Source organism: Pan troglodytes, chromosome 1, assembly GCF_028858775.2.
Source record: "Pan troglodytes isolate AG18354 chromosome 1, NHGRI_mPanTro3-v2.0_pri, whole genome shotgun sequence".
Lineage (NCBI taxonomy): Eukaryota > Metazoa > Chordata > Mammalia > Primates > Hominidae > Pan > Pan troglodytes.
Genome location: NC_072398.2, coordinates 211,325,268 through 211,611,761, shown reverse-complemented (window position 1 = coordinate 211,611,761; position 286,494 = coordinate 211,325,268). Strand labels below are relative to the sequence as shown.

Sequence of the window (286,494 nt, the reverse complement as noted above, 5' to 3'; positions counted from 1 at the left end):
TGCAGGTGCTGTGGTATAGAACATTCTAATCTGCGACGTTAAGGAAGCTGAATTTACAACCTAGTAAACCAAAAAAAGAGTTTATGTTTAGTTGATTAACCAGTTGAGGCTAAAGTCTAGCCTATTCAAGTGACAGTCTTTGGTTTTTTATTTTTCTTCAATACAGTGTAAAAAGATGTTGGCTCTCTTCCTCTTACAGGAGTCTGTCTTTATTCATTTGAAATGTAAACTTCTATCTTTGTGAAACCTGTTCCAGACAATTCAGAGCAGTGCTATAATAATAATGAATTACAGAATTCCAATTAGGAGCCAAGCACTATTTTAGGCAGTTTGTAGTTACTAAATCAGTTTGGGCTGGGCGCAGTGGCTCACACCTATAACCTCAGCAGTTTGGAAGGCCAAGGTGAGAAGACTGCTTGAGCTCAGGAGTTCGAGACCAGCCTGGGCAATATGGTGAAACCCCATCTCTACAAAACATACAAAAATCAGCCAGATGTGATGGTGTGCACCTGTAGTCCCAGCTACTTGGGAGGCTGAGGTAGGAGGATCACTTGAGCCTGGGAGGTAGAGCTTGCAGTGAGCGAGATTACGCCGCTGCATTCCAGCCTGGGTGACAGAGACAGACTCTGTCTCAAATAATAATAATAATAATAATAATAATAATAATAAAATAAAATAGCAGGCCAGGTGGTATGTGCCTGTTGTCCTAACTACTTGGGAGGCTGAGGTGGGAGGATTGCTTGAGCCCAGGAGTTCGAGGCTGCAGTGATCTATGACAGTGTCACTGCACTCCAGTCTGAGCAACAGAATGATATTTTGTCTCTAAATAACATAAGTAAATAAAATACTTCGACATGTCACTATCATCCTCTGAGTACTTTCTTATCTTTATTATATTAAACACTATGAGGTCATACTGACACCTTCAATTCCAATCCAACAGCATAGAGTTCTTTGCAGCTTTCCTCCTTTCCATGTTTGTAACCCCAGCAATGAGAAACCTATTTTTAATCATTTTGAATGTAACTAAGTTTATAATGAGTGTATTGCTGGTTTTTTTAAAAAATATTTTTCCCCACTTGTATTAATCTTTGTTCTTCAAGAAGTACAAAAACTCCAGAGTTTTCATTCATCTTATTCATTCAACCAACAAATATTTATCAAGCAGACACTATGTGTGAGATAATCTTATAGGGCTAGGGATATAGCAGTGAACAAAACATTGTATTGGGGAAGGAATGGTGGGAAAACAGAACAATAGAAAGAAGGCTAGGAAATGGGAAAGCTGGGATCTGCACCCAGAGAGCCTGGCTCCAGATTCATGCTATCACATCTGCCTCTGATTGCTTTTGTAATTTGCTCTCTACCTTTTGCAAGAGTTTACAACTCTCTTGAATCCAATAAAAATGCCTTTGTCAATTTTAAATCTACACAACGTGGAGCTTTGTGCATCTTCTGTGTTGCTTAACTTCTCGGAGACTCAGTTTCCAAATCTGAAAACGAAGATGCTAATCTTGACCTGCTGTGAGAATAAATGAAATTATGTGAAGTGCCTGCAGCTATTTATGACACACCATAGGTATTATTTATTTAGAGACAGGGTCTCGCTCTGTCACCCAGGCTGGAGTGCAGTGGCACCATCACGGCTCACTACAGCCTTGACCTCCTGGGCTCAAGTGATCCTCCTGCCTTGGCCTCCCAAAGTGGATTACAGGAATGAGACACGGCACCCAGCCATGTGATAGGTATTTTAGTGAAGTTTATTTTCCTTTCTTTTTCAACAGAAATGTTACACTACACAGTTTCCCCACAACAGGGACTTTTTCTCTTTCTGATTAATTAAATCATTTGTTCATATATTTATTCTTTTTTTTTTTTTTTTGAGACAGATTCTTGCTCTGTCGCCCAGGCCAGAGTGCAGTGGCGCCATCTTAGCTCACTGCCAGCTCTGCCTCCCGGGTTCACGCCATTCTCCTTCCTCAGCCTCCCGAGTAGCTGGGACTACAGGCGCCCGCCACCATGCCCAGCTAATTTTTTGTATTTTTAGTAGAGACAGGATTTCACCGTGTTAGCCAGGATGGTCTCGATCTCCTGACCTTGTGAGCCACCCGCCTCGGCCTCCCAAAGTGCTGGGATTACAGGTGTGAGCCACCGTGCCTGGCCTTATTTATTAATTTTTATGTCCATTCGACAAGCATTTATTGAGAATCCAATATATACCAAGCTCTCTGCTAAGCATTAGGGATACAGAAATGGCACGGCCTCCATTCTCAATTTGCTCACAGTCAAAATCCAAAAGACACACAAATAATTGTTAAAATTACAAACAATTATTAAAAACACAAATCATCTGATAAGTAGCTGTGATGAGAATTAGAAGGGGCTGGGCATGGTGGTTCATGCCTATAATCCTAGTACCCTGGGAGGACAAAGTGGGAGGATGGCTTGAGCCCAGGAGTTCGAGACCAGCCTGGGCAGCATAGCAAAACCTCACCTCTATAAAAAAGGAAAAGCAAAGAAAAATTTAAAGAATAGGAATAATAGGGCTGGGCATGATGGCTCACGCCTGTAATCCCAGCACTTTGGGAGGCTGAGGTGGGTGGTTCACCTGAGGTCAGGAGTTCAAGACCAGCTTGGCCAACATGGTGAAACCCCATCTCTACTAAAAATACAAAAATTAGCTGGGGGTGGTGGCACGTGCCTGTAATCCCAACTACTCAGGTGGCTGAGACAGGAGAATCTCTTGAAACTGGGAGGCAGAGGTTGCAGTGAGCCAAGATCATGCCACTGCACTCCAGCCTGGGTGACAGAGCAAGACTCTGTCTCAAAAAAAAAAAAAGAATAATTAAAAAAAATAGAGAACTAGGAGAAGGGAAGGGTGGTCATAGAAGTTATCTTGAAGGAAGAGGCTGTCGTAGCAAGATCTGATACAACAGAGTTTTGCTGTCATAGTTGCAAATAAATAGTTGAACGATGCCTGTAATCCCAGCACTTTGGGAGGCCAAGGTGGGTGGATCACTTGAGCTCAGGAGTTTGAAACCAGCCTGGCCAATATGGCGAAACCCCATCTCTACTAAAAAAATACAAAAAGTTAGCCAGGCGTGGTGGTGGGCGCCTGTAATCCCAGCTATTTTGGAGGCTGAGGCAGAAGAATTGCTCGAACCCAGTAGGCAGAGGTTGCAGTGAGCCGAGATCGCGCCACTGCACTCCAGCCTGGGTGACAGAGCGCGACTCTCTCTCAATAAATAAATAAACAAATAAATAGGTGAATAAATTCAATTCAGTTCAACAAATATTTCATAGAAGACCCTACTATCCAAGGCATTGTGCTCTGACTGGAAGTAGGAAGACGAAGGGGCAACTTCTAGTTCTACTAGCAGATAATATCTACAACCAGATGTTTCAGTACTAGATAGAGAAATCAATGTGGGTAGGCAGAGTAGTGGGACAATGAGAAGGGGAAGGCAGCTCTAAGCTCTATCTGACTAGGCTTCCTAGAATCAGTGCAGTGTTGAAGCTTGGATAGATCCAGTGTATGAATGGGAGTCATTGACAGCTTTTTTTTTTTTTTCTTTTGTGATAGGGTATCACTCTGATGCCCAGGCTGGAGTGCAGTGGCATGAACATGGCTCAGTGTAGCCTCCACTTCCCAGGCTCAAGTGATCCTCCCACCTCAGCCTCCTAAGTAGCTGGGACTAAAGGCACACATCACATTAGCCTGGCTAATTTTTTAAATTTTTTGTAGAGACAGGAATCTCACTATGCTGCCTAGGCTGGTCCTGAACTACTGGCCTCAAACAATCCTCCCGCCTCAGCCTCCCAGAGTGTTGGGATTACAGGTGTGAGCCACTGCTCTCGGCCTTCATTGACAGCTTCTAATCAGAGGCATAACGTGGTCAGATTTCTATTTGTTGGTAGGATGGAAGACTAAAATCAATGACACTAGCCAGTAGGCTGGATATACAATCTCTCTTGATAGCTGTGGGCATTTGGTTTCAGGATCTCGCAGTTACCAAAATGCAGGATGCTCAAGTCCCATATATAAAATGGCGTGGTATTTGCATACAACCTACACACATGCTCACATATCCTTTTTTAAAATTTTTTTTTTTTAAGAGATGAAGTCGAACTCCTAGTCTCAAGCAATCCTCCCATCTCAGCCTCCCAAGTAGCTGGGACTACGGTCGCATGCCACTGTGCTGGCTCCCATATACTTTAAATCATCTCTAGGTTACTTATAATACCTAATACAATGTAAATCCTAGGTAAATAGTTGTACTGTATTTTAAATTTTGCATTATTTTTTATTTGATTCAAAAATGTTTCTGGTCCATGGTTGGTTAAATCCATGGATGCAAAACCCACAGATACAGAGGGCACCCTGTGTATGTATGTGTATGTGTGTGTGTGTGTGTGTGGGTGGGTGTGTAAATATATACATGGATAGGAGGCCTGAGGTAGACGTTTTACCTGGAGATATAATTTGGCAGTGTTTGCAATTACTCAGGGAGAGTCTGTACAGTGAAAAGAGAATTGATGGAAGCTTGCGAACCAACAGTCCTTAAACAGCTGGCAGAGAAAAGGCCGCCCTGGAGGAAACCAACAGACAACAGCAGATGGGGAGAAGAGGAAAGAGTGGCGTTACCGGGAGTGAAACGAATAGAGGAGCCAGGGAGGATCAGAGGGAGGGAAAATTGTGTGGAATGCGGTACAGAGGTCAGAAAAGCGTCCATTTGATTTGGCGGTAGGTAATCTTTCCCAGAGCAGTTTCGGTGTTAGTGGTTCAGGCGGGAATTCCAATGCAAGAAACCAGTGAACGAATGAGAGAGTGAGTAGGGAAAGTGAAGGTGAGTACGTTAATGAATGAATAAATCAAGTCTGTACCCTCTCTTGCCCGGGGGATTTCCAGGGCCAATGTCGCACTTTGGTGCGGAGGAAAGGCCTGGTCACGGCTTGGGGTGACGCCTAGGAAACTGTCAGCCTCGCAACCCATAGGCGCAGCCCCAAGGTCAGGGTCACCTCGAGCCTCCAGGCAACTCGTCACCTTGACGACCAACTGAAAAAACCGGAAGGGATGGAAGCAGCGGATCATCTCGCGATATCTGGAGCGTCTGCGCCGGCCTTCCTGACCTGGGACTTCTTTCCAGCTCTCGCGAGACTTTCAGGGGTCGGAGCGCGGGGGCCGGCCGAGAGGAAAGCTGGAGGCGCGGGTGGGGAACATGTCTGAGTCGGAGCTCGGCAGGAAGTGGGACCGGTGCCTGGCGGATGCGGTCGTGAAGATAGGTAAGGGGCTTTTCGCCCCAGCAGGCCCGGCCGGTGCAGAGCTGCTGGCTCCAGGCTGCGCTGCCCAGGAGGAAGGAAGGGAAGCCCCATGGGAGGTCAGGCCTCTCGGCCTTTTCCGGCCCCTCCGGCCAGGGCGAGCCGCCCGGGCCCCGGCGGGAGGTCACTCGGGCGGCGGGCACAGACCCGAGGAGCCGGAGCAGCAGCCCGTGTGCGGGGTGGAGTTGCAGCCCGGAGGAGGTGGTCGGGGTTGGCAGGTGGCAGGAGAGTCGCAGAGCTCTTGAGTGGAAGACAGTGTCGGGGCACACCCTCGTGCCGGAGCCGCGGGGTTCTCCTCCCGGGTGGTGCATCCCCCGGCACGCGGCGGGGAACCGGCTCAGGAGGCCACGCTGCTCCCCGGCGGAAACCAAAGTGCCTTCTGGAGAAGGTCACCTGGAGCATTTCATAGACACCGCCAGGCCCTGATGCGAGTTGCTGTCATTCCCGACTTGCCACCTGATTTATTTGAATCAGAGTAGTCTGGGGCCTGAACTTAGAGGGGTGATGATCTGGAATGAGAATTGCGCTGGAAAGTAAGAAGTTGTTCACGTTAAGTTTTTCTGCGTAGTCCTTTAACACGTGCTCAGTGACGGCACAAATTATGAAGTCACTGTATGGTGGGGAGGAGAAAGGAAACTCGTTTATTGAGCGTATATTGTCTTCATTGTGCGAAATAATCTTTTTACAGGCCGTGAAATGGAGAGTCAGGTGAAGGAATTTGCCCACGGTCACAGCTAACAAATGGCAAAATTAGGGATTTTACCCAGGTTTTCTGGGGTCAAGTCCCATGTTCCTTCTTCGATGCTAATTTTTGTTACCCAAATGTGATATTTTTGTGTGGTAATGTTAGGGTATTTAAGAGGATTTAGGATCGTGTCTTTGAATGAAAACATTGAGGAATAAGATTGTAAGCTCCATGAGAGCAGGGATGTTTTCTGGTTTAGTCACTGCCCCATCCGCAGCCCCTAAAAGAGTGCTTAATAAAAATTGTTGAGAGTGAGTAAATAAATGAAACAGTTTATCAGTTACCATTTCACCTCTGAATTCAGCACTTACAGTCAAGTGATTTGGGGCAAGTTATTTAACTTTTCTGTGCCTGATTCCTATTTGGAAATCGGCAGTAATAATTATTACTATCTCATAGAGTCGTTGGGAGGATTAAATGAGTTAGTTTGTGTAAAGGCTTGAATATGGATCACTTAGGAATGGGTTATTTTGGAAGCGACTAAACAGTCACTTTTGTTTTGTTACTGTTAACAGCTTGCAGTTCAGAGAGAAGACTTAACACCTAGCTATGAAATGACCAAAGTAGTTACTAGGCAATGTCATATAGTTAAGAAAGAGCTTTGAGCTGGGCGAAGTGGCTCAGGCCTGTAATCCCAGCACTTTGGGAGGCCGAGGCGGGAGGATCGCCTGAGATCAGGAGTTGGAGACCAGCCTGGGAAACAAAGTGAGACCCTTCCCTTAAAAAAAAAAAAAGAAGAAGGGGCTTTGGAGGTAGACAGAGCTGAGTTCGAATCATCCACTCTCAGTCTTCTCGCCCATCCTTACTAATTTTGTAGCTTTGGGTAAAGTCTCTTTCTCAACTACGAAATGGTGATCAAAAGAGATTTACCTGAAAGTATTAAAAAAAGTAAAGGACAGAAAAATACATAAACTACTTAGCACAGTGCCTGGTGCTTTATGTATACAGTAATGGTAGTCATAATAACTGGCTTTTAAAATTTTTTAATGTATTTTATTTATATTTATTTTTAATTAACTTATTTTTTTTATACAGGCAGGGTCTCCCTATGTTGCCCAGGTTGGTCTCTTAACTCCTGGGCTCAAGCGATCCTCCTGCCTCAGCCTCCCAAAATGCCAGGATTACAGGCATGTGCCACACTCATAGTAGTTGTTTTTTATTTTTTGAAATAGGGTCTCGCTCTGTCACCCAGGCTGGAGTGTAGTGGTGGGATCTCGGCTTACTGCAACTTCTGTCTCCTTGGGCTCAAGTGATCCTCCCACCTCAGCCTCCTGAGTAGCTGGGACTATAGGTGTGTGCCACCATGCTCAACTATTTTTGTATTTTTTGGTAGAGACGGTGTTTTGCCATATTCCTCAGGCCGGTCTCAAACTTCTGGGCTTAAGTGATCCATCCTCCTCAGCCTCCCAAAGTGCTGGCATTACAAGCTTGAGCCACTGCGCCCAGCCAATAGTTGTTGATATTAATATTATTGTGCTACTGAAGACCACGTGAGGCAGTGAATAGTGTCACTCTGTCTCTCATGCGTAGAACGTTGATAGGGGTGCAGCATATACATGTGGAGTAATTAAATGAGGCAAGGTGATGTACGATCTCAGGTATAAGTTAAAATGAGTGATTCAGACTCTTTTGCTGTAGGGTTGTATATTAAGTGACTGAAGGGATGGGCTGAGGTCATTCAATAAGAGTGTGGAAGGGCCTTCAACTGACCTTTGTAGAATGGCTTGGGATTGAATAGTCAGGTAGGATGGAAGAAGAACTTAAGCAAAGGTCAAGTTGGATTTTTATGAGGAGTAAATCGAAGCGCAGAGAGGTTAAATAGCCAGAAGTGGAGGAGCTGGGATTAGAACCCAGGCATCCTAATTTCAGTGCAAAGAGGCTGGTTTAGGTGGAGTCAGAACTGTGAAATGTCTTAGAGAGATTCCATTTTATCTTGGAGGTGTTTTGAGTTGCCTGTTGACTTTTTCACATGCTTTCTGCATATTCAACACCTCTGCCTTAAAAATCTATTGCTTCCAGGGCTCACTAGGCATAGGCTGGTGGGTAATCATGGGATGGTTTCAAGCAACAAATATTTATTGAGCTGTGGGTCAGTCAGCGGGCAAATAGAGAAGCATAAGACATTTCACTGCCCTCAACAGGGAATTGACGTAATATATTAGGTTGCCATTAAAAAAAAAAATTGGCAAAGACCACAGTTACTTTTGCACCAACCTAGTAAATGAAATTTTAGTATGATTGTTCTGGCAGAATGAATTTGGAGCAGAGGAAACTAGCAGTACTGTAATTGTGAGGTGATAAAAGTCTGACCTGTTAGACTGGAATAAATGGGCATATTTGAGAAATTTCAAACTTTTTCCCATCTGTGAAATAAGGGAGTTGTCCTGTTGGTGATGGGCTGAGAGAGAGGGCGGAAGAGAGAAGAAGTAAGGGAGGCTTTAGTCTGAGTTGTCTTTGAAACCATGAAGGTGTACGCTCTTCTATAGTGAGCGTGTTGCTTCCTGTTTTCTCTGGGTAGTGAGGTTCTGGAACTCTTTAAACCTCATTGGCTGCTTGCTTTTCTGGTATTTCAAAATGGAGATGGAGACTCGGGGAATGGCAGCCTGTCATAAGATAGGTAAGAGGTTTGGTGGAAGACATAGACAGGAAGAAAAGGCCAATGCAGGCTTTCAGCTCCATCTTGATAATTTCACTGTGGGTTTTTGTTGTTTTTAAGACAAGGTCTCACTCTGTCACCCAGTCTGGAGTGCAGTGGTGCAATCACAGCTCACCACAGCCTTGACCTCCAGAGCTCAGGCGATCCTCCCACCTCAGCCTCCTGAGTAGCTGGGACTGTGGGTACGCACCACCATACCCATCTAACTTTTGTATTTTTTGTAGAGATGGGGTTTCACCATGTTGCCCAGGCTGGTCTTGAACTCAGGGTCCAAACGATCCACCTACCTTGGCCTCCCAACGTGCCAGGATTACAGGCATGAGCCACCACACCTGGTCCATCTTGATAATTTCATACTCTGGCTTGGCAAAGACTGAAGGGAAGCCATGGTGAATGCACAGCAACTTCTGTGAGTCCTTCTCTGTTTGGTTGTCTTATACCTAAAGTGTTTTGCTTCCAGGGTTCACCAGGGTTATTTTCCCACCTGTTTGCTGTAAGATGACTATTATAATCACTCGTGTTTAGCATAGGTGTTGTATAGCTGAGTTAAATAGCTTTCTTAAGCCTGTACTTTAGGCAGTGGTCCTTTAAAAAAGTAATCTTCAAGGATCTTTTCACCCTGAGGCTTGAATAATATCTTAATAGAAAATTATCATATGATTTTGTCCTGTAGGAAGAGACATTTATTTATAAATACCCTTGCCCCCATTACTATCTTAAGAAAAGGAGTTCTAGGCCAGGCACAGTGGCTCATGCCTGTAATCCCAGCACTTTGGGAGTCTAAGGTGGGAGGATCACTTGAGCCCAAGAGGTCGAGACCAGCCTGGGCAACATAGTTAGACCCATTGCAGCAAAAAATATATATATTAGCTGGGTGTGGTGGCATACGCCTGTGGTACCAGCTACTTGGGAGGCTGAGGTAGGAGGATCTCTTGAGCCTAGAGGTTGAGGCTGCAGTGTGCTGTGATCGCACCACTGCACTCCAGCCCGGATGACAGAGCAAGACCCTTTCTCAAAAAAAAAAAAAAAAAAAGAAAGAAAAGAAAAAGGAAAAAAAAGAAAAGCAGTTATATTTTACCTGCTTATTCGGGTTTTAAAACCTCTATTTATTTTGTATCAAATAGTGTGGAAGAATAGGTGATTTCTAGTATGGTTTGAACTGATAAATTAAGCCCATGGATCTAAAAACAATAGCAAAAATTAAAACCCATCTTTCTCTTGGAAGGGAGCTCTGAGTGATGGGCACAGTGCGCCCTTACTTGTTACACATCCACTTCTCTTTTTTCCACTCTTTTAGCCCTTGTTGCTTTCTTTTTCTTTATTCCTGTCACATTTTTACACTTCTTTTTGACCTCTATTATTCCTGCCGCTGCCACTACATACATTGCCTAGTTCATCTATAAAGTTTGACATTGATAGGTCTTTTTTCCTTAGTAACCCTGTTAGCATTTAAGAAGTTCCTAGGTATTCTATTTATTCTTTATCACATCATTTTTCTTAATAGCATGTTTCACCATTTGAAATTTGTAATTGGTTTCTTTACTTGATTGTTCCTTCTCCCTGGAATGTAAACTTCATAAGAACCAGAGGCTGTTGTGTTCACTGTTGATCCCCTAACCCCTGGTTTAGAGGAGGCGTACAATAATTATTGTTAAATGAATGACATGTATTGCTGAGAATTTTGTAGACCGTTCTCTGCCCATATTTGCTTCTCAGAGTGTGTTTATTAACTGAATGAATTAGTATTTAACTGAAAAACTCCAAGTAAAGTAGATTTCTGCCCGTTCACATGTTTGATCGTGTATCCTTGTGTTCTTGGGACTTATACCAACTTTTAATTTCATCTGGGAATGTAAATTACTGTCAGTAGATCTTAATAATAAAGTAGTATTAAAAATGTTTGGGAATAGTCAACTGAGAAACATAAACCAGAGAGCACTTTTGTATTTAAACAAGTAGAGGGATGATGTTGGTTTAAGTGGTAGTGCCAAAGCCTTATTGCAGGAAATTAAAAAGGAGTGAAGAATATTACATTTTATGAATGGCATGTTCCGTTAGTTTTATGTGAATGCGTCATTAATGGGTTTTGCTTATTTTATGGATTTATTTTTAAGTTTTATCAGATTTATTAAATGCTCTGGCTTTCTTTATCCACTCAGTTCAAGGGCTGTGGTGTTTATTTTCCTTGTATGTATGGGTAATCTGTCTTAGTACCTATGAGCATGAATAAGTCACACATTTCTTATTAGTGAGACTAGAAGGCATAGTGTCTTATCAACCTAGGAGACTTTAAATCGTTCTGGTCTCCACAGAGCCGATGTCCTCAGCTTGGGCTTGTCACCCTGGACTGGATGAGAGTTTATGTCTGTTTTCAATTTCCCAAGGAAAATAAGATTTTAGGAGATGAGAAAAGTCATAGACTTCCAGGGGCTGCTTCCCTGTGGTTTGAGAATTTATGAGCCCTACAGGTGTGGGTCACAGAAGCACTAGGCCGGGCGCGCTGGCTCACACCTGTAATCCCAGCACTTTGGGAGGCCGAGTTAGGCAGATCCCCTGAGGTCAGGAGTTCGAGACCAGCCTGGACAACATGGCGAAACCCCATCTCTACTAAAAATACAAAAAATTAGCCGGGCATGGTGGTGCATGCCTGTAATCTCAGCTACTGGGAGGCTGAGGCAGGAGAATAGCTTGAACCCGGGAGGTGGAGGTTGCAGTGAGCCAATATCCTGCCATTGCACCCCAGCTTGGGCAACAAGATCGAAACTCCATCTCAAAACAAACAAACAAACAAACAAACAAACAGAAGCAGAAACACTGTCATTGCCTCAGAATTGTGTTACAACTTACTCTTCTTGAATGCCGAAGGCTTGCACCAGCAGGCTGTGGACCTTTTGACCAAGTTGATGTTGCTTGTGTGACAGTGGCCTGTCCTCAGACTATGGATTTGCCAGAGGACGCTTTGAGGAAAATCTGATTCCGGCACTTCCTGGATTCATACGGAGGTCCTGGGAATCCCTAGTGTGACTTGGATAGCTTTAAAATTGGCTGTGTCCCTTTTCTCTTTGTGTTGCTCCAATGTGAGACCAGAGTAAGGAATATCTAGTCTTACTAATCCATGTATTGGTTTAGAATTCTAGTTTATTCTAAAAGAAGTCAGGTTGTGTGGCAACTCTGTATTTTAGCATTTGAAGAAATTCATTGAATGGTAAGCTGAAGAGTGACATGGTTGAATTTTTGATTTCAGAAAAATCATTGATGAGAATGAATCAGAGGGCTGGCTGGGATGAAGGCAGGGAGGAGATGTCATGGTGGAGGGAGAGGTCCCAAAGCTGGGGAGTTTCCTGGAAAAGACTGTCCTGGCAAGCCAGGTGTGTCAAGCACAACAATAATTTCCGTTAGTAGCAAGAAAAAAGGCAAGCCATGGACATTTACAAGGAGCCCCTAGAATGTATTCAGTTCAGTGAACTGTAGTGGCATACACAGTCATTTTGTTTTTCCTTTCCTCATTTTTTTCATTCAAAATAAATGTACCAGTAAATACCTCCCAGCCTCAGTTTTCTTATCTATAAAATGATAGTACTTGCCCCAGAGGGTTGTTGCAAGTGAGGATAAAATGAGATAATCTCTAGAGCAGTTAGGACGTTGCCTGTACTTACTAAATATTATTAACTGGAGGCTGAGTGCGGTGGCTCATGCCTATAGTCCCAACACTTTGGGAGGCTGAGGTGGGTGGATCGCTTGAGGCCAGGAGTTTGAGACCAGCCTGGCCAACAATGGTGAAACCCAGTCTCTACTAGACATACAAAAAATTAGCCAGGTGTGGTGGTACGCACCTGTAGTCCCAGCTACTCGAGAAGCTGAGACATGAGAATCGCTGGAACCCGGGAGTTGCAAGTTGCAGTGAGCTAAGATGCAGCCACTGCACTCCAGCCTGGGCAACAGAGTGAGACTTGGTCTCAAATAAATAAATAAAAACTGGAGGCTGTCACTGAAGAGTAGAGGTAAAAGAGTTAAAATGATTAACACATTTACCCTGATCTTGGCTATTGTGGGTCGTAGGTGGGTCTTATTGTGGGTCGTGGCTATTGTAGGTCTGATAATCAATATTCCTGTTTATATATGTAATAGTAATCATTAATGTGTACTTCTTGAAACAATTTAGTACCAGGTATTGTGGTAAGCCTTGGCAGGGGGTGGCACACAGGTGAATAGGCACTGGCCCTACCCTCGAGGGGCTTACTGCCTTGAGGAATGTGAAAAGGATGAGGGACATTTGACCCCCATTTTGGAAAATATGCAGACATTTAATAGGTGGACCAGGTGGGGGAGTGTGTTTCACTCCTTGAAGGTGTCCCAAAGGAGAGGGATACTTTGGTTCCTTCTGGGAATGACGAGAATGACCATCACTTATTGAGCACTTAACCGCATGCCAGGCACGGTGCTGAGCATGTTATATTTTACATCATTATCTCATATCCTTGTAAGATATTTCTCCATTTTTACAGTGGAAGCTCATGGTGGCAGAATCCCTCCTTTAGGATCACAGGCTACAGCTGCAAGGGTAGGAAGGTGAACCCCATTCTTGTAGCTATCACATGTTAATGCAGGAGATTTTATCCTTTGGGGTTAAAGGATTTATGTGGGGAGGGACAAAAGATGAGGCAGGAAAGGTGGAAGGGTGTAGGAAGTTGTGGAGATTTTTTAAACTACTTTGTTGAGATATATTTCATGGCATACATTTTCCTATTTAAAGTGTACAATTTTAGTTTGTTCACCAAATTGTGCAATTATCACAATCTAATTTTAGAATATTTTTAGCTTCCCCCAAAAGAAACACTGAATGCAGCTGCTCCTATTCCCAAACTCTCACCCCTACCTTAGCCCCAGGCAACCACCAATTTACTTTTTGTCTCTGTGGAGTCTCCTATGCTGGACATTTTACATAAAGAGTTATATAATATGTAGTCTTTTGTATCGGCTTCTTTGACTTAGGTAGTGTTTTCAGTATTCATCCATGCTGTTGCATTTATCTGTTCATCATTCTTTTTTGTCACCAAATAATGTTGTGTGGTGTATTTGTACTACATCTTGTTTATCTATTTGTCAGTTGGTGGACATTTAGTTTGTTTACACTTTTAAATTTTATGAATAATGCTGCTGTGATCAAGTGTACACATTTTTGTTTTGTTTTGAGATGGGGTCTGTTTCGCCCAGGCTGGTCTCAAATTCCTGGGCTCAAGTGATCCTCCTGCCTCAGCCTCCTGAGTAGCTTGGATTACAGGTGCATGCCACGGTGCTCAGCCCCCCAGTTTTTATGGGACATGTTTTCATCTCTCTTGGATATATACCTAGGAGTGGAATTGCTTGGTTGTGTGGCAATTCTGTGTTTAGCATTCGAAGAAATTCATTGAATGGTAAGCTGAAAAGTGACATGGTTGAATTTCTGATTTCAGAAAGATCACTGATGTGATGAGAATGAATCACTCTGGAGTGCTAGGATGTGGGGGCAGGGAGCTAGCTTAGTATATTATTGCAAAATCTTGCCAAAGATGAGCTGATCAAATGAGAGGAAGCATGAACTAAGATGGGAGCAGCAGGAGTGGAAAAGAGAGATATAATGATGCTAGTACAGAGTTTATATTTACAGAACTTGAAATGCAGGCTCAGGAGTGGGAGGAGTCAGGTGGTGCCAAGCCTACATAAATGAGCATGGTGTTGCTTTTGACAAATAGGAGAGGCAGAGAGGGGAATAACATTTTGTAGTTTCTTAATTTCTAGTATGTCTTGAGATAGGTCTCTAATTATATGCAGCTCAGTTAACAGATGAAAGTTATTGGTTTGTCATGCATTCATCTTTATGAAAAGAAAGGATTCGGCCTTGCTTCTTCCTTGTTACGAAAGTATGGCCAGGGCTGGGCACGGTGGCTCACACCTGTAATCCCAGCGCTTTGGGAGGCTGAGGAGGGTGGGTCACCTGAGGTCAGGAGTTTGAGACCAGCCTGGCCAATATGGTGAAACCCCATCTCTACTAAAAATATAAAAATTGGCTGAGTGTGGTGGCGCATGCCTGTAATCCCAGCTACTCAGGAGGCTGAGGCAGGAGAATCACTTGAACCTGGGAAGGTGAGGTTGCAGTGAGCCAAGATCAGGCCATTGCACTCCAACCTGGGCGGCAGAACAAGAAGGCTCTGTCTCCAAAAAAAAAAAAGAAAGAAAAAAAGTAGGACAGTAAAAGACTTAGAAGCTGACTTGCCTTAGGATTAAAGTTAACCAGCAGATTTTGTGTATTCATTCAATAATCAAGTCTAGTTAAATTGTTTGAAGCCATTTTAATGTTTAAAAAAATACTGAAAGAGGCCATTGAATAGTCATGGAAAAAGAAAGCAAATTATTGTTTTTCTTTAAGTATCAGTTCATCTGATAGATGTGGGTTACCACAAAGCATTGGTGGCTCACCAAAAATTGCCTGTTGGTAGCCTGTGTTTGCAAACTGATACCTCTCTATTTCATGGAGTGATATCAATTAGGTTATACTTAAATACTTCAAATGCTTTTGGTTGTTTATTGGTTTGGGTTTTAAATTAGTACACGTTAATTGTTGAATTGGGTAGCCACATTTTGTTTGTTTTATGTATATTTAAACAATGTGACCAAAAATACTTTTTCCATTTGCAGCAGCAATGTGAATAATGGAACATTGTGACCTTCTAGATTCTGTTAGTATTACAGAATAATGTAATTAGGCGCTATGTGGAACTTGAAAACATACTTAAATTTTTGTTCTGGCTGTGGTTTTATGCTTTCCTAAAATGTGGCCTGTAACAGTTTATTAGTAAATATGCTGAATTGCTTTCTTTGGCAAGTGCATTTCAGTATTGAATCCAAGTAAAAACACAAATATTTACTTATAAAAGTCATTTGGTGTAGTAATATTTTTACTATGGCCACTGACCCACTAGTGAAATGTTAGGGCATTGCTAGATTGGATCCTGTTTATTTAAGGGCCGAGAGAGAGAGAAAGAGAAAGCTAACATTAATTGAATGCCTATTAATGTGCCATCATATTTGGTACACTATTATCTCTTTTTTGCTTTCCCAGCAACTCGGGAAGTTTATATTATCTCTGTTTTTCCAGCAAGAAAAGTAGCTCTCAAAGAAATTTATAGAAATTGAGAAGTTGATTTTTAAACTCTGAAAATGTAAACAATCCAAAATAGTCAAACCAATTTTTAAAAAGAACAAAGTTGAGATTCTTGTATTAGCTGATTTTAAGGCTTGCAGTAAAGCTACAAGACAGTGTGGTGTTGGAGAAGAGCTGGACATGTAAATCAGTAGAGTAGGATAAAGTCCAGAAATAGACCCATACATACATGGTCAATTCGTTTTTGACAAGGCAATTTAATGGAGAAAGGAAAATCTTTTCAACAAACCATGCTAAAACGACTAGGTTTCCATATAGAGAAAAAAATGAGCCTCACTTAAAAGGGTCGTAGACCTAAATATAAAAGCTAAAACTATAAAACCTATAAGAGCTTTCCCGTGTGGAGTCTGGAGACGACGTGCAGAAATGGCACCTGGAAAGGGGAAGGAAAAGAAGGAAGAACAGGTCATCAACCTCGGACCTCAGGTGGCTGAAGGGGAGAATGTATTTGGTGTCTGCCATATCTTTGCATCCTTCAATGACACTTTTGTCCATGTCACGGATCTTTCTGGCAAACAAACCATCTGCCGTGTGACTGGTGGGATGAAGGTGAAGGCAGACCGAGATGAATCCTCGCCATATGCTGCTATGTTGACCACCCAGGATGTGGCCCAGAGGTGCAAGGAGCTGGGTATCATTGCCCTACACATCCAACTCCGGGCCACAGGAGGAAATAGGACCAAGACCCTTGGACCTGGGGCCCAGTCGGCCCTCAGAGCCCTTGCCTGCTTGGGTATGAAGATCGGGAGGATTGAGGACGTCACCCCCATCACCTCTGACAGCACTCTCAGGAAGGGGGTTGCCGTGGTCGCCGTCTGTGAACAAGATTCCTCAAAATATTTTCTGTTAATAAATTGCCTTCATGTAAAAAATAAATAAAAAAAGTGAAACCTGTAAGAGAAAATCCTTTGTGACCTTGGAGTCAGAAAAGATTTTGGGGAATACAAAAAGCAAGTTTCAAAGAAAACTGATATACTGGATTTGATAAAAATTAAAAACTTTTGCTCTTTGAATGGCACCATTAAGAAAACAAAAAGGCAAGCCGCAGAATGGGAGAAAATATTTGTAATACACATATCTGATAAAGGGCTTAGAATACATAAAGATCTCTTAATTTTAAGGTTCCCCCCCACCCATAGACTCAGGGTCTCACATGTTGCTCAGGCTACTACTTCTGGCCTCGAGCAATCCTCCTGCCCCAGTGTCCCAAAATTCTGCAATTTAAGATGTGAGCCACTTTTCCCAGCTTTTTTTTTTTTTTTTTTTTTTTTTGAGATGGGATCTCACTCTGTTGCTCTGGCTGGAGTGCAGTGGCACAGTCACGGGAGCCTCAGCCTCCTGGACTCATGATCCTCCCACATCAGCCTCCTAAGTAGCTAGGACTACAGGTGCATGCTACCGCATCAGGCTAATTAAAAAAATTTTTTTTTTAATCATAGGAAGACAACACACGGGTAAAATTATACCAGTGGCAGATAGGCACATGAAAAGATACTTAACATCAGTGGCTGTTAGGGAAAAGCGAATTAAAATCATGAGATATATTTACACACCCATTAAAATAGCTAAAATTTTTAAAAACTGCCAATACTAAGTGTTGATTAAGCTGTGGAACAACTGGGACTCTTATACACCGTTCATGGGAATGGGAAATGGTAGAACCACTTTGGAACACTGTTTGGCCATTTCTTATAAAGTTAAACATATGATATAGCCATTCTACTCCTAGATATTTACCAAAGAGAAATGAAAACGTGTCCACACAAAGACTTACACATGCGTGTTCATAGCAGCTTTATTTGTAAGAGTTAAAAAACTGGAAACAACTGAGATATCCATCAGCTGGTTAATGGAAAAACAAAATGTGGACTGTCCTTAAAGTGGAGTATCTGTAATAAAAGGAAACCAACTATTGTTATATAAAACAACATGAATACATTTCAGAATCATTTTGTTGAGTGATAGAAGCTGGACACAAAAGAATACATACTTTATGATTCTATTTACATATTTACATACGCATTTCTAGGAAATACAAACCAATCTAATGAAGGAAAGGGGGGAAAAACAGAATAATTAAAATGACTAAAGAAAGCATAGCCTGGCTGGGCACGGTGGCTCATGCCTGTAATCCCAGCACTTTGGGTAGCCGAGGTGGGCAGATCACGAGGTCAAGAGATGAGACCATCCTGGCCAACATGGGGAAACCCCGTCTCTACTAAAAATAAAAATATTAGCTGGGTGTGGTGGTGCGCACCTGTAATCCCAGCTACTCGGGAGGGTGAGGCAGGAGAATCTCTTGAACTCGGGAGGCAGAGGTTGCAGTTAGCTGAGATCGCTCCACTGCACTCCAGCCTGGGGACAGAGTGAGACTCCATTTCAAAAAGAAAAAAAGCATAGCCCATGATTCTTAGGTCTTGTAAACTTGTCATTTTTAAAAATAGAAGGCAGAGATTGTTTTAAAATGCTCTTTAGATAGACAATATGAAAGGGAAAGAAAGGATAAATGAGTACAAATCAGAAAAAATGTTGGAGGCTCTAGATAAATGAGGAGGTGGTCTAAGAAGACAGCAAATCAAAGTCACCCCTTCCCCCCACCCCCCACCCCCCGGCTTTTTTTTTTTTTTTTTGGAGACAAGGCCTTACTCTTGCCCAGGCTGGAGTACAGTGACACAATCGTGGCTCACTGCAACTTCTGCCTCCTGGGCTCAAGCGATCTTGCTGCCTCAGCCTCCTGAGCAGCTGGGATTACAGGCTCGTACCACCATGCCCACTAACAGATTGATCTTAACGGATACTGAGAGACAAGGTATATTTGGGAGGAGTCGAAATCTAGTGCTTTTACTTCAATTTTCTTTATCCAATCTAAGCCATTAGGATGCTTAGGATAATTTATAGTTATTGTAACACTCTGACATAATTGTCGACAGATTTGTAGACTTACCTTACTTTGATAAATGTTTACAAGTTAGAACAAACGTTTCTGATTGTCAGAACCTGCACATATAAACCACTCAGAATTCCTGTTTGATAGATTTTAAATGATTAACTAAAGCAACTGATTTAAGCAACATAATTCACTTTTTACTAGGAAGGTAGTCTTAAGAAAGCTGCTAGTTTCTTGGCATCATTTCAGATGACTAAATTGAAATTCATTTGCTGTAGGAATTTTTTATTTATTTCTCTTTTTTTTTTTTTGAGACAGGGTCTCACTGTCGCCCAGGCTGGAAGGCTGGAGTGCAGTGGCACGATCTTGGCTCACTGCCACCTCCACCTCCCGGGTTCAAGCAATTCTCCTTCCTCAGCCTCCCAAGTAGCTGGGATTACAGGCGCCCACCACCACACCTGGCCACTTTTTGTATTTTTAGTAGAGACAGGGTTTCACCATATTGGCCAGGCTGGTCTCGAACTCCTGACCTCAAGTGATCCCCCAACTTCAGCCTCCCAAAGCGCTGGGATTACAGGTGCAAGCCACTGCGCCTGGTCAAAATTTTTAATTTCTTTACCATTTCAGCATAGTCCTGTATGTGAGAAACCATGAGCTTGTTAGCTTATAAATATCCTATTCTGATTAGATGCAAAAACATATTACTGTTTCAATCACATATTTTGTCTTGACACTAAAATAAATGCTACTAATTCTATGTATTCCCAGAAAAGATTATGAAGAACTTATCTTTCTCTTTATTCCAGTTGCAACTTGATTTTTTTTTTTTTTTTTTTTTTTTTTGAGACAGGGTCTTCCTTTGTCACCCAGGCTGGGGTACAGTGGCACAATCACATCTCACTGCAGCCTTGACCTTCTGGACTCCAGTGACTTCCTGCCTGGGCCTCTCAAAGTGCTGGAATTACAGGTGTGAGCCACCATACCTGGTCTCAACTTGAAATTTATTTTAGCTCATAACTTCTACTTTAGAAGATATTTTAAGGCCAGGCGCGATGGCTCACACCTATAATCCCAGCACTTTGGGAGGCCGAGGCAGGCAGATCACTTGAGGTCAGGAGTTCAAGACCAGCCTGGCCAACATGGTGAAACCCTGTCTCTACTAAAAATACAAAAATTAGCTGGGCGTGGTGGCATGCGCCTGTAGTCCCAGCTATTTGGGAGGCTGAGGCAGGAGAATCGCTTGAACCTGGAAGGTAGAGGTTGCAGTGAGCCAAGATCGCGCCAGTGTATTGTAGTCTGGTGACAGAGTGAGGCTCCATCTCAAAAAAAAAAAAAAAAGATTTTTTTTTTCTTCACTCATTTTATGAAAGCTAAATTCTTAGGTTTTTTAATTTTATAATTCATTTATTTATTTGAGACGGAGTCTCACTCTGTCACCCAGGATGGAGTGCAGTGGCGCGATATCCACTCACTGCAAGCTCTGCCTTCTGGGTTCACGCCATTCTCCTGCCTCAGCCTCCCAAGTAGTTGGGACTACAGGCGCCCACCACCACGCCTGGCTAATTTTTTTTTTTAATTTTTTTTTTATTTTTAGTAGAGACGGGGTTTCACCATGTTAGCCAGGATGGTCTCCATCTCCTGACCTCGTGATCCGCCTGCCTCAGCCTCCCAAAGTGCTGTAGGTGTGAGCCACGTGCCAGGCCAATTCTTAGTTTTATAATGTATGCAAGTCCAGGGATTTGGAGAGGTTTTTTATGGGGCTTGATAGAGTAGTGCAGCCTTTAAGAAAGACTCTAGCCAGGCGTGGTGGATCATGTCTGTAATCCCAGCACTTTGGGAGGCTGAGGCAGGTGGATCACCTGAGGTCAGGAATTCGAGACCAGCCTGGCCAACGTGGTGGAACCCCACCTCCATTAAAAATACAAAAATTAACTGAGTGTGGGGGTATGTGCCTGTAATCCCAGCTACTTGGGAGGCTGAGGCACGAGAATGACTTGAACCCAGGAAACAGATGTTGCAGTGAGCCAAGGTAGCTCCACTGCACTCCAGCCTGGGCAACACAGTGCCGCTGTACTATCATGTCAGCTGGGTGCTGCTTCCTGGCCTTACTGTCCTTGCCAGATTTTAGCAGGCTCTCAGAAGGCCTGAAACTCAGGCACATTCTTTCAACACCTTTTCAGATGCTGACTTCGGATATCATCATTTTATCAACACATCCTAAATGCAGAAACATGGGTGTACTTAAAAATATTTGACTGCCTTTTCTGTTTATCTTTGTCCGTGAGGCTTTTTAATATACTCTTTCCTACGGATCCCTGACCTATGAATTGTCGTTAAGTGTGGTCACTTCCCCCTTCTCAGAAGTTCCTAGTCCTGGTCAAACCCTTGCCTTTGCCTGTACTGGTTGTCTTCCATACCATCTCTTTCATTTCTGCCTATCATGGAATACAGGAAAGGTGGAGGGAGGGCTGTTGAGAGACCACAGGATGCAAGGTGGTAACATTACCAGTCAGATGAGCCGAGAAGGGTCTGAAGTCTGGACCTTAGCTCCCACTTGCAGTTGCTTTGGGGCTGCAGAAGCCAACTGGTATTTTCACCTCTGATGGCGGCTTCTTCAGATCTGTCCTCATTGCTGCCAGAGTGAACTACATAAAGTACACATCTGATATATAGCTTCTCTACTTAATTCCCTCTGTTGCTTCCTTATTGCTTACAGGGTAGAGGCCACGATCCTTAGCATGGATGGCATAAAAGGTTGTCGTTCTTTATCTCCTACCTTACACTTGATAATTTGGCAGCAAGGAGCTTGCTGTAGCTCCTATCTCTTGCCACCTTACCTCCCACTTCCTTCTCTAACCCTCCTGGACAGTTTGGGTATCCTCAGTGCTCCTAGTACATCCTGTTTCTGTCATTGTACCCTGTACTTTGTGGGTCTGATTATCAGTTGGCTCCAACACTGGAACAGTGAACATAGTGCGGGAACTTATCATTCCCCAGGGCGCGGCATAGTACCTGGCACACAGTGGGTACACGGTTTGTATAACTAAGGAAATGCCCACACATAATGTTGGCCAGAAAGAAGTTTGGAAGATGTTTAGTTTTCCTGTGATGGGTTTAAAATGTATTATAATAGCTTCCTACGTCTGTGAGGAGGCTGCACTGGGAGCAGTATAGTGTGGGGATGAAGCACCACGCCTCTGGAGTCAGGCTGCCTGGCTCACATCTCACATGTCTGACCTGAGGCAAGTGACTTCACCTTTCTGTGCCTCAGTATCTCTATAAAATGGAGCTCATAAAATAAGTTTATTGTGAAGATTAGATGAGAAAATTTAATCCTTGAGCATAAGTGCTTAGTGAATGCTATTCCCTTTATTTACTATTCCAGAAAACAATGTAGATGTTTTTATAAATCAAGTTAAATTATATTTTATTTATTTATTTATTTTTGAGACAGAGTCCTGCTCTGTCACTCAGGCTGGAGTGTGGTGGCGTGATCTCAGCTCACTGCAACTTCCGCCTCCCGGGTTCAAGAATCAAGTTATATTTTAGATTGATTAAGGGAATTTAATGTTAAAAGATTATCTGATGCCTGTTATAAGTAGCATCATTGTTTTTATAATTATCCAGGTAGAAGTTCTCAGCTTTTTCTTTGGCAGCCTTCCCCCATTCACCTCCCTTATAAAAAAAAGCCCAGATACACACACACCCGCACACATACACACCCACTCTCTCTTTCACACACACACACACTCTCTCACACACACACTTTCACACACACACATTCACTCTCCTGTCTCTGTTAGACACACACACCACTCACTCACTTTAATTTTTTTTTTTTTTTGTATTTTTAGTAGAGACGGGGTTTAACTGTGTTAGCCAGGATGGTCTCGATCTCCTGACCTCGTGATCTGCCCGCCTCGGCCTCCCAAAGTGCTGGGATTACAGGTGTGAGCTACCGCGCCCAGCCACCACTCACTCTCTTAATCAATTGTTAAGTCCTGTGAATTCTGCCAGCAAGATGCTCTTCCTTTCCAAGCAATCCTACACACCTTAGAAGAGTCTTCCTAGAGCAGAGCTTCAGTCGTGTTATTCCTTCTAACACATTCTTCAGGGAAGCCAACTGCTGACTGAGTGAAGTGCTGCAGACCCAGCTTCTGGTGCCTTCTGCAGAATGGCCCAAGATTCCTTTGTAGCCTCCTCTCCTGCTGTCCTCTTGGACGTGCCTTATGCTTCAGCTGGATTGGGCCACTCCTCAGTTCCCTGCAGAGCCCTGCTTTTCTGCCACTGAGTGGAGTGCGTTCCCGTCTCCACAAACTCTGGCTGTTAAATGTCTGCCTTTCTGAGACAACTCAGGTGCCACCTTCTTGAAAACTTAAAAAAAATCTTCCTAGCCAAATGTATTCCCATCCTCCTTCTCTGGACCCACAGAACACTGTCCTTTCATGGCACTGAGGTTCTGCTTTTGGACGGTTTTCTGGGTAAAATGGACTTCTTTCTGACTTCTTACCCTTCTTGATCACAAGCTCCCCAGGGAAGAGACTGTCTTATTTCTCTCTGACCCTTGCTGAAGCCAGTACTCTTGCCCTTTAGTGCTCAGTAAATATTTGGACTTTTGATTTGTTCTTGAAATGTTTTTTTGTGGAGGAAGAAGGTGAACCACAGTTACTATGTGCAATGTGCTAGTCTTCCAAGTGTTTTACACATCTTATGCGGTTTCATCCGCACTATTCCCCAGTTACAGAAAGGCACTGTTAGTATTCTTCTTTGCCATATGCAGAAACTGAAACATAGAGAAGTTATATAGTTTGCCCAAGAACTGAGACACACAGCTAGTAAATAATCTAATAGTATTCACAATCGTTTTAACCTGTCTTACCCCAAATCCACATAACCTCAAAACTGAAGAATAATCATTGTACAACACTTTCCTTTTTTTCCCCCAAGACAGAGTCTCGCTTTGTTGCCCAGGCTGGAGTGCAGTGGCACAATCAGGGGTCACTGCAGCCTTGACCTCCCAGGCTCAAGCGATCCTCCCACCTCAGCCCCCCACCGCCGCCAAGCAGAGCTGGGACTACAGGCGTGCGCCACCACACCCTGCTGAACTTTCCATTTTTCAAAGAATAAACACTCTATATTGGACTGAGATTCTCCAAGGATAAAGGAAATCTTCCCCGGTGCCTTTTACTTAATAAATGTTAATAAATGTTGATCAAGTCAGTGTGTGTAAGGGAAATACATTAATGATACTGTTTCTCCATTGAATTTTTTTTTTTTAATTTTTATTTTTTAGACGGAGTCTTGCTCTGTCGCCTAGGCTGGAGTGCAGTTGGCGTGATCTTCGTTTACTGCAATCTTCGCCTCCCAGGTTCAAGTGATTCTCCTGCCTCAGCCTCCCGAGTAGCTGGGACTACAGGCGCATGCCACTGCCCAGCTAATTTTTGTATTTTTAGTGGAGATGGGGTTCACCATGTTGGCCAGGCTGGTCTCGAACTCCTGACCTCAGGTGATCCGCCTGCCTCGGCCTCCCAAAGTGCTGGGATTATAGGTGTGAGCCGCTGCACCCGGCCACTTTCCATTGAATTTTTTATTTGAATCATAGGAATAGGCAGCAACACAATAGCTATAATGATGTATAAATAGGATATAATGAATCCCCGATTCTTATATTTAATTTCACAAGGATGAGAATCCAGTTACTGTTGCTACAGATGAGGAAGAGCTGGAGATATTGGAGATGTTAGGGAAAAAGGGAGTCCATAGAAATACCCTTTTCAGCAGTTTATAGGCCTCAGCGCATTTGGATTTATTGTATCTCCAGCCAGTGCACAGAGGGAAGGAAAGTATTCTCTGGCTTGATTTGTTGCAATTTCTCATTGATTCTAAGTAATTCAGGTTTTTGTTACCACTCCTGTAAGTCAAACATCTATGGTTTCTGTTTCCTTGAGGGTCTGCAGAGTAACATAGTCATAAATTAACCATGGATAGTGTTAAAATCGAGAAAAACACATTGTTGTCGTATGTAACAAGAGACAGTCACCTTGCTGCTCTGCTGACCTCTCCATGAGGTCTATCCCTTTGTGTAGGAAAGAGCCATGACTTGGAGTCAGACAGCCTGGGTTTGAATTCTACTTTTTATAGGTTTTCATAAGGTTTCATTATAATATGAGGTTTTCATAATAAACTTCATAATGTGGTACACTGCCTGACGCTTTGTAGATGTTAGTACCTCCAAAGCACACCCCCCATAAATGTGATCTGTCTTTAATGTGTTTATCTAAACTTGGCAATTTTGTATCTGTTTTTCTCAGCTTCCCTTTAATAATTAATCTTCAGAGCTGCTTCTCATTTTCCTATATACTGTATCCACATGTGCATTAACTAATTATATTTTGGTAAAATGTCTCCAGCTATGTTTCTTGTTTTATGCATTCTTGGGAGCTGTATGGCTGTCAGCATTCTGAAAGTTGAACTAAGTGCTGTACACACTCATTTAAAAGGACCCCTTTTTGAGTTTGGCTTTTCTTGAAGCAGAGCACACCAGTAATGACTCCACATTTACCTTTCATACCTTTGTTTCTTTCCGTTGCCTAGTTTGTTTGCTTGTTCTAATCAGAATCCTGGTAATTGATGTCCACCCGAGAAATCCCTGCAGATGTTCCAGCCTCTGTCTAGTCCAGATAGCCACAGGAAGGGTAAGGTCTTGTAAAATAGCCACCTTCTTAGTATGTTTCCTAAATGCTCTTTGTCAGTGTTGACTTTTGAGAAGCTGATTAATACAGACTAAATTCACCATCTCTGGGTCTTTGGTCTGGCACTTTCCTGGTTAATTCACATGAATGGCATTTACATGTGGACACCTGGGACAATCTGTCTTTTCCTCAAAGGATTAAGTAACACAGTTTGAAGCTGACTTAAAACTATTTTTTCCCTCATTAATGGGGCCCTGAGCATCTTTCATAAATCAGGAATGTGTCTTGGAAATGTAATTCTCACTAAACTCATTTCCAAGGGTATTTTCTATAAAGGCACATTCTTGTTTGTTCTGTCATAACACATGCATTTGATGATTGTAATAGCGTTGACAGAAACACGATTGAACAGGAAGCACGGCCATTATAAATAGGTCAGTTTGATATAAATTCATGTTCAAAGCACAAATACAGCTTTATTAGACACAAGACAACTCTAGGAAAATATTGATTACATTTTAAAGCAAAATGGTCTAGTTAAGCACTAAGTCTGAAAGGATCCTCTATTAAAAAAATGTATATATATATGTATATATATACACATACACACACCAAAGCCTGATGTGTCATATAAACAATTACTGATGTCAATGAAATACAGTCAACTGTGCAAAGGGTAGGAAAAAACTGGTTCTGATTTTCAGCTGTGGCTTATCCACAGTGTGATCCTATGCAGCCAGTGAGTTGTATTTTAATAAAGGATTAGCTATTATACTACACTTTTTTTTTTTTGGCAAGGTCTCACTCTGTTGTCCAGGCTGCAATACAGTGGTATGATCATGGCTCACTGCAGCCTCAACTCCCAGGCTAAAATGATCCTCCCACCCAAGCCTCCTGAGTAGCTGGGAGCACAGGCATGCACCATCATGCCTGGCTGATTTTTATTTATTTATTAATTATTATTATTATTATTATTTTGTTTTGTTTTTGTTTTTGTAGAGATGCAGTCTGACTGTGTTGCCCAGGCTGGTTTCAAACTCCTAGGCTCAAGCGATCCTCCCATCTTGGCCTCCTAACGTGCTGGGATTACAGGCATGAGCTGCTGCACGCAGCCTGTATTACACCTCTGAAATCTTTTATCAGGGAGGTGGCAGAACTTAACTACCACTTAGTGTATTCCATGTCAGACACTATTAGAGACTTTCCATTTTTCTAATGTAGCAACCCTGTAATGTTGTTTTCACTCTACAGATGAGCAGGTTGAGGCTGGGTAGGGTTGACTAATTGGCCTGGGGTCAGAGAGGTGACTTATAGGGACCGGAGCAGCGGTTTGGGCCCGGCCTGTCTTGCTGCAGCATCAGTGCTCTAGCCACTCACTCAGCAGGAGAGTACATCCAGCATTTATTTAGAAATTGGATCCTTTCTTTCAGACATGTAAGAATGAAGAAGTTGTCTGGCACAAGGCTTCTAGGATCTTAAAGACTGGTAATTCCTGTAGCTTCTCATATTTGTGAACTGCCAGTTGAATATGGTACTTAAGTTTTTGCTCATGCATCTTGATGTAAGTTATACAAAATAAAATGGAGTTACTTTGCTATTTTAACTAATCTTTTAGATGTAGAGTAAAATGTAGCACTGACAACTATACCTTAGGCTTATGAATATAGGAGCCTTGTTGAAAATGTTACATGTAAGCTGGAGTGAGGTCTTAATAATTGCCATAAGTTATTGATAGATGAAATGGGTCTATAGTCTTTTTTCCCCTGTGATCTATTATAGAAATATTTCAAAGTGAATTTCTGTTTCTGTTCCTCTTCAGTGAGTTGTTCTTCCTTCATTGAAAGTCCATAGGCAATTGGAACTTTTGTGAAGTTGGTCGTACAGGAGCATATATGACTACAGCTCATTCTGTTAGGGGCTAACATCCAAAATACATTGCTGCCCAAAGACTGCAATCAGATTATATAGCCTACTTGTTAATTCCTGCTGATTATGTTTGCTTCTAATTATTTGCAGTGAGGTAAAGCTTTATGATCTGTGGCATGGTGAGAACAAAGATTTTTCTAAATGTAAAATACAGTTGCATTGAGCAACTAGAAATTGTCCATAACTGTAATGGACAACAACATACATTTTCCCCCTTTTCTTACCAAAAGGTGGCTTAAGGTGTACATTGCTGCACCTCCATTGGTTGTTCTCCTTTTAAATTTGTTGTAAAATCCTCTTAAGCATAAGATAAGGCCTATTATTTTATGTATCTGATCAGTATTGTATTTATAGTTCATGGGCGCAGAGTTTTCTGTTCTTTTTACTGTTAAAATATCATCCGATGAAATGTTAAGGAATTGCTCCTTCTTAAAAATGTGTATCTACTAGCCGGTTTTATGATGTTCTGTTGGGCACTAGGCATGCATTAAATTGCATGGTTAGATTGATTCAGAGTAATTTCATTTTAGAGGAGTATGTGCCAATTCTTTTTCCTCTCCAAAAGGCATGGTTTCAGAGCATGGCCCTGTGCCTAATGTTAATTCCATAAGGCTCCTTTGTTATGTTCCCCACCCCCTACCACACACCCACAACTGGCCTTTGCCATGAGGAAGATGTGTACCTATAATCAGGCATTTCTTTACTTTAGGGTTATTTGTCATTTCAGACAGCATGGACTTTTGAGAACAGGCTTAAGCTAGGGAAGGCAAAGTTATATAAACTGTATTCATTGTTAAATATTTGCTTCCAGGGAAGGTGAAAAATGCTTTGTACTTTTTCCTTTGGCTTTTTTCCCTCAAAAGAGCTTGTCATGCAACAGCAACAAAAAGTGGCCAAAGGCAGAGAAAACTCTTCTCTTTTCCATGTTGGTTTGTTTTTATTGTAAGACAAACCTTTCATGTTTTATTGTTATGAAGTTTAAACCTGGCCTAGAGGTGCCAATCTTTAGTGGAAACAGCTGCAGAGTTGGTGTCCCCCGATCAGGTGGGACTTCTTTGAAGCAACATGTTGCCTTTTAAAAGAGAATTGTGCATGTGAGAACTTGAATCTGTAAAACTCATCAGCGGTTCCACCATTGTTTATCTTTTAAGTAACTGAGATAGCTAACTTTAAGTAAAACATTGCAATTAAAAATCATTTTCTGAATTATTTTTTTTCCGAAGAGAATAGTCTTATTGCTTTTTGTCTTAAAAATACAGAAATGAGGGAAAAATCACCTTTAAGAATTGAAGATACAGCAGCCCAGTTGAACTAAGACCATAGAGCACATTCTTTGATAACTCCTTTTTGCTGGTCTGAACTGTTGATTCTTACTTCATATTTATACTTGCAGATAAATGCCTATAATAGGAGCAAAACTGGGTGGTTGGGCATATATCTGAATTCTAGAGATTAAAGATTTTCTACTTGATGTTGATTGATGTGGAAGCATTGCTCATCTTTTTGATTGAGTAGTACTGTTAGCAATGGAGTCGGTATAATTCTTGGTCTACTGCTAGGAAAAGTTGAGCATCAGAGAGCTTTTTCTCCTTGGGGGAAAATAGAAGAGACAGGCATGGAGTCAGAGGGACAAGAAAAATGCTGAAATATTTTCCTTTGGGGCTTTTGATTTCTTTGCCAAAAAATTGCCTCCAGATGGAGAAGAGCAAAAGCTCTGATTGTAAGCCATTATGTTTTTACTGGCCTATCTCCCCATTCCGTTGCCTGGTTTGGAATCTGTAAGCTAGTCCAAATCCTTTACCTCATTTTCTAGTACCGATTTACTGTCTTACTCATCTTCCAGCTGCAAGGAGTGAGGCAAGTCGCCTTAAAATTGAACCCTGTACCATTTTATAAACCAAGCAACAGCAGAGTCTTGCCAAGGAATATCAGTATCAATGGCTTCCATGTCCCTGAGGTTCTTGAATCACACCTACCAGGTCAACTTCTTGTGTCTGTGACTTGTGAGGTAGGATTGGTCTGGGAATGAATCTAACAGGCCCTTTTGGCTTTGTGAAGACTTGTTACTACCCAGGTTGTCTAGCATTCTGAGCTGTATGGGGAGCACAATCATGTTTTGGCTGTATTTCACTGGCAGTAGAAATCTTGACATTCCAATTTCCCTTGAGGGGTAGTAATTGTTTAGGGGTTGAAACTGGAGAGGAATCCAACATCTGGACATGGCGGGTACAGTAGCATTGGAGTCTGGCAGACTTGAGCCCAGATGACTGTTCCGCAACTAACTAAACAATATCCTTGGGCAAGTCATTTTCTTCATCTGGGGCTCTGGAGGGCCGTCTTTTTCCTCTGCCTAGATATTCTGGCTTGTGTGATAGCTCAGCCTTTAGGAATTGTTCTGGATTACTGCTTTTTATCTTCCTCAAAAAGTAGCCATCACTCCAAGTGCCGAGGTGACAAGGGGAGCGTCCTGTTGGCACTATCTCATGTTTTGGCTGTGGTATCCCTCTTTGAGGTGGGTAGGAGAGCCCAGGATGCTGGAGGCTCCTTGCCAGCAGTGTAGAGAGGGTCCACTCTAGAACAGTCTCCTGGCTTGTTCCCCTGCCCCACACCCTGCAACTTGTCTAGAGAGAACAGGGAGTCAAGTTTTTATTTCATGTTGGGCAGGAGAACCAAAGGCATCTGTAAAACCTCTGACAAATAAAGACGGTTAGAAATTAGAAAATTAATTCTCTACCAAATTATGAAAAAAAATCTGTTTGACGATGTTCACATTTAAGAAATGTTAATGTTATCTTTGTGAAGTTACTGCTATGAGATTTAGCATGTTTTTTCTCCCTCTTTGTAGGTACTGGTTTTGGATTAGGAATTGTTTTCTCACTTACCTTCTTTAAAAGTAAGTGTCACTCTGTCTTTTCAACATAATGTCGTAGTGTATACATATACGTAGCAGGGACACTTCCAGAGGACACATTGGGAACCCATCAATTTGTGGGTTGCCAACCCATCCATTTATGGGGTTAGGTAGCCCATTATAAAATGAATTAGATAAAGAATGTGGACTTGAAAGAGGTCAAAATGGGTTGGGCATCTCCAGCATTCCCCTGGGCACTGAGGCAGGGTGCCTGTTATCCTAAATATGATATCATTGCAAAAGCCTGTACTTGATGCCAGTGAGTCATTTGGCCAAGTCTACACGCTCAGATATTTCTAATTAATTATAATTTTTTCTAGAGGAATTGAAAATGAGAATCCTGCTGGTAATAGAAACAAGTAGACCAGAAATACACACACTTCTTGGTCAAAAATTATCCTAAGCAAAGGGCAGGCAATATTCTTTTCATTCTGTGGAAGAACTTCTGAAGTTTGGATACCGAATAGATGCCAGAGGGATCCTTTTGACCTCTTTCTGTGAAGAACCAGTGGGAAATACTTGACTAGAGAATCATAATTAACACATAGTGCTGATATGAAAGAATCACTTACAGAGTGGCTTAAATAAACCCCATGACTTACTACTACAATCAAAGCATGTAAATATCGGTAAAATGCTTACATCTTTTTAGAATTCATGCATCTTACTGGCTAAGATATTAGTTAAACTGAGCAGATGATTAGAACTGATATAGAGAAGTTAAAAGGTTTATCTAGTGTTTTCATATTTTACTACTTTTTTTTTTTTTTCTTCTTTTGAAACGGAGTCTTGCTCTGTCGCCAGGCTGGAGTACAGTGGTGCGATCTCAGCTCACTGCAACCTCTGCCTCCCTGGTTCAAGCAATTCCCCTGCTTCAGCCTCCCAAGTAGCTGGGATTACAGGCACACACCACCATGCCTGGCTAATTTTTTGTATTTTAGTAGAGACAGGGTTTCACCATGTTGGCTAAGACGGTCTCGATCTCCTGACCTCGTGATCCGCCCGCCTAGGCCTCCCAGAGTGCTGGGATTACAGTCGTGAGCCACCGCGCCTGGCCTTTACTACTTATTTTCCTCAAACTTATCAGCATAGGCACTTAACAAGTATTTGCTAAATTAATAACTTCACTAATTTACACCTCTTTTTTGGGGCCATTGAAACATTGATAAAAATGTATGGTTATTATAGTCATTAGTATGATGCACGTTGAATATTTATTGAACCCTAAGTAAATGTAATGTATTTAAGAGGATGGGGAGCTTTATCTTCTCTTAATAATTCCCTATTGGGATTTTCCCTTTTTTGCTCACTAGGAAGAATGTGGCCATTAGCCTTCGGTTCTGGCATGGGATTAGGAATGGCTTATTCCAACTGTCAGCATGATTTCCAGGCTCCATATCTTCTACACGGAAAATATGTCAAAGTATGTACAGAATATTTATTTCTCTTTCCTTCAGAAGAAAAAGATTTCTCCTGAGCCCCTGAAGAATTCTTTAGACTGTTTGTAATGAGTAAACCATGTGTGTCATTGTGGCACCACTCTCAGATACTAATTGCTGTTTGGCCTTCAGTGATGTCATCACTGCTTTGGTGCTAAAGTCTCCCCTGTGCCTTCAGATGCATATGTACGTTCAGATATATACTCATGTGCTAGCCGATTGCAATTAAGGAGCCTGCTTGAATGTTTATCATCAATGGTAAGGTAGATTGTGTTAACTATCTGTAAGTAGCACTTTTCGTTTAAGAGCTCAGAGTGCCCTGTAAACATCTCACATATACTTAAGCTAAACCCAAAGACTTCCGGGACTCAGCCATGATTCTGCTTTTTATTAATTTGTTTTATTTTTTTGAGACGGAGTCTTGCTTTGTCGCCCAGGCAGGAGTGCAGTGGTGCCATCTTGGCTCACTGCAACCGGGTTCAAGTGATTCTCCTGCCTCAGCTTCCTGAGTAGCTGGGATTACAGGCACCTGCTTCCATGCCTGGCTGATTTTTGTATTTTAGTAGAGACGGAGCTTCACCATGTTGGCCAGGCCGTGGTTCTGCTTTTTAATTGAAGAAGGCAGTCTGGACTGTAAGTCTCACATTCTGCTGAAGTCCTGTCTTCAGGTGGATTTTTATTTTTATTTTATTTTATTTTATTTTATTTATTTTGTGGGGATGGAGTATCACTCTGCCACCAAGGTTGGAGTGCAGTGGCACAATCTTGGCTCACTGCAACCTCCGCCTCCCGGGTTCAAGCGATTCTTCTGCCTCAGCCTCCCGAGTAGCTGGGATTACAGGCACGAGCCACTCACGCCTGGCTAATTTTCGTATTTTTAGTAGAGGTGGGGTTTCACCATGTTGGCCAGGCTGGTCTCGAACTCCTGACCTCAGGTGATCCACCCGTCTCGGCCTCCCAAAGTGCTGGGATTATAGGTGTGAGCCACTGTGCCTGGCCTTCAGGTGGATTTTTAATGCTGCACACAAGCTGGAAACTTCTTACCCACACCTCCAAAGGGAAGAGGGCAGCAGGCTTCCTCAGGGCTTCGTGTGTAGCAGTATTTTCCTTACTTGATGATTAGTTACTGTGGGGTTTAAGTGACAGGAACATTGGAGGCTGGGTGCCCAAGGACAGAGGTGGCACTTATTTTGTATTCCCAGGGCCTGAAACAAAATAGGCACTCAAATAAATGTAAAATGAATGAATGAGGTAAATTATTCTATTAGAGGTAAGTGCTGATGGCCTCAGGCTTACTAAGGCATAACCTTTGTAGCAGCACAATTTTCAGTGAAAAACTTCACATTCCCTGCATGCACAGAAGCCTCAGCTTTCCAGGTTACTCTTGGGCTAGAATCACTGTGAACGGGGCTGCAGTGGGGCTAGTGGAAAGGGCACAGAAGCCAGGAGACCTGGGTGCAAGCCTGTCACTTGCTTCCTGTGTGATCTTAAGTTGTTTCACTTCTGAGCTTCCATTTTCCTCCATAAAATGAGGGTAATAATTTCTACCTATAGTGTTGTTGTGAGATTTAGACACAAAATGTTTTTAAGCTGTGAAGTACGAAATATATAAAAACATTGGTTATTATAGATGAGGCCAGCCCAAAAAGGGTGATTGACTTGTCCATTGTTCCACTGTAACAACAAGTAGAGTGGAAAATGTGGTACAAATGCATGTCCTAATTCTAGTCAGGAGCTGTGGCCACAAGGGCCACCAAATCCGAAGTAGCAGTATCCTACCACGGCCCTGCACCTGCCATTTTAGAACCTGCTCAAACCGTCAGCTGCCTGCAGCCAGCCCATGTCTGCTGGAGAGATGGGAGTAGGGGAGCCATCTCTGCACCAAAGCAAGAGTGAGGTCATCACAGGGACCATGCAAGAAGAGGCGCAGCTGTGTGGCACTGAAGCCGGCAGCCGGCCTTTTCCACCACTCCCTGGCTCCTCGCTTTCCTGGCACCAGAGCTGATTGTGGGGAGAACCGAAAGGAGCAGACAGAGAAGCTTTAGGTCTTTTGCTTAAAACATTTCCATTGTTCCAAACTGAGTTGTCAGGGATAATGGCTCAGGGGTGATTATATGCATATTATGTATTTAATGGCTGGGAGTTCCTGTGGAAAATATTGTTCCATTTTTTACATTTGTGTGTCCTGCTCCAAAATGGCCTTGTAACTTTATCTGGACTTGAGTCTGTGCCTCGATGTTGTCATCCTCCATTCCCTGAAAAATGGAGCAAAATCCCAACCTGGGCTTATTCAGTGTAGTCCTATTGTAATAACTGCCTCCTGAGTGCCCAATCTGCCCCCAGGACCATCCTGGGTGCTTTATCTTTAATAATCTTTCCCTCTAGACCTGCCAGTGGATTTGTGAGAGATGTTACTATCCTCATTCAGCTGATGAGAAAGCAGACTCTTACCGGGGTTGAGAAACTTGGCAAGGCCATGTAGTTCGTAGGCTGATGAGAACCATGCTCTCCCCACTCCCCTGGGACGCCTTCGACAGATTTTAGGAATTGTTATCCAGGTCATGATGGTTTGGCCCTGTTCCACTTGTTTCCCACTCTTCTCCCTGGAAGATTGGGGCTGGAGGGCACTCTTAGGAACCTAGGTAGGGTGTACATAGTCCTGTTGTGAGACAGTTTTAATGTAAACAGTGTGATAAGGTTTTGGCCTCTGGCCCTTTGGGTCTGACCTGATACAGCAATTAGAGAGGGTTGTCAGAATGCCGTCTGCACAGTTTTAAGCTGAATGTCCTTGCTTTACAGGAGCAGGAGCAGTGACTTCACCTGAGAACATCCCAGCGGGAGGACAAGAGAAATCATGTTTATTCCTCAGGAATACTGAAGTGCCCTGGAGTAAGCTGCCATTCTTCTGTAACAATGTTATCAGTAATGCTTTAAACTCCAGCACCTGGTTATGCATTTGAAACCAAGTCTGTTTCTTGTTTTGTATTTTCTCTCTGGAAGTTGTAAGGAGGTGGTCTTAAATAAATTAAACAAAAATAGGAAGTCCATTGCATGGCCTTTGTTTCTTCACCTTTGGTCTCTGAGCATGAGGAGGACTGTGTGTGAACTGCCAGCAGCTGTAGCCACCTGCTCACAGCCTCTCTGAGAACCCCCTGAAACCAGTTGTTGGGTATCCTTCCCACTTGCCCCCTCACGCGTAGTTTTCAGAACTGCTTCCACCTCGTAATCAGAAGTTGAAGATTGCTGCTGCGTGGCCTGATGGAGATGACTGATGTCTTAAGGCGCCTTTCCTTCTGTGGCACCTCTTTGTGTGTTCTCACCTGGGGACCTGGCAGGGCACATCTCCGCTGTGCCTACTGCAAGGCGGTCCCGCTGCTGCTGTATTAGCAGGGGAAGAATCCTGGCTGTGTGGATGGCCCACTCCATTGAAGTCAAGTCCTGCAGCTTCATAGAGCTTGAGACAGTCCAAGCTTCAGCTCTGGAGGGCGGAGGAAAGCTCATGGCATACCCACCTGGCCGGAGGAGCCCGATTGGGGTTAATTTTATCTTCACATAGCAGCTGAAGTTTGAGGACAAAAGGGCCACTTCTGATGCCCCTCTGAGTTTGTTCCTGTGGTTTCACTTGAACCAGGGATGCTAGATGCAAAAGTCATATTTTAGCAATTTCTTCAGACGATATACAGAACCCCAGAGCTCAGCCGTTCTTATTTCTTTTTCCTTATCGTAGAATTAAGATAGGGAGAGCCCGATCTCACTTGCCCCTGTATCCTGTAAATGTTGATTTATCATCTACTGTAAGCGAGGCACTGTTGTAAGCAGCAGAGATAAATGGATAAAAAGACACAGGCTTATGCCTTCAAGGAGCTTAGAGTCTGATGGAAAGACAGACACGCAAACACAACTCTGAAAGAAGTGTTTTAATGGAGAAGAGAGGTGTAGGCAAAGTACACTGAGAACAAAGGAGAAGGAGCAACTACGTCTCCCTAGGATGGCCCCACAGGCGACGGAATGCCTGCGCTGAGACCCGAAGTTGACTGGGAATCCCAGACAGAAGGAGGGTAGCCTCTGTGTTTGCTCAGGATCATGTAATGCATATTATAGCTGGGAAATCGCAAGTAGTTCAGCATAGCCAGGGTGTGTAGGGGCAGGGGAAAGGCATGGAGCGGGAGGCTGGGCAATAGGGTACAACTCATGTCTGACTCCAGTTCTGGAACATTGATTAGACCTTAGTTCTTACAAGTGCTATAGTGAGTACATTCAGGGTAGCAAATACCCTCCCTCAGCCTCCCCACTCCCTTTTCCAGAAAGGTCTGCTAGGCTCTGCCCTACAAACTGTCCAGGCTCCTCTGCCCTCTGGGCTTGTTTTCCTCTTTATTGCTGCTTGGCTGTTTTTCACTTGGTCCTCTTCATTCTATGATTAAGGCAACCCATATAATTGAAAGAAAAATAATGTGCAGCCTGTTTCATCCCTTCCACTTGTTTTCTTACTATTTATTTATTTATTTATTTCTGAGATGGAGTTTTGCTCTTGTTGCCCAGGCTGGAGTGCAGTGGTGGCGATCTCGGCTTGCTGCAACCTCCGCTTCCTGGGTTCAAGCGATTCTCCTGCCTCAGCCTCCTGAGTAGCTGGGATTACAGGCATGCGCCATCACACCTGGCTAATTTTGTATTTTTAGTAGAGACGGTGTTTCTCCTCGGTCATGCTGGTCTCCAACTCCCGACCTCAGGTGATCCTCCCGCCTCGGCCTCCCAAAGTGCTGGGATTACAGGCGTGAGCCACCGCACCCAGCCTCCTATTTGCTTTAAAAGTAATTTCCTGGCCGGATGCGGTGGCTTATGCCTGTAATCCCAGCACTTTGGGAGGCCAAGGCGGGTGGATCATGAGGTCAAGAGATCAAGACCATCCTGGCCAACATTGTAAAACCCTGTCTGTACTAAAAATATAAAAATCAGCTGGGCGTGGTGGCGCACACCTGTAGTCCCAGCTACTCAGGAGGTTGAGGCAGGAGAATCATTGGAACCCGGGAGGCAGAGGTTGCGGTGAGCTGAGATTGCGCCACTGCACTCCAGCCTGGCGACAGAGCGAGAATCTGTCTCAAAAAAAAAAAAAAAGCATTTTCCTTCCCTAATTTTTCGTCATTTTCCCATCCTCATTCAGGCAGAGAGAAGAATAACATGCCCCCTTCCAAAAAAGACAAAACACAAGGTAGTCACAAATTCCCTAGACACATTAGAAAAATAGGGAGTGGAGAGGGGCATTGGAATGAAAGTTCTCTATCTCATTAGCTGTTAGGCTTTAGGCATTTATTTGGATGCATCCCTTTTGCACCTTGGAAGCACCACTGAAGTGCTCTGAGAAAGGGGTCAGCTGTCTGAGGGAATAGTTCTGGATAGAGGCCACAGGAAGCACTGGCCAGTTGCTTTAGTTCTAGAGAGCTTTGGATTCCCGCCTTGTCGCCCTTAGCGGAGGCTGGCCCAAAGCACACTTGATCTTGTCCCCACTCCCTGCCCCCATCTCAGATCAACCTTCAGGAAGTCCCGGCTTGTTGGCAAAGGCACACATTCTGTGTTACTCTTAAGTTTCATTAGAAATTCAAGTCCTCTGGGGCCCTGTTCCCTTGTGGGCTTGTGCAACTGACTTTGTTTCTTGTCTGCCTTTCTGGAACCAAATCCAAGGAAATTCATGGGTTTGGGGAGACAGCGATGGGGACCCAGCAGGGCACAGGATGCTAGGATAAAGCTGTGGCGCCCCAAAAGTGGCCTGCTCTGCCAACGTACATAAATACATACAGTCTGAGCTTGACACTGTATAATTTGGCCCAGAACAATATGTATTTTGAGCTCATTTAGGTGAATGACTTTGGCATTCCATGTACCCACTAGGGGAGGCTTTATCAGGCTGCATTTGCCTTATGCAGAAGTATGCCTTTGTTCTGAGAAATGGCCTCAGAACACACTGTTGAGCTGTCTCCTTTAGTGAGTGTCATCCTCTCATCCATTTCAAAAGATCGCAGATGCCGTCTTGAAGTCCTGCTTGTAAGAAATGCAGGGGTTGGGAATGGAGGAGATGACGATGTAGTTTTGCTTTTAGTTTTCCCAAACCTGTTTACATTTTTAAAAAATGTAACCAACCCATAATTGCATTTTACTTGTCGTGGTTCGATCTGATTGTATTGTCGAAGGACTATTTTTGAACCTGTGCAAATAAACTCTGCAAAGTATTTCCACAAGGATGTGACTCCATGGCGCTTGGACAGCCTTTATCCTGAATGGTACTGAGACACAAATGGTTTCCTGTTGCGTGCTTTCTAATTACCTAAATGCAAACGGGGTGGAAGGGAGAAAGTGGAAATTCTAAGTACCGAAAGGAATGTTAAATTTAGAATAATAAGCTCATCTGGAAGCTATCACCACTTTTTTCTTTAAGTGCGCTGCAAGCATCACTTCCCCTTGGACACCAAATCATGGTATTGGGGTAAAGACAGACTTGGGCAGGAGCAGGGGAGAAGCCCCATGTCTAATGAGCGGCCTCTGTGTGGATCAAGAGTGACAACTGTTCTGCTGTCAAGTGCCCTGACAAAGAAGAACCAAGGGAGAGGCAGGGCTGTAAATGATTTGGAGTCAGGGGACTGGATCTAAGTTACCACTCTACCACTTATTTGCCAGGTGACCACGGGGAGTTGCCTTAACCTAAGGGGTTGTTGCAGGCTGGGCACAGTGGATCACACCTGTAACCCCAGCACTTTGGGAGCCTGAGGCAGGTGGATTGCTTGAGCCCAGGAGTTCCAGACCAGCCTGGGCAACATAGCAGGACCCCATCTCTACAAAAAACACAAAAATTAGCCAGGGATGGTGGCATGCACCTGTTGTCCCAGCTACTTGGGAGGCTGAGGAGGGAAGATCACTTGAGCTCAGGAGGTTGAGGCTGCAGTGAGCCATGATCATGACACTACACTTCAGCCTGGGTGACAGAGTGAGACCCTGTCTTAAAAAAAATTAAAAACCACACACACACACACACACAAACACACACACACACTTATTTATGGAGCACATGGTCTTTGAGCTAGGCTAGGAGGGGAGAAAGGGAAAAGACACTGAAGAAAGAGAACTCTAGGAGCTTCCGCCCAGGTAGGAACATAGAACTATTACTGGGCATTTGCATTCAGGATAATTGGCTTCAATTGTTTGACCCTCACTTAAGGAGTTCAGAGCCAGAAGGTGGAGGTGGAGGAAGATGTCAAGAATTCTTGAAGGAGGCGTGGGCAGGTGATGAATCTTTAATGGGGAAGAAAATGGGGTTAGAAAAAAAGAGCTCATTATCAACTGTCAATCAAGTCATCTTTATTCCCGGTCCATCCAGTTTGAGCTAGGCAGAACATATATCACGAGGCTTACTTTTTACAAGCTTATGATAAAAGTACTATTATCCTCATTTTATGGATGAAGAAACAGATTTTGGAAGGGCAAATTAACTTGCCCAAGGACAAGTAGGTGAAACAATGCAGGTGGAATCTGAACCTGATTCCGGAGGCCAGACTCTTACCTACTTTCTATGCTGGTCAAAAGCTGTTTAAAGTGGGGAGGGTGATTTCAAAGGAAAGCAGTTTGATCCAGTTTAAACCTGATTTGAGATACTTAAACTAGTTGAAATGGATCAGAGCCAGTTTCACTGAGTTTAAATTAGTAAGAATAAGTTGATCCAATTTGAAGTCAGCTGTATTTGTTTAAAAAAGTAATTCCTATGTCTATTTTCTATTAATCAGAAACATAATTATCAATCAGAGCTTTGGGTCAGCGTTGCTGATGAGTTTGGCTAAGTCCTTGCAAATGTAATAGAGCATCATGACATTTTATTGGAGTAGGCATCTTAAAATCTATACACTTTTCAATTAGATAATTAGATTTCTTTTTCTTTTTGTCTTTTTTTTTTTTTTTTTTGAGACAGGGTCTTACTCTGTTGCCCATGTTAGAGTGCAGTGGTGTACAATTTTGGCTCACTGCAGCCTTGATATCCAGGACTCAGGTGTTTCTCCCACCTCAGCCTCCTGAGTAGCTGGGACTACAGGTGCATGCCACCATGCCCGGCTAATTTTTGTATTTTTTGTAGAGATGGGGTTTCACTATGTTGCCCAGGCTGGTCTTGAACTCCTGGGCTCAAGCGATCCACCTGCCTCAGCCTCCCAAAGTGCTGGGATTACAGGCATGAACAACTGCATCTGGTCCTAAATTTATTATTTCTTATTATGTGGCATAATAATTTCTTATTACGTGGAACTTTCTCTTCTCCCTCACTTATTTAGTCATTTATCTATATCAGTATGGACTCATGGATTCTCATTTTATTCAACTGATTACAATCCATTATTATTAATATTTAACTCAAATTGTCTAGATTTGTCCAGTAGGGTCTCTTTCAAATGGTATCTGTATCCCTTTGACGTATCCATTCCATTCTTTGAACACGAGCTATTGCAGACTCTTCTTGTATTTGCCCCACCCAGCCCTGGAATCAGCGATTTCTCCAAGGAGCGCTGGTTCCATTGAGTGGGGAGTGGTAGTTAGAAACCAAGCTCTCTAGGTGTGCTTGCTGCTGTTGGTGTGCCATTGCTTAGACACACCAAAAGCTTTGTCCACCTCTTAGCCGACATACTAGAAAATACGTGTGTGTGTGTGTGTGTGTGTGTGTGTGACCTTGAGTTCATGCTATCTTAAGTCTAAAACCTAGGATTTAGTCTAGCCTTCCTTCCATCCATATTTGTAACTCCCTTATCTAATAGTGAGAAATGTGGCTCTAGGGATTTGATTTTGAAGGAGCAGTATCTGTAAATTAGGTCTACGTGGCTTCTGTGTGTGTGTATATGAGTATAAATGTGCTGTGATTCCCTCTCCAGTCTCTCCGTCTTTGTCTATCTGCACATGTATGTCTTCCAGTTTCCATCACTCTTTGCCCTCTAGTTTTTCTGCTGTCTGTATCTCTGATTGTGATCAAGACCTAGAGTACTTTTTTTTGTTTGTTTGTTTGCCTGGTGTTTTGTTTTATTTTTTATTATTATTATACTTTAAATTTTAGGGTACATGTGCACAATGTGCAGGTTAGTTACATATGTATACATGTGCCATGCTGGTGCGCTGCACCCACTAACTTTTTGTTTTTTTTTTTTTTTGAGACAGAGTCCCGCCATGTCACTTAGGCTGGAGGGCAGTGGCGTGATCTCAGCTCACTGCAAACTCCGCCTCTCGGGTTCAAGCGATTCTCCTGCCTCAGCCTCCCAAGTAGCTGGAATTACAGGCGCCTGCCACCACACCTGGCTAATTTTTGTATTTTTAGTAGAAACGGGGTTTTGCCATGTTGGCCAGGCTGATCTTGAACTCCCAACCTCAGGTAATCCACCCGCCTCGGCCTCCTGAAGTGCTGGGATTACAGGCGTGAGCCACCTCACCCAGCCTAGAGTACATTTTTATTATAATAGTTATGGAATAGTTTTATTCTTATTTTTCAGTTAGGTAGTTGAGTTTAATGTTTTCTATATTTTTATTTTTTATTAGTTATTATAAGTAATGTTTGCTATATTTTTAAAGCCCTTAAATTAACTTGCTTTTTAAGTGGGTGCCTCTGACTGACTGATCCTTCCATGGGTCAGTGACTTTCAATCAGAAGAAAGGCTTCCCCAAATTCTTACTATAGAGCATCCACTGTTCTCATCGGAGCATCCCTGGGTCACTGTGTAATCATGAGAAAGTCACTTGATCTCTCTGGGCCTCACTGTAAGATGGTTTTAATGATCCTTTTCCCTTCCTGCCACATGGTCCAGATGTGAGGTCAGGCACACTGTTATTGAGGAGAGAAGGAAAACCAGCTAAAGAGTTCATTTTTTAACATAATCAATTATATAATAAATTATGATGGAAAGAATCATCTCCCGTCTACATGGGAGTATATCCATTATAATACCACATGATAGACTCTTCATACCACAGAAATTAAAGACTCGCCACTGTTCCAGACATGACTTCCTCTTCTCCCCATGGAAGCAGACTTCATGGATAAAACCCAAATCCTACTCGGTTTATAGGAGAAGTCTTCCTGTCAAGGAATAGAAAGATGATTATAGATCTTCTCTTCATCAATTTGGATACCTCTCTTGAAGATTAGGAGATAAAGTCACAGAAGGTAACACTAGAATTTGTCAGTCAGGAGCCACATCTATTAGGGTTTCCTGAATCCTCTCCCTGGGTCCCCAAAACCAACCATAAAACTTCTTTCTGGTCTGGACCTGTTATCTGTAAAGCCTCAGTTTGATTGAGGATGGGGAACCTTGGGGACTTTCTTTGACCTTGCCAGAATCTCTGCAAGTCTTCCAAATGGACTCCCGGCTTTCCATCTCTCCCTCTCCAACCAGTCTTAACAGTATTTTATGCATGTTGTTTTCTGCTCAGAAATCTTCAGTAGCTCCCCAATAAGCACAGAATATAGGTCCCAATTTCTTAGCCTAGCCTTCAAAGCCGCTTAACTCCTATCTCCACCCATCCCATGTGGAGCAGGATAGGGGCTAAGAGCAGGGGGCTCTGGAATAGATCTGCAGGGTTTGAATTCCAATTCTTCCACTTATTATCTGTGGGGCCTTGGAAGTTGTTTACTCTGTCCATGCCTCAGTTTCCTCATCCACAAATGGGAACAATGTTAATAATACCTACCTCAAAAGGTTATTACCTACATGATAATTAATTAATATATAAAAAGGCCCCTTCATCAGTACTTGACATATAGTAATGTTAGACCATTGCTCCCCGACACACCCTTTTTAATCTAGTCTCCACACGGCAGCCAGTGTTAAACATAAATTGGATTATATAATTTCTCTGCTCAGAATTCCCCAATGGCTTCTCATCCCATTTGGAGAAAAAGTCAAAGTCGATACAGTGGACTGTAGGACTCTACAAGACCTGGCCTTCTTGGTACGTCTCTGACCTCGTCTCCCACCCACCCCTCCCTTGCTCCTCCGCTCCCGTCCTCCTGTCATTGCTGTTCCTGCACACACGGGCCCATTCCCACCCCCGGGCCTCCTTTGTACTTGCTTTTCTTTCTTTTCTTTTTTTTTTTTTAATTTTATTTTGAGACGGAGTCTCGCTCTGTCACCAGGCTGGAGTGCAGTGGTGAAATCTCGACTCACTGCAACCTCCAACTCCCTGGTTCAAACAATTCTCTTGCCTCAGCCTCCTGAGTAGCTGGGACTACAGGCGCCTGCCACCATGCCCGGCTAATTTTTTGTATTTTTAGTAGAGATGGGGTTTCACTGTGTTAGCCAGGATGGTCTCTATCTCCTGACCTCGTGATCTGCCTGCCTTGGCCTCCCAAAGTGCTAGGATTACAGGCGTGAGCCACTGTGCCCGGCCAACTCTATTTCAATCAAACTACTTATTGATTTATGAAACATCCCTTTCCTAGGGGTGACAAATGCATTCAAACAAGGAAGTTCCTTTTTTTTTTTTTTTCTTTTGAGACAGAGTCTCACTCTGTTGGCCAGGCTAGAGTGCAGTGGTACCATCTCGGCTCACTGCAACTTCCATCTCCCGGGCTCAAGCAATTCTCCTGCCTCAGCCTCCCAAGTAGCTGGTATTATAGGCGTGTGCCACCACGCCCGGCTAATTTTCGTATTTTTAGTAGAGACAGGGTTTCACCATGTTGGCCAGGCTGGTCTCAAACTCCTGACCTCAGGTGATCTGCCCGCTTCGGCCTCCCAGAGTGCTGGGATTACAGGCATGAGCCACCATACCCTGTGTTCCATTTCTTAGCGTGGGCTGCTTTCTTGACGTGCCAAGTCTTGTTCATATCTCAAGCCCCTGCTCACATAACACCTCCTCCAGCAAGCTTTTTCTTTTCTTTTCTTTTCTTTTTTTGAGACAGAGTCTTGCTCTGTCACCCAGGCTGGAGTGCAGTGGTACAATTTTGGCTCACTGCAACCTCCCAGGGTCCCTGGTTCAAGTGATTCTCCTGCCTCAGCCTCTCAAGTAGCTGAGACTACAGGCATGCACCACCACGCCTGGTTAATTTTTATTTATTTATTATTATTATTATTATTATTTTTTGTATTTTTGTATTTTTAGTAGAATTGGCCAGGCTGGTCTTGAACTCCTGACTTCAAGTGATCTGCCCGCCTTGGACTCCCAAAGTGCTGGGATTATAGATGTGAGCCACTGTGTCCGGCCCAGCAAGCCTTCTCTAGCCATGCCAGCCCCCTGGGAGTTCTTCCTTCTCTGAGCCCCCATGGCCCTCATGCCTGGGCACCCTCCTTGGCAATAAGCCTTCCCTTTGCTGATTCATATGCTGGTCCTTCTCCCTTAAAGGGCAGCTCATATGCCTTATCCTATCTGTAATAGCTTGCACTGTGCTGGACACTTAGCAAGTAGTCTAAAAATCACTGTTGCTTTAGTCAAAATGTTTTAGGAGGCAAGTAACACACTCCTTCAAGTCAGCTTGAGATCATGAGATCCTGGAGAAGCTCATAGAATCCAAGGTAAAGCAGAACATTGAGGATACACTGGCAAGAACCAAGCCCTTGTCAGCTCCTTCAGCAGCCAGAGTTCTCGAAAATTCTGCCTTTATGGGTTGCAGTCCTCCCAGATGGGCGCTATGCCCCTCAGTTCAGAAAGATAGTTTGATAGGCTCAGCCTGGGTCAGGCGTCCTCTCTGTTCCAATCCCCTTTGTCCAGGAGGGCAGGTTCGTGGAGAACAAGCATGGCTGCTGGATGCCCTGTGTGTATCTGTGTGTATCTGTGCATGTGGTTGGAGACCGGCTCTCTAGTAGAACGGCTGGGCAGATACAGAGATTCTTTTGTGCCTTCTTTTTCTCCAACTCCCATGTTCCTAAAAACGTGATTTTTTTCAACGAATGTATCTGGAGCACAAAAATCTCAAGAAAAAATATTGCTATAGAAGAGGATAAACCTATCAATTCTGCTACTGAATAGAAAAACCTATTAAAATTTTCATATCTGTGGCATATTAAATATTCACAGAAGGGCCCACTCTTGGCCAGGCGCAATGGCTCATGCCTGTAATTCCAGCACTTTGGGAGGCCTAGGCGGGAGGATCACCTAAGGTCAGGAGTTCCAGACCAGCCTGGCCAACATGGTGAAACCCCATCTTTACTAAAAATACAAAAATTAGCCGGGCATGGTGGCGAGTGCCTGTAATCTCAGTTACTCAGGAGGCTGAGGCATGAGAATGGCTTGAACCCGGGAGGCGGAGGTTGCAGTGAGCTGAGATCGCACCACTGCATTCCAGCCTAGGTGAAAGAGTGCAACTCTGTCAAAAAAAAAAAAGCTGAGGAGGGCTGCTCTTGAGGAGGGAGAAAAATTCTTCTCCCACTCACTGTGGATATGTGTGGGCCACGGGGAGCCGAGAAATGGAAGGAACAATATAGGGGAAAAAAAACCTGGAACCATGACATTGTAATATAATTGATTTGCCGAGGCCGGGCACGGTGGCTCACGCCTGTGATCCCAGCACTTTGGGAGGCCGAGGTGGGTGGATCATGAGGTCAGGAATTCGAGACCAGCCTAGCCAACATGGTGAAACCCTGTCTCTACTAAAAATACAAAAATTAGCTGGGTGTGGTGGCACGCGCCTGTAATTCCAGCTACTCAGGAGGCTGAGGCAGGAGAATCACTTGAACCTGGAAGGCGGAGGTTGCAGCAAGCTGAGATCACTTCATTGCACTCCAGCCTGGGCAACAAGAGCAAAACTCCATCTTAAAAAAAAAAAAAAAAAAACGGGGGCCAGGCGTGGTGGCTCACGCCTGTAATCCCAGCACTTTGGGAGGCTGAGGCGGGTGGATCACGAGGTCAGGAGATCGAGACCATCCTGGCTAACACGGTGAAACCCTGTCTCTACTAAAAATACAAAAAAAATTAGCCGGGCTTGGTGGCGGGCACCTGTAGTCCCAGCTACTCGGGAGGCTGAGGCAGGAGAATGGTGTGAACCCGGGAGGTAGAGCTTGCAGTGAGCCGAGATCGCGCCACTGCACTCCACCCTGGGCAACAGAGCGAGACTCGGTCTCAAGAAAAAAAAAAAGAAAAAGAAAAAGAATTGATTTGCCTAACCTCTAGCCCTATGTATCGATTAAGAAGAGAACCCAGGGCTGCCCATCACCATGGCAGCCTTGTTCACCATATTTACCATGGGGGCCAGGGTGCTGGCAACGGCTTTGTGGAGGACCTGCAGGCGCCAGGCCCTTTCCTGAGAGCCCCGTCCCGGTGCTGTCACACGGAGGCTGTGTCTGTTACTGTGGGGTCAGACAACCACAGCTGAAGGAAACAGTGAATTCAGCTGGGCAGCATGTGGGGAGTCACAGGAAAGAAGAAAACAAGTGAGGAGTGAAGTGCCTTGATTTCCCTTCTTGATTCTTGGTGTCTCATCCTACCTACAAATAGTATTTTATTATTTTATTTTGTTTGTTTATTTATTTATTTATTGAGATAGGTTCTTTCTCTGTCACCCAGGCTGGAGTGCAGTGGTAAAATCATAGCTCACTGCAGTCTCTAACTCCTGGGCTCAAGAGATCCTCCAACCTCAGCCTCCCACATAGCTGGGACTACAGGCACATGCCGCCACACCAGGCTAATTTTTAGTTTTTTTCTTTTTATTCTTAGAGTGTCTTGCTATGTTGTCCAGGCTGGTCTCGAACTCTTGGATTCAAGTGATCCTCCTGCCTTGACCTCCCAAAGTGCTGGGATTATAGGCATGAGCCACTGTATCTGGCCCTACAAAGAACATTTTACATTTTTCCATGGGGCCAAGGACCCATGGAGTCCCTGGGGCCTCATTCCTGCTCTCCCGTCCAGGCCAAGACCCTCTGCAATCCTTGAGAGGACAGGCTCCATACTGTGGAACTCACAGTGCATGGCCACCTTCTCCTTCTGAGTCTTCTGTGTCCAAGATGGGGCCCAAGGTTTCCTGAGCCCACCAGCAGGGAGGAAGAGGCTAGAGGACACAGCCCAGGTGGATGGGCTCAAAGTCAGAACACCTGTTTCTGGTCCTGGATGTTCTGCTGACTTGCTGAGTGGATCTGGGCAAATCCTTTTTTCCTCTATGAAAAAGGATAATATAGCCGAGCTCAGTGGCTCATGCCTGTAACCCCAGCACTTTGGGTGGCTGAGGTGGGCAGATTGCCTGAGGTCAGGAGTTTGAGACCAGCCTGGCCAACATGGTAAAACCCCATCTCTACTAAAAATACAAAAATTAGCCGAGCGTAGTGGCACATGCCTGTAGTCCCAGCTATTCAGGAGGCTGAGGTGGGAGGATCTCATGAGCCTGGGAGGTGGAGGTTGCAGTGGGCGGAGATCGCGCCACTGCACTCCAACCTGGGCGACAGAGCGAGAGTCCACCTCAGACAAACAAACAACCCACCATAGTAACTACCACTTCCTGAGAGCCAAGCGTGTGCCGGCTCTGTGCCTCACATTCACGTCTCTCAGTGAATTCTGGGTGATCCTGGGGATGGGTCCTATTACAATTCCTGTTTTCCAGATGAGGAAACTGAGGCTCAAGAGATGCATTACTGGAGTAAGGTGAGAAAGCTTTGTGCTGAATCCTGGATTTGATCCAGGGCATCTGACTCCAGCACCTTTCCTGAGCTATATATATGAAACCTCCCTGAAATAGCTTTCATTTTATGGAGCACGTGCTATTTTCCAGGAACTGTGCTGAGTGCTTTGCATCCATTTATCTTCTTGAATCCTGGCTCCATCTCATTATAATCTCACCTTAAGTGTCACCTCTTTGCGACATTTTCTGAGGCTTCTCAGTGAGTTCATACCTCCCCCACCACATCGCCCACTCTAGCTTAGTTCGTTCATAATACTTTTTCTCCTTTTTTTCTTTTTTTTTTCTGGAGACAAAGTCTCGCTCTGTCACCCAGGCTGGAGTGCAATGGTGCGATCTCGGCTCGCTACAACCTCTGCCTCCCGGGTAGCTGGGATTACAGGCACGTGCCACCACACCCAGCTAATTTTTGTATTTTTAGTAGAGATGGGGTTTCACCGTGTTGGCCAGGCTGGTCTTGAACTCCTGACCTCAGGTGATCCACCTGCCTCAGCCTCCCAAAGTGCTGAGATTACAGGCATGAGCCACTGCGCCTGGCCTCTCCTTTTTTTCTTTTAAATATTATTATGATGATAATTTTTCGAGACAGAATCTCACTCCATCACCCAGGCTGGAGTGCTCTGGCGTGATCTCGGTTCACTGCAACCTCTGCCTCCCAGGTTCAAGCAATTATCCTGCCTTAGCCTCCCAAATAGCTGGGATTACAGGCACGTACCACCACACCGGGCTAATTTTTGTCTTTTTATTAGAGACGGGGTTTCACCGTGTTGGCCAGGCTGGTCTTGAACTCCTGACCTCAAATGATCCACCCACCTCGGCCTCCTAAAGTGCTGGGATTGCAGGCGTGAGCCATCGCGCCAGGCTCTTTTAAATAAATATTAAACAACTGAACCTGGAACCTTCAGAACACATTGGTTATGTGAGATCCACTCATCTGTTTATCTGTTGCACAATCTGCCTGGGTGTGGCAGAACATAAGCTCCTTGGAGGCTGGGACCTTATTGGTCTAGTCTTGTTGTGTCCTCAACACCTCTGTGCATGTCTGGCACATAACAGGCACAATAAATATTTGTTGAATAAATGAATGACTCCAGACAACAAATCTATGGAGTACATAGCACTACTAACTGCATTTTACAGATAAGGAAACCAAGGCCCAGGTGTGAAACAACTAGCACAGAGTCAGAGGGCGATGCAGGAACAATGTAAACCCTGAGCCTCCCCTGATGAGTCCGAATGGCTCCTCCCAGCTCCATACCTGGAGGTGTGAATACTCTCATCTTTATCGTAAAAAGAGAGGGACTGTGTACCAACCCGCTGTTCAGTGGGCTGGACTGGGAAGACAGGCCTTTTGCTTGTTTTCATTCTATTTCTCCAGCGAGAGTGCAGAGGTTTGGACCCCCGTTGAGGCCAGACTGACAGGATTAGAGGAAACAGCTGGGCTGAGTCGGTGCCCTGCAGGAGGGAGCTCACATTCCCGGACTCTGGGAGAGAGCAGCTCCCCACAGCTCAGTCACATTCCAGGTCGGTCATTTTCCTGAGCCCAGATGTTTGCTAATGAGCTGGGGAGAGGGGCTTTTAGCCCTGAGCCCCAGCTCTGGGCCCCACATTACCTCGGCCCCAAGAGGCTGGCCCAGGGCCAGGAGGCTCTGGCCTCAGGCCCATGCCCTGTGCCAGCCAGGCCTGTAGGGGCAGCTGGAACACCACTGCCAACCAGGTGCATCTGCTCGAGCTGGGACACTCTGACGTGACAGGTTCTGCCTTTCCCGCTGGGGCCCCTGGGGTCCATCATCAGTGCAGCATCCCTGCTGCAGCCTGATGGGGAGGAGCACTGAGGCAGCCGAGAGGGTGGAGAGGGTGTGGTGGGCACGGAAGCATGGACTTTGGTGTTGACAGGTCTGGGCTCGAGTCCAGGTTTTGTTAATCACTAGCAATGTGGTCTTGAGCAGGTAATGACACATTTTGGTGCCTCGATTTTTCTTACCTGTAAAATGGGAACAATGATGGGACTGTGGTAAGGATTAGAGGAGATGAAGCAGACAGAGTGACCAGCATAATGCCTGGCACAAAATGGGTAGATATTACTACCAAGTTACTTCCCAGGCCCCCTGCCCACACTGTAGCTTTCCCGTCACCAGACAGATGGTGACTCAACTCCAAACCCTTTGTCCCTGATTAGGGGGTTGGTGTTGTTCTTGAACCTCCCCGTGTTTGAGAGATGGTGGGCTGCCCTGTCAAGGGCACTGGCTGGAAGCTGTGGCTTCTACTCCTGGCTCTATGTGTGATCTGACCAGCTCATCAGGCTCCACAATTAGCTTTCTGCAATGGGGGAGTGGATTCTTACAACATGTAGAACTCTACTTTCTACCCTGCTCAGGGTCTGCATGAAAGATGGTGGGGGTAAGCTTTGGCTGCAAAATGGTAAATATTTCCTGAGTGTCTACTGTGTACAGTGCAGTGAGGCTGGTTTCTGCCGTACATGGTATACAGTTATCCAACAGACATTAGCTGGCATGGGCTTTTACTGTGTGACTTTAGGCGAGTTACTTAACCTTTCTCTTGACGTTCCTTTTTTCACTTTTTATTTATTTTTTTGAGACAAGGCCTTGCTGGAGTGACAAGCTCATTAGGTTCCACAATTAGCCTTCTGCAATGTTGTCCAGGCTGGAGTACAGTGGCACAATCATAGCTCACTGCAGCCTCAAACCCCTGGGATCAAGTGATCCTCCAGCCTCGGGATTTTTTTCACTTTTATTATTTTATTTGTTTGTTTGTTTATTTATTTATTTATTTATTTGAGATGGAGTCTCACTCTGTCTCCCAGGCTGGAGTGCAGTGGTGCGATCTCGGCTCACTGCAACCTCCGCCTCTCAGGTTCAAGTGATTCTCCTGCCTCAGCCTCCCGAGTAGCTGGGACTACAGGCACACGCCACCACACCTGGCTGATTTTTGTATTTTTAGTAGAGAGAGGGTTTCACCATATTGGCCAGGCTGGTCTCGAACTCCTGACCTCAAGTGATCCTCCTGCCTTGGCCTCCCAAAGTGCTGGGATTACAAGCATGAGCCACTGCGCCTGGCACTTTTAAAACAGAGACAATACTTACCTCATAGGTTTATTGGGAGAGTGGCAACAGCTTGCAATGGGATGAGGCACATGGTAAGGTGCTCAATATGTGTGAACTATTATAACGGTCATAGTTACCATTAAGGGAAGACCTATCTGTGCTACATTAATGGGGGATAATAATTACTTTATTTGCTGGGCGTGGTGGTTCATGCCTATAATCCCAACACTTTGGGAGGCCGAGGCGGGAGGATAACTTGAGGCCAGGAGTTGGAGACCAGCCTGGGCAACATGGCAAAACCCCATCTCTACTAAAAATACAAAAACTAGCTGGGCGTGGTGGTGGGCATCTGTAATCCCAGCTACTCGGGAGGCTGAGAATTGCTGGAACCCGGGACGCAGAGGTTGCAGTGAGCCGAGATCACGCCATTGCATTTCAGCCAGGGCAACAAGAGCAAAATTCTGTCTCTAATAATAATAATAATAACAACAACAACAACAACAACAACAACAACAACTTCATTCAACCAAATACATTGTACATCTCACCTGGCCTGCCCATAAGCAATGGAGACACTGAAATAAACACGATTCCTGCCCTCAAGGTCTAATGGAGGAAAGAGATGTACACAGCTATTCTAGAGGGAAATTGACATGAACAGAAGTTCTCATCCTGTGCTCCAGGATCACACTGGAGGAGGGAGATGCTCCCAGAGGGTCTTGGGAAGGCTTTCCAATCTGGAGCTGGAAGAATGTTTGCCAGAGATGAAAGGAGGGGAAGGGAATTCCGGGCAGAGGGAAGGGCGCAGGCAACAGCTAGGAGGCGCAGATGCAGGCTGGGTGTGGAGGGTGCGAGTAGGCTGGAGTACACCAGGGAGTTCCCAGCAGGCCACTAGGAGCCACCCAGGATGCTCGGCAACCTCATGAGTCAGATGAGCAGGGCTGTGTCTATCTGGAAGTTTCCAGCCAAGCTAGGTAAAACACATGGACACAGGTAACTATGCTGTAAAGCAAAATCCCCAAGTCCTACAATCGTGTCCCAGTGGTGTCCCTGGGCCACCACTTTCCAGAAGCAAAGTTATTTTCTCACCCCGTTGTTAAGCACACAGAATAGAGAAGGTACGGCCGCAATCCACCCAAGTGTCCACTGATTAGATAGGAACCCCCGAGGTGAGGCTGGAAGCTGGGGCCAGGAGCTCCACTCTTCCCAGGAGTCAGAGAAGTGAGTTCATTTGCTGGCTTTTTAGTTCCTAATAGTCCCTGGGGCTTTTCGGGATGCTTAAGCCAAGGGCGTGGGGCCGAGAGCGACACTAGGATAACACTAGGCAAGGCTGAGCAACCCAGGCTACCAACAGCACGGACTTGAACCGGGTCGCATGCCGGAGCGGACGGGATGGGGTGCACCGCAGAACTGCGGACTCCTGGTGCCGGGACGCGGCGGGCTGGGGCGCCCCACTCTCGGGGCAAGTCTGCAATGCCCGGTGCCCACAAAAAGGACACATCCATCTTTGTCACCCTGAGGCCTGGCACGGCCTGACGGCCCAGGCTCGGTAAAAGTCGGGCGGAGAGAGTGGAAGCGCAGAGAAACCCGGGGAGGGCGCTTAAGAACGGGCCAGGGCGCCCGGCTGGGCTGCCCTGCCTCTCGGGCGCCGGCCAGGCGTCCCGGCCGCCCCACCATGCCGTCGGAGCGCGCCGAAGCTCAGCCCGGGGCGGGCGGGCCGGGAGAGGGCCCGGGGCCCCTGCCGCTGCGGCGCCCCCTCCTGCGCACCCGGAGGGAGAGGCCGCGCGCGCCCGCCCGCTCTTTCTGCGCGCGGCCCTCCCCGCTGCCCCCGCCCTCGCGCCCTGTTTGGAGGGAGCCACCCTGACGTCGGAGCCGCTCCCCCGCGCCGCGCGCCCGCCCGGGGCCGCAGACAGCGCGCAGCGCAGCCCAGCCGAGCGTCGCGGGGCCGCCCCCAGCCCTGCCGGCCGCCTCGCCGAGCCTCCTGGGGCGCCCGGGCCCGCGACCCCCGCACCCAGCTCCGCAGGACCCGGCGGGCGCGCGCGGTAAGTCCCGCCCGGGCCGGCATGCGGGCGCCCGGCTTCCAGAGGCTTCGGTCGCGGGGGCAGTGCCGCGCCCCCAGCCCGGAGCTGCGTCCCCCGGCGCGTCCGGCGGCCGCGGGCACCGGGTGGAGGCGCCGCCGCCGAGCTCAGGAGCCCTGGGGGACCTGGCGGGCGCCTCCGGACGCCGGCGCTGGGGACGTGGGCGCGGCACGGGGTGGCCGGGGGGCACCGCCGCGTCCGGAGCCCGTCCCCAGACTCGCCCCGGGGTTCCGTTTCTGGATCGGAGTTTCCGCGGCCGGGAGAGAGAGGGAGCGAGGGAGGGAGATGCGTGGCCGGGCGGGCCGGGCTCGCATGTCCCCCGGCCGTGCCCGGGCCTCGCCGCGCCGCGCCTCTCGGCTCTGGACGTTTCCGCCTCCCGCGGCCCCCTCTGCTTCGGTCCCCACGTCCGTGTGTCTGTCTCTCCGTCGCCGTTTCCGCCGCTCACTTTCCCCTGGTCTGCCCGTCTCTTTCCGTTCCCCGCCTGCCTCCGTGTTCGGCTGCCCGCGTTTGTGTCTCTGCCTCTGGCTTTTCTCTCCCTCTCTCTGTCTCTGCGCTGCCCTCTGTGGGGGGCTCGCCCTGTGTCTGCGCCTCTCCCTGATCCCCCGCCCTCCGATCCAGACGATCCCCCCAGTGTCGGAGGCTCGCCTTCCCCCAGCGGGGTTCACGAATAGTTTCCTAGACCGGGTGCGGCAAACCCTCCCTCTGCCTCCCGCCGGCCCCGAGGCCTGGCCCGGGTCATCTCCCTGGAATTGAGTCTGGGGCAGGGAGAGCCAGCCTTTCCGGGGGCTCGGTTTTCTTAAGAATTCCACCCCCGCGAGGCCAGCTGGACGACAGGCCCTGCTGCGGGCCACCTGCCCGGCCCGCTCCCAGGGCGGGGCGATTCTGATCGTTTACAAGCGGCGGCAAAGGGGGCAGCCGCCTGCCTTGGCGTGGCCGGAGGTTGGCGGGCATCAAGGGAGAAGGCCACACTTCCAGGCTTTCGGAGGCCCTCGCTCCCCAAGCTGGACGCCACCAGCCTGTAACTAGGGGCACCCCAGGAAAACAGAGGTCAGGGCTGGAGGCCAAAGACCGGGCGCTGGCGGGGAAGCAATTTGTCAACAAGGAGCCCCTCACCCTTTGTTACTGCGGAATGGGGCCTCCCTAGACTCCCCCAGATGCTGGGACTGCTTGGGCGTGGTTTGCCTTGAGTTGGGGCCAAAGAAAAAGCGAGGCTGCAGCGTTTCCTCGGTGACCCCCACCCCTCTCCACCCACCCCTGCAAGCTGGACCTCTCTCCCGGGCCTGTGTTTTGGAGGGGTGGACAGGGGAGTAGGTGTTCTGCATCGGCCGGGGATATCGCCTCATTATTTTAAAGTGAAATTTCAGGCTGAGTTTAGCTGCTTCCCCCCACCCACAACCCCAAGGGTCGGAGGCTGCCGGAGCGGGCAGGGTTGTTGGTGAGGTCTGCAGTGGAACTTCTGCTGAGCAGATGTGCAGCCTGGCCCTGCAGCAGCTCATTAGCATGGATTTGTTTTGGAGGCTGTTTTTGGTTTGCGGGCAGGAGGGTCTGCGGTAAGGAGGGCCGTGGCCTGGGTTGGGGGGCTGGCACAGAGGTGGCCAGGGCTGGAAGGTGCAGGCAGGCCTGGGTGGCACGGGGTCGGCCCTGTGTGTTCGCCCCCTGGACAGTTGACTCATGCTCTCCCCAGTGCTGAAGGAAGGAAGGAAAAGCCACCCTGCCGTGAGACTGGGGTCGTGGAATCACAGTGGCCTTAAGCAGTATGCTGGAGCCAGGCTCCTCCCTGGGGGATCTGCTGAAATGGAAGTTCCCAGGCCAGGCTGCCCATTTTACAGGTTGCAAACGTGAAGCTTAGTGAGGGGAAGCAAATGGTCAGTGGCTCGAGCTGTAACCATTAGACTCTCCTGACTCCAGGCACACAGAAAGCCAATGTATGAGCTTTGGCCAGAACTCATCCTCAAACCCCAGAGTGAGCCCAGGAAACCCGGTTGGGCTGACCAGAGCCGGGGCCTGACCTGGGTGAGCAGGGAGCCCCAAGCCTGACACTGCCTTGCCCCTTCACAGAGCAACAATTTCAGTTGCACCATTCAAGGAAGTCCCTGTGCTCATTTCAAGACCTGGAGCGATCGCCCCGCCCTTGCCAAGCCCCAAGCCTAGGGCTGCAGCCCAGCCACCCTCCACACCCTCTGCGCCCAGCAGCATGCTCAGCCTGGCAGTGGGGCACAGCCTGTTTTCTTGAAGTTGGATTCTGGAGGAGGCTGGTGTCTCCACGACCCTGTCTTAGAGTCTGAGTGGGATCTTCCTCCCAGTTCCCACCTTAGATAGGGAATCATGTTGGGTGGCCCTTGACAGTTTCTAAAATCCATTCCCAGCTGTCATCCCACTTGCTTGAGTTTCACCTCAAGGTTTTCCCTAAATCCAGTTTCACTGGGGCAGATACAGCTCAGACTGAAATAGCCTCAGGACCTGCCGAGGATCCTGTGGGAGCGAGGGGCAGAAGGGAGCAGGCAGAGGCCAGGGAGGATAAGAGGCCCAAGCTAGCACTTAAAGTGACATGGACTGAGGAATTAACTATGATGGGCGATCTCTCCAGAGGTTTCCATGTATTCTTCAGTTTAATTCTCACAGCTGTCCTGTGAGCTGGATATTAGCACTGTCCCCACTTTGCAGATGAGGAAACTGAGGTACAGAAAGGTTAAAATGGGGCCAAGTGATCCTAGTGCTTTGGGAGGCTGAAGTGGGAGTTCAAGACCAGCCTGGTCAACAAAGGGAGACCTTGTCTCTCCAAAAAATACAAAAAATTAGCTGGGCATGGTGGTGTATGCCTGTAGTAACTATTCTGGAGGCTGAGGTGGGAGGATCACTTGAGCCCCAGAGTTTGAGGCTGCCGTGAGCTATGATTGTGCCACCGCGCTCCAGCCTGGGTAACAGAGTGAGATCCTGTTACAAATAAAAACATAAAGATAAAAAGAGAAAGATTAGAATGGCTGAGCTAAGATTTGAACCCCAGTCTGTCATAATTGTGGAGAATGGAGGAGGAGAGCCAGACCCTGCCCTTAGTGAGTGTGGGGGGAGAGGAAAGATGGGAGAGGCAGGGGAGGGGGAGCATCTGGTTTAAAAGCCACCAGCCACAAACGCTGCGTGCTCGTTGTGCATGCGGACTGTGGTGTCACCTGAATGCTGAGCCCACAGGTAGAATTGTCCATCCCCATCAGCTGGGGCCAAGTGTGGGGAGGTTCCCAGAGGAGGTTCTGGAAGCAGGAGGTGAAGATGGGGAGGGAGAGCGCTGCCTTTCCACCGAGGATTCGTCAGCCCTGCCCTCCACGGCTCTGCACCAAGTGGTTGCTGGAACCGGTAACAGGAAAGGCCTGGTGTGTGTGTGTGCGCGCGTGTGTGTGCGTGCTTGTGCGGATGTACATTTTCTTGTGCATATATAGGCATGCTTATATATGCGTCTGTGTGTTCTGCGTTCATAGGGGGCACAGGTGGTTTGGGGTATGCCTGCTTTTGTGTGTGTGTGGGTCTGGGGTGAGTGGATACACTCTACCTTGAAAATCCTGGTATATCTGGCCTTGAGTGACCTTGAATATTCAGACTTAACCCAGAAGAGGAATTGGGGAGGATGGTTCACTTGTTATACCAAAGCTAATCCACTCTACAAAGGGTTTCGCGGTGGGCGGGAGTCAGGAAGAAGTAAGTGTTCCTTGAAATCTAGGCCACTCCCGTGTATTTAGGGTGCATTTAGGATGCCTTTCCAGGTACCGGAATCCAGGTAGTGGGGCTGGGGGGCCTCAGCGGCAGTGCTGTTAATCGAAGCCCCTTTCCTGGGGGCTGGGAGGCCGTTGCTCCTGGCCTGGCTGGGCCTCGGAGTCCCGTGGGGAGCACATTCAGGTGCCCAGGCCGTGCCTCATACCTGGCAGGGTCACACGAGGAGGGCCGGGCCCCGGCGTCTCAGTTTTGGCAGGCATCTCAGGAAAGAGGTTTCACAGGCCTGACCCCGAAGCTGGCCTTCCTGGGGGACCCTCTGGACCAAGACTTTCAGGAAAGCAACCAGGGCAGCGCTGCTGTGTTTGTTCCCTGCCCTCTTCCCCGGAGTGGGAGCTACGGGTGGGTCACTTCCTTGACCTGTGCCTCAGTTTCCACAGTGCCAAAATGGGTCTGCTGTTGTCACCTCCTGGGGAATTTCCTTTCTGTGTGGGCGGCAGCTCAGAATGTACCAGGCATTGGCAGAGGGCCGCTGAGGAAGTGGAGGGCTTGGATTTGGGAGTGGCGGGTGGGTGGGGTTGGGAAGACACTCACCTGTGCCAAGGACACCTCCTTTAAAGCCTCACAGCGCCCCCATGAGGGAGGATCGTGTCACACATACCTTTACCAGGGCTCCAAGAGCCAGGGTCAGCCATGGCCACAAGACGGTTGGCTAGGGAGTCAGGAATGGGATTTGAACTCTGGTCTGTGGAGCCCCCAAGCTTCCAGTCCAGGCAGTGGCTGAACGCTAGGGTGTTAACAGGAATGAGAGGCACAGTCGGCTGGGGCAGTGGTGGGAGCTCCAGGCCTCATCCTGACTCCAGATTCCATCGTTTCTTGCTTCTTTCTCTTCGGTGAACCTTTTGACCTGCAAGGGTAGCTGGGGGTTAACCTGCTACCCTCCAGGTTCAAATCCCGGTTCTCCTGTTTACTAACAGTGTAAGCCCAAGCAGATTTCTTGGCCTCTCTGTGCCTCAGTTTCTTCATCTAAAAATGGGGGAAAGAATAGGATCAGGCAGTTATCATAGGACAGAATAAATTAATATCCAGTCACACACCACACAATGATGAACCACGTACACAATGGTGCTGCCATAAAATTATTATTATTATTATTATTATTATTATTATTATTATTTTGAGATGGAGTCTCGCTCTGTCCCCCAGGCTGGAGTGCAGTGGTGCAATCTTGGCTCACTGCAACCTCTGCCTCCCGGGTTCAAGTGATTCTCCTGCCTCAGCCTCCTGAGTAGCTGGGACTACAGGCATGTGCCACCACACCCGGCTAGTTTTTGTATTTTTAGTAGAGACGGGGTTTCGCCATGTTGGCCAGGCTGGTCTCGAACTCCTGACCTCAAGTGATCTGCCACCTCGATCTCCCAAAATGCTGGGATTACAGGCGTGAGCCACTGCGCCTGGCCTCCCATAGAATTATAATACTGTATTTTTACTACATCTTTTCTTTCTTTCATGATTGTGTAGTGGCATGATCCTGGCTCACTGCAGCCTCAACCTCCCAGGACCGAGTGATCCTCTCACCTCAGCCTCCCAAGTAGCTGGGACCACAGGCATGCACCACCACGCCTGGCTAGTTTTTAAATTTTTGTAGAGATGGGATCGTCTTATGTTGCCCAGGCTGGTCTTGAATTCCTGAGCTCAAGCAATTCTCTCACCTTGGCCTCCCAAAGTGCTGGGATTACAGGTGTGAGCCACCATGCTTAGCCTACTTTACGTTTTCTTTTCTTTTCTTTTTTTTGAGACAGAGTCTCGCTTTGTCGCCCAGGCTGGAGTGCAGCGGCGTGATCTCGGCTCACTGCAAGCTCCGCCTCCCGGGTTCACGCCATTCTCCTGCCTCAGCCTCCGTGTGTGTTACAGTGACCTACAGTATTTAGTACAGTCACATGTGGTCCAGATTTGTAGCCTAGGAGCAATGGGCTATGCCATATAGCCTAGGTTTGTAATAGACTAGACTATTCAGGTTTGAGTTCACTCTATCACCTAATGGCACATTTCTCAGAGTGCATCCCCATGGCTAAGTGACGCATGACTATAATTGCGCTCTTATATTTAGTTCAGAATTCAGAACCTCTGCTTCCCTCCTGAGAACCATCTCTGACTGTGCCAACTCAAAACTACTGCCCCCTATTTACCCACATCCCTGGACCTCCCCTCAGGGGAGTGTCTGAGTGGGCATAGGGTCTGTGTCCCCAGCTCCCTGCCCTCACCCTTGCCTTTCTCCCCACCCTCCTAGAAGTGAGTGGGTGTGGAACTGCAGGGCCCTGAACGGCCCAGGGCAGGGCATTGCTTTGCCTGACTTGCTGGGGGCCTTGGGACAGCCCCTTGCAGAGCAGGGAGACTTGGCTGGGAGATCTCCAACTTTCCTTCCCGCCCTCGCTTTTGGGGAGTCCCATGACTTGCTGTGTGACCTTCAGGGCGGGAGGAAGGGTTGAGAATCTGGGTGAGGCTCTCAAGGCTCAGGAAGGAAAGTACGATCGCTGCTTAAAAAAAAATAGATTAGTTGCTGCTTGAAAAAACAAAAAAGCATAAACCAACAAAAAAGCATAAACCAACAAAAAAAGAAAATTTGCTAGCCAAGAGCCCACCCCACCGGTGGGGGCAGCCTGGGCTTTTCGGGGCTGGGCAGGAGGGTGGGCGGAGGCAGGTGTGTCTGGATGACAGCCGTGTGTGGGAGAGACTTCATCTGGCATCCTCGCTGCCTCCTGTTCCAGCCCAGCCTTGGCTCTGATGCTGGCCCAGCCTTTCCCATGATCCCCTCGGGGGAAGACAGCTGACCTTAGTGGGTGCCTCCTAGGTGCTGAGTACCTTCATTTACTCCTCCCAATTCTTCTCCAGGGAAGGTGCAATGCTTCCCATGTTAGGGTTGAGAAAGGCAGTTTCTGAGGAGTGAACTTATTTCTGGAGTCACACAGCTCCTAAGGGGAGGGGCTGCAGTTCAAACACTGGGGACTCCAGGGTCCATGCTTCCAGGGGGAGCCCGGGGAAAATGCTGGAGCTCCACGCTGCTGGCCCGGGGAGGCCGAGGCCCCAGCGCCCTGCGGAGAGCCTGCTAGGGCCTGGTGGGTTGGGTTATAGCACCCCTCTGTGGACACAGCTGGCCCTGTGATAACCTCAGCTGTGCACTGGAAAGGGTGGAAGGTAAGGAGGGGGCCTTCTGCCTCAGTTCGTCTCATTTCTCCTAACCTCTGTCCCAGCCTGACGCTGATAACCAGTTCCTGATCTCTGGGCCTGCAACCTCTTCCAAAAAGTCACCATTACCCCATTTCCCAGTAAGCCTCCATTAGCCTCAACCCCAGTCTCAACACTCGGCTTCAGCCTAGTTGTGACCCACAGCCTCAGTTGTGACCTCTCCTAATTCCAACTCCAAGTGCTCACCCCAGCCTCCCTCCCTCCCTCTGTCCCTCCCTCCCTGCCTCCCTCCCTCTTTTCTTTCCTGTCCTTTTTTTCCCTTTCCTTTTTGACAGGTTCTTGCTCTGTCACCCAGTCTGGAGTGCAGGGACGCAATCATGGCTCACTGCAGCCCCAAGCCTGGTCTCAAGCCATCCTCCCGCCTCAGCTTCCCACATAGCTGGACTACAGGTGCACATCACAATGCATAATGTGATAATAAAAAATGTGTTATCACAGTGTGATAATAAAAAAATATTTTATTTTATTTTATTTTATTTTGAGACCAAGTCTCACTTTGCTTCCCAGGCTAGTCTTGGACTCCTGAGCTCAAGTGGTCCTCCCGCTTTGGCCTCCCAAAGTGCTGGAATTACAGGTGTGAGCCACCATGCCTGGCCCAGGCTACTTGCATTACAACCCCAGTCTCAATTCCAAATCCACATCACTTTCTGCCCCAGTCACCTCCCTGGCCCCCTGTGACCTGTTGTTCCTGAGGAAGCAAGATGGGGTCAGATATAGGAGGACAAGAGTCCCTGGACCTCTCCTAAGGGTCTAGGGGGCCAGTCCAGCCCAGGGAGCCCTGGCCTTAAATGGACCTCCAGGACCCTTCAGGTGTGCTGTGGGCAGACCCTGACTCAGGAGTGAGGAAGCCTCCTGCATGCCGGGCTTGTTGAAAAATTCACTGGGTTGCCAGTTAGGGAGGAATCCATTCTATTTTGTTAGGATGTGGTTGTACTGGAAACATGGGCTTTGTCAGCGAGACCGGAAATGCGTGGGTGAGGGCCTGGATCGTGACAGGAACTCATTTGGGAGGCGGCGGGGGGGCAGCCTGTCCGACCTCACTTCCAGCTGCCCTTCCTCCCCAGTGGGCTGGGAGTGGGGCTTATCCCGGCATTGGGGTCCCCTGAGATGGAGACCTGCAGGAGAGGGGCAGGAGCTGGGGGGACTTGCTGGATGGGGAGCGGAGTGCTTGGAGGGGGTCACAGCCCTGCAGGAGCCCCACTCAGCCAGCCCACCTCTAGACCCCTGCTCCCCAGACACTTTATAAAGTACTTGGCTCTGGGCTGGGTGCAGTGGCTCACACCTGTAATCCCAGCACTTTGGGAGGCCGAGGTGGGCAGATCACTTGAGGTCAGGAGTTTGAGACCAGCCTGGCCAACCTGGTGAAACCCCATCTCTACTAAAAATACAAAAATCAGCCAGGTGTGGTGGCGAATGCATGTAATTCCAGCTATTCTGGAGGCTGAGGCAGGAGAATCACTTGAACCCGGGAGGCGGAGGTTGCAGTGAGCCAAGATCATGCCATGACACTCCAGCCTGGGCGACAGAGTGAGACTCTGTCTCAAAAAAATAGATAAGTAAGGCCGGGCGCAGTGGCTCACACCTGTAATCCCAGCACTTTGGGAGGCTGAGGCAGGCGGATCACGAGGTCAGGAGATCGAGACCATCCTGGCTAACACAGTGAAACCCCGTCTCTACTGAAAATACAAAAAATTAGCGGGGCATGGTGGTGGGCGCCTGCAGTCCCAGCTACACGGGAGGCTGAGGCAGGAGAAGGCGTGAACCCGGGAGGCGGAGCTTGCAGTGAGCAGAGATCGTGCCACTGCACTCCAGCCTGGGCAACAGAGCGAGACGCCATCTCAAAAAAAAAAAAAAAAAAAAAAGTACCTGGCTTTGCCATCTCCATGGCCCATGGTAGGATTGTCCTAAATGGGATGCCCAGTCCCAAGCCACCTGACTCCTGGTGCTGGGCTTCTGTGGGGCCACTGGGACCAGGACTTGTCCCCTCTTCCTCCTGATTTAGCCTCACCCAGGCCCCTCTAGGGACTGTCCCAAGGTAAAGAATCCCTGACCGAGCGCATAGCTGCCTAGGAAGCCTGATCAAAACGCAGACTCCTACCCACCCTAGAACTTTTACTCCACAAGTTCCTAGGGAATTCTGATCAAATTTCAGGTTTGGGAACCACTGGCATGGCTCACTGCACTCATTTTACAGGTGGTGGGGAAACAGGTCTGAGTGTCCCGGTCACCCAGCACACGTGGACCCATGCCCTTTCTCGGCTGTGCTGTCCTCCGAGGGTTTGGGGGCCTCCTTGAAGAAGGCACTGCCCTCATCTCTGAAGCCTCCCTCTCCCGTGCTTTTTGCACTGGGGGGCATGGGTGAAACTTACCTGGGGCGAGTCTCCTGCAAGCGGAATCCTTTGACACAGACTGCCCTGCAGCGCCACCTTTTGGCAGATCCTGGTATTGTTTTAGTATCTCGCTCCATCCTATAGCAGGGGAATTTGCAAATAGCCAAGTGCTTAGCTTTGATTGGCTCCCGCTTGACTCACGTGTTAGAATGGGGCTGGGGACAGTGATCTGTGTAGAGCCCTTGTGGATTCGAGTTTCTGGTGAGGCATCTTAGAGAACAATACTGTCCGGTTCAGGGTCAGTTTTTTTGCCTGAGGTCTGGCCAGCCAAGGTGGCCCAGGAATTCACTGCAGGCCAGGTGCGGTGGCTCACGCCTGTAATCCCAGCACTTTGGAATGCTGAAGCAGGAAGATCGCTTGAGCCCCAGGAGTTTGAGACCAGCCTGGGCAACACGGCGAAACCTGGTCTTTACAGAAATTAGCCAGGTGTGGTGGCGGACGCCTGTAGTCCCAGCAACTCGGGAGGCTGAGGTGGGAGGATCACCTGAGCCCAGGGAAGTCGAGGCTTCAGTGAGCCGTGATCCTGCCACTGCACTCCAGCGTGGGTGACCGAGTGAGATCTTTTCTCAAAAAACAAAACCAAAAAGAAATCACAGCAACGTGAAGGTTAAGGCTAACTTTTCAAACATCAGAATCCTGACAACAGTTGCAGTAGCTTTCAAGGAGACATGGTGTGTGGCCAGCCCCTCCAGGGCTGTGTGGACAGCTTTTTGTGTATTTTCCTGGGTGACTCACAGCATCAAAGGGAGAAAGGAGGTAGTAATTGTTCAGCACTTGACATGTGCTTGAACACTTTGTAATTGCAATCCTGTGCCAGGCAGTGGCACCATCTCCCCTTTTTAGATGAAGAAACCGAGGCACTGAGATAAAAAGTAACTTGCTTAAGGCAATTTAGGAAGTTGTAAAACCAACCAACACATATGGAATGTGTATTATCTGCTAGGCTCATTTAATATCTCATCTGACCTTCCAGATACCCATCTGATGTAGGTACCACTCCCAGCTCCAACTGTGAGATTCAGAGGGGAGAAATAACTTGTCCAAAGTTGCACTTGGTTAGTAAGTGGGAGAGCTGGGGTTGCGCCAAGGAGTCGGATGCCAGAGCCCATGCTGTAACACCACTGCCCGGCCCCCTGCACCTTGCTGTGCCTCACCTGGCACCTGTGCTCCGTTCTAGGGCTCTGGAGGCCACGGGCATGATGCTTCGGGTCCTGGTGGGGGCTGTCCTCCCTGCCATGCTACTGGCTGCCCCACCACCCATCAACAAGCTGGCACTGTTCCCAGATAAGAGTGCCTGGTGCGAAGCCAAGAACATCACCCAGATCGTGGGCCACAGCGGCTGTGAGGCCAAGTCCATCCAGAACAGGTGGGACCCAAGGGGTGGGTGGGGGGATGCGGACAGGGGTCCAAGGAGGGAGGAAGAGGACCAGGGCTGCCCATCCCTGCCTCCCCAACAGTGACACGGGCATGGTGACCTCTCCTCCCACAGGGCGTGCCTAGGACAGTGCTTCAGCTACAGCGTCCCCAACACCTTCCCGCAGTCCACAGAGTCCCTGGTTCACTGTGACTCCTGCATGCCAGCCCAGTCCATGTGGGAGATTGTGAGTACTGCCTGCCTGCCCCACCCAGTCTCGGCCCGGAGCCTGCCCCAGCCTTGGCCTTTCTCCCCAGGCTCCTGTATTCCAGCAGATGGCCACAGGGCCTTAGAAAGGCCCCACTGTGTGCAGGGTGAAGGGCTTGTGCTGGGGATACAAATGTGGGCCTCCCCACAGGATGGCTCAGAAGTCTGACACCAACTTGTACAGGACAGGGATGTTCCCGAAGTTCCATTCTGATGTCTCTCATGGGCTGAAGTCCTTTCAGGGGCTTCCTGTTGTTATAGGATGAGACCAAAATCTTTGCCCTATCCCAAGAACCTGGCATGGCCTGGCTCAGTGGTCTTTCCAGCCTCCTCCTGCTTCCTGCCCTCCTTAGTAGCTTGACGCTTAACACAGCCGCCTTCTTTCAGTGCCTCGCACCTGCTCCGTTCGCTTCTACCCCAGGGCCCTTGCACCTGTTCTTTTCCCTGCTTGGAACACCACCTCCGTCCCCTTTCTCTAGTTCACTTCTATTCATTCTTCTGCCCTTGGCCCAAGCAGCGTTTCCTCAGGGCCCCTTTCCAGGCCCCCTGACTGGGGCACACCCCGGTACCATTGGCTCTCAGAGCACAGTATGCCACCGCTTCAAGCACCTTTCACACCTGCAGTCTTCCGCCTGCATCCAGGTGATTTTGACAGATCTGTTTCCCCCACTAGACTCTGATTTCCTTGAGGGAAATGTGTCTTTGTGTCCCCAGAGCTGGCACAGGGTAGGCGCTCTGTGGAAGGGAGGACGGAAGAGAGGAAGGGAGGGAGAAGGAAAAAAGGTACTTAGATGGGTGATGATAGGGGCAGAGTAAGAGGTAGATGGGGTTCCTGCAGGGTGAGCCTCAGCTGGGCTGGGCTTTGGGATGGGGCTTTTTTGAGGAAGTGAAGTCTGAGCTCAGACCCAAAGGCGCAGTTTAGGGCATGTGGTAGTCGGCGGGGGTGGGCGGGTGGGCGGGGGGAACCTTCCAGGCAGAGGGAACAGCCTGTGCAGAGTCCCTGAGGCAGAGCCCAAGCACAGGATTGGTAAGAGTGGTGCAGGGTCAGGGGTAGGGGGGCCAGCCAGCTGGTGGCACCTGAAGGTCCTGGGTGGCCTTAGTGAGGGGTCAGGGTTTGTCTCCAAGTGCAGGGGGATCGCGGCGGTGGGGGCGATTTTAGCAGGGGCAGGCCACACTGGTGGCTGCTGGTGGGGAATGGGTGGGAAGGTGGCAGGACTGGATGTGAGGAGACAGCTCTGGTGGCTTGTGCAGGGGTTCAATTTCCCCCTCCCCATGGGACCCCAGAGCTAACTGGGCATCACAGGTGGGCTCTGGGATTCTTGATCCCATGAGGAAGTATTACCCTAGGGGCTGCCTTGCCTGCCCCAGGCCTTTGGGAACATGCCTCTGCTTCTCTCTTGCCCTCTGCAGGTGACGCTGGAGTGCCCGGGCCACGAGGAGGTGCCCAGGGTGGACAAGCTGGTGGAGAAGATCCTGCACTGTAGCTGCCAGGCCTGCGGCAAGGAGCCTAGTCACGAGGGGCTGAGCGTCTATGTGCAGGGCGAGGACGGGCCAGGATCCCAGCCCGGCACCCACCCTCACCCCCATCCCCACCCCCATCCTGGTGGGCAGACCCCTGAGCCCGAGGACCCCCCGGGGGCCCCCCACACGGAGGAAGAGGGGGCTGAGGACTGAGGCCCCCCCAACTCTTCCTCCCCTCTCATCCCCCTGTGGAATGTTGGGTCTCACTCTCTGGGGAAGAGTCAGGGGAGAAGCTGAAGCCCCCCTTTGGCACTGGATGGACTTGGCTTCAGACTCGGACTTGGAATGCTGCCCGGTTGCCATGGAGATCTGAAGGGGCGGGGTTAGAGCCAAGCTGCACAATTTAATATATTCAAGAGTGGGGGGAGGAAGCAGAGGTCTTCAGGGCTCTTTTTTTGGGAGGGGGGTGGTCTCTTCCTGTCTGGCTTCTAGAGATGTGCCTGTGGGAGGGGGAGGAAGTTGGCTGAGCCATTGAGTGCTGGGGGAGGCCATCCAAGATGGCATGAATCGGGCTAAGGTCCCTGGGGGTGCAGATGGTACTGCTGAGGTCCCGGGCTTAGTGTGAGCATCTTGCCAGCCTCAGGCTTGAGGGAGGGCTGGGCTAGAAAGACCACTGGCAGAAACAGGAGGCTCCGGCCCCACAGGTTTCCCCAAGGCCTCTCACCCCACTTCCCATCTCCAGGGAAACGTCGCCCCAGTGGCACTGAAGCGGCCCTCCCTCAGCGGAGGGGTTTGGGAGTCAGGCCTGGGCAGGACCCTGCTGACTCGTGGCGGGGGAGCTGGGAGCCAGGCTCTCCGGGCCTTTCTCTGGCTTCCTTGGCTTGCCTGGTGGGGGAAGGGGAGGAGGGGAAGAAGGAAAGGGAAGAGTCTTCCAAGGCCAGAGGGAGGGGGACAACCCCCCAAGACCATCCCTGAAGACGAGCATCCCCCTCCTCTCCCTGTTAGAAATGTTAGTGCCCCGCACTGTGCCCCAAGTTCTAGGCCCCCCAGAAAGCTGCCAGAGCCGGCCGCCCTCTCCCCTCTCCCAGGGATGCTCTTTGTAAATATCGGATGGGTGTGGGAGTGAGGGGTTGCCTCCCTCGCCCCAAGGTTCCAGAGGCCCTAGGCGGGATGGGCTCGCTGAACCTCGAGGAACTCCAGGACGAGGAGGACATGGGACTTGCGTGGACAGCCAGGGTTCACTTGGGCTCTCTCTAGCTCCCCAATTCTGCCTGCCTCCTCCCTCCCAGCTGCACTTTAACCCTAGAAGGTGGGGACCTGGGGGGAGGGACAGGGCAGGCGGGCCCATGAAGAAAGCCCCTCGTTGCCCAGCACTGTCTGCGTCTGCTCTTCTGTGCCCAGGGTGGCTGCCAGCCCACTGCCTCCTGCCTGGGGTGGCCTGGCCCTCCTGGCTGTTGCGACGCGGGCTTCTGGAGCTTGTCACCATTGGACAATGTCCCTGATGGACCCTCAGTCTTCTCATGAATAAATTCCTTCAACGCCTGTGTTCTCCTCCTCACTGACTGGCTCTGCCAACCCAGGTTCTCCGGAAGTGCCGGCAGCGAGGCCCAGGGGCAGCAGGGCCTGGGCTCAGGCAGTGGGGTGCTGAGCAGGCCTGCCTGGCCCCCACGTGGCACCACTGTCTCTGCATCCTTGTGGCCCTTTCCCTGTCTTGCCCTGTGCACCCCTGGCTCCTGATCCTCTGTCTCCCCAGCTTTCATGTCTTTCCTTGGGTGCCAGTTTCTGGCCAAGCATACACCTTGGGTGGGCCTCCAGAACTGGGCTTCATGGATTTTGGCCCCTGGTCTCGTGGGCTTGCCTCATGCCATCTCTTCACCCACACAATGGCCCAGGATCAGCCCTTGCCTGGGCCTGGCCTGCCTGGCCCTCTGGGAGAAGGGGAAACAGACAAAAGTATTGGTTACAGATTAATATATAAGGCTGGGCCCTGTGCGGGGTCCTCGCCCAGTCCGCACCACCTCCCAGTGATGCGGATATTGTCCTCAATTTGTAGATGAGGCATCTGAAGAGCAGGTGCTAGTAAGTTTCCCGGGATTATGCAGTGAAGAAATGTCAGCAGGACTGGAACCCAGGCATCGGCTCAGGGCCCACACCAAGTTTGGGCATGCCAGCACTCATTTGATCATTGAACAAGTCCATAGTAGGACATTTCACCTTTGTTCTACGGAGTGGGAAACTGGGGGTCTGGAAGCACAGGTGACTCATATAAACTCGCAGTTCCCTTGACTCCTGACCTCACACCTGGACACTTAATGGCGGCACAGTCTTGGGCAGGACCTGCCTTCATCCTGTGTCTGGAACAAAGCTGGGTGTACATTCATAGATAAATAAGGGCTGGGCACAGTGGCTCACGCCTGTTATCCTAGCACTTCGGGAGGCTGAGGCAGGAGGATTGCCTGAGCAACAAAAAGTGAGACCCTGTCTCTATAAAAAATCAAAAAATTAGCCAGGTGTGGTGGTACGCGTCTGTATTCCCAGCTACATGGGAGGTTGAGGCGGGAGGATTGCTTGATCCCTGGAGGTCGAGGCTGCAGTGAGTCATGTTCGTGTCACTGTACTCCAGCCTGGGCGATAGAGTGAGAACCTGTCTCAAAAAAAAAAAAAAAAAAAAAAAAAAAAAAAAAAAAAGGGAAGGGGAAGAAGAGAAAGGAAGGAAGAAAAAAGAAGCTTGTAAGGGTCTGCTGGAAGTAAAGCAATAAAGCAGGAAGGTGAGTTGGCCTGGCTGGCGCAGCCTGGAATGCTAGCCAGAGTTCAGACTTCATTCTCATTGCATTGAGGCGCCCTAGAGGTGTCTGCAAAGCTGGGTTTCAGGAGACTAAGCTAGGATGGAGGAGGGAGATGCTGGGGCTATCAGCGGGGACTGCAAGGCTGCCGGCGGGAGAGGATGGGGCCAGTTATGTCAGGCAGTGGGGTTGGAGAGGCAGGGCCGTGAGAAGCGCTGCTGATTGGATGTGGGAGCCCAGCGAGAGGGAGTAGCCTGGCTTGAGAGACGTCAATTGAGAAGCATCCCTTGGTGTGCCACCTTCCGGGGATGGAGGGAATTGCATCCTGCATCCTCCCCCCAGTGAGGAGGGACTTAAAAGTTTTTGTTTTTGTTTTTGTTTTTGTTTTGAGACGGAGTCTGGCTGTGTCGCCAGGCTGGAGTGCAGTGGCGCGATCTCGGATCACTGCAACCTCCGCCTTGCGGGTTCAAGTGATTCTCCGGCCTCAGCCTCCCGAGTAGCTGGGACTACAGGCGCACGCCACCACGCCCAGCTAATTTTTGTATTTTTAGTAAAGACGGGGTTTCACCATGTTGGCCAGGATGGTCTCCATCTCTTGACCTCGTGATCTGCCCGCCTCGGCCTCCCAAAATGCTGGGGTTACAGGAGTGAGCCACCGCGCCTGGCCTGGGACTTAAAGTCTTTACAAGGGATTAACACTGATAGCAGCGCAGATAGCAACACAGGTCCCTCTCTTTCCACTTTGTTTGCCTGTATGGAGCCAGCTCTCAACTGGTTTTCTTCCTCTGCTCCAAGCCTCTGAGGAGATTGAGTCTGCTTGGGTTCAAATCTTAGCTGGACCACTGCCTAACTATAGTCTTGAGCAAGTCACATAAGATCTCCAAGACTCACTTTTCCTATGTGGAAAATGGGGAATAATGGTCACACCTACCTCACTCCTAGAGTGGCAGTGAGCGTTCTGTGAGTCAGTGCATGTGTAGAGCTCGGGACATGCCTGGCTTTAGTAAGACCTCAGTGGATGTCAGCTGTTATTATGATTGAGAATGAATGATTGGCCCACGCTGCAGGGTGTTGCACTAATAGTTTTGTTCATTTATTCATTCATTGAACAGATATTTATTGAGAGCCTAATATGTGCCAGAGATCCAGCGTGAACCAGACAGACAAATCCCTGCCTGCCTTCAGGGAGTTTACCCAGTTGTTCAGTTGCCTTCTGGCACAGAGCAGCTTTGGGCAGGCTGGCAACCTCCCTGGGGCCTTGATTTCTCCACCTCTGTCATGAGGAGCTTGCCCCGGTCCCCTGTGAACTGACAGGCATGGAGGTCTGGGGCAGACGACTCCCTAAAACTCAGCTGTTCCATAGTGGCACCTGCTATCTCCTCTGGGGAGGAAGCTCTCATAGCTAGAAGTAAACAAGCAAAAGCTGAGTATTCTTGAAAGTCCCTCTTTACCCTGAAATGTTTTTTTTTGTTTGTTTGTTTTTTGTTTTGTTTTGTTTTTGAGACGAAGTCTTGCGCTGTCGGCCAGGCTGGAGTGCAGTGGTGCAATCTCGGCTCACTGCAAGCTCCGCCTCCCGGGTTCACGCCATTCTCCTGCCTCAGCCTCCCGAGTAGCTGGGACTACAGGCGCCCGCCACCATACCCGGCTGATTTTTTTGTATTTTTAGTAGAGATGGGGTTTCACTGTGTTAGCCAGGATGGTCTTGATCTCCTGACCTCATGATCCGCCCACCTCAGCCTCCCAAAGTCCTGGGATTAGACGCGTGAGCCACCGCGCCTGGCCAACCCTGAAATGTTAAGCGGTCTAGGACTTCGTTATTTCATGACCCAAATGACAGTTATAGGAGAGCACACACGAAGTGTCTATAAAGGTCTCAGCCAGGTGCGGGCCTCATGCCTGTAACTCTAGTGCTTTGAGAGGCTGAGGCAGGAGGATCACTTGAGGCCAGGAGTTTGAGACCAGCCTGGGCAATACAGCAAGACCTTGTCTCTACAAAAAACTTTAAAAATCTAGCTGGGTGTGGTAGCGCACACCTCTAGTCCTACCTACTTGGGAGGCTGAGGTGGGAAGGTAGCTTGAACACAGGAATGCGAGGTTACACTGAGCTATGATAGCATCACTGCCTGCAGCCTGGGCCACAGAACGAGACTCTTGTCTCTAAAAAAGAAAAAAAAAAGTCTCAAGTTCAAGATAATAACAGTATGGCCGCAAGGTGGCACCATAACCCTGGCCCAATCTTAAAATAAAAATTTAAATTTTAGTACAGAGCGCATTATAACAAACATCAGTGGATCCATCACCCAGAATGAACAAATGTTAAAGTTATTGCCAGGTTTTCTTTAGTTTGTTTGTTTGTTTGAGACACTGTCACCCAGGCTGAAGTTCAGTGGCTATTCACACGTGTGATCATAGATCACTGCAGCCTTGAACACTTGGTCTCAAGCAATCCTCTCACCTCAGTCTCACAAGTAGCTGAAACTAGAGTCGTGCACCACCACGCTCGGCTAATCTTTAGGTCTCTTTTTAAAAAATAAAAGATATCAAGTATTGTGGGAAAAGTGAAAGCAGAAAGACTAATATTCTATGCACTACCTACAGATTTTTACAAAGCAACATTTATCAGGCAAAATTTTTTACTCATCTCATTCACAGCTCCACTGCCTTGGTTTCATAGCAGCAGACAATTTAAGAGGCTTTGCACAACTTCACAGAGCAAGTGGCAGACTCTGGATGATGAACCCGGGTTGCTGGGCTCCAAAATCCTTCCACACAGCACCTCTCAGGGTTGCAGCTGTTCACGTCAGAAATCCCTGGGCTCAAGGAGTTAGCACAGAGCTGAATGCATTATGATTGTGCTGATGGGAACACTAAAGCCAAGAGCTAGCTTTTTTTTTTTTTTTTTTTTTAAGATGGAGTTTCGCTGTTTTTGCCCAGGCTAGAGTGCAGTGGTGTGATCTCAGCTCACTGCAACCTCTGCCTTGTGGGTTCAAGTGATTCTCCTGCCTCAGCCTCCTGAGTAGCTGGGATTATGGGCGTGCATCACTACACCTGGCTAATTTTGTATTTTTAGTAGAGACAGGGTTTCATCATATTGACCAGGCTGGTCTCGAACTCCTGACCTCAGGTGATCTGCCCGCCTTGGCCTCCCAAAGTGTTGGGATTACAGGCGTGAGCCACTGCGCCTGGCCAGCTAGTGTTAACATAGTATCAAAGACACAGATTACATCAGTGTCATTTAATCCCCTCAGCTACTCTGTGAGGTAGGTGCCATATTGTTCTGCTAACTATTACAGAAGAGAAAGCTGTGACCCAAGGAGATGGAGCCACTGGCCCTGTAATCCCAGAGCTGGGATGGAGTGGGAATCCCAAGCCAGGTGTTTCTGACTCTCTGCCCAGGCTTGCTGTACTACGTTCTGTTCCTTGGGGGGCATGGCAGAAATCGTCACAGTGGTGCAGTGTGGTGGCAAGGAGGAAGGACAGGCCTCCTCTATCTGCTTAAAAGATGCTTCTGTGGGCAAGGCTGGGGCTCTGAGCACCAAATAGCAGCTTAGAGTTGGCGGGTGGGTGCTGCAGGCTCTGAGGTGCCTGAGGGGAGGTTTTTGACCATCTGTAATGGGCTCTCTTTGCCATGGGCATCAAGCAGATCTGGATTTCAGTTCCACTTCACCACTTGCTGCTGGTGATCTGGGGCAAGGCCCTTGGCCTCTCTGAACCCCAGTTTAATGTCTACCTCTCAGCATTATTGTAGGGGTCAGAATAAATAACTGGAGGAGTAGGAACCGTACAACAAAGCCCCTGGGGACATCGCAGGAGGCTTCGATTTGGAAAGTATTATTTTTCTGTTTCTGTGGAGAAAAAATGATCCCACCCCGATCTCTTTATACTACATTTTCTTTTTCTCTTTCTCTTCTTTCTTTCTCTTTCTTTCTTTTCTTTCTCTCTTTCTTTCCTTTTTTTTTTTTTTTTTTTTTTTTTGACAGAGTCTTGCTCTGTCACCCAGGCTGGAGTGTGCAGTGGCACAATCTTGGCTCACTGGAACCTCTGCCTCCCAGGTTCAAGCGATTCTCCTGCCTCAGCCTCCCGAATAGCTGGGATTACAGGTGCCTGCCACCACGCCCAGCAAATTTTTGTATTTTTGATAGAGACGGGGTTTCACCATGTTGGTCAGGCTGGTCTCGAACTCCTGACCTCAGGTGATCTGCCCGCCTCTGCCTCCCAAAGTGCTGGGATTACAGGCGTGAGCCACCGCGCCGGGCCCACTTTCTCTGTTGATTATGCTTATTGTTTATTGTCTGTTTCTTCCACTAGAATGTAAGCTCCATGGAGGTGTGGATCTTTGTTTTGGCCACTGTAGTGTCCTGATGGGTCAGAACAGTGCCTGACATCTAGTGGATGCGCCTTAAAAGATGCATTGAAATATCTGTTCAATGAATGAATGAATAACAGTATTAACCTGCACAGCAGTGTTAGGCAGAGACTCTTCTCAGCCAGAGGGGAGAGGTACAGAGGGAGGTCACACCCAAGGGAAACCACACCCCACGCCTCTGCCTGCAGCGACTCTGACACACCTGGCCTGGGGATTCTCAAATCTGTTCACGCTCTGTTAGACTAGGAGCGCCAACAGCTCAGGGACTTCATCCTTAGTACCTGGCCCCTTTGGGGATCGGGATGGTTTCTGCGGGAAAGGCCCTGGGGAAGGTTAGCTTCTTGCTCAAACTAACGGTGAAGAATGCCCAGAATTACTAACCCATTTTACAGATATGGGAACTGAGGCCCAGAAGGGTGTCAGGCGATTTGTCCAATATTTCCCAACTCCTGGCTCCCCTGAAAGCCCGGTGACCCCGTTGTGAGTGGGCAGGCACCCATTAGGGAGCAGCCCCTGGATAAGGGCAGGTCACAGCCCCCTGCTCCGAGTTCCGCCTGCGCCGCCGCCACGTGTGGGTTGGGAGGGGCATCTGAGGGTGTGGGGGCTGCCACAGCCCGGGAGGTGACCCCGCGCAGCTGGGGCGCCCTGATCTTCGGCCCACAGGCCCGGGGTGCCGGGACCCCGCCCGCCTGCAGGGCCAGGGCTCGGCTCTCCCCGCCCACCGCGAGGCGGGGCGCACGCTCCGCGGCGCGGGGACCGCGCGCTCCAGGCTGCACCCGGCCTCTCCTCCGCGCGTGCGGGCCCCTCGCGGTGCCTCCCGGGCTCGGGAGACCCGGGCCCGCCGCCCGCCCGGCCTGCGGCCGCCTCTTCCTCTCGCAGCCCCGCGGCGCTTGCCGCAGTCGCAGGCGGCGGAGCAGCCAGAGCGCCCCAGGTACCAGTGCGGGCGGGAGACGGAGGCGACCCTGCGGCCGGGTGGGGAGGGGGCGCCGCGCGGCCGCTGCCCTCCTCTTCCCGCGGGGCCTGGCGGCCCCGGCGAACCCCCGCGCCGCACAGGCCGTGTGCGCCGGATCCCGGTGCCTCCGCGCCAGCTGAGACCTGCCTTTCCCAGGGGGGGCTTTGCTCCGGCCCCTAGGCCCCCGCCCTGCGGACCCCGCCCTGGCACCCCACACGCCCACCGGCCGCGGGGAGCCTGCTCCGGCCCGAGAGCGCCCATTCACCCCCCTCACCCACCTCCCTGCGTTCCCACTTCCCCGCACTCTGACCCGGCCGGACGCCCCTCCCCTATCTTGCCGCCCGCCCCCTCCAGGTGGCTCTGCTCCTACCCCAGGGAGCCCATCCGACCTCTGCTTGACTTCCCGCCGCTTCCTTCAGGGGCCTCCGCTCATCGGGTGCCCCTCCCCAAACTTCCAACCCGTTTGCTCCAGGAGTTCCTGCCCCATCCCCGAGGGCGCCCAAATAGCCACACTGTGTCCTCCTGTAGTCGCTGCCCCCTGATCTAGCGCGACCCAGCGCCCCCGCCCATGTCCCCCCACTCACCTCCCCCGGGGGGCGTGGTGAGTAGCGGTCTGTTCTCACCGACGGTCCCCGTCCAGCCTGCGCTTCGCCGGGGCCCTCATCTGCTTTCCCGCCACCCTATCACTCCCTTGCCCTCCACCCTCGGTCCTCATGGTCCCAGAGCCGGGCCCAAGCGCCAATAGCACCCCGGCCTGGGGGGCAGGGCCGCCGTCGGCCCCGGGGGGCAGCGGCTGGGTGGCGGCCGCGCTGTGCGTGGTCATCGCGCTGACGGCGGCGGCCAACTCGCTGCTGATCGCCCTCATCTGCACTCAGCCCGCGCTGCGCAACACGTCCAACTTCTTCCTGGTGTCGCTGTTCACGTCTGACCTGATGGTGGGGCTGGTGGTGATGCCGCCGGCCATGCTGAACGCGCTGTACGGGCGCTGGGTGCTGGCGCGCGGCCTCTGCCTGCTCTGGACCGCCTTCGACGTGATGTGCTGCAGCGCCTCCATCCTCAACCTCTGCCTCATCAGCCTGGACCGCTACCTGCTCATTCTCTCGCCGCTGCGCTACAAGCTGCGCATGACGCCCCCGCGTGCCCTGGCGCTAGTCCTGGGCGCCTGGAGCCTCGCCGCTCTCGCCTCCTTCCTGCCCCTGCTGCTGGGCTGGCACGAGCTGGGCCACGCACGGCCACCCGTCCCTGGCCAGTGCCGCCTGCTGGCCAGCCTGCCTTTTGTCCTCGTGGCGTCGGGCCTCACCTTCTTCCTGCCCTCGGGTGCCATATGCTTCACCTACTGCAGGATCCTGCTGGCTGCCCGCAAGCAGGCCGTGCAGGTGGCCTCCCTCACCACTGGCATGGCCAGTCAGGCCTCAGAGACGCTGCAGGTACCTGGGGTGCGCAGGGAGACCCGGGCTGTGGGATAGAGAGGAATGAGCAGCCCCTGGGGACCCCCTGGGCATCCCCACTTAGCACACATTTGCTCATGGCCCTGCGTGGCTGTTGTGAGCGCCCACCTTTCTTCTGAACTCCAGAGCCAATGCCTGACCCACCCACCACAGGATAGCTCCGTCAGGATTTGGGGGCAGGCTTCTCCCAGGTACCATGTACAAAAGGGAATTTATGGTGGCCCAACTCTCCCCATCTTTGCCTCCCTGGTCTTCCCCATCATGGCAAATGGCACCATTGCGGCATCACATGCCAGGAACTTAGGAATACTTTTCTCCCTCACCCTCATGCCATTCATTAGCGAGACCTGTTGGCGCTGCTCTAAACAGGTGCCATCTCCCCTGCCACTTCCTACCAGGGAGGCTGTGTAGACTTCTCCTGGCTCCCCTGCTTCTGCCGCAGACCCAGTACTCTCCATCTTCTGCATAGAAGCTGGAGCACTTAAAAAAGAAGTGATCATGTCACTCCCCTGCTTCAGACTCTTCAGGCTTCCCACTGTGCTCCAGATAAAGAAAACCTGTCTCAGGATCTGGCCTCAGGATCCCACACTGCCATCCTCTGCAGTGTCACCTCCCCTCTCCCTCTCTCTTACTCTGCAACAGCCTTGTGGCCTTTCTCACGGTTCTAGAAGGCACTGGGCTTACTTCTGTGCCCAGGTCTTTGCACTTGCTGTTCCCTGTGCCTGGAATGTTCTTCCCCCGGCTGCCTTCTTCCCAGGGGCCATCTTTGACCACCCTGTCTGCAGGCCCATCTGCACTCTCCATCCCTGTTATTCTTCATGAGAACAAGTCATAAAAATGACTTGTTCATTCTGCCTCCCTGACTTGAATATAAGCTCCAGGAGGGTCACACATATTGAGATCAGTTTTTTTGTTTTTTTTTTGAGACGGAGTCTCGCTCTGTTGCCCAGGCTGGAGGGCAGTGGCGCGATCTTGGCTCACTGCAACCTCCGCCTCATGGGTTTAAGCGATTCTTCTGCCTCAGCCTCCTGAGTAGCTGGGATTACAGGCACCCACCACTATACCAGGCTAACTTTTGTATTTTTGGTAGAGACAGGGTTTCACCATATTGGCCAGGTTGGTCTTGAACTCCTGATCGAGGTCAGTTTTGATCCCCACTGTACATAGTAGGTCCCATCTTGTTTCAGTGCCTGGGAATGGGGTAGGTGCTCTTAGCTCAAGGCCTTGCATTGTCTATAAGTGAATGCCTGCTCTTGCCATCCAGGCCACAGTGCACCTGACTCCTATTGTCCCCCCTGGAGGGGTGGGTGTGTAGACCGACCAGGCCTGAGACCCAGTGACTTCAGTCGCAGGTCTTGAGGAAAGTCCCAGCTGGGCTCTTTTGGTGTAGCCCTGAGTGGTGAAAGCTCTAGGAGGGTGGGGGTTGCATTGGAGGTCACTGGGCACATGGGGACTTGGCAGAGGGGTGAAAGGCTAACACCCTCCTTGGCAGTCCCCCAGACAAGCTTGCCTGTCCCACCCAGGTGGGTGAGGCCCAAAGTTGCCCCTGCCTATCACCTGGGGTGGGGGCAGGGCCCCACATGGACTGGGAGTCCTGGCTGCCGCCCTGCTCCTTCTCCCTATCCATGCTCCCTGTAGAATATTCTTCAGTCTTGGCAGGTGGCTGGGACTCTGACTTGCTTCTTCAGGGGTGGGATGGCTGCCTTAGGCCATATACCCTGGGTTCTTGCTTTTTGTTGTTGTTATTGTTGTTTTTTAAGAGACAGGGTCTTGCTCTGTCACCCAGGCTGGAGGGCTGGAATGTAGTGGCGTGATTATAGCTCACTGCAGCTTAGAATTGATCATAGCTCATTCCAGCCTGAAGAGCTGGAATGCACTGGCCCGATCATAACTCACTGAACTCTTGGGCTCAAGCGATCCTCCTGTCTTGGCCTCCAAAAGTGCTAGGGTTACAGGCGTCCCTGGGTTCTTGAAAAGGAGTGTTTCACAAGCTTCAGGCATTCAAGAACTGCCTGCGGATATCTTCCTTAATGCCTCTTCCGCCACCACCTCCACACCTTAAGCCACTTAATTCACATGCACTTGGCATTTTATTTATTTATTTATTAGACACAGGGTCTCACTATATTGCCCAGGCTGGCCTCGAGCTCCCACTTCAGCCTCCCGAGTAGCTGGAATTGCAGGTGCATGCCCCCGTGCCTGGCATTCTTGACATTTTCTTTAAATCATCTCTTTTATATTTTTACTTCCACGAATTTGTGTAGAAAGAAAACTTCGTATCTCCTCTAGAAATGGAAAATCTGTATCCCTTGCCATAAATAGAAGGTGATCACAAACACCACTTCAGTGAAACTGAAGAAGCTCCAGCCCTATCACTGAAATGCAGCTTGGTGTGGTTGAGGTGATGAGCCTAGGGCCTGCTTTCTCTTTATAGCGTGCTAGAAGGTATTACAAACATGGTAGCATCAACGTGGGACTTTCTCTTGACGCACCTAGAAGAGCTGGAAGACAGCTGTAATGGGCTGACGTGCTCACTCTGTGATTCACTCATTTTATGGGGTGTCCCTTTACCATCTAAAATCATCTCCATTCCCACAGTTCAGGAAGCTCTGCTCTCGTGACTAAGGATGTGAGAAGTTGGCTGGTCTGGGTGAGGTTGGGGCGGGAGAGATCAGGATTCCTAGTTGCAGCGGTGCCAGTACCACACAGATTTTCTTTCCATGAATCTCGCTGGCTGGTACTAGGATTGAACCTGAGTCTGTGGTCTTGGAACCTGGGCAGGAGTCTCCCAGGTGCTAACAGCTGCAGCCCCACAATCTGTGAGCACTCACTCTGTACCAGGCACTGAGCTAAACTTATTAATTCCCCAAACACCCAATAAGTCAAGTACTACCAGCACCCCTGTTAGACAGGTGGAGAAACTGAGGCTCAGAGCGAGAGGTGACTTGCCCAAGATTGCACAGTTGGTAAGTGAGGTTTAAGCTCGGATCTGGCTGGTGCCATCGCCCTGTGCTGGTGTGCTGCCTGTGGGCAGTGATGCTCTTGAAATGCTTTGCTCGGGGACCCCACACCTTGCCCCTTTTCTTCTCTGTGCCTTCTGGTCTTCTCTGTTGGGTCCTCCTGATCCGCCTGAGCCATGGCATCCCTAGTCCTCAGTCCTCGGAGCATCTCGTCCTTTTTCCACATTTGCTCCGTTAGTGACCTCATCTTGTCTCGTAACTGAAAATACCACCCACACGCTGATGACTTCCTACCTGGGCTGCTTACAGGCACGTGCTGCCACGCCCAGCTAATTTTTGTATTTTTAGTAGAGACAGGGTTTCACCATGTTGGCCAGGCTGGTCTCGAACTCCTGACCTTACGTGATCTGCTAGCCTCGGCCTCCCAAAGTGCTGGGATTACAGGCGTGAGCCACTGCGCCTGGCCCTGACTTCCTGATTCCGTTCTTGCTCCCTTTCAACCTTCCGCAGTGGCCCCAATGATCCCCTTTACAATGCAGTTCCTGCTGCATCATTCCTCTGCTCTGGCAGCCTTGTGTCTCACATCACCTGGCCCTCTGACCCTATCTGGCCTCCTCTCCTTCTATAATCCTGCTTGTTTCTTCTCTTTCAGCCATACTGGCCTCCTTGCTGTTCCTTGAACACACCAAGCCCATTCTGCCTCACTTGCGGTTCCTTCTGCTTGGAGTGCCCTTTCTTCAGGTCTCCACCCTGTTCTCCCACTAATTTCCATCATTTCCTTCCAGCCTCTGTTGAATTGCCTCCCCTAATCCCTCTCTCAAGAGTAGCACCTCTCACCCTCCCCAGGTCCTCTCCAGTCCTCATTTCCTAAGTTATTTCTCTCAGCAGCACCTCCTACCCCCTGACATGTTCTATACCTACCCATTTTTATTTATTTACTGTTTATTTCCTTCTTCTAGAATTTAGGCCTATGAGGGTGGGGAACTTGTTTTTCTGCCTTTTTTTTTTTTTTTTTTTTTGAGACAGAGTCTCACTCTCTCACCCAGGCTGGAGTGCAGTGGCGTGATCTTGGCCCACTGCAACCTCCGCTTCCCAGGTTCAAGCAATTCTCCTGCCTCAGCCTCCGGAGTAGCTGGGCTATAGGTGCACATCGCCACACCGGGCTAATTTTTTGTATTTTAGTAGAGATGGGGTTTCACTGTGTTGCCCAGGCTGGTCTTGAACCCCTGAGCTCAGGCAATCCACCCGCCTTGGCTTTCCAAAGTGCTAGGATTACAGGCGTGAGCTACCATGCCTGGCCTGTCTTTCTGTTTTCCCCCATGGTCCCAGGAATTAGGGGCACCTGGCACATCATGGGTGCTCAGAATGTATTGATGGAAGGAATGCAGTGTACACAGTGCTTCAGGGAGCCTGGTATTCCAGCCCTGTTTGGGCGGTTGCCTGTTTTCTCTTGCCTTTCAGAGTCACTTCTTGAGTGTCATGATCCTGAACTTTTTATCGTGTGAATTCATTTGCTTGGTGACATGTATTGACACCTGCTTTGCACAGCAGCTGTTCTAGGCTGTGTATGTAGTGGTGAACGAGACCAACAGTGCCTGCCCTCTTGAAATCTGTTCTAGTTAGGAGTACAGACATTAATCATCAAACTGTACCACGATGAGGATTATGGAGCTTATAGGAGGGATGCTTCACCCAGCAAACATTCAAAATCTATTATTCACTGTGTATGTTTGAAGATGAAAGCAAAGCACTCACACCAAGCCCTAAAGTGAAAGGCTGGAGGGGTCTTCATGGGTTGGTTAGGCCAGCGCCTTACTTCTAAGGCAGAGTGACTCAGGGGCCTCTCAAGCCAGAAATGTGTCTGTTCTAATCCCCCCGCTTTCTGGAAAGCCCATTCTCTTGGTTTGAACGTGACGTGTGCAAACTCTGCCTCTGTTCCTGCTTTCAAATCCACTCGGCTCCTTAAGTAAGCCTCCTGCAGGCCGTTTTCCTGATTGCCTGGTGAACGGCCTGCACTTTGGGAAAATGCATCTGAGAAATTGCATTGGCCCTCCTGGGTCACCTCCTCTTTCTTCCCACCAGAGCTGGCCTGGAGGTGGAGGCCCCCTCAATGTTTGGACCTAAAGGAAGTGATGAGAATGAATCAGATGTGGGTGTCTTGGACCCCTTCCCTTTTCCTGTGCCCAGCCCCACTTAGCCTTGGCTTCCTGCCCCATTCCAGTCTCTAGCTTCCCTGCAGAGGGAAAGGAGCTGGGCATAGGTCTCGAGGCCCCAGTTCCTCTGGGGTCAGAACATGGGAGCTGGTCAGCCTTGAGCATTTCATCCCCTCTCCATATGTCTATTTATGGAAACGGGCTTTTAAAAGGCCACTGGTTGGCTTAGTGATTTCCACTAGGTCTTCCCACCACCTCAGGGCTGGGAGGAAGGGGTCCTGCTTAGCACTGTGGCTGGGAGTGTGGGCTGGGGATGGAGGAAGAGCCGTGGGGCAGAGTGAGGAGCTACCAGGGCAGGGGAGTGTGTGTGTTGGGAGCAGGGTGGAAGGTGGGGGCCTGGATGTGGGTGGCACTGAGCCATCCTTGGGAGATTGTGGAGGGTCCAGGGTGTTAGGGGCAGTTTCAGAGATGCAGCATGGGCCACTGGCTTGAGGGAGAGCCCAGCAGGAGAGGCCCAGCCTCCTCCTCTTCCTGGCAGGATTTCTGGGTCTCTGTGGCCCATAACCTCATCCCATCTCTACACTTCACCTTCCTCCCCACTCCCATCCATCCTTCTCTCCTTCAGTTCCCATGTCTTCCTTCTGTGTGCCCCGTCTTCCCTTCCCCCTTCTCCTGTCCCATCAATTTCTCCCGCTTTTCCTCCTCCCCCTCCTTTTTTCACCCTCTCTCACCCAACTAAGCGTCATTCTGTCTTAGTGATCCATCTTCCCTTCCATCTCTGTCTTTCCTCCTCCTCAGAGGAGGAGGCTGTGATCACAGAAATATCTGTGAGGGGGAGGAGGGGGCCGAGCCAGGGAGAGGCTGGCAGAGTGACACTGCCGAGCATGGCAGGCTTGGCTGCTGCTCAGAGCCAGGCAGCCTGGTGCAGCCAGGACTGGAGCAGGAGCTTGGGGGTCTGGCTGGTCAGGGTTCAAGCCCTGCCTCTTTTGCCTCATAGCTGGACGACCTTGGGCAAGGCATTTTACCTCCTTATGCTCCAGGGGTCATGACATCTATCACACAAGTCTGTTTGAAGAGTCAATTAGATAATATACATAAAATACCAGGCACATAGTAAGTGCTCAACAAATTTCAGCTAGGCAGTGACTCACAACTGTAATCCCAACACTTTGGGAGGCCAAGGCAGGAGGATTCTTTGAAGCTAGGAGTTTGAGACCAGCCTGGGCAACATAGCGAGCTCCTGTCTCTAAAAATATATATAAAAAATTAGCCAGGCCTGGTGGCACATACCTGTAGTTACAGCTATTTGAAGAGGCTGAGGTGAGAGGATTGCTTGAGCCCAGGAGTTTGAGGCTACAGTGAGGTGTGGTCGTGCCATTGCATTCCAGCCCAGGCAACAGAGCAAGACCCCATCTTTAAAACAACAACAATAGTTGTTCGTGCCTCTCTTTTCCTGTTGTTGGTAAAATATATGTTTCTGGGGAGCTCACCACCTTGACCCTTTCTAGGGAAAAACATCACTGCTGTCACCAGCACCATCACCATCATTATCAAACAGCTGAGCCAGAGACTAATAATAACGACAACCATAGCTAACACTTCTATGGGACTTCCTATGTGCTGGCACAGTTCTAACTTTCAGTGTATTATTTTATTTTATCCTTATTATAATCCTATGAGGTAGATGCTATTTTAATGCCATTTTACAGAACAGAAAGTGGAAGCATAGATGAAGTAACTTGCTTAAGGTCACTCCACTAGTTTGTAACAGAGCCAGGATTTGACACCAGGCAGTCTGGCTCCAGAGTCTGTCTTGTAACTCTCACACTATGATCAGATGATGGTAACAAAATTTAATTGTGGGCTGGGCGTGGTGGCTCACGCCTGTAATCCCAGCACTTTGGGAGGCCGAGGTGGGTGGATCACCCGAGATCGGGAGTTTGAGACTAACATGGAGAAACCCCATCTCTACTAAGGTACAAAATTAGATGGGCATGGTGGTGCACACCTGTAGTCCCAGCTACTTGGGAGGCTGAGGCAGGAGAATCGCTTGAACCCTGGAGGCAGAGGTTGTGGTGAGCCGAGATCGCGCCATTGCACTCCAGCCTGGGCAACAAGAGCGAGACTTCGTCTCAAAAAATAAATAAATAAATAAATAAAATTAATTGCATAAAGGAATACATAAATACACTTTAAAAATTCAATAATAGGGATGAAGGAAAAGACCTCCAAATTCCAGCTAATCACCTTTCACTCCCAGGGACATGCATCAATTTAGGATATGTCCTTCTAGGTCTTTTTTTTTTCTGTTAGGACAGGGTGTCACTCTGTCACCCAGGCTGGAGTGCAGTGGTGCAACCATGGCTCACTGCAGCCTTGACCTCTTCTGACTCAGGTGATCCTCCCACCTCAACCTCCGGAGTAGCTGGGGCTACAGACGCACATCACCATGCCTGGCTAATTTTTGTATTTTTTGTAGAGATGGGGTTTCACCATGTTGCCCAGGCTGGTCTTGAACTCCTGGACTCAAGCAATCCACCTGCCTCGGCCTCCCAAAGTGCTGGCATTACAGGTGTGAGCCACTGCACCCGGCCCTTCCGGGTCATTTTCTATGTGCTTATGTATTTATACAGGTACTTAAAGAAACTTGGTGCTTTGTGTTGGATATTGTTTTTTAAACAAATAGGATCATGCTGTATCTATTACTTTGCAACCTGCTATTATAATTTAATAATCATGGAGATCTTTTCATTTGATTTATTCATTCTTTTAAAACATCTGTGTAGTATTCTGTAGTGGGAATTCACCGTGGTTTATTTAAGCCACTCTTCTCTTTTTTTTTTTTTTTTGAGACAAACTCTCACTCTGTCACCCAGGCTGGAGTGTGGTGGTGTGATCTCGGCTCACTGCAGCCTCCACCTCCTGGGTTCAAGTGATTCTCCTGCCTCAGCCTCCTGAGTAGTGGGACTACAGGCATGCACCACCACACCTGGCTAATTTTTGTATTTTTAGTAGAGACAGGGTTTTGCCATGTTGGCCAGGCTCGTCTCGAACTACTGACCTCAAGTGATCTGCCCACCTTGGCCTCCCAAAGGGCTGAGATTATAAGCGTGCCCAGGCTAAACCACTCTTCTTTTGATGGACATTAAGGCTGTTTCCAATTTTTTCCTATCACAAGTAGTGCTACGGGACACATTTTTGGATATGTCAGGCGTGCAGACATGAATGTAGGTGTTGGCTGGAAGCTGTATGTGCAATTGTTGGCTGGAAAGGCCCTGGATTGTCCTTCAGGAAGCTGCCCTCTGACACTGATACAGAAGGGAGATGCAAACGACAGGACATGGCCCCGAGGGGCTGCGAGGTGCTTACGGGGGAGAGAGAATCCAGAAGGGTGATGCCAGCATCAGCCAGATGCCGGGGTGTGGACTAGTGACAGCCATTGGCTTCTGCTCCATGAGGGCCTCTTGCTGACAGTGGTGGGGTTTCTGTAACCCCACCTGACTGGGCCCATGGGTGCCATCTCCAAAGGTGGAAGCAGCTTGGTGAAGTGGGCAGAGTGATGTTCCTGAGGCCAGAAATGATGGAATCCCTAACTCAACTCTTAACTGCTGTGTGACTTCTGGCAAGTCATTTTGCCTCTCCGAGCCTCAGTTGTCTCATCTGCAAAATGGGGATGACAATGCCTACCTCTCATAAAGACTGAATGACCTAATGACTATCAAATGCTGATGTGTAGTAAGTGCTCGAGAAATGGGGATGATAATGCTGATTTGTTCAGGGCCACTCAGGTTTTGGTTGGAGGCCTTGTACTGGAACAGTGTGACCTTGGGAAGGGTAGAGTGTCCTCTACCCTTTCTGAGCCTCAGTTTCCTTCTCTCTTTCCTCTTGCCTGTGTTCTTGAGTCAACTCTCTGGAAAGCAGAGGAGAAAGAAAAACCTGGAGTTGTTCCCAGGGAGACTAGAAAGGGAATCTCAGTTCATCTTCACCCCATTCTCTGGAGCTCCTTCCCCCAATGATTGACCTGAGATATTCCCCCTAGTGCCTCAGTTTCCCCCATGCCCTAGAGCTGTGATAAGATCAGGGCTACCTCCTGTCCCCTGCCCTCAGGTCACTAAGGGTCAGAGCGATGCCTGGATGAGACAGTGTCTCATCCCTCTCCATGCCGTCTATTCCCATTGATGGCAGCAATTTGAAGGTGTGGCAGGTCTTAGGAGATTCTTTTGGGGAAGCAGGAGCCTCTTCCTCCAGGCTGACCATGGTGTGGTCACAAAAGCCATATAGAGTCCACTCTGGAGGAGAGAAAACTAGAAGAGGAGAGAGGAGAGTAAAACCCTCTTTTACTCCCTTGCTAACTTGGAATGACTTTGGAGCAGACTCGTGTATGATGGGGTGGAGTCGGAGGAGAGCATCCTCTAGTCATAGCATCTGAGCCGCAGCGTGGTGACTCAGAGCATTTGTCTTGGTGTCTGTGCTGCTTTGGGGAGGCCAGAGCTGCTGGCAGAAGGACAGGCTCCCCAGCAGTGCTCAAAATCACCCCAACCTCACAGCACATATCACTGAAACAGCAACATGGCTACCAGGTATTTAGCACCTACTCAACGTCAGACTCTGTGCATGCATTTATTATCCATAGCTTCACAGCGACGCCGTAAGCTGAGTATCATTTCTCCCATTTTGCAGATGTGGAAACAGAGGCTCTCTCAAGATCACAGATCGAGTAAGTGGTAGAGGCATGATTTGAAGCCAGATCACCTGTCTTAAAAGCCCAGGTTTTGCCTCTGTACAATGCTGTCTCACCAAGACAGAAGGGAGAAACCAAGGCCTCTGTTGTGAATTTGTATAACCTTGATATTTGTACAACCAGATTTCATGTGAAGAAACATGTTGAGGGGTGGGGATTACGATGTGCTTCGTCTCCCTGCCCCAGCAACCTCCTTGCCATTTCAGAATTAGAATTCCAGCTTCTATGAAAAGACCGCGTGTAGTTGGGGTTTCAGCACCATGGACAAGACACCAACTCTGGAGGCCTAGAAAGAGCCAGGGCTGGAGGAGAGGACATGCGCAGCAGAGTGGGGTGGGGTGTTGGCTTTGGAGCTCCCTGGAGTTGACACATCTTGGCTTTGCCTCCTCCGCCTTTCCATCTGCGGAAGGTTGCCTGGGAATCTGGCTCTGCTCCTGCCTCCTTCTGACCTCATCTCCCCACATCCAACCCACCTCTGGCCTCGAGAACTAAGCAGGGCTCTCACGCAATTTAGGAACTGGACAAATCCCAGTGCCGGGAAAATCCCTGGCTGTCAAAGCCCAGATGTATTCACAGACAGCAAACACACCCTTTGCGTAGCTCATGATGAATTGTGCACACCACTGCCCACGGGCATTAAATAGTAAATAGAGGTGGGCCTAATTTTGTGTAAATCTAATATATGAAAATCCACGTTGATTACAGAAACACATGGTTTAGAGGAAGGCTTCACATCCCAGCTTTCACGGACTCCTAGGGGTTTCTGGTGGAAACCTAGAGACTTCAAGGTCATCTCTGAACCTTCTGGAAGTGTGAAACGTTGTTTTCTTGTCTGTGTGTGTGTGTGTAAAAATTTACAAGCCTTTTATTTTCTGGGGAGAGGTGTGTGTGTGTGTGTGTGTGTGTGTGTGTGTGTGTGATTTCATTAGATTTTCAAAGGGCTCATGAAGTTTAACAAGTGAAGAGCACTGCTGAGCTAAAGAATCATCCAGCTCAGAGAGCCCTTTGGGACTGTGGGGGCCAGTTTGCAAAGTCAAATTCTAACCTCCCCGGGCCCATGCCTTCCTTTCAGTGGCTGCTGGGAAGTAGCTTCTTTCTCCTCCTCCCTCCTACCCCTTCCTCCTCTTCCTGTCCACTTTTAAGAATGGAGATGCCTGCCAGTTCGCAGTACAATTGAGCTATAAAATGCCAAGGTCACCAGCATCCTTAGGAGCCTATTAAGAGATTTAGCTGCAAACATTGGCTCTGTGCACACATTCTCAAAAAAGCCTTTCTATTTTGTGGGGCTCAAGAGTAATTGCCCAGGCAAGACTATTGCTCCCAAATGTGAAGACAATCCACATACAAAGCAATTGCCAAGCTCTGGACAGTAACAGGTCCTCTTTTTCAAGTACTGTTCAATTGCAATTGATTTTGTGTGTGTCTGTGTGTGTGACAGAGTCTCGCTCTGTCACCCAGGCTTGGAGTGCAGTGATGTGAGCTTGGCACACTGCAACCTCCACCTCCTGGGTTCAAGCAATTCTCCTGCCTCAGTCTCCTGAGTAGCTGGGATTACAGGTGCCTGCCACCACGCCTGGCTAATTTTTGTATTTTTAGTAGAGGCAAGGTTTCACCCTGTTGGCCAGGCTGGTCTCAAACTCCTGACCTCAAGTGATCTGCCTGCCTCGGCCTCCCAAAGTGCTGGGATTACAGACGTGAGCCACTGTGCCCAGTCAATTGCAATTGATTTCTGTAGCGCTGAAGGCTTTGGAAGGTGCTGGGCTCATCGTAATGTGTGTGTTGGCCTGTGTCACGTATTGTCTTTGCAGGGATGGTTGTTCTTCTGAACCATCTGATTTGTGTTTCAGGTATTGCTCTGTCTCACTGCACTTCCTAGAGCTCCTTATGAAATTCTGGGTCAGGGTCAGGGCTCAGTGTGGGACCAGGATCAGGGCTCAGTCTAGGTCCACAGTTGAGGCTTGGTTTGAGAACTTGGTTATGTAGGGCTTTATGGTAGGTGTCAGGGTTCAGTGGGGGGCCAAGGTCAGGGCTTGGTTTATTGCTGATGTCAGGGCTTGGCCTGGAGTCAGGGTCAGGGCTCAGTCTAGGACTCTGGTTGGGACTCAGTCAAGGAATAGGGCCCAGTTTAATCCTGGCCCTAGGGCTCAGTCTAGAATTAGGATTGAAGCTCAGTCTGTGGCTAGGATCAGGGTCAGACGGGGACCCTTTCTCAACGGACTCATGTGGCCTTCCTTTCCGCAGGTGCCCAGGACCCCACGCCCAGGGGTGGAGTCTGCTGACAGCAGGCGTCTAGCCACGAAGCACAGCAGGAAGGCCCTGAAGGCCAGCCTGACGCTGGGCATCCTGCTGGGCATGTTCTTTGTGACCTGGTTGCCCTTCTTTGTGGCCAACATAGTCCAGGTAATGCCACGGCAGGGGGCAGGTGAGTCCGGCCCTTGCAGGAGAGGCCCTGGATCCCAGCCCAGGCATGGGGACAGGGGAGGGCAGGCTGCCTCTCGTGGTGCGTGTGTGTGTGTGTCTGCTCCATCCATGCTGGGAAGGGTGGCCTGGGTCCCTGCCCTGGGACCAGGCATGATGCGTCCCCTCCCCCCAGGCCGTGTGCGACTGCATCTCCCCAGGCCTCTTCGATGTCCTCACATGGCTGGGTTACTGTAACAGCACCATGAACCCCATCATCTACCCACTCTTCATGCGGGACTTCAAGCGGGCGCTGGGCAGGTTCCTGCCATGTCCACGCTGTCCCCGGGAGCGCCAGGCCAGCCTGGCCTCGCCATCACTGCGCACCTCTCACAGCGGCCCCCGGCCCGGCCTTAGCCTACAGCAGGTGCTGCCGCTGCCCCTGCCGCCGGACTCAGATTCGGACTCAGACGCAGGCTCAGGTGGCTCCTCGGGCCTGCGGCTCACGGCCCAGCTGCTGCTTCCTGGTGAGGCCACCCGGGACCCCCCGCTGCCCACCAGGGCCGCTGCCGCCGTCAATTTCTTCAACATCGACCCCGCGGAGCCCGAGCTGCGGCCGCATCCACTTGGCATCCCCACGAACTGACCCGGGCTTGGGGCTGGCCAATGGGGAGCTGGATTGAGCAGAACCCAGACCCTGAGTCCTCGGGCCAGCTCTTGGCTAAGACCAGGAGGCTGCAGGTCTCCTAGAAGCCCTCTGAGCTCCAGAGGGGTGCGCAGAGCTGACCCCCTGCTGCCATCTCCAGGCCCCTTACCTGCAGGGATCATAGCTGACTCAGATATCGTGTTCTGAAGGATGCTCCACTGTTGAGTGTAACTTGTGTGTGCAGAGGATGGGCTGGAGGACTCTGGATGTTGGGGAGAAGGACCTCTTGGTTCAGGTTAGGATGAAAACAATCATGACCTTTGCCCATTCTGTCAGGCTGGACGGGAGGGAATGCCCCCACCTGCAGGCATGGATTAATGCTGGGCTGAACCCCTTGCTACTCACAGTGTAGTCCATGGACAATCGGCATTGCCATCACCTTTGGGAGTTTGTGAAAAATGCACATCTCTGCCCCTGCCCAGACCTGCTGAGTCAGAACTGCATGTTACCAAGATCCCAGGTGAATCACGTGCCCATTACAGTTTGAGATGTGCTGCCTTAGATCATCTTTAACCCTCAGAATGATTTGCTGGAGGGTTTTTGGACCTGCCAGTCTCCCCTCCCTGGTATATATGTGGCAGCGGCTGCACCTGGGAGGCAGGCAGGCATGCATGTGGGCCTCTGCTCTACCACCTATGAGCTCTGGGGCCTGACACGAGTTACTTAACCTCTCCGAGCCTCGGTTATCCCATGTGTAAGGTAGAGAAAGGATGCCTATCTTGCAGGTTGTCTTGAGAATTAAGACAATGTGTGCCCAGCACCCAGGACATGGTCAGTTAATTGGTACGTTCTGTTGTTACGACCCCCGGCTATCCAGCCCCCTGGCCTCTCCGGCTGTGTGTCAGGAAGGGCTCTTTGCTCCTGTCATTCTCTTTCCATTTGCCTCCCCCTCTTCAGCCCTGGCCTAGCCTCGCCTCCCAAAGCCTGACTGACTCTGGTTCCCCAACTCCCTGTTCTGGCTCCTGGGTGGGGACCCCATCTCTCAGGGACCCTCCCAGCTCCCAAGCTGCTGCATTGCCTCTCCTGGGGGCAAAAGGGGCAGGTGGCAGTTTCTTTTTCAGCCTCAGGACTGGTTTTCCTCAATCCTGGGGGGGTCCTTGGACCTAGAAGGGAACAACTGATGGGGATAAACTCAGCCCCTTGCCCACCTGCCTCTGGCCTTCCCTGGGGTCAGTGAGAGAAATGGGAATGGGGCCTCGTGGGGCCCACGAGGCAGGCAGGTGGACTCTGGCACAGGGGCCTTGGTTTCTGGGAGCAGGGGGTTGGGGAACTCTTGGTTGCCAGTTTACCTGCCATAGGTCCCTTTTCAGCCCTGCCTCCCCCAAGTTCCATCAACACAAACTCCCAGGGGGTCCTCCATGCCTGGCCTGGCCCTCTCCTTGGTGCTGATGAGACACAACTCTGGCCCCGGCGGCTGGCCTCTGAGGGGCCATGGTGCTTGCGGGGCTTCCCCTATCCCCCCCAGGCCTGCCCAAGGGGACTCTCAATAAACTCTAGCTGAAGGCAGTGGCTGTGGTGTGGACTGGATTCAACTGAGGGGCCACTCGGGGCTTGAGAAGCAGCTGGTGTCGTGGGGAGGCCTGGGTGTAGGTGTCCTGGGTTCTGGTCCAGATTCTGCCCCTTCAATCTGGGACCCCAGAAAAATCCTTTCCCCTTTCAGAGCCTCCATTTCCCATGTATGACATGAGCAGCTTAGTTTAAAAGCAACAAGAGTTGCATAAATACTTGTTTTTAAATTTTGTGTTTTAAGAGTTGGAGTTGGCTGGGCATGGTGGCTCATGCCTGTAATCCCAGCACTTTGGAAGGCTGAGGCGGGTGGATCATCTGAGGTCAGGAGTTGGAGACCAGTATGGCCAATATGGTGAAACCCCATCTCTACTAAAAATACAAAAAATTAGCTAGGCGTGGTGGCAGGTGCCTTAATCCCAGCTACTCAGGAGGCTGAGGCAGGAGAATCCCTTGAACCTGGCAGGTGGAGGTTGCAGTGAGCTGAGATCATGCCATTGCACTCTAGCCTGGTGACAAGACAAGACTCCGTCTCAAAAAAAAAAAAAAAAAAAGAGTCAGAGTCTCACTCTGTCACCCAGGCTGGAGTGCTGCGGCACAATCATAGCTCACTGCAGCCTCGAGCTCCTGGGCTCAGGTAATCCTCCTGCCTCAGCCTCCTGGCCTCCTGAGTAGTTGGCAGTGGCTAATTTTTTTATTTTAACTTTTTGTCAAGACTGGGTCTCGCTATGTTGCCCAGGCTGATCTCCAACTCCTGGCCTCAAGCAGTCCTCCCACTTTGGCCTCCCAAAGTGCTGAGATTACAGGCGTGAGCCATAAATGTGTGTTGAATGAACAAATGAATACACACGCACCTGAGCAGGGATCTGGCTCCTATGTTCTACGACTCTAATTTCTGCTGCCCTCCTCCCACCTCCCCCAGAGCTTGTCAATCCTTCCTCTGCCTGGGCCTTGATTTCTCCATCTGCACAACAAGGGTGCATTATCTCTGGCCCTGCCATTCAGGGACTGTAGGAGGAACAAAGAGGAAAGTTCTCACGGATGCAGACCCAGTGGCTTGGGACTTGGGCATTGGAGTCTGACATACAGGGGCCTGGAACTTGGCTCCATCATTAACCAGCTGTTTGGCCTTCAGCAGGTTACCTGATCTCTCTGAGCCTCAGTTTCCCCAAATGTAAAATGAAGATAATAATAGTCCCTACCTCATAGGATTGCTGTGAATGCCAACTGACACAACCCAGGCAACCACTTGGTATGTGGTACATGCTCAAGAAGTGGTAGCTTCTTCTTCTTCTTCTTATTTATTGCTGTTGTTATCCCCTCTGTTCCTGCTACAGGAAATTCTTTCCATGTAAAATTCATTCTTGTCCCCAGGCCTAGTTCACAGCCATACTGAATGCAATTCAGCATGTATTCACCATGCTCTGTTAGTTGTGTCTAGATGTTGCATGATGGGGGAGCACACTCACATTGTGTCTATGTGACTCATGTCCCTGGAGTTGTGCAGTGCACAGCCTACATGGCTGTAGAGGGCAGATCTGATTGGATCTCCTAAGAGCAGGAGTGAGCTGCCTTCTTTGTACCTGCGCCTGCTCTGTTGCTGCCAGTTGATGGTGCCTGTCAGCTGGTGGGCAGCCCTGGAGTGTGGATGGAAGAACAGGCATGCACCTGGTTTTATTGAGGCCAGGGGAGAGCTGGTGTGGGAGCCTCAGGCCCCAGAGAGCCCTCGGGACCTCCTGATGGAAGCCAGACTCCAAAGCTATGAGAAGTACAGAAAGCCCACAGTTGGTTTCCAGTCCTGGGACTCTAACCTGTGCTTGGTTGACTCTGCAGGTCTCTGATGAGGGGGCAGCTGCTCCCTGGTGGGGCTCCTCTGGGGACAGGCAGCTTCCCAAGGGTGGGCGTGTTCTCTCCTCCAAATTCCCCTTCCTTCCATTTCCTTTCCCTTTCAGTTCCAATTCCTTCCATTTAGGAAAGAGGCCTGTGGAAATCCTGCACCTCCAGAGCTCCTGGGAGGAACCCGAGGGTATAAGAGAGAGCTGCATATGGAGACTGGGGAAGACGGCTCAGGTCCCCTGCTGTGGTCAGTCCAGCCCCGTGCTGGGGCCCTGGGTCTTGCAGGCACAATCGGGGCAGCCCAGTGGGTTGGGGTCCATGCCATGGCTGCAGATGGGGGGCCTTTCAGGGCTGGCAGCAGCAGGAAGGGAGGCCCCTTCAGACTGGTCCAGCCCTACCGGCACCTGGGCTTGGCTGGGGTCTGTGGACATGGCCAATTTGGAGGTGTCTCCGGATGTGGGACCCTGGGTTTGCCCAACCTGGTGGGGGGTCTCGCCTGATGAGGCAGCGGCTGCTGCCTGGCGAGGCTCCTCGGAGGGCAGGCAGCCTGGGGCCAGCAAGAGCCCCTTCTCGTCCCAGCCTGGCTTGGTGCGGATGCCCACGGCCTTCAGGATGGCATCCATCTGCTTGGCATAGTCCAGGTGGCCGCTGACCTGCAGAAGACAGTGAGTGGGCACCACGGTGGGTGTGCAGAGCCCAGCCCTCCCCAGGGACCTCTGGCCAAACTTCTGGGCCTCAGCCTTGCCCTGAGCATCCACAGCCAACCAATCACCAAACCCATGACTCCATCCCTCAGTGGCTCTCAAGTCCAGAGTGGGTGGGAAGGCTCTATGTTCAAAGCTGTTCTAGAATTTATTAAATAAAGATGAAAGATGTTTCTCTAAAAAATCTGGATCCTTTTGGGGCAGGAAGGAATCTCCTGATAAACAGAAAGGTGGAGTAGAAGCTCTCGTTCTTTGTCTGAAGCTTTTTTTTTTTTTGAGACAGGGTCTTGCCCAGGCTGGAGTGCCGTGGCGCAATCTTGGCTCACTGCAACCTCCACCTCCCAGGTTCAAGTGATCTTCTTGCCTCAGCCTCCTGAGTAGCTGGGATTATAGGCGTGTGCCACCATGCCAGTAATTTTTTGTATCTTTAGTAGAGAAGGGGTTTCACCATATTGGCCAGGCTGGTCTCGAACTCCTGGCCTCAAGTGATCCACTGGCCTTAGCCTCCCAAAGTGTTGGGATTACAGGCGTGAGCCACTGTGCCCAGCAGCTTTTTTTTTTTTTTTTTTTTTTAAGGGATGGGCTTTTTGTTAAAATAGCATGAGAAAAAAGAAAAATGAAAACAGAGAGAGAGAGAGAGAGAGAGAAAGAGAGATGGGTTCTCTCTCTCTCGTCCAGGCTGGGGTGCAGTGGTACAACCATAGCTCACTGCAGCCTTGACCTCTTGGGCTCTAGTGATTCTCCCACCTCAGCCTCCTGAGTAGCTGGGATTACACGTGCATGCTACCATGCCTGGCTAATTTTTAAATGTTTTGTAGAGATGGGGTCTCCTATGTTGCCCAGGTCTTGAACTCTTGGCCTCAAGAAATCCTGCTGTCTCAGCCTCCCAAAGTGCTGGGATTACAGGCCTGAGGCACTGTGCCCAGCTGATGCCTGCAGCTCTAGGCTACTCCAGAAGGGCTCTGCTGTTCACTAGTTGTGACACCTTGGTGAGGCCCCTCTACCCCTCTACCCCTCTGGCTCTCAATTTCCTCTGCTGTAAAAAGGGGAACACAAGGGTAGTTTCACCAGAGGTTGGCTGTGAGGATTTTCCCTGGAAAAGTCCTCAAATTGGAAAGAAAGCTACAGCATAGACTGCAAGGTGCTGGCTACAACTCACTCTCCCATTTATTCTTTAGTCACAAGGACTCACATTTATAGCTGGGCACACTCCCCAGGCTTCCTTGCAGCTAGGAATAGCACTGTGACTAGTTTTGGCCCATGAGTTGAAGCAGTAGTGTGATGTGGTGTTCCTTGGAATTCTCTTTAAGAGGAGGAGTGCTCTTCTTCCCTCATGTCCTCTTTCCTGCTGGCTGGAATTCAGACGAGATGGCCAGAGCTTGAGCAGCCATCTTGGGCCATGAGTCAGCCCACTAAGGAAGGCAGAACAAGCAGCAAGAGAGAAATTTGGTCCTTGAAGACTGTGGAGTGACACATTAGCCCTAAATGGCCTATTCTGATTTCTTTTATGTGACAGAATCAACCCTAGTGTATTTAAGACAATTAGGCCAGGCACAGTGGCTCACCTCTATAATCCCAGCACTTTGGGAGGCCAAGGTGGGAAAATCACTTGAGCCCAGGAGTTTGAGACCAGCCTGGGCAATATGGGGAAACCCTGTCTCTACAAAAAAAATACAAAAATTAGCTGGGCATGGTGGTGCGTGCCTGTAATTCCAGTGACTAGGTAGGCTGGGGTAGGAGGATGGCTTGAGCCTGGGAGGCTGAGGCTGCAGTGAGCCCTGATTGTGCTGCTGCACTCCAGTTTGGGCGACAGAGCAAGACCCCGTCTCCAGAAAAAACAAACAAAAAACACAAAACATTAGCAGGGCCTCTGTTATATGGGTCTGCATCTTAACTAAGACAAAGGCCAAGAACTCAGAAGTGGCCACCCCCTTCGTCAGAGTCATACGTTCATCCCATTTTTGTGTTGGGATATGTTGGTGAGTGACAAGTAGGGGTGTGATTGAAATGCCTGATGCCTAGATGTAATAATGGACAATGCCTGACACGTAGTAGGTCCTTAATACATTGCAGCAAATAAGCTTCTTGGATATACTCCTTTGCTAGGTGTCAGCTGCTCACTGTAGATGAAATTGAGCCACACGGAGGTAAAGTGACTTACCCAAGGTCACACAGCTAGAACATGGCAGGGCTGGGATTTGAATCCAGGCCTGTTTCTTTTTTTTTTTTTTTTTTTTTTTGAGACAGAGTCTCGCTCTGTTGCCCAGGCTGGAGTGCAATGGTGCAGTCTTGGCTCACTGCAAGCTCTGCCTCGTAGGTTCATGCCATTCTCCTGTCTCAGCCTCCCGAGTAGCAGGGGACTACAGGCATCCGCCACGGTGCCCGCTACCACGCCCGGCTAATTTTTTTTGTATTTTTAGTAGAGACAGGGTTTCACCATGTTAGCCAGGATGGTCTTGATCTCCTGACCTCATGATCCGCCCGCCTCGGCCTCCCAAAGTGCTGGGATTCCAGGCGTGAGCCACCACGCCCGGCCATCCAGGCCTGTTTCTAAAGCCTGTTCTCTTCAGAGAAAATCAGCTGGGGAAGGAAGGAAGGTTAAAAATCATCCTCACTTTACAGAGAAGGGCAGCAAAGCCCAGAGAGGGGTGGCGGTTTGCTTAATGACACACAGCGCATGAACAGCACAGTCTGGTGCTGAGCCTGAGATGCCGCCTGCAGAAGCTGCTCAGCCTGGATCTGCCCCTGAGATGGAGTCTCACGTTATCCCCAGCCAGTCGAGGGGGCCTGCTTTAGTGCCAAAGATGCGCACGAGACCGGACTTTCTTTTAAGGCTGAAGGGGAAGGCTTTCTTTTTAAAAAAAGGACAGGAAAAACACCAGGGAGGCTGTTGTTGGGAATCTCAGAAAACAGCACAAAGACACTGCTGGTAACATCTGCATTTCCATTTGAATTACAAATCACACTGCATTATTCAAATGATTTTTCAAAAACACGAAAAGACAATTCCCTGTACAGTTTTGTTATTTTCTCACCACTAGAATCTGCCCACCTCTCGTTCCTTTCCTCATGAATACTTTTAAACAGATTCCAGGGAAAATACACACACGTGTATTCACACATCTAAGTGGTTTTCAGGGCCCTGGGCTCACGGTGGTTGTCAAGGCACAGCCAGTGCCCCTCTGCAGCAGGACACATATTTAGTGGCTGCGGGGCCTGAGAAGGAACCTAAGTTTGGACTCTCTGAAAAGCTGGGGTACCAGCCTTGGCTCTGTCTCTTACCAGTAACTGGGCCAGTCCTCACAATTTCCTGAACCACAGCTTCCCCATCTGTAAAATGAGAGTCATGACCTTGAATGATTGCTGTAAGGAGTTCAAGGGCCTGGCACTTCATAGGAACTCAGAGAATGCTAGCTTTTGATATTATGTTCCTATATGATCCAAAACACTTTTTGTTTTTCTTAATTTTTTTTTTTTTTTTTTTTTTTTTTTTTTTGAGACGGAGTCTTGCTCTGTTGCCCAGGCTGGAGTGCAATGGCATGATCTTGGATTACTGCAACCTCTGCCTTCCAGGTGCAAGCTATTTTCGTGCCTCAGCCTCCCAAGTAGCTGGGATTACAGACGTGCACCACCACGCCTGGCTAATTTTTGTATTTTTAGTAGAGACAGTATTTCACCATGTTGGCCAGGCTGGTCTCGGACTCCCAACCTCAGGTGATCCGCCTTCCTTGGCCTCCCAAAGTGCTTGGGATTACAGGCGTGAGCCACTGCACCTGGCCTTTTAAATTTTAAATGTAGAGATGGGGACTTCTTATGTTGTCCAGGCTGGTCTCAAACTCCTGGGCTCAAGAGATCCTCCTGCTTCAGCGTCCTAAATTGCTGAGACTATAGGCATGAGCCACGATGCCCTGCCCCAAACACTTTTAAAGAGACATCATGCAATTTGAGTTAGTGATACCTACCTAAAGGAGTTGCTGGGAAGAAATAATACAAACCATGAAGCACAGTGCCTGGCACCCCAGGAGGTACTCTGTAAATATGGGTTCCCTTACCTTAGTTTCCTACAAGTGGGGGATGGAGAGTAGGGAGTTAGCTGGGCTGATCCATTTGGGAGCCCAAGATGGCTGCTCAAGCTCCAGCCATCACATCTGAACTCCAGCCAGCAGAAACTTCAGACCCACAGGGACAAGTGATAACTGCCTCTCTAAGGACAAACAAGAACTGCCTCCCTATACCTTTTTAATGTTGTAGATGGCTGGTGCCAGTGCTGGGTAGAAACAGGCCAGGAAGGAAGGGAGGTGTTGGTACCCACTGGCTGCAGCTGATACCAGATGGAAATTCCACTGAGTGCTGTCCTAGAACACACAGCTCTGGCCCTCCTCGACTACAAGTTGGTCTGGGTCTCAGGCAACCCTAGTCCCTGAGCCACCCCTCTGCAAAGACCCAGGGGAGCAGTTGCTGGGCAGAGCTCTGGTTTTACAGTTAGCTGGAGAGATGAGAGAAGAGGGGTGAGGCAGGTCGGGAAAGAGCCTCTTCTCAGCACCAGAAAGTTCTGGTGTAGCCGATACTGCGTGAAGATTCAGCCCCTGACCATCTCCCAGGCTGTCTTGATTGAATCTGCCAGCCGCCTGGATACACGCCGGATGTGACTGGCGTGCAGAAGCCTTCCGTGGCTTCCCGTGTTGGCAGGGGCCTCTGTGGACACCCTGTGATGGCACTCATAACCTGTCATCGTCACATGCTCATGAGGTTGCGTTCCCTGATAAACTGAGCGCAGGGGAGCAGAGACCACTTCTCACTCACCTCTGTGCCCCACAGCCAGCCCCGCACATCGTGGGGGCTCCGTGGGAACCTGATCCCCGCAGGTAAAAATGGGGCCCAGCCCTTCCTGTTTCCTGCCTCAAAATACACCCCAACTTACCCAAACAGAGGCTGCCATCACCCACCTCCATCTGCCCCAGTGACTCCTTCCAAGCCCATCAGGCCCCTTTGGGTTCTTTCACTTCTTGGACCTCAATTTCCTCATGTATAAAATGAGGCTAATAAAGAGACCTATACCACGTGGGCTGGCTGTGTGGCTTTGATGAGATAATACATGTAACAGGCTTATTGGCACAGGGTTAGAGGCCACTACCAGAAGCTACAGAGATGTGTGAATGCAGGCAGTACTGAAGCAGTGGTTAAGAGCCCAGGTTCATCCTGCTCTACCACTCACATGCCGTGGCACTGCCTGCAGCCTCAGTTTTCACACCTGTACAACGGGTTACTACCACTATGCAGGACCTCTATGAGGATCAAATGACTTATCCCGTAAAACATGTGAGTTGTTGGCTACTGTGGTTATTATCGAGTATCTACTTTGTGCCAAGCCTTTTGCTAAGTTCTAGGCCACCTGGCATTTCTGCTGGGACATGGAGAATCTTGCCGTGGGTTGGATCTCTGTGCCCCAGAAGCCTCATGAGTTGGTCCCTGGGGTGGCAAATCCCCCACCCACTGTAACCCTGTCCCTGTGAGGAGAGACTGAGGGGCAGGAGGGCAGCTTCATTCACCCTAGAGATGCGCCCTGCCTGCGACAGGGCCAGCCCAGTGGGATGATCACAAAGGGCCCTGCTGCGTGGTTGGCCCAGCAGGGAGAAGACAGGTCCTGTGGGTCTCTGTTGGGAGCAGAGGGTGGCCAGCATTTCCCCAACAGCAGTAATGAAACCTCCCTTGCCAGCAACTTCTCCAGCAAAGCATTTTCAAGGAAAACAGGAGGCCAGCACAAAGGCAGTGCTAATTACCTCTAATTACCCAGAAGAGGAAAGCACTGTTTTTTGTGATGTACTCCTAATGTGATAAAGAGCTATTATTAGGCAGGAGCTGGGAAGCTGCCACGAAGACAGTCTGAGGAGGGAGCGGAGTCTCCAAAACTGCTGGTCCCAGAGGCAAACAAACTGGGGATGGTGGCAGGGGCAGGCCAGGAGGGACTAGGATTAAAGGAGGGCCTACTATACGCCAAGCATCTTACATGCGCTGCCCTGGAAGTTAGGCGTTTCCACCATTTCCTAGATGAGGACACTGAGACACAGAGAGGTTAAGTAACTGGCCCAAGGTCACACAGCCAGTAAACCAGTGGCAGAGCCAGGATTCTAAGCCATGCCTCTCTGGTGCCAAAGGCTGTGCTCCTCCTACCATATCCCATTCCCAGTAGAAATCAGATCTTGTGAGGGCTTTGCAGCATTAAAAGCTACTTTCTTCAGCAGATGCTTTTTATCTCTGATTCTTCTGGCAAAGGGAGACTCCTGGGGTGCTGAGGCACAAAGTCCCTGCTCCCTTTCACTCCATTCAGGGTGCAGGCACCTTGAATAGGACAGAGAGCCCTGGACATGGGTCAGGAGGCATCAGCTCTGAGCCCTGTTGATGGTGACAGGAGGCATCCAAATGCCTAGGCAGACAGGGGTGGGTCCCTGGTGAAACCCCACCTTCAAGCCAAAAAAACAGCCTGAAGGCTGAAAGACTGGACTGCTGGTCCCACATGAAACCTGTGACCCAGAGTGAGAACTTCTGTTCCTGTTTGCCCACACTTCCCCTATTCTGAGCCCATAAAAGCCCCAGACTCAGCCACATTGTGGGGACTTTCCTGCCTTTGGGTAGGGGAACAATCCACTCATCCCCTCTCTGCAAAAAGCTGTTTCATCACTCAATAAAACTCCCCGCCTTGCTCACTCTTCAATTATCAGCGTGTCCTCATTCTTCTTGGATGCTGGACAAGAGCTTGGGACCCACTGAGTGCAGGTACCCAGAAAGGCTGTCATACTGGCCTTTTGCCCTCATCAGTGGAGGGCAGCTGCCCCACGTGATGGGGTCAGGGGCCGACTGAGCTGTTAACACACCACCGTCTATTGGGCCATCAATGGTGGAACTAAAACAGCTAATTAGCACACTAACGCCCCCTCTGGGGCTTCAGGGTTGCGGGTACCCCTGCCCAGGTGCTGCCACTTTCCCCTCGAGGCAACACGCCTGGTCTGGCCACAGGCCCAGCATGGAGCTTGCTCTTGTGTCAGTGTTTGGAGTGGTCAGCCAGACCCTGCACTTGCTCATTCATGTGCTTCCTCCTGCAAGGGGCTGAGTGTGGTGGACCAAGTAGATGGGGTGCCCCTGCTGCAAGTGTGGCCAAGGGGCTGAGAGAAAATTCCTGTCACTGTGGTTTGCTGGTCTTGTGACTCAGCTTACCTCATTCCCACAGAGAAGTGGGCAGCACAGCTTCCAAGCTGGGCTCAGAGTCCAGACCTACAACTCTGGCTATGACTCCATGCTCCCAAGTCTCAGTTTCCCAATCTATGATCTGGGGATGCTTAATACCTCCTCTAGGGAGTTGCGAGGTTTACAGCATGTGAGCCAAGTCTATCTGTGAAGACTCTTTTTTTTTTTTTGAAACAGAGTCTTGCTCTGTCACCTAGGCTGGAGTGCAGTAGTACCATCTCGGCTCACTGCAAGCTCCACCTCCTGGGGTCATGCCATTCTCCTGCCTCAGCCTCCCGAGTAGCTGGGACTACAGGTGCCCACGACCACGCCTGGCTAATTTTTTGTATTTTCAGTAGAGACGGAGTTTCACTGTGTTAGCCAGGATGGTCTCGATCTCCTGACCTTGTGATCTGCCCGCCTTGGCCTCCCAAAGTGCTGGATTACAGGTGTGAGTCACCGCACCCGGCCCCTGTGAAGACTCTTTAACCAGGAGCAACCAGTTTCATAAACGGATAAGTCTAGAAATGACTCTTATTCTACCCCAGCCCCCAAAGCTCCCAGTTAGGAAGGCACAGGGTGGCTTCATTTGTGATCCTCTGGTGGGTTAGGAATTTTGTCTTAAGGCCCTGGAAGTTTAGGGGTGAAGATACAAGTGAACTGGCCCCAGCGACCTGGTGTCAGGCCAGGTGAGAGGCCCAGGTGACCTCTGGGCAGGGACATGGCTGACAGACTTTATGGACAGCAGCACCTGGTGAAGTTTTGATTTTGTTTTTTTGTGCAATAATTCCCCCTGTTATCAAATGCTCAGTCAAGTCTCAAAAAACATGCAGCCCAGTGTGAGCCACACTGTGGTGGCAGGGGTGGGTCTGAGGCCTAGCTTCATCGGCCATTGAGATGCAGTGGTGGAGTGATCAGAACAGGCAGCTGCTGATCCTGAATGGGGAAGCCAGAATGCCCCTCAAACCAGGGGATTTTTAGATGCCCAGAAAGGAGTCTAGTCTGTCTGCAGGAAGCAGCTGCTCAAACAACCATGAATGGAAACTGGGTGATATGGTTTAACTGTGTCCCCACCCAAATCTCATCTTGAATTGTACTCTCATAAATCCCATGTGTTGTGGGAGGGACCCAGTGGGAGATAATTGAATCATAGGGGTGGTTTCCCCCAACCTGTTCTCATGGTAGTGAATATGTCTCCTGAGATCCAATGGTTTTATAAGGGGAAACCCCTTTCACTTGGTTCTCATTCTCTGTCTTGCCTGCTGCCGTGCAAGACGTGCGTTTCACCTTCCGCCATGATCGTGAGGCCTCCCCAGCCACGTGAAATTGAGTCCATTAAACCTCTTTTTCTTTATAAATTACCCAGCCTTGGTATGTCTTTATCAGCAGCGTGAAAATGGACTAATACACTGGGTTACATGTGGGAAGCACTTGGCACTTGATAAATGGCAGCCAACAACATAATAACTAGAAACCAAAGATTTTGTTCTCAGGGTCCCCTGATTGCTGAAGTCAGCTTTTGCTTGTAGTTACAGCTTATTCCTTATTCCTCCCCTCCCCGCCTCCCCCTATGGAGCACCTCTCCCACTGTTTCTCATATCTACCTGGGCTGGGGCTACATCTATTGGCTTCAGACCTGGGTTTGAGTCCTGCTTTGCCATGTTTCAGCGGTGTGACCCTGGAACGTCTCTAAGCCTCAGTGACCTTGTCTGTACAATGGGGACAGTAATGTCTGTAAAAGGCTTAGGGCAGGCCGGGTGTGGTGGCTCATGCCTATAATCCCAGCACTTTGAGAGGCCAAGGCAGGTGGATCACCTGAGGTCAGGAGTTTGAGAACAGCCTGACCAATATGGCGAAACCATATCTCTATTAAAAAAAAAAAAAAAAAAAAGAATTAGATGGGCGTGGTGGCAGGCGCCTATAATCCCAGCTATTTGGGAGGCTGAGGCAGCAGAATCGCTTGAACCTGGGAGGCGGAGGTTGCAGTGGGCCGAGATCGCGCCATTGCACTCCAGACTGGGCAACAAGAGTGAAACTCCACCTCAAAAATATAAATAAACAAATAAATAAATAGGCTTAGGGCAGAGCGGGACATAGAGTCAGTGTCCACATGGGAAGCTATTAATTCCCTAGGATAGCATGTGGCAGGTGAACGAGGTTCTTTCAAGTCTAAAAAAACTGAAGTTGGTCAGGCACGGTGGCTCATGCCCGTAATCCCAGCACTCTGGGAGGCCAAGGTGGGTGGATTGCTTGAGCTCAGGGGTTCAAAACCAGCCTGGGCAACATGGTGAAATCTTGTTTCTACCAAAACTACAAAAAATTAGCTAGATGTGGTGGTGCACACCTGTGGTCCCAGCTACTCAGGAGGCTGGGGCAGGAAGATCACTAGAGCCTGGGAGGCAGAGGTTGCAGTGAGCCGAGACTGTGCCACTGCACTCCAGCCTGAGCGAGACCCCATCTCAAAAAAAAAAAAAAAAAGGCCAGGCACGGTGGCTCATGCCTATAATCCCAGCACTTTGGGAGGCTGAGGCAGGCAGATCACCTGAGGTCAGGAGTTCAAGACCAGCCTGAGTAATATGGTGAAACCCCATCTCTACTAAAAATACAAAAATTAGAGCTCCCTCTCCCCTCCCCCCTCCCCCCTCTCCCCTCCCCCCTCTCCCCTCTCCCCTCTCCCCTCTTTCCACGGTCTCCCTCTGATGCCGAGCCGAAGCTGGACGGTACTGCTGCCATCTCAGCTCACTGCAACCTCCCTGCCCGATTCTCCTGCCTCAGCCTGCCGAGTGCCTGTGATTGCAGGCACGCACCGCCACGCCTGACTGGTTTTCGTATTTTTTTGGTGGAGACGGGGTTTCGATGTGTCGGCTGGGCTGGTCTCCAGCTCCTAACCGCGAGTGATCCGCCAGCCTCGGCCTCCCGAGGTGCCGGGATTGCAGACGGAGTCTCGTTAACTCAGTGCTCAATGGCGCCCAGGCTGGAGTGCAGTGGCGTGATCTCGGCTCGCTACAACCACCTCCCAGCCGCCTGCCTTGGCCTCCCTAAGTGCCGAGATTGCAGCCTCTGCCTGGCAGCCACCCCGTCTGGGAAGTGAGGAGCGTCTCCGCCTGACCGCCCATCGTCTGGGATGTGAGGAGCCCCTCTGCCTGGCTGCCCAGTCTGGAAAGTGAGGAGCGTCTCTGCCCGGCCGCCATCCCATCTAGGAAGTGAGGAGCGCCTCTTCCCGGCCGCCATCACATCTGGGAAGTGAGGAGGGTCTCTGCCTGGCCACCCATCATCTGAGATGTGGGGAGCACCTCTGCCCTGCCGCCCCGTCCGGGATGTGAGGAGCGTCTCTGCCCGGCCGCCCTGTCTGAGAAGTGAGGAGACCCTCTGCCTGGCAACCGCCCCGTCTGAGAAGTGAGGAGCCCCTCCGCCCGGCAGCCACCCCGTCTGAGAAGTGAGGAGCGTCCTCTCTCCTCGTCCGGGAGGGAGGTGGGGGGGTCAGCCCCCCGCCTGGCCAGCCGCCCCGTCCGGGAGGTGAGGGGCGTCTCTGCCCGGCTGCCCCTACCGGGAAGTGAGGAGCCCCTCTGCCCGGCCAGCCGCCTCGTCCGGGAGGGAGGTGGGGGGGTCAGCCCCCCGCCTGGCCAGCCACCCCATCCGGGAGGCGAGGGGTGCCTCTGCCCGGCCGCCCCTACTGGGAAGTGAGGAGCCCCTCTGCCTGGCCAGCCGCCCTGTCCGGGAGGGAGGTGGTGGGGTCAGCCCCCCGCCCGGCCAGCCGCCCCGTCCGGGAGGGAGGTGGGGGGGTCAGCCCCCCGCCCGGCCAGCCGCCCCGTCCGGGAGGGAGGTGGGGGGGTCAGCCCCCCGCCCGGCCAGCCGCCCCGTCCGGGAGGGAGGTGGGGGGGTCAGCCCCCCGCCCGGCCAGCCGCCCCGTCCGGGAGGGAGGTGGGAGGGTCAGCCCCCCGCCCGGCCAGCCGCCCCGTCCGGGAGGGAGGTGGGGGGGTCAGCCCCCCGCCGGGCCAGCCGCCCCGTCGGGGAAGTGAGGGGCGCCTCTGCCCGGCTGCCCCTACTGGGAAGTGAGGAGCCCCTCTGCCCGGCCAGCCGCCCTGTCCGGGAGGGAGGTGGGGGGTCAGCCCCCCGCCCGGCCAGCCGCCCCGTCCGGGAGGGAGGTGGGGGGGGTCAGCCCCCCGCCCGGCCAGCCGCCCCGTCCGGGAGGTGAGGGGCGCTTCTGCCCGGCCGCCCCTACTGGGAAGTGAGGAGCTCCTCTGCCCGGCCACCACCCCATCTGGGAGGTGTACTCAACAGCTCATTGAGAACGGGCCATGAAGACAATGGCGGTTTTGTGGAATAGAAAGGGGGGAAAGGTGGGGAAAAGATTGAGAAATCGGATGGTTGCCGTGTCTGTGTAGAAAGAGGTAGACATGGGAGACTTTTCATTTTGTTCTGTACTAAGAAAAATTCTTCTGCCTTGGGATCCTGTTGATCTGTGACCTTACCCCCAACCCTGTGCTCTCTGAAACATGTGCTGTATCCACTCAGGGTTGAATGGATTAAGGGCGGTACAAGATGTGCTTTGTTAAACAGATGCTTGAAGGCAGCATGTTCGTTAAGAGTCATCACCACTCCCTAATCTCAAGTACCCAGGGACACAAACACTGCGGAAGGCCGCAGGGTCCTCTGCCTAGGAAAACCAGAGAACTTTGTTCACTTGTTTATCTGCTGACCTTCCCTCCACTATTGTCCTGTGACCCTGCCAAATCCCCCTCTGCGAGAAACACCCAAGAATGATCAATAAAAAAGAAAATAATAATAATAATAATAATAAAATAAAAATAAACAGAATCATACAATTAAAAAAAAAATACAAAAATTAGCCGGGCATAGTGGCAGGCTCCTGTAATCCCCGCTACTCGGGACACTGAGGCAGGAGAATGGCTTGAACTGGGGAGGTGGAGGTTGCAGTGAGCTGAGATCACACCACTGCACTCCAGACTGGGCAACAGAGTGAGACCCCATCTCAAACAAAAACAAAAAGAAAAGAAATTCAAGTTGGGTTTGTGTGGCTGCCCAGCAGGTGCCCTCCCACCCCATTCACTGCAAGAATTCTTTCTGACCATCTGCCCCTGCACCCCAGCCTAGTTTTAGCTGCATGGGAACCCTTAGGAGTATGTTTAAAATGTGGACTCATGGCTGTGCCCCTGGAGACTGATGTAGAAATTTTGGGCAGTGGGGCCCTGGGCTTTTTAAAGATTCCCCAGATGTCCCGCTCTGCATCCCATCTTTCCACAGCCTAGCAGGCAGGTGCTTCTGCTTTTGGTCTAGCCTAAAGCCCTCCACCTGTGTCCCGTGCTTGCTCCAGCTGCTTCTCGCAGAAACATACAGTCCTGACTAGTGAGCTGAGATGGGGCTGTTGGGGAGCCCTGGGTGGGGGGGACTCGGGAGTGGGGAACGGCAGTAATACAGGAGCAAGAGTGAGGGCTCTGGAGGTTCAAATCCAATTCTGGTCCTGTTAATTGCTAGTTGTATATCTATGTGTGTTTTTGCTTTTTAGAGACAGGGTTGTGCTCTGATGCCCAGGCTGCAATGCAATGGCACGATCACAGCTCACTGCAGCCTCCATCTCCTGGGCTCAAGTGATCCTCCCACCTCAGCCTCCCAAGAAGCTGGGACTACAGGCACGCACAACCATGCCCAGATAATTTAAAAATTTTTTATAGAGATAGGGTTTTACCATGTCGCCCAGGCTGGTCTCAAATTCCTGGGCTCAAGGGATCTGCCCTCCTGGGCCTCCCGAAGTGCCGGGATTACAGGCATGAGCCACTGCACCTGGCTCCAAATAAATTCTTATGATCTTTCTCCTGTGGCGTGGACCAGGCTGGGGCCACTGTCTCCAGGGGACAGGGGTGGCTGGGCTGGAGCAACTAAGCAAACGCAAAGCCCCAGGAGGAACAGGCCGACACTCACCACAGAGGTCAGGTCCACGTTCTCCACCCTCCTGTCCTGCAGCAGCACGGGCTGTAGGCCGGCGACGCGGAGCTGCACCGAGGATGTGCGGTACACGAAACTCAGCAGCCAGTCTCCCCTGTGGGAGGGTAGAGAAGCATGTGAACATTAGCACCAGCCTCGGACAGCCCAAGCACAGGATGGGCCAGGCTGCCTCCTGGGGAAGCCAGGTGGGAATGGAGCTTCTGGGGGAAAACAGGGCCCCTGATTGCACGGTGGGGATGGAAGATGAAGCAGCCACAGCTGATGCTTTTGGAGCCTGGCCTGGGTGCCAGGCACGGTGTGCAGGGCTATGCACAAGCACCAGGTAGCTCCATGAAGGCGGTCTGCTTTGTTCCCAGCTGGGTCTCCAGAGCTAAGAACAGTGTCCAGCATGCAATAGAGGAATATCTGCTGAATGAATGCATGAATGAGGAATCTGGATAAAGTTCTCAAAAAGTCACCATGTGGCTCAGGAGAGCTACTCCCAGCTGGGGAAAGGTGGCTTGTCCAGGGCTCCCTGGAAAAAGAAAAGCAGAGAAGGTCCACCTGTGAGGAGGGGAGGAGCTCTGGGGTCTAGGCAACCTATCTGTGAGCTGGAGGGACCAGCTTGGCCTTCCCAGGACAGGCTCAGCCCAGGCTGCAGGTCTCCCTGCCCTCAGGCAGCAGAGGAGGCGAGGGTGGTTGTCCAGGCAGTCACAGCGCTGGGAACATTCCTCTACTTTCAGGGGTGCTGTGACCCCACTCCGTGAACCTGGCCCCAGCCACCTACACTATCCAGAAGAAATGACCTCGGACCCTCTGCTGCCCATTGCTTCAGGTGCAATGAGCACTGTCTACAGAGGACATGGTCTGAGGGGCCCCTTGAAGCAGCCTTCCCTCGCAAACCCTTGAACTGTCTTGGGATGCAGCTGGGCCATCCCAGAGCCATGCCCTTGGGCCTTGCCGCCCAGCAAGTCTGCGCACAGGCAAGCTTCTGTTCTCCCCTCTGCACCCCAGGCTCAGATCCAACTCAGCCCATTCTGCTGTCTTTTATGTGGACTAAATACATGGTGTTATTTTTGCACACTTGTTGATCTGAAAGAAGGGTCCTCCCTCACTGTAGAGGGGTAAGAATGGCTGAGAGATAGGAGGCTGGGGTTGGAATCCTGGTGGCCCTGTCTATGTGCCCTGCTGTGTGACCACAGGCAAGTCCCCCACCTGTCTGGGACACAGGGCATGGTGGTGCTCTCTAGGCTCCTCCAAGCTCTGACCCTCTGTGGTCTCTGAGCACCTGGGTTTGTGAGTGGGTACCACTCTGAAAACCCCCAGGAGGACTGGGTCCCTGAGCTAAGGGGTCCTCTACAGACTCTCCTGCTGTGTCCCGAAGTGAGATCATCCGTCCCTAACTCCTTCCCCACTGTCATCTGCCCAGTCCTTCAAGTAGAAACCAATGTCTTGGGTGCCTCCTCCCTATGGCCAACGTATCAGAGTCCTCCCAATTCCTCCCCCCCTCTCCCCTCCAATACCTGCCCCTTGTGGTCAAGCCCTGAGAGCAGGCAATCCTCCCTCCCCGCCCCATGGATGAATGCAACGGCCTCCTCACCGCACTCCCTGCTCCTGGCCTCACCTATCTTGAGCCACTGGAGTCTTCCTAAAACACCCATCTGACCACTGTGCTCCCTTAGAAGCAGACAGACCATGGCTCTCCATTACCTATGGGCTTGCTCATCTAGACAATTCCTTCAGTCTCTCCAGAGAGCAATGCTTTCAGGTACTGATGATTATCCTAATATTGAGGGTCCAAGAAGCACCGTCTAAGAATGGATGGTTGCAGGGCGCGGTGGCTCACGCCTGTAATCCCAGCATTTTGGGAGGCTGAGGTGGGAGGATTGCTTGGGCCCAGGCATTTGAGACCAGCCTAGGCAACACAGGGAGACCCCATCTCTACAAAACACACAAAAATTAGCTGGGCGTGGTGGTGTGTGCCTGTGGTCCCAGCTACTTGGGAGGCTGAGGCAGGAGGATCATCTAAGCCCAAGGCAGTTGAGGCTGCAGTGAGCCACGGTTGTACCACTGCACTTCAGCCTGGGCAACAGAGTGAGACCTTGTCTCAAAAAACAAAAAACAAAAAACTAAAATAAAAAAAAATTTAAAAAAAAGGATGGCTAGAGGGAGAAAAGGGAGATCAATTCAAGTTATTTTATTGAACTATTTATAAGAATCCAGTGCATCAAATACTGGATATGAGGATGGTCAGGAAATGTTTCCAATACAGCTGGGTATAAATGAGCAAAGATAGCATCATTCCTCCAAAATTATTTCTGTTGTAATTATGACAACATTTTAGTTAAACTGTGAATTACATGTATTTATACACATGTAGGGGCAGAACAGGAACACAGATTAGAAGGTTCTGTACCCTCTCACTGTGCTGAGCAAACCATGGGCCTTCACTGGCATTCAAGACCTTCTCCACCCGGCTCTGGACCATACAGAGACAGGTTCATTTCCTGCCTTGTCAATTATGAGCTGTGTGACCTTGGACAGGTTGCTTGACCTTTCTGAGCCTCAGTCTCCTCAGGTTATCTTAGCTTTCAGCATTGGCGGGAGCATTAACTGAGGGGGGACATGTATACACAGGTGTTCAGGGAGCCTCAGGCATGACTATTAGCGCCTGTGCTAGATGTGTGTGTGCTGTGCCGCCTCTCTCTGGTTCAGTCTGTGCTTCCGGTCTCTGATGGGTACCTATAGCCATCCTTTCAAAATTCACCTTGGACATCCCCTCCTCCAGGGAGTGCCCCTGGGCCTCTCCACCCAGTACTATATATATACGTTTTGAGACAGGGTCTTGCTCTGTTGCTCAGGCTGGAGTGCAGTGGCACGATCTTGGCTCACTGCAGCCTCTGCCTCCTGGGCTCAAGCCATCCTCCGACCTCAGCCTCCCAAGTAGCTGGGACTACAGGTGTGCATCACCATGCCTGGCTAATTTTTGTATTTTTTTGTTTTTGTTTTTGAGACATAGTCTCGCTCTGTTGCCCAGGCTGGAATGCAGTGGCACGATCTTGGCTCACTGCAGCCTCTGCCTCCTAGGGTCAAGCCATCCTCCCATCTCAGCCTCCCAAGTAGCTGGGACTACAGGCATGAGCCACCATGCCTGGTTAACTTTTGTATTTTTTTTGAGACATAGTCTCGCTCTGTTGCTCAGGCTGGAGTGCAGTTGCATGATCTTGGCTCATTGTACCCTCTGTCTCCTGGGCTCAAGCCATCCTCCCACCTCAGCTTCCCAAGTAGCTGGGAATACAGGTGTGCACCACCATGCCTGGCTAATTTTTGTATTTTTTTTTTTTTTGTGGAGACAGGTTTTGCCATGTTGTTCAGGCTGGTCTTGAACTCCTTCCTGGGCTCAAGTGATCCTCCTGCCTTGGCCTCCCAAAGTGCTGGGATTACAGGTGTGAGCCACTGTGCCTGTCCTCCATCCAAAATGATTAATCATTCACCCCTTGTGTGCCTGATACTTCTTCCTTTTATGATGTTTGCCACACATCTCCTGTGTTTCCCCTTTTCTAGAAAAGCAGAGAGCTCCCTGAGGGCAGGCCTGTGCCTTAGTCATCCCTGTATCCTGAGCTGAACCGGGAACTCGCTGCCACTCTCTCCCAGGCCCTCCAGCCAATGCTGATGTGCAAGCCCCAGGATGAACAACTGCCACCTGCTGAAGGCAGACATGGCTCACTCACAAGGCCTCAAGCCACCTGTGGGCAGGGGTCCTCCCTGCTCCTTCTTCTGTCATCCCTTACTCACACGGCACCTGAGGCAGAGCCCACAGGGTGGCCTCTTGTCCCGGGTTACAAGGAGCCCGCCTGAGGACTCAGAATGTAGCCCTCTCACGGTGGGGTGAGACAGGCCTGAGCTCATATCCTGGGTCTGCCTGTGGGTCCCTGGGCAAGTCACTTGCCCCTTTTTGAGTTTCACTTCCTCAGGGATGTGACAGGCAGCAGTGCTATCACCCCAGCTAGCTTCCAGAAGGTTCGTGAATAGCCCAGGTAAGGGAGTGGATTTACAAAGAGCTTTATTCATGTAAATTACACATGAGTAAACTTGTGTAGTTGGGTAGGGTTGGCCTGAATCCCCATCCCTCTTACCCTCCATGTTTATGTTCTCAGCAACTAAAAGGCCTTTGGAGGCCAAGAATCTGAACTCCTGGCTGATGCTTAATTTAACCAAAGAACTACAGTTGTTTTGATCTACACTCTCTCTCCCCTTCCCTCCTTCCCTTTCTTCTTCCTTCTCTTTCTCCTTTCTCTCCATAAAGAGATGGCCCAGGGTCTCACAAAATAATTGAAAACCAAGTTATGCACCTCAGGTTCTCAACAGAACAGATGGGTTTAATAAGATTTTGCTGTGTTCCCACTGCACACATGCAATTTTAATTCTTTCCCTTTGCTGTTTATAAAAAGTACTAAAAAATCATGTGCGGCGGGGTGCAGTGGCTCACGCCTGTAATCCCAGCACTTTGGGAGGCTGAGACGGGTGGATCACGAGGTCAGGAGATTGAGACCATCCTGGCTAACACGGTGAAACCCCATCTCTACTAAAAATACAATAAATTAGCCGGGCGTGGTGGCGTGTGCCTGTAGTCCCAGCTACTCGGGAGGCTGAGGAAGGAGAATGGCATGAACCTGGGGGGTGGAGCTTGCAGTGAGCTGAGATTGCAACACTGCACTCCAGCCTGGGTGACAATGTGAGACTCCGTTTCAAAAAAAAAAAAAAAAAAAAAAGGCATGTGCTATGTGAGTATGCCAAGTAATAAACGTTATAACTGTTATCATTTATTGGGCACCTACTAAGTGCCAGTTCTTCTGCTTCATAATGTCATTTAATCTTCCCAGAACCTCTGTACAGGAGGGACTATTATTCCTATTTTATAGGTGGGGACACTGAATTCAGGGAAGTTGTTTGTCTAAACCCATTCAAAAGGTAAATGGCAGAGGCAAGATTTTAACCTAGGACTGTCTTGCATCAAAGTCTTTGTCCATTCCTTATCTTTTTCATATATATATATATATATATATATATATTTTGAGATGGAGTCTTGCTCTTGTTGCCCAGGCTGGAGTACAGTGGTGCGATCTTAGCTCACTGCAACCTCCGCCTCCCAGGTTCAAGCGATTGTCCTGCCTCAGCCTCCCACCATGCTGCCTGGCCTACGTTTGGTGCTCACTGAATTTGCTGAATGAATATCCCAAGTGATTGACAATGATGAATGAAAAAAATGGTGACATCACCTGTCATTCACAAAGCATGTATGTACCATGCACACACATACACACATGTACACATGGACAATCATGTGCACGAGCATGTACATACATGCAAACACACACACGTTCAGCTCTGTAAATCCTTCAAGCATCATCACAACTCTGAGGGCAGTTGCTACCAGTATCCCTCTTTTACTGATGGAGAAACGAAGGTGGGCCTCAGAACCCAGGCCTGTGTGCTTCCAAATCAAGAGCCTTAAACCCTGTTGCTCTGAAAACGCGTTTGCTTCATCCAGAGGCTGGATGGACGGGGATTCTTCTCAGGCCAATCTTAGAGGGCTCAGTTTTGGGTTTCATCTTCCCTCCTGCCCCAAAGTCTGAGTCACAGCTTTGGCTGAAACCCCGCAGGTCCTCCTTCTCAAACCCCAAAGGGTTGCTTCCTTTCTAGCCCTGCAGCCGCCAGCCTTCACGGGCCCCCTCCTCTGGCTGGAGGAGCTGTCACCCTGTTTGGGTACAGGCTCCTGCACGCTGTCGGCCTCCTGTTCTAGCACCCTGCCCTACCTCCAAGGCAGCACTCAGAAAGCTCAGCCTAGGCCCCTCCAGCCCCTCCCTCCACCACCAAAGACTAACACAGAAGCCTCTCAGACCTTGTTCAAAGACCTCCCTGTGGCCCAATCTTTGTTTTTCAGTCTGTGTTCCACTCGCCCATGTCCCTTCCCCCAGCTCCAACCAGGCCAAGCCGCCCCAGACTCTCCTGTCATCCTGCTGCTCTCAGGCCTGACACAGAAACATCTTCTCAGAATTCCCCCTTCTGTCCATCATGCTACTGGAGGGCCGCTTCCCAGATCAGATCACCAGGCCTGGGCCTGCTCCTAACAGGGCCGGTGCCCGGCCGGTTCCTGGGATCTTCCAGCACAGGGATTAGGTCTCAAATATGTGTCCCCAACACAGAGCCTGGGCATACTAAGTGCTCCGTAAGCATTGTCACTTCCCCGCTGGCACGAGGTTTGGACAGACCTGCAGTAGCCGTTGATGATCCTCCCGGACACCACCTTCCGGAAAGGCTCCCAATGCTTGGCTTCTCCCTCCACAGGCGCACCCAGCAGGATGACGTCCTCGATGATTCCTTGGCAATCTGGCAAAAGACCCCAGAAAAGGCCGTCAGTGTCCCTGGCCACAGTGGGTGCTGGGAGGGACTCCAACAGCAGTGGAGGAGATGAATGTCACACACATACACATGCACACACGTGAACGTGGACAATCATGTGCAAATGTGCATGTACACACATGCAAACACACAAACACATGCATGGATAGGCATGGAGGCTTCTACCTACTGAGTTCCAGAACCTGAATCAAGCCTCTTATATGTCTAATCTATTCCTTCAAAGGATCATTACACCATTTTATCTATTTTATTTTATTAATTATTTATTTTTTGAGGTGGAGTCTCACTCTGTTGCCCAGGCTGGAGTGCAGTGGCATGATCTCAGCTCACTGCAACCTCCGCCTCCTGGGTTCAAGCGATTCTCCTGTCTCAGTCTCCCAAGTAGCTGGGATTACAGGCACGTGCCACCATGCCCGGCTAATTTTTTGTATTTTTAGTAGAGATGGGGTTTTACCATGTTGGCCAGTCTGGTCTCCAACTCCTGACCTCAGGTGATCCACCCGCCTTGGCCTCCCAAAGTACTGGGATTACAAGCGTGAGCCACCGCAGCCAGCCTCATTTTCCCCATTTTAGAGTTAAGGAAAACCAAAGATATCTGCAAGATCACATGGCTAATAAGTTCCAACACAGCCTGGGTTGGAACCCAGGTCTCTCTCCACCACCCACGAAGCTCACACCAGCCGTGGACTATGGATGGATGTCTTCCTTTAGAAGAGACTAACGGGCCCCGCATCATCTTGCATGCCAGGTGGGAGACACCAATATCTTCCTCTGCAAAAGGTTCCCTGGGACCTGTGCAGACTGGTGGGAAGAGGCGGGTGAAGAGGAGATGGGGCGAGTAGGTCCTGGGGTCAGGGAGTGCACTCGTCCGCTGCATCGATCTAATGATTTAGGAAATATTTCAGGTCAGGGCTATTCAAAGTGCAGTCTGGGCTGGGGGCGGTGGTTCACCTAGTGTTGGTAATCTCAGCATTTTGGGAAGCCGAGGCATAAGGATCGCTTCAGCCCAGGAGTTTAAGACCAGCTTGGGCAACATAGTGAGACCCTTGTCTTTTATTTATTTATTTTTTTGAGACAGAGTCTCGCTCTGTAGCCCAGGCTGGAGTGCAGTGGCGCGATCTCGGCTCACTGCAAGCTCCGCCTCCCGGGTTCACAGCATTCTCCTGCCTCAGTCTCCCGAGTAGCTGGGACTATAGGTGCCCGCCACCACACCCGGCTAATCTTTTGTATTTTTAGTAGAGACAGGGTTTCACTGTGTTAGCCAGGATGGTCCCGATCTCCTGACCTCGTGATCTGCCCGCCTCGGCCTCCCAAAGTGCTGGGATTACAGGCGTGAGCCACTGTGCCTGGCCGAGACTCTTGTCTTTACAAAAAAAAAAAAAAAAAAAAGTCAGGGCCCGGCACAGTCGCTTATGCCTGTAATCCCAGCATTTTGGGAAGCCAAGGTGGGTGGATCACTTAAGGCCAGGATTTAGAGACTAGCCTTGCCAACATGGCAAAATCCTGTCTCTACTAAAAATACAAAAATTAGCTGGGTGTGGTGGCAAAAGCCTGTAATTCCAGCTATTTGGGAGGCTGAGGCGTGAAAATTGCTTGAGCCCGGAGGCAGAGGTTGCAGTGAGCTGAGAATGGGCCACTGCACTCCAGCCTGGGCCACAGATTGAGATTCTGTCTCAAAAAGAAAGAAAATTTAGCTGGGTGTGGTGGTGCACACCTATAGTCCCAGCTACAGCTACTTGGGAGGCTGAGGCAGGGAGATTGCTTGAGCCCAGGAGTTTGAGGCCACAGTGAGCTATGATCACACCACTGCACACCAGCCTGGGTGACAGAGGCAGATCTTGTCTCAAAACAAACAAGCAAACAAACACCAAAGTGCAATCCAATTGTTCTGTAAGTACAGAAATAGAGAAGCAACATGTCTTTTAAAATCTTGCTGCAGATTGGAAACCAGTAGTTCCCAGATGGGCATGTGGACCAGGCTTGGAGAAACACTGCTCTGGACAAACAAGAGGTGCAAATGCACCCCTCCCTCAGCCTCTATCCCATCCTCTGCTTTATTTTTCTCCTTGTCACAGATTATTGTCTATCATCTGTCTCCTCCTCTAACATGGAGGTTCAATGAGGGCAGGCACTCCAGTGCCTTATTCACAGCAGTGTGGCAGGGCCCAGAACAGCACCGGTTACAGATTTGGTGCTCAATAAAGATCTGAATGAATGAATGAATTAGTAAATAAATGTCTGTCTGTATCAGGAAAACCAGTTTACAGGCTTTGACATCAGGTTCAAATCCCAGCTTAGCCACTTCCGAGCTATGTGACTTGAACCAAATCATGTAACTTCTCCAAGCCTAAAAGAGGATGATGATGCTGGCCTTATAGGGCCTTTATGAGGATTAAGTCACCTGGGAAAAACCCCAGCATAGTGAATGCACAGTGGGAGTTCGTGCGCCCCACTGGCCTGTCTGGCCCCCTGTCTCCCCCTTGTGGCACTCTCTTCCCTTCCCTTCCCTTTTTCTTTCCCTTCCCTTCCCTTCCCTTCCCTGCCTTCCTTCCTTCCTGCCTTCCTTCCCTCCTTCTCTCCTTTCTTTCCTTTCTCCCTCCCTCCTTTCTTTCCTTTCTCCCTCCCTCCTTCTTTTCTTTTCTTTCTTTCTCTTTTCTTCTTCTTCTTTTTTTTTTTTTTGACAGAGTCTCACTCTCACCCAGGCTAGAGTGCAGTGGTGCAATCTTGGCTCACTGCAACTTCCACCCCCAGGTTCAAGCGATCCTCCTGCCTCAGCCTCCCAAGTAGCTGGGACTACAGGCATGCACCACCATGCCTGGCTAATTTTTGTATTTTTAGTACAGATGGGGTTTCACCATGTTGGCCAGGCTGGACTCAAACTCCCGACCTCAGGTGATCCATCTGCCTCGGCCTCCCAAAGTGCTGGGATTACAGGCATGAACCACCACGCCCGTCCAGCTCTTTCTTATGGTCTGAGTTCCCTCACACACCAGGAAGCCGCACACTCAGTTCCTTGCTGGGAAATGTTCCCGGCTGGGACAGCTTCAACCAGTTCTGCTACTCTTTTGCTGAGTGACACAGGACAGACAGACACAGACAGAGACAGCTTCCTCTCTCTGGGCTCCAGTTTCTAACCAGAGTGCTTTCAGTGGTTTTCCTTTTGGGCTTCCATGTCAGAGTTTGTCTGAATACAGGGTTCCAGGCTGATAAGAGTTTGAAAACCCTTGTAGTACCAAGCTCTCTGAGTTCCCCTCTGGCTCTGAGGTTAAAAGACTCCATAGCACAGAACTCTGATTTTGCTCCTTTTGTTTCCAGGACAATGATAATCTGGCAGAAGAATTTAAAACTTCAGTAAGCTGACAGTTTGTGGTGAATAGCAAGGATGGCTCAGATATCCCTCCAACATAAAGGCTACTTCAGGTGCTTTTGTTGTTGGCAAGGCTGTTGCTGAAAAGGCCCTTAGAGATCAACGCGATTTCCCTTGGAAGACGAGGAAACAGGGTCAGAGAGGGGATGGGGCTTGCCCAAGGTCACACAGCCAATGAGAATAAGCCTGGGAGCAGAACGCAGACTGCACGCAGAGCTGCTGGTCCCTGGGGCCTTTCTCTCTGCTGTCTGCAATAACAACGTGCACAGTGATCATATGCGGGTTAACGTTGCTCCTACAGTGCCAAATGGTTGTGGACCCAGGGATAACCATGAGCTCAGCAGCTTTCTCTGGGGGCCGGCCATTCAGGGCGCCTTCTCTGCCCGGCAGAGTCTGCCCTGCTAAGAGCTGGGGCTGCTTTTCGAGCCTTGGTGCGGCTGCCTGCAGGGCTGGGACACCTTGTGGCCAGCGGTGGTAATAGCAGCATTCCTGAGCCACAGTCAGGATCCACGGACAGCTGAGCTTCAGGAAAACCTAAAAAGGGAGCTGCCTGTGACCTTGAACTGAGACTCGTAGTTGAACCCCATAAAATAGTCCTGAGCACAGCCAAACCAAGCTGGCAACACATTTACCCATCTCTGAAGCTGGGCTGGCAGCTGCCTAGCTGGGCCCCTCCCCCTTTCCTCCTTAGACCACTGCCACGCCCAGATGTACCCTTAGATTTTAAAGATTTGCTCTCCGCGTGGCTGCTGACCTGGAGATAAGCTACGTGGCAGGCTCTCAGCAATGCATGGTGTTAGCTAAGGGCGGTTGGCAAGAACCACCTTAGACCAGGGGTGTCCAATCTTTTGGCTTCCGTGGGCCACATTGGAAGAACTGACTTGAGCCACACATAAAATACACTAACACTAGGCGGGCACCGTGGCTCACACCTGTAATCCCAGCACTTTGGGAGGCTGAGGCGGATGGATCACCTGAGGTCAGGAGTTTGAGACCAGCCTGGCCAACATGGCAAAAACCCGTCTCTACTAAAAATACAAAAATTAGCCAGGCGTGGTGGTGGGTGCCTGTAGTCCCAGCTACTCGGAAGGCTGAGGGTAGGGGAATCGCTTGAACCCAGGAGGCGGAGATTGCAGTGAGCTAAGATGGTACCACTGCACTCCAGCCTGGGCGACAGACTCCATCTCAAAAATAAATAAATAAATAAATAAACAAATAAATAAAAATAAATTAACACAATAGTCGATGAGATAAAAAAATAAAAAAAATTGCAAAAAAAAAAAAACAACTCATAATGTTTTAGAAACGTTACTAATTTGTGTTGAGCTGCATTCAAAGCCATCCTGGGTGGCATGTGGCCAGCAGGCCACTGGTTGGACAAGCTTGCCTTAGACCCACCCAAGGTAGATATGGATAGGCAGTCAGAGCCCATTACCACCTGACTGTTCCTAGAACGGGATGGTGTAGGAGGGGAAACCTATTTAGGTTAGGAAAAAGACGATACTGGCTGCTGTCATAGCTGCTGGAAAGGAAAAAAAAAAAAAAACAGTCAAAATCCACTGTTTGGTTCAAAACCTTATAATACTAGAATAATTCAGCCTTCCAGGTAAACTATGGAAAATCCTCACTCGGGTACCACTTTTTAATTTAATTTAAATTTTGAGACAGGGTCTCCCTCTGTTGCCCAGGCTGGAGTGCTGTGGCGCAATTGTGGCTCACTGCAGCCTCGACCCCACAGGCTCAAGTGATTCTCCTACCTCTGCCTCCCAAGTAGCTGGGACTACAGGTGTCTGTCATCATCACACCTGGCTGATTTGTTAAATTTTAGTAGAGATGAGGCCTTGCTATGTTGCCCAGGCTGGTCTCAAACTCCTGGACTCAGGTAATCCTCCCACCTTAGCCTCCTAAAGTGCTGGGATTTACAAGAGTGAGCCACCGCATCTGGCCCAGGTACCACTTGCAGTGTCAAGCAAGTCCCTTCCACAGGGACAGAAAATCCTTCAGATCATCATGTGGATTCAGTGTAGAATGCCCCCAGTTTTCAAGACCAACAAAAGAAACTGAGATTTAAACATTTCAATAATAATGGATATGAGAAGACCTCACTGCCCTTTCACTGCATGGACAATGAGTGTTTGCTGAAACATGTTTGGGATTTATTCCTACCGCTACCATCAGCTTTTCTTCTTGTAAATTTTCAAGACATTAGGAGAGCCCTATATAGCTTTAGAAATATTCAGACTTTTTATGTAAAAGAGGGCAGGGATTAACTTCAAGTTCAGGAGTCGAGTCATAGACATGTAGAGCGTTTATGCTTGCATTTCTCATTTTTAAACAGTTCTCGCTAAGTTATTAACATCCTATTTTTACTGTGAGAGCTGAAGGCCTTTCATCCGATTATAACTTTGGCATTAAGGCAGTTCCAAACCTGCAGTGGTTGGAAAAGCTTCATCAGTCATGTCTTTACCCCTCAGCTCTTAGAACTTATTGTCATTCACATGTGCCGTGAAAAAAAATGTTTCTTTCCAACACTTTCTTTGCCTCTACCTCTTATTGCTATTTTAAACACAGGAGCCCAGCTGATCACTTTACATTCTAAGTCACAGGCATGAGATGTCTTTTTAGATTGATGGAAATGTTCTAAAATTGGATTTGGTGATGATTGCACAGCTCTATATATGTCCTAAAAATCATTAAATTGTGCATTTAAAATGGGTGGGTCTTGTGGTACATAAATTATACTGCAGTGAAGTCAGATCATGTCACCTTTGTGCTTAAAAACCTCCAGGGGACCCATCTCTCATGGAGTCAAAGTTAAAGTCATTGCAATGGCCTCGAAGCCCTGCCTGACCTTCCCTTCATTCTCTGTGCTCCAGCCACACTGGCCTTGCTGTTCCCTCTTTGAAATGGTTTGGACGTTTGTCCCCTCCAGATTTCATGCTGAAATGTGATGTGGGGCCTGGTGGGAGCTGTTTGGGTCATGGGGGTGGATCCTTCATAAATGGCTTGGTGCCCTTCTCTTGGTGATGGGTGAGATCTCAGTTTATTAGTTCACGAAAGATCTGATTACTTAGAGACTGGCAGCTGGGCACGGTGGCTCACACCTGTATTCCCAGTGCTTTGGGAGGCCAAGGTCGGTGGATTGCTTGAGGCCAGCAGTTTGAGACCAGTCTGGCCAACATGGCAAAACCCAGTCTCTACTAAAAACACAAAAATTATCCCGGGGTGGTGGCACATGCCTGTAATCCCAACTTCTTGGGAGGCTGAGGCAGGAGAATCACTTGAACCTGGGAGGCGGAGGTTGCAGTGAGCCGAGATCGTACCACTGTACTCCAGCCTGGGCAACAAGAGTGAGACTCTATCTCAAAATATATATAACCCCTCGAAGTCTGCCTGGGCACATGCCACATGCAGGTTTAGGTGCATGCCTAGCCTTCTCGGTTGTATTAGTCCATTTTCACACTGCTAGAAACACCTACCTGAGACTGGGTAATTTATGAAGAAGAGAGGTTTAATTGACTCACAGTTCCACAGGCTTAACAGGAAGCATGACTGGGAGGCCTCAGGAAACTTACAATCATGGCGGAAGGTGAAGGGGAAGCAAGCTTGTCTTCCCATGGTGGAGCAGGAGAGAGAGTGAAGGGGAAGTGTGACACACCTTTAAGCAACCAGATCTCGTGAGAACTCACTATCATGAGAACAGCATGGGGAAATCTGTCACTATAATCCAATCACCAATCGCCTCCCACCAGGCCTCTCCTTCAACACAGAGGGATTACAACGCCACATGAGATTTGGGTGGGGACACAGAGCCAAACCATATCAGTTGTATAAGGGTAAACAATTCTACTCTGGGGGTTTGGGACAGCCTAGTTTTGTTAGAGGCTATTGTAGGGAAGCCTACGATGGTACTGTCACATGCTGAACCATTCTGAATGCTTCCAGACAGCATCCTCAGGAGAGGAAACAGAAAGTTCAAAGGTCAAAGACCCCCAGAATTTAGATAATTCAGTTTCTATCTTGTGAATTGCTCTTGTCATGTTTTCAGCAGCTCACACTGGACTCCTGAGATGGTGCTTTACCACTTGGTACCCCTAAAAGTCTGGGAATTATCTTAGCTTTTTTTTAAAAAAAAATACATAAATAAATAAAAAAAAAACCCAAGAGCTGAGAATGGACAGCTTCATCACAGCAGCAAACTTCAGCTCACACTAGAGCCTTGATCTCAAAAATTGTGTTTAAATTAAGTTTTTTGTGAAACTAAACATTCTTAAAATGCACAAAGCGGGGCCAGCCCTTCCAAAGGGCCCCACAGAGAACACTTTCGGACAGTGTGGGGCCTTTGCCAGCGGGAATCAGGTGAAGGTCCCAGCTTCACCTTTGTCATTTCCCCCTTTCCACACAGTGAGCTTCCTTAAAGTGAGGCAAACCCTCGCAGAGCTTTCTGTTATCCCAGGGCCTGCTCCTTTAGCTGCCACTCAGAAATCTCATCAAACAGCTGGGAAGGCAGCACCTCTCACTCCCACATGCCTGTCACGCTGTCAGTAATGAGATTCTACTGGGCTGCAAAGACCAAAGAATCACAAGTTCAAGAAGCAAAAAAGAAGGATTTTCTCCCTCCTGGTGGGGGTTCGTGTGTGCAGCGAGTGATAAGGTAGAAACCAAGGAGGAATTTATTTCCTGACTGCGGGTCCAGTAAAAAGACCTTGAAGGAAACACTATGAACCGCACTAACACAAATGAAATCCATTCCAAAGATACACACGTGCGCATGATAAACACATAGAGAGAGGCCACAGAAGGGAGGGGGGACCAAGAAAGGAGAAAGGGCGGCTTTGACTGTACCCCCAAGCCCCGCAGTGGAATGAGGTTCACACTGGAAAGAATTGCTTAAAGGAGCCTGTTTGGACATATACCAGGATTTGGGATGAATTCTTTAAGGGAATGACTAAACCTTCATCTCTCCTCTTTGATTCCCATCTCTTTTATTTGGTCATGCAAAGTGATAAGGCTATTACTAACATCCCGGGCGGGGGGGGGACCCTAAAAATTAATCTGCACTGCCTGACCTCCCCTCCTTCTCCCCTCCCCCAACCCCAGGGGGACTAAAGCTGGGTTTGTCTGAGAATAAAGCAACTGGTGGATACAATCCATGGAAGGGAAATAAATCACATCAAATGTAATGTCTGCTGTCTGCTATCATGGAGATGAAAGAGCCAGCTGACCGAGTGACAGTCTCTTCTGCATTTCAGCTGATATCTAGTGACAGCCCAGACATAATTTTCAGCCAAGTAAGAATTTGGGGACTCAAGGGTCAGGATGTTTAAATGTATCTTTGTGAGCACATTGACAAACTCTTTGGCTTTGGTTTTATCTTGCAAACATCATGGGCAATAATGTTGGCCTAACTTCATAGGGGCAGGGAATGAAACCGGAGATTTTGCTGCAAGGGTTTTTTGTTTCTGTTTGTTTTTGTTTTTTTTTATAAAAACAAACAAACAAAAAAAGCTCTGGAATTCTATTTTTTTTTCTTTTCTTTCTTTTTTTTTTTTAGACAGAATTTCGCTCTTGTTGCCCAGGCTGGAGTGCAATGGCGTGGTCTCGGTTCACTGCAACCTCCACCTCCTGGGTCCAAGTGATTATCCTGCCTCAGCCTCCCGAGTAGCTGGGATTACAGGCATGTGCCACCATGCCTGGTTAATTTTGTATTTTTAGTACAGATGGGGTTTCTCCATGTTGGTCAGGCTGGTCTCGAACTCTCGACCTCAGGTGTTCTGCCCGCTTCAGCCTCCCAAAGTGCTAGGATTACAGGTGTGAGCCACCATGCCCAGGCTGGAATTCTATTTTTTAAAAATTTATTTTATTTTTTTATATTTTGAGACCAGGTCTTGCTCTGTTGCCCAGGATGGAGTGCAAGTGGTGTGATCATAGCTCATTGGAGCCTCAACCTCCCAGGCTCAAGCCACCCTCCTGCCTCAGCGTCCCAAGTAACTGGGACTACAGGTGTGTGTTACCATGCCCCCCATTTTTTTTTTTGGATTTTTAGTAGAGATGGGATCTCACTATGTTGCCCAGGTGGGTATCGAACTCCTGAGCTCAAGCAATCTTCCTGCCTCAGCCTCCCAAAGTGCTGGGATTCCATCGCACCCGGCTGGAATTCCATTTCTTAATCCTCGTCCTCCTCTTCCTCTTCTTTATCATCATCATCTCAGTTTATTTCAGGGTAGGCTCAGGACTAAGTGCTTCATACATCAATTAATTTCCTTTACTCTTCACAACAATCCTAGGAGGTAAGCATGACCACTTCCATTTAATGATGGGAAGCCTAGCCTCAGACACGCCAAGTAATTTGTCCAAGATCACACAGTAAGTAAGTGGCATGGTGGAATTTGGTTATTCCTAATATTTTCCCTCCTACTCTCCTGTCCCACTTCCCTTTGCAATCAAATAAAACCTTGAACCAAAATACATGTCTTCTGACACCTGACATCTTTCAAAATTGTGTATGAAAGCCAGAACACACACACCTGTGAAGGTGAACATTTCCGATTTTGTTGATTCAAGGGACACACTAGCAGGCTAGAATTTCCTAAAAGATTAATATCCCGATGTATAGACCCGGCCAAGAGCATGTGGCCTTTTGCTTTGGTAATCTGTAGCACATGTGCCAAAGTGGAGGTGGGTGAACAGATACTGCTATGAAAAAGAACAGGGGCCATGTGAAACATGACACACTTTCTAGTCTTTGATGGAGAGTTAGGCAATTGGCCCACATCCTGCTATGGGAACTCAATTTTCCCATCAGAAAGATGAGTTTGAGTTAACAATAGAACTTTGAGAAATATAGCTGCTGGTAAGCTGCAGGCGGTGAGCCAGTAGAGAACAAGAAGTTTCATTCTACGTGTACCACACATGCCTCATTTTATTGCATTTTGCTTTACTGCACTTCACAGATATTATGTGTTTTACAAATTGAAGGTTTGTGGCAGCCCTGCTTCAACTAAGTCTGTTGGTACTATTTTCCCACACTCTGTGATCATTGGAGCAGCACTTTTAATTTCCTACAAGAAGCTTTCCTTTGCATTCACAATTTGGCTGTTTGATGCAAGACGCCTGGCTTTTGGTTTGTCTCACTTTCAACATGCCTTTCTTACTCAGCTTAATCATTTCTAGCTTTTGATTTAAAGTGAGAAATGTGTGATGTTTCCTTTCACTTGAACACTTAGAGGTCATTGTAGGGAGATTTATTTGCTTGTTTTTCAGACAGGGTCTCGCTCTGTCACCCAGGCTGGAGTGCAATGGCGCAATCACGGCTCAGTGCAGCCTCGACTTCCCAGGCTCAAGTGATTCTCCCACCTCAGCCTCCTGAGAAGCTGGGATTACAGACACACACCACCATGCTGGGCTAATTTTTTGCTTTTTTTTTTTTTGAGACAGAGTTTTGCTCTTGTTGCCCAGGCTGGATTGCAATGGTGTGATCTCAGCTCAATGCAACCTCCACCTCCTGGTTTCAAGTGATTCTCCTGCCTCAGCCTCCTGAGTAGCTGGGATTACAGGCATGCGCCACCATGCCTGGCTAATTTTGTATTTTTAGTAGAGATGGGGTTTCTCCATGTTGGTCAGGCTGGTCTCGAACTTCCGACCTCAGGTGATCCACCCACCTTGGCCTCCAAAAGTCCTGGGATTACAGGCATGAGCCATGGTGCCCGGTAAATTTTTTGCTAGTTTTTTGGTAGAGACAGGGTTTCACCATGTGGCCCAGGCTGGTCTCACACTCCTTGGCTCAAGCAATCCTCCCACCTCTGCATCCCAAAGCGCTGGGATTACAGGCATGAGCCACTGGGCCCAGCTATCCATCATGTAGGGCTATTAATTGGCCTAATTTCAATACTGTTGTGTCTCAGGGAATAGGAAGGCTGGAGGAGAGGGAGAGAGGTGGGGAACAGCCAGCTGGTGGAGCGTCGGAACACACACAACATTTACTAAGTTCACCGTCTTATATGGACAATGTTTGTGGTGCCCCAAAACAATTACAATAGTAACATCAAACATCACTGATCACCATAACAGATACAATAATAATGAAAAGGCTTGGCTGGGTGCGGTGGCTCTCACCTGTAATCCCAGCACTTTGGGAGGCTGAGGCAGGTGGATCATGAGGTCAGGAGTTCGAGACCAGCCTGGCCAACATGGTGAAACCCTGTCTCTACTAAAAATACAAAAAATTAGCCAGGCGTGGTGGAAGGTGCCTGTAATCCCAGCTACTCAGGAGGCTGAGGCAGGAGAATCGCTTGAACCTGAGATGCAGAGGTTGCAGTGAGCTGAGACCATGCTACTGTACTCCAGCCTGGGCAACAGAGCGAGACTCCGTCTCAAAAAAAAAAAAAAAAAGAAAAGAAAAGGCTTGAAATATTGTGAGAATTACCAAATGTGTCACAGAGGCTTAAGGTGAGCACATGTACTAGTGAAAAGGTTTGAAATATTGCAAGAATTATCAAAATGTGACACAGGGACATAGAAGGCCATATGTCTTCTATCAGTTAGCTATTGGCGTGTGACAAGCCATCCCAGAACTCAGTGGCTTAAAATAATCAGTGATTATTTCCCATGAGCCTACAAATTGGCCGGGCAATTCTGCTAAAATCATCCAGGCATGGCTGATCCCACTGGGTGCACTCATGTGTCCGCAGCCAGCTGGCAGCTAGGCTGAGGCTGGGTGGGATGAGCCAGCTTTGCTCGGTGGGGTCTCTCATCCCCCCAGGAACTAACTTGGACCCATTCTTATGGTGAGGTTCTAGGAGAGAGTGGAATTCACGTGCAAGGCCTCCTGAGGCCTAGGTTTGAAAATGGCATGATGCGATTTCCTGTGCCTTCTATGGGCCAATGCAAGTCACAAGGCCAGCCCAGATTCAAGGGGTGGGGAAACAGACTACACTTCTTGATGGGAGGGGTTTCAAGGTCACATTGTAAAGTATGTGGATACAGGCAGGGGTGGGAATTATGGCCGTTTTTTGCCATCAGTCTACCACAGATGTACACAATATGTCTGAAACACTGCAACATACTGATGGCTCATGTGTAATGGGCAACAGGTTAAATCCATTAAGACACTAGTTCAGGATGAATCTTTCTCCAAATTCTCACCCAGGAAGAAGGGGAAGGGGTGGGGGAAACACTGGGAATGATGGCAGGCTGTTGGCAAGTGGCTGGCTTTTGGGGATGTGGTTTTGGGAGTCCTGGGCTAAGGCAGGATCCACATAAAGAACTGGAGGAGTGAGCCCAGGTAGAATCCTTTAGGCAAGATCAAGGTGGGCACGGTGGTGTGCACCTGTGGTCCCAGCTACTCAGGAGGTTGAGGCAGGAGGACAGCTTGAGCCCAGGAGTTCAAGGCTGTAGTGAGCTATGGTTGTACCACTGCACTCCAGCCTGGATGACAGAGTGAGACCCTGTCTCTAAAAATATATCAACAACAACAACAACAACAACAACAACAACAAACAAACAAACATGCTCCTTGAAGCGCAGAGATTCATTCTGGAAAATTCTCAGCCAATAAATTATCTCTCTCCCCTATTCTCTTTTTCTTGGGGATTTCTATAAGCAAATGTCAAACTTTAATTTATTTCCTATTTTCCATCTCTTTATCTCTCCATGATGCATTGTGGTTAATTTCTTCAAATCAATCTTCCAGTTCATTATTATTATTATTATTATTTTTGAGACAGAGTCTCTCTCTGTCACCCAGACTGGAGTGCAGTGGTGTGATCTCAGCTCACTGCAACTTCTACCTCCCAGGTTCAAGTGACTCTTGTGCCTCAGCCTCCCAAGTAGTTGGGATTACAGGCATACACCACCACATCTAACTAATTTTTATATTTTTAGTAGAAACGGGTTTTCACCATGTTGGCCAGCGTGGTCTCAAACTCCTGGCCTCAACTGATCCACCCACCTTGGCCTCCCAAAGTGCTGGGATTACAGGTGTGAGCCACCACACCCAGCCAGTTCATTATTTTTCTCTTTAGTTTTGTCTAAACCACTTTAATTTATCCAGTATTCATTGTAATGACTCTATTTTTTTATTTCTACAAGTTACATTTGATTTATTTTCAGATCTCCGTATTCTTTTTTTCAATGTCTTGTTCCTTCCACTTATTTTCAAAGTTTAAATTTATGTCTTTAAAAACTGTAACATATTTAGCGGGTGGGGAGGGCTTCTTCAGACCATTCTGCTGGGCACTAACGGTCTAATTCTGATTGTGTTGTTTCTGCAACCTTTCTTCATGGTGGTTTTATAAGACTGGATTGAAAACTCATCTTTACAGCTGCTCATACATGGGAATCTGTGTAGCCTAGATTGAGAACCTATTTTCTCCAGAGCAGTTTTCTCTTTTAAAAAATCATTTAGGCTGGGTGCAGTGGCTCACGCCTGTAATCCCACCACTTTGGGCGGCTGAGGCGAGCAGGTCACCTGAGGCCAGGAGTTCGGGACCAGCCTGACCAACATGGTGAAACCCCGTCTCTATTAAAAATACAAAAATTAGCTGGGCGTGGTGGTGGGCACCTGTAATTCCAGTTACTCAGGAAGCTGAGGGAGGAGAATCGCTTGAACCCAGGAGGTGGAGGTTGCAGTAAGCCCAGATCGCGCCACTGCACTCCAGCCTGGGTGACAAGAGTGAAACTTCATCTCAAAATAAATAAATAAATAAATAAAAAATAAAAAGTATGGCCAGGTGCAGTGGCTCATGCATGTAACCCCAGCACTTTTGGAGGCCGAGGTGGCAGGATCACTTGAGCCAGGAGCATGAGACCAGCCTGGGCAACGTAGGAAGTCCCCACCTCTACAAAAAGAATTTGAAAATTAGCCAGGTACACCTACAGTCCCAGCTACTTGGGGATGCTGAGGTGGGATCACTTCAGCCCGGAGGGGGTCGAGGCTGCGGAGGGTGGTGTTCGTGTCACTGTACTCCATCCTGGGTGACAGAATGAGACTGTCTCAAAACAAATTATTTATTTATTCATGTTAGAGACAGGGTCTCACTGTATATAACCCAGGCTGGAGTACAGTGGCACAATCATAGCTCACTGCAGCCTTGAACTCCTGGGCTCAAGTGATCCTTCCACCTCAGCCTCCCAAGTTGCTGGGATTACAGGCACAGGTTACCAGTCATGGCTAATTAAAAACAATTGTTTTTAGAGACTGGTTTTCATTGGGAAGGTTCTGTGAGTTGATGTCTAGAATCAGCTGTCACAGCGAGTATCTGATAAATATTAGTTCCTTCCCCTCTTTGCATATTTGGTGCCTAATAAATGCTTATCAAGTCAAATGAAAACAAGACGGATATAACTGACGACATGAAAATTTCTCAGGATATAGGAGCAGCTGCCAAGTTCTGCACAAGCCCTCAAGGAAAGGCAGTCGGTAACTCTCCCCAGCAAGCACCCTCTGGACACGCCCCCTGGGCTGGGATTGGAGGAGGGATGGCTGCAGAAATGGCCGTGAAGTGGCCTTTTCCTCAATGAAGTGTGCACACCAGAGAGCTGCCACCAGGTGGTGCTGTGGTGACCATGTAAGCCCCGGGCATCTCCCTGGCAGAACCCTACCCCAAGAGCTTCCTACAATGCCATTCCCATTAGAGAGGGAGGGAGCGCCCTGGGAGTGGGGTCTGATCACATCCTAGAGCGCCCGCCCCTCCCTGGAGTCCCTGAGATGGAGCCATGAGTATGGGACTCTGGGCTTAGCCCTGCCTGGAGGGCAAGGCCATTTGGGTAAACCCTCAACTATAGAATTAAAGGGACAGGCCGGGTGCACTGGATCATACCTGGAATCACAGCATTATGGGAGGCCGAGGCGGGAGGATTGCTTGAGCCCAGGAGTTTGAGACCAGCCTGGGCAAAATAGTGAGACCTCTTCTCTATTTTATTTTTATTTTATTATTATTATTATTATTAATTAATTAATTTATTTTTTTGAGATGGAGTCTCACACTGTTGTCCAGGCTGGAGTGCAGTGGCACAATCTCTGCTCACTGCAACCTCTGCCTCCTGGGTTCAAGCGATTCTCCTGCCTCAGCCTCCTCAGTAGCTGGGATTACAGGGATTACAGGTGCCTGCCACTACGCCCGGCTACTTTTTTTTTCTTTTTTCTTTCTTTTTCTTTTTTTTTTTTTTTTTTGCATTTTTAGTAGAGATGGGGTTTCACTATGTCGGCCAGGCTGGCCTTGAACTCCTGACCTCGTGATTTGCCTTCCTCGGCCTCCCAAAGTGCTGGGATTACAGGCGTGAGCCACCACGCTTGGCCAATTTTTTTGTTTTGTTTTGTTTTTTTTAATTAAAGGGACAGATAAAGGGTCAGTAGAAAGAACCCTGGTGTGGGTGTCAGACAGGTAAGCGGCCCTCCCTTGGCTCCATCACTTACAAGCTGTGTGACCATGAATAAATCTCCTGGGCTCCCTGCACCTGCTCTCTCGAAAAACAGGGACTGTTCTGGTGTCCCCCCTCCAGGCTGGCCGTGCAGATGGAGGAGACACCACTTGCAAAGGGCCCGACCTGAAAATGGTACTTCATCCTTCTCTTGGGGCAGTTCAACAGGTATCCATGGAGGCCCTGTCCCTGGGCATCCATGCTGGAGCCGCCAGCCTCAAGGAAGCTGAGCGGGCGAGAAAAGAGGAATCCAGGACCGAGCGCGGTGGCTCAAGCCTATAATCCCAGCACACTGGAGGCCGAGGTGGGTGGATCACCTGAGGCCAGGAGTTCGAGACCAGCCTGGCCAACATGGTGAAACCCCATCTCTACTAAAAATACAAAAATCAGCCGGGATGGTAGTAGGCGCCTGTAATCCCAGCTACTTGGGAAGCTGAGGCAGGAGAATGGCTTGAACTTGGGAGGCAGAGGTTGCAGTGACCCGAGATTGCGCCATTGCACTCCAGCCTGGGCAACATGAGCGAAACTCCATCTCAAATAAATAAAATTAATTAATGAAATTAAAGTTTTAAAAAGAGGAATCCAGGACTAGAAGGTGTGCGGCTTCCCCAGCTGCAGGGAGGACTGGCTGAAGGATGGGGTGTTCAGGAGGAGGGCCCTTCCCCTCTGAGATCACACCTGGTGGAAATGGGGTCTGCCTGATTGCTGTTCCCTCTGCGCCCTGCACAGGTCCTGGGATGTCATGGCGTAGGTCACAGGAGACATTTGCTGGCTGATAGATCAATTAACTACATCAAGTGAAAATGCTACTACTGAAGGTTCAAGTCAGGGCCTGAGTCCAGGTCTCTGCTTTCTGCTGGACGGGCCAAGCCCTGCATTTTGGACCCTGTTCATCTCTCCAGCCTTGTTTCTCACAACTTCCTGGCAGAAACCTTGGCTGCAGTCACTGGCCCTTCCCAGCGCATGCACCTTCCTGCCTCTGGACTTTGGGTATTGCCAGTCCTGCGCCCTCCGGCCTTCTGCCTGCCTCGAAGCCTCTCGAGGCTTACCTGTCCTTCAAAGCCTGCCCTCTCCTCCCTGGCGCCCTCCCTGCCTTCTGGAAGGAAAGGCTCCTCCTTTGAACTGCTGCAGCCCTTCAAGTCTAGGCCCTTGAGATGCAGCATTTGGTTCTGTTATTCACCTGCTTTAAGCCTGGCATCTTATTTTCTTAACTAGGTTGTAGGCTCTTTGAGGGCAGCAAGCTTGTCGGAAAAGGCAGCATAAAAGAAGGGTTAACAGGAAATGGTTTAGACATACATGAATTAGAATCCCAGGCTTGCTAATTACTGGCTGGGTGCCCTTGGAGAAGTCACCTAACCTCCCTGGGCTTCAGGTTTCCCATTTTCAAAAATGGAAAATGGGCCAGGCGCGGTGACTCATGCCTATAATCGTAGCACTTTGGGAGGCTAAAGCAGGTGGATCACCTGAGGTCAGGAGTTCAAGACCAGCCTGGCCAACATGGTGAAACCCCGTCTCTACTAAAAATACAAAAAAATTAACTGGGCATGGTGGTGGGCACCTGTAATCCCAGCTACTCGAGAGGCTGAGGCAGGAGAATCGCTTGAACTCAGGAGGCGGAGGTTGCAGTGAGCCAAGATCACACCACTGCACTCCAGCCTGGGCAACAGAGTGAGACTCCATCTCAAAATAAATAAATAAATAATTAATAAAAATAAAAATGGAAAATGAAGCCATGTGCAGTGTCTTATCCCAGCACTTTGGGAGGTCGAGGTGGGAGGATCGCTTGAGGCCAGGAGTTTGAGACTAGCCTGGACAACATAGCAAGGCCCTGTTTCTACAAAAAATTCTAAAAAATTAGCCAGGTGTGGTGGCATGCGCCTGTATTCCCAGCTATTTGGGAGGCTGCAGTGGGAGGCATTTGAGCCCAGGAGTCTGAGACTGCAGTGAGCTATGATGGTGCCACTGCACTCCAGCCTGGGTAACAGAATGAGACCATCTCTCAAAAAAAAAAAAAAAAAAAAAAGAGAGAGAAAATGCAACACCTGGTTGCCAGTGTCATAATGCCCACACCTTCCAAGGTGACTGGGAAGAAGAAGGAGACGGACTCTGTTCCAGTCTGGCACACAGTAGGTGCTCAATACACACCAGCTCCCTGGTGTATTTCTTAGTTTGGAGAGGAGCAGGTATTCTCCACCAAATTTCTGCCGAGGAATGCGGCGGCACCAACTAAAAATCATGCTTCCCATTGCTCCCTGAGCCTGAGATCCAGGTACAACAACAATCCCATGAAGCAACTGCTAACTACACACAACGTAAAACCACTCAAACGAAAATCCAACTTGAGACTCGCCACCTAGTTGTAGCTTCCAAGTACCCCGGTACTCATCAAAGCTGAAGAGAACTCCAATCTGGGTTCTGAAGAAGTCGCTGCTGCAGCCTTCCTGACACATCTCTGTTCAATCAGGCAGGCACCTCATAAAGATTATTCCCAGCCATGGCATTCTCCTCATGGTCCGGGTTTGTAAGCTCTAGCCCTGACCCTTCCAGCTAGCCCAAGGCAGAGACATCCGAGGCTCTGTTGGCTAATTATGTTTGAACCTGAGTTCACTTCTCAAAATGAGAGGGTGCGACTCTCAGACAGAAGAAGTCAGGTTGAGATGGAAGGTCTCACTACAGGTGCAGCTGGCGTCACTATATACCCTCACAGACAGGAGAAATATGCAGTCAACTTTTTCTGTTTTTGCTTTGATTGCTGGGAAGCTAATAGTTCAGTTACAGCACTGGGTAATAACAGATAAACATAATAACCATAACAGTAACAAAACAGTGGCTACTGAATGTCTATTACTTGTGAGCCATTCTGCTAAGTGCTTTATTTATTGATTGATTGATTTAGAGACAGGGTCTCCCTCTGTCACCCAGGCTAGAGTACAGTGGTGCGATCATAGCTTGCTGCAACCTTGAGCTCCTGGGCTCAAATGATCTTCTGGACTCAGTCTCCCAAGCAGCTGGGGCTACAGCTGTGTACCACCATGTCCGGCTAATTAAAAAAAAATTTTTGGCTGGGTGCAGTGGCTCACACCTGTAATCCCAGCATTTTGGGAGGCCGAGGCGGATGGATCACTTAAGTCAGGAGTTCAAGACCAGCCTGGCTAACATGGCAAAACCCCGTCCCTACTAAAACTACAAAAATTAGCCAGGTTTGGTGGCAGGCACCTGTAGTCCCAGCTACTTGGGAGGCTGAGGCAGTAGAATCGTTTGAACCCAGGAGGTGGAGATGCAGTGAGCCAAGATCACACCACTACACTCCAGCCTGGACGACAGAGAGAGATTCCTTCTCAAAAAGGAAAATAATTTTTTTTTTTTTTTTTTGTAGAGATGGCGTCTTGTTTTGTTGTCCAGGCTGGTCTTAAACTCCTAGGCTCAAGCAATCAATCCTCCTGCCTTGGCCTCCCAAGGCACTGGGATTACAGGTATGGACTACCAGGTCTGGCCCTGATTAAATTTTTACATTTTATTTATTTATTTAATAGAGATAGGGATCTTGCTATGCTGGCCATGGTGGTCTCAAACTTCTGACCTCAAGGAGTCCTCCCGCCTCGGCCTTCCAAAGTGCCGGGATTACATGTGTGAGCCACCACACCTGGCTCCACTTAATTCTTTCAATTGTCCTATGAAGAAAGTATTACTAGACACATTTCTCAGGCGAGAGGACTGAGGTGTAAGACTAAGTACATGGGGTCTGTTTGCTCAGCTGGTAAGTGGCAGAGCTGGAATTCAGATCCAGGCCTGGCTGCAGGTGCCTTCTGCTCCAGGCCTGCCTCCCTTGCATTGGATCTTCCCAATGGACTTAGAGCTCCTGTTCCTATTTGTTTTTCTCTGGGTCCTAATGTTTTATATTTGCCCATAAGTTTAGTGGCTTTATTTCCTGAAATGCCTGAAAATCTTTTGGGGGAGGAATGATGGGGCTTTGCATAAATAAATAAATAAATACGTGTCTAAGAAAACGAGTTAACAAAAGATAGAAAAAATAAAGAACAATGAAGGCCTAGTAGAGACCCGAAAGGTCAGAGTTCACACATGAACACCCTGTGCTGGGGTGGCAAAGACAGGGTCCCCAAAACTCAGGGTCTGTCATTAAATCACAGGTACTGGGTATGCACTGACCCACAGGCAGAAACATTTTTATCTTCTGCTCTGCAAAACAGGCCTGGCAATTTTCTAAAAGACAAGTTTTGACAACACTGACAATGCAGGCTTGATGATCAGGGAATCTTAGATACGAGGAAAGAAAAAAAAAACAGTTTCCATTACAGAGTGCTGGGAACTGAGATGATTAATTAACATGTAAGTTAATGAGACTTTGGGGTGTTTTCTTCTCCGGTTGGAATTCTCTCCAACCTCAGAGGAATGCTCCTTTGCTGCAGAGGGTCTGGATTCTTCTGTTGTTGTTATGGACTGAGACTCACACATGGGACCTGGTTATGCAAAATTCTGAGTGAGGGGGAGGCCTGGGAGGGAAGGAAACTGAGAATGGTCCCCAGAGAGGGGATCTCCTTCTGAGACTCAGACAGCCATCAGGGCTCACTGTGGGGGCCAGGAAAAGATACGTTCCTGCAGACTATTCTCTCTATACACCTGTGCTCGCCACAGAAACTTCAGCAGAGAATTTGTTTCCCTGGAGCTTAGGCAGACAGTGTGGGCACGTGCTCCATTGCTTGAGAGTGGCAGTTACTGCTGGACCTCGAGAAAGCAGGATTCAGTTTGCAACACTGTCTCCTGTGAGTTTTCCTAGTGGGACTGCTCAGCTCTGGGTGCAAAATAGATAAAAATTATATTTAGTGGCCAGGCGCGGGGGCTCATGCCTGTAATCCTAGTACTTTGGGAGGCCGAGGTGAGTGGATCGCTGAAGCTCAGGAGTTCGAGACCAGTCTAGGCAACATGGCGAAACCCTGTCTCTTCAAAAAATGCAAAAATGAGTCAGGCATGGTGGCACATGCCTGTAGTCCCAGCTACTTGGGAGGCTGAGGTGGGAGGATGGCTTGGGCCCAGGGGAAAGAGGCTGCAGTGAGTTGAAATCGTGCCACCGCACTCCAGCCTGGGTGACAGAGGGAGACCCTGTCTCAAACAAAACAAAACAAAACAAAACACACACACACACACGTTTTGGAAAAGTCCAGGGCCAAACCTGGAAATATACTGACCCTCCAGGTACTACTAACCTTGGGACTCTATCTGAGGGGCCAGCGGCCTCCCTGGACATGGCTCATCTCATTGCACATTCAAACACCAATAGCCTTAACAGATTCTCTGGGCAGGGCTTGATGTTTCACAATTTACAAGCAACTGACTCCATGATTAAATTGATCAGTCCTCTAAATTCCTGACTTACTACCCTTCGCAGAGTAGTCAGTTTCCTATCACTAGAAGCAACTAAGCAGAGGCTAGTAGACAGATGGATGATGTCAAGGGGATCCTGTACAGTGTGGAGGTTTGTTTGAACCAGACGATTTCAAACGTCTTTTGGAACCCTGAGTCTAGGAGTCCACAATCGCATGCTCATGGGACGAAAGAATGAAATGAGGCCCAGCATATCAGCCCCGATAAGATGTTCTAGCAGTGCCTTCTGGATCATTATCCTTCAACTGAGTGTTAAGTGCCCTTTACAGGAGTCAATGCTCTCAAGGCTGCAAGCCACCTACTGTACAACAGTCTTAGCCAATCACTCAGTATGTACTATGTGCCAGGCTCTGTGCTAAGAGCTTAGATGCGCTATTTTATTTTCCTTAAGAGGTGGGTATCGTTTGATCTACATTAATAATAAGGAAAACTTGAAGAATGTAGGGGACTTGCACAGGGTCATACCGTTCCCATGATCTTAACCCCATGGCATGAAGAATTGTGGCCTTCTGGGTAATTATGAGCAACCAACTCTTTACTCTGCATATACTTTATAGTTTAGGAGTAGAAAGTGTGTCTGCAAATGGCTACAGCAGGTGGTAGGAAAGACAGGCTAGGGAGACACAGTCCTGGAAGAAAGAACCCCTGGGGCACCTTTGTACAAGGGTTTCCCTGGTTCCCAGGGAGCGCTGCTGGTCTGGAGGTGGTGGGATGTCTGGCACAAGCTCTGACCCTGGGGCAAGGGGGCTGGGGGTGCATCCGGTGTCAGCGGCAGGAACACTGGGATCCTCAGCCTCTCCTCCTTCCGTGCCTGTGTTTCTCTCTGCCCAACTTCTTCCCAGGCCTCCTCCTATTGCTCCTATGGGAAGAGGGGGTGCTGGCCTCATTAGTCAAGCGTGAGGACACTGATGGGACACATGTACTAGTGGGCAGGTTGCTGTACATCAGGAAGCCAGACTGCAGGCTCTCCTCCCTCCTCTGAGCAAGGCAAGTCGCTGGAGGAGGTTAGGGCCACCTTCTCTCTCTCTGGCCCTTATCTGGAATGCGTGGGACCAGAAGTATTTTGGATTTCAGATTTTGGAATATTTGCATTATTCTTATTGGTTGAGCATCCCAAATCCGAAAATCTGAAATGCTGCATTGAGCATTTCCTCGGAGTATCATGTTGCTGCTCAAAAAGTTTTGGAATCTGGAGCATTTTGGATTTTGAATTTTTGGATTTGGGATGCCCAACTTGTATTCATCTCATATGGGGGATAGTCTCTTCTTTGTCTTCCTGCCTCCTTTCTCCTTTGATGCCACTGGCCAGGACCCCATAGGCCCCCAGATCCAGGGCTGGAGCTTTTGGGTGGCTGAGCCTGCTGTGTGACCAGCACAGCTTCTTCCCTGGGGGTTACTGGGTCCTAGCTTAGGTGGCGTTGAAGTGGTGGGTGCCCCAGTCATCATGCAGCTAAAGTCTGCGTGCTCATCTCTCTCAGGGACCCTGTGGGAAGAACGAAGTAATTTCCAAGGCTAGTATTTGGGCATTTCTGGATTCCTCCAGTCACAGCAACCAACTTCCAACACCAACACCAATCATCACTGCGTTTCAGGGTGCAGACTCTCTTGGTCTCCTTTCCTCACCTGTAAATTGAAGGTTTGGACAATGTGATTTCTGGAGGCTCTTCCAGCTCTGAGCTGGGGCCCTGGAAGCTAAGTGGATTTATCTAGTAGACAATGGGGGCTGGTGGCCAATCTGTGAGAGGAAGGTGAAGCGGGTCACCTGGTGACAATGCCCTGTGGGTTAACAGTGAAGCAGAGAGGTCTGACCCCTGAGGCGAGGCTGGAGCAAGCCCCCAAATTCCTGCCTTCTTTAAATAACAGAGACAACCCACATTCAAGGTGAGATCAAATGCATTTTAGCCGGTGGCAACTGCTAAGGTCAAGGGTGCCTGCATTCCCAGAGGGAAGCAAATGTCTTTGAAAGGGAGTCGGCAGGCTACGAGTCTTGGAAAGAGCCTGGGGGCTGATCGGCCTTTAGTTTAGATTAAAGCAGAGATTAAATGAATCCCACTTCTGTAACTCACTTCCCTGAGAGCTGCCAGTTGGGCTAAAGACATTACTGCTACATTAGTGAGCTCAGAGACAGTGAGTACCACAGCCTTGGAAAAATCCATTTGGATAAACTAATGGAGAATAAGAAAGGAACACTTACTTGTTGGGAGTCTACTATGTGCCAAGCATTATGCTGTTACATCCACCATATAAAAAGGCCAGCTTTGTGGTTGGACAGGCTGGAGTTGAACCCAGGTCCACTATTTGTAAATTGCTGCAGCTCTTTGCTGTGCCAAGTCCCATGCTAGGTGCCGATGACAGAGGGCAGAATGAAATGGACACAGTCCCTGCCATCAATCTCCTTATAGGCAAAATGGGAAAATCAATAACTATATCTTAGAGTTGTTTGTATATTAGATGAGGGAAAACAGGCAAAGCCCTTAGCATATCACTTGGCATATAGTAGGTGTTCAATAAATGGTAGTTATTAAATCCTAGAATAACCCCCAGAGGGATCAATATCCCAATTTTACTAATTAGTCTGAAGCCCAGAGAGGTGAAGTGACTTGCTCAAGGGTACCCAGACAGTAACTAGTGGAGTCTGGGTTTGAACTGATGTTTCTAGACTCTAAGTTCAGTGCTCCTTCTTTTGTTTTTCTTTTTTCTTTTTTGAGATGGAGTCTTGCTCTGTCACCCAGGCTGGAGTGCAGTGGCACAATCTCTGCTCATTGCAACCTCCACCTCCCAGGTTCAAGCAATTCTCCTGCCTCAGCCTCCTGAGTAGCTGGGACTACAGGCGCACACCACAACACCCAGCTAATTTTTGTATTTTTAGTAGAGACGGGGTTTCACCATGTTGGCCAGGATGGTCTCAATCTCCTGACCTCGTGATGCACCCACCTCGGCCTCCCAAAGTGCTGGGATTACAGGTGTGAGTGCTCCTTCTTTCATGTCATTCTCAGCTGGTTGCAATGATCCTTGCATCTTGAAGACACTAGGAAAAGTGATCAAATTGAGCCCGCTTACAGATGGCAAATGGATGGGGGAGCCAGGATTGACTAATGGACCCTAGGGCCCAGAGTGAAGCAGGTTCTGCAGGCTCTATGGTGCTGAATGAAGACATCTGCAGGCAGGCTGGCTCAGCTCAGGGTGTCTTGTCAACTGCATGGACAGGCCCACAGGGCACAGGCAATATGCAATATGTTGAATTAATTCCCTTCAAAGCCTTTTGGATGCAGAGGAGAATAAATGCATAAATAACCTGAAGCAGCAATTGATTTCCTATGGCCATTTCTCAGCTCAGCCAGCTACTACAAGTCAGTTGGAATTGAGTTTGCTTTCCAACTACTTAATTTTTCAAAGACTTTTAAAAGCAAAAATATAGAAAAGATGAATGCCACCTTGTGATCAGGGCCCAGGGTCCCATAGTGAGTGCTCAGATGCTGGCCGTTCCTGGCAGCAGGCACCACCTCCCTGCCCTTGGCACCCACTGGGGTCAGAAATACCCTTGGGGACGGGGTCAGTCACTCCCAAAGCAAATTCATGCCCTATGCTGGGACTTGGACTGTTGCTAGAGGGGGATTGTTCATTGCTAGGAATTCTGACTATGCTGGTTTCCTGACCAAAGGCACAATCATTTGGCAGGTGCATGTTTTGTCTTGGTTTTGAGTGGGCAGAGTCGTTACCCAGGCTGTGTGTGTGTGCCAGCCGATCAAGCCCGATGGACAGTCTGGAAGGGAGCGGGCCGAGCACAGCGTGGTCACTGGGAAGTTTGGGCAATAGATCAACCGGCTGGCCCAGGCCTTGGGGGCTGAGGAGTCCACTTTGCCAAGGCAGTTCGAGCCTTGCCACACCCAAAGGCCTCGAGCATGGTCCCCTGCAAGAAGCCCTCACAGCAAACTTCATGGCTGCCTTTGTGTCCCTCATGAGTGAATCAGCTCCTAACGTGTACTGGGCACCTCTACATGCCAAGGCCTGAGCCAGGGGCTGGTGACACAGAGGGGACAAAACAGACAGTGCCTGGTGATCGTGAGTGTGTGTTTTCCCTTTAAGCATCAGCCACATTCTAGCAGGGGAGAGAGACCTGTGGGCAGATGCATTGTAACCCAACGTGGTGAGCTTGGAAACAAAGATGGGCAAAGCACCGAGAGGGAGCAGGGAGGCAGCTGAACACAGTGCCATGATCCAGGTGTGGGTGATGGCCCTGGGTGTGACGCCTGGCTCGGCCACCTTCCAGCTCTGACTCTGGGCAAATCCCTTCGGCTCTCTGAGCTTAAACCTGGGAGGTGGAGGTTGCAGTGAGCCGAGGTCGCGCCACCGCACTCCAGCTTAGGGGACAGAGCGAGACTCTGTCTTAAAAAAAAAAAAAAAAAAAAGAACACGGGTCAGCCATTGCAGCTCCACATTCCAGCTTCATCATGCTAGTCCTGTAACCATGCACTAGTTACTTCACCTCTGTAAGCCTTAGTTTCCTCATCTGTAAAATGGGGATAATTAAAACCTCAGAGGATTATTGCAAGGATTAAATAAGGCATGTGAAGTGTTTAACTGTGCCTGGCACACACTAAGTGCTCGGCAAGGCTCCCGGCCTCCTCTGCTCCTCCCACACCTCCACGCAGGCGGTCTGGGTTTGCAGAAACCAATAATTGTGAGCTGGCCAGAGGAGGAGGAGGATGAAGATAAGGAATCAGTTGATCTTACAAGCAGGTAGTAGGGATCTCAGTAAACGCCAGTTGAATTTGGGCCTGTTTGTGTCTGAAGAGAAGATTCCTCGGCTACATGATGGATTTGAAATACTCATCCAGAAGGCCAGGGGTTCCCACGGGAGATCAGCCCTTCCCCGTCCTGTGGGGCGCATCTGAACATGTGGCGGGACTGCTCTGAGAATCTCAATAACAGTTGGGAAAATCTCCTCAGACGCCTTACAGATCTCTAGGATGACGCATGGTAGAGCTGGGTTCAGCCTTGGATGGGTTTCTGCAAACCCAAACTGCCTCCTGGAGGCGTGGGAGGAGCAGAGGAGGCTGGGAGGCTTGCTGAGCATCTGCCTCTATGTCCTGGTGGGCCAGCTTCTGCGACTCCTTCTGTTTCCTAAGCCAAGTGCTCTCGGGTTTGGAGTGGTAGAGATGGTCTCCATGTGAGGACAGGACGTGCAGACAAAGGGATGTCAGTGCCACCCAGGGGGCTGCCCTTGAACCTGGCATGAAAGAGCAGTAAGAACTTCCTTTACCAAGCACCTACTATGTGCCAGGTGCTCCGTGGGATGACTGATGTACACCACTGCTGATCCCCACACCACTCTGCAAAACCCAACTCATGTCTTTGGAAGGGTAGTTTCTTCAACATAAGCTCTGTGAGGTTGGTGCTATATCTATTAGCTGTCAACTCCCTAAAGCCTAGTCTAGTGCTTAGCACACAGTAAGTTCTTAACAAATACGAGCTAGTGGAGTGAATTTGATTTTGAATAATTCTCTCTTTAGAAGGTCTCATATGGTATATTGCTTTGACTGAAAACATCTAACCAGGAGGGGCTGAAATATTGTAAGATAAAAATAGGAGCTCTGCTAAAAATAGAACTACCATTCAACCCATTAATCCCATTAAAAGGTATATACCCAAAGGAAGATACATACATCTGTATGTTCACTGCAGCACTATTCACAATAGCAAAGACATGGAGTCAACCTAAATGCCCATCAATGGTAGACTGGATAAAGAAAATGTGGTACATATATACCATGGAATATGATGCAGCCATAAAAATGAATGAGATCATGCCCTCTGCAGAAACATGGAAGGAACCGGAAGCCATTATCCTTAGCAAACTAATGCAGGTACAGAAAACCAAATACCACACGTTCTCATTTATAAGTGGGAGCTAAATGATGGGAACGCATAAACACAAAGAGGGGAACAACAGACACTGGTGCTTACTCGAAGGTGGAGGATGAGAGGAGGGAAAGGATCAGAAACAGTAACTATTGTACTAGGCTTAGTAGCTGGGTGATAAAATAATCTGCACAACAAACCCCAGTGACATGAGTTTACCTACATAACAAGCCTGCACATGTACCCCGGAATCTAAAATAAAAGGTTTTAGGTAGGAGCTCTGGAGTTGGAAAAAGATATGTCAAAATCCTCATTCTAGGGAGAGCTCCTCCACCTTTCTCTAAATCCACTCTTCTCATCTGAAACTGGAGGCAGAACTACTGGCCCCATGGGGTGGTTGTGAGGGTGGGAGAGAATGTACATAAAACTGTGCAAAAACTGGGCGGAGAGCTAGGCCTTCATAGATGGTGGCTATTGCTACGCTGCTATTGCTGTGACAATGATGATTATGTCATTCCCATTTACGGGCAGCTCTGACTTTCAAGGCATTTTCACCAGGTCATCACCTCTGACTCTCTGGGCACTGGGCAAGGTCTGAGGCCAATTGCTGTCAAGGAGCCCAGAGCTTTGGCCCAGATCTGCTTGGGCCCTGCTCCCTGCCTGGCTGGATCCAGGGCTCTGTACTGGCCTTGGCTCTGTTGATTTGCTGGGAAACGTGCTGGGTGCCATTCCTACCTCTGTCTGCATGAAGGCCCCTTGGCGAAGCTCCTGGGTTTCCGGGCACCATCCAACACTGGGGTTCTCACCCAAGCACCCTCAGAGCCTGCCCCACTCTGCCTTTCCATCAAGATGTACTTCTAGCCTCCAAGCAGTAATGTGAGGGAAAGTAGGGGAAGAGAGGAATGTCCCTGTTTTGCAGATAAGGAGACAGCATCAGTGAGAATGGTGCCTTGGCTGAGATCTTAGCTTAGGATTAATTACAGAGGCCAGAATCCAACTATGGCCTTCTGGCTGCTAATTGACCGTGAAGCTCTAATATGTGTTCAGGAAGTAGAAGCTGCCATTTAGTGGTATCCTTAGGGAACCATGAGGCCCCCACGGTGGATATAGAATAAGCTGTGGGGATAGTTACTAGGTACAACAAGTAGTCAGAAAGAGTGAATAAGACCTAGTATTTGATAGCACAACAGGGTGACTACAGTCAATAATAATTTTGTTTTTTTTTGAGACAGAATCTTGCTGTGTCACCTAGGCTAGAGTACAGTGGCCCAGTCTCAGCTCACTGCAACCTCTGCCTCCTGGGTTCAAGCGATTCTCATGCCTCCGCCTCCCAAGTAGCAGGGAATACAGGCATGCCACCACGCCTGGCTAATTTTTGTATTTTTAGTAGAGACAGGGTTTTGCCATGTTGTCCAGGCTGGTCTCAAACTCCTGGCCTCAAGTGATCTGCCCCCCTTGGCCTCCCAAAGTGCTGGGATTATATGTGTGAGCCACAGTGCCCAGCCAATAATTTAATTGTACATTTAGAAATAACTAAAAAAGCCCTGGCGTGGTGGCTCACACCTGTAATCCCAGCACTCTGGGAGGCTGAGGTGGGCAGATCACCTGAGGTCAGGAGTTTGAGACCAGCCTGGCCAACATGGTGAAACCCCGTCTCTACCAAAAATACAAAAATTAGCCGGGTGTGGTGGTGTGCACCTGTAATCCCAGCTATTTGGGAGGCTGAGGTATGAGAATTGCTTGAACCGGGAAGTGGAGGTTGCAGTAAGCTGAGATTGCACCACTGCACTCCAGCTAGGGTGACAGGGTGAGACTCTGTCTCAAAAAAAAAAAATAAACAAATAAATAAATAAAAAATAAGAGTATGATTTTATTGTTCATAACACAAAGGATAAAAGCTTGAGGTGATGGATACCCCATTTTCGATGATGTGATTATTATGCATTGCATGCCTGTATCAAAATATCCCACATATCCCATAAATATATTTGCCTACTATGTACCCATACACATACACACAAAAACCACAAGCAAAAAATAGTGCCTACTTCACGGGCTCTTGTGAGAATTAAACAAAATAATGTCAGTAAAAATGTTTAGCATGGAGAGAAAAAGGTAATAAGCTGTTTACCAAATGGTTCTAGCTCTCTGTCTCTGACCACATGGTAGGAAGACATTTACTGGCCCCTCCTTCATGTGAGGAACGTCTCCAAGCCTTGCTTTGGCCAATGAAATGTTTGTAAAAGTCACATGTGTTACTTATGGGTGAAGGTGCTTTAAGGGCCAGTGCATAAGTCACCACATTCTGTCTCCTACTGAGGAACCATACGTTGATATGGAGCTCCCTCGACCTGGGCATCTACAACAACCAGAGTTCCCCTGGGTACCCAGACAGCATGAGTGAGAAATGAACCTTTGTTGTATCACACCTCTGCAATATTGGGGATGTTTGTCACTGCGGCATAACCTAGGCTGTCCTGACTGATACACTGTGAATGCTGATAACATTCAACTTCAAGTTCCATTTACTTATACAGCATGTACTCTCTGTTGGCATTATTCCAGGTACAGGAAGCACAGAGGTGAGTCACACACAATCCCTGCCCTCAAGGGGCTTGCAGTCTCAACACTTATTTGAAAGGAAGTTGACCACACTGAGCTTGAGGGAAGGGCAGGCTGGGCTGTAAGGGGCACCTTGGGAAGGGTGGTGATCCCTAGAGGAGCCACCCCTGGTGTTTGCAGAATCACCCCAAAAGGGAGAGGAAGCTGTGAAGACATTTAATTCTACAGGCAGCTTTTCCTGGGGAAGGGGAAGGAAGGACAAGTTTTGTTAGGGGCAGTGGAGAGGGGAGGCTGGTGGAAGGATTATGTGCTCTGGGTGACTCTAGGATTTACTGCTCTATTTTGTTACTAGCTCTCAGGGGACTCCAGAAAACAATTAGTGGATTCAAATGCATTAGGGTAATTCCTCTTTTACATCCCTTAACTCAGATAATGACAGCTATCCTGCAATTAGGAGAGGGTCTTCTCAGTGTGCAGATTAATTGGGTGTTAAACAGCAGGGCTGCCTGAAACCAGGCGGTGCAGCTGGGAGGAATGAGATGTGAAACAGCAGCCCTGGGCAAAGGGTGAAGAATTCATTGACGATCTCGACCATCTGGAGATGTGAAGATGCCCCATTGGTAATACAAGGGCAAGGACTTGGGAGGGGAATGGTTGAGGAAGAGGGTAGGAGGCGCTGTGGCCATGGGAAGGAGTGGAAACTGGAGGCTCTGACCCTGTGGGAGGCCAATTATTCCTCAAGTAGGTCCAGGGTCCATGCCATCCATCAGGGAGGGATTGCTATAATATGACATGCCTACTCCCATTTATTAACAGTTTCTAGGAAATTATCAATGCTCAGCGAGTACTTCTGGGTTCTTATTACAGGCCAGCATTTATATGCATTATTGCCTATAACGTAATCCTCCTAAAAACCTGTTGTAGATACTATTATTGGCTATGTCTCACATAAGTGGAGTTCAGAGAGGTTACATGACTGGGTGCGTGGTGGGTTTGGAATTCAAACCAGAGGCCCTGACTCCAGAGCTCACACACTTGTAGCAACTAAGCTGGCAGCTTCTCAGCGGAGAAGAGCCCTGTGGCCCATCATCTGTGATGGCGGAGGCCTGTACCTTGCCACGTCCTGCAAGCGCCTGGTGCTGGGCCAGGCCCCGAGTGTGTGTGTATTTTTGTGATCACAAGTATGTCCCTATGTCCCTGTTTTGATTTGTTCTGCTTTGTGCTTTGTGGGGTGAGTTAAAGCAGTCTGGCGAGAAGGGCTCTGCTCTGGTCCCCACCAGCTTCCTTGGCCTCAGGTCCCCAAAGCAGGGAGGTCACACTTGAGTGCTTGGCTCTCGGGATCAGGACCTTTCTGTTCCCCTCTGCAGTGGGTGATCTTTTGTTTCCAGCTCCCCATTTCTATGAACCATCAGGAATTCCCTTACACTCTGGAAAGAAAAAGGAAAACTGGGGATATAAATGGCTTTGAGATCTTGCATCAGAGAGATCTCCCTTCCAGCTGGAGCTGCTGTGAAGGCCGGCACGGGCAGCGGGGGTTTTAAACTGAGCGGGGCCTGTGCACCCAGCTGCATGGGAGGAGCTGCCTTCTGTCCCACAGAGAGAGCTGGCTACATGTCTGTGAATGTGCGCACACCTGCTGCTCACATTTGGAATAAGCTATGGCTAACTAAGGGACAGACCCCTCTCAGTGTGGCTTTTGCTCTGTCACCCAGGCTGGAGTGCAGTGGCACGATCATGGCTCACTGCATCTTCAACCTCCTGGGCTCAAGTGATCCTCCTGCCTCAGCCTCCCAAGTAGCTGGGGCTACATGCACGTGCCACCATGCCTGGCTAATTTTAAAATTTTTTGTAGAGGCAAATTATGTTGCCCAGGCTGGTCTTGGACTCCTGGGCTCAAGCAATCCTCCCACCTCAGCCTCCCAAAGTGTTGGGATTACAGGCATGAGCCACTGGACCTGGCCTCAGTGTGTTCTTGACCAAAGTCAAGGCAGAGGATGACCAGCGTCCTTTCTCACCTCCTGTCTAGATGATCAATGAGGCAGGGATGGGATGTTATGAAATAAGGAGGGAAACTATCAGGCTGATTAATAACAAAGACAGTGGGGGCCAAGCATGGTGGCTCATGCCTGTAACCCCAGTGCTGTGGGAAGCTGAGGCAGGAGGATTGCTTGAGACCAGGAGTTCGAGACCAGCCTGGGCAACACAGGGAGACCCTGTCTTTAAAAAAATAAAGAATGTGTTTAGAGTTTTCTGGGCCCAAGTTCTTTTTTCTGAAGGTGACTATAGGGGGAAAATGCCAGCTGCACTTTTGTCCACCGGGTTCATCTTGGAGTCAGATTCCTATCAGATTCTTGTTATCTGGAAGGCTTCGGATCCTAGTTTCTTCTTCTTTTAAAATGTAGGGTTTTCTTTTTTTCTTTCTTCTCGTTTTTCTTTTTTGCTGACTACCTACTCATCTGTCAATATAGAAGTTTTCTAGGCCGGGCACGGTGGCTCACGCCTGTAATGCCAGCACTTTGGGAGGCCGAGGTGGGTGGGTCACTTGAGGTCAGGAGTTTGGGACCAGCCTGGCCAACATGGTGAAACCCCGACTCTACTAAAAATACAAAAAATTTGCTGGGCAATGTGGCGGGCACGTGTAATCCCAGCTACTTGGGAGGCTGAGGCAGGAGAATTGCTTGAACCTGGGAGGCAGAAGTTGCAGTGAGCTGAGATGGCGCCACTGCACTCCAGTCTGGGTGACAGAGCGAAACTCCGTCTCAAAAAAAAAATTTTTTTTTCTTAATAAAATATTGAAGACCTGTGGTGCCCATGTTAAAAGGACTCCCTTCTACCCTCAAATGTTTGTCTACATCTGTGCCAAGCACTGGGGACACACACGGCTGAGCAGGGCATGCACTGCCCCTGACACACAGAATCGATTCCTTTACTTGGCTCACGGGTCATGTGTCCATCAAGCACCTAGTATGTGCCAGGCACTGTGACAGGCTAGGGATACAGTGACAAGAAGGAGAAACAGGGCCCCTGCCCACCTTCACCCTGTGCGTGGGCTGGGCTGCACACCAGAATTGCCCAGGGGAGCTATTTCCAAAATAGGGGTGCCTGATCCCTTCCATATAGGGGCCTCATATATTTTGGGAAAACAATTGCCCACGTGCTGCTGATGTGTACCTCTAGGTGACAATTACTGGTAGACTGGAAAGACAGATGAGCAAGCAGGGAGGTATAACAGGGAGACAGGCCAGCGCTGGCAAAGATGTTCAGGGAAGAATGGAGTGTGGCTTGGAGAGACAGTCTAGTGTAGGGTGAAGATCGCACAATCTCCAGCCAGACTGCCTGCTCTGCCACCTCCTAGCCGTGTGATTCAGGCAAATCCCTACACTCTGCATTTCTCTTTCCTCCTCTGTAAAATGGATGTGATAATTGTACCTATTTCACAGAGCTGTTGGAAGGACTCCATGAAATAATACATATGATGAGCTTAGAATTGTGTCTGGTGCATGAAAACGCAGTGTATTCCATAAGTGTGTGCTGTGTGGTTACTACTACTACTATTATTATCATTATTATTGGAGGGAAAGCTTCCAGACACAGTGAGACCTGAGAAATGAGTAGGAATTATCTAGAAAAGGAGACAGAGAGGACGGACCAAGAGGGAACAATGGAAATAGAGCTTGGTCTGCTGGAGCCCGGCATGTGAGGTGGAGAGAGGCGGGGGAAGGTGCTGAAGGCAGATCATGAGTGGGGCCCTGTGAGTCATGCTGGGACATCCGCACTGATCTAGAGAACAGCGGGGGCATTAGAGGCCCTTGGGGTCTGCCGAGTTGCTGCCGTGTGAGTGTGTGCAGATGCGTGTATGAATGTGTGCAGGTGTGTGTGTGAGTGTGCATATGTGTGCATGTGTGTGAACTGTAGGGTGCCCAGCACCAGTGCCCCCAGGTCCTCCTTGGCAGGATTCACTCAGTTACTCATTCACTCCACAGTTTAAAGACCTCAATCTTTCCCCAGCGTTGAACCAGTTGTTTCCAACTCCTTAGCCTGGCACAGTGCCAGGCTCCCACCCTGACCTATTAGCATTTCCCACCAACCCACCTGGGGGGCCTCTTACGTGGGCTGCAGAGACACCAGATGCCACCGTTTCTAGACACCCCTGAGAGCCCCACCTTTGCCCATGCTGGCCGACCCTCTGGGATGCCCTGCCCTAGTCCAGCTGCCGTCTGCCAAATACAGCATAGTGGTTAGGAGTGAGGGCTCCAGGGCCAGACTCCCTGGGACTGAATCCTGGCTCTGGCACTTAGGATTCTTGTGGCTTCACCTCTCAGCCTCAGTTTTCTCATCTGAAGCAGGGAGACTGGTGGAACCTCCCTCCTGTGGCTGCAGTGAGGAAGGAATGTGATCACACTTGCAAGTGCTTGGAACACAGCCTGGCACCCGGTGGATCTGCACTAGCTCGTGGGCACAGCAGCACGTGCCTGATTCCCTCGCCCAAAGTCCAGCTCCTTCATCTTCCTGACCACTCACAGTGCACTGGGCACTGTGCTGGGCACTAGGGGGGCGGCAGGGCTCAAGGCAGACCCTGCCTACCTGGACTTCACATCTAATGTGAGGCTGGAGAGCGGACACAAAATGACAAGTTCTGACATCTACACAACACTCACCACAGTTCCCTGTGCACAGTAGGTCCTCAGGTTGGAATTCAGAGGACATTTACTGAGTGTACCCAAACTGGGGCCAGGAATTCTCACATTCGTTATGTCATCCCCCCATTATCCTTTGAGATAAGTGTACAAAGCTCATATCGTTTGAGGAAGCTGAGGCCCAGAGAGGTTAAGTGACTAGCCCAAGGTCCGACAGCCAGTCAGTGGCAAAGCTAGGAGCCAAATCCAGGTCTGCCTAATATCAAAACCCAAAATCTCACCTATGGGCCATGAGGATCCAGGGGTGGGAGCAGCGAGCAGGAAAGATGCTGGAAGGAAGCTGCTTTGGGAACCATCCCCCAAAAGGCTGTAGTGCAGGAACTTCCCAGTGTCACACTAACCAGCCCTGTCACCAAGAGGCCACCTGCCTCCCTCTTCCCTCTTTCCAGTTTCCAGCCTCACATTCTGGGGACAGCTGATAGTCGACCTCACTTCCGGTTACCACAGCCAAATGGTTCATGGTAATTAATTCAATTTGTTTGGCAGGGGAATTAAAGGCTTGCCTGTACTAACGATCTTAAGTTAACATAGCATTTATGCTAACTGGAGGCAGAGACATGCCCTCTGAATGAAGAATTGGTTCTATTAATAAGACTACATCTCTCTAGGTAACGAGCCTGGCAGATAGACGGTTTGCTGCCAGAGAGGGAAAGATGACAAGGAAAGAAGCAAAATGATGACAGCAGAGAGGATGGCAACTTTTCAAAGGCTTCCCTGGGAGAAGTAGATTTGGAGAGCAGGGAGGAGTCTGCATTGGCCGACAACCAGCACCGATGGCCAGATACACCAATGAGGTCAACTTGGACCTCCTGGGTGTTCCAGCTCTGACTACAACTGCATGACTAAGCCCAGGCAGAAGAGGCAAATGGTCTTGCCAATTCATAGAATCGTGAGAAATGATCAGTTTTTGCTGCTTTTGGCCACCGTGTTTGGAGAGGCCGTTTTGCAGCAACAAATAACAATCATGGTGGAAGGCAAAGGAGAAGTAAAGGCACGTCGTACATGGTGGCAGGCAAGAGAACGTGTGCAGGGGAACTGCCCTTTATAAAACCATCAGATCTCATGAGACTTATTCACTATCATGGAAACAGCATGGGGAAAACCCACCCCCCTGATTCAATTACCTCCCACCGGGTCCCTCCCATGACCCGTGTGGATTGTGGGAGCCACAATTCAAGATGAGATTTGGGTGAGGACACAACCAAATCATATTAAGCTCCAACCCTTCTCTCCCATCCACCCTCCACTCCCAGGTTCAACAATTTCTCTCTGAGTTCCTTCTCTTGCCTTCAGAGTCCTGCCGCTGCTACCTTCCACTGAGAGGACGTGAGCCCATGTTCCAGGAGCAGTGAACCACTCCAAGTGCCCCAGGCTCGGCAACTCACTCTCCCAACCAGCTCCTCCACAGGCAGCCCCTGCTGACAGAGCTGTCCAAAACCAGCATTCTGCCCTGGAGACCTCACCTACCCAAGGCCAGGAGCGGCAGCCCTCAAGCTTTTCACTGCCTTGTACAGAAAGGATGACACTGGAGGCATGACACACTCCCAAAGGTGTCTGTGTGTGGTTGAATGGTGAACCCCCAGAAGCTATGTCCACCCAGAACCTGTGAATGTGACCTTATCTGGTAAAAGGGTCTTTGCAGATATAATTAAGTAAATGATCTTGAGATGGGATCACCCTGGATGAGAGTGGGCCCTAAATCCAATGACTCTGTCTGTCCTTATGAGAGAAGAGAAGACAACAGGCAGAGACTGGAATGACATGTCTACAAGCCAAGGAATGCTAAGGACTGCTGGCAGCCACAAGAAGTTGGAAGAGACAAGAAAAATCCTCCACTAGAGCCTTCAGAGGGAAAGTGCACCTGCCAACACCTTGATTTTGAATTTCTTGTCCCCTTCATTCCCACTTGAGAAAGTGCATTAGAACACAAAAGCCAGTGTCATTATTACAGGATGGTCCATCTTGCATCTACTCTAATGTATGTATAAAAAATCATTTCCCCAAGGTTGATGACGATTTTTCTTGATTTTTAAACTATTTTTAACTTTTAACTATTATTTCTAAGATCTGGGAACACATTTTGCAAGGCTCATGGCCCCTGGCCCGGAACCTCTGTCCCTGGGAACAAGCTTGTGAAGGGTTTCCGTTTGTGACAATAATCCATGCTCACCTTTCTCCTGAGCCATCTCCTGCAGACAGAAGTAGATGACTCTGGCTCCCAGGCTGAAGCCAATCAAGGTGACAGGTCGTCGGCCCTGAAGGGAAAAAGGACACAGGTGTCTGGAGGGAATACAGCCAGTTCTAGCAAAACATCAGGCCTGAGGAGGGCAGCCTTTGCACATTCCTTACCACCTGATTCTCATCTAATGAATCATGCATGTGCTGTTCTAGTCCCTGAGCTCTGATGTCTTAATCAGCAGAGTCAGGACCCTCATTTATGCAGGAGTGCACTTGCTGCCGGAATTGGCTTCCTCCAAGGCCAACAGGCAGCCCCCGGCTGGGTTAATTCCCTTTCATCTCAAACCATTATCCAGCCACTGTCTCATCTTCCCCAGGAGACAGGGCTAGTCAATTACAAGAGCAACTTCCCTTGCACTGATCTGCCTTGCAGCAAATGGCTGCAGTGCTGCGGGACCCCTTCCGGAGCTGGGGAGATTAGACAGAAGGCACCCCCAGGTGTGAGGGGTAAAAAAGGCAAGAATGACAAGGGAGGGACAACAGTTCAGTTTCTAGATAGGAAGGTGGGGCACAAAATATTGGCTGTAAGTGATAAGGTAGTAAGTCAGATGGAAAGAGGAATTTTCTGACTCAAGGACTTGTAAGAAAAGGTAACTGATTATGTCAAGACTCTAAAGAAAATGAAAGTTATCTGGGGGTGTTTGGGTACAAGCTTACACGAAAGGAGAGGAGGGGAGTGGATGAGCTCTGGAGGCCCAGCCTGGTTTTACCAGTCTATTCCTTTTCCTTGGTTTTGTGCCAATACACGTATTCCACACCCCCACACCACTCCACTTACCACAGTAGAAAATCCTCTGTTAAACAGTATTCGAATCCTGCAGGAGCTTTGTGCCAACCCTGCTGGCCACTGCCCAATATCATTCTCCCCTTTGTCCTTTACTCCTGAGTTTGACTGGGCACGCGGCCACCCAGCCAAAGACGAAGTTTCCCTGACTCCTCCGTAGCTTGAGGTGGCCACAGGGCTGAGACTTAGCACAGGGCAAGGAAAGGGGATCCTCCCTAAGGCATGCATTTTTGCCTTTTGACCTCCAGAGCTGTAAAATAGTACATTTGTTTTCAGCTGGTAAATTTGTGGTAATTGGTAACAGTGGCAGCAGGAAACTAACACATCTTCTTGCTCCAGATATTGACACCCAGACTGTTACTTGGGAGAGAACAAAATTCTATCTTGTCTAAGCCAATGCCACTTTGGCCTTTGCCTTAGAGTCAAGCCTGCCGAAGGACTTTTCTGTTTCTTTGGACAAAGACGCAGGGATTGAAGGGGGTGGCCAGTTTCTCAAGCAGTTTAGCTGCATGGCAGAAACTGCTAGTTGTCATCCCTCAATATCCATCCTCCCTTTTTTCCATAGTAATTGAATTTCAGCTGGGTTCATCATCACTCAGAACAAGTACTATATTTCCCAGCTTCTGTGGCAGCTAGGAATGGTCATGTGACTAGGCTCTGGCCAGTGAGACACCAACTGAAATGTTGTAAGGCTTTGCTGTTTCTTCTTCAGTTCTTCCTTTCTCCTGCTCCCTGGAGCTCGGATGATGCCATCTTTGACACAAGGTCAAGACCCCAGAGCAACAAGGTAGCAGGAACCTGGGCCTCTGCACCATGGAAGGCTATTAGACAACCTTGCTAGGCTTCTCCAGGAAAATAAATTTCTACCTTGTTTAAGCCACTGTTATTTTGGGTTTTCTCCCACTTCCAGCCAAAACAAATCCTGATAATGCAGTCATTTCTGGTACTGCTTCTCAAGCTTTTGTCTCCATTCACTCAAGTTTTATTTTGAAGGGGATGGTTTTATTCTCTTGGTAAGTACATCTTTACTAGATTCAAATTTTAAAAGTATTATGATGATGTCTCTTCCTAACCATTTTACATGGTATTTAGACCACCAAAGATGACCTCACAAAGTAGCTTTACACTTCTGGGAAGGAACACCAGGCCACCAGCATGTGGGAATTCCATTGGTGGCCAGCTGAAGCACCTGGTCTCATTCACTTTACTGGCTTCACTGCAAACTGAGTCAGAGGTTTCCACTGAAATATCACCCAAATGAGCCCAGTGATTATCCTAAACACTTGAATGAAGAGCTGATACATAGGAGTTGATACAGAGTCCCCCAGACTTGTTCCTACGTGCAGATGCCCCTGTTATTCAATCCTTACCTAAATACCTGCTAGAGCTGCAGAGTCTATAATTCTTACTGTTCATCCTAGGACACATTCATTACTTGAATTGGAGAGGCAGCAAGGACTGCCCACACCCCCAAAACCATTGAGTTATCTCCAAGTAGCCTTGCCTCTAAGGCTGATATCTGTGAACAAGTCAGCACCTGACTTCCCCTCTTGCTCAATGCCACGCCCACACAGCCATTCCCAGGTACCTGCTGCCGGGAGAGCAGGATGTGGGCCAGGTGCTTGCCAACCTCTGCTGATCGATGGAGACACACCCCCCAGGGGTTGTCGATGACATTGGCGACACTGAGGAGTGAGGCTGGCCAGGTCAGGGCAGCCACAATGCCTGGGGAGGTGAGATAGTGATGAAGGGAATGGCCCCCGTCCTAGGGTCCTACCAGGGAAGTGACTGGCTAACAGATGCTCAAATAAATGCATGCAGTCTCCAACTTGGACCTGCAAGTTTGCCAATCAAACTGCTAAAGAGCAAAGAAATCCGAAACTCATGAATTTCTGATATATGGACTCAATCCCTTCTGCTCAAGCCCTTGTCACGTGTGAGATGGCCCCAATTCGTCTCCACACCCTGTACCCTCCCACTTTGCTTCATAACTCTGCAGTGGGGACCCCTGCCCTGCCCATCCCCTCTAGACTCAGCCACGTGACTTGCTTTTGCCAAAGACATTAATAGATGTGAGGCTTGAAATGGATTTGTGCATCAGGGCTAGCCTCTTGCGCTTCTATCATTGACATGGGCTTGCCTGCTCATCCCAGGAGGATGAGAGACAAATGGAGCAGAGCTGAGTTGCCCCAGACAAGGCTAGCATTGATCGGTGGACGGTTGGCTGACCCACAGGCCTAGCTAAGATCCGCCAACTCCAGCCTCCTGAGCTATTACAGTAAACAGCCCATGGAGTTTTGGGGTGGCTTGTCGCGCAGCAATAGCTAACAGACAGATCATGTGATTGGCTGTTTACCTGTCTTCTCTCCATAGGGATCATAAACTTCCTCCAGACAGGAATGCGGCCTTAACCTCTCTGTGTTCCTAGGGTCCAGCACGGTGCCTGCCCTGGGGGCTTTGGGCATGCAAAACTATGGTACCACTGTGGTGGGATGAAGGCAGTGGGCAAGCTCTTGTTGGGGGGCAGGTGGGGGCACTTACCAGACAACACTGTGTACTTTAGGGCCTCCTGGGCCACCATGTTGGCGAGACCACTGAGGATGGTCTCCAGGGCATTGCCGAGCTCCATCAGGTACTTGGCTTCCCAGGCCAGGCAGTACTGCTCACGGCTGTGGGCCAGGGCAGCCCACGGGGCACTGAAGGTGCCTGGGGAGATCACAGGTAGGTGAAGTCTCTCTTGTCTATGGCAGAGGATGCCCCACCCCAGTACCCTAGACAAGGAGCACCAGGACCACTCACCCTTGTGTGGAAGACAAGAAGCCCACCCCCTGCCAATGAGTGGCAGCTGTCAGCAGAGCTAGCGGAGCTCTGTGCAGCCCAGTGAGTCAGCAGGCTGGGCTGGAATCCCAGCTCCTGCATTCACTAGAAGCCAGGTGACCCTGGGCACATCACTATCCCACCTTGTGCCTCACTTTGCTTCTATGTGAAGTGGGGAGATGGTTTATCTCCCTTCATAGGGTAGGTATAAGAATGAAGTGTGTTTGAACTATGATATATGTAAAGGGTTATTTTCTCTAATGCTGAAATAATCCTGGCATTAAGCTGCTAATGACATACAACGAGAGCACACAATGGGACAAGCAGCACAGCGCTGTGAGTCTGCTGCATCTTGATTTAACAAACATGGCCTGGGAGATAGCTAGAAATTTGGGGAAGAGATGTTTGAGCCCGGCTTTTTTATGATCTTGCTGGGTCATCCAATTTTTCTGAGCCTCAATTTTCTCACTGAGGAAATATATCAAATGACCCACGGAAGGAGGATGAGACGGCACCACTGTAGCGGCCGATGCCAAGTCGGAAAGTATAACCGTGACACCTGCCTCCCTCATCCCCTCCTTCCTTGCCCACCTGGCTGCCTTCAGGATAGGAGCACAGAGGGGCACCTAATCTGGCCCCCATGCATTTCTGCTTGTGGCCCAAGTGGCTTTTCTTTTCTTTCTTTCTTTCTTTTTTTTTTTTGAGACAGAGTTTTGCTTTGTTTCCCAGGCTGGAGTGCAGTGGCACGATCTCGGTTCACTGCAACCTCCGCCTCCCAGGTTCAAGTGATTCTCCTGCCTCAGCCCCCTGAGTAGCTGGAATTACAGGCACACACCACCAAACCTGGCTAATTTTTGTGTATTTTCAGTAGAGACGGGGTTTCATCATATTGGCCAGGCTGGTCTCGAACTCCTGACCTCAAGTGATCCACCCGCCTTGGCCTCCCAAAGTGCTGGAATTATAGGCGTGAACCACTGCGCCCGGCGCAAGTGACTTTTTCAAAACACAAATCTTCTCCCACTCCTGCCTAAAACCCTTCATGAGCTCCCGGATCGTACATCAGTTCCCCTAGATCACTACCACTTGCCCTTGAGATTCCAGTCCAATCGCCTCTTCCATGGGGAAGCCTTCCCGGCTCCTCTGACAAAACAAATGCACCCTCCACTTTTCCCCATAAGTTCTTATCACAGTCTGCAATTATTCGCTATTTATGCATCCTGTTTTACGTGTGCCTCTCCTACAGTCTGCTTTGCCAAACACTGTATTCCCAAAGCCTGGTGATGTGATGTACAGTAAGTGCTCATTAAACACCATGTGGGAATGGAGGGGTGGAGACAGCTTCCCGGGGCAGCCTGCAGGTTCTGAGCATCAACCTCAGGCCTCTACCTGCCTGCTCCAAAGCTCATCCTTACCTGCAGGGTACCACGTCCGCACAAGGACAATACTACAGCTGCTCCCCTCCCTCTGTGGGGACCCTGTCTCAGCTCTGCAACAACTTGGGGATCAACTGCCTCTAATTATGGATAAGGTGATAGTCAGCCCCAAGACAGGAGATGGGCACAGGACAGCGAGAAGCACAGGCTTGATGTCAGCCTGGGTTCCAAACCCAGCTCGATGGCTTCCACGGGTGTGACTCACAGCAAGGCACCGTGCCCTTCTGACCCTTGGTTTCCACATTTGTAAGGATGGAATAATAACATCTGACTCAGGTGTGGTGGGGATCACATGAGATGCTGCATAAAAGGTGTTGTATACTTTGGGAGGCCGAGGCGGGTGGATCATGAGGTGAAGAGATCAAGACCATCCTGGCCAACATGGTGAAACCCTGTCTCTACTAAAAATACAAAAACTAGCTGGGCGTGGTGGCACATGCCTATAATCCCAGCTACTCTCGAGGCTGGGGCAGGAGAATCGCTAGAACCCGGGAGGCGGAGGTTGCAGTGAGCCAAGATCGCGCCACTGCACTCCAGCCTGGTGATACAGCAAGACTCTGTCTCCAAAAAAAAATAAAAATAAAAAAATAAAAAGGCGTTGTATAAACTGTAAAGTGCTCTACTGCATTGTGCTGTCCTATGGCCAAGAATATGGGCTGTGGAGCCAGATAGAATGGGGGTGAATCCTGCCCCTGCCCCTGACTAGCTGGGTGACCCTGGGCACCCCTTATAAGCCTCAGTTTCCTCATCTGGAAAAGGGGAGTGCGAATGACAGCCACTTCCCTGGACTGAAGTGAGGAGCTAAATGAGCCAGTGCATAGGAAGGGCTTGGTGGTTGGCTACCAAGTTTTTATCTTTATTGTACATAATCAAGATTAATAAAGGGGTGGGCCAAAGAAAGTCCGGTCATTCCTATCACATGGAAAAAGCAATCAGGTGATGATAAGGCTTCTTTTCCTGGCTCTCGAGGAGGTGGGAATATGTGATATTTTTTCCTTCTGAAACTTTCTCTAGCTTGGTTGTATTTCTTTTACCCAGCCCTTTCCCTGAGTGTCCCACACTAGACAGCTGGAGATCAATGAAGACTTTCCTCATCCCCAAATGAACTTGACCTTTAACCCAGGGCAAACTGAACAAATGGGGGCAAAATGAAGAAAGGAGTTTGCTTTCCATGCCGGCCAGACTTGCAAATTCCTTTACCTGGGCTCTTGTTCTTGCTCCTTCCTGTAGCACGATAAAATGAAAACAAATGAAAAACCCTGGGCATTGGATCAGGAGACCTGGGTTTGAATTCTGCATCTGCTACTCCCCTGCCAGGGTTCCTCTTCCGACAGATCAGGGTCAGAACAGCCCCACCTTGGAGGGTGGAAGTGAGGTTTCTAGGAGGTAACCATACCAAGTTCCTACTGTGCTGGTAAAATGCCAGGCTCAAGGTAGGTGTGAACGAGGCGCTCACTGAACGCTAGTGACCTCTGTGCATGGGTGACGCCCGGCGGTCACACACCAATAAGACCCTGGCGCCTGGTGACACCTCTAAATGTTTCTCACTGGCTTTCTTCTGTGTGGTTTGGCAGATCTGTGACTTCTGCCCTCAGGTCAGAGACTTGGGAACCCAGGAGGCTCTGGGCAGGCGTGCCTGAGTGGTCAGGTTGGGACGTTTAGGATTCCCGCACCCACCCTGCTCTTTTTCTAAGGGATGCACTGTTTGTTGTTTGTTGAGCCTCTCGCTGGGCATTTGCAGGGGTCAAGTAACAAGTGGACCATGGTGTGAATCCTCAATGCCACCCTGGCTAGAATCCCCCAAAATATGCATGTTCAAATGAGAACAGCAAAGGGAACTAATGTTTGCTTCATGCCAATGAGAAACCACGTGATGTTCCTCACTTAATCTTTGCAGTATCCTGAAAAGGTGGCAGTAATTTGTTCCACTTTACAAATGAAGTAGCTGAGATACAGAGAAGTTATGTAACTTGCTGAGGTCATGTAGCCAACACATACTGATCTCTCACTCACATGCTGAAAGTCCTTTGCTCTCTTCCACTTGCTCTGAGGACAAATTCAAACTTCTTGCCACAGCTCACATGCTCCTGTGTGGTCTAGCTCCACCCATATTCCTGCCTTCTGCCTCCCTGCTGCAGCCATCCTGTGCTCTTTTGGTTCTTTCAAACCGCTGGGCCTTTGCACCTGATGTCCCTTTGCTTGGAATACACTTTCTGCTCCTGGTTTATCGGGCTAACTCCCAGCTAGCCCTTAGCCTAATGTCACTTCCTTCAGAACCTTCCCCAGAAACACCCTGTGCTTCCCCTATTGTGCCATCCATAAAGCTCCCATTTAGTTACTCGGTCTGTCTTCTATCTTGGGCTGTATGTTCTGTGGGAGTAGAGGCCATGGCTGTGCTGCTCACCACTGAATTCCTAAGACCTGGTTCAGTATATGACACATGGTAAGTACAGCACTTTATAAATACCGCTACATGGACAGATAGGTGGATGGGTGGATGGATGAACAGATGGGTGGGCAGACAGGTGGGTGAATGGACAGACAGGTGGGTGGGTGGATGGGTGGATAGGTAGAAGGGTGGATGGATGAATGGATGGGTGGGTGGGTGCGTGGATAGATAGGTAGAAGTGTGGATGGATGCATGGGTTCATGGGTGGGTAGACAGGTGAGTGGGTGGACAGGTAGACAGGTAGAAGAGTAGATGGATGGATGGATAGATAGAAGGGTGGTTAAATGGGTGGGTAGATGGATGAACAGGTGGGTGGATGGATGGGTATACAGGTAAAAGGGTGGGTGGGTAGGTGGATGGGTGGATGGACAGGTGGGTAGGTGGTTGGGTAGGTGGATAGATGGATGGGGAGATGATGGGCAGGTGGACAGATGTGAGATGAAGTTGCCTCACCTCTCTGAGCCTCAGTTTCTTCCTCTGCGAAATGGGGCTCCCTATACCTGCTCCCTAGCCCAGGTAAAAACCTAGCCCAGGGTCTGGCCCAGGCCACCACTGCCCACCCCCCTCCACTTCTGGTCCTCCTGGTCCTCACGGTATTTGCCAGAAGCGAGCCACCCCGTGACGGCGATGGTGATGTGCAGCTGCCTGCCCTCCGTCAGAGGCAGAAACGTGAATTCTTCAATGGCTCCCACTCGCTTCTTCATCTTGTATCCTAAAGACCCAGATCCAAGAAAGAGAATGGAGGTGACTGGGGCCCCGGGGAACATCAGGGTGGCTGTATGTTCTCACACACGCACACAATGAGCACCATCTGTGTGCCCTGCCCCTGGAAAAACACATTTTGTGTTTGAACTCATTAAGGTAGGTGCCACTATTGTCCCTGATTACAGATGAAAGCAAGAAGCTGCTTCTGAGGCTGGCCAGCCCCGGAGTGGTAGAGCTGGTTTGGACCTCAGAGCCCAGGCTCTCACCCATTGCTCTGCCCTGGTTCTGTTTCTTTTCTCCTGCCCATACGCCACAGGGGTAGAACACGCTCTACTTAGTAACAGCGAATCAAACAGACCAAGAGTCTCATCAGGGGAGCAAACTTCTCTTGGGGAGTTGAACAGGAATGTCTGTGCATGACGAGGTTGGAGGAGTGGGAGGGGGGCTGCTGCTGACAGATATCATTTGGAAAAACTCCCCCAGGTGATGCTGCTCAGGGAAGGGCAGCCATGTTCCCTCCAAACATGAGGAAGCCCAAGCATGGAAACTTCTGGATGGTGGAAGCAGGTTCCATTGGGGCCTTTCTCAGGAACTACACACAAGGTGGATGGGGAAAAAGCCAGCTTCTCAAACTCAGCCCTTACCCTGACCCACGCGAGCTCTGGGAAGGCTGGGACCCAGAGTGAGAAAAGCCACGTCTCCTCTGTCTCCCAGGGAGTCACTGCTGGTGAGGATCCAGGCATGTCCTTTTAGGAACTGGGCCACCCTGGCTGAAAATTCCTCTGAACCCATCATTCCTTTTGAACCTTACCTGTCAGGCCAGCTCCAGCTGCACCAAACAGCGAGGTCATGATGGCTATGCCGGCTGCTGAGCCCAGAGCCGCTGCCCCGGCGCTGCCAATAATCGTAGCTGCTCCAGCGGCAACAAGGGGTGCAGCTAGACCTCCAGTCACACCTGTGGGAAAAGCAGCAGTTTCAGGTGGGAGTAAAAATGTGGTGGCTGGACGCGGTGGCTCATGCCTGTAATCCCAGCACTTTGGGAGGCCGAGGTGGGCGGATCACGAGGTCAGGAGATCGAGACTATCCTGGCTAACACGGTGAAACCTCATCTCTACTAAAAACACAAAAAATTAGCCGGGCATGGTGGCGGGCGCCTGTAATCCCAGCTACTCGGGAGGCTGAGGCAGAAGAATGGCATGAACCTCGGAGGCGGAGCTTGCAGTGAGCCGAGATCGTGCCACTGCACTCCAGCCTGGGCGACAGAGCAAGATACTGTCTCAAAAAAAAAAAACAAAAAAAAAACGTGGCTTGATGAGTTTTTACCCCTCAGCTACCTACTGCCTCCCATGGAAGTTTCTGACAGTGCTGATGAGCATACCGACTACTCACTGACTACCTACCACATGCCAGGGGCCACCTCCCAGCTGAGCCCCTGCACTCTCCACTCTCACCCGCAGCCTGGCATCATTTCTCTGTCTACAAAACCCAGACGTGTGCCACCATCTCTAGCTGGACTCACCGATCACCGTTCCGCCTCCGACAGTTGCCAGGCCTATCAGGAGATAACGCTTCCATTTCCTCCGGTTTTCTTTCTTCTTTCGGGATGCCTCGGCCATTCTGAGGGAAAAGAGGCTGGTCTTTAGGGCCAGCTGTGCCCAGGATCCCTTGAGACATCCCCACCACACCAACCCTCAAACAGGGGCCAATGCTGGGTAGCTACTCTGCCACTCAGAGTAAGGCACCAAAGTCACCCTGAGCCCACTGATGGTTTAAAAAGCTGAAAACATTCTAAAACCCAGCCGGGGAATCTCAGTGTATGGGATGTACTACTTACCCAATGGATCCATCCTAACAGGGTTGCAATTTGAATAATAAAAAGACAAAAAAATAATAATAGCAAGAGAAGCACAAAAAAGATCTTTAAACAGATGGACCCAGAAGAAGCACAAAATAGATAATCACAGACTCCATCACCTCCCTCCTCCCCTCCCTTCTTCCCCAACCTGCCATCTGATCCCACCTCCCTCTGGGATATTTGGAAACCAATTTCCTCCAAAATGATCATTTTGAAGATGGGAGACCTTGGCCTTGGAGCAGTAGCTAGACTTGTTCAGACTTGAAATGGAAATGCTAGAAAATCTAGCAAAAGGAAAACATTTAGAGTGAATTGGGGTCAGGTGTGCCCTGAGAACTGCTGTTGTGAGCACTCAAGAGTCAGGAAGCCCAATTTTCCTATTGGACATTCAGCCCTGAGCCCCTTTGCTGCGGCTGGGATGGAGAGGTTATTAAGTAGGAACTCTGAACTGAGGTTGGAGTCTGAACAATAACTCAGTGTGGAGTGATAGCAAAGCATGGTGATAATCAAAGAAGAAAAATGGTTAATCTTTACCAAGGGCTTCTTATATCTCAGCCACTGGGCTTTGCACTTCACAGGGTTAATCTTATCCTAAGAAGCAGTATGGTTATTGTACCCATATTATAGATGAATTAAGGGATAACAGTCACTACCTCCCCATGAACTGTGAGGATCCAGAAATAGATTATCTGTAAAGCATTTAGCATGGCAGCGGGCACACTGCAAGTGCTCAGCGCAACTGGGGCTGATGTCATCATGATGCTGCATCTCCCCAAGCCTCAGTTTCCTCTTTTGTCAAAAGGCGGACACTAATTTCTACCTCATAAAGTTGTTGGCTTGTAAGGATTAAATTCATTCCTTCTTCGTCCATTCAGTCAATAAAGTTATATTGAGAATGGATGGCATGCTGTGCTTTTCCATCTCCTTGAGCAGAAAAATGTATGTGCTCAACCAGTACCTGTTTCCTTCCCATCTCCCTCCTTGTGAACCATACATTTTATTGAGAAATAGCTCCTTCTCCAGTCATCTAAAAGAAATGGGATTTGGCCAGGTGTGGTGGCTCACACCTGTAACCCCAGCACTTTGGGAGGCCGAGGCAGGTGGATCACCTGAGGTCAGGAGTTTGAAACCAGCCTGGCCAATATGGTGAAACCCCATCTCTCCTAAAAACACAAAAATTAGCCAGGCGTGGGGGCAGGCGCCTGTAATTCCAGCTACTCAGGAGGCTGAGGCAGGAGAATTACTTGAACCCGGGAGGAGGAGGTTGCAGAGAGCTGAGATCCCACCACTGCACCCCAGCTTGGGAACAGAGTGAGACCCTGTCTCAAAATGAATGAATGAATGAATGAATGAATGAATGAAATAAAATACATAAATAAACAAAATGGGATTTCAGCTGGGCATCTGGGGACCTGCTGTGCTTTTTGGTTCCCTGCCAGTTCACCTCAACAGGTTTTTTTCCTAAGCATCTCCTGGGTGTAAAGCCCAGTGTTTCTCAGTCACTTCATTACACAGAAGCAGAAAGCAACAGTAAAAATATCTGTGCATATCATGATACTGGTTTTCCACAACTGAAATTCATGTCATCAGTGGTGTGGGATGAGGCTGAACCATGTGCATCTAGCACAGTGGGAGGCAGGAGGGCCATCAAGATTGAGGGTTCTAATGTCAGGATTCAAACTCTGTGGATGTAGGCATGAATCCTAGCTCTGCTGTTGTGGTAGCTGTATCACGATTCACCACATATTCAGTTATCCTTCTCTACAGAAAGATTATGCATCCCTGCCCTGTCGAACTGAGTGGTCATATGACCAGCTTTAGCCAAATGTAGGTGGAAGTGATATGTGTCACTTCTGGCAGAATCTTTTTTTTTTTCCTTTCTTTTTTTGAGACAAGGTCTGGCTCTGTCACCCAGGCTGGAGTGCACTGGTGGGATCTTGGCTCACTGCAACCTCCATCTCTCAGGTTCAAGTGGTCCTCCCACCTCGGCCTCCCAAGTAGCTGGGATTATAGATATGCACCACCACGCTTGGGTAATTTTTGTACTTTTTGTAGACATGGGGTTTTGCCACGTTGCCCAGGCTGGTCTCAAACTCTTGGGCTCAAGTGATCCACCTGCCTCAGCCTCCCAAAGTGCTGGGACTATAGGTGTGAGCCACCGTGCCGGGACAACTGGTAGAATCTTTAAAGCCAGTGCAGGAAAGTGATTCATCTACTTTCTCTCTGCCCCAAAACCAGCGATAATCTAGATAGAGTCACTCTGTCAGCCTGGGACCCAGAACCAGTACAATGTGAATTCAAACTACAGCCAATCTGCAATGGACACAAAGTATGAACAAGAAATATACCTTTAATCCTGTAAGCTGCTGAGACTTATTTGGGGGTCACTTGTTATGGCAGCAAAACCTAGCCTATCCCCACAGTGGACAGAACCAATTAATACCTTTGTGACTATGCACAAATTATTTGTCACATCTGAGTTTCCTCAACCAACAAATGGGGATAAAAACAGTACTGAATTTCCAGGGGTATTGTGAGGACTAAATGAGACAGAGACACTGAGACATAGTGACTACCATCCTGTAATTATTCAATATGTTTATTGCTATTATCACTCTTTTCATTATTATTGTAATAATTTCCTCCTTAACACAGGCTGGAGATATACTTTGACCCTGAACTGCCTTGACCCTTAATTGATAACTCTTAAGTCAGTTCCAAGTGGAAGGCTGAAGATTACTGACTTTGGGCAGAGTTCAAGACCGAAGAAAACACTCAAGTCACTGACGATATACGATGGGAACGTGCAACTAGACAAGCGATGTGGCGCTGAGTCAGCGGCATCTTGATTCAACAAACGCGGCCTGGAAATAGTCTGGAAATTTGGGGAAGAGGTGTTTGAGCTCAGCTCTGCCATGAACTTGCTGGATCATCTAATTTTTCTGAGTGTTGATTTTCTCGCTTAGGAAATGTAACTATCAAATGACCCATGGACAGATAATGAGACGGCACCACTGCAGCAGCCAATGCCAAGTATTAATAGAAAAATATAACCATGACTACCTGCCTCTCTCTCCTCTTCCCTCCTTGCCTGCCTGGCTGCCTTCAGGACACTGTCATCTCTCCCCGATGTGACACTTACGCCCTCTGTGTCCTGATCCCTCTCTCCCCGCTAACACTCATCAATTCCTCACTGACACATCATCCTTGGGAAATACTGAGCTGCCTCCAGTCACCTTCTGGCCCCTGGCCATCAAGGACCTTCCCACCTTCCTGTGACTAGTTCAACATTACTCAACCTCAGGAGTCAGCCGAGATGGGACATATCCTCCAGGAAGACTGGCCAAAACCCCAAGGTTGCTGAGATGCCCTGACTCTGGGCCCCTTAACCCTCTGTGCCACATTATCCTGGAATTCTACACCAGTGATTTTCAGAGGGTGGGCACCAGAATCACCAGGGGGTACCTGTTAAAAACACAGCTTCCTGGGGCAGAATCTCTGAGTCTAAGGACAAAGATTCTGTATCGTTAACAAGTTCCTCCTCCAGGGATTCTGCTGTAACTCAAGTTTGAAAATTGCTGAGCTAAGCTCTCATAGCACGGACCAAGCCATTTCCAACTCCCCATCCTCAGCAGCTTGCCCTGGGCTTGGAAACTGGAGGGTACTCAGGAAATCTTTCTTGTAAAGAGCCTAATTATTCCAACAAGAATTGGAGATGACCACCTTGCTGCAGTGATATACTCCCCTACTCACTGTCCACATCTCTGAAAACCAGAGAGGTACAGGATGGACATGTTGGCTAAATAAAAATATATAGGCTGGGCATGGTGGCTCATGCCTGTAATCCTAGCACTTCGGGAGGCTGTGGTGGGAGGATCCCTTCAGCCCAGGAGTTCCAGAACAGCCTGGGCAACAGGGTGAAATGCTGTCCCTAGAAAAATAAAAAAATTAGCCGGGCATGGTGGTGCACACCTGTGGTCCACGCTACTTGGAAGGTTGAGGTGGGAGGATCGCTTGAACCTGCGAGGTCAAGGCTGCAATGAGCCTCTGCTGCAGTGATCATGCCACCGCACTCCAGTCTGGGTGACAGAGTAAGACTCTGTCTCCCCCATATCCCTCACAAAAAGTTTGTAAGCATTTGTTGATTTGAAAAGAAGATAATTTTTTCCTAAAGTTACTTGGCTAAGGCACTCTCTCCTAACGTTCAGCTGAATGGCCAATCTATTTCCCTGTTTAAGTATTTGCATGTTCTTAATAATTGTTTTGGGGGCCGGGCGTGGTGGCTCGCGCCTGTGGTCCCAGCACTTTGGGAGGCCAAGGCGGGCGGATCACGAGGTCAGGAGATCGAGACCATCCTGGCTAACATGATGAAACCCAGTCTCTACTAAAAATACAAAAAATTAGCTGGGCGTGGTGGCGGGCATCTGTAGTCCCAGCTACTTGGGAGGCTGAGGCAGGAGAATGGCGTGAACCCAGGAGGCGGAGCTTGCAGTGAGCCGAGATGGCGCCACTGCACTCCAGCCTGGGTGACACAGTGAGACTTTGTCTCAAAAAAAAAAAAAAATTTTTTTTTTGTACATAAAATAGCTTTCCCAGACATCGTTCATTATTGCAGCACTATACTCTTGCAATTACTTCAGTTGTCTGATTGAATCTCAACATTGAAAGCAAAGGGGAGATGTTTGCTCTGAGTTACATTTACAATGCTTCCTTCCCTTTACTTGGAAGTGAACACTCAGAGAACAACACTAAATCCGAGTGACAGCCTTGTTGTCATCACTGACTGCCTGCTGATTAGATATGACAGCAACCCACACCATCGTACAGTCACGGTCATGCTGAAAAGGCAGAAGCGAACCTGAGTTGCCGTTTCCATGTCAGCTGCCCAAAGACACAGGCTGAAACCACAGGCAGATTTGGGCCAAATCCCAGGCTGAAGCCAGAGATACCTCCTGAAGAGCAAGACGCCCACATTGCCCATCTCATAGATCCACAAATCGGTCTTACTCTCTGTCATCTTATCTCCCGTAAGAGGGTGTTTTCTGTCCTTATCCTCACCACCACCTTCTGTTTTTAAATCACTTTTTTTTGTGCTGACAGATAGACAGAGCTTATCACTGAGAGGTCTACAGACACTTTCCTAGTAATGGCCTGGATGACCCCATAAAATCATTATCTTTCTTGTTTTCTTCAGAATTAAGGAGAAACCCTGCCACTGCCAGCCAGGCCTTGAAGGACACAGTGAGAGCCATTCAGACTGGACATCGTGGTCAAATCAGATGCTGCTGGCCAGCCGTGTGACCTTGGCTGAGTTATGCCACCCCTCTGACTTTATTTCTTTATTTGTGAAACACTTAGGGGGCTGTTATGAGGATCGAGTGAGATGGCATCTTGTGCCTGCATCTAGTAGGCATTCAGGAAAAATCTGATGCTGGCAACGTTCTTACGATGTGAGCAGTATCTTTCTTTCTTTCTTTTTAATTGTAATTTTTTTTTTTTTTTGAGATGGAGTTTCACTCTTGTTGCCCAGGCTGGAGTGCAATGGCATGATCTCGGCTCACTGCAACCTCCGCCTCCTGGGTTCAAGCAATTCTCCTGCCTCAGCCTCCCATGTAGCTGGGATTACAGGCATACACCATCACACCCAGCTAATTTTTGTATTTTTAGTAGAGACGGGGTTTCACCATGTTGGTCAGGCTGGTCTCGAACTCCTGACCTCTGGTGAGCCACCCGCCTCGGCCTCCCAAAGTGCTGGGATTACAGGTGTGAGCCACCGCGCCTGGCCTATGTGAGCAGTATCAACCCCAGCAGCTCATGAGCTCACATCTTCTGAGACTCTACTATGTGCCAAGCATGGGTCCCAGCTTTCGATATGTGTTAAGTAATTTAATCCTCTCAATGCTGATGGCGATACTACCGTTATCCTCATGTGAGAGATGAAGAAATGAGGCACAGAGAGGAGAGGTGAAGTCACTAAACAAGTGAGGGAAGCCGGGTGGCCTTAGGGCTCAGACAGGGACCCAGGAGCAGAGGGGTGGTACGGGTAGTACGTCACACTCTAGACCTCAGCTGCAAAGAGTCACCTTGGTCGGCCCAGTGATGAACTCACCTCCCAGAAACACAAAACCTTACAGTCAAGAGAAATTAATGTATCATTCAATCCCTTAATTGTATAGGTAAAAAAAGAAAATGTGTGCTGGTGTCCAGGAAGGGAAAGACACGTGCCCAAGGCCACACAGAGGGTTAGTAGCAGAATCAAACTGAGAGCCAGGTCTCCTGGCTGAACAGTTGCTATGGCTTCCCTGGGTCTCAGATCCTTCCAGAGACCACAGAATCTGAGAGTCCCTAACGTTGCGTAAACAATTACATGTGTGAAGCCTTTTTCTGGGGAAAGAGTCTACATATAGACTACAATAGGGTCTATAATAGTTTATAAAAGGGTCTATAATAACACAATTAGAACAGTATTGTTAACAACAGCAAATAATATTTATGGACTAGTTACTTTGTCCCAGGCTCACTTGAAACACTTCACATATATATGAACTCATCTGGGCCCCACGGGAACTCTGTGAGGAGGGCGCTACTATTATCCCCATTTTACAGGTGAGGAAGTTGAAGCTCAGAGAAGTTAAATAATGCCCAGATTCACATGGCTGGTAAGTGGCAGAACTGGCCTGTATTAGACCTTCTGGTTTATATCTTCACATGGCTGGTAAGTGGCAGAACTGGCCTGTATTAGACCTTCTGGTTTATATCTTCCCTGACCTGGGGTTACTGGTATTATCAGAACAAATCGCTCCGGGTAATACGTTTCTCTCTGATAATAAGATTTCCAAATAATAACTGAGAGTTTCCTTAATTTCAAGGCATATAAGATCCTATAAATTCCCGACATATCCAAAGAACCTAGGATGCCCTCGTGATTATGGTAATTGGCATGGATCCAGGTATTTCTATACTGACGCAACTCTGGGAGTCAAAGCTAGTATGTCTACAGGTTATTTCAACAAACCAAGTTTCCCCCTTTCTCAAGGAAATACCCCTTTTCTTTGCTCCACTAACTGTGGCGTGAGGGTGGCTCTGGGTCTCAATTTGGCTTTAGGATTAAATTCCCAAGTGGGCTGACCTCGTGTAACCTGGCTGGTCAAAGAACATCACAGCAGCTAAAAAAAACCCAGACCTGGGAGACGTGCCTGGTGCCAGGAGCCTGGGATTAGGCTGTGACTGAAATTGATTTATTGCTCTGGGATTAGATCCTGTGTAAAGTGTTCTGCAAAGAGCTGAGCACCAGCCAGGTTACCAGGATTATTTCCTTCTACACATTCTTGACCATATATAGACAGCAAAGCAACTCTACAACTGATGGGTCCGGGACACGTCGGGGAAGGGGAGGATTCACATCTACCAAGCACTTGCTGTGTGCCAGCCCTGGGCCGGGCATTTTATAATGCGCAGACATTCATTCTTCCTAATGATCCTGGGAGGGCACTATCCTTATTCCTGTTTCACAGATAAGAACATTGCAGCTTAAAAAAGCAAGGCCACCCACCCAATGTCAAGCAGTGGACAGGTATCAGAAACGGGAATTGAATCCAGGTCAATTGTGCCCGTGAACCAGGTGTCATAAGAGCCTGAGGTGGAACAGGGTGTCAGGGCCCCAGGATGTTAAAGTCACAGATTCAAGGCCCTTAGCAATCATTCATTCCATCTTTTCTTTTCTTTTTTGAGACAAGAGTCTCACTCTGTCACCCACACTGGAGTGCAGTGGCACAATCTTGGCTCACTGCAACCTCCATCTCCCTGTTTCAAGGGATTCTCCTGGCTCAGCCTCCCGAGTAGCTGGGATTACAGGCACATGCCACCGTGCCCGGCTAATTTTTGTATTTTTAGTAGAGATGGGGTTTTATCATGTTGGCCAGGCTGGTCTCGAACTCCTGACCTCAAGTGATCCGCCTGCAGGGTGCTGGGATTACAGGCGTAAGCCACCATGCCTGGCACATTTCATCTTTTCTTCTTGCAAATGAAGTCAGAGGCCCAGAGAGGGCAAGTAGCTTGCTAAGGCCACACAGCGAGTCAGGGCTACAGCTGGGACTCTGTCCAGGGCTCCTTCCACCTCACTACACCATCTCTTAAAGGGAGAAGGGGACTCTGTTATCTGCAAAGTACACCGAAGTGGAAATCCTTGGATCCTGATGGGGGTCGCGGGGCTCTCTTACTCAGATTCCTCCTCTTTGATTTCCTTCAGGCTCTCCAGGAACGTCTCTTCAAGGACATCCAGCTCCTCCAAGGGCACTTGGAGCAGGGAGGTCATGTGGCAAACGAGGACTCTGGCCCGGGCATCATAGTGCCCTCGAAAGACAGAAACAACACCGGAAAAGAATCAGTTTAGGTTTTAAGAACAATGATGTTAGCAGTGTAACTGATAAAACCCACACTGGAAACAGCCTAAATGTACAACCCCATGGGAGCCAGTCAATGAAAAAAATGACACAGTTGCCTGGACAGAATACTACACAACTATTAAAATATGCAGCAAAAGCAAGGTGGGGCTGGGTGCGGTGGCTCACTCCTGTAATTCCAGCACTTCGCGGGGCTGAGGCAGGCAGATCGCTTGAGTCCAGGAGTTCAAGACCAGCCTGGGCAACACAGTGAGACCCCCTCACCTCTACAAAAAAATACAAAACTTAGCCAGGCATTGTGGTGCATGCCTGTGGTCCTAGCTACTCAGGGGGCTGATGTAGGAGGATCATGAGCCTAGGAGGTTGAGGCTGCAGTGAGCCGTGATCATGTCACTGCACTCCAGCCTGGGCGACAGAGTGAGACCCCGTCTCAAAAAAGAAAAAAGGAAGGTGGTATTTCTCACCAGTCAAATGCGCAAAGATCAGTTTTTAAAATTTCACAGCTGTGAAGGAGATGATAAAAATGGATGCCCAAAGACATTGCTGGTGGAAGCATGCACTGGTATAAACTTTCTGGAGGGCAACTGGACAATACGTATCAACAACTTAAAAAAAAAATACATCCCCTTTGCCCCAGGAATTCCATTTCTGGAATTGTAATCTTAAGAAAACAACCGTAAATGCAGATGATATTTAGTAAATAAAGGCACTATGCTGTATTTATAATATGAAATTGGAAACAACCTGGAGATTTCCAACATCAGGAAATTAGTTAAATAACCCACACCCATCCAGCCGAAAACCAAGGGGCCATAAAAAATGATTCCTAAGAAAAGTATGTAATAACTTTCAAAAATAAGTTCTTACCCAGAAGAATTTATGGCTAAGAGAATTTATGGCTAAGTGGTGGTACGTGCCTATAATCCCAGCTACTTTGGAAGCTGATGGGGGAGGATCACTTGAGCGCAGGTGCTCGAGATCAGCCTGGGCAACATAGCAAGATCTCATCTCAGTAATTGAAGAAAAGGAATAAAAAAGACACAGTTCTGTTTGCATATTATAAATAAAGAAAAAAGGGAAAATAAATGCTTATATAATGAAACAAAATTTTTAATGCATAGAAGAGTGACTTGATAATATGTCATGGGGTCCCAACTAAGAAACAAAACAAAAAACAAATACCACACAGGAAAAAAAAGTGAAGGAGGTCGGGCGCCTGTAATCCCAGCACTTTGGGACGCTGAGGTGGGCAGATCACTTGAAGCCAGGAGTTCGAGACCAGCCTGGCCAACATGGTGAAACTCCATCTCTACTAAAAATACAAAAATTAGCCAGGCGTGGTGGGGGGGCGCCTGTAATTTCCAGCAACTTGGGAGGCTGAGGCGTGAGCCACTGCACCTGGCTGACAATTCAAATTTAGCATCTTACGGTTCTGAAGGCCGGATATTCTAAAATCACAGTGTTAGCAAGGAGAGAATCTGTTTTCTTGCTTTTCCCAGCCTGCTTTCCTTGGCTTGTGGCCCCTCCCTCCAGTCACTCCAGCCTCTGCTCCCATGGTCACATGTCCTGCTCTGACTTAGATCCTCATGTCTCCCTTTTATGAAGACCTTGTGATTGCATCAGGCCTATCTGGAAAGCCCAGGATAGTTTCCCCATCCCAAGATTCTTAATGTAATCACACCTGCAAAGTCCCTTTTGCCATGTAGGGTAACATATTCACAGTTGCCAGGGATTAGGATGTGACCATCTTTGGGGGCCATTATTCTATCACTTAACCCTTGACCTGGCTCAACCATCACCTCCTCTCTGAACCCTCTCTGCATCACTCCTTCCTTTGGGGGTCTGTGATCGCTTACACAGACCTCTCTCTCAGTATCTTCCCCATTTGATTGTACTCATCATATCTTACTAGACTGTAAGCTTAGTCATCTGTTTTTCCAACTGCTGTACCTACCTGGGGTGTGACACTTAATAAGAACTCAAAAAATGTTTATGCAGTGAATGAACCAATGAATAAATTCTTCCGAATTTTAGGTCAAATTCTTTGTGACTCAAGTACTATGACATGCTTCCAAATTGAATGTTTTTGACAGAGAAAATCACAAGGACCTGGCATTCAGCTACTCCGCACTCACCTTCCCTGTGTGCCCTGGCCCTGTGAAGACACGAGTTGTCTAAAACGCTAATTCCCCAGTCCAGCTGCCTATTAGCATGACCTGAGAAGCTTGCCAAAAATAGGGTTTCCTGAGTTCTGGTATAGGGGACCCTCCTTTCCCTGGCCTCACGTTTCCATGTGAGGGACCATTTACCATGACGCAGTCCCTGAAGTCTTGAAGTTTGAGGTTTCGGCTTCTGCAAAAGAAATCAGTTCCTTCCTTGACCCAGGGTCCCCAGAGTGAAACAGGGTCTCTCGGGGCTGCCCTGCTGTCTCCCGGGATGAGGCGCTGTCTACGTGCTGGGGACAGACACCACATGCTGTGGCTTGGGGTTATTAGATTCAGTAAACTTCCATGGAAAAAAGGAGCTCCTTCTTTCCCCCATAGGAGCAAAGACTACTGTGCCCACGTGATAATCGGGTTGTAGAAATCAAGCTTTGGCCATGATGATTAATTGGTGGCAATGATAATTAGTTGCTAATACATACTCCACTGGTCAAGGCTGCAGTGATTCACCTTCTAGCATGCAGGCTGCCGGGTGCATGTGTGATTAACATTCCTGTGGTAATCTCAGGCATGGGGCTTTGTATCTTAGCCTTGTGTATAGGTCATTTCAAGAACTTGGTGGCAGGGATGCTGGTCTTGGAGCCAGGGTTCGTAGTTTAAGGCATGTTCCTTCTGGAAGCTCTAGGAGCAAATCTCCTCGTCTAGAAGGCAGTAGAGAGGGGCAGAGTCCTGGGCTACCCAGGATATCGGCATTCTCTGGCCCAGGCTCTACTGCCAACTTGCCAGGGGGCCAACTTGCTCCTTGAGAGCCTGTCCCAATGAAAGGTGCCCCACAGGCCAGGCGAGGTGGCTCACACCTGTGCCTGTAATTCCAGCACTTTGGGAGGCCGAGGTGGGCCAATCACTTGAGGTCAGGAGTTCAAGACCAGCATGGCCAACATGGTGAAACCCCTTCTCTACTACAAAATACAAAAATTAGCCAGGTATGGTGGCGTACGTTTGTAATCCCAGCTACTCGGGAGGCTAAGGCAGGAGAATTGCTTGAACCTGGGAGGCAGAGGTTGTAGTGAGCCAAGATCATGCCACTGCACTCCAGCCTGGGCAACAGAGGGAGACTCGGTCTCAAAAAAAAAAAAAAAGTGCTCCATCCACCCTGGGGCTCAGACCACAAGCCTGGGCATTGCTCTTAGTTCTTGTTTCCCTGTCCCAACATGCAACCCAACAGCTGATGCTGACAGCTGCACCTGCAAAACATATCCTGGGTTTGACCACTTCACTCCTTCTCCACTGCCACCGCCACAGCCACAGCCCTCGCTCTCCAACCACCAGCCGCCTCACTGCTCTCATCTTTCACTCTTGCCTCTGCACTCCATTTGCCAAACAGCAGCCACTGAGCTTCTTTAAAATCATCAATCCGGTCATGTTCTCTCCCTGGCTTAGAGCTCTCTGACAGCTCCCCAGTGCACTTAGAATAAAGTCCACATTTCTTTCCATGGTCTGCAAGACTGCACATTATCCAGCCCCTTCCTGCCATCCTCTCCGACCTCACCTTCTACCCGGCCCTGCTTCAGGCACCAGCAGCTCAAGAAGCCAAGCTCACGGCTGCCTCGGGGCCTTTGCACTTGCTGTTCTTGATATCTGGGAAGTTCCTGCCCCAGGTCTCTGCTCAGCTGCCCTTTCCCATCAGTCAGGTCTCCACTTAAATATCACTTCCTTAGAGAAGCCAGCGGCTCCTGAATCAGAACAGCTCAGCCCCCAGTCACCCCATCTCCATTACCCCATTTCCCTGTATAGGTTTATTGTCTGGCTTTCCCCATCGGAATGTCTGTCCCACAAGGGCAGCGACATTTACTTTGTTCCTTGCTGTTCTCCCAGTGCTTGGGACAATGCCTGGCAGTTAGTAGGTGCATAGTTAAGATGTGTTGAGTCATTAGCTGACCAAAGTTCTCTCTTGCCTGCCAGGGTTCTGTGCTGTGGCCACCTGCCCCAGGCAGCACAAAAGACCTTTCTCTGCCTCCCACCTCCACTGAGACTCCCTCTCCCTCTCTAGTACCCTCCAAGTCCTGCTCCCCCAGGGGACTAGGGGAGAGTGGATTAATGGGTTAAGGCCTCTCTCCTCCTCTCAGTGGGGTCTTCTCTTACAGTGGTGAATTATTCTTAAATGTCATAGTCTTTTTTTTTTTCAAGAGATGGGGATCTTGCTATGTTGCCCAGGCTGGTCTCAAACTCCTAGCCTCAAGCAATCCTCCCACCTTGGCCTCCCAAGTAGCTGGGACTACAGGCACATGCCACAAATATCAGAGGCTTGACTATGCCTGGAACACTCAGTTCCTTCCTCAAATGTCACCTTCTTGGAGAAGCCCTCCCTGACCCAGTTCACTCCTTCCTAGTCTCTTACCATGAGTTATTTCTCCATATCTTTTTCTTTTCTTTTCTTTTCTTTTCTTTTTTTGAGACAGGGTCTCACTGTCACCCAGGATGGAGTGCAGTGGTATGATCTTGGCTCACTGCAGCCTCAACCTCCTGGGCTCAAGTGAGCCCTCACCTCAGCCTCCTGAGTAGTTGGGACTACAGGCATGTGCTTCCATGCTCTGATAATATATATATATATCTCCAGCAATCCACTCACCTTTGCCTCCCAAAGTGCGTGGTGGGATTAAAGGCATGAGCCACTGTGACCAGCCATTTCTTCTTATCACCATTTAAAACAACTATATATATATTTTATTTGCCTACTTGTTTATTTTGTCTCCTCTTCTTCTAGAATATAAAATATAAGCTCCAAATCCACTGTGCATCCCTAGTACCTCGGCCCATGCCAAAAACAAAGCAGAGGTTTAATAATCTTTGTATGTAAGAGGAATGGAATATTTGTAGAAATGAATGAATGACTGAGTGGCTGGACCTCTGTTGGGAGAGATCCAAATGCGGGGGACAGTTCTGCTGGATGAGATGTATATCCCCTTTCGGCAGAAACATCCTATGACCAATAATCCTATTAATCTGGAAGCTTCATTTATCACCTACTCATCTAGATCAGATTCTGCACTACACTCTCTGCACGTATTGGCTTATTGAATCCTTATGACCCTCTGAAGTGGCGGGTACTATAGAAACTCCATCTTCTCAAAGAGGAAAGTGAGGTGCAGAGAGCTTAGGCCAGTGGCCAGGTTCACCCGGCCAGTGAGTAGTAAAGTGGCAGCCTGGGTGCAGAGGCTGTGCACCTGACCGCCACCCATTCCCCGCACCATGAAGTGGGAAGGAGGGCCACGAGCTAGCAGAACACTGTCTTCCAGCCACACACATCTCCCCCAAGCCCGCCCATGCTTCCAGCCTGCACTCCTTCCTCACGGCCTCCTTCTAAATCAGCCCATGATCAATGGGTGCTGCGACATCCCCCCTATTGCTCCTGATAGATGTGCAGATTCCAGTCCAGTGCCCAGGACCAGGCTTTTGGATCCTGCCAGAAAGACCAAAGGAGCTGGTATCCAGAGGTCCTTTCCAGCTCAGAGATCTGAGGGTCAGCCTCAGGGTACCTGTTCCTCCTCACAAGGAGAGACCTTTAAAGCCCAAGGTCAAATGGACTTGAAACAGCCCAACAGCAACAGGGTCATGTGGAGACTTGAGAGTCACAGCGGGACAGTGGTTCTTAGAGTTTAGGGAACATCAAGGTCCCAGAGAGCTTGTGGAATTTCAGCTTCCTCGGTCCCACATGCAGGAGATCTGGGGTAGGGCTTAGGAATCCGTACTTTTAACAACACTCCCCACTCCCAGTGATTCTGAAACAGATGATTCCTACCCCAGGAAACAGAGCAGTGGGCTCCCCTCTTGCAAATGAGCTCCTCCCAGTCTGAAATGGTCTGGATGTGCTCATGCCTGGAGGCAGAGCGTGATGCTCCTCCTGCCACCTCTGCAGGGAAGGGAACCCGGCATCCCTGGCCTGCTCCTAAGCAGCAGGCATCATGGCAGGAGCTTGCATTTGTGATTGCTGATCCTCCCAATGGTCCTAGGAGGTTGTCACTATGATGCCGCATTTTGCAAATGAGGAAAGAACAGGTGCAGAGTGGATAAGAAACTTTCTCAAAGCCACACAGTTTAGAGAGTGCTGGAGCTTGGATTATAATCCAAATTATATGATGCCAACATTTCTGCTCATTCCACTGTGAGTGCCTTTTAAAGGCAAATGCCTTACTCTTGAGTGAGTTTGGTGTCCTAGGACAATCTCGTTTGGCCAGCTGTGAATCCTATATTTTATGCACATGGGGTATACATACAATCTCAGGGGCAGCCCTAGATCATGGGCCACAGGCACACCTAAAAGTTACGTATCACGGGATAACAGTTCTTTGGAAAGATGGGGGATTGGGGAGGGTGACCGAGGGATCTCGGCTCTGCCACCAGAGGGCAGAAGTGTGCCAGACACCCAGAACTGTGGGATTAGCCCTGGTGCCCACCCCAGACACACAACCACATACTGTGGGAGCCCCTGGAGCCAACTGGTCCCCCTGCTTCAACAAGAGCAAGGGGCATGTCCAGAGCCAGGCTGTGTGTTCATGATGGGACTCCTTCGCCCACCAGCATTTCTCAATACAGAAGCAGCTGCTTTTCGTACTTCATTATCTAACACTCTCATGCATCAAAGGATAGCAGCACCCTGGGAACTTGGCCCTAAATGCCAGTTGCACCCGCAAGTTGTGATAAAAATCCTGACTCTCCCCACGTTTCCAAATCCCCCAAATCAGGAGCGGGGGGCAGGACAGCCTCCTGTTGTAAGGCATTGAACCAGCCTATTCCCAGTAATGGCTCCATCTCTGAGCATGGAGGCAGGGATGGTGGGTTGGGGCTGACCTCGTACCTGCTGGGAGAGCCCACACCTTTGGGAAGAGATCATGGTCAATCCCCGCCCTTTGGGGGCTGCCCTCCAGACCAAAGCGAAGGAACCCAGAGGCAGAAACTTCAGCCTTTGTCAAACAGACCTGGGTTTAAATCTTGATCTAAGTTCCTACTAGCTGAATGGGTTCAGTAAGTCTCTTAACCTCTCTGAGCCTCAGTTTCTTCATCTGCAAAAGGGGAATAAGAATATCTTTTTCTTTTTTTCTTTTTTTTTTTGAGATGGAGTTTCACTCTGTCACCCAGGCTGGAGTGCAGTGGCACGATCTTGGCTCACTGTAATCTCTGTCTCCAGGGTTCAAGCGATTCTTGTTCCTCAGCCTCCCGGGTAGCTGGGATCACAGGCATCCACCACCATGCCTGGTTAATTTTTGTATTTTTAGTACTGATGGGGTTTCACTATGTTGCCCAGGCTGGTCTCGAACTCCTGACCTCAAGTGATCTGCCTGCCTCGGCCTCCCAAGTGCTGGGATTGTTACAGGCATGAGCCACCACGCCCGGCCAAGAATATCTTTTTGATCTGGCTTTTGTTGAGGGGCAATAAGAGGATGGATGTGGTGAGCTTGGCTGGCACCTAGGACACAGTAAGTGCCCGATACGGGGTGGCTGATATTACTTCATGGGAAATTGTCATGTTTCCTCCTTTCTGTACCTGTTAAGAAGCCACTCTCTGAGCCAGGGTGCCAGGGTGAGGCTGTGGGCTGCCTGCTGCTGTGCCAGGGCAGGGGCCCTTTGTCTCTCTTCTCCCTGGGTCCGAGGACACACCTCACAGGTCACACTCATATAACTGCTAACCTCACCCACCACCCTACTATCCCTTGATTCACCAACTTTTCTAATTACATACTTTTTCTAGAATATTTATTACGTAGCCCCATTTTTACCCTAAATGAATTATTTTCCATATAAAGAAGAAACTACACAGTATTCCAGTCCCATACACCCTGTCCATTGCTGAGCACTGGGTTGAAGCCCCGTTGTGTGCCCAGGGTCCCCATTTTGAGAGGCTGAGCCTGGCTGCAGAGCCCTCACAGGGCAGTCTAACTCAGGACATCTTGGGGATGATTCTTGCCTTTTGTCCTCACGGCTTAGGACGATTAAGGGCATTAAGGCGGCGACCAGCTTACTTCAAGACCAGTGGTCTTGGAGCAGAGGGGAGAGAGGAGGGGTTGCTTCTGAGACCCTCCCATCTCCACCTTCTTGGATGCAGGATCAGTAAGAGAAGCAGCTCCTCTGGTTCCTGCCGCATGGGCACCTGCCCTTCATTCAGGCCTCATCCAACCCTCTTAAAGTCAGCGTCAGGGGTGAGGTCTCCACTTATCTCCAAGTGGGAGGTGGAACAGCAGGTAAGAGGTGGACTCAGGAGCCCCGGGGCCTGGCTGGAATCCTAACTCCTCACTTTCCAGCTTGGGCAGGTATTTCATTCTCTGCGCTGCAGTTTGCTCTGCTGTGAAATGGGAACAGTAACAGCAGCTACCTCCAAGGGTCATTGTGGGGTTTCAACGAATTGGTTCCTATAAAGAAAGCACTTAGCTCAGAGCCAGGCATAGAGTAGGCACTCAATGAGCATCTGCTATTAGAGTTACTCTCAGTGCCTCACACGGGGCCGGGCATACACAGGTGTCAGTTCTTATTTGCGGAATAGATGGACCAGGCTGTTTGGATACGGATTATAAACTGTATGAATCTCAAGGATGTTGGGCTGGGCGTGGTGGTGGCTCACGCCTGCAATCCCAGCACTTTGGGAGGCCGAGGCAGGCAGGTCAGGAGTTCGAGACCAGCCTGACCAACATGGAGAAACCCTGTCTCTACTAAAAATACACAAAAATTAGCCAGGCGTGGTGGCACATGCCTGTAATCCCGGCTAGTCGGGAGGCTGAGGCAGGAGAATTGCTTGAACCCGGGAGGTGGAGGTTGCAGTGAGCCAAGATTGCGCCATTGCACTCAAGAGTGAAACTCTGTCTCAAAAAAAAAAAAAAAAAAAAAAAGATGTTGATGGAGAACCCAGCAGCCAGGTGACAATATTTGCATTTTACCACAACCTAAGACTAACACCTCAAGCCTTTCTGATTCATCAGGGAGGCAGGGTTTGCAATCCAGTAATAAATACCAGGCCGGAAAGCAGAGCCACGTCTGCGGTAGAGAGTGCCGTGGCTCAAGTGTGTGTGCCTCCTGCAGTTCCAGGGCCTAGAGGTGATCTCCCTTTGGATTCAGAGATCAGAGGGCAAAAATCATGACGCAGTTTAAGTCTCCCAGGGACCAATACAGAGTTCACGGTGAGATTCACTTGGCCTTAAATGGAGTTTTGAAACTTACTTTGAAATGTAATCCTGGGCTACTCACTTAACCTGCAGAACCTTCATTTTCTCCCCTGTAAGAGCAGGTTAACAGTACCAGTCTCAGCAGCAGATCTGACGATCATCTACTCTGCAATAACTCAGAATCTATGTAAGCAGCCTAGAAGAGCAACTAGAAGAACTTAGGAAGATTACCAAATGCAAGTAAACCAGCCCCACCTGAGATGGCCGTAGTTTCAGTTTTGCAACCTAGAGGACATTGGCAATGTCTGGAGCCATTTTTGGTTATCGCAGCTCAGGAATGTCTACTGGCACCTAGTGGGTAGAGGCCAGGGATGTGGCTAAGCAGCCCATGGCACACAGAATAGCCCCCCACAACAGAATGATCCAGCCTCAAACATCAATTGTGTGGAGGTTGAGAGTTATCAGCTCAGATTTAGTTTAACTTTCATCACGTAAAAGACTTATTTTTTCGGTTGTGTGGGCAAAGCGCGTCATGGGTTGCTACTAGATGAGGAGAAGGAAATGATTAGCATGCACAAAAAATTCCGCCCAGCTGCCAATATGGCATCGTTCGGTGACTAAGATCCCAAAACTCTCAGTAAAGGTCAACCTTCCAGGAAGTTCTGAGAAATGCAGCTTTTCATGCTAATTTCCTGGGCTGACTCCGTGACTAATCAGCCCGTCTCACACCCAGGGAGAAATCCTGCAGCACAGACAGCCTCCTCCTCTGCCCCCATCAATCTCTGTAGAAGGAAGACATTCAGCAAATCATGCTGCTCAGCATCTAAGCTCATTCTCCAAAGAAGGGTCGCCCACCCATCCTTCTATTGCTCCCGCCCTCCTTCTCTCCATCCAACAAGTACCAAGTGTCCACCATGCATCCGTCAGAAGACATTCAGCAAATCATGCTGCTCAGCATCTAAGCTCATTCTCCAAAGAAGCGTCGTCCACCCATCCTTCTATTGCACCCTCCTTTTTTCCCTCCATCCAACAAATACTAATGCCCACCATGCGTCCATCCGTGTTGCACTTGCTGGGATGCAAAGGTAAACAGGCCCAACAAGGGCACTGCCCTCATGGAGCTCACGAGGAAGGACCTGGACAACTGGCCCATCCATGACACCAACCTTTTCCTTACAAGATCCTTGTAAGGATCTTGACATGCTTTACAAGATCATATTCTTAGAACCCAAGACAGTTTTTAAAAATTGTGTTTTTATGGAACATTTGGCTCTTGCCCCTTATTTGTACTTGAAATTGCAGTTCAGAGAGGTTAAGCGACTTGATCAAGGTCACATGCAAGAGTCTCAAGAGACAGGATGAAAATCCAGGTTCCCTGACTCCAGGGTTTTCCCATTTCGCCATGGCCACCATCACCCCAGCAACACTCACAGCCCGTGCCCTGCCTGCCAACTCCATGCTGGGCACTCTACATGGATTCGCTCATGTAATCCTCACCGCCACCCTATTAGGTAGAGACTACTGTTACTCCCTTGGACATCTGGGGAAACCAAGGCACAGAGACATTCAGTAACTTGCCAAGGTGGGGCTTGAACTGTAATACAATCAATCCCCAAAATACTCCCCATTCTTGGTCCCTGGTTATTCGTTAGAACAGATAAAGAGGTCAGACATGACAACCGTCAGCAAACCCCTCCTCCCTCTAGGCCTCAGTTTCCCCATCTACATAAGAGGGTGGTCTAGGTGATTTGAGGGTCTACCTACCTCTGATCTCTGGGGACCTTTGGGGCCCTGGCACCTGCTCCCATTGGGTCCCAGTGTGCCACTGAAGCTGTTCCTCTTACCTGCTGGCACCTGTTGAGGCTATTGGATAAACCAAAGGCACCTCCCAAAGCCTGATATTATTTAGATATGAGGTATTATTATATTCCCATGGGGATGCCTCAATTCCCTAATTCCTGAGGGTAAAATCTGCCAACGTTTTGACTAACAGCAGTTGTTTTAGAGTGTCCAGCTCTGCCACTTACTAGCTTAGGCAATTACTTCACTTCTATGGGCCTCGGTTTGCTCATCTGTAAAGTGGGAATGCCTACATTTAAAGGATGGCTGTGAGGATGAAATGAAACAGTGATTGACAAGAGCCAGGTAACGTCATCAGCATTTAACAGGTGCTGAATAAGTGGTAGTCATTCTCAATGGAAATTTTAAGGGCGATGCTGGTTTAGATGTTGCCTATAATGAGAACGTGCCTGGGTGGGCATGAAGCACCAGGCAATGACATAAGACAGGCTGTTTTAAACCCACTCAATTCTTCTGCCAGAGCCAGCTCCAAGGTCACAAACAGCAGAGAAGAGTCAATGGAGATGTCTTAGGTGCCCAAGATGGTTTGGGGTTTGCAGGGGTGGGGTGCAGAAAGAGGTGGTGGAATGCATATGACTCTCTCTGGGTGAGGAAAGAGGGAAAGTTAGATTCCGGGGCCAAGGCTGCTTCTCTTTCTACTTGATGAAGAAGCAATGAGAGAAAGGAAGGGCTGACCCAGGAGGCTGGAGAACTGCTTCTGACTCCCAGTCTACCTCTGCCGCTGTGTGTCCGCAAGGAAGCCCCTTCCCCTCTCTGGGCCTCAGTCTCTCCACCTGTGAAAATGAGAGGATCGCCCGGCATGGTGGCTCATGCCTGTAATCTCAACACTTTGGGAGGCCGAGGTGGGTGGATCACTTGTGGTCAGGAGTTCGAGACCAGCCTGGCCGACATGGTGAAACCCCATCTCTACTAAAAATACAAAAATTAGCCAGGCGTGATGGCACATGCCTGTAATCCCAGCTACTCAGGAGACTGAGACAAGAGAATCGCTTGAACCCGGGAGGCAGAGGTTGCAGTGAGCTAAGATCATGCCACCTGTACTCCAGCCTGGCGGACAAGAGCGAAACTTCATCTCAAAAAAAAAAAGAGGATCATCCAAGTTGACCTTGATGTGTGAGATATTCAGGTCTGCAAGATGGGGGCAACGGCCTTAACCACCTCACTGGAGGACGAGAGATGAAATGCCAACGCAAGCCCTTAGCGCCATGCCTGCCGCGCAGCTAGGACTTGGCACATGGCGGCTTTGCCATTACACTGATTCCAATATTAGATTCTATCTGCTGAGCTGCTGCCCTGATCTCCAGCAGGCCGAGTCTCAGACCACCATGCAACTCAGCCTTTCTCTCCAAGGGAGTCCAGGAGGATCAGATACTATTATTCTTCCCTCACTTCTGTTAAAAAAATAAAGTGACACAATCGCGCTGTAATGAAATATATGACAACTCCTGAGACTGCCTGGCCCTGGAAATGTAAGCTACAGGGGGTGCAGACAGAAAATGCCCCACACTCAGAGTCCAGTGACCGAAGCAATGTTCTCAGGCCAACCCTGCCACTCCCTTGGGGGCCGCCTGGCTGTCTCTGCTACATGAAGTATTACCGAAGGCCTCGCCTGCCTCAAAGCAGAGGCTGGCCTGGTCACCCGTGGAGAGCCCTTTCAGCTCCACGATATGGAATTAAAATGCTTTGGATACACTAGGCCCAAACACACTCTTTGGAGCCTTAGAGCAGCGCTCCTCTAAGTAGAAAGCACTCAGGAATTGCCTGGATTCCACGCAGATCCCAATCAGCGGGTCTGGGCGGGGGCTGAGACTCTATTTCTCACAAACCTCCCAGCAGTGCCGATGCTGCTGGGTCCACATACCACACTGAGAGTAGCAAGGGCTTAGAGGCCTTTTTTAAAAAACAGTAAAGAAAGTTTATTATGCTAATAACAAGAATCCCCAAGGTAGGGCGACCTACATGTCCTGCCACCCCGGCAGGCACTGACTCCACTAAACACACGTGCATGGCCAAGCATGCATGAGAAAGCAGCTCATCCGCCCTGCTGCGTGGGCTTCAGCAAGCCTCAGCACCCTCCTCTTTTAGGGTTCCTGACTACCACCTGCCCTGAAAGGGTCACTGGAGACAAACGTCAGGATTCCTGAGACAGAGTCCCAGTCCCCTTGCAGCTGGCACCAGACCACCAGAATCTGAGGGCTGAGATGTCACTTCTGAGCCCTCTCCCTTCTATTCTCTGTACCTGGTCTGCAGCAGTTCTGCAGCATGAAGAATGGTACCGGGGGGAGCCCCTCACCCCTCCTCTCTCCGCTCTCCTTGCTGAAGCCGGCCATCTGCATACCTGCCCAGGTGAAATCCATCCCACTCTCCCTCCTCAGGCTTCCAACTGGCCCAAAGCCCGCCCACTGCACTGCTGCCCTGCTGACCTTCCCCTGCGGCTCCTTCCCACTATGAAATTCTGCTCTTCCTCCTCCTCCTTCCACTAGGAGGGTTCCAGTGGGGAGCCAGGCAAAAGTTTCCCTATTACAGGGTTTGGAGGATGCTGGCAATTTCTTCTATGTTGTGTTTCCTCCCTGCTTGCCATCAGAATAAACATCAGAGGTCACTGCATAAAAGCGTCTCCCCAGTTTAGAGAACAGAAGAAGCCACTTATGCAATAATAGGGAAGCCCTGGCAGAGAGGAGCTGGTGGGAAGAAGTTGGACGGGAGCTGTGGGGGTGGGGAGGGGCTCAGGAGGCAGCCCGCATAGTGGCTTAATGCAGGCATCCTGGAGTGGTAGACAGCAGTGGTCTCCAACCTTTTTGGCACTAGGGACCAGTTTTGGGGAAGACAGTTTTACCATGGACCAGTGTGGGGGCCGGGGGGATGGTTTTGGGATGATTCAAGTGCATTACATTTATCGTGCACTTTATTTCTATTATTATTACACTGTGATATATAATGAGATAATTATACAACTCACCAAAGTGTAGAATCAGTGGGAGCCCTGAGCTTGTTTTCCTGCAACTAGAAGGTCCCATCTGGGGGTGATGGGAGACAGTGACAGATCATCAGGTATTAGACTTTCATAAGGAGCACGCAACCTAGATCCCTTGCATGTGCAGTTTACAATAGAGTTCACGCTCCTGCGAGAATCTAATGCCGCCGCTGATCTGAGAGGAGGTGGAGCTTAGGCAGCCATGCCAGCAATGGGGAGCGGCTGAAAATACAGATGAAGCTTCATTCACTTGCCCACTGCTCACTTCCTGCTTTTGTGACCCAGTTTCTAACAGTCCATGAACTGGTACCAGTCCGTGGCCTGGGGGGTTGGGGAATCCTGGTATAGAGGGCTGAAGAGTGCACCACACCCCAACCCAACCAACACAAAAACGATACATCTGTGTCCCAGAACCTGTGTATGTGACCTTATTTGGAAAAAGAGTCTTTGCAGATATAATTAAGTTAAAAATCTCGAAATGAGATTACCCTACACAAGAGTTCTCATAAAAGACACACAGAGGAGAGGAAAGGGGGAAGTACGAGGCCACAGGAAGAAGAAGGCAAAGACTGAAGTGAGGGAGCCACAAACCAGGCACACCTGGAGTCAACAGAAGCTAGAAGAGGCACAGTGGATTCTCCCCTGCAGCCTTCAGAGGGGGTGTGATCCGCTGATGCCTTGATTCCAGACTCCTGGCCAAGAGCACTGTGAGGGAAGAGATTCCTGTTGCTTTAAGCTGCCCAGCTTGTGGGAATTTGTTACAGCAGTCCTAAGAAGCCAACACAGGGAGTCCCGCACTGCCGTGTACTGAGCAACCTCGGGTAAATTGCCTAACCTCTTTGAACTGACTTCCTGATCCATAAGATGGGGCCATAAGATCTATTTCATTAATTCATTCAACAGATATTTACCAAGTGTGTGTGATGTGCCAGGTGCTGGGTCAAGCCCTGGAAGTGAACAAAACCAGACACAGACCCTGCCTAAATGGCACCGTGTGGTCTCGTGGGAAGCCAGTTACCAGTCAAAGAATCACGTAACTAGGGGCACAGCTGTGACCATGGTTGATGTGGTGCTGGGAGTGTGCAAGTCAGGAGACCCAGAAGGCTTCCCCTGGGAGGTGATGACTGAGCGAAGGGATGAAGGAAAGGTCAAAAGTAAGTAGGCAAAGGGGGGCAAGAGATTTCCAGCCAGAGGAAGGGTGTGTGCAAAGATGCCGCTGTACACAAAGCACATGTGCCCAGGGGTGCATGCAAAGCCGCAAAGCATACGTGCCCTGGGGTGCGTGCAAAGCTGCACTTTGCACACATGCTCAGGGGTGCGTGCAAAGCCGCAAAGCACACGTGCTCAGGGAGCTGCCGGAGGCCGGCATGGCTGAAAGCCCCACTGCAGGGGGACTGAAAGCAGAGGTGAGGCTGGAGCAGGACAAGGGTCAGCCCACCAGGGCCTGAGAGCCACACCAGAGGGGCTGATTTTTTTCTCCTGAGTGCAGAGGGAGCCACTTCGAGGCAGTTAGCAGGGAGGTGGCGTGGTCATGTGGGCCTTTGAAAAGAACACTCTAGCTGCAGAGTGGGGAGAAAACTGCTGGCCAGAGTGGTGGCAGGAAGGCCAGTGAGAAGGCCCTGCTGTTATCCAGGAGGGGCGACAGTGGCTTAGACCAGGGGCCTGGGTGGAGAGGGGAAGGAACCAGATTCAAGAGTTACTTAGGAGGTAAAACCATAGGCCTATTGTGAGGAATAAGTGAAATAAACTCTGAGAAGCACCACGCAGTCCTGGCATGAAGGAAGGGCTCACCAGCTCACCAATGACATCAGGTTCCTTTCCTTCCTGAAGTCAAAAGACCACGGGGAACCCGGCCCCAGGTGGTGGCACCTCTCACTGGCTTTGCTAGCCAAGGGTGCAGATGGGTACCCACCATTTACAGAGCTTAGAAAATCAACTTACCATCCTTGAGTGAGAAGCTCAGAAGGTCCTGAGGGAGAAGACAACAGGCATCAATGACAATGCTGATATACGATACAGCGCGCTCATTTGACAAATATTGACTCCTACCAAGTGGCAGAACAAGACAGACAAAAAGCCACTGCCCTAGATTCTAGACGTGAGCCAGATGATAAACAGGCGAGCGAAGAAAGAAATACATGAGGACTTCAGGTAGTGAGATAAGGAGGGGAAGGGGCTATTTTAAATCCACGTACTTTCCCTACCAACAGTCTGTGTCACAAGCTTCTATCTGCTTTAACTGCAGGCATAGCTGGTGAGTGACATGCTCAAGGGCACACAGTGAAGCTTCTGCTTCTGAAAAGAGGTGCCACAGCTTAGAAGAGTGCAGGCTCTGGAGTCAGACTACCAAGGTTCAAATCCTGGCTCTACCACTTATCAGCTGTGTGACCTTGGGCAAGTTACTTAACCTCTCTGTGTCTCAGTTTTCTCAACTATGAAATGGGGATGGCCCTACCACTTACCTCATAAAGTCACTTCGAGAATTAGATGAGTTAGTTTTTGAAAAGGTACCAGCACATAATCAGCATTAAGTCAAGAGTAAATATTCAATAATGATAATTCAACATCAGCTATGATCATGATACGATATTATGATGACATATTTTATCTTCCAACTGCTCCACCCCACTAGAAGTGATTTTTTAGGCTAACATTGAAAGAAAATGATTTGTTCTACTGTCCCCAGCAGCCACCACCAGGTGTTGGGTGTACCTGAGTGATCACCGTCGGGTCGTCCTTCAAGATGGGGTCCTTCAGTAAAATTTGAACAAACACATCTGCTCCTTCACCTCCCAGGCCGCTCGCAAAAGCAGTCATGGTTGGCAAGACGGCTTCGGACAACTCCAGCCACTTCACCAGGCCTGCCATGAACTCTGTGCAGAAGGAGCTGAAAGGCAGACATGGCTTAGTTCTCCAGGATCCTCAGAGCTCAGCCTCCACTGGGCAGTGTAGATTAGTTGTGGTCACGGATGTGAACGGCTGGCACGTGCACGACTTACTGACTGTGATCCCTCAAATACAGAGGCAGTCAAAGACCTCATCTTGGGTGATGTGAATTTTGTTTTTTGTTTTTGTTTTGAGATGGAGTTTCGCTCTTGTTGCCCAGGCTGGAGTTCAGTCGTGCAATCTTGGCTCATCCCAACCTCTGCCTCCCGGGTTCAAGTGATTCTCCTGCCTCAGCCTCCTGAGTAGCTGGGACTATAGGTGCCCACGACCACGCCCGGCTATTTTTTGTATTTTTAGTAGAGACAGGATTTCACCATGTTGGCCAGGCTGGTCTTGAACTCCTGACCTCAGGTGATCCACCCGCCCCGGCCTCCCAAAGTGCTGGGATTACAAGCGTGAGACACCGTGCCCAGCCTAGGTGATGTGGATTTTGGTTTCTTCTCTCACTAAAATGTTTATCAAAGAGGCTGATAAGCCACAGCAATGATAGCAATGGATGGTGACTGGTTGCATGCCTTGGGCCTGGGCTGTGCCAGGGGCTGACGAATAAAGGTGAAAAACCTGGTATCTGAGGAAGCTCACAGCAGGGTGGATGCTCAAGTAACCAAGTGACTCTAGAGCCGTGTGGTACCCTAGGACAGAGGTGGAGATCAGTTCAGTGCAGCCCACAGAAGGAGCCCCGGATCCACCTGCAGAAGTGACGGCAGCCACCAGAAAAGGCTTCCCAGAGAAGGCCATCTGCTCTCCTGGATGCTGCCAAGGACGTGCTTTCTGGAAAACGCTGGCTGCTGCAAAAGTGGAAGAAGTGAAGGGAAGAGTGCCCTCCACGTGCACTGCCACCACCAGTCTCTGTCCATAGTGGGCATCTGAGTGCAGTCCTACAGGAGGTCCCCAGGGGAGGATGGGATGGGGCCGCTCTAGGGGAGAAGGAAGCCTTTGAGCTGAGACACAGAGGTGGGGAGCCCAGAGCATTTGGGGGGATGATGGCAGAGTCCACACCAGACTTCTGACACAGCCACCTCTGTGGAGCAGGTGTGAGCCGGGTGGCAGGTGGGCCAGGAGAGTCACTTAGAAGGTGATTATACCACTCCCAGGAAAGGGCTGACACCCAGAAGCCAGGTCTGTCTCCAAAATCAGAGTCCCAGCCTGCCTCAAACCACATTGCCTTGGGACTCCAATACTGGGTTCTGCCCTGTAGGGCAGAGGCTGCACTCAGGCCTCTCAGAAACAAGCAGAGCTCCCGGGTGGTAGAGGCAATGTCAGGAGCCCCCTGCCCTTGCACCACATGGCCCAGCTATCACATTCCTTAGAGTGGGACCGAGACCTTGATGGGAGTTGTGAGGAACTTGGGTTTAAATCCTAGCCTCGGCCGGGCGCAGTGGCTCACGCCTGTAATCCCAACGCTTTGAGAAGTGGGGCTGGGTGGATCACCTGAGGTCAGGAGTTCGAGACCAGCCTGGCCAACATGGTGAAATCCCGTCTCTACTAAAAGTACAAAAATTAGCTGGGCATGGTGGCATGTACCTGTAGTCCCATATATTCAGGAGGCTGAGGCACAAGAGTCGCTTGAACCCAGGGGCGGCGGTTGCAGTGAACTGACATCGCACCACTGCACTCCAGCCTGGGTGACAGAGTGAGACTCTGTCTCAAAAATAAATAAAAATAAAAAAATAAACTAAATCCCGGCCTCACCACTGTTACGGTCGGGTTCCTGGGAAGGTGCCCTGAAATGAGATGATTAGGGCTCCCCTTGGGATCAACACCTTGGGGAGGGAAGGGAGGAAGCAGGGCTGGGCAGAGGAGGCAGCTGAGCTATGATACAGTCTCAAGGGAGGTCTCAGCAGCCCCTGCAGGGAGTTCTAAAGATGGGATGACACTTCGGAACTGTCTCCAGCGGGGTGAGAGCGCCAGGCCTTTACAGCTGTGCATCAGCCAGTTACCGGATGCAGGTGCCCAGGGAGGGGACAGAACCTCAGGCAACGTGGCTCCCTTCAGCTGAGGCAGGCCCAAAAAGGTTCAGACAGCTCAGGGCTGTGCTGGCAGCCTTGCCAGCAGCTGAGGGTGAAGGGCCTTCATTCTTGAAGAGGAATCTTAGCAGAGAGCATCTTGGGAAAGTGTAATGGCCTCTCTGTGCCTCAGTGTCCTTATCTGCAAAATGGGTTCAAGAGACCAACTTCAAAAGGTTGGTTGAGGATGAAGTGAGATGATAAATATAAAGGGCCGAAAGTGAGCCTGGCGTGTAGTAGAGGCTCAACTACATGAGACTAAAAACGATGTTAGCTAGTATCGTTATTTTGATTTACAAGGTGGCAGAGGGAGGCAGTGGAGGATGGGGTTAAGAGTCGGACTCTGAAGTCCAACCACCTGGGGGAGTCCTGGTTCCCCTGGAAATTGGCTTTGTGTCCTCACTTTACCTCTCAGCTTCATTTCCCTCTGAGATAACATGTGGGTAATAACAGGACCTGCCTCACAGGTGAGTTGGGCAGATTAAATGGATGGTAACACTGTCTGGCACCAGTGAACCCTGGATAAACGTTAGCTACTGCTACCGCAGTGATTATAATTTGCCCCACTGCAATTTACTGGGATTACCTTGGGGTGGTAATGAGGTATGTATTTGGGGAGGGGATGGCTAAGTAAACCGAACGTTACTTAGAAGCAAATTTATATACAGAAAGGGCTCAGGGCCAAGGACTACAGCATGGCCTGGCCCTGCTGTCCACGAAGAAAGTTTTGGATATGGAGAAGCAACTCTTAACGAGAGTGCAGGGGCAAAGAGCACAGACTGGTTCAAATCCCAGCTCTACCATGAGCTGTGTGATCTTGGACAAGTGACTTCACCTCTCTGGGCCTTAGTTTCCTTATCTGTAAAACAGTGGAGATGATGAAACCTATTTCATAGGGTTGTTGAAAGGATTAACTAAGTAAGTATTTGTCATGTGCTTGGAACAATACCTGGCACCTACAAAGCACTAGAGAGTAATGTGTTTCTTTCCATGGACAAATGAATTAAAAAAATATATATGCAAAGTGCCAGCACAGCAATTTACCAAATAACAAGTAGCATTTTAGATCGGCAGGGCCTTGATAATTGCTACTAATGTGTTTGTTGGTCTGGTGGAAATACAGGAAAATCAACAGCAACAATGACAGCAGATAACAATTGTAGAGCAACTGTCCGTCAGTCCCTGTGCTGACAGCTTCGTACACCTTGAGTTACTTAATTCTCACCATGACCCCATGAGGAAGGGAGGTACTAGTTAAGGGAGGTACTAGTTTACCCTACTCTAGAAATAAGGAATCCTAGATCCAGAGAGGTTAAGTGACAGCTCCAGATTCACACCTACATCTCTGGGACCCCAGAGGCTATGCATACCAGCTGCAGAGGTTACCCCACTCCAGTGGTTATGTCCCTGAGCACCCACCATGCACGGGCCACTCACTGAGCAAGGGCATCAAACATCCCCTTTCATCCTACCCCATCTTACACAGGGCGCACCTGGCCTGCTGGGTTTGGTTTGTTTGTTTGTTTGTTTTTGAGACAGAGTTTCACTCTTGTTGCCCAGGCTGGAGTGTAATGGCACGATCTTGGCTCACTGCATACTCTGCCTCCCAGGTTCAAGCAATTCTCCTGCCTCAGCCTCCCAAGTAGCTGGGATTACAAATGTGCACCACCACGCCCATCTAATTTTGTAATTTTAGTAGAAACAAGGTTTCGCCATGAGGTTTCACCATGTTGGCCAGGCTGGTCTTGAACTCCTGACCTCAGGTGATCCACCCGCCTTGGCCTCCCAAAGTGCTGGGACTACAGGCATGAGGCACCGCGCCTGGCCAGGACTGCTGGTTAAATGTCTTCTCAAAGTTCTTACAGCAGGGACAGGACAAAGCCTTCCCTGGAATCCAGGCTTCCTGATTCCTAGTCCAAAGCTCCTCCCACTCACCAGGGCTTAGAAAACTACAGCTAACCAGCCATATCTTGCCTGCAGCCCTTATTTGTGAGTAAAGTTTTATTGAAACACAGCCAAATGCATTATTTCACCTACTGTCTGTGGCTGCTTTTGTGGTATCACAGCAAAGATATGAGTAACTATGACAGAGACTGCCAGGCCTGCATGCCTAAAATAACTGGCCCTTGGCAGAAGACGTCTGTCCATCCCTGCTGTACCCCATTAATTTCTCCATGTTTGATCAATGGAATTAATTAAAGGGAACAGCATCTGTGATGTTCACAGCATGGAAAAGAAATAAATGTTTTAGAGGGTTGCTTTTATATCCTGTGGGGACAAGAACGGCCACACAGTGTTTTCTAAAGATTACTAAAACCAAGAGCGTATCTGGGCTTTAAAAATATTGAGGTATTTATTTATTTTGTTTATTAGTTTTTTTTTTGAGATGGAGTATCGCTCTGTCGCCCAGGCTGTGGCATGATCTCGACTCACTGCAACCCCCACCTCCTGGATTCAAGCGATTCTTCTACCTCAGCCACCCAAGTAGCTAGGATTACAGGCATATACCACCACATCCGGCTAATCTTTCTATTTTTAGTAGAGACAGGGTTTCACCATGTTGGCCAGGCTGGTCTCAAACTCCTAACCTCAAGTGATCTGCCCGCCTCGGCATCCCAGAGTGCTGGGATTACAGGCATGAACCACCACACTCGGCCAATATTGAGGTTTTTAAAAAACATGTTTTGTGCATCAGAAAACAGAGCAACCATGTGGAAACAACCGGCATACTGAACGGGAAACATTCGAGAAGGAAACACTCCACGGCAAATGCTTATGGCCAGGCAACAGCCACCTGTGTTTATAACAACGCTTGGATATTGTGGAGTGGGGGTGGGAGACACAGGACAGTAACTCGCTGCCTTATGTGCCCTCCTAAGTAGCGCCTAGTATGGGCCTGGCACACAGTCCAGATTCATAAACATTTGTTCATGGAAACAAAGTACACAAAGCTCTTCCTTGGCTAGGTACTGGTTTATCAGGTAGGAGTTTCATTATTAACAACAAGACCAACCAACATTTGCTTGGTAGTAGTTTGGTGTCAGGTTCTGCAAGGGCCATCAACACATACCCTCCTTACAATCACCCTCTTGGATGGTGTTGCCAACAGCTTCTCTGAAACAGTAATTCCCCAGCCCCTTCTTCCTGGCTGGCAGAACTCATCTCCCATGATGGAGGTTGAAAACAGCAAAAGCCAGCCGGCCGCGGTGGCTCACGCCTGTAATCCCAGCACTTTGGAGGCCAAGGTGGGCAGATCACTTGAGGTCAGGAGTTCGAGACTAGCCTGGCCAACACGGTGAAACCCCGTCTGTACTAAAAATACGAAAATTAGCCAGGCATGGTGGCGTGTGCCTGTAATCCCAGCTATTCAAGAAGCGAGGCAAGAGAATTGCTTGAATCCAGGAGGCAGAGGTTGCAGTGAGCCAAGATCACACCACTGCACTCCAGCCTGGGCCACAGAACGAGACACTGTCTCAAAAAAAAGAAAAGAAAAGAAAACAGCAAAAGCCTCTATTTGTTCCCAGGCTTCCCTGTACCTGTACCTGCAGGTTGGGCACGTGACAGGATCTAGCCAATGACACCAAAGGAAGGGTTCTCGGCTTCTCAGGGTATTTTGGGAAAGATGTCCTCCCTGACGGGAGACTTGGGGAGAATCCCTGCCCTCTTCCTTCCTGCCTTGGGCCTTGTCCTGTGAGGGTGTGATGTATGGAGCTGCAGCAGCTATTTTGTGATCAGGAGGGGAAGGCCAACAGAACTGTTCAGAAGCCAACCCAAAGGCCTTTTTTTTTTTTTTTTTTGAGACAGAGTCTCACCCTGTCACCCAGGCAGGAGTGCAGTGGCATGATCACAGCTCACTGCAACCTCTGCTTCCCAGGTTCAAGTGATTCTTGTGCCTCATCCTACCTAGTAGCTGGGATTGTCAGTGTGTACCACTCACGTCTGGCTAATTTTTATATTTTTAATAGATTCGGGGTTCTGCCATGTTGGCCAGGCTGGTCTTGAACTCTTGGCCTCATGTGATCTACATGCCTCGGCCTCCCAAAGTGTTGGGATTACAGCGTGAGCCACTGCGCCCAGCTCCAAAAACCTCTTGAGGCACTGAATCAACCCTGGAACCTTGCGATTTCTTGTTAAGTAAAAAAAACAAATCTCCTGTTGTTTAAATCTCTCTTAGTACTGTGTTCTATTACTTGTAGCCTGACTGCTAGGCATAGTGGCTTGAACCTGTAATCTCAGCTACTTGGGAGGCTGAGATGGGAGGATTGCTTGAGGCCAGCCCGGGCAGCATTGTGAGACTCTGTCTCTAGAAGAATAAAAAGTTAGCCAGGCATGGTGGCATGCATCTGTAGTCCCAGCCACTCAGAAGGCTGGGGTGGGGGAAGACCACTTGGGCCCAGGAGTTTGAGGTTACAGTGAGCTATGTCTGTACCACTGTACTCCAGCCTGGGTGACTGAGACCCCATCTCTAAAAAACAAAAATTAAACAACCAAAAAACCACAAAAATATCCTAAGTGGTAGGAGTAAGTGTGGTATTATCTTCATTTTCTGGATGAAGAAACAACTAGGGCAAAGAAAGTAACTCAGAGATTCAGCAAGCAACCACTACCATTTATTGAGTGCCTACTATGTGCTAGACACTGTGCTGTGTGCTCTGTCTACATCATCTCATGATTTATATTTATTTATTTATTTATTTTTGAGACAGAGTCTTGCTCTGTCGCCCAGGCTGGAGTGCAGTGGTACGATCTTGGCTCATTGCAACCTCTGCCTCCTGGGTTCAAGCGATTCTCCTGCCTCAGCCTCCTGAGTAGCTGGGACCACAGGTGTGTACCACCATGCCTGGCTAATTTTTGTATTTTTAGTAGAGATGGGGTTTCACCATGTTGACCAGGCTGGTCTCAAACTCCTGAGCACAGGCGATCCACCTGCCAAAAGTGGTAGGATTACAGGCGTGAGCCACTGCACCCGGCTACATCATCTCATTTAATTCCTGCAATCACCCTGCAGCATGGGTATCATTAGCCCCATTCTACGGAAAAATAAACTCAGGCTTAGGGAAGTTAAATAAACTGCTCGAGGTCACATGAGACTGGAAAGTGGCAGAGTTAAGATTTGAACCCAGATCTGAGTCCAGAGCCTATGGACCATCTCCTTGTTGACAAAGCCAGCATTAACCTACCTCTTCTTTTCACGAACCTTTACCAGGTATCTTTGCTATACTGAGCTGTGTGCAAGGCACTGGGAACTCTGAGATGAACAAGGTAGCCCCTGCCCTCCCGAGCTCAGACTGGAGGGGTAGCAGGTATGGAGAGTTCCTGCACAGTGTGGTGGTTGCAGAGATGGGTCCCTGGGCATACAGGTGGAACAATGCCCTGGTCTGGAGGACACATAAGGGAAGGCTTCCTGGCGGTGACCCCCAAGGAGTTGAGTATGTTCAACTGTTCAGTCCAGTGGACAGACAAAGACAGAAAAACAAAAACCCCAAACAGCTAAGACCCAAGGCATGAAGGAAGTTTACTCATGGGGGACCACTGAGTGTATGTGGGGGCCGTGTCTTGAAAACACTGCAGATGCAAGAGCTTCTCACCATCTCCTGGCCCAAGTCTTGTGCTCCCTGTCCTAGTAATGGTATCTCAGTGCTCCTACGCTCTCTTCCCCCTCTGAACCTTTGGAGCCACAGTGAGCTCCTGCCTCTGCCTCACCCGCAACACTCAACCTCTTCCCAAGTCAACTCCATTCTCCCTAAGAAAAGTCTGTCCCATCTGTGTCCTCTGTCCACCACTCGGTCATTGTCCTCATTCCCCTGGATGACTCCTTTGGCCTCCTAACTGGCCCCCTCCTGCCTCCATACTCTCCCCTCTAGAATTTTTTAAGGTCAAAGCCCATGCTCTTGACAGTTCTGCTATTCTGATTCCAAATATGTGATTTAAACACACACATGGGAGATACTGTCAATGATAGAGATGAAATATAATGATGTCATTCTTTTGCTCCCACGACCCCGTTTAAACTCATGACAGCACTCACTCATCTGTATCTGTCCCCTGTTACAATCAGCCACCTGGGCACCCCCACCTAGATGTAAGCACCTTGAGGGCAGGAGCTGGGCCTTGCTTGTCTTTGTTTCCTCCACAGGGCCATGTGCTACACCCAGCACATAGTAGGGGCTCAACAAATGCATGTTTCATGAATGAATAAATATTAATATCTTATCCGTTCCTGGATGGTGTCCTACTTGATTGGAGGATGGTATCTGTCTCATTCACATTTACCCTCCATGTACTTCAAATCATACCTGGAATACAGTAAGTGCTCAAAAAATGTTCGGTGAAGATATAAATGAGTGAATAACTGAATGAGGGGATGTCTTATCCCCCCACCAGATTGTGAGTTCCTTAGAGCAGCAGTCCCCAACCTTTTTGGCACCAGGGACTGGTTTCAGGGAAGACAATTTTTCCAGGGACCCGGCGCAGGTAGGGTTCAGGATGAAACTGTTCCACCTCAGATCATCAGGCGTTAGTTAGATTCTCATAAGAAGCGTGCCACCTAGATCCCTCGTGTGCGCAGTTCACGATAGGGTTTGAGCTTCTATGAGAATCTAATGCTGCCACAACTCAACCTCTCTGCGCTTAGATTTCTTCATCTACAGATGGGACCATACAGTATGGACCTGGAAGAGCTGTGTCAGTAGCAAAGGACACAGCCCATGTGGCTTAGTATTCATAAAATGCTTAGAACAGGAGGCAGAGGTCAGGCAGTAATTCTCATTCACCCACCACTCACCTCCTGCTGTGCGGCCAGGTTCCTAACAGGCTACAGACCAGTACTGGTCCACGGCCTGGAGGTTAGAGACCCCTGCCTTAGAGGCAAGGACAATGACTTGCCCCTCTCTGCATTGCCTCATCGTGCCTGGCAGGCTGTTTGGCTGTCCGTAGTTGTTCCCCTGAAGAAGCATGACCTTCCCACTGCAAGACAGAAGAACTCACCTGTGTTCGGGTTCAGGAAATAGCTGGGACAGGGAGATGCCACAGAGGGCAGCATAGGCGAAGCGGTTGGCCTCAGTCAGCTCCCGGCCCGTGGGCAGGTGTGGCTCCCCCTCTGCAGTGGGCTCAGCTACCAGAGGCTGCTGAGGCAGCCTCTGGCATGGCCTGTTCCACATGGCCATTCCCAGCCCTGCAGGAGAAAATTCCCAGTGAGAAATGCTTCCAGAGGTAAGCCAAGGTTACTTAAGCATGACACAGAACTTACAAACCATAAAAGGTTGATAAAGTAGGCATCATTAAAATGAAGAACTTCTTTTCATCATCTTTAGGAGAGTGAGAACACACACTACAGACCAGGATGGAGGGAGGGATCTTCAATATGTCTATCCACAAAGGTCTATACACAGTATCCAAACAACTAACTCCAGTAAGTCATTAAGAAAAAGAAACGAAGCAAATTTAAAAATGGGCAAAAGACTTGAATAGATACTTCATAAAAGAGATTCCACAGTGAGCCGAGATCGCGCCACGGCACTCCAGCCTGGCTGACAGAGCGAGACTCCATCTCAAAAAAAAAAAAAAAAAAAAAAAAAAAGATATTCCTCAGGCCAGGTATGGTGGCTCATGCCTCTAATCCCAGCACTTTTGGAAGCCGAGGTAGGAGGATTGATTGAGCCCAGGAGTTTAAGACCAGCCTGGGCAACATAGTGAGACTCCATCTCTACAGAAAAATAAAATAAAATAATTAGCTGGGCATGGTGGCACACGCCTGTAGTTCCAGCTACTTAGGAAGCTAAGGTGAGAGGATCGCTTGAGCCTAGGAGTTTAAGGCTGCAATGAGCTATGATCATTGCACTCCAGCCTGGGCTAAAGAATGAAACCCTGTCTCTTAAAAAAAAAAAAACAACCCAATAGCCAATAAGTATGAAAAGATGTTCAACATCGTTAGTCATCAGAGAAATGGAAATTAAAATCCCAATGAGACACTAACTCTCACCTATCAGAATAGCTAAAACTAAAAAGACTAAGAATACCAAGTGCTGGTGAGGATGAAGAGCAAACAGAACTTTCTTTTTTTTTTTTTTCTTTTGAGATGGAGTCTCGCTCTGTCGCCCAGGCTGGAGTGCAGTGGCACGATCTTGGCTCACTGCAAGCTCCGCCTCCTGGGTTCACATCATTCTCCTGCCTCAGCCTCCCGCGTAGCTGGGACTACAGGCGCCCACTACCACACCTGGCTAACTTTTTGTATTTTTAGTAGAGACGGGGTTTCACTGTGTTAGCCAGGATGGTCTCAATCTCCTGACCTCGTGATCTGCCCGCCTCGGCCTCCCAAAGTGCTGGGATTACAGGCATGAGCCACCACGTCCGGCTGCAAACAGAACTTTCATACACTGCTGGTGGGAGTGTACATTGGTATAACTATTTGGAAAATGGTTTGACAATATCCACTAAAGCTAAACATATGTCTTCCCTATGCTCTGGCAATTCCACTCCTGAGAAATGAGGACTTATGTCACGAAAAGACACATACATGAATGCTCACAGCAACTTCATTCACAATAGTCCCAAACTGGCAACAACCCACACGTCTATCACAGTAGAATGGATAAATGGTCATATTCATACTGTGAAACATTACACAGCAGTGGAAAGGGAATGAACTACAGCAAACATGAATGAATCTCAGACAAAATGATACACAGAAAGCCATTCACGAGAGAGTACCTACCATGGGATTCCCTTTATATGAAACTGAAGAATGCTAAACCCAATGTATGGTGATAGAAGTCAGATGAGGGGTTACATGTGGGAGGGAGTATTGGCTCAGAATGGGTACAAAGGAGGTTTCTGGCTGAAGGAAATGATCTCTATCTTGACCTGGGTGGTCATTATATGGGTATAAATATATTTTAAAATTCCCTGAACTGTATAGTTAACATTTATGCACTTTGTGTATGGTACACCTCAAAGGAAGGAAGGAAGAAGGAAAAAAGGGAGGAAGGTCTCCTCTTTGTTCTCTCTCCTTCTTTTCCTTCCCTCTATTCTTTCCTTCCTTCCCAGGGGGAGAAGGGAAAGGGAGAAGAAGAGTAGGAAGAGGAGGGAGAGAAAAGGAGAGAGGGGACACGCCAAGAAGGCATCCAAGAAGCAGAAAGAACCCTGGGAGCCACCAGGAAGGGTACAGGGAAGGGTGCCAGCCTCTACTACAGGGGATCAAGGATATGAATGCAGGCTCAGGACCAGGCTGACCTGGGCGTGAAAACAAGCACCGCCACTTAGTAGATATGGGACCCTAGACAACTCAACCTCTCTGTACTTAGATTTCTTCACCTACAGATGGGACCATACAGTATCTACCTAGAAGAGCTGTGTCATGTGGCTTAGTACTCGTAAAGCGCCTAGAATAGAGCCTGGCACAGGGTTCATGCTATATAAATGCTTGTTTAAAAAATAAAGGCACAAAATGATCAACAAACAAATAAGTAAAATGCTTGGCATGGTGCCTGGCACATAGCAAAGGTTTAATAATAACAAGACCTAACATTACTGAGTTATTACTGGGTGTAGGGCACTGGGGTTGCAATTTTAACATGCATTGTCTCAGCAGACTCTAGAGGCAAGTAGGACTGTAATGTTCAGTTTGCAAATTAGGAAACAGGCTCAGAGAAGTAACTGGGCTCCCCTGATACAGCCAGTCAATGGCAGACAGATAGGGCCCAAAGACAGAACCGTTGGCCACCAACTCTGTTTTAAATATTCATCACATGGCCAGGAGTCTTCTAGTCTAATAACCACACTCCAAACAGTTCTTCATTCATAAGTTTGTTCCCATCTAGCTGAGCAATAAAAATTTTTGTTCTCAAAATATTACTTCTGTAGAGGAGTTTTTAAAAGTCTGTCCACAACTAATATTTCATTTGTTTTCAAAACAACCCTGAGGTAGTTCAAAGCAACAAACCAACACTTTTACAGCACATAACTGTTTACAAAGCATTTTCCAGTCTGCTTAATTCTTATAACTACCATGTAAAGTTAAGTAGGACATGAACCATTACGATTCCCTCTTACAACCGAGGAACAGGCTCAGAAAGACCAAGCAATTTTCCCAAAGTTACACAGTAAGTGATGAGATCCAAACCAGACTTTTGACTCCAAACCTTGAGCTCTTTCCTCTACACCAGCACAGGGATCTTATTTCCCCTGTTTCAGATGGAGAAACGGAGGCCCAGAGAGGTTAAGACCTTGCCCAAAGTCACCCAGCAAGACTGGCCTCAATGGTTGCTCTAGGAACCCACGTTTGAGATTTGCAGCAAATTTCCCTGGCTCAGAGGGTCAGCTCAGACCATGGTGGTGGGAACAGGGGCAACAGCATAAACCATGAACTAAGGGCAGTGCTGAGGGCAGCACTAGCCTGATGTCAGCAGGTCAGCAATTTCCACTACATTTAATCAACTCCACGTGCCACTTGGAGGCTATATTGATCGCACCTATTACTCAGAGGAGCCCAAGGTAGTATTTTACTGAACTGGTATCTGGGAAGCCCCATGCCAGTTCTTAGCTCAATAATAAACAGCTTTCTGATCAGGGAAGGGTGAGCTGGCCTGCTTCTAACCACAGAGGTATGAGGATGTGTCTAGAGTACAAAAGGCTAAGCTCAGGCTGGGCGCGGTAGCTCACGCCTGTAATCCCAGCACTTTGGGAGGCCGAGGCGGGTGGATCACTTGAGGTCAAGAGTTTGAGACCAGCCTGGCCAACATGGTGAAACCCCGTCTCTACTAAAAATACAAAAATTAACTGTGCATGGTTGGGTGTGCCTGTAATCCCAGCTACTTGGGAGGCTGAGGCAGGAGAATCACCTGAATCTGGGAGGCAGAGGTTGCAGTGAGCTGAGATTGTGCCACTGCACTCCAGCCTGGACAACAGAGCAAGACTCCATCTAACAAAATAATAATAATAATAAAGCTAAACTCAGACCAAATTCATTCATTCATTCAACACAATTTCTCCTGATGCCCTACAATGCATTCTCTACATAGTGGCCTCAGTGACCTTTTTGTCACATAGACCAGTCATGTCACTAGGTTGCTTAAAAGCCTGCAAAAGCCTCCCATCACATCAGGATAAATTCCAATCTTGGTATGATGGCCTAAGAGGGGTGTCCAATCTTTTGGCTTCCCTGGGCTACACTGGAAGAAGAAGAATTGGTTTGGGCCACACATGAAATACACTAACACTAAATGATAGCTGATGCACTAAAAAAAAAAAAAAGAAAAAGAAAAAAAAATTTCTCAAGACAACTTCATAATGTTTTAAGAAAGTTTACGAATTTGTGTTGGGCCGCATTCAAAGCTGTCCTGGGCTGTATGTGCCCACAGGCCGAAGATGGGACAAGCTTAAATGTCCTGTGCAATCCGGTTGCTGCCTGCTACCGAACTCCATCTCATGTCCCCACACCGGTCTTGTTCACTACGCTACAGGCACACTGGCTGTCTTTCTGCTCATTCCCTCCAGGCCCTTGCACCTGCCATTCTCCCTGCTGGGACCACCCTTCCCTGACCATCACATCATCTGGCCTCAGCCCAGATGTCACCTCCTCTGAGAGACCTTCCCTGACCACCCAGGCTACAGTATTAGGTTGGTGCAAAAGTAACTGTGGTTTTTGCAATTTAATAGCAAGACCCACAATTACTTTGCACCAACCTAATATCTTTGTCTTCTATCTCAGCACCCTGTTCTATTTTTATACTACTCATTCTTACCTAAAATAATGTTTTTTTGTTTGTTTCTTTTGTTTTGTTTTGTTTTACTTATTTGTTTACCTGTGTGTACGAGGCAGTTCCCTGGTTGTTTTTTCACTGCCACACCCCGAGCTTTCTGGACAGGCCCTGGATCACTGTAGGCATTCAGGAAATACTTGCTGGATGAATGAAGAAGGGGCTAGGATGTGGGAAGCCCTGTTCTGGGCCTTAAGGCAGATCAGAGGATGAAACTGACAAGTTCCCTGCTCTTAAGGGGCTTACATTCTGGTGGGAGACAGGCAATAATATGCCAATACATAATGACAAAGCGACCTAAGTTGGTCAAGGTCACAGAGCTGATAAGCGGTAGAACCGAGACACACACTCAGGAGGTCTGGTTGCAGAATCCATGCCCTCAGCAGCCCACTCAACACATAGCTAACTAAGCATTCCTTCAGGAAGTGGTCAGGGGGAGGAACAGTGAGGCAGGGTGAGGGGATATGAAGTGATGGGGTGAAGCAGGGCTGGCTACTGTATGTGGATGAAAGGTGTCATTCCAGCAGAGGCCTGCAGAAGTCACAGGCTGGGTGGAGAGGTATTCCTTAGAGGAAACAGTATGGTGGTAGAGACAGACAAATACACAGACAATGGTGGCTGGGCACAGTGGCTCACGCCTGTAATCCGAGAGCTTTCGGAGGCTGAGGCAGGAGGACTGCAGGAGCCTGGGCAACAAAGTGAGACCCTGTCTTTACAAAAATAATAATATTTTAAAAATTAGCCAGGCATGGTGGAGCATACCTGTGGTCCCAGCTACTCAAGAGTATGAGGCAGGAGCATCGCTTAAGCCCAGGAGTCTGAGGAATTTGAGGCTGCAGTGAGCCGTGATCGCACTATTGCCCTCCAGCCTGGTGACAGAGCAAGACCCTGTCTCTCAAAGAAAAATAAACCAGAACAAACAGAAAAAACAGACAACAACAACCCGTGTGATAAACACCATGACAGGGGAAACATGAGAGTCAGAGGGATCCCAAGATGGGGACCCTGAACCCAGCACTGGCTCCCTGGAGAAGGTGATGGTAAAGCTGCGACCTGAACAAGGAGTGAATCAGACAGGGGTGGGGTGGGCACGTCTTTGACAAAGGGAAAAGCATGTGTCAAGACCCAGAGGTAGAGGAGAAACACTTTTGAAGAACCAAAAAGATGTTTGGTGCGGCCAGGGCTTGGACAATGGGTGGGCGTGAAGAAATGAGGTGGGAGTAGAAGCTGCCAAGGGTTGCCCCAGGCAGGGCCAAGTTCGTCTCACTAAGGAATTAGGCTTCCTTGTAAAGGCAACGGCCATGCGGGAGGCTGAATGAGGGTGCATGGAACCTCTTGGTACTATATTTGCAACTTCCTGTGAGCCTATAATTATTTTAAAATAAAAACTTTTAAAAAAAGTAGTCGAACATCTCTAAAGAATTTTAAAAACCTTTTCTTGAGGCAAAAGTAAAACATAAATGAATATTGACCTCTTAACGGGTTAAATGAATCTAATAAACACGTATTAGCCCTACTACAGTGGTGACTAAGACAGGCATATAAAGACCCCCTAATTGGGAGATTATATTCTAGAAAGGGAGACAGAAAATGTGAACTCAGAAAGAAGACCATTTTAAATAGTAACAAGGGGCTTCTGAAGGAAAAGAAACCTTCAATACTTACCCAGATTTCAAGAAACAGCCGTGGGCCTCTCTCTGTCTGAAGACAGGCTGCTCAGGTTCTGGATGGTTCTTCGGAGAAATATGCAAATTGCCCTGCAGGAGAAAACCAGAAAAACCAGCCTGTGGGTCCACAGAGTGTGAGATCTGGGGGAGGCTACAGCAGAGGGAGCTGGCTGGTCAGTTAAAGCTCAGGGGAGCCTGGCACTGCACCGTCACTCCCCTGGGCCCTTGCCCTGCACGTTCCTTGACGTGGGGTGCTCTTCTCAATAGGGTGGTAGGGCAGGCAGCTACCACTGCTGAGCACTCACCATGTGCTGGGCACGGCCCTGCCACTTTCCATGGATTGTCTCATTTAATGTCTTTGTTCAACTCTTTGTACCCTGAGCTGTGGTCACTGCATCCAGCTCCTCGGCGGGCACCCTGTCGCCTCCACATCTGCACCTGGTGCCTAACCACAGAGTAGGCACTCAGAAAATGTCATTTACATGAACCGAGGAATGAACTAGCTTTCAGGCTTAAGCAAGAGCTAGATTTTCCTATATTTCTCCCTAAAGGCACTCCCTTTCTCACATGCCAATGGAGCATCAGATGGGGAAGGGAGATGGAGGAAGGGCCAAGCATCTGGAATTACCCAAAGGAGGTCTCAGGACCCAAAACCGCAACTTCAAACCAAAACTTCAAAACCAAAACCTCAACTAATTTGAGCTTCATCCTTAGTGCCACTTTCTTTTTCTTTTCTTTCTTTCTTTTTGAGACAGTTTTGCTCTGTCGCCCAGGCTGGAGTGCAGTGGTGCAATCTCAGCTCACTGCAACCTCCACCTCCCAGGTTCAAGTGATTCTTGTGCCTCAGCCTCCTGAGTAGCTGGGATTACAGGCACGCACCACCATGCCTGGCTAATTTTTCATATTTTTAGTAGAGACGGGGTTTTGCCATGTTGCCCAGGCTGGTCTGGAACTCCTGAGCTCAGGCAATCTGCCTGCCTCAGCCTCCCAAAGTGCTAGGATTACAGGCGTGAGCCACTGCACCCAGCCCTTAGTGCCATTTTCAATGCTAGTGAAAACAATACTTTTTACCTCTTCAAGCTTCAGTGGGGTTTTTATTAAGTTATCAGTGGGAACGCCCTTCTCCTGGATGTTGCGTTCCTCCCCAGCATGAGAATGTACCTGTACTGTGCCTAAAAATTGAATATTCACACCATGAGTCCAATCGTGTTAAAGCAATGGAGAGGAGAAAAATGACTGGAAGAACACCCTCCAAAATTATCTCTGAATTGCCATTTACAGATATCAGAGACTTTGCTGTATTTCCCCCAAATTTTCTGCCACAAATTGGTATCGCTTTTGAACTCTCTAGAAAGTTATTTTGTGTAGGTCTCTATCCATAGAGAGGGTACTGTTAGGACACGCACCAGGATGCTGGCAGTGGCTAACTCCAGGTAGGCAGGGACTGGGATTGGATTCTGGATGATTTTAATTTTTTTATATATCTGTGTTTTATGAATTATTAACAATAAGTGTCGATTTTGAGATCAGAAAAAAAATAATTTAAAATTACAACATGCTGCACTGGTGACAATCCGTTTTGTGCTTCTCCTTCCAACCCTGTGTCCAGTGACACTGGCAGCCCGAGATTGGCATGTTGGGAATATTTACATCACAGAAATTAGCAAATGCTACAAATCAGGGATAATTTTGTTCTAGAGAGGTAGTAGAACAGAATTCGACTGCATATACAATATGACTCTAGTTATGTTTTTAAAACATGTTTCGGCTGGGTGTGGTAGCTCATGCCTGTAATTCCAGCATTTTGGGAGGCCGAGGCAGGTGGATCAGGAGGTCAGGAGATCAAGACCATCCTGGCTAACATGGTGAAACCCCGTCTCTACTAAAAATACAACAAATTAGCCAGGTGTGCTGGCACACGCCTGTAGTCCCAGCTACTCGGGAGGCTGAGGCAGGAGAATGGCGTGAACCCGGGAGGCGGAGCTTGCAGTGAGCCGAGATCGCATCACTGCACTCCAGCCTGGGCGACAGAGTGAGACTCTATCTCAAAAAAAAAAAAAAAATTAAATTAAAAAAAACAACAACCATGTTTCAGCCAGGTGTAGTGGCTCACGCCTGTAATCCCAGCACTTTGGGAGGCTGAGGCAGGCGGATCACCTGAGTTGAGAAGCTCGAGACCAGCCTGACCAACATGGCGAAACCCCATCTCTACTAAAAATACGAAAATTAGCTGGTTGTGCTGGTGCATGCCTGTAACCCCAGCTATTCAGGAGGCTGAGGCAGGAGAATTGCTAGAGCCCAGGAGGCAGAGAATGCAGTGAGCCAAGTATGCTCTTGAATGCACTGTACTCCAGCCTGGGCGACACAGTGAGACTCTGCCTCAAATAAATAAATAAATAAATAATAAAACATCTTTCACAGAGCAAAAAGATCAGAAGGAAATACATCAAAATGTTTATGATCATTGTCTCTTGGTTGGTGGGGCTGAGGGACTAGAGGTGATTGGTTTCTGCTCTTTCTATTTTTCTATATTTTTAGCATTTCTGTCATGAGCTTATTGGTGCTTTTATAATGTAGAAAAAAAACCCTTTTAATTAGAACTAATTCTGCCTCTTGATCCTTAGAAGGGGAGTGTGTTTTATCTCAGAAAGCCCTGGGCCCATGTGGCCCAGCCAAGCCAGTGGGGATGAGTTCACAGTTAAGTCCCATACATTTGACCAATAAGTCTTGTCAGTAAGAAAAGGAGGCTGGGTGCAGTGGCTCATGCCTATAATCCCAGCACTTTGGGAGGCCGAGGCAGGTGGATCTCTTGAGCCCAGGAGTTCGAGACCAGCCTGAGCAACATGGCAAAACCCCATCTCTACAACAAATACAAAAATTAGCCAGGCATGATGGTGAGTACCTGCAGTCCCAGCTACTCGGGAGGGTGAGGTGGGAGAATCACTTGAGTCTTGGGGGTCGAGGCTGCAGTGAGTTGAGATCCTGCCACTGGACTCCAGCCTGGGTGACAACAGAGTGAGACTCTGCCTCAGAAAAAAAAAAAAAAAAGAGATTCCCTATTTAGTAAATGATGCTGGGAGAACTGGCTAGCCGTATGCAGAAAATTGAAACTAGACCCCTTCTTTACACCGTATACAAAAATTAACTGAAGATGGATTAAAGACTTAAAACCTAAAACTATAAAAACCCTAGAAGAACATCTAGGCAATACCATTCAGCACATAGGCACGGGCACAGATGTTATGACGAAATCACCAAAAGCAATTGCAACAAAAGCAAAAACTGACAAATGGGATCTGATTAAACTAAAGAGCTTCTGCACAGCAAAAGAAACTATCATCAGAGTGAACAGGCAACCTACAGAGTGGGAGAAAGTTTTTGCAATCTATCCATCTGATAAATGTCTAATATCAAGGAACTTAAGCAAATTTACAAGAAAAAAACAAACAACCCCATTAAAAAGTGGGCAAAGTACATGAACAGACACTTCTCAAAAGATATTCATGTTGCCAAGAAACATATGAAAAAAAAAGCTCAACATCACTGATCATTAGAGACATGAAAATCAAAACCACAATGAGATACCATCTCATGCCAGTCTGAACGGCAATTATTAAAAAATCAGGAAACAACAGATGCTGGCAAGGCTGCAGAGAAATAGGAACACTCTTACACTGTTGGTGGGAATGTAAATTAGTTCAACCATTGTCAAAGACGGTGTGGCGATTCCTCAAAGATCTAGAACCGGAAATACCATTTGACCCAGCAATCTCACTACTGGGTACATACCCAAAGGAATGTAAATCATTCTATTACAAAGATACCTGCACGTGTATGTTCACTGCAGTGCTATTCACAATAGCAAAGACATGGAATCAGCCCAAATGCCCATTGATGATAGATTGGATAAAGAAAATGTGGTACATATACACCATGGAATACTATGCAGCCATAAAAAGGAATGAGATCATATCCTTTGCAGGGATATGGATGGAGTTGGGAGCCATTATCCTCAGCAAACTAATTCAGTAACAGAAAACCAAACACCACATGTTCTCACTTATAAGTGGGAGCTGAACAATGAGCACACATGGACACAGGAAGGAGAACACACACTGGGGCCTGTCAGCGGGTGGGATGCGAGGAGAGAGAGCATTAGGAAAAACAGCTAATGCATGCTTGGCTCAATACCTAGGTGATGGGCTGCTAAGTGCAGCAAACCATCATGGCACATGTTTACCTATGTAACACAACTGCACATCCTGTACATGTATCCCAGAACTTAAAATTAAAATTAAAATTAAAAAAAAAAAGGAAAAGATAATAGCAAGGGTTGGTGGGACAGACAGCGCAATTCTCAGCTTCTCAGCTCTCCATGATGCTGGAATGGGGGAGCCCATGGTTCCAACTCTATGGATTGTCTAACTGGACAGGCTGGGACCCCAAACTCTTCCAGCTGCACAAGCGTGGGGGCAGCTGTGGTGTGGGAATGCGCCACCTGCTGTGTATACTGGTTCTTGGGGGCCTCCACCCCTTGATCTGATTTGGGATCAGGATCCAGTCCAAAATAAAACTGGATCTCAAGTGTGTCTGAGAAGTTACACTGATTCCAAGAGAGTGCTGGATTCCTGCGACGAGAAAAAGCCCCTTCTGTCAGGACCAGCAGTACCTCTGTGCCCTGGGGTCACCTAAGACACACAGGGCTGGTCCAGCAGCGCCCTGGGGCTCAGGAGTCACTGACGGAAGGAAGAGCTCCCAGCTCCCGGTAGCCTCCTGAGGTTCTTGTCCCGGGTACTGTGAAGACACCAAATGATATAGTTTGGCTGTGTCCCCACCCAAATCTCACCTTGAATTATAGCTCCCACAATTCCCACATGTCGTGGGAGGGACTTGGTGGGAGGTAACTGAATCATGGGGGTGAGTCTTTCCTGTGCTGTTCTCGTGAGAGTGAATAAGTCTCAGGAGATCTGATGATTTTTCGCTCGGTCCTCACTTCTCTCTTGTCTGCCATCATGTAAGACGTGCCTTTCACCTTCCGCCATGATTGTGAGGCCTCCCCAATCACATGGAACTATGCGTCCATTAAACATCTTTTTCTTTATAAATTACCCAGTCTTGGGTACGTCTTCATCAGCAGCATGAAAATGGACTAATACACCAAGGAACTCCAAGAAAGACCCATACTTTACCTAGAAGAGGATGTGATCTCCAGGGAAACAATAAGATATAGAGTGAGAATAACAGGGCAAACCCATGCCTACAGCTCAGCTGCACAGCCCAGACCCGGGATGGACAGAGGTCCTTCTGGAATGGGACGTTGTTTTGATATGCTACGATTATGACTTTTGTCTAGCCAGTCACATCATCTGTCACCAAAGAAAATGCTGACTGGGTCATTTTTGTCAGTAGTGGGGGCAGAGAGACATTCCATAAATATCTGACCTCAGCTCCACAAGCACCCACAGTAGGCACTCTGAATATTTGTTGACTGATGCCATAAACAATACCATTGGATTTCTTCTTGGAGAGGTGAAAAATTCTAAAGTTAGCACCAAGGAGAAAATCAAATACGGTCAATATCATCTTTGAAAATCCTTTAAATTGTCCTTAAAATTCCATGACGTGGGCCTTTAGAAGATCACATGCAAGAATGAACTTTTGTTTTTTCTTTACATGCCAGCCAGCTATGGCCTTTTTTTCCCCCCTTGGAGCAGTCAGTGAAGGTCAAGGTCAATTTTTTTTTTTTTTTTTTAGACAAAGTCTTGTTCTGTTTCCCAAGCTGGAGTGCAGTGGCGCAATCTGGGCTCACTGCAACCTCCACTTCCTGGGTTCGAGCAATTCTCCTGTCTCAGCCACCCAAGTAGCTAGGATTACAGGTGCACACCATGATGCCTGGCCAAGTTTTGTATCTTTAGTAGAGACAGGGTTTCACCATGTTGGCCAGGCTGGTCTTGAACACCTGGCTCAAGTGATCCTGTCACCTCAGCCTCCCAAAGTTTTAGGATTACAGGCGTGAGCCACCACGCCTGGCCTCAATGTCAAATTTGATGTGACTATATGAGTGTAGGTAAGTGACTATATTAGTGTGCCGCCTCTCCCATGCTGCTCCAGCCATACCCTCCTCCTTGCAGCTCCTGGACCCCACCAGGCTTTCTCTCTCTCTCCTTTTTCTGATCGCAGTTGAGTTTTTAAATGATTCTACAGTGCAATAAAATAAGCATTAATAGGGAGATGGCTACAGCGTCATGGGAAGGCTGAAGACTAATTATTCTGGGGCCAAGGAGAAAGAAAAGCATTTGGCTAAGAAATCATTTACAACACATAAAGCTACAGCACCATCCTTAGGCCAGAAATGCCAAAGATCATAGTTGAAGGTTACAATACACACACATACCACACCCAAAATAAGACAATCTTGAGATGCTCCTAGAAGGGCAGAGTCTAGGCAGGCCCAGGTCAGCACCCTCTGCAGCCATTTAGAAGAGACACCCATTGATTCTACACCTCTATCTGGAGTCAAATTGGAAGCTAGAGGTCAGTGAGGCATCTCAGGAGGTCTCCATGACAACAGTTCCAACGTAGAAGAACCCAGAGGGTTTTGGACAATCACACTGCAGACGAGAAGAAAACAGAGATGCTGGCATGGAAGGAAAGCTCCCCTCCCACCCTCGCTTCAGCAGTCTGGAGGAGGGGCAGGAGGGTGGGGTGGGGTGACAGTGCCATTGGGGTGGATACCCAGGCCCTGTGATGTGTGCCTACATTTACCACTGCTCTCTTCCTTCTCCTGCCTGCTATTAACCACCGTCACCTCTTACTGGGTCACGCCTCTCCACATATCTGCTTTTTTTCTGCCCTCACCCCAGCTGTTCAAGCACAGCACCCAGAGAGTGCCATCTCAGAGTCAGGCCATGCCCTTCCTCTGCTCCAAACCCTCCAAGACTCCCTTCTCAAAGTCAAGGTCCTTACAATGATGATGGGGCCGCTGCAATCTGGCCTGAATTGCCTCTCTGCCCCCCACCCCTGCCGCCTCTCCCATGCTGCTCTAGCCACACCCTCCTCCCTGCAGCTCCTGGACCCCACCAGGCATGCTCCCACCTCACACAGCCTTTGCATTGGCCGTTCCCACGGCTGGGAATGCTTATCCCCCAGATAAGGACACAGCCAACTCCCTCACCTCCTTCTGTCTGTGCTCAAATCTCACACTTCAGTGCAGCCACCCTGCCCACTGCCCATCCTAGCCCCTTTACCCAGCTGCTCCACTTTGTCCACAGCACACAAACCCCAGCCTCCCAATTCTGTATCAGTTACTTGTTTATATTGATCGCTTATCTTCTATCTCCCTCTGCTCACAGTTAAGCACAGTGGGAACTCAGCAACATTTCTTGACTGAGTGGTGGTTTCCACTTGGGATAATTAAAAAATAATTACAGCGACAAATGTGCCTGAGAAGGAAGTGGCAGAAATGGCAAAGTTTGTAATAGTCCATTTGACCCACTGGTTTTCAAACTGCCCCCCAGAGCCCCAGAGTGATGGGCAAGATGAAACACAGGGGGGAACCCTCAATACCCCACCTTCAAATTATAACAGCACATGTTCCAGCAACGCCACTTCTGGGTATATATGCAAAATAATTGAAAGCTGGGTCTCAAAAAGATATTTGTACACCCATGTTTACAGAATTATTCACAATAGCCGAGAGTTGGAAGCAACCCAAATGCCCATCTACAGATGAATAGATCAACAAAATATGATATATACACACAGTGGAACATTATTCAGTCTTAAAAAAGGAAGGAAATTCTGACACATGTTACAACATGAATGAACCTTGAAAAGTTACGAAATAAGCCAGTCACAAAAAGATAAAATGCTGTACAATTCCACTTAAGTGAGGTATGAGGAGTAGTCAAATTCATAGAGACAGAAAGTAGAATGAATGGTGGTTGCCAGGGGCTGTGGGGAGGAGGAACAGGGGAGGGAAGTGGTTGTTTAATGGGTGTGGAGTTTCAGATTTGCTAGTTGGAAAGTTCTAGAGATTTGTAGCACAACGATGTGAATATACTTGACATTACTGAACTACACACTTAAAATGGTTACGATGGTAAATTTCATGGTATGTGTATTTTATCGCCATTTTTACATTAAAAAAAAAAATAGGGGCCGGACGCAGTGGCTCACGCCTGTAATCCCAGCACTCTGGGAGGCTGAGGTGGGTGGATCACCTGAGGTCAGGAGTTCGAGACTACCTGGACAACATGGTGAAACCCCGTCTCTACTAAAAATACACAAAAATTAGCTGGGCGTGGTGGCGAGCACCTGTAGTCCCAGCTACTCAGGAGGCTGAGGCAGGAGAATCACTTGAATCCAGGAGGCGGAGGTTGCACTGAGCCGAGATTGCGCCATTGCACTCCAGCCTGGGTGATAAGAGCAAAACTCTGTCTCAAAAAGTAAATAAATAAAAAATAAATTAAAAATTAAAAATTAAAAAAATAAAAATTAAAAAAATTTTAAACATTTAAAAATCACAATAGTAAATGCTTGGCAAATGTTAGCCACGTGTCACCTCTTTCTACATATCATCTCATTTTCTCTCAACAATCCTACAAGGTGGGTGCTATTATCACCCTTCCACAGATGGGGACAGAGAGGCCCTGAGAATTGAAGGTCAAGGTCACTGGACGAGTCATGTGGTATTTCAACTTGTGCCTGGGTCTTAGGCCACGGGCAGCCATCTTCACAATGATGCTGTTCTACCTCTCTGCTCTGGTTTACACTCTGGCCAAAGATTTCCAACACGATTTGAAAACCAGCAAATTGGATGAATCTGACCAGCTCCCACCTATCTACAGGCTCACATCCCACTTCTGAGCCCCAGGCACCTGTGGACGGGCCTAACCTGCCTTTCCTGCTTTGTTTTCTTTCACTCCCTGCTTCCAGCTCGTCCTCAGCTAAACTGCACTCCCCTGCTTCCAGCCCACGCTGGGATACCACCTCGGGCCTCAGCTCAGGCTGTTCTCTCTGTCTGGGTCCCCCTGTCCAAATGGTGCCCTTTCCAAAAGCACAGTTTAATAATAAAATCAGCTTAGATTTTCTGGGGCCTACTTCCATGATCCCACTTCAGCTTCCCAACAACCTTATGAAGAAGAGACAATCGCTGTCCCCATTTTACAAATGAGAAAACTGAGACTCACAGAAGCGGAGGTCACACAGCTGGCAAGTCCTAGGATGCTCCTTCCAGGCCTGTGTGACCTCAAACCCCAAGTCCTTCTCCACTTTACTAAGGTGGGGGGTCAGGGGTTGCCACGCACTTCCCTGGATTTGTCCAGCGAATGTGGGGCCTGCCAACTCTGAAGCCCCAAAGACTTCATCTGGGCCCCTCCACCTCTCCTTGGACATAATGGCCGGTTGCTAATGTGTCTGTCTCCCTGACCAGGAGGGTCAGGGTGAGAGTGGATGAAGCCCAGGGCACCAGGGATTCGCAATTAATATTTTGGTTATTCATTCCAGTGTAAGACAGCTGGCCCCTCCACTCCCGCCTCTAACCCGACCCTTTGTGATTTTTATTTTTTTTATTTTATTTTTTTGAGATGGAGTCTTGCTCTGTTGCCAGGCTGGAGTGCAGTAGCTCGATCTCGGCTCACTGCAACCTCCGCCTCCCGGATTCAAGCGATTCTCCTGCCTCAGCCTCCCGAGTAGCTGGGACTACAGGTGCATGCCACCATGCCCAGCTAATTTTTGTATTTTTAGTAGAGACAGGGTTTCACCATGTTGGCCAGGACGGTCTCAATCTCTTGACCTCGTAATCTGCCCTCCTTGGCCTCCCAAAATGCTGGGATTACAGGTGTGAGCCACCGCGCCCGGCCTGTGATTTTTCTTTATCAAATTTATCACCACCTGACAACGTATTATAGGTTTATTTATGGTCTATCTCCCTCACTAGAGGAAGCTCAGAAAGGCAGTGGCTTTTGGGTCACATTCCCTGATATATCCTAGGACAGCACCTGGCAGAGCAGGGGTTCAATCCCTGTGTGCTGAATGGAACAACCCACAACTGAAAAATGACTTCAGCAGATTTTTTTGAAGGACAATATCATTTTATATAAAGTGAGGTCCCCAATATGCTCAAGAGGGCCTCCCTATAGGTGGACGTCATTATTGAGCACCTACTAAGCAAACTTAGCCCTGGTCCTGGAGGTCACAGGGGTTACAGTCAGGGTGGTGTACAGGGTACAGGCAGGAATTAATCCCAGCAATGAGAGTATAATTCCACCCTGAACTTAACCTCTGACATACCAGTAGAAGTCTTGTGGCCTGGGCATTTGGAGTACAAGTCTGGCTAGGGCTAAAATGTGAAGAATGAGAAGATGTTACCTGGGAAAAGGGAGGCAGGGGGTAGAAGTGGCCTGGAAGAGCAGGTGCAAAGGTCCCAAGGAGGGAGGGGTGGCATGCCTGGGCACAGAGGGCTGTTGATAAGTGGTCTGAGATGCGGCTGGAGGTGTAGGCCAGGGGACAGTGGTGCATAGCCTTCTGGTCCATGTAAAAGGTTTTTGCTCTTTTCCTTAAGAAAGTGGGAAGCCAAGGCCAGGCGCGGTGGCTCACGCCTGTAATCCCAGTACTTTGGGAGGCTGAGGCGGGCAGATCACGAGGTCAGGAGTTCAAGACCAGCCCAATATGGTGAAACCCCATCTCTACTAAAATACAAAAATCAGCCGGGCATGATGGTGGGCACCTGTAGTTCCAGCTACTTGGAAGCCTGAGGCAGGAGAACCGCTTGAACCTGGGAGGCGGAGGTTGCAGTGAGCTGAAATTGCATCACTGCACTCCAGCCTGGGTGACAGAGTGAGACTCTGTCAAAAAAAAAAAAGAGAAGAAAGAAAGAGAGAGAGGGAGGGAGGGAGAGAGGGAGGGAGGGAGAGAGAGAGAAAGAGAGAGAAAAGAAAAGAAAAGAAGAAGAAAATGGGAAGCCAGAGCGGGGTTTTAGGCAGAGGGTGGTACGGTGATATCAGGGCAGCTTGAAGCGGAGGTCGGCTAAATGGAAAGTGGATTGGATTTCACTCTCACCCCTTCTGCCTGCTGTCACACGTTCCAGAGAGCCAGTTCCCCACTCCTCATCAGCAGCCCCGGTTTATAATGTACAACACTGTTTACAAAACACACAGGCCAAAAGAGAACACAATGAGAAACCACCCACTGACATTTCTTAGGTCCCACGTTAGCCAGCCCTGGTGGCTGATCAGCCTTTGTAGCCCAGTGGTACCAGAGTAGAGAGAGATGGTCTGAGCCTTATGAGGAACTCTCCAGACTCCAGCTTTTGTGGGAGCTACATGCTGAGCTATGACAACCTAATCGATGAACTCCTCCTGTCCAACTCCTCCTTGGGCCTTAGGACTAAAAAGTATAAAGTCTCCCAAAGTGTCAGATACTGCACTGGGCCTTTTGTGGCTTCAGCTCCAGTAATTTTCACAACAACCTTGGAGACAGGTCATTTAACTTGCCTGATCCCACTCAGTTACAAAGCTGCAAAGCTAGCACCTGAGCCCATCTCTGTCTGATGCTGCACCCGAGGGCTTGAGGCCACTCTAATACCGATCTCTTCTGCTGTCTTCATGTACTTCACAGTTGGGGAAACGCCAGTGGTCTCCCCTGTGCCCAGCCCTCCCTCCCCAGGCTGAAGGGCAGGGCTTTATTCCACCCTCTGGAGTGTACTTCCTGAGGGCAGCGCTCCTTTTGTTCACTGCTGTATCCTCGTTGCCTAAACAATGCACACAGTAGGTGCTCAACAAATATTTGGTGAATGAACAAATGGATGTTCCCAAAGCTTAAAAGAGTTTCATATTTTCTGCAATGAACACTGAGTTAGGAAAAAGGGGGCTCATGTGCTGACTCCTACTTCGAGTTAGGTAGTAGTCTGGGATTCTAGCCTGGCCCTGCTCCTAATTCCCAGTGCAACCCCAGGGAAGGGCCAGGCTGGTCAGGGCAAAGGCATTGCGGAGGCCAACTCTGTGCGAAGCACTGGGTCAGGCTCTCCAGGCAGGTAGCCCAGGTTTTTATCTCTTGCTTCCTAGCTGTGTGGTCTTGGGGAAGTTACCTCACCTCTCTGAGCCTCAGTTTACCCAGCTGTAAAATCCACTCAAAAGTCAGCAGCAGTAATTCTTCCCTCCTGTAACTTCAGGCATGGGCACCAGAAGACATGGCCTCCTTGTAACATGAGGAGCCTGGTTTTTCTCCAGAGGCTCCCCAAGCCCTCCTGGAATTCTCTGTTTGAGAGTCTGCGGGGGGACAGGGAGACAGGAGGCGAGGGAGTCCTAGAGGCCTTCCTGACGGGGGCGTGGAGGGGCCACGTGGGGCAAGGGGAAGCACAGGGACCTCTTGTGACCTTGGGCAAGCCCCCTTCCTCTCTGACCTTGACCAGCGTCCTCATTTGTCAAGGGAGCGGCTGGGTGACCTCTAAGAACTCGGAGGCCGAGGCTGGAGTGGCCCGAGTGCTCCGCCCAGCCTCAGTTTCCCCCTCTGCTGCCCCCACAAGATTTCTAAAAGCACTTCCGGCTCTGAAAACAAACCAACCACCAGCAGGCGGCCTGGGCTTAGGGCAGGCAGCGCCAGGGAGCGCGCGGCCGCTTCCTGGCGGGTCCAGTGTCCCCGGGGTGGAGGGCGGGGCGCAGGGCAAAGGGCCCCGGGGCTGGGCCGGGCTCCGAGTGCCCCGCGTGGGGCCGGCGGGGAGTGGCCCAGCGAGGTGCGCGCCACCGTGGCCTGGCGGCTCCTCCGGGGCCCCCTTACCTGGAGGCGGCTGCGAAGGCGAAGGCAGAGGCGGCAAAACCGGCGAGCGGCTCCTCCCGCCCGGCCCCTCCCCTCCCCGCCGCGTCCCGGCCCCGGTCCCGGCCTGTCCCGCCGCCTGCCCCGAGCGCGCCTGGTCGCCACCGGCCGAGCGGAGCACTTGGGAGCGCGGCGCAGGGGCGCGGGGCCTTCCAGGCTCTGACTCGCCAGCTGCGGGTCCCGACCTGGCTCGTCCCACCTCTGCCCCACCTCCACCACCCATCGCGACAGGGGTGCCGGCCTCTGCAGGCGACGGGCCAGCCCGCGGCGCCACATCTGTGTGTGGGTCCATTTACCCTCCAGGAAGCAGCGAGACAGCGCGGCGCGGGAGAAGGGCCCTGCAGGGTTGGACTTCGCAGAAACTGCCCGCGAAGGACTCGGCCCCGAGAGTGGCATGCCCCAAAGCCACATTTTGAAGACAAAGTCTTCAAAAATGTATAATGTAAACAAAGAACCAGCCGCAGAAACCGCCTTCCCGCACGTGTATGCAGCACTTTGTAGTTTGCAAAGTGTTCAGATATCTAAGTTCTTCTTGATTCTACTTTCATTTTCCCTAACGCTAAGTTTGGTCCTGTCTCAGGGCCTCTGCCTGGAGGCTCCCGTGCCTGGGACTCTCTGCCTTCAGACCTCCCTTTCCCCCAATCCATTTCCTGCTTTCCATTCTGGTCTCTCGGGATGGGATCTGAGAGTCTTCCCTGAGCACCCAGCACATTCAGTCATTGAACAAATTTACTGAGCACCTACTACGCGCCAGGTACAGTTCTTTTTTTTTTTTTTTTTTTTTTTTTTTTTTTTTTTTTTTTGAGATAAGAGTCTCGCTCTGTCACCCAGGCTGGAGTGCACTGGCCCGATCTCAGCTCACTGCAACCTCCGCCTCCCGGATTTAAGCGATTCTCCTGCCTCAGGCTCCCTGGTAGCTGGGACTACAGGCGTGTGCTACCACACCCGGCTAATTTTTGTATTTTTAGTAGAGACGGGGTTTTGCTGTGTTGGCCAGGCTGGTCTCGAACTCCTGACCTCAGGTGACCCACCCGCCTCGGCCTCCCAAAGTGCTGGGATTACAGGCGTGAGCCACCGCGCAGCCCCAACTAGACTTTAAAAGCCCTGGAGGTGGGCGGGTTTAGGCTGCCTTGCTCTCCGCTGTGTGCCCAGCCCCAGGGACTGTGCCTAGCACTTGTAGGTGCTCAAAAGAAGCACTTAATGAATGGATCTCTTTCCCCTAGCAACCCTGTGAAATTTCATCACACCCACTCTGAAGGAGAGGAAACCGAGGCTCAGGTCCAGACAATGCAGAAGCCACAGAGCTAATGAGTGCCAGAGCTAGAGCATGAATCATCGTGGCCTCAGAAGCTGTTGCCCTTACTCCCAGTGAAGACAATCTAGGGTTATGGGAGGAAAAGGTACCGACGGGGGTCAGAGACCAGCATCCCAGCTCAGAGCCTGGGACTCACGCACCTGTGAAATGTTCCTTCCTCCATCTGCTCATCTCCCCACTGGCCAATCAGGACCAAGAAGGGCAGCTCTACCCACCCATGAAGTTATTGTGAGGGTCAAATGGGTCAATCATGTGCAGGCTTTAGGGGAATAAGGGGTTATATCTGAGCATGTGAGCTTTGTCAAGATTGAGAACTTCAGCCAGCCCTCCTCTTAATGTCTGGCAGCCCCTTCCAGCAGATCAGCTTTGTGGGACTAGGCACCACTCTGCACTCCCCTGCTTTGCCCTGTCTCTAATTTGGTTAGAGACCTTGTGTTGAACACACTTGTCTTTGTGTATTGGACCCTGTTCAGCCATTGCCCAGCACCCAACCCTCACCCTAGTCGCCCCCACTGCACACAGTTCCTGATCCCATCATTGAGGCTATGGGTGGGAAAGATGGAGAAAATATGTTTACCCCTTTTGGTGTACGCTTTTGAGATTTTTTTAGGTTTGGTATTGGACATTGAAGAATTTTGTTTCCTCTAAGTAACTCTCCCCCAAAGGAATGTTTAGGGAGTTGTGGAAGGGGAAGCCTTCTAATGAACCATTGACTAATTCAACCAGGATGTGTGGAGTGGCTGGTGGGGTTCCAGATGTTGAGGGTATAGCAGGAGAATCAAAGTGTTTCCAGCAAAATCATGGAGCTTACATTCTGGTTTGGGGGATGGGTGGAGGGAGATGGACAAGAAACCAACTGATTTTATTTTACTTTATTATTATATTTTATTTTTTATTGAGATGGAGCCTCGCTGTGTCGCCTAGGCTGGAGTGCAATGGCACAATCTCAGCTCACTGCAACCTCCACCACCTGGGTTCAAGCGATTCTCACGCCTCAGCCTCCTGAGTAGCTGGGTCTACAGGTGCGCACCACCATGCCTGGCTAATTTTTTTGTATTTTTAGTAGAGACGGGGTTTCACCATGTTGGTGAGGCTGGTCTTGAACTCTTGAACTTGACCTCTCAAAGTGCTGGGATCACAGGCGTGGACCACCGCACCTGGAAAACAAACTGATTTTAATCTGTTTTACAGAAAAAGTAAAGCAGGGAGGTCACGCTATAGAAGATGAAGCAGTCAGGGAACCGCTGCAGGCGATCTTTGAGGAGGCTATCAGGTTACAGGGCACAGCATCCAAGGTAGACCCAGCAACTGCAAAGGTCTTGAGGTGGAAGTGTGGTTGGCCCTTATAAGAAAACGATGTGAGAGGAGAGTGGAGAGTGCTGGGGGAGAGTCCTGGATGAGATGAGATCAGACAGGTAGTGGGGGTCGTATCACTGTGAGCTTTTAAGAAATGCTGATGAGGGCTGGGTGCAGCGGCTCCCGCCTGTAATCCCAGGACTTTGGGAGGCCAAGACGGGTAAGTCACTTTAGCCCAGGAGTTTGAGACCAGCCTGGGCAACATGGTGAAACCCTGTCTCTACTAAAAATCCAAAAATTAGCCAGGCATAGTAGGGCAAGCCTGTAGTCCCAGCTTCGTGGAGGGCAGAGGTTGCAGTGAGCCGTGTTTGCACCACTGGACTCTAGCCTGGGCAACAGAGGGAAACTGTCTCGAAATTTAAAAAAATACATATATATATATTTGCTGATGCTTAGGCTAGGGTTGCCAGATTTAGCAAATGAAAATAGAGGACTCTGTTTTATTTCAATTTCAGATAGACAATGGATAATTGTTTAATATGAGTATGTTCCAATACTGCACAGGATATACTTATATTAAACAATTACTTATTGTGTATCTCAAATTTAAGTATAGCTGGGTGTCCTGTATTTTATCTGGTAACCCTATTTGGGCCCCACTTTCAGAGATTCTGATTCCATTGGTCTGGGATCTGGCCAGGCATAGGTGTTGTTCAGAAGCCCACAGGTATTTCTTTTCTTTTCTTTTCTTTTTTTTTTAAACAAAAAACAACAACAAAAAACCTGCCCAGGAGTGGTGGCTCACGCCAGTAATCCCAACACTTTGGGAGGCTAAGGTGGGCGGATCACCTGAGGTCAGGAGTTCAAGAACAGCCTGGCCAACATGGCAAAACCCCGTCTCTACCAAAAATACCAAAAAAAAAAAAAAAAAAAATAGCCCAGTGTGGTGGCAGGTGCCTGTAGTCCCAGCTATTGGGAAGACTGAGGCAGGAGACTCTCCTGAACCTGAGAGGCGGAGGTTGCAGTGAGCTGTGATGGTACTGCTGCACTCCAGCCTGGGCGACAAAGCAAGACTCTGACTCAAAAAAAATTTTTTTTTAATTTTTAAAAAACTTCAAAAAAAGGTTTTAGGTTTAGGATACATGTTCAGGTTTGTTATATAGGTAAACTTGTGTCACAGGGGGTCCGTTGTACAGATTATTTCATCACCCAGGTATTAAGCCTAGTACCCAATAGTTGTTTTTTCTGCTCCTCTCCTTCCTCCCAACCTCCACCCTCAAATAGGTCCCAGCATCTATTGTTCTGTTTTCTGTGTTCATGAGTTCTCATCATTTAGCTCCCACTTATAAGTGAGAACATGAGGTATTTGGTTTTCTGTTCCTGCATTAGTTTGCTAAGGATAATAGCCTCCAGCTACATCCATATTCCTGCAGAAGAAGTGATCTCATTCTTTTTTATGACTGCATAGTATTTCATGGTATATATGTAACACATTTTCTTTATCCAATCTGTCATTGATGGGCATTTAGGTTGATTCCATGTCTTTGCTAGTGGCTTACAGGTATTTCAAATGTGTGAGCGGGTCCAGGAGCCACTGATGTAGGGCCTTGTCTACTCAGTTAGGGATGTGGATGGAGAGTTGTAGAGGGTTGGGGGCAGTGAATTGACATCACCTCACCTTTTAAAAAGATCCCATTGGCTGTTGTGTGGAGGGCAGAGAGACAAGAGTGGACAGAGGAAGCTGATTAGGAAGCTATTGCAATAGTCCAGGACAGAAAGAGGCCTGTATTTGTTGAGCACCTACTATGGCTAGGCACAAGAGCGTATAATGGAAACAGAGGTTACTGGGTCCTCTCTTGGCCCTACCCCGTTCAGAATTTCTCAGGGATGTGGGAGCCTAGGAATTTGTATTAACACGCTCCTCTGGTGATTCTGATGATCAGTCAGGTTTGGAAGAACTAAATCATTGGCTTTAATTTTCCTGGAAATTCTAGCAATCACCATGAATACTGCTTAGGGAGCACTGTCCTTATTGCTGGCTCCATGTACCTTCCATATATACCTTCTATCCTTCAACCCTATGCAGTATATATGATCATTAGCCCTATTTCTCAGAAGGAACTGAGGCTCAGAGAGGAATAACTTGGCCAGGATCACCGAGCTACAAGGTGGCAGAGTCAGGATTTGAACCCAGGTCTGGCTGATTCTGCTATCCTGCCCTTGATATTTACGCCTAAATATCAATACAAATTAAAGATATTTAGATGAGTTGCGGATAATGGACCGTCAATGGGAGAAGCCTCCTTTGCTATGTCCCGTTGATGTCTCTCCTCCTAGGACCGACGTGAGGGCTGGCCTGGCCTGGGTGTTTGTTGAGTGAAACTGAATTCTAGGGATGATTTCACTGAGGGCAGCCCATATTCTTTCCCACAGAGGATCCCTGTGATGCTGTTGTGCTGAACTTGAGACTGAATGAGCCAGAAGGCTATTTATGGTCACTTATTTCCTTACAACACTCAGAAATAATCTGAGCTCCCCTGGGGAGGGATTGGACACTCCCTTAGAGGAAGGCCAGGGTGGAGGTAACTTCGGACGATGTGTGGTTACCATGGATGTGACATTGCTGAGCAATCTCTTGTTTGTGTTTCCAAGCCATCTTTGACCCAAAGAACTGAATAACTTTATGTTAATTGGACCATCAACTGGAATTGGCAGAGCTAAGTCTTGGGGATTTGGAGTCAAAGCCATTTGGGTTAATAATTCCCCTCACTGTTTTCTTTTTTCTTTTTTTTTGAGATGAAGTCTGTTTTTCACCCAGGCTGGAGTGCAGTGGCTCCATCTTGGCTCACTGCAATCTCTGCCTCCTGGGTTCAACTAATTCTTCTGCCTCAGCCTCCTGAGTAGCTGAGATTATAGGCACACACCACCACGCTCGGCTCATTTTTGTATTTTTAGTAGAGGCGGGTTTTTGCCATGTTGGCCAGGCTGGTCTCGAACTCCTGACCTCAAATGATCTGCTCACCTTGGCCTCCCAAAGTGCTGGGATTACAGGTGTGAGCCACCACACCCGGCCACCCCTCACTGTTTTCATGTGTTAGGTAATAATTTCATAGTCTCCTGCCATATCTCTTACACAGAGGCTTGGGTCATGACCTCTACCTGCTTCTTATCTAAGAATGCTTTGCACTTGCCCCTGGTCTGATATTTTCTAATGTGTGAGACCCATATCACTGGTGGTACATGAGGTGCCTCTAGCTGGTACATGAACCTGCATTAAATCACCTTGAATCGCACAGTAAGAAAGCAATTCCCTTCAATCCTTGTTCTGTTGGGATTATTTGATGCTATTGAATCTTTAAAACTCCTCTAACATTTGCTAATCTTTCCCTTTTAATGAAGGAAAATAGGCCTCAGCTCAAAGCCTAGCTTTAGACAGCCTCACAGCTATCTAAAATATTGAGTTAGGATTTAATTATGTTGTTTATTTAGTAAACTTTTTATTTTGGAAGGATTTTAGATTGACTGCAAAGAGAGTTACAGAGTTCTTATCTAAGAACCATATACCTTTCACCCTGTTTTTCCCCAGTGTTAGCATCTTACATAAACATATGGTACATTTGTCAAGACAAACAAACTGGTATTGGGTATTGGTACTTACTGTTAACTAAAGTATGGAATTTATCAGTTTTCTATTAATGTCCTTTTACTGTTCCAGAATCCAGTCTAAGACACCACATCGCATTCAGTATTATTTATTTATTTATTGAGACAGGGTCTTCCTCTGTTGCCCAGGGTGGAGTGCAGTGGCACAATCATGGCTCACTGCAGCCTCTACCTCCTGGGCTCAAATGATCCTCCTGCCTCAGCCTCCTGAGCAGCTGGGACTACAGGTGCGCACCAGCACACCAGCTAATTTTTATATTTTTTTTGTAGAGACAGAGTCTCACTAGGTTTGCCAAGGCTGGTCTCAAACTTCTGGACTCAAGTGATCTTCCCATCTCAGCCTCCCAAAGTGTTAGGATTACAGGTGTGAGCCATCGTGTCTGGCCAGCAGGACTTTATTAAGGAATGCTGGGGGCAAGCAGGGAGAAATCAGGCCCAGTATTAAGGAGAAGCCAGGTGCTGGAAGCCTTGCTAAGGAGGGTGTAATTTACCTTGAGGGCAAGGAGGAACCACCAGTTTTAAACAAGGCTGAAATTTGTTCTTTTCTGAAGGCCCCTTTCTGGCTGCAGTGTAGAGAATGAACTTACTGCAGGGCAATGCTGGAGGGAGTAGTGACCAACAGAGCCAGATGAAGGCTTTCTCTCCAGGGCAATTCACAAAGCTCTGAAACCCTCAGCGCAGCAAGTGTGGACAGAGCAGGCATCTCAGCATAAGATTGAACCAGGCCAGGAGCGGTGGCTCAGCACTTTGGGAGGCCAAGGTGGGCAGATCACGAGGTCAAGAGATCGAGACCATCCTGGCCAACATGGTGAGACCCCCGTTTCTACTAAAAATACAAAAATTAGCTGGGATTGGTAGCGTGCACCTGTAGTCCCAGCTATTCGGGAGGCTGGGGCAGAAGAATTGCTTGAATCTGGGAGATGGAGGTTGCAGTGAGCTGAGATCATGCCACTGCACTCCAGCCTGGTGACAGAGTGAGAATCTGTCTTAAAAAAAAAAAAAAAAAGATTGAACCAGATACCAGAGTCTCAGACCAAGCTCTTAGACCCTATAGTATTATTATATTCGGTGTTACTTTTTAAAAGCTATGATGTATGTACAGAAAAAGCACATAGAGGATGTAAGCACTGTTTACAAATAATTATACAGTAAACACCCACCTGTATAACTACCACCTAAGTCAAAAAATAGAACAGGCCAGTGCAGTAGCTCATGCCTGTAATCCCAGCATTTTGAGAGACTGAGGCGGGAGGATCCCTTCAGCCCAGGAGCTCAAGACCAACCTGGACAACACAGCAAGACCTTACTAAAAAAAATAAAAATAAAAAAAATTAGTTGGGTGTGGTGGTGTATTCCCATAGACCCAGCTACTTGGGAGGGTAAGGCAGGAAGATCTCTTGAGCCTGGGATTTCAGGGATGCAGTGAGCTACAATCGCACCACTGCACTCCAGCCTGGGTGACAAAGCAATATCCTATCTCAAAGAAAAAAAAATAGAACATTACCAATATTACCAGTGTCCCAGAAGCCTCTCCCTAATCAGAACCTCCTTCTCCAGAAGGAGTATCTCCTCCAGAGATACTCTCTTCCATTATTTTTCAAGTTTCATTCAGCTTTTTTACTTTAGTAAATATGTGTAGATCCTGTTTCCCTAGGTTGTGTGATGGTGATGGGGGTGGGGGTGGTCAGGAGTGTCCCTTAAATTGTACACCTTCCCAGGCACCCGATAGGCTGATGGGACAGGAGGGCACCAACTCTGTGTTGAGAACAGTGCAGGTATTGTATACGTCATCTAATCAGATTGCCATAAAATCTGTATGAGGCAGGCCTGATGAGCCTACATTTCCCAATTCAGGGAAAGCACACACCATACCCAAGGTCACACAGAGCATAAATTGTAGTTGTTGGTTTTTGTTTTGTTTTTTTGTTTTTTTGAGACAAAGTCTCACTCTATCGCCCAACCTGGAATGCACTGGCACGATCTTGGCTCACTGCAACCTCCGCCTCCTGTGTTCAAGCTATTCTCCTGCCTCAGCCTCCCAAATAGCTGGGATTACAGGTGCCTGCCACCATGCCCAGCTAAATTTTTTTGTATGTATTTTTAGTAGAGAGGGGATTTTGCCATGTTGGCCGGGCTGGTCTTGAACTGCTGACCTCAGGTGATCCACCCACTTTGGCCTCCCAAAGTGCTGGGATTACAGGTGTGAGCCACTGCGTCTGGCCCTAGAAGTTGGTTTTGAACCCAGGTCTGTCTTGACTGAGGGCCTGTTCTTTCCTTGGCTTGTTCTGATGGGGGTAGGGGAAGGTGAGGAAGGATGGGAATGACGCGGGGTGGCAGGGTGATGGTAGGTACGGGGACTAAGAGGGGGCTTTAGAGCCGGACTGGCCTGCCTGACTTCATCTCTCAGCCCTGTCCCTCGGGCACATTGCTGACCTTCTCTGACCTTCTCTATGCCTCAGTTTCCTGCCTGAATAGGGGTTTTGTGTTGATTCTATGAGAAAACATGTAAAATGCCCAGCACAATAAATCATCACACTTACCTCATGGGGTTGTTGTGAAGAATACAAGAGTTAAGTTTAGTTCAGGAAGCTTTTAGAACAGAACCTGCAGGGGGGAACCACTCATGAGCATTGGCCACTAATACTGTTGTTCTTTTCCCTTTCCCGCACGTTCATGGGTGTGCACTGAGCTGCAGTTGCTTTGAAATTGCTGCATCTACAGTGACTTTGCAGACTGTTTTCTTCTGCAGACTGACTCCAGTGAAGGGCTCTGGCTGGGTGTCTGGAGAACTAGAGCCTGTTTCTTCTGGGGATCATGAGGCCAGCGGAGTGGAGGCTGGCCTCGTCTAACAGTGGCGGCCTGAGCTCCACTCCATGTTTCCTGTCTGACCCCACTTGTAGGCAGAGCTAACGTGGGCACCACCCTCTTGGGCCTGACATCAGGACAGCCTCCCCGCAAGGTCAGACTGGCTCTTAGGTGGGAACGTGTGGTAGGAAGGCTCCCGACCACCTGGCCTGTGGCATTGCTTCTCCCCTGGCCTTTGGAGGGGCTGAGGCCTATGCTGGGATTTTTCAGCAGCCGGGATCCTGGACAGCTCCTGTATTCAGTCAGGGATATTGGTTGCAAGCAACAGAAACTGATTCAGGCTATCAGAAGAAAAAAAGTGAATTGTAGAGAAGGAACCTGAGACTTCAGTGAATCAACCAGAGGGGAAGCACCAGACGTGGGGACAATCTGGTTTGCTGCAGCAGCTGCTGCAGCCACTTTCAAATAGTCATTTCTCCTTGCATCACCAGCTCCAGATTCAAAGTACTGGAAAAGAGCATCCGACTGGAATAACTTGGATCAGGGGTTAATAATTGGGAACCCGGCTGCACAGCAGGAGGTGAGTGGCAGGCAAGCGAGTGAAGCTTCATCTGTATTTACAGCCACTCCCCATTGCTCACATTACCACCTGAGCTCCGCCTCCTGTCAGATCAGCGGCTGCATTAGATTCTCATAGGAGCATGAACCGTACTGTGAACTGTGCATGCGAGGGATCTACACTGTGCACTCCTTATGAGAATCTAATGCTCAGCATCTATTAATTTCCCTACCTCATCAACTAAGATTGAATATCCTGCTCAGGACCTGGCACAGAGCAGAACCTCAAGAAGTATTTGTTGAATAAAAGAATGGATGGATTCTAGATTCTATGGTGTGGGGTTTTTTGTTGTTGTTCATTTGTTTGTTTGTTTGAGACTGACTCTTGCTCCGTTGCCCAAGCTGGAGTGCAGTGGCACGATCTTGGCTCACTATAACCTCCGCCTCCCGGGTTCAAGCAATTCTCTTGCCTCAGCCTCCCAAGTAGCTCAGATTACAGGCTCATGCCACCATGCCTGGCTGATTTTTGTATTTTTAGTAGAGACAGGGTTTCACCATGTTGGCCAGGCTGGTCTTGAACCCCTGACCTCAGGTGATCCGCCCACCTCGGCCTCCCAAAGTGCTGGGATTACAGGTGTGAGCCACTGCGCCTGGCCTCCATGGTGTTTTGAATTCTCCATAGAGTTCTCTACTCTGTGGAGTGCTCCCAGAGATACACCCTCCCCCACTTTAAAAAAGTGATTCCAAGATACTCTAACAAAAATATAAAGTTCATGGGAACACCTCCAGGCACATTCAAGAGCTTGGATCTGACTTCTGTTTTTAATGAGCTTGATGCTTTTCCCACAGCCAGAGAAATTGCAGGAAAGTCCTTCCTTCCCTGAACGGCTCTGCTTTGCCACAGATAAAGAATTATTTGTTTTAAGAAAGCTTGAAAAACTTCCTCCAGTCATTTGAAAAGGGGTTCCAACAATGAACACGAGGCCCCAGCAATAAATCAGGTGAGGCAAGGAAGTGGCTCTGGGAGATGGGACAGGTAGATTCCCACAACCCTCTGTCCCAGGCACCCACTAAATCAGGAAGTTGTCACTGAATGCGAGGATGCCAGTGCTTCTTAATTCTTCAGTCTTAGGGGCAGGTGACCCACATAACTTGATCACTTACGGTGTGCTGCAATGTTCCATCTGGTACAGCAAAGCGACTCAAAGCCCAAACTCTGGAGTTAAACTCCTACAGTCTAACCTTGGCCCCACCACTGTCTCACTGTGTGATCTTGGGCATGTTCCTTCACCTCTCTGTGCCTCAAAGTCCTCACTGATAATTTGAGAACAACAATAGTACCTCCTTTATAGCATATGTGATAATATATGTAATACACTTTGCAGGGTGCATTTAGATAATGTCAACAATTATCATATTATTGAGGATGCTGCTGGTGCTGAGGCTGATCATGGAAAAGGTGAATTCTAGTGCCCAGGTTTATTAAATGTCTGTTCTCATCATTCCCACTAGGGATTTCTAGAACTCAATCCCATCTCTCTGTCTCTCCCTGTCTTCCCCTCCCTTCTTTATCTCCTTAGTGCTCAACCATGGATTATTTCGCTGATTCCCCAGCAACCCTAGCAGGTATGTATCATAACCTCAGTTTCACGGGTAAGAACCAGAGACGTAGAGAGACGAAGGGACTTGTAAGTGGAGAACTGGAATTCAAGCCAGGTATGTCTGCCTCCAAGGCTGCTGCATGGGGAGATGGACCTGATGGGAATGAAATTTGGCCTCTCCCCATAATTTCTTTTCATCGTTAGAAACTCCCTCTAGGACCTAGGCTCAGACTTCACTGCCAGACTGGCCTGCCCTGGACAACACTCCACACTTGACTGGCTGCCCCCTGCTGGCTGTCAAGCTGAACAAGCCCCAAGAAACCCATTTACCCAAGGAGGCCAATGGTGGCCGACAAAAGCAGTCCATTAGACAGTGGCTGCTCATTCAGCAGCACCCTGAATCCTCACGGAGGCCCTGGGAAGAGTGTATCCCCCACCTGCCACTTTACAGGTGACCAAACTAAGGCTCGGAGAAGTTCTGTAACTCCCTCCTGTCGCATACCAGGTCAGAGCTTGGCTTTGAGCCCTGGGCTGGCTCTCTGGTTTGTCCAATCACATTCTTTTGCAGGATGTCTATTTCCTCCTCTGTGTCTATTTCCTCTGCTCTCTTCCAGGGTGGCCTGGGTTGATTCTGGCCTCTGGTGCTCTCTGTTCCCATGCCACCAAGGCCAGAGGATGACTGAGACCAGCTGAGCTTCTAAAAGGCTGGTGATAGCAGTGTCCAAACAACTTTGCCCAGGGGGACGGAGGGCACATTGGTTGGGGGCCTACCACATGCCAGGAATGAGGACAGGAAATCTCACTATTATGAATCACTATTACAAATCTCACTATTTTCTGATTTTCACAATGTGAGATTCAGGGAAGTAAAGAGACCTGCTTAAGGGCAACGATGGGGCAGGTGAGGTCTCAAACCTGAGACTGTAATGTTCCTGCTGGCCTAACTCACTGCAGAGGAGGCTAGAGCTGGGAGGTAGAAGTCTACAGGAGAACCATTCTATTTTTATCATTTTATTTTTTATTTTTTTATTTTTAAATTATTTTTTTGAGATGGAGTCTTGTTTTGTCACCCAGGCTGGAGTGCGATGGGACAATCTCAACTCACTGCAACCTCCACCTCCTGGGCTCAAGTAATTCTCCTGCCTCAGCCTCCTAGGTAGCTGGGATTACAGGTGCCCGCCACTATGCCTGGTTAATTTTTTTGTATTTTCAGTAGAGATGGGGTTTCACCATGTTGGCCAGGCTGGTCTTGAACTCCTGACCTCAAGTGATCCGCCCGCCTCAGCCTCCCAAAGTGTTGGGATTACAGGCATGAGCGACTGCGCCTGGCCTATCATTCTCTTTTCTTTTCTTTAGCATGGATGACAGATTCTAAAATTCTCCGGCCTCTCTGAGCAGCTGACTGCTGGAATTTGGAGGCTCCTGAAATTAGTTTCCTGTTCTCTCCATGCACTTCTCAAAAACCCTCAAGTGGTGACCAGATCCCCACTTATTTGGGAGTTGTACACAAAGGAAGCAGCATCATGAGGCAGAAGGAGCCCTGGGTTATCTCGAGGGAGCTCAGGCATTGACTGTGCAACCTTAGGCAGGCGAATTCACCTCTGTGATCCTCAATCTCCTCCTCCGCAAGAGAGAGATAGTAATGGCCTGTACTTCATAAGGTTATTGCGAAGATTAACTAGTGCATGGAAAGCAGTTATTGCAGTACTTGGCACAGAGTAAGTACTGGATAAACAAGTAACCACCATTATTATGGTAGAAATGGTGTCATTAGCAACTAAAACATTGGGGGGAGGTTTTGATCTTGGCGAAGGGTCTGAGAAATATTACAGATCGAATAGAAGTGAAGTGAGTTGGAAGGGAATGTTCCTTGCCTATCCCACTGGCAGCCATCCCAAACTGACATGCCCGGGGCCAGCTCAGGAAATGCCCAGTGACCCTCTTCAGCTTGGGAGACATGGTGTTCTTCAGGCCCACTTGGTCTGGCTTAAAGCTGTGGGTCTGTGCATGCCCACACACACTCATACTGTCTCAGCACCAGTCGCCATTAGGGCCAATGGCATGGGTGTTGGACTTGCCCTGAGACAACAGCACTCCTCTGAGGTTTCAAGAATGTTTCCCATTTATGGGGCTTTTGGAAGGAAATAGTATGTCTCCTCCCATCCTCTGCTCATCTGCACTCCCACATAAACACCCAGCTGAGGCCTGCCCCTGGCAACCATGGAAAGTTGTTTCCCCCAGCCAATGCCTCCCCTGTGTTAAGAAGCAGACATGGTGGAAAGAAGGCACAAAAAAAGCTTGCGACTCACAGGGTGAGGTGGGAAAAGTGGGGTTATTGGTGAGGACCGTTGCATTTATGGGGCCTCTTATCTTTATGACAAAAGCTTAACTAGTACTTGAGATGCAATAACAAAGACAGTAACATCCATAAAGATCTAGTTCTACCGTGTGGGACTGTGCAATAGATGGGCAGCTGGCCCCGCTGTATGTGGACTGCAGTCCTTGTAACCCCGAGATTTGCTGCTAAGTCAGGGCCTAGTGGCACGGAGTGGGGAACTCCTAGTGAGGATGCTGGGAGCAATTCCCAAACCCTGCCCTCTCCACCCCTCCCCATCTCTGCCAGCTAAATGTGGGACTCCGCCTGCAGCTTCAGAAACACCATCGCTTCACACACATTTTGTCTCCCCAACCCTAGGGTCGACTCCATGGGAGACCTAAACAACCAGGACACTTGCCGAGGCTAGGCTGGGCATGAGATGCTCAGTGTTAGAGGAAGCACAGTGGGACCTCCCCGTGGACTCCAAGCTCCCAGGAGGGAAAATGTGTAACAAAGGGAAATATGAACCAACTGCTGCCCCAAACCCAAAAAAACAAAGGAAAACAAGAAAACAAAACCAGCTACGTAAATTGCAAAAAGAATGGAATTCCAGTTCTATTCTACAATAGCATCAATACTGCAATACTTTCATCAAGTTATATAAAGAAAAACCAAGAACATTGGAATAAGAGGAACAGGAGCTTCCCCCATCTTGTCGTGTTCAAGTAGTTTGTGTCTGCTCCCCTAGCCCCCAACAGTTTTAGCTATGCTATCCCAAGGGCAAGTGCAAGCCTGTCATCCAAGCGTGTAATTCTTGACCCAGGCTGGCCATCTCGGTTGTGGCTTGCAAGTCCCGCTGGCATGTGATTTCCCAAAGGAGCCAGTCTTAGTCCGTAACCCCTTACCCTGTTCATTGTGGAAGTCTGGGGGCCCAAGGGCAGAAAGGGCTGCAGGGATAGCCTCGTCAGAGGGCACTCAGGCGATGGAAGAGATGTGGCTGTGTTTCTGCTCTCTGCAGAAGAGAGTCCTGGAGGAGGGCCAGCAGCTGCCCCGGGTGCTGGGGAGACAGCAGAAGAAGGTGGACATCAGCAGGGCCAGGGCGATGATGAAGGTGAGCACCCATCGTAAGACACCCGGGTAGATGAAGGGCCCGATGAAGATAATGAGCAAGGCCAGCAGGAGTAGGTGCGCGGCCAGGCGCCGGGCTGCCACGTGGTTTGCACTTACTTCATCCTGTCCATCCTCTCCCACCAAGCTGGGGTGTCCTGCTGCCAAGTCAGCAGGATCCACCAGCCCCTGAGGACAGAGCGATACCTCTGTGCACGGCTGGGCCAGCTGCCCCACCACCGCCTCATGGTCGCGCAGGCTGCAGATGAGGCCCCCGGGGACGGCGGTGACCTTGCGGCACAGTGGGCAGGTGATGGACCAGGTGTTGTCATGCACGCACAGCAGGAGCTTCAGGCAGATGGCGCAGAAGGCATGCTGGCAGGCCAGCAGCTTGGGCAACCGGGGACAGCTGTAGGGCTCCCGGCACACCAGACACTCCAGGTCACATTCTGTGGAGCCAGAATGACCCCCAGCAGGGGCCACAGCGGTGGTGGTTGTGGTGGCTCCTGCGGAGATGGGCTGGGACTGTTGCAGGGTCTTGGTGCAGGCCATTCTGGGCACAGGGACCGGTGGGACACTGTCGCTCAGCACCTGGGCATTGGCAGAGAGTGTCAGCTGGCGCCGCTGGGACTTGGATGGAATCTGCCCCTCCTTTTCACTCTGGCCAGGTGCCTGTTGACAACAGCTGTCTGACACTCCTCTCTCCCAGAGCTGCCCAGCTTGTTTCTTGGCTTACGTTGTCCCTTCAGTTATTATTATTTATTTTCTCAAAACCTAGGGTTAATCAGTAACTTGCGGGTCTGGAGACTTTGAATTGCCTGATAGGAGGGCAAAGTGGGCAGGGTCTAGTGAATCAGGACTTTCCTGTTGGGGCCAAGTACCTGGTGGGTGCCCACAGAACTGTGGCTCAAGCTTTGAAAGGCAGCAGAATCCAACTCTCTCACCCCCACTTCCCAGGTCCCTGAACCTTTTATTAATTTTTTTTATTTAACTTTTTTTTTTTTTTTTTTTTGAGACAGAGTCTCATTCTCTCACTCAGGTTGGAGTGCAGTGGTGCGATCTCAGCTCACTAGCATCTACAAATCTGCACAATAAACAGACAGCCCTATGAGTCGGACATAGGTGGATTGGTGGACCCTGCTTTCTCAGACACAAACTTTTGGATGTCAGGATGAGTGGAAAAAAGTTTGTTTGCACTTGGAGCACATTTACAGGCAGGTGGCCTTGGAAAGAGGAGGGGAGAGGTGAGAAAAGTGAGTGGAAGGAGGACAAAGCCCAACCCAACGCAGAAAAACAAAACCACATACAGCGCACAGGTGTTTGGCACCTGCTAGTGTATTCATTTCCTTAGAGCCACGGCTGTTGTATTCACAGTTACGGGTGTATGAACTTCCCATCGGTGCCCTGCTGTGCACTTCACATGCCTAATCACAGGTGTCCTGTTTTGTGCTAGGCATGCTGCGTATCCAGTAGTACTAAGAACAGCTGCCATTTATTTGGGCCTACTCTAAGCCAAGCCCTGTGCCCGGGGTCCCCAGCCCCCATTTCCCGGAACCCTGATACAGCCTTGTAGGGAAGGCTGGGAAACAAGGGCAGGGTGTGGTCAGGGTAGGCTGCTGGCTGCCTGCCAAGGGGCCTTCCATGGGGCAGGACCTTGTGGAATCTACCAGCGTCCAAGGTCTGGTTGAATCAATTTCATTGGTTCATTTGGACACAACGGGCCCCAGCCGGGTGGCGTAGGCTAACAGGACTCATGTGAGACAGGCAGATATTAGTAACACAGCAGTTAGGAAAACGTGATTTCCTTACTTTGCCCTCAAGGGCAGATGGTGGGGTGGCATGTGCACTCCGTCAAACAAATGTTTCATTCAGGCCACTCTGAACTCAGAAGCCCGTGTGAAGGATCCTTTGGTGCTCATGTCACCCGCCAAGGGCCACACAGAGTCCTGTGCCTCTGATTCAGCTCTTTCCCTTACCCCAGTAGCTGGCACTGCAGGCCACCCTCTGTGTCCTGGAGTCGCCAGCCCCAAAGGGGCTCCCTCCCTTGTGGGATCGGTAACTCCCGCCTCCCCACTCCCCCTGGGCCCTCTATCTCTGAAATCCAATTCTCTCACCATCCCATCCCATTTCTTCTCAACCTGTAGCTAGACCATCAGTTACCTCTGTGAAAGGAAAATAAATCGTGGGGCCCCAAAATCACTAAGCCACAGGGGAGAGTCAAGCTGGAAACTGCTTAGGGCCAACCTGCCTCCCATTCTATTCAAAGTCACCTCTCTGCTCACTGAGACAAATGCATATCTGATTGCCTCCTTTGGAGATGCTAATCAGAAACTCAAAAGAATGTAACCATTCTTATCCACCTATGACCTGGAAGCCCCTTCCCCACTTCAAGTCTTCCTGCCTTTGCTTCAAGTTGCCCCACCTTTTCAGATGGAACCAATGTTCATTTTACATATGTTGATTGATGTCTCATGTCCCTCTAAAACGTATAAAACCAAGCTGTGCTCTGTCCACCTTGGGCACATGTCGTCAGGACCTCCTGAGGCTGTGTCACGGACGTGTGTCCTCAACCTTGGCAAAATAAACTTTCTAAATTAACTGAGACCTGTCTCAGATACTAAGGTATAGATACACATCTATATCACGTTTTCCCCCAGATCAAGCTGAAGGGGGCCTTGGATCTAGGCATTCTTTCCCCCCCATGCCTAGCATTCTTTCCCCTTTTTTGGGTAACAGTTCTCTGTTTTCACTTTGGGCAACCACTGCTTCCCACCGTCATTCTGTGCTCACGGAGAGGGTGATGTCTGGCTCCAGCTCTCTGGAAGTGGGGCCCTGATACAATTCAGGACAGGCCAGTTAGCATGCTCTGCTCTGCTAGCTGCAGCCATTGGTTTGAGCATAGGCATATAATCGAAGCCAAGCCAATGAGATTCAATTCTGAGACTTCTGTTGGAGCTCTTGAGAAGTTTCTCTTTGTGCTGGGTTTCCAAGTTAGAGGATGGAACCCTGGGGCTGCCAGGACCACAGTGTGCAGAGAACCTGCTCAAGAGTAAGGTCAGCACAAAAGAAAAATGAGAAAAGAATCAGACAAAGGCCTGATGATGTTATTTGAACACCTGAAGCAGGACACCTAGCATTGGATTTTTTCAAGGATATTAACCTATAAAATCTACCCTGATTTTTATTCTTCAGCCAGTTCAAATTGAACTTCTGTCCCTTGCAAGTGAAAGACCTCTATGTAACACAGCAATGGATGAAGAAAAGAAGCCTTTACTTGCTCTCTGACAAAGGGTCAGGCATTGATGAGACAACCAGACTTTGTACACGGACAAGAGTGACCGAATGCCTGTGTGTTACCATGCTAGAAGAGATTCTGTGTTTTCTCTGCTTGGACTTGCATTGCATAATGTTATTTTCGGTTTGTGAGACCCTAGGATGGGTTAGGGATGAGAGGAGAAAAATGTGTTGAGCCACATTCATTTATAATAAGAATAGAAAATCAGGTGGGCCACACAGTGATGTTGGCTTGGCCAGTGTCCCTCTCACTTTTTTTTGAGATAGAGTCTCGCTCTGTCTTGCCCAGGCTGGAGTGCAGTGGCACCGTCTTGGTTCACTGCGACCTCTGCCTCCCGGGTTCAAGCGATTCTCTTGTCTCAGCCTCCTGAGTAGCTGGGACTACAGGCGTGTGCCACCACACCCGGCTAATATTGTATTTTTAGTGGAGACGGGCTTTCACTATGTTGGCCAGATCGGTCTCAAACTCCTGACCTCAGGTGATTCGCCTGCCTCAGCCTCCCAAAATGCTAGGATTACAGGCATGAGCCGCTTCACCCAGCCGGCCAGTGCCTCTCTCTCTAGCCAGCTTAATGGGAAATCAAATTGTCAGAAGGTAGCTGAGTGAGGTTGAAATCAGACCAAGGGAAGTTATTTGGGGTTAGAGCCTAAAAAATAACCTTTTGACATCATTGGGCAACCACCATTAAGAAAACATATTGGCTGGAACAACCCAAGTATTACAGAAATAGATAAAGTAGAATGTGAAAGTTCATCTTACTGCAACCCCTGAGAAATGACCACTGTTAACAGAGCATTCCTTCCTGTTTCCTCGTCCTACCATCTTGGCTTAGGAACAACTTTGTTTCTCAAAAGTGCCTTGCCTTAACTATCATCAGCACTGACTATAGCTGGAAATCTGGCTCCTGTCACTTTACCAGCTATGTGACCTTGGGCAAGAATTTTAACTTCACTGCAGTTCAGTTTTAAAATTTGATAAAATGGAGGCCGGGCACAGTGGCTCATGCCTGTAATCCCAGCACTTTGGGAAGCAGAGGTGGGTGGATCGCTTGAGCTCAGGAGTTCGAGACCGGCCTGGGCAATGAGGTGCAACCCTGTCTCTACTAAAAATACAAAAAATAGCCGGGCCTGGTGGTGCATACCTGTAGCCCCAGCTACTTGGGAGGCCGAGGCAGGAGGATAGTTTGAGCCTGGGAGGTCGCAGTTGTGTGAGCCAAGGTCGTGCCACTGCACTCCAGCCTGGGTGACAGAGTGACACTCTGTATTTAAAAAAAAGTAAATAAAATAAAATAAAACAAAATGGAGACATTAACACTTGAGGAAATTATGGAAGATTATTTAAGCCCTCCACCCCTGACTACAACCTGCTCACCGGAGGCTTAGTAATTTATGTACTTTGGGTTGTAACTGACCTAGGTGAAATTGATCTCTTCCAGGGACATGAGATAAGACACTTTGGTGACCGATTTGGCCAATGCTTCTTGAAGAGGAGTGAATATGGGCAGAGTCTGAGGTGTAGCCTGAAGCAGATCTACCCCAGGGGAATTAAAAAGTGTCTCCGGAGACTTAAAATGTTAAATTCATCTAGGTTTCACATTCTTCTCCATGTTATATTTGTGCTTACTGCAACATTAGAATCCCGAAGCATGCACGAATCCTTCCAAATCTCCAAATAAAACATATTTGTTTGTTTTAATTGCTGTACAAATATGAACTCATTAATCTTGAGTAAAGCTTTTTTTTCTTTTTTCATTTGAAATGCAGTTTCTTCCATCTTATGGCTTCTCACAGCCCTGGGGTCATACGCACTCCATCGTGAGAAACACAGTCTCATGTTGGGGTGAAATTTCACGCCTAGCTGCAGGCTGGGGAGCCGGAGCCAGTCCTGTTGAGGAAGATCATCTTGGAAATCACATGTGCAAGGAACCACACACACACTCCTGTACCTTTGCAAAAACATGTCTGATCTGAATTTTAGGCCTCCCGTCAAGTCAGAAAGGAGTCAGATGGCAGCACTGTTCTGAGATCAAACTGTCCACTCATCCTTGGCCTCTGTCCTGATCAGCTGACCCTCACCCCACACTCCAGTGAACACAGGGAGCCAGGTCCCAGCCAAACGCCGCGTTGCTCTCCACTCCTCCTTGCCTTGGGCTGAATGGAAACCATCTCAGCTCACACTCCTGTCCCAGAATTCTTGCCTCTGTGCTCCTTAGAGCATGGCAGGCTCCATCCCTATTTGCAGCCCCCCACCCCCACCCCCACCCCTCACCAAGAATCTGCATGTCTGAGGATAGATTGCCAACGAGACAGAAGAAAGGGATCTGGAACCAAAATGACAATAATGAGAAAATGATGACCGTATAGAGAGAAAGACAGTGTAACAGAGATAGTGAATGCCTCAAGCACAAACTGCAGGAAGTTGGAAAACTACACTGTCTTTCTTTTTTTTTGAGATGGAGGGCACTCACTGGGCTAGAGCTCTGAACTCACCACCGACAGGCAGTCAGTGGCCGAGTCGCTTAACCTCTCTAGGCCTCAGTTCTCTCCGTCTGTGAAAAGGACACCTGCCCTGTCTCCTTACTGGGGAGCCAATGAAATGACGGAGGCTTGTGAATGGGGCAGGGGGGGCCATTACTACTAGTGACCTCACTCCCTGGACTCAAATCTTCCATCTGTCTTTTTTTTTTTTTTTTTTTGAGATGCAGTTTTGCTCTTGTTGCCCAGGCTGGAGTGCAATGGTGCAATCTTGGCTCACTGCAACCTCCGCCTCGCGGGTTCAAGAGATTCTCCTGCCTCAGCCGCTTAAGTACCTGGGACTACAGGCATGTGCCACCATGCCCAGCTAATTTTTTTTTGTATTTTTAGTGGAGACGGTGTTTTACCATGTTGTCCAGGTTGGTCTCGAACTCGTGACCTCAAGTGATCCACCCACCTCAGCCACCCAAAGTGTTGCGATTACAGGCGTGAGCCATCGCGCCCAGCCTAAACTGTCTTTTTTTTCTGTTGTTTAAAAATAATTATGTTAAAAAATACATGTTGATTGTAAAAAAAAAAAAAAAAAGGGATTACTGATGAACAAAAGGAAAAAGACATCAGTAATCAGTAATCTCACAGCCCACAGAGAAGGATAGTTAATTCTGAATATTTCCTTTTAGACTGCTTGTTTCTTTCTTGTTTTTTTTTTTTAGACAAAGTTTCACTCTAGTTGCCCAGGCTGGAGTGCAATGGCAAGATCTCAGCTCATGGCAACCTCCACTTCCCAGGTTCAAGTGATTCTCCTGTCTCAGCCTCCCGAGTAGCTGGGGTTACAGGTGTCCGCCACAACGCCCTGCTAATTTTCTGTATTTTTAGTAGAGACAGGGTTTCACCATGTTGGCCAGGCTGGTCTCGAACTCCTGACCTCAGGTGATCTGCTTGCCTCAGCCTCCCAAAGTGTTGGGATTACAGGTGTGAGCCACCACGCCCGGCCTAGACTGCTTTCTGTGTATACTTCTACAGACTTCCCCCATACACCCCCGCCCCCACCAAAATGGGAATCTACTATTTACATTTTAGTAATTTATATTTTTACTTAATAGATTATCAGTACATCTCTTTCCATATTAATAAATACATTTCAAATCATTCCTGAAGGTTGTATAGTATTCCATCATGTGAATGTACCATATTTTAATTCATCAATTCGTATGAGTTAAATATTTAGACTGTTTCCATTTTTCACTGTTATCAACAGTCCTGTGACGGGTATCCTTGGATGTGCGCTTTTCATTTTTGGCCTTTTCAAAATTGTATTATGTATGTTATCTTCTTTCTCTGCCTTTTGGACAGTGGTTCAGGTCTTAAAACTTGGATCTGTGATGACCTGTTTATGAACCTGGTTTAAGCCAGAAGTTTGGAATTACAAGCTAAGCAGCAACAGAAAAAAAAATTTTTGTCCAACTCAGAATTATTACAGTGTACCTACCCCGGAGGTTATAGAAATCAGACAACGAACCTCTAGGACTACATGTTCTTTGAGTTTGGAATAATTCTAGGGTCTGGACCCATTTCCCACTGCCATCTCTAAACTTTCTCATCCCTCCCACCCTTATCTGTGACCTCCTTCTGATTGTTCTCTTAGTTTCTGACCATCTCCTGGGACACATCTGGCCTGTCTTGAAATTCCATTCTTAACTGTTCCCTCAATTCTATGATCCTGACCCTGAGCCTGACCCAGCCCTAACCCCTGGCCCTTTCAACACTGTGACATGTATGTCATCTTCTATCTCTGCCTTTTTGGCAGTAGTGCAGGTGCCAAACTTGGATCTAAGCTTAAGGCTAAGCTAGTGGGCAAAGGGAATCCCACCTTTGTACTTGGCCCAGGCTCCAGTGGGACAGCAGGTTCCCACTTGGCAGAGATGGATCATCTCACCTGGTGTGAGACGTTCTTGTCTTTACCCTCCAGAACCTCTTTCCCTCATCCTCCACTGTTTGGATTAAGAATGGGAATCCTGGAAGAGAAGAGTTTTGGGAAGAGTTGTTCTTACTTATTCATGGGAGTAGATGCATGAATAAGAAGCATGATATGTCTTTGGCTGACAAATCAAAACATCTGAGGTCTGGGCTTTGTCAGGCACTACTGCCTTAAACCATAGATGATCAACTCTAATCAAACACCTGGCGGAGAGACATTTTTATCTGGAGGAATTTAGCTCATCTGTTCCTCCAGATCAGTACTTCTTAAACTGTGGTTCATGCATCTCTAGTTTTCTGTGAGCTTCTAAAAGGTACTTCTGAAAAAATCTGGGGGTGGGTGAAGAAGAGAGTTCCACAGACAAATCAGTTTGAGAAATAATGCATCCTTCACTTGACCTTGGAGATTCACAATGGGCATTAGAGCATTAAAAGCTTTTAGAAATCCAGCAGTTAAAACACCTGCTTGATTTTGTTTACTCCTGACTTTAACTAATTTGCCTGTGGAACTCTTTTCATACAAAACACTTTTTAATGCTATGTACATCTCTGGGGTTCTGAGAGACACAGTTTAGGAAATGCTGAGGGATCAAGCTAAGCCATTAGAAAGTTGCATTTGACTCTGGGCTTTCTAATCACTCTCATTGAGTTGTATTTTGGGACTATTCTGTTAGCTTCCTTCAAAGGATGCGTTAGGAAATAGGGTTAAGAAAACTGTTACTGCATTTGCCTTCAGGATGTGGCCTGGGACGCTATATGACAGTATTCAGTATCACCTAAACAGAGCATGTGAAAATTTTCTTTTGGGGCTAAGTATTGGGAAAAGCTTTTTGCTTCCTCTGACTGCAAATTGTGTCTGTCCTCACTACTCAGATATTCTGAACTACATAATTGACTCTGTTTTCCATTTTTGCTTTGGCCACCAGGAAGCTCAACCATAGCTACTGTGAAATGTCACTTTTTGCATGTGATGCTGCATTCCATCTCCATCCTTTTAGTCTATATTTTCTATCCTAGTTTATAGTTTACCCTCTCCTGGTGCCTGATGTTTGGTTTTTGTATTTATATTTCACTTGAATATATTTCTTTTTATTTTTTTTAAGACAGAGCTTTTCTCTGTCACCCAGGCTGGAGTGCAGTGGCACGATCTCAGCTTACTGTAACCTCCACCTCCTGGGTTCAAGTGATTGTTACGCCTCAGCCTCCCAAGTAGCTGAGATTATAGATGCCCGCCACCACACTTGGCTCATTTTTGTATTTTAGTAGAGATGGGATTTCGCCATGTTGGCCAGGCTGATCTCAATCTCCTGGCTTCAAGTAATCTGCCTGCCTCGGCCTCCTAATGTGCTGGGATTACAGGCGTGAGCCACCACACCTGGCCTCACTTGTGTATATTTCTTATAAACAATTGTGGAAAGAGGAAAGGTAGAAAAAGAAGAAGAAAATAAATAAAGAAGGCTGGGTGCGGTGGCTCACGCCTGTAATCCCAGCACTTTGGGAGGCTGAGGCAGGTGGATTACCTGAGGTTAGGAGTTCGAGACCAGCCTGGCCAACATGGCGAAACCCTGTCTCTACTAAAAATACAAAAATTAACTGGGTGTAGTGGCACACACCTGTAATTTCAGCTACTCGGGAGGCTGAGGCAGAAGAATCGCTTGAACCCAGGAGGCGGAGGTTGCAGTGAGCCCAGATAGTGCCACTGCACTCCAGCCTGGGCAACAGAGCAACATTCTGTCTCAAAAAAAAAAAAAAAAGAAAAGAAAAGAAAGAAAAAAAAAGAAAATCTCAGAGAAAGAATTAGCAACTATAGGACAGCAGGCAGAGGTAGGGGGAGAGTGTAGGTGTGTAACCTGGCATCCTCGGGCTTTCTCAAGATTAAACCCCTGGGCTTTTGCCTCTTTCGACTCATGCTGTCCTGGATACTGAAAGCTTGGAGACAGCATGTGCCTTTCTGAGAACACTTCTCCACCTGTCCTCTGCTCGTCACATTCCAGGGAGCACAGACCCGGGGTCTGGACCACTGGACCATGTAAAAATTAATCATCCCAAGCATGGTCTGTGATCCATTAAACTGCTATCCATGGTGAAATCAGCCCAAGCACATGAGGTTGCCAAACTGGCCCCTCTTTTTTTCCCAAAATGTCCAGTCTTGGCCTTCCCAGAGTTCTCCTGGGAGGAAGACACTCAACTCAAAATAAGAGAGGGTCCTGAGCTCATGGGCTTTGAGCGGAGGGTGGGAGGCTGTTTTTGAATAGACTAGCATGTTGGACAGACCTGTCTTCAAATCTTAGCTGTGTGTCTTCCAACAACTAGCTTATTTTGTTTCTTCATCTGCCTAATGGAGATCAAAATAGCGTTTGTGTCAGGAATCTTATTTTGGTTATAAGAGTTGGAAAATTCCACTCAAGCTGGCAGAACCCACAAATAAAGGGCATTTCTTGGCTCATGTGACTGAGAAGTCCAGAGGTGGTTTAGCTTTGGGTGGATTTTGACCACGTGGCTCTTACAAGAGCTGCCATTTGTTGAGTGCTTCATGGGTTAGTCATTTACTCCCCCTTGGTGAGAGGCGACTTCCTGTGGCTCTTCTGTTGTTTTCTTTCCTGCCTTGATTTCTTTATCTGTAGAAAGGGGATAGTATTGTCTACTTTATAGAATTGCATGAGGCTTGGAGATAATGTGTGGAAAAAGCACCGAACATAGTGCTTGGAGCATAAGAGTTTCTCAGTCAATGCAAAGTTTCTGTATTATTCAGGATCAAGAAGAAAACTTGAGGGAGGATAGAGACCTCCCTGCCCTAGGTCTTCTACCCTTGTCATCTTGGGTGAAGAGGGGACCATGCTTAGTGTCACAGTGCCTCCCAGAAGCAACGTTCTCAATGGGGGTCTGCATGGAGGACAGCACCCTGAGCTCACTTCTCCTTTAGCCACAAGCCATGAGCATGATCATGTGCCCTCAGGGGTAGAGGGAGCCCCAGACACCCAGCCCTTGCTACTCCCAATACTCCTGGCTCACAATAACCTCAGGACCCCAGACTTCCAGGTCATTCCTCACATTGGGCTTGTGAATCTCCAAAAGGCTCTGTCACGTTCTATTCAGTCCCCTTCCCCACCCCTCCCTGCCAACTTTCCACGCTGCCCTCTGGAGTTCACCTCGATTATCAGCAAGAATCCCGACATGCTGACTTCTCCGAGTCCCTGTCACTCTCTGGCTCTCACAGAAGCCCAGCCCCCCTGGGACTCTGGCCTGCTGCCCTCTCCAGCAGAGGCTGCTTTTCCTCTCACAACACTGGCACTGCTGGGCCTGCAGGTGGGGCAGGTGCCTTCCTTGCTCCCTTACTGCCATATATAGACCCTTCTCTTTCCCCTTATCCTAAAACCACTCCGCTTGACCCTCGTGTCATCAGATGACACATTCCCCCACTCCTCCTTGTCCTTGTCTTTTTTTTTTGAGACGAAGTCTCACTCTGTCACCACCTAGGCTGGAGTTCAGTGGTACAATCTAGGCTCACTGCAACCTTTGCCTTCCAGGTTCAAGCGTTTCTCCTGCCTCAGTCTCCTGAGTAGCTGGGATTACAGGTGTGCACCACCACGCCCGGCAATTTTTTTTTGTATTTTTAGTACAGACAAGGGTTTCGCCATGTTGGCCAGGCTGGTCTTGAACTCCTGACCGCAAATGATCCGTCTGCCTTGCCCTCCCAAACTGCTGAGATTACAGGTGTGAGCCACTGTACCTGGACTTTGTCCTTCCTTGTCTTTTGCTGACTTCTCGCTCATTCTCCCTCATTCTTCCATGGTCTGGGCTCCCAGCTCACCGTTGCTTTCTCCCCTGACTCCAGCCTTAATTCATAATGATTTCACATGTGGGTGATCTCCAAACCCCAGGCCCTCAGTTCTTCCCCATCGCTCCCTCAGTGATCTCAACCTCCACTCAACCTCAGCCCCTTGCTCCAATGAGCATATTTTGTTTTTACCAATAAGTCGTATTATCAGCTTCATGCATCCAGCTCTCTACCTGCCACTTCCTATCTTTCTAGCCCATTCTCTTTAGTCCTCAAACTCTGACAATCCTTGGACACTGGCACCCCCAGTGTTCCTGTGAGAGTTTCATGGCCCCTCAACCCTCAATATCCTCATCCCTTGCCTTCTCCAATATTTAATAATCCCAATGATTACAATCACCAACTCTTTGATACAAACCAGTTCTCCACACTTTATTTATTATTTTTGAGAGGCGGTTATTTTTATTATATTAGGTATATATATTTTGAGACAAGATCTTGTTCTATTGTCCAGGCTGGAGTGCAGTGGTGGATCATAGTTCACTGCAGCCTCCACTTTCTGGGCTTAAGTGATCCTCCCATCTCAGTCTCCTGAGTAGCTGGGACTGCAGGTACACCTCTGTGCCCAGTTTTTTTTATTTTTATTTTTTTCGTAGAGACAGAGTCTCACTGTGTTGCTCGGGCTGGTCTCGAACTGCTGGCCTCCACCTCCCACCTCTGCCACCCAAAGTTTTAGGATGATAGACATGAACCACTGCGCCAGGCTTGGCCTCACTTTCAAATTTCAACTGGGATCTTCCAATGAGCCTTCGATGCTGCTAGGCAAGTACCCACTATGTCCCTAGACCATTCACTGTCCCTTCTCCACTTCGTTTTTTCACACCCTCTGCTCTCTCCTCAAAGCCCAACCCCTGAGAAGTAACCCATGAGATAAGAGAAAAAGATGGTGTTCTGGGAGTCAAAGAAAGAAAGAAAGGAGGGCGTGATCAACCAGGTCAAATGCTGCTTCTATTGCATAAGTAAATCAAGGGCTAAAGATTGCCCATTGGATTTAACATGGAGGTCATTGGTGGAATGGTGGGAATTAAAGCCTGATTTAATAATTTTAAGAGAAGAGGAGTGTATACCCAGAATTTGTGCATTTCATTGTATGTAAATTTTGCCTCAAAAGAAAAGAAATATAAACAAATATTGTATAATAGGTATTGACACACATACTAAAGAATTTAAGGAGAAGTGTATTGGTATCTGCAATTTACTTTGAATTACATAAAAAAATAAGATGAGTTGATGAATGGTTAGAAGGATGATTAGATAAGCAATGAAGCAAGTATAATAGAATATTGATGGTAGAATCTAGGCGGTGGATATATTGGTATGTACCATAAACTTCTTCTTCTTCTTTTTTTTTATACACAGTCTCGCTCCATCGAGCAGGCTAGAGTGCAGTGGTGCGATCTCGGCTTACTGCAACCTCTGCCTCCTGGGTTCAAGCGATTCTCCCGCCTCAGCCTCCCGAGTAGCTGGGATTACAGGCATGCACCACCATGCCTGGCTAATTTTTGTATTTTTAGTAGAGATGGGGTTTCACCAGTTGGCCAGGCTGGTCTCAAACTCCTGACCTCAGGTGATCCACCTGCCTCGACCTTCGAAAGTGCTGGGATTACAGGTGTGAGCCACTGCACCCAGCCAAAATTCTTTTACCTTTACAGTATTTTTCCCCTTTTTCATTATGATAAAATATATATAACAGAAAATTTATCATTTTAACCTTTTTTTTTTTTGAGATGGAGTTTCGCTCTTGTTGGAGTGTAATGGAGTGCAATGGCACGATCTTGGCTCCCTGCAACATCCGCCTCCTGGGTTCAAGCGATTCTCCTGCCTCAGCCTCCTGAGTAGCTGGGATTACAGGCATGCGCCACCACACCCGACTAATTTTGTATTTTTAGTAGAGACGGGGTTTCACCATGTTGGTCAGGTTGGTCTCCCGACCTCAGGTGATGCGCCCATCTTGGCCTCCCAAAGTGCTAGGATTACAGGCATGAGCCACCGTGCCCAGCCCATTTTAACCATTTTTAAGTGGATAATTCAGTGGTATTAAATACTTTCATAATATTGTGCAACCCTCACCACCATCCATCTCCATACTCTTCATCTTGCAAAACTGAAACTCTACACCCATTAAACAATAACTCCCCATTCTCCTCTCTCTTAACCCCTGGAACCACCACTTTACTTTCTGTCCATGATTTTGACTATTCTAAGTGCCTTATATATACGGAACCATACAGTATTTAACTTTTTGTGACTGGCTTATTCATTTAGCATAATATCCTCAAGTTTCATCCATGTTGCGGCATATTGCAGAATTTTCTTCCTTTTTGAGGCTAACATTCCACTGTATGGATATACCACATTTTGCTTCTCTATTTATCTGATGGACACTTAGGTTGCCTCTCCATTTTAGCTATTATGAATAATGCTGTATGAACATGGGTGTACAAGTATCTCTGCAAGACCCGGCTTTCAATTCTTTTGAGTGTATACCCAGACATGGGATTGCTAGATCACATGGTAATTCTATTTCTTTTCTTTTCTTTCTTTCTTTTTTTTCTTTTTCTTTTTTTTTTTAGATTCAGGGTCTTGCTCTGTCACCCAGGTTGGAGTGCAGTTGCACAATCATAGCTTACTGCAGTCTTAAACTCCTGGACTCAAGCAAGCAACCCTCCTCAGCCTCCCGAGTTGTTGAGATTACAGGTGTGAGTCACCATGCCCGGCAGTAATTCTATTCTTAATTTTTTTCAAAGAAAACTCCATACTGTTTTCCACAGCAGTTGTATCATTGTACATTACTACCAATGGTTCCCAAAGGTCTAATTTGTCTATATCCTCACTAACAAGCTGTTTTCAGTTTTTTTTTTTTTTGATAGCCACCATCCTAATGGGTGTGAGGTGGTATCTCACTGTAGTTTTGATTTACATGTCCTTAATGATTGGTGCTTAATGATTCATTGCCTCCTGACCACCCTCCCCACCCCACCCATCAACCTTGGCAACCTCTGATCTTTTTACCATAATCATAGTTTTGCCTTTTCCAGAATATAATAAAGTTGGAATCACACACTCTGCAACCTTTTCAGTCTGACTTCCTTCACTTGGTAATATACATTTTAGGTTTCTCCATGTCTTTTCGTGGCTTGATAGTGCATTCCTTTTTAGCACTGAATAATATTTCATTGTCTGGATGTACCACAGTTTGTTTATCCATTCACCTACTAAAGGACATCTTGGTTGCTACCAACTTTTGGCAATTATGAATAAAGCTGCAAAAAACATCTGTGTGCAGGTTTTTGTGTGGACATAAGTTTTCAACTCCTTTGAATAAATACTAAGCAACATGGTTTCTGGATCATGTAGTAAGAGTATGTTTAGTTTTGTAAGAAACTGCCAAACCATCTTCCAAAGTGGTTGTATCATTTTGCCTTCCTACCAGCCATGAGTGAGAGTTCCTGTTGCTTCACATCCTTGTCAGCTTTTGGTGTTGTGAGTGTTTCAGATTTTGGCCATTCTAACAGATGCGTAGTAATATCGCATGTTTTAATTTGTGTTTCCCTGATGCCATGTGGTATGGAGTATCTTTTTGTATGCTTATTTGCCATCTGTATATCTTCTTTGGTGAGGTATCTGTTAAAGTCTTTGGCCCTTATTTATTTATTTATTTATTTATTTAATTTTTGAGATGGAGTCTTGCTCTGTTGCCCAGGCTGGGGTGTGGTGGTGTGATCTCGGCTCACTGCAACCTCCGCCTCCCTGGGTTCAAGCTACTCTCCTGCCTCAGCCTCCCAAGTAACTGGGATTACAGGTGTATGCCACCATGCCTGGCTAATTTTTTGTGTTTTTAGTAGAGACAGGGTTTTACCATGTTGGCCAGGCTGGTCTTGAACTCCTGACCTCAAGTGATCCACACATCTCGGCCTCCCAAAGTGCTGGGATTACAGGCATGAGCCACTGCACCCAGCCATTTGGCCCATTTTAAAATCAGGCTGTTTGTTTTCTTATTGGTGAGTTTTAAGGATTCTTTATATATTTTGGATAACAGTCCTCTGTCAGCTATGTCTTTTGTTTTTCTTCCTCCAGTCCATGTTTGTCTTCTCATTCTCTTGACAATGTCTTCCATAGAGCAGATTTTTAAAAATTTTTGTTTGTTTGTTTGTTTTTGTTTTTTGAGATGGAGTCTCACTTTGTTGCCCAGGCTGGAGTGCAGTGGCGCGATCTCGGCTCACTGCAACCTCTGCCTCTTGGGTTCAAGTGATTCTCCTGCCTCAGCCTCCCGAGTAGCTGGAATTACAGGTGTGTGCCACCACACCTGGCTAATTTGTGTATTTTTAGTAGAGACAGGGTTTCACCATGTTGGCCAGGCTGGTCTTGAACCCCCAACCTCAGGTAATCCACCCACCTTAGCCTCCCAAAGTGCTGGAATTACAGGCGTGAGCCACCACGCCCTGCCTTTTTTTTTTTTTTAATTTTAAGGATGTCCAGCTTATCATTATTTGTTTCACTGATTGTGACTCTGTTCTATCTAAAAAGCCATCGTCATACCCAAGGTTATTTAGGTTTTCTCCTATATTATTTTCTAGGAGTTTTATAGTTATTCTATTTTGAGTCAGTTTTTGTGATAGATAATAAGGTCTGTGTCTAGATTCATTTCAACCTTCCCCTTTTCAGTTGATGACAAGTCCATTCTTCAAGTTGCTCAGGTGAAAAACCTTGGAGTTGTTTTTGATTCTTCTCTTTCTTTCACACTCTATAGCCAATTGGTCAGAAATCTAATTGGCTCTATCTTCAATATATATCCTGAATCTAATTACTTCTCACCATTGCCACTGCTACCACCTTTGTCGAAGCCACCATCATCTCACTCCTGGATTATTGGTGATAGCCCCCTGATAGGCCCTCCTGCTACCACCCTTGTCCCCCGACATATTCTCAACTCACCAGATATTAAACAGCAACGATTTAAAAATGGAAGTAAAGACATTTGAAAATTCTCTCCTCCATAAAAGCAAGAATAAAATAGGCAAAAATATGTCAGAATCAACTCTTCAGAACTTTGGAAATTAACCAAAGGCTTGCAGCAATATGGGGAGTGTTTATTCAAGAAAAATAGCTGAATCTTAATGATAAAAGCAAGCTCTACGGTATTTTAACTTGCACTATTTTCATTACCCTCTCTCTAATGCTGGGGTAGTCATGAAAATCAGCAGCCCACAATGATGGTAAAAACCAGCAGCCAGACAGCCACAAGAAGGGGAAGCTGGGGTTGGAGCTTCTTCAAAATGCCATTCTCAGAGAATTGTCATTATGTGATTTGTGCGGTGGTTCACTGGAAGACCCTCTTTGCAACACTCTCTTTATTTGTCTTGACTTGGAGCTCACCCAATGTTTAAAGCCTTTTTCCCAGAGGTGTTTGGCAGAAACATTTAGAAGAAATTATTTAACTTTGTGGTTGCCCGAAATAGTGGGTAACTGTTGGTGTGAACAATAGGCTATTTGAAATGCTTGAAAGGACAAAAAAAATACAGGAAATGAGGTATTCACAGGGGCTATGAAAAACTCTGACATATACCTGAGAACCTAGGAAACCACATGCATGCACACAGCTGTGAGTATGCCAAGGCCTATGCATGTACTCAGGAAAAACGTACGAAGACCCTACGCTCTTAACTCTGTTTGGCCTTGAGGCTCTGCACAAGTAGGAAGTGAAGACTAAGGCAGAGTTTTCAGCTATCTGGCTGAATGTTGAAAGAATGCCCCAGCACACACACACAGAGCCCCTTGACAAAGATTGGAGAACTTATAAGTTCTTGGTGATTAAGAAAATCTGTGTCCAGTGACTGACAGATTGCTAAGCTTACCAAGGAAAGGCTTTAGTGACTATACACAACAAAGAATAAGGCTTTACAGAATTAGTTCAGAAAAGTCATGAAATAGGCAACAACTGCAATAACAACAGACAGCACCACCGACAAACCCTCAGGAGGGAGGAGAAATCTCATGCCCAGCATTGCCATATTATATTGCTTAAAATGTCCAGTTTTAAACATGAATTTATGAGACATACAAAGAGACAATAAAGTACGGCCCATACACAGGAAAAAGGCAATCACTAGAATTCTTCCCTGAGGAAAACCCCAGATGCTGAACTTAATAGACAAAGACTTTAAATCAACTATTTAAAATATGTTCAAAGAACTAAAGGAAAACAAGTCTAAAGAAATAAAGGAAAGTATGGGCCAGGCGCAGGGGCTCACGCCTGTAATCCCTGCACTTTGGGAGGCCAAGGCGGGCGGATCACGAGGTCAGGAGATCAAGACCATCCTGGCTAACACGGTGAAACTCCGTCTCTACTAAAAAAATACAAAAAAATTAGCCAGGTGTGGTGGCAGGTGCCTGTAGTCCCAGCTACTCAGGAGGCTGAGGCAGGAGAATGGCATGAATCCAGGAGGCGGAGCTTGCAGTGAGCCGAGATCGTGCCACTGCACTCCAGCCTGGGCGACACAGCAAGACTCTGTCTCAAAAAAAAAGAAATAAAGGAAAGTATGAGAACAATGTCTCACCAAGTAGAGATTATTAATATAAAGATAGAAATAATAAGAGAAGGAACCAAATAGATATCCCAGTGTTGAAAAGTATAATAACTGAAGTTAAAAATCAATGAGGGATGCTCAACAGCAGATTTGAGCAGGTGGAAGAAAGAATTAGTGACCCTGATGATAGTTCAATTGAGATTATCCATTTGGAGGAACAGAAAGAAAAAAATGAAGAAAAATGAACAGAGCATCAGAAAGCTATGAGACACTATCACATGTACCAATATATGAATAACGAGGGTCCAAGTAGGAGAAAAAAAAAGAGCAGATAAAATATTTGAAGAAAAATGACTGAAAACTTCCCAAATTTGATGAAAAACTAGAATCTACATATCTAAGAAGTTCAATCAACTCCAAGAAGGAGAAACTCAAGGAGTTCCACATCTACACACATCGTAATCAAACTTTTAAAAGACAAGAAGAAAAATATTGAAAGCAGCAAGAGATAAGCTACTCATCATATACAAAGGATCTTCAACAAATTTAACAGCTGATATCTCATCCGAAATCATGGAGGTTAGAAGGTAATGTAATGTACAGAACGTTTAAAGTACAAGGAGAAAAAAGACTTGTCAACCAATAACTCTGTATCTAGCACAACTATCATTCAAAATTGAAGGTGAAATTAAATCACTCTCGGCCAGGCATGGTGGCTCATGCCTGTAATCCTAGCACTTTGGGAGGCCAAGGCGGGTGGATCACCTGAGGTCAGGAGTTCGAGACCAGCTTGCCCAACATGGTGAAACCCCCGTCTCTACTAAAAATACAAAAATTAGCTGGGTGTGGTGGCAGGTGACTGCAATCCCAGCTACTCAGGAGGCTGAGGCAGGAGAATCGCTTGAACCTGGGTGGTGGAGGTCGCAGTGAGCCAAGATCACGCCACTGCACTCCAGCCTGGGCAACAGACTGAGACTCTGTCTCAAAACAAACAAACAAACAAACAGAAAAAGAAAATATCTGGTTAACACAAAAGAAGACAGTAGTAGAGTAGAGGAACAAAAAAGACATGGTGTATAAAAAACAAATAGCAAAATGGCAGATGTAAAGCCTATGTTACTGGCAACTACAATAAATATAAATTGATTAACTACTCCAATTAAAAAGCAGAGATTGGAAGACTGGATAAAAATATGATTCAACTATATGCTATCTATAAGACATACAATTTAGATTCAAGAGCACAAACAAGTTAAAAGTAAAAGGGTGGAAAAAACTATATACCATGAAATAGTAACTAAAGGAGAGTTGGAATGGCTACACTAATATCTAACCAAATAGACTTTAAGACAGCAGTCATTACTAGAGACAAAGGACATTTTATAATGAGAAAAGAGTCAATCCATTAAGAAGATCTATCAATTATAAACATATGTGCATTAACAACGGAGACCCCAAATATGTGAAGCAACAGCTGCCAGATTGAAGGGAGAAATAGACAATTCAAAAGTAATAGTTGAAGACTTCAAAGCCCCACTTTAAACAATGGATAGAATAATTAGAGGATCAACAAGGAAACAGATGACTTGAATAACACTACAAAGCAAATTAGACCAAACAGACATCCGTAGAAGCCTCCACCCAACAATTGCAGAATATAAATTCTTCTCAAGGGCACGTAAGACACATTCCAGAATAGACCACACATTAGGCCATAAGACAAGTCACCACTTTGAGAAGGCAAAGTGGGAGGACCGCTTGAAGCCAGGAATTTGAGACCAGCCCAGGCAACATAGCAAGACCCTATCTACACAAAAATTTTAAAATAAATTTAGGCTGGGCGCAGTGGCTTATGCCTGTAATCCCAAAACTTTGGGAGGCCGAGGCGGGTGGATCACCTGAGGTCAGGAGTTCCAGACCAGCCTGGCCAACATGGCGAAACCCCGTCTCTACTAAAAATACAAAAATTAGCCAGGCGTGGTGGCAGGTGCCTGTAATCCCAGCTACTTGAGAGGCTGAGGCAGGAGAATTGCTTGAACCTGGGAGGCGGAGGTTGTAGTGAGCCAAGATCATGCCATTGCATTCCAGCCTGGGCAACAAGAGCGAGACTCCATCCCCAAAAAAAAAAAAAAAAAATTTAGCCAGGTGTGGTGATGTGTACCTGTAATCCTAGACACTCAGGAGATTGGAACTGCTTAAGCCCAGGAGTTTGAGGCTGTAGTGAGCTATGATCATGCCACTGTATTCTAGCCTGTGTGGCAGGGCAAGATCCTGTCTCTAAATGACAAACAAACAAAAAACAAAGAAAAGAAAAGGCTGGGCGCGGTGGCTCATGCCTGTAATCCCAGTACTTTGGGTGGCTGAGGCGGGTGGATCATGAGGTCAGGAGTTTGAGACCAGCCTGGTCAACATAGTGAAACCCTGTCTCTACTAAAAATACAAAAATTAGCGGACACGGTGGCACACACCTGTAGTCCCAGCTACTCGGGAGGCTGAGGCAGGAGAATTGCTTGAACCCAGGAGGCAGAGGTTGTGATGAGCCAAGATCATGCCACTGCACTCTGGCCTGGGCAACAGAGCAAGACTGTGTCTCAAAAAAAAAAAAAAAAAAACAAGTCACAATAAATGTAAGAGGTTTGAAATAATAAGTTACGTTCTCTGACCACAATGGAAGAAAATTAAAAATCAATAATAGAAGAAAATTTGGGACATTCACAAATACGTGGTAATTAAGCAATGAATTCTGAAATAGCCAGTGAGTCAAAAAAGAAATCACAGAGGAAATTAGGAAATACCTTGAGATGAAAGAAAACAAAATCGCAACACACTAAACTAATGGTATGCAGCTAAAGCAGTTGATTAGAAGGACATTTACAGGTGTAAGTGTGTACATTAAACATGAAGAAAAATCTCATGTCAATGACCTAAACTTCCACTTCAAGAAAACAAAAGAGGAAGAGGAAGAAAGAAAAGGAGGAGGAGAAACTAAATCCAAAGAAAGCAGAAGGAAGGAAATCATAAAGATTATAGTAGAAATAAGTAAAATGGAGGCAATAAAATAATAGAGAAAAATTAATGAAGTTAAAAGATGCTTCTTTGTAAACATCAACATAATTGACAAACCTTTGTCTAGATTGATCAAGAGAAAAAGAAAGAAGACCTAAATGACTAAAACAATGAATGAAAAAGAGAGCATGACTACTGACCTTACAGAAATGAAAGTAATATGAGGGAATATTATGAACAATTGTATACCAACAAATTAGATAATCTAAATGAAATGGACAATCTCCTAGGAAGACACACATTACTAAACTGACTCAATAAGAAATAAAAAATCTGAATAGATCTATAACAAGTAAGGAGATCGAATTAATACTTTAAAATATTTCTTATAAAAAAAATCCAGGAGCAGATGGCTTCACTGATGAATTCTATCAAATGTTTAAAGAAGAATTAACAATTCTTCACAAACTCTTCAAAAAAATAGAAGGGGAGGGAATACTTCCCAACTCATATTTTGAGGCCAGTATTACCCTAATACCGAAACCAGACCAAGATATCACAAGAAAAACGAAACAAAATAGACCAATATTCCTGATGAATATAGATGCAAAATTCCTGAACAAAAAGCCAGCAAACCAAATCCAGCAATATATAAAAAGGATTATGCACCACAATCAGGTGGGGTGTATTCCAGGAATGCAAAGTTGGTTCAACATATCAAAACTCAATTAATGTGATACACTATTTTAATAGAAAAAGACAAAAACTATATGATCATCTCAATAGCTACAGAGAAAGTAGCAAAATCCAACACACTTTCAAGATAGAAAACACTCAAGATGCTGGGCACAGTGGCACGTGCTTGTAGTACCAATTACTCAGGAGGCTGAGATGAGAGGATTGCTTGAGCCCAGGGGTTCAAGTTCAGCTTGGGCAACATATGGAGACTCTGCCTCGACAAAACAAAAACAAACACAAACAAACAAAACATTCAGGAAACTAGGGAACTAGAAGGGAACTTCCTAAATCTGATAAAGAGCACCTACCAAAAAAAAAAAAAAAAAAAAAAAAAAGCCAGAGCTAAGATCATAATAATGAAAGACTGAAAGTGTTCTCCCTAACATGAGGAACAAAATAAGCATATTCATTATTGCCCACTCCTTCCTTCTTTTTCCTTCCTTCCTTCCTTCTTTTCTTCCTTTCTTTCTTTTTCTTTCTTCTTTTTTTTTTTTCCACTCTGTCACCCAAGCTGGAGTGCAATGGCACGACCTTGGCTCACTGCAATCTCAACCTCCTGGGTTCAAGCGATTCTCCTGCCTCAGCCTCAGCCTCCCAAGCAGCTAGGATTACAGGCACCCACCACCATGCCCGGCTAATTTTTGTATTTTTAGTAGAGACAGGTTTTCGCCATGTTGGCCAGGCTGATCTCGAACTCCTGACCTCAAGTGATCTGCCCGCCTCGGCCTCCCAAAGTGCTGGGATTACAGGAGTGAGCAACCGTGCCCAGCCACATTATTGCAATTTCTATTAACATTATTGTGGAAGTTCTAGACAGAGCAGTTAGGAAAAAGAAAAAAAGGAAGAAAGGAAGGAAGAAAGAGAGGAAAGAGGAAGGAAAGGAAAGGAGAGGAAAGGCAAAGAAAGTCATGTAGATTGAAAAGGAAGATGTAAAACTATTTCTATTTGCATATTACATGATCTTTTATATAAAATATCCTAAGGAATACATTCCCAGACACTCCCACGTATATGTTATTATAGCTAATAAATAGGTTCAGCAAGACTGAGGATACAAGATCAATATACGAAATCAATTCTATTTTTATACATTAGAAATTAACAACTCCAAAATGAAATTTAAAAAATTCCATTTGTGATAGCATCACAAAAATGAAATATAAATACATTTAGCAGAAGAAGTGCAAAATATATACTCTAAAAACTACAAAACATTGTTGAAGGAAATTAAAGAAAACCTAAATGAATGGAAAGATATCCTATGTTTATGGATTGTAAGATTTAATATTGTTAAAAAATCCACACACCCCAAATTAATCTACCAATTCAATGCAATTCCTATAGAAAACCTAACTGGCTTTATTTTTGCAGAAATTGACAAGTTAATCTTAAAATTTATATGGAAATTCAAGGGATCCAGAATAGGAAAAACAATTTCGAAAAAGAAGAATAAAATAGGAGAACTCACACTTCCCAATTTCAAAACTTACCACAAGGAGCTGTAGTAGTCAAGACCATGAGGCACTGGTATAAGAATAGATGTATAGATTAACTGAATAGAGTGGGAAGCCCAGAAATAAACTCATACATTTGTCAATTGATTTTCAACAGTGATGCTAACACAATTCAATGAGGGAAAGAATAGTCTTTTCAACAAATGGTGCTGGAATAGCTGGATATCCACATTTAGAAGAAAGAAGTTGGACATAATTTAACAAAATTAGCTCAAAATGGACCAAAGACCTAAATGTAAGAGCTAAAAGTGTAACATTCTTAGAAGAAAACATAGGTGTAAATCTTTATGACCTTGGAATAATCAGTGGCTACTTAGATGTCACACACAAAGCACAAGCAACTGAAAAAAAAATGACTTCATCAAGATTAAAAATGTTTTTGGGCGCAGTGGCTAACACCTATAATCCTAGCACTTTGGGAGGCCAAGGTGGATGGATCGCATGAGCTCAGGAGTTTGAGACCAGCTGGGGCAACATAGTGAAACCCTGTCTCTACCACAAGAAACACAAAAAATTATCCGGGCATGGTGGCGTGTGCCTGTGGTCCCAGCTACTCGAGGCTAAGGTAGGAGGATGGCTTGCTCCTGGGAGGCAAAGGCTACAGTGAGCCGTGACCACACCATTCCCTTCCAACCTGAATGACAGAGTGAGACTTTGTCTCAAAAATAAATAAATAAATAAAAAAGTTCATGCTCCAAAGGCACGATCACAAAAGTGAAAAAAAAACCCCACAGAATGAAAGAAAATATTTGCAAATTCTATAACTGAAAGAGTCTAGTATCCAGAATATATAATAAGCTCTTACAATTTAACAGTAAAATACAAATAGCTCAATTTAAAAATGGGCAAAGAATTTGAACAGACATTTCTCCCAAGAAGATAGGTAAAGGACCAATAAGCAGGTGAAAAGATGCAAACCCAAACCACAATGAGATATCATTTCCCACCCACCAGAATAACTATCATCAGAAAGACAGACAATAACAGGTGTTGGGGGAAATGTGGAGAAATTGGAACCCTCCTATCATACATTGTTGGTGAGAAAGCAAAATTATTCAACCACATGATTTGGAAAACATTTTGTCATCTCCTCAAAAAGCTAAAAATGGAATTATCATATGACTCAGCAATTCCATTCCTAGGTATATACTCAAGAGAATTGAAAACATGTTCATATAAAAACTCATACATAAATGCTCATAGTATCATTATTCATAATAGCTGGAAAGTGGGAACAACCCAAATGTCTATCAACTGATGAATGGATAAACAAAATGTCATCTATCAATACAATGGAATATTATTCAGCTATAAAATGAATGAAGTATGGACACAAGCTACAACATGGATAAACCTTGAAAACATTATACTAACTAGCAGAAGGCAGACACAAAAGACCCACATATATGATCCCATTTATAGTGTCCAGAACAGGCAAATACGTAGAGTCAGGAAGTAGATCAGTGGTTCCTGGGCGATTAGTGAATTAGGCTGGAGAGATGTGGGGAGTTATTGCTAATGGGTTTGGGGTTTCTCTTTGGGGTCATGGAAATATTCTGGAATTAGATAGTGATGATGGTTGTACAATCTTGCAAATATACTAAAAAACACCATATGGTATACTTTAAACAGGCGACTTTTATGGTATGTGAATTATGTCTTAATTTTAAAATGGGCCTAATTCTTCACTACTGGAGAAGGAAGAGACAAGTATGGAAAGGGAGAAATCGCTAAGAAACTGGTTCTGAATTGAAATTGGAGATTTGTGCGTGAACTTGTGGCTTTCAATAGACATAGATGGATAAATATGGAAATAAAGATAGATTTAAATGTGTGCATGCAAGTGTGTGTGTACATTCCTTATCACTGTCCACGGGGGCCTGGGAACAGTGACATCAGAAATGAGCACAGAACTTGGTTTCTAAATTCCATTCTTGGCTGGGCGCAGTGGCTCATGCCTATAATCCCAGCAATTTGGCAGGCCGAGGCAGGCGGATCACTTGAGGCCAGGAGTTTGAGACCAGCCTGGCCAACATGGCAAAACCTCATTTCTACTACAAATACAAAAAATTAGCCAGGCATGGTGGCGCGCTCCTGTGGTCCCAGCTACTTGCAAGGCTGAGCCAGAAGAATCACTTGAACTCAGGAGATGGAGGCTGCCGTGAGCCGAGATCGCACCACTGCATTTGAGCCTAGGTGACAGAGTGAGACTCCGTCTCAATAAATAAATAAATAAATTCCATTCTCTACCGAGGATTCTAATAAGGAGTCCAAGGAACCAGGACAACTCAGAAAAATGACTGATTCCAAGGCTAGAGTGGAGACAGTGCATGATGAATCTGAAACATGCTAGAAAGTAAGGAAGTACTCAAAGAATTCCGTCCCACTGTTCAAATCAGAGACAATTTGGTATCAAAATAAGTAATGATAATAATGGATTCAAACTAATGGAATAAAGTAGAAAACCATGAGTCTATACACAGTAAGTCAATAAAATAATACATTGAAAATGTCAGGAGGGGCCAGGCGTGGTGGCTCACGCCTGTAATCCCAGCACTTTGGGAGGCTGAGGTGGCGGATCACCTGAGGTCAGGAGTTTGAGACCAGCCTGACCAGCATGGCGAAACCCCATCTCTACTAAAATACAAAATTAGCCGGGCATGATGGTGCATGCCTGTAATCCCAGCTACTCAGGAGGCCGAGGCAGGAGAATCACTTGAACCTGGGAGACAGAGGTTGCAGTGAGCCAAGACTGTGCCACTGCACTCCATTCTGGGCAACAAGAGTGAAGCTCCGTCTTAAAAAAAAATTTTTTTAATGTCAGGAGGAATAGGGTATTTACGCAGTTTCAAAGTACTTTTCTACACAATACTTACTAATTACAAAAGGAAAAAGAATAACATCATAGTGGAAAAGTCAGGCAGATAGAAACTTAATAATAATGAGCATCATAAATAACGGGATGGATCTAAAAACTACTCTACCTAGGCCAGGCACAGTGGCTCACGCTTGTAATCCCAGCACTTTGGGAGGGCGAGGCAGGCAGATCAAGACCACCCTGGCCAACACAGTGAAACCCCGTCTCTACTAAAAATACAAAAATTAGCTGGGCGTGGTGGTGGGCACCTGTAATCCCAGCTACTCGGGAGGCTGAGGCAGGAGAATCGCTTGAACCCAGGCGGCAGAGGTTGCAGTGAGCTGAGATCGCATCACTGCATGCCAGCTTGGGCGACAGAGCTAGACTCCACCTCAAAAAAAAAAAAAAGTTACTTCTTCTAAGAGGATGCAAGGAGAAGAACTCAACCTTGCTTCTGTGGCATTCCTGCCAATGATGCAAAACCTCAATAAAATCATAAGGAAACATCGGTCAAACCCAAATTGAGGTACTTTCTATAAATTAACTGACATGCCATCTTCAAAAATGTCATGTCCATGCAAGTCAAGGACAAACTGAGGAACTGCTCCAGGTTTAAGGGGAGTCTAGAGAGACTTTACCGTGAAACACAACGTGAGATGCTGAACTGGATATTTTTTTTACTATCAAGGACATTGTTGGGACGGTTGGTGAAACTTGCATGAGGCCTCTGGATTAGATGGTGTTCATGTTAATTTCCTGATTTTTCAGGGTTCCTTGTGGTTGTAAGGAATTGTGGAATATCTGTGTTTGTAGGAACTACATACCCTAGTATTTGGGAGTGATGTATCAGGTTGGTAACTTATTCTCAAATGGTTCAGGGAAGAAAGTTATGTGTGTCAGTAGTGCACTAAAGTTGGTTATGCTTAACATCTTTCCAACTCTGCATGCAGTGACCTCATGTTGGCGGCATGAAATTGCCTGTAGCGGGAGTATTGACACCATGGAAATTGGCAAATGTTACAACTCCAGTCTTTTTTCCCTCTGGACAGCCAATTGTTAAACATTCACCAGCACACTGTTCTTTGTACCATCTTTCCAAATTTTTAATAAATTTGTGATTGTTTCAAAAAATTATTAACTTGGCCAAGCATGGTGGTTCATGCCTGTAATCCTAGCACTTTGGGAAGCCGAGGCAGGAGGATTGATTGAGGCCAGGAGATCAAGACCAGCTTGGGCAACATAGTGAGACCCTGTCTCTGTTAAAAATATATTAAACTAAAAAAAAGAAGGAACTTAATAAGTATCGCTTTAAACCTTCTTTTGAACAAGACTTACAATAAATGTATAACAGGCATTTGTGTTTTAACCTATCTCTATGCTTTCACTTAATATTCTTTTTTTTTTTTGAGACGGAGTCTTGCTTTATTGCCCAGGCTGGAGTGCAGTGGCACAACCTTGGCTCACGCCAACCTCCGCCTCACAGGTTCAAGCTATTCTCCTGCTTCAGCCTCTTGAGTAGCTGGGATTACAGGCACTCACCACCACGCCCGGCTAATTTTTTGTATTTTTAGTAGAGACAGGGTTTCACCATGTTGGCCAGGCTGGTCTCCAACTCCTGACCTCAAGTGATACGCCCACCTCGGAGTCCCAAAGTGCTGGGATTACAGGGGTGAGCTACTGCGCCCAGCCCTATTCTTGATAATCCTGTGAAGTCAAAATTATCACACCTCTTGTAGAGACAAGTAAATGGAGACTTGGATAAATTTCCTGGCATATTCCTTGGCATGTAATAGTTGCTCAATAAATGATGGCTGACCATCTCCAAGTGGAAAAGGCAAATCGCATACCCAGAATTTATGACTCTAAACCTCATGTACTTGCTTTTTTAAGATAAACTTTTAAACATTAGTTTTAATCACACAAGTACTGCATGAATATATATTCAATCATAAAATGTAACACAGTAGGCCAGGTGCAGTGGCTCACGCCTGTAATCCCAGCACTCTGGGAGGCTGAGGCGGGTAGATCATGAGGTCAGGAATTCAAGACCAGCCTGGCCAAGATGATGAAACCCCGTCTCTACTAAAAATTAGCCAGGCATGGTGGCCGGCACCGGTAATCCCAGCTACTCGGGAGGCTGAGGCAGAGAATTGCTTGAACCCGGGAGGCGGAGGTTGCAGTGAGCTGAGATTACTGCACTCCAGCCTGGGTGACAGAGCAAGACTCTGTCTCAACAATAAATAAATAAGTAAATTTAACACAATAGGCCAGGTGCAGTGGCTCATGACTATAATCTCAGCACTTTGAGAGGTTTGAGCTCAAGAGTTTGAGACCAGCCTGGGCAACATGGTGAGACCCTATCTCTCTAAAAAAAAAAAAAAAAAATTAATGCACTGAAGAGAAGCCTAACTTATCCTTTATCACATGAACCCACTTCTCCAATGGCCCAGTCTCAGTCCCCTCTACATGAGCAGTCTTCCTTATCAGTCCAGTGTTCTCCTCCAGGCCTTTTTCTACGCATTTTTGTTTTGCTCTGAACCACACTGATGGCAAGTTCATGGCCAGCTTTGATGATCTGGAGCATTAGCATTTTCCCTGGGAGTGAGCTCCACCACCTTCTCCCTTTCTTCTAGCCTCAGATTGTTGACCTTGATTTTTCTTCCCTCTTTCATAAAAAACACACAAAGTCGTTTCACTGGCAATCGAACCACCCTCTGCACAGAGGCCTCGGGAGATTTATTTCCAGCCCAGAGTAAAGTCCTAGGCTGTAGTCTTGGCTCCAGCCTCGGCCCCGTGTTACAGAAAACAAACAAACAAACAAAAAAAAACTAAACCACAGTTGTTCAGTTTTTCCTTGACAGTGACCTCCTGCTCTAAAATAAACAACCATGACTGAAAAGGGGAGGAAAGAAAGACACAATGTTTTCCAAATGTGATACAGAATTCAAGGGTGAGAGGATGAGAGGGTGACGGAGTGAGGGGTGGAGCTTGGAATATTTTCCTTTCTTTGTTAATCGTCTGTGGGGACTGTCTTTACTCTATAAAGTCAGCATTACCCATTCATCTCCAAGACATTTGTTTCCTGAAACAGCTGAGTTGGCAACAGAGAGACCTTCCTCCAGTGAGTGCTGAGACCTAGGTCAGAGCTCATGGTTGGTAGTATCGGCTTTCTGCCAAAAAACATGATTTGCTTGAAAAACGAATGGATCTCTTACTTGTAGTAAGAACACAGAACTAAAATAGGCCTGGTGCTGTGGCTCATGCCTGTAATCCTAGCAGTTTGGGAGGCCGAGACAGGCGAATCGCCTGGGGTCAGGAGACCAAGACCAGCCTGGCCCACATGGTGAAACTCTGTCTCTACTAAAAATACAAAAATCAGCCGGGCGTGGTAGCACATGCCCATAGTCCCAGCTACATGAGAGGCTGAGGCAGGAGAATCACTTGAACCCAGGAGGAGGTGGTTGCTGTGAGCTGAGATTGTGTCACTGCACCCCAGCCTGGGTGAAAGAGCAAGACTCCATCTCCAAAAAAATAAATAAATAAATAAAGTAGAACTCAATCTAGACTAACTTTAAATTATACTTTGTTTAAGGAGTGTGAAGAACCTACTACTTATTGAATGCTCTACAATGAGCATACTACTTGTATATTTTACTGAGATATTAAATTGTATTTTTATTCTCGTAATGGCGGTCTCCCCTCCTTCATCCTAAGCAGGTAGCCAGAAGCAAGAGTTTCTAGGACCCCTCAAATCAGAGCCCTCCCCTACCCATGCCTAGGAGTTGGGTTCCCCTGGGTGGCCAGAGTGGGATTGTATGAGAGGGAGCAGGGCTTCAAGGGTTGGAAAAGATGGAACAAGCTGATAAACTCCCTTAGTAGAGAAGAGGGAGAGGAGAAATTTGGGAAAGCTCTCCAGAAAATAGGAAACGTAGAACAGAGAGAAAAGTGGAGCTAGTAGGACCTCTGATGGGGATGATTGTGGGCTGAGCCGAGGGAATTCTGATCCCAGGCACAGAGATCTCTGGCCTGGGCAAAGACTTCCTGTGCTCCAGTTTGGCTCCAAGGCAGCATAAATACCACCTTCAAGGTAGGCTGGGACAATGGTCCAGTGCGGGCTGCTGATGGGAGGGTCTCAGCACAGGCTTCGGAGGACTTTTGCACAACCCTAGAGAAAGTAGTGCCTCCCAAAATGTGACTGAGTTGGGATTTTCCAACAACCAGGGAGGTGGGGCTCGTTAGCTGTTACAGAGAATGAGCATTTTCTTATACCTGATGGTGAAGGAATTCAATGCACACCCATTATATAAACACCAACTTTGATCCGCATAATACTTTTTATGCAACTTTTACTTTCGAATTTTATTTGTATGGGTGTATTCCATTTAATACTTTACAAGAGTCCAATAAAGCCCTTTCACATATAAAACCTCATTTTATCCTCACATCATGCTTTGACAGTGAATACGGTTCATATTGTCTAACTTGCTGAAGCTCAGAGAGAAAGCTGAGCCATGAATGGGTCTTTCGTGCCTCTTTCCTGTGTCCTGGGAGCCCTTGGTTGGGCCCCACGTTATCCCATTCAACCCCAAGGTTGGCTACCAGCACTTCTGGCCTTAACCTTTGCCAAAATTTTGACTCTGTAACTCCCATTCCTTTGATCTGCCTTGCCCTGTGCATACGAGGGAAACCTGTGTCTGTTCTCCATGAATACTCCATGCTTGGTTATGATCCTGGTCAATTATAATCTTCTCAATATGAGGACACTCCTTTCTTTGTTTCAACTTGTTCAGATTAAAAAACATAGAATGAGCATCTCCCATGTGTCAGGTATGTGCAAGGCATTCTCATACAGTCCCTCATTACTCTTATGTAAGAGGTATAACTGTGCCTGGTTTTTGGATGTGGAACCTAAGGTTCAGGAAGGTTAAGGAATGCGCCCAACATCACCCAGCTAGGAAGCAGGAGTACAGGGATTCACACCTTCCTTCTCTGAGTCCAAGTCTCTGCTCTGTGCCTAACTCCACTGGGTTGCCTTACACAGTTTCCGGGTTCTCCATCCATTCCAAGTAGAAAATAAGGTCAATGTTCAAAGAAAAGCTATGCCTCATTTCTCTGAATCCCAAGTTGCATGTTGCTATCTGCCGTGACTTAAAGTCACTCCAGGAGTATGAATTCAGTTTTGACTGTTATCTTAGATACATTATTAGAACAGCAGCCCTAGGGTTACTGGAAAGGGGTCCGGATCCAGACCCCAAGAGAGGGTTCTTGGATCTTGCGCAAGAAAGAATTCAGGGCGAGTCCACAGTGGAAAACGAAAGCAAGATTATTAATAAAGTAAAGGAATAAAAGAATGGCTACTCCATAGACAGAACAGCCCCGAGGGCTGCTGGTTGCCCATTTTTATGGGTTTTTTTTGATGATATACTAAACAAGGGGTGGATTATTCATGCCTCCTCTTTTTAGACTACATAGGGTAACTTCCTGACGTTACCTGGAGCGCCACTGCACTCCAGCCTGGGTGACTGAGTGAGACCCTGTCTTAAATAAATAAAATAAAATAAAAATTAAAGAAACAGTTTGACCTTAAAGCATTTAGCAAATCTGATGTTTGACCTTAATTTAGACTAAATGTTTATATTTTAAAGACATTTTATTTTACCAGTAATTTTAAAAACTGTCTTTATTTTTAAGATTACTAAAGTCACGTGAACAAAAAGGCATTAAAGTTTCTATTTTTTGACAAAATATTTGATTTAAGTGCTTATTTTTTAACCCAATTAATTAGAGCTTTTTATATATAAACATACAACACATATAAATACACAGACAGACAGCAGATTCAGCACTTGTAAGATTTTTCATTTGCCAGTTTCTTAATTGGATGACTGGCTTCAGGGCGGAGCCCTTGGAAGAACAAGGCTGGGAAAGCTTGGTTTCTAGGGCCAAATAAGCAGCAAATAAGCAGCTGAAGGCAAAGACAGAGTCTTAAAATTAAGGATGCCATTTTACACTGGATCCTGGATCCCCAGAAGGAGGGAAATACTATGGGAGAAGACAGTGCAGTCCTTCTTTGCATTGCACTGCAAGGCAACCCAAAGCCAATTAGCCCATTTTGTAATCAGCCCATCCCTCGTGGGAGTTTTATCTCCCATTGGAGTTGGGAATGTTTCCTTATCTTCCAGGTGGCTAAGAGCATGCTTCTCTGATTTAAGTGTGCAAAGAGTCAAGTCTCCCTCCGTAACTACTATTAGCCATCCCTTAAAGTATATTTCCTATCTGGTTATTATATACCAAAGCTCTCTTATAATGCGAAGTAAATTTTGATTCCCTCAAAACTCAAAACTGTCAGATAACACAATGCAAAACAGAACAGAGCCTTTGATTTTGAGAGGGATCTATCTGCTTTTAATTTCTGGGGTTTCATGAGGAAAACAGAGGCTTTTTTTCCCAAAACGGGGTCTGTGGTGCCTTCTCTGTTTTTCCCAAGGAGTCCCAGCTACCAGAAGTTATTTTAAGGCCTTTCATGTGTGCATTAATAGTGGCAAGAAGGCCGTGTGCAGTGGCTCATGCCTGTAATCCCAGCACTTTGGGAGGCCGAGGCGGGCAGATCACTTGAGGTCGGGAGTTCGAGACCAGCCTGACCAACATGGAGAAACTCCATCTCTACTAAAAATACAAAATTAGCCAGGCGTGGTGGCACATGCTTGTAATCCAAGCTACTCAGGAGGTTGAAGCAGGAGAATCGCTTGAACCCGGGAGGCAGAGCTCACGAAGAGCCGAGATCGTGCCATTGCACTCTAGCCTGGGCAAAAAGAGTGAAATTCTGTCTCAAAAAAAAAAAAAAAAGAAAAGTGGCAAGAAAAAAAATGGAGAAAAATGATTTAGTTGATTGAGAAGAAAAAACTTTTTTTCAGTAAAACAAGTTCCAAGAAGAGAAAAGCAGAGGCCTTTTAAGTATATTTATAGCTTTTTAATTCACTTTTAATTAAGCTGACTTTAAACCATAGTGCTCTTTAAAAAATAAATCCTTTTAGATTTCTTCTTACCTGACTTTAGCCATGCCAAGCGGCCAATATTTTTAGCTTTTGAACTTTACCAAAGGTAACCTCCTAGGTGCTTAGAGAAAGGAAAATTTAAGACAGTCCATGGAGAAGAGAATAGACAAGGTCACACAGATATTAAACCAGAAACAACTTACTTTCTAGGTGGGGAATATGAACCTGGACCGCCACTCTGAAAGCGCAAAACCTTGGGTACTGAGCTACCAGATGGGACAGTTCCCATGTTATTTCCCAGAAGAGGTCTAGAGTACTTAATTTTGAGCTTGCAAAGGCTTTTAACTATTTAATATGATTTTTAGAGCTAAATATGATATGAACCCTAGAATTATTGTTCCCTGAAGCAGAGACCAAAAGAAAGTACTGCCACGTGGTTAACAGGTCAAGCTCCCAAGGGCATAAAACAATGTGGAGACTTCATCCAGTTTCTTGTTTGTTTCAGGGACCTGCAGCCACGTTTGTTACTGACCACCTTGCTGGGTTGTCTTGAAAAGTGGGCTTACAGGTGTTCTAAGCCCATGTTTTATCTTGAAGTACCCCTTGACACTGAAAAACGAATTCATAGCACAAAATACACCAGCTTAAGACTAGCCTTAGAATTCTTTTTCACATTAATTAAAACTTTACGGAGGAGATAAACACTGATTTATTTATTTTTTATTTTAATTTAATTTAATTTTATTTTCTTACCATTCATTCAACCATTTGCCCAGAAGGAAAGAAGCCAGAAATTTGACTGGTAAGAAATTCTTACCCTTTTGCTGGCATTCCAGGGTTCTGGGTTCCCTTTCTTTGAGAGGCCCTAGTGATCCAGCTTGCCGCACCATCGTCCTGGGGGCCAAGCCACATTATAAAGGAAAAATTTTTTTTTCCTTCTGGCCAGAGCAAAATATGTGTGATAAAATATAGACATTAGCCACTTTGCTTAGCACCCAATATTAAACTGGCAAGTCTTAAATTTGCCCACAGATGGGCCTCATCATCTTTAATCCAACCTCCCACTTGGAGTTTCAACACGTGGTCTCTGGGCAAGATGGTTACCCTGAGTAACAGAAAAGATAAAAAAAAGAAAGAAAAAAAAAAAAAAAGGAAAGGAGCGGGAGAAACGCATTGCCTGAGGCAGGGTGGGGAAGGTGAAATGATCAGGGAGGCCAGAGAAAGACCCACCCATTGCAGCCACAGTTCAGGAAGCTGCGGCTGCTTCTCAGTAGCAAAGGGATTTTTCCAGCCATCCCATTCACTTTCAAGTTTTCCCTTTTAGGGAGGAAAAAGCTCCCCGTGTCCCACGATTCTGTACCTGCCTAATCCTGTCACCCACAGCCATTAGCAAAGAGTACAAGGCAGATGACTCCGAAGAGAATAACAGTTAACACCTTGTAGTGGCAAAACTGTTCTTAAAGGGACTTTACCAAGCGGGGGGTCTCTAACCCCCTAAATTTTAGAAGGGAGTCTAACCCTCCTAAGTTGGGCCCCTAACCCAAGATTGGTCAAACATTCTTGCCTTTTATTAAGAGGGCCCTCTAACCCACTCTGTCTTAGGAGAGACTCTAACTCCCCTAAGTTGGGCCTTTAACCTAATCTCATTTTTTACCCGGCTACCCCATTACTTACCCAAAGTTGTCCAACCAGTGCTCCAGTCTATCTCCTTTGGGTTGGGGGCTCTCTTTAATATATGTTACAGGACCCCAACACTTGCCCAAAGGTAGCTGTTGGGTCAGGGTTTCTGCACTATAGTTGCGGTCGCCAGATATATGTTACAGGAAAGGGGTCCTGATTCAGACTGCAAGAGAGGGTTCTTGGATCTTGTGCAAGAAAGAATTCAGGGCGAGTTCGCAGTGCAAAGTGAAAGCAAGTTTATTTAGAAAGTAAAGGAATAAAAGAATCGCTGCTCCATAGACAGAGCAGCCCTGAGGGCCACTGTTTGCCATTTTTACGGTTATTTTTTGATAATATGCTAAACAAGAGGTGGATTATTCATATTTCCTTTTTTTTTTTTTTTTTTTTTTTTTTTTTGGTGAGATGGAGTTTTGCTCTTGCCCAGCTAGAGTGCAGTGGTGCAATCTTGGCTCACTGCAAACTCCACCTTCTGGTTTCAAGCGATTCTCCTGCCTCAGCCTCCCAAGTTGCTGGGATTACAGGTGCCTGCCACCACGCCCAGCTAATTTTTTTGTATTTTTAGTAGAGACGGGGTTTCATCACGTTGGTCAGGCTGGTCTCGAACGGCTGATCTCGTGATCCACCAGCCTTGGCCTCCCAAAGTGCTGGGATTACAGGTGTGACCCACCGCGCCCGGCATGCCTCCCCTTTTTAGACCATATAGGGTAACTTCCTGACGTTGCCATGGCATTTGTAAACTGTCAGGGCGCTGGTGGGAGTGTAGCAGTGAGGATGACCAGAGGTCAGTCTCATCGCCATTTTGGTTTTGGTGGGTTTTGGCCAGTTCCTTTACAGTAATCTGTTTTATCAGCGAGGTCTTTATATCTTACATTTTGTGGTGACCTCCTATCTTATTCTGTGACTTAGAATGCCCTGACCATATGGGAATGCAGCCCAGGACGTTTCAGCCTCATTTTACCCAGCTCCTATTTAAGATGGAGTTGCTCTGGTTCACATGCCTCTGACACTAGTTCTTGCAGCTCAGTCTCCTAAAGTGAGTCCCATGGAACAACCATTGCAGGAGATGTTTTGCAAACAAGAGATTCTGTGGGAAAAGCCCGGGAAATGACCCTGTAACAGGATTTGCTACCACATTTCTTCTTACACAAACACATGCATTTGAATTGCCAAGGAGCATGTGGGGTCAATGTGTATTATATTGTTTCCCAAACTTATTTGATCATAGAACCTCCTCTTCCCCTTTTAGGCAGAGCATCTTCCATAGCTAAGTGGAAGCAGAAAGTTTTCAGAAACTCATCTGTGGTTTCATTACAGCTGAAGACATTCCAGCTTTTCATCACATGGTTGCTGACCACGACCAGAGTAATCCCGGTCTCTGAAAGCAGCCAAAGGGAAAACTAAGCTGATACACCCTCCCCAGCAGGAAAAATCCCCTTCTTCATAAGTGGAGATGACGGAGTTGACAGGCTGCCATAGGACAATGCAGCTTCAGGATCCTGAGAGATGTCTGGGGCTTTGTATAGAAGGGGAAACTGAGCCCAGGGAGAGAAAATGGCTTGTTCTAGTCACCCAGCTAGAGCTACAACTCCTTCTTAATGCCCGGTACTAAGGCGTTAAGCTTCAGTGAAATCCAGAAACTTTACAAACTTTACCTTGTTTAACTTTTTTTTTTCTTTTTTTTTTTTTTGAGACGGAGTTCTGTTTTGTCACCAGGCTGGAGTGCAGTGGCACGATCTCAGCTCACTGCAACCTCCGCCTCCTAGGTTCAAGGGATTTTCCTGCCTCAGCCTCCTGAGTAGCTGGGATTACAGGCGCCCGCCAGCACACCTGGCTAATTTTTGTATTTTTAGTAGAGACGGGGCTTTGCCATTTTGGCCAGGCTGGACTTGAACTCCTGACCTCAGGTGATCCACCTGCCTTGGCCTCCCAAAGTGCTGGGATTATAGGCGTGAGCCACCGTGCCCGGCTATCTTGCTTAACTTTTAAGAAATATATATACACAGAGTTTCTGTACTCTTCATTTCATGACATTAGCAACTGTCTGTAAAAGAAGGGTTGCCAGATGAAATCTAGGGTGGCCAGTTAAATTTAAATTTCAGATAAGCAACAAATAAGGCTTATACTAAAAGACTATTCATTTCTTATCCGTATTTTTATTTGCTAAAGCTTACAGTCCTACATGGGTCCAAAGCCCTTAGGAAAAATTTAACCATGGTGTAGTGAAAAGCATGGAAAAGGTTTTATTTGTTTGTTTTGTTTTGTATTGTTTGAGACAGGATCTCACTTTGTTTCCCAGGCTGGAGTGTAGTGGTGTGATCACGGCTCACTGCAGCCTCAACCTCCCAGGCTCAAGTGATCTTCCCTCCTCAGCCTCCTGAGTAACTGGGACCACAGGCATGTGCCATTACACAAGCTATTTTTTTTTTTTTTTTTTTGTAGAGACAGGGTTTTGCTGTGTTGCCTAGGCTGGTCTCGATCTCCTGGCCTCAAGTGATCCTTCCACTTCAGCCTCCCAAAGTGCTGGGATTACAGGTGTGAGCCACTGTGCCCAGGCAAAAAGTTTTGATATTAGGTTAACATTCTAATTTGGCCACTTACAGACTTTGTGACCTTGGACAAGTTACTTAACAACTCTGAGCCACAAAGAGTTGTAATAAAAATTAATTGAAACATGTGGGAAAGCTCCTAGCACAGTGTCTGGCATGTAGTTGGCACTCAAAAATGGACAGTTATTATTATTATTATATTATTTTCTTAGACTAACACTCCTGGACAGGCCCTTGTCCTGGTCAAAAAAAAAAAACATAAACGTAGATCTTAAGGGAATGAGTTGAAAATGTGCACTTGACTTGGCAACCTGACCATACACTTTGTTTCCCACTACAACCAGAAAAATCCATAGCAAAATGGAGACTGTGGGCTTCGGCCTGTGTGGCAGGCACTGCTACATGCCCACCTGGGGTAAAATCCAGGTTTTGTGGAACCTGAAATTTATGCATTTTTGAGTGGGTGGGGGGAGAAAAATAATATACAACTAAGTATATACAATTAGATATAAGGCTGGGCACGGTGGCTCACACCTGTAATCCCAGCACTTTGGGAGTCCGAGGTGGGTGGATCACAAGGTCAGGAGTTCAAGACCAGCCTGGCTAACATGGTGAAGCCCTGTCTCTATGAAAAAAATACAAAAATTAGCTGGGTGTGGTGGTGTGCACCTGTAATCCCAGCTGCTCGGGAGGCTGAGGCAGGCAAATTGCTTGAACCCGGGAGGCGGAGGTTGCAGTGAGCCAAGATTGCACCACTGCACTCCAGCCTGGGCGACAGAGCAAGACTCCGTCTCAAAACAAAAACAAAAACAAAACAAATGAACAAAAAAACCAATTAGATATAAGGCACTGGAAGGGGGTCTGATAAGCAAGATGCCCCGAAGCTTGAGCTTCATTAGCTTTTCAGTAAACCTACTCTAACACTTACCTAATACCCATTCCCCACTGCTTAATTCTTAACAGAACACAAATTTTATTTGGGTGGCACTGTTTCCAGCTTTAAAATAATAATAAGTAACCCTCCATTTCCCGGGTTCTCTTGCAGTGAGACATGGCCAAATGACCTACTTCTGGTCCACTCAATGTTAATGAAGTCTATTACAACTTATAGAAAAACAAATGTTTCCCTGATTAAGAGGGACAGGTTCCCCTGGAACTCTCCTTTGCCTTTGCTCTTTCCCTTTCTTCTTTCTTGGAATGACGACAGATTCCAGGAGATGGCAGCCATCTTGGTACCATGAGGACAAAAGCCACAGGTTAATATGGTTTATCAGAAAGATAGAAGGCGCATGGATCCCGAGTGGGTGGCATTATGGGGCCACCATACCTGTACTGAATGGCCTATCTCCAGAATTCTTGTTATGTGAGAAAAATAAGCCCCTTTGTTCCAGCCACTATAGTCTGATTTCTGTAATGTGGAGCCAAGTACAATCTGAACTGGTACAGCATCAGACATACCTGGGTTCAAATCATGACTCTAACACTTACTATTTGGGTGACTTTGGGCAAGTTATCCAAATTCTCTGCAATTTAATTGTATTTACAAAACAAGGGTTACTATGATGATTAAATATTAAATTAATATTATAATACATTAATATATTAATATTAATGTAATAAATGCATTAAATATTAAATACAGAACTCAGAAGCAGACTTGTTTCTGTAAGAGACTGACATATGATAGAAGTGGCTTCACAAATGAGTAGAAAAAGGACAGGTTGGTTATTTAGTAGATGGTGCTGGGGAAACCAACTCACTCTATAAGAGAAAAAGTTGGCACCCTAATTCCTACAATATGAAAAAAAAGTCCTTAAATAGCTTAAAGACCTACCCAAGAAAGATAAAAACTATAAAACTAATAGAAGAAAAATATAAGATCGTATCTTGGACATTTTGACGTGAGTATGAATTTTAAAAACAAGAGTCCAAAAACACAAATTTTAGGGGAAAAATTAATGGACTCGGCTACATTAAACATTAGCAATCTTTTTTTTTTTTGAGGTGGAGTCTCACTGTCACCCCGACTGGAGTGCAATGGCATGATCTCAGCTCACTGCAACCTCTGCCTCCCGGGTTCAAGCAATTATCCTGGCTCAGCCTTCCAAGTAGCTGTGATTACAGGTGCCTGCCACCACGCCTGGCTATTTTTTTGTATTTTTAGTAGAAACAGGGTTTTGCCGTGTTGGCCAGGCTAGTCTCAAACTCCTGAACTTGTGATCCGCCTGCCTCGGCCTCCCAAAGTGCTGAGATTACAGGTGTGAACCACCATGCCCAGCCTAAAAATTAACATGTTTTTTAAACAAAGGATACCATAGCAAAATTAACAGATGGATGGACCAGAGAAGAGATTTTCAACCTAAAACCAATAGGGAATTAATATCTAGAGTTTAGATTCTAGGCCTGCACTGTTCAATATGGTTGCTACCAGCCATATATAGTATTGAGCACCTTATAATGACACAGTCAAAATTGAGATGTGCTAAAGTGTAAAATATATAACCAAATTTCAATGTCTCAGCATGCACAAAGGACTGTAATGTATCTTAATAATTTTTTGTATTGACTATATGTTGAAACGATAGATTAGACACATTATGTTATATGAAATATATATATATATATATATATATTTTTTTTTTTTTTGAGATAAGTTCTCACTCTGTCGCCCAGGCTGAAGTTCAGTGTTGCAATCTCAGCTCACTGCAACCTTCACTTCTTGGGCTCAAGCAATCCTCTTGCCTCAGCTCCACTATGTAGCCGGGACTACAGATGCGAGCCACCATGCCTGGCTAATTTTTGTATTTTTTTGTAGTGACAGGGTTTCACCATGTTGCCCAGGCTGGTCTTGAACTCCTGACCTCAAGCAATCCACCTGCCTCGAACTCCCAAAGTAATAGGATTACAGGCGTGAATCACCATGCCTGGCCAAAATATATCGTTAAAATTAATTGTATGTTTCTTTTTACCTTGTAAATATGGCTATTAGAACATTAGTTATTACATATGTGGCTCACATTGTATTTCTATTGGATAGCACTGTTCCGGGCTATATAAGAAACTCCTAAATATCTGCCAGAAGGAAAAAATGGAAATACAAGAGGAAAATGGACAAAATGTATTAACAGATGATTCACAAAAGGGGAAACCTAAATAGCTAATAAGTATATGAAAAATATTCAATCTCATAAATAATCAGAGGACTACAAACAAATGCAATGATGAGATTTATTTGACAGCCAACACATTGGCAAAACTTAAATATAGTTTCAAATGGTAACAAGCATGTGAAAAAAAGAGGATCTTCATGCAATGCTGACGGGAGTCTAGACCGGCAAAGCCATTCCTGAGTAATTCCAGTTGTACCAATGAAACTATGTTTGTGTGTATGCAAGGCAGATATTTGGTAGGTGTATACCAGTACGGCACACCAGCAACACCTGTTCCAAGTGGTCAGTGCTGCGCCTTGATGGATGTTAAAATTTTTATTTATTTATTTTTTGAGACAGACTCTCGCTCTTGCTGCCCAGTTTGGAGTGTAGTGGTGCAATCTCGGCTTGCTGCAACCTCAGCCTCACAGGTTCAAGTGATTCTCCTGCTTTAGCCTCCTGAGTAGCTGGGATTATAGACATGCTCCACCACACCTGGCTAATTTTTGTATTTTTAGCAGAGATGGGGTTTTGCCATGTTGGCCAGGCTGGTCTCGAACTCCCGACCTAAGGTGATCCGCCCGCCTCGGCCTCCCAAAGTGCTGGGATTATAGGTGTGAGCCGCTGCGCCTAGCCAATTGTTAAATATTTTGAATATCACACACATATACTCTATGAAACAGCTATCCCACTTCTGAGAATGTACCCTAGAGAAACTGTCTCACATACATCTGTAAGATAACCAGATAAATATAAATAACTACAATAATGAGAGATTGACCTGACACCCATCAGATGTGCACACACTTTAACCCAGAATTGTCTGGAACAAGAAGATGGAGGCTACCTAGTTGTCTACCACTGGGGAACTGTTAAGTAAAACCTGGCCTATATATTCGGTGAACTGTTTTGTAAAATCTAGAACTCATGATCCAGATTTACATATCACAGCATGAATAGATCTCAAGAAGAAAGTGTTGAGGAAAAAAGTGGAAAGAATGAGATTTATAGTGTGGTTCTATTTGTGTGAATTAAAAAAAAAAATCAATACCATACCGTGAAAGATTTACACATATATCAAAATAGACAAATGGAAGGTAAGTTAGATGGACTTAGGTTAAACAGAATCAGTTTGAGTATTTATGGTGGGGAAGAAGGACAGAAGTGGAAATGGAGGGTGAAGAGGAAGAGGAAAAATAAAATAAAATAAAGCAAAAGGGAGATCATCTACTCAGGTTGCCATGTTTAGCAAATAAAAATATAGGACTCCCAGTTAAATCTGAATATCAGATAAAGAACAGATAGCATTTCAGTATAAGCATGTCACCATACTTAGACATATGTCTATAATATTGACAGTGGTTAAACAAGTGACTAAATTCAAATTTAACTGGGTGTCCTGGATTTTATCTGCCAGCCCTAGACTCATGACATTGGCAAGTTCTCTCCTCTGCCTGGCTGAGCTGTCCAGGTGGTCATAAGAGTGATGCTCATCAGATCATAGTTATTGCTAGTTTGGTCCTGCTTCCCATCATGGCAGCCCCGGATGAACCCTGGCACTGCTCACACCTCTCTGATTGGGTCCCTGGATATCAACAGGCTGTCTCCTCATCAGAAGGGCAGTATGAATCAAGGGTCTCTTGGGCCATTTACAGCAATTACCACACCGTGCCCTGTGTTAAAGCCCAGTCTTTAGGATGCCCTGGGAAATGAAGCCCATCACCTCTCAATTATGTGATACACTGAAGAGCACCTGGGAAGAAGGGTGAGAGTAGATGAGGGGTGAAATCACAGGCATTATTGCCAGTCTGGCTTTGGTTCAAATCCCAGCTCTGCCATTTATTAGCTGTCTGACCTTAGGCAATTTATCTCCTGAGCTTCTGTGTTTTCATCTGTAAAATGGGAGGAAAAAAAATCAATATTTCAAAAGTCTCTTGTGAGGATAATCAGAAAAAATAAGAAGAATAAAAAGAAAGTATATGTACAGGGTACAGTACAACTACTGGATATATATATATTTTTCTGTACATGCTACATATATACACATACATATATGTATACATACATACATATATACATATATATGTAGCATGTATAGAAAAAATATATATGTGACATGTATAGAAAAAAAACCCTGGAAGGAAATCTAAAATGTTGACAGTGGTTATGTAAATAGTAAATGAGAGAGATCATGTAAAGTGCTTAGTGCATGATATTCACTCAATAACTGTTATCATTTTCTGTTACTGTTTCTTGAGGTGGGATCATGAATAATGGTTATTTTTTCTTTATACTTGTTTGTATTTCCCCCACATTTTCTAAGATGAAAGCATAATTATGTTTGAACCAACACACATTTGTAGGACAGCTACCATGTCCGGGGAACTGTGTTGGCTCCTTGGCATAGACCCTGAACAGACAAGGCTGTAGCAGGAAGTGCAGGCTGAGACGACAGGATGATGTCTTTACGGTCGCTGTTCTTGCTTCTGCTTTCTGTGTTGTAAAATCTGTAGACCTCCTACAATACATGAGATAAGCAAAATAGCCCCAATGGGCTTGGTATCTTCATTTAGGCTTTCAGATTGTTCCTCCCCATCATATGCTCTCTTTCTTTCCTCTTTACTATTCTTCTCTTACAGAGCACTAGAAAGAGGCATTAAAAACCATCTAGTAGGGCTGGGCATGGTGGCTCACACCTGTAATCCTAGCACTTTGGGAGGTCGAGGCGGGCAGATCACCTGAGGTCAGGAGTTCAAGACCAGCCTGATCAACATGGAGAAACACTGTCTGTACTAAAAATACAAAATTAGCTGGGCGTGGTGGTGGTGTGCCTGTAATCCCAACTACTTGGGAGGCTGAGGCAGGGGAATCACTTGAACCCAGAAGGCAGAGGTTGCAGTGAGCCGAGATCACGCCATTGCACTCCAGCCTGGGCAACAAGAGTGAAACTCCGTCTCAAAAAAAAAAAAGCCATCTAGCAGGTTGAGTGCAGTGGCTCATGCCTGTAATCCCAGCACTTTGGGAGGCCAAGATGAGCAGATCACGAGGTCAGGAGATTGAGGCCATCCCAGCTAACATGGTGAAACCCCATCTTTACTGAAAATACAAAAAATTAGCCGGGCGTGGTAGGATGTGCCTGTAGTCCCAGCTACTCGGGAGGCTGAGGCAGGAGAATCGCTTGAACCCAGGAGGCAGAGGTTGCAGTGAGCCAAGATCCTGTCACTGCACTCCAGCCTGGGTGACAAAGCAAGACTCCATCTCAAACAAAAACAAAAACAAAAACAAAACAAAGAACAAGTTAATGTAATGATGTCACATCTGTGTTCAACTCGGTTTAGAAAACACAGGTTAGACTAAGCATGGCTTTCTTTGCCTTTTCTCTCTAATGTGGGGCTGCTACTTGTTTATTTGTGTAGTCCTTTTTGAGCATTCAACAGATACTATATTTATTGGGTTTTTTTCATGAGTCAGACTCAGCAGACAGATGGAAGGAAATTCTAAAAGTCTGGGGAAAAACATCTTTATGTGAGAAAAAATTACAATCGACAAACATCAAGTACCCTTTCTGGGAGTGTTTATACTTAGAAAGAGGTTTCATTTCTTTTTACCTGAAAAGAACAGCTGTAATAGTGGAATTTCGGCCAGTGTGACATGTCAGGAGAGGAGGTCTATTTGGGGACAGGAATACCCTCCCAAAGTCACTCAAATCATGCAGTTGAGGCAGCACTTTCCTTGTCTGGGCAGAGGTCTTTCCAAAAGGTGGGTCCCAGTGGCAAGATGACTTCCAGCTTCATCTTGAGAAAAGATGGAGATGGGACCCTTGATGGGACTTGACCCTTGTGTAACTTTGCAGAAAAGAGAAGAGAGCAACAGTGGGAAGAACTTGCTCCATTCATGGCCATCTGGGTGGTGGAGCAGGTGTCTCCAGGTGTGTTCAGGTTGCCATGTCAATAAGCACGTCAGCCTGCACCTACCCTGCTGTTTCCAGAGAAACCCTCTCCTCTTCCTGGTGTCCTTTGCTCTGGGATTCAGCTTCCTCTACCATGACTATGAGTGAGCACAGATCCCACAGAAATCCTCTGCCCTTGACCTGTTCTCTAAGTGTTTAGAAGCACATCTGTAGGTGGGAAGGAAAGACAGTGGGAAGGAATGTCAGATGAATGACTTCAAAATGTCAACCCAAAGGCCTGTTGCTTCCTAAGTAGGTGGCCATGGCAAATGCTTTACCTTCCCAGGCTTCAGTTTCTTAATCTGAAAGTGAGGATAACGATAGAATCTTCAGAGGGTTGTGGGAGGATTAAATGAAATCACACATGAAAATGCTTTAGCACAGTGGTAAATGCTTAATTAATAGTAGCTTGGATCATTATTCATGCCCCGAAAATTCAGGATATAAGACCAATCAATTCTTAGGGAGGCTCGTGGACCTGGCATGCACCTGTCTCCCACCACTGGCTCCCTGGGAGGCCCACAGTCTACTTTGCATATTTCCTAGCAGAGAAGAGAAGTGGCTTTATCTGTGGGGTAAAGTCCCCCACTCCAGGAGGGAATTCAGGGGGTGGAACAGAATGAGTGTTGGATTCTGATCTCTGTGGATGACTCACCTGCTTTGGCTTGGAACTTGCCTTTGCAAAATGGGGATAATAAAGCATTTCCCCCTTCACTGCCTCTCCCTTGTCTCCCAATTTATGAGTCTGGCAGGAACTGATTAGCTTGTAAACTGTTCTGGTCTCCCCTGGAGAAAAACATCTGATGGAGGCAGTGAGGATGGTTACAGTTTTCAGAATTGAAGATTTCAAAGCAACGCTTCCCAATACGTGGAAGTGAAGACTTTGTTACATCTGGACTCAGGCAAGTGTAGGGTACAAATAGTATAGTATTACCTGGGAAGGTCAATCTTGGAGAACCAATGGTCCTAGGGTTAGTATTTGTGCCTGAAGCTATGTGGTAGGATAAATGATTCTCAGACCCTTGGCAACAAGGAACTTTTATTCAAAACTTTGTGGTCAGGGCACAGGCTCTGAGTTGGACTCTCAGGTTTGAATTCTAGCTCAACTGTTGCTAGCTGTGTGACCTTGCACCAGTTTGCTAATCTTTCTGAGCCTCAGTTTCCTCATATGTAAAATAGAAGTAATGACAATACCTAACTCATAGGATTGTTTTCAGTATTAAATGAGTTTTAAAAATCTAAAGCTTGAACAGAGTGTTTGACACAGCCAAAGGCTTGGTAAGTAAGTATTAGCTTTTATCCATCAGTTTATCCATGTATATCATCATGATGTGGACTGAGCAGTGCTGTGTAGAAGTAAGAATCTGGGATTTGAAACAGTTACACCCTGAGTTCCAATCCTGCCTGACCACTCAGAAGTTTTGTGACCTCTGGGCCTTTGCACATACTGTCCCTCAGTTTCTGTATCTAATGGCTGAAAGATGATGATATCTAAATAAGCTGTATAAAATACAAAAACATCTTTAAAGTGTCAAAGAGCTAACAAGACACTGAGGAAGACTGGCTGAGATCTGGGAAAAGACAGGATCTCAGAGAGGTGAGCCCAATACTCCAGGCTGCTTTTGTCCAGGAACGTTGGCTGATGTTGAATAGGCACTAAATGATTGAGCTGTAATTTTGTCAGCCTGTAGAGATCTGAGAGGGAACTAGAGTAGGATTTTGAATCCCATAAAGGGTAGGGATTCTGGTAAACCATTGTAATTTTTAGCTGAGGTCCAGAAAGCCCATACTTCAGGAGAAAGGGTGAAATGGAAGTAAACCAACTCTAGCTTGAACTGTGACTAGTCTTTGAGTCATCAGGGTGGCCCAGAAAATCTCAATGTTTTGAATTTGATTAAATCATCTAAGACAGTCAGTAGCCTCAGGTGTTTGACAGAAGCTAATGACAATCCCCTTTGGAAGAACAGAACATCATCCTTGGCCTCAAATTATTTTAATAATTATGTTTTAAAATACAGTATCCAATAAGCAAGAAAGATATCTAGGCACATGAAAAGACAAGACATTGCCTTGTCACGCCTGTAATCCCAGCACTTTGGGAGGCCCAGGCGGACAGATCACAAGGTCAGAAGTTCAAGACCAGCCTGATCAACATGGTGAAACCCCGTCTTTACTAAAAATACAAAAATTAGCCCGGCGTGGTAGCGCATGCCTGTAATCCCAGCTACTGGGGAGGCTGAGGCCGGCAGATCACCTGAGGTCAGGAGTTTGAGACCAGCCTGACCAACATAGTAAAACCCCATCTTTACTAAAAATACAAAAATTAGCCAGGTGTGGCAGCACATGGATGTAATCCCAGCACTTTGGGAGGCTGAGGTGGGTGGATCACTTGAGGTCAGGGGTTTGAGACCAGCCTGGTCAACATGGTAAAATCCCGTCTTTACTAAAAATAAAAAAAATTAGCCAGGGCTGGTGGCACGTGCCTGTATTCCCAGCTACTGAGGAGGCTAAGGCAGGAGAATCGCTTGAACCCGGGAGGTGGAGGTTGCAGTGAGCCACGATCATGCGATTGCACTCCAGCCTGGGCAACAGAGCAAGACTCCATCTCAGAAAAAAGACGAGACACCATGAACAAGAGTCAAGAGAAACAACAGACAGCAGAAACAGATCCATAAGAACTACTGTTGATGGAATTAACAGAGACCAATCAGAAAACGACCATGCTTACTACATTCAAGGAGATACAAGTTGGAAGATGTTGTCAGAAAACGGGAAAGTGATAAAAAGTGATAGCATATTTGAAAAAGAACCAATAGAAATTCCATAACTGAAAAATATAAGAACCAAAACTAAGAATGCAATGGATGGTTTTAGTGTTAGATTAGACGCAGCTAAAGAAAAAATAGCAACGAACTGTAAAGGTCAAAACAGGTCAAAAGACAATCTTTTAAAATACAGTATGGGGAATTAAAAAGGCAGGAAATATAGAAGAAGTAAATAACATGAAATGTCTAACTTAATAATTAGAGTCTCAGAAGGAAAAAGACAATGGAGCACAGGTTATGTTTGAAGATAATGACTAAAAAAGGTGCCAGAGGCCAGATGCAGTGGCTCACACCCGTAATCCCAGCACTTTGGGAGGCTGAGGCGGGCGGATCACCTGAGGTCAAGAGTTCGAGACCAGCCTGACCAACATGGAGAAATCCCATCTCTACTAAAAATACAAAATTAGCTGGGTGTGGTGGCGCATGCCTGTAATCCCAGCTACTCGGGAAGCTGAGGCATGAGAATCGATTGAACCCGGGAGGTGGAGGTTGTGGTGAGCTGAGATCGCACCATTGCACTCCAGACTGGGCAACAAGAGCGAAACTCCGTCTCAAAAAAAAAAAAAAAAAAAGGTGCCAGAGATGAGAATACATTTCTTCAGATACAAGAAGCCCAACAATTCCCTTTTGTTTAAAGAAGCCCAAGAATAAACAGGAAGAAATCCACACCTAATGATGAAACTGCCCCAGTGATTCCTATTCTTGGAACTTTCTTTCGCAATGACCATTCTAGCTAAATCTTATCCAAGGGCACATCTTATCTTACAACTAATGTAAACTAAAATACTTCATGTTTCTCCTCCTCTCCCCAGTTCTGAGTTAGGTGGACCCTCCTCTTTATTCCCAAAACATCCTAGGCTTACTTGGATTTTCTAGCAAATCATACTTGACATTGCCTCTTTTTTTTTTTTTCCCCCGAGACGTAGTCTTTCTCTGTTGCCCAGGCTGGAGTGCAGTGGCGTGATCTTGGCTCACTGCAACCTCTGCCTCCCGGGTTCAAGCAATTCTCCTGCCTCAGGCTACCGAGTAGGTGGGATTACAGGCGCACGACACCATGCCTGGCTGATTTTTGTATTTTTAGTAGAGACGGAGTTTCACCATGTTGGCCAGCTTGGTCTTGAACTCCTGACCTCGTGATCCACCTTCGTCGGCCTCCCAAAGTGCTGGGATTATCGGCATGAGCCACCGTGCCTGGCCCAACATTGCCTCTTTATCTTAACTCTTAACACCAGACTGTGAGCTCTAGGAGGGTAGGGAATATGTCTTTGTTGTGGTTCCCCAGCATCTCAGCACAGAGCCTGGCACACAGAAAAGTACTGGAAAATGTTTGTCCAAGAATTAAAGTTATCTAAATTCTTTGAGCCTCAATTTTCTCATCCACAAAATGGGGACAATAATACCAATCTCATGCATTCTCTACATGATTGTGAGAATTAAATCAGATGAAACTGGTGTACCAGACATTTCTTGACACAGTAATGCTATATAGTTGAACTCCCTAAGCCTCTGTTTTTTTATTTGTCAAATGGAGACAATAATACCCACTGGGTCATTTTTATTATGGGCTGAGACAAGATATCAAGCATGTCATAGTTGACAGTGAGGGTTAAATGAACTAAAAGGATGCCCATTTGTTGAATTCCTATGATGTGTCATTGGCTGTGTTAGAAGATTTATATTCATTATCTCATTTTCAAGTAGATGAAAACATGAAGCATATGGTTCTTTTCTTCACTCTTAGATGCCTGAGAACTAAAAGTCTTACAGAAACCTCATCATAGAAGAACTGTCCTGGAGGAAGAGGAAGGAGAAAGAGAAAAAATGTTTTATATCCTGGGGGAAGCTCTTGATTTTCAACCTCTGCTCCAAGCTCTGGGCTGAAGTAGAGAGCAATGATTTTGTTGAGCAGGATTACCTCTTTTATGCTCAGTTAATTAAAACATTTTTCTGGATGATGCAAAAGTCTGCAAAGCCATAAAGCCATAGGGACTGTTAGTAATTCTGGCCTAATGTTACTCTTCCTATAATCAGTAACCTTCCCAGAAATAAATATCCAGTTCAGTAAAAACCATCCCCTTCTAGAAAGACAAGAAGGGGTACATGGTCAAAATATCATGAGGCTGATTTGAAAGGACCCAAAGCCCTGTCCTCGGTTGTTTTATGCCAGCAACTTCTGGTGCCCATTTTGTGTAGGCATTGTGTGACACACTCATTTGATTTTTACAGCACTTAAAGGTTGCATTAATTTGTGTTATACTAGATGCTAAAGTTTCAGAAACCCTAAAATTTCAGAGGTTTAACACAATAGAAGTTCATTTTTCTCTCACTTAGTCCAATGAAGTTGTTATTGGTCAATGGGTAGTTTTCCTCCATACAGTGACTCAGGGATCCAGGCCCGGATGATGACACACGTCACTTCTGTTCATGTCCCCGCGGCAGAAATTAGTCCCATGGCTGCATCTGGGTACAAGAGGACTGGAAAATGGAACCCAGGTTTGGGCAGCCGCTTTTCAGCAACAACTTCACACTATGGAAGGGGAGGCATGAGTTTTGGGCAGACAGCAATATCTTTTAGAAATGTATTATCATTATCATCGTCATAATCATCATCATTCCCTACCCCCATTTTTGGGTGGGGAAACTGAGATTTCAATGTTTAGGTAACTTACCCAAGGTCCATAGCTAGTAAGTGGTAGAAGCAGAATTTGAACTCAGGTAGTCTGGTTGCAAATCCCATGTGCTTGCTACTGTAACCTGATAGCATGCAATGATGAATAAGATGTAGTCATTCTCCCCAGAGCCCCCCAGGAAAAAGGTAATGTCACATATGCCCATAAGAAGTGCTTACACAGTCATTCTAAGTCAGAGCTTAGATTCCACCTTCAAAAAGAAGACTTCCCTGCTGCCCTTGTCTTCTAGTCATTCAGCACCCCCAGGCACTCTGTCTCATATACCCCCATGTGTTTTCTTCATAGTGCTATCACCATCTGAAATCATACACACATTTGTTTCTTTGTGTGTCGACTATCTCCCCAACTATAATATAAACTCCCTGAAAGCAGGGACCTGTCTATCTTGTTAGTATCCCAGTACCCATCATAGAATCTGGCATAGAGTAAATCCTTCAACAATTTTTGTGAAATAAATGAGCAGATATATCTACCAAATGCTGCTGAAGCAGATACATTCACTTACTCATTCTCATATTCATTCTCTCATGTACTTGCGGAGTCACATACTCATTCATTCATTCATTCATCTGTAGACTCTCAAAAGTCAGGGCCTCATCTGGGGATAAAGAGATGATAGTTCTTGGTCTAAGAGTAGCTTGGGAAAACCTGACAGACTTCCTGTAGGTGGTGATGTTAGAGCTGGAGGGAGTATTTTTGGGTTGGGGAAAGGGGTGTTATATTACTTCTTTGGACACTTTTACATTTTCACTTGATCTGTTCCCAAATACATTGCTCTCACTACCTTTGTAAACTACCATTGTTGGGAAGAAGACCAGCCTGGCTACCATTTTATGACTGCAAAGCTCTTGAATGTTACAAAGAATCTAAGGAGTATGTAATAGATTCACCAGGGCACAAAGTGGGCTGGTCATTTCTGTCTGAGAGGGGAGTAAGGGCGGGTTCTAGCTTCATAGCAAAGTGCTGGTAGCTTTTGTTAGTCTATAATTAAGTGACTCAGCCACCCATGTGACGATCAGCCCATCTCAAATTCCTGATGCTACAGTAATGCCAATGTCACAGCTGTAAGCATGAGTGGACTGTCCCCAAGGAACAGTACTCAATGTGTTTCTTAAAAATCTGAGTTGTATTCGGCAGTTTTCTTTTTGGACAAGCCAAGCCAATGAGTATGGCAGCTATGTCAATTCCTGGTACCAATAATATGCTTATATAATGTCACGAATGACATACCTGACAGAATCAAAGTTAGGGTTGGCTGCTCTAGAAAGAAATAGTTGATCTTTTCCAATGAGAGGCTGCTCCAGCCCTAGAATTGTTGAGGTCTGGTGCTGATGAAAGCTTAGAGAACAGGCTTAGAGCAAAGGGCCAGGTGTTCCAAAAGTTGTTCACATCTTCTTTGGGATGCTTTTTATTAAAAAAAAGAAAACGCTGTAATAAAATTTTAATGTCTGAAATTTAGAAAAATACAAACATGCAAAAAATGCAAACAAAACAAAGTAAAAATCATGTCCAATTCTGAGAGCCCAGAGGTAATCAACTTAATTTGATGCCTATTCTTTCATTTTCTCTTTCTCTCTCTGCATGTATGTACGTGTGTGTCTTTTTCCAAAAATGGGAGCCCCACCTCTTTGCAAACTTCTCTTTTCACCCAATAACACATTGCATACACCGTTTCATTTCATTTGATCTGTCATTTTCTATGAGACTATTTTTATTGGTTACTGATTATTCTATGATATGGCGGAATTCCTTGTTTATTTGAAAAAGCCCCTATGGGGTAGCCATTTAAGTTGCTTGTCATCTTTCCCATGAAAATATATGCCTGAATGATTATTTCTGAGGCTAGGTATTGAGTCAAATGATGAGGAGTTTTAATTTAATTTAATTTTTTTGAGACAGAATCTTGCTCTGTTGCCTTGGCTGGAGTGCAATACCATGATCTTGGCTCACTGCAACCTCTGCCTCCCAGGTTCAAGTGATTCTTGTGCCTCAGCAGCCCGAGTAGCTGGCATTACAGGCATGTCCCACCACTCCCAACTAATTTTTGTATTTTTTGTAGAGATGGGATTTCACCATGTTGGCCAAGCTTGTCTTGAATTCCTGGCCTCAAGTGATCCGTCTGCTTTGGCCTCCCAAAGTGCTGGGATTACAGGTGTGAGCCATCATGCCCGGCCTGGTGTGTACCTTTTAAATCGTGGCATTTTTTTCACCAGCAAAATGGAGAAACTCTAGTAGTTCTAGCTGTGCAAATTGAAATAAAGGTTAATTTAAAGTGTGTGTGGGTGGAGAGACTGAGTGTAATATTATGATTAGCTGTAAATACAAAAATTAAATGCTCTTTTATTTGAATAGATCTACTGCAAGGGGGTCATTTTGACTGCAATTCTTTCTTGTAATGGAAAACTATAGAGATATTCACCTGGAAAGTAGTAGGTAGTGGAAACACTGGATTTCCCCTCCTTTCAGGATGTTTAGGTTTATGCTTTTGCATGTGACATTTTTTGTGAACTTTTAAATGGGCTTGGAAATCTTCTGCTTTATTTGAGAGATCCTCTCTCTAGGACTGGGTCTCTCCTAGACTTTACCGATATGATACATACCCATTTATTCCTTTCATCTTCTCCAAGAAGAGAAACGAACACAGAGCCAAAGGAAGCAGCTTCCTGGGCTATCAGCAGATATGTCTTCTTTTTTCTTCTTTTCTTTTTTTTTTTTTTGAGATGAACTCTTGCTCTGTCACCCATGCTGGAGTGCAGTGGCGTAATCTTGGCTCACTGCAATCTCTGTCTCCCAGGTTCAAGTGATTCTCCTGCCTCAGCTTCCTGAGTAGCTGAGATTACAGGCGTCTGCCACCACGCCTGGCTAATTTTTGTATTTTTAATAGAGATGGTGTTTCACCATATTGGCCAGGCTGATTTCAAACTCCTGACCTTAGGTGATCTACCCACCTTGGCCTCCCAAAGTGCTGGGATTACAGGCGTGAGCCACCGCATCCAGACCAGATTTATCTTCTTCACAGGACAGGCGTGTTCTTGAGGAGGGCTGAGAATGATTCCCAGCTACTCTACAGGACCAGTGGCTTGTATCAGCAGTCACAGTGAGATGCAGGGTTTTCATGGCTATGAGGAGTTTACTCTCTCATCAACCATGTCCACCTTCAATAGTCAAAGGCAGTTCTCTGCCAACCCAGTCTGATCTTAGGATTTCCTCCCATTTATAGGATACACACTATATGCCAGGCAGGTTATATCCATCAACTTGCAAGGTAGACATTTGTATCTCTATTTTGCAGATGAAGAGATAGAAACTGAACGAGGTGAATGACTTGCCCAGGGTCACACATTTAGGAAGTGGAGGAGCCAGGATTCTGATTCAGCTCCATCTGATTCCAGAGCCCCTAAACTCTCGCCTCTATGCCTCATTGCCACTGTGACTTGTTACTATTCCTGTAACTTTGAACTCATCAGAGGTGGGTAGATTTTGACAAAGGAATTGTTATTTTTCGTTGTCTGTGTTTTATGGCTCCAGCAATGCCATTTTTCTACCAATCATACATGTTAATGGTCTGAAAAACTTGGTTTTATGGATATAACCAAAGAATCCTGAGGACATATAAGTAAATGCCTTTATCTAAAAATGTGGGCTGGGGGCGATGACTCACACCTGTAATCCCAGTGCTATGGGAGGCTGAGGTGGGAGGATGGCTTGAGGCCAGGTGTTTGAGACCAACTTGGGTGACATAGTGAGACCCTGTATCTACAAAAAAATTTAAAAATTAGCCAGGCATGATGGTGTGTGCCTGTAGTCCCAGCTACTTGGGGGGCTGAAGTGGGAGGATTGCTTGAGCCCAGGAATTCAAGGTTATAGTGAGCTATGATCATGCCACTGAACCCAGCCTGGGTAGCAGAATGAGACCTTGTCTCTCTAAAAAAAATAAAGAATAAAAAATAAATTTGGGCTTCTGGCTCTGGTTGCCATGAAGAGAGGAACCTACTCATCCTTCAGGAATGAGTTCTGGGCTCTCTGGGAGCTTTTCCTGATGCTTCCGTCCTCCCCTCCAGTTCTGGATCAGATGCCTTAGAACTCTGAATCTGTCACTTGAGAGAGGCATCATAAAGAAATGTTCAGCTTTGACGTCTGCCTCTCCCAGATACAAGGGCCTTCTTATCAGTGCTGTCTGCCTTGAGTGCTCAACAGATGAGTCTGGGCTTATCTGGCAAAGTGATTTTCAGCTTTTCACTTCCTGCATCTGTCCATTCCACTCAATGGCCATTTCTGGGGCCTCCTGGGTGCCACGGATAACTAAGACAGAGTCTCCACCGCGGAAGATTCTTGTCTAGCGGAGTCAGGCAGATAGTAAATCTGAATATTTAATAGCAAAAAATTGAAAGTGAGTGAACAAAAGCTACATGTATCATCAACATGGATAAGTTTCAAAAATATACAATTCAGCCGGGTGCGGTGGTTCAGGCCTCTAACCCAGCACTTTGGGAGGCCGAGGTGGGTGGATCACCTGAGGTTAGGAGTTCGAGACCAGCCTGGCCAACATGGCGAAACACTGTCTCTACTAAAAATACAAAAATTAGCAGGGCATGGTGGCATGTGCCTGTAATCCCAGCTATTTGGGAGGCTGAGGAGGGAGAATCGCTTGAACCTGGGAGGCAGAGGTTGTAGTGGGCTGAGATCACACCACTGCACTCCAGCCTGGTCAACAGAGTAAGACTCTGTCTCAAAAAAAAAAAAAAAACTATGTATATATATATATATATACATACATATAATCCTTTATAAACAACAAAAGTCATGGAAGATACATCTACCTTGGTCTCATTTATATAAAGTTAAAAATGCTAAACAATACTGCATATGATTTAGTGATACAAACCAATGTGCGATAAATACCAAAGTGATGATAGTAGTTATCTCAAGGTGATAGGGAGGAACTCCTGTTGGGGAGAGGTGGATAGCGGGCTTCAGTTTTATATGTGACATCTTATTTCTCAGGGGAAGAGTGGGAGACATGTGAGTGTATGTGGCATTATTCTCTTTATATATTTGTAATTGCTAATATTTCACTTTAAAAGGTAGGCTCTAGGCCAGGCACGGTGGCTCACACCTGTAATCCCAGCACTTTGGGAGGCCGAGGCGGGTGGATCACGAGGTCAGGAGTTCAAGACCAGCCTAGCCAATATAGTGAAACTCATCTCTACTAAAAATACAAAAAATTAGCCAGGCGGGGTGGCGCATGCCTGTAATCCCAGCTACTTGGGAGGCTGAGGCAGGAGAATCGCTTAAACTCGGGAGGTGGAGGTTGTAGTGAGCAGAGATCATACCACTGTACTCCAGCCTGGGTGACACAGCAAGACTCCATCTCAAAAAAAAAAAAAAAAAAAAAGGTAGGCTCTAAAGAAATACACACAAATATACACATGTAGTCTCATCCTCGTTTTATATTTTAAAATAATTTTATGTTTGTCGTGGAGAAAAGGTGGGAGGAAATATTAGGTTAAACCGTATGAAATTGTCATTTTTGTAGGCTGAAAATTGTCAAATATCAGCAATTTCATATGGTTCAACCTAACACATCAAAATGGCAACAATCATTATTTCTGAGAGTGCAAGTATGGGTGATTTTGTTTTCTTTTAAATTTTTAATGTCTTTTTTGGTTTTCTATCATGAGCAGGTATTTCTCTCTTTTTTTTTTTTTTGTGGCGGAGTCTCGCTCTGATGCCCAGGCTGGAGGTCAATGGCGCGATCTCAGCTCACTGCAACCTACGCCTCCCAGGTTTAAGCGATTCTCGTGCTTCAGCCTCCTGATTAGCTGGAACTACAGGTGATTGCCACAACGCATGGCTAATTTTTGTATTTTTAGTAGAGACAGGGTTTCACCATGTTGCCCAGGCTGGTCTTGAACTCCTGACCTCAGTTGATCCACCCACCTCGGCCTCCCAAAGTGCTGGGATTATAGGCATGAGCCACCGCTCCCGGCCAACATGTATTTTTCATATCAGAAAAATATCCATGTATATTGAGAGAAAAGAGAGGAAGTTGTTGGGCCCACCTTGGGGATGGGACTTCATGCCCGGCAGTGTGGGATGATGAAGGGAGAGAGGGCTGTGTTCGAGTTCCTGCTCTGCTAGTAACCAGCTAATGTGACCAACAGATTCACTTTACCTTCTTGGGACCTCAATCTCTCCATCTATAAAACAGCAAAGTTGGAAAAGGATCATTTCCAATGTGCTTTTATGTTCTATAAGCCTTTTTTGCTTTATGCCAAGTCTATTCCCTTAGACGTGGGGGAAAGTCGAGTTGACGGCAGTTCATCTCCACATCACAAAATATGTCTTTCTGCTGCCCCCTCGTGTGGCCTGTGGAATAGCCTTCCACTTCCCGTCACCTGGTTAGTTCATTTGTGCCCCAGGGTGGGGTCCTGGCACAGGTGCTGATGATGCAGTTGTAAGTAATGAGTTTACACAGGATGACGATGACTGCAAATACTGTGGGCCATTAGGATCTCTGGCACAGACACCAAACAAAGACATTGCTATGGAGCTGTAAAAGATAAATCCCACAGCTCGAGGTCCAGCAAGTTCACTGAATGAGCATGAGGAAGAGGAGTCCTCCACTGCCACCCCATAACCATATTTTCCCCATTAAGGGCCAATGATGAAATGGATCAAGTGAGGGTCACATACAAACAATAGCTGTTGTTTTATTGTCCTTGAGAGAAATGCAGAATGTTCTCTTTCTTTCTTTCTTCCTTCCTTCCTTTCTTTTTTGAGACGGAGTCTCGCTCTGTCACCTAGGCTGGAGTGCAGTGGCGTGATCTTGGCTTAATGCAACCTCTGCCTGCCGGGTTCAAGCAACTCTCTGCCTCAGCCTCCCAAGTAGCTGAGATCACAGGCGGCCGCCACTATGCGCAGCTAATTTTTGTATTTTAGTAGAGATGGGTTTCCACCATCTTGGCCAGGATTGTCTTGAACTCCTGACCTTGTGATCCACCTGCTTCAGCCTCCCAAAGTGCTGGGATTACAGGCGTGAGCCACAGTGCCTGGCCAGGTTTCTAGCAATTTCTAGTGGCTAGGAAAAGGAATGATGAAGGATATTAAACCCTTCATTTCACACATATGAATAACTTAGTATATGTAATATAGTTTGGTCTTATAGCCATTTAGGAGAAAGTAGAGAGAATGGGCAGTGGTGAGGAAGGAAACAAAAAAAAGCCCAGAAATTAAGGGAAAGAGGAGGAGGGAAACTAACACTTACGGTGCCAGGGACTTTGCTGGAGTTGTGATATCAATACCTCAGAACAATCCGGAGAAGAAGCCCCAACTGCTCTCATTTTTTCCACACAAAGAAACTAGAGCTCAGAAAGATTATGGAAAACAATGCTGGCCACACAACTTGTAAGAAGTGGGAACTGGACTCAATTCTGTCTGACCACTCCAAAACCTGTTGTTTTATTTTTTATTTTGGTCCACCCTATGCTAAGTGGGTGAGATAAAAGGAGCACTGGAAATGCAGAGGAAGAGGAGGAAGTTGGAGAGGGAAAGTGGGACAGGCAGAGGCACACGGAGGATGACCCACGGCCATCAAGAACAGGAACTGCCGGCAGAAAGAGACAGGGGAGGCTGGGCGCGGTGGCTCATGCCTGTAATCCCAGCACTTTGGGAGGTCAAGTCAAGTGGATCCCCTGAGGTCAGGAGTTCAAGACCAGGCTGGCCAACATGGTGCAATTCCATTTCCACTAAAAATACATACAAATTAGCCAGGCGTGGTGGCATGTGCCTGTAATCCCAGCAACTTGGGGAGGCTGAGGCAGAAGAATCGCTTGAGCCCAGGAGGCGAAGATTGTGGTGAGTCGAGATTGCACCACTGTACTCCAGAGTGGGTGACTGAGCAAGACGCCATCTCAAAAAAAAAAAGAGAGAGAGAGAAAAAGGAGTCAGAGAATTCCACATGTGTGTGCGTGTATATGCAAACACACACATGCCCTCAACATCACTATCACTATCACCACCATCACCATCACCACCACCACCACCATCACCACCACCACCATCTAAGCAGAAGCAGAAACACAGGGTGACTGAAAGAGGGAAAAAAAGACTTTTGCTGAGTAACATTCTTCCCTGTGCCCTGTTAGGATACTGTCATGGAAGGTAATTGATATGGTTAGGCTCTGTGAACCCACCCAAATATCATCTTGAATTATAATCCCCATAATCCCCACGTGTTGAGGGAGGGACCGGGTGGGAGGTGATTGGATCATGGGAGCAGTGTCTCCCATGCTGTTTTCATGATAGTGAGTGAGTTCTCACAAGATCTAATGGTTTTATAAGTGTCTGATATTTCCTCCTTTGCACACTTGCTGTCTCTTGCCTACCGTCATGTAAGACGTGCCTCTTTCCCTTTTGCCATGATTGTAAGTTTCCTGAGGCCTCCTCAGTCATGCAGAACTGTGAGCCAATTAAACCTCTTTTCTTTATAAATTACCCAGTCTTGGGCAGTTCTTTATAACAGTGTGAGAATGGACTAATACAGTAATCAAACCATGTTGCATTTTCACAACATTAGGAACAAATAAGGAAATGAAAGACTTGGCCTTGGCTGGGTGCAGTGGCTCATGCCTGTAATCCCAGTACTTTTGGAGGCCAAGGTGGGAGGATCACTTGAGGCCAGGAGTTTGAGATCAGCCTAGGCAATACAGTGGGACTCCATTTCTACAAAAAATGAAAAAATAAAAAAATCAGTTGGGTGTGGTGATGTGCACCTGTAATCCCAGCCTCTCGGGAAGCTGAGGTGGGAGTATTGCTTGAGCCCAGGAGGTCGAGGCTGCAGTGAGCCGTAATCACGCCACTGTACTCCAGTCTGGGCGTCAGAGCAAAATCCTGTCTCTAAAATAAAATCAAATAAGGCCAAGCATGGTGGCTCACACCTGTAATCCCAGCACTTTGGGAGGCTGAGGCGGGTGGATCACGAGGTCAGGAGATCGAGACCATCCTGGCTAACATGATGAAACGCCGTCTCTAATAAAAATACAAAAAATTAGCTGGGTGTGGTAGGATGTGCCTGTAGTCCCAGCTATTTGGGAGGCTGAGGCAGGAGAATCACTTGAACCCCAGAGGCGGAGGTTGCAGTGAGCCGAGATCGTGCCACTGCACTCCAGCCTGGGCGACAGACAGAGCGAGACTCCGTCTCAAAAAACAATAATAATAATAACAATAAATAAAATAAAGACTGCCGAGGGGATGCTTTTTGTTCTGATTCTTTGATGTCTACATATGTCTCCTGTGCCCATCGAATATAGTGAAATATTATGAATTCAAATTCTGGTAATCCTGGCCGGGCATGGTGGCTCATGCATGTAATCCTAGCACTTTGGGAGGCCGAAGTGGGTGGATCGTTTGAGGTCAGGAGTTCAAGACCAACCTGGTCAACATGGTGAAACCCCGTCTCTACTAAAAATACAAAAATCAGCCCGGCGCGGTGGCACATGCCTGTAATCCCAGCTACTTGGGAGGCTGAGGCAGGAGAAGTGCTTGAGCTGGGAGGTGGAGGTTGCAGTGAGCCAAGATCATGCCACTGTACTTCAGCCTGAGCAACAGAGCAAGATTCCATTTCAAAAAACAAGAACAAAAACAAAAAAAACCATCAAATTCTAGTAATTCTTAACCTGTGACAGTTTGAACATGGCTGATTTGATATTTAATTTTGCTTAGAGAACCTTGTCCTCAGAAGAAGAGCAAATTAGCAATAAAATCAAGATTGATTAGGGGGCGATATGGTGAGAAGGGCAAGAGAGCAAATGCTAAGAACTCTTAAAGACTTCAGAAATGCCTGTTTCTAGGGGAAAGCTACATGCTTACTGCAAATTCCTTTTAGGTGAAAAAGTAGATCCCAAGATAACTCTATAGGGCTTCAATGTAAGAGAAAGAATAGATTTTGTTAGTCTAGAAAAATAATTTTGTTGGCCAGGTGTGGTGGCTGATGCCTATAATCCCAGCACTTTGGGAGGCTGAGGTGGGAGGATTGCTTGAGTCCAGGAGTTTGAGATCAGCCCGGGCAACATAGCGAGACCTCGTCTCTTTTAAAGAAAAAAAAAGAAAAATTAATTATTTTATTAATTTTGCTGGGTGCAGTGGCTCACGCCTGTAATCCCGGCATGTTGGGAGACGGAGGTGGGCAGACCACCTGAGGTCAGGAGCTCAAGATCAGCCTGGCCAACATGGTGAAAACCCGTCTCTACTAAAAATACAAAAAATTAGCTGGGCATGGTGGCGGGTGCCTATAATCCCAGCTACTATGGGGGCTGAGGCAGGAGAATCGGTTGAACACGGGAGGTGGAGGTTGCAGTGAGCTG

At 47.7% G+C, this 286,494-nt stretch overlaps 6 protein-coding genes across 20 annotated transcripts; 4 read left to right on the top strand and 2 right to left on the bottom strand.

The window, feature by feature from the left end:
* The first annotated feature begins 5,104 nt into the window (after nt 1–5,104).
* On the top strand, nt 5,105–34,818 carry MICOS10 (mitochondrial contact site and cristae organizing system subunit 10). 2 transcript variants are annotated; one of them, XM_009449727.4, is made up of 4 exons: nt 5,105–5,283; nt 30,272–30,319; nt 31,651–31,760; nt 34,576–34,818. In XM_009449727.4, the coding sequence occupies exons 1-4, from the start codon at nt 5,220–5,222 to the stop codon at nt 34,588–34,590; spliced, it is 237 nt and encodes a 78-aa protein (XP_009448002.1). In that variant the 5' UTR covers nt 5,105–5,219; the 3' UTR covers nt 34,591–34,818. The 2 variants fall into 2 exon arrangements, with proteins under 2 accessions (XP_009448002.1, XP_016794798.1); XM_016939309.4 differs by lacking the exon at nt 30,272–30,319 and having other exon boundaries at nt 5,151–5,283.
* Nucleotides 13,959–16,805, top strand: LOC743289 (small ribosomal subunit protein uS11-like). The gene has a single exon (XM_054680204.2). The coding sequence runs from the start codon at nt 16,288–16,290 to the stop codon at nt 16,798–16,800; it is 513 nt and encodes a 170-aa protein (XP_054536179.1). The 5' UTR covers nt 13,959–16,287; the 3' UTR covers nt 16,801–16,805.
* Nucleotides 34,819–52,343: 17,525 nt separating the features above from the next.
* On the top strand, nt 52,344–66,485 carry NBL1 (NBL1, DAN family BMP antagonist). Of its 4 annotated transcripts, none has more exons than XM_016939666.2 (4): nt 52,344–52,490; nt 63,039–63,227; nt 63,351–63,462; nt 64,893–66,485. In XM_016939666.2, the coding sequence occupies exons 2-4, from the start codon at nt 63,058–63,060 to the stop codon at nt 65,154–65,156; spliced, it is 546 nt and encodes a 181-aa protein (XP_016795155.1). In that variant the 5' UTR covers nt 52,344–52,490; nt 63,039–63,057; the 3' UTR covers nt 65,157–66,485. The 4 variants fall into 4 exon arrangements, with proteins under 4 accessions (XP_016795155.1, XP_016795207.1, XP_054536181.1 ...); XM_016939718.4 differs by lacking the exon at nt 52,344–52,490 and adding an exon at nt 53,906–54,076; XM_054680206.2 differs by lacking the exon at nt 52,344–52,490 and adding an exon at nt 59,757–59,861.
* A 7,272-nt stretch (nt 66,486–73,757) lies between these two features.
* HTR6 (5-hydroxytryptamine receptor 6) lies at nt 73,758–87,389 on the top strand. Its single transcript, NM_001034092.1, is given in 3 exon segments — nt 73,758–74,471; nt 86,588–86,746; nt 86,940–87,389. Coding segments are annotated over 3 exon segments (1,323 nt in total).
* Nucleotides 87,390–90,249: 2,860 nt separating this feature from the next.
* TMCO4 (transmembrane and coiled-coil domains 4) lies at nt 90,250–211,919 on the bottom strand. Of its 11 annotated transcripts, XM_054680210.2 has the most exons (18): nt 211,373–211,448; nt 210,689–210,864; nt 209,657–209,735; nt 201,498–201,618; nt 198,594–198,685; nt 192,160–192,346; nt 182,933–183,107; nt 182,162–182,189; nt 165,891–166,023; nt 157,336–157,433; nt 156,628–156,771; nt 155,704–155,823; nt 150,954–151,118; nt 150,001–150,137; nt 147,561–147,645; nt 110,932–111,049; nt 104,657–104,774; nt 90,250–91,444 (listed from the first exon to the last, which is right to left on the bottom strand). In XM_054680210.2, exons 6-18 carry the CDS (start codon nt 192,336–192,338, stop codon nt 91,040–91,042), a joined length of 1,905 nt encoding a protein of 634 aa, XP_054536185.1. In that variant the 5' UTR covers nt 192,339–192,346; nt 198,594–198,685; nt 201,498–201,618; nt 209,657–209,735; nt 210,689–210,864; nt 211,373–211,448; the 3' UTR covers nt 90,250–91,039. The 11 variants fall into 11 exon arrangements, with proteins under 11 accessions (XP_054536185.1, XP_063641471.1, XP_063641483.1 ...); XM_063785401.1 differs by lacking the exon at nt 210,689–210,864 and having other exon boundaries at nt 211,373–211,445; XM_063785413.1 differs by lacking the exons at nt 155,704–155,823; nt 210,689–210,864 and having other exon boundaries at nt 211,373–211,445.
* A 12,048-nt stretch (nt 211,920–223,967) lies between these two features.
* RNF186 (ring finger protein 186) lies at nt 223,968–226,804 on the bottom strand. The gene has a single exon (XM_001160206.7). The coding sequence runs from the start codon at nt 226,620–226,622 to the stop codon at nt 225,939–225,941; it is 684 nt and encodes a 227-aa protein (XP_001160206.1). The 5' UTR covers nt 226,623–226,804; the 3' UTR covers nt 223,968–225,938.
* Nucleotides 226,805–286,494: the final 59,690 nt, after the last annotated feature.

Bases quoted from the DNA above. Each gene is read 5' to 3' on its own strand.
- TMCO4 (XM_063785412.1), bottom strand. From the start codon at position 192,338: ATGGCCATGTGGAACAGGCCATGCCAGAGGCTGCCTCAGCAGCCTCTG. The intron at 147,646-150,000 runs GTACCTGGGAAT...TTTTCCCTTCAG, and splicing joins TCCTGCTCTCCCGGCAGCAG to GGCCGACGACCTGTCACCTT. The intron at 91,445-104,656 runs GTGAGTGTCGGC...TGTCTTCTGCAG, and splicing joins ACGTGGACCTGACCTCTGTG to GTCAGCGGCCACCTGGACTA.
- RNF186 (XM_001160206.7), bottom strand. From the start codon at position 226,622: ATGGCCTGCACCAAGACCCTGCAACAGTCCCAGCCCATCTCCGCAGGA.
- MICOS10 (XM_009449727.4), top strand. From the start codon at position 5,220: ATGTCTGAGTCGGAGCTCGGCAGGAAGTGGGACCGGTGCCTGGCGGAT. The intron at 5,284-30,271 runs GTAAGGGGCTTT...CCCTCTTTGTAG, and splicing joins GGATGCGGTCGTGAAGATAG to GTACTGGTTTTGGATTAGGA. The intron at 30,320-31,650 runs GTAAGTGTCACT...TTTGCTCACTAG, and splicing joins CTCACTTACCTTCTTTAAAA to GAAGAATGTGGCCATTAGCC.
- LOC743289 (XM_054680204.2), top strand. From the start codon at position 16,288: ATGGCACCTGGAAAGGGGAAGGAAAAGAAGGAAGAACAGGTCATCAAC.
- NBL1 (XM_016939718.4), top strand. From the start codon at position 53,994: ATGTGCAGCCTGGCCCTGCAGCAGCTCATTAGCATGGATTTGTTTTGG. The intron at 54,077-63,038 runs GTAAGGAGGGCC...GCTCCGTTCTAG, and splicing joins TGCGGGCAGGAGGGTCTGCG to GGCTCTGGAGGCCACGGGCA. The intron at 63,463-64,892 runs GTGAGTACTGCC...TGCCCTCTGCAG, and splicing joins CCCAGTCCATGTGGGAGATT to GTGACGCTGGAGTGCCCGGG.